We start from the raw sequence: 288,358 nt of genomic DNA, 5'->3' as shown, positions 1-288,358 counted from the left end.
AAACTTAATTCTCTACAAAAAAGGTCTCTTAACATTTTGCCATAGCTCGCTTCGTTTCCGAGATATTTGCAGATTTATCTCAAGGGAAGGGGCCTAACGGACATATTTCGAGATATTTCTTCTTCTTGTCGTTCTTCTTCTGCACAGCTAAACTGGAAGTGGCATTTCCAGCTCGCAATAGTGCAGAGTTATCTCAAAGAAACGGGCCACGGTGTTTCTGTATCTCTATTATGTTGGTGCGGCTTCGGAACTTTTAAATATCTTGATATATCTCGAGAACTACGCATCTGATCAAAAAATATCATAGAACATAAAAAGTAGGAAACTTAATTCTCTACAAAAAAGGTCTCTTAACATTTTGCCATAGCTCGCTTCGTTTCCGAGATATTTGCAGATTTATCTCAAGGGAAGGGGCCTGACGGACATATTTCGAGATATTTCTTCTTCTTGTTGTTCTTCTTCTGCACAGCTAAGCTGGAAGTGGCATTTGCGGCTCGCACTAGTGCAGAGTTATCTCAAAGAAAGGGGCCACGGTGTTTCTGTATCTCTATTATGTTGGTGCGGCTTCGGAACTTTTAAATATCTTGATATATCTCGAGAACTCCGCATCTGATCAAAAAATATCATAGAACATAAAAAGTAGGAAACTTAATTCTCTACAAAAAAGGTCTCTTAACATTTTGCCATAGCTCGCTTCGTTTCCGAGATATTTGCAGATTTATCTCAAGGGAAGGGGCCTGACGGACATATTTCGAGATATTTCTTCTTCTTGTTGTTCTTCTTCTGCACAGCTAAGCTGGAAGTGGCATTTGCGGCTCGCACTAGTGCAGAGTTATCTCAAAGAAAGGGGCCACGGTGTTTCTGTATCTCTATTATGTTGGTGCGGCTTCGGAACTTTTAAATATCTTGATATATCTCGAGAACTACGCATCTGATCAAAAAATATCATAGAACATAAAAAGTAGGAAACTTAATTCTCTACAAAAAAGGTCTCTTAACATTTTGCCATAGCTCGCTTCGTTTCCGAGATATTTGCATATTTATCTCAAGGGAAGGGGCCTGACGGACATATTTCGAGATATTTCTTCTTCTTGTTGTTCTCCTTCTGCACAGCTAAGCTGGAAGTGGCATTTGCAGCTCGTAACAGTGCAGAGTTATCTCAAAGAAAGGGGCCACGGTGTTTCTGTATCTCTATTATGTTGGTGCGGCTTCGGAACTTTTAAATATCTTGATATATCTCGAGAACTACGCGTCTCATCAAAAAATATCATAGAACATAAAAAGTAGGAAACTTAATTCTCTACAAAAACGGTCTCTTAACATTTTGCCATAGCTCGCTTCGTTTCCGAGATATTTGCAGATTTATCTCAAGGGAAGGGGCCTGACGGACATATTTCGAGATATTTCTTCTTCTTGTTGTGCTTCTTCTGCACAGCTAAGCTGGAAGTGGCATTTGCGGCTCGCACTAGTGCACAGTTATCTCAAAGAAAGGGGCCACGATGTTTCTGTATCTTTATTATGTTGGTGCGGCTTCGGAACTTTTAAATATCTCGATATATCTCGAAAACTACGCTTCTGATCAAAAAATATCATAGAACATAAATTGTAGGAAACATAATTCTCTACAAAAAACGTCTCTTAACATTTTGCCATAGCTCGCTTCGTTTCCGAGATATTTGCAGATTCAGCTCAAAGGAACTGGCCTGACGGACATATTTCGAGATATTTCTTCTTCTTGTTGTTCTTCCTCTGCGCAGCTAAGCTGGAAGTGGCATTTGCAGCTCGCAATAGTGCACAGTTATCTCAAAGAAAGGGGCCACGGTGTTTCTGTATCTCTATTATGTTGGTGCGGCTTCGGAACTTTTAAATATCTTGATATATCTCGAGAACTGCGCATCTGATCAAAAAATATCATAGAACATAAAAAGTAGGAAACTTAATTCTCTACAAAAAAGGTCTCTTAACATTTTGCCATAGCTCGCTTCGTTTCCGAGATATTTGCAGATTTATCTCAAGGGAAGGGGCCTGACGGACATATTTCGAGATATTTCTTCTTCTTGTTGTTCTTCTTCTGCACAGCTAAGCTGGAAGTGGCATTTGCGGCTCGCACTAGTGCAGAGTTATCTCAAAGAAAGGGGCCACGGTGTTTCTGTATCTCTATTATGTTGGTGCGGCTTCGGAACTTTTAAATATCTTGATATATCTCGAGAACTACGCATCTGATCAAAAAATATCATAGAACATAAAAAGTAGGAAACTTAATTCTCTACAAAAAAGGTCTCTTAACATTTTGCCATAGCTCGCTTCGTTTCCGAGATATTTGCATATTTATCTCAAGGGAAGGGGCCTGACGGACATATTTCGAGATATTTCTTCTTCTTGTTGTTCTCCTTCTGCACAGCTAAGCTGGAAGTGGCATTTGCAGCTCGTAACAGTGCAGAGTTATCTCAAAGAAAGGGGCCACGGTGTTTCTGTATCTCTATTATGTTGGTGCGGCTTCGGAACTTTTAAATATCTTGATATATCTCGAGAACTACGCGTCTCATCAAAAAATATCATAGAACATAAAAAGTAGGAAACTTAATTCTCTACAAAAACGGTCTCTTAACATTTTGCCATAGCTCGCTTCCTTTCCGAGATATTTGCAGATTTATCTCAAGGGAAGGGGCCTGACGGACATATTTCGAGATATTTCTTCTTCTTGTTGTGCTTCTTCTGCACAGCTAAGCTGGAAGTGGCATTTGCGGCTCGCACTAGTGCACAGTTATCTCAAAGAAAGGGGCCACGATGTTTCTGTATCTTTATTATGTTGGTGCGGCTTCGGAACTTTTAAATATCTCGATATATCTCGAAAACTACGCTTCTGATCAAAAAATATCGTAGAACATAAATTGTAGGAAACATAATTCTCTACAAAAAACGTCTCTTAACATTTTGCCATAGCTCGCTTCGTTTCCGAGATATTTGCAGATTCAGCTCAAAGGAACTGGCCTGACGGACATATTTCGAGATATTTCTTCTTCTTGTTGTTCTTCCTCTGCACAGCTAAGCTGGAAGTGGCATTTGCAGCTCGCAATAGTGCAGAGTTATCTCAAAGAAAGGGGCCACGGTGTTTCTGTATCTCTATTATGTTGGTGCGGCTTCGGAACTTTTAAATATCTTGATATATCTCGAGAACTGCGCATCTGATCAAAAAATATCATAGAACATAAAAAGTAGGAAACTTAATTCTCTACAAAAAAGGTCTCTTAACATTTTGCCATAGCTCGCTTCGTTTCCGAGATATTTGCAGATTTATCTCAAGGGAAGGGGCCTGACGGACATATTTCGAGATATTTCTTCTTCTTGTTGTTCTTCTTCTGCACAGCTAAGCTGGAAGTGGCATTTGCGGCTCGCACTAGTGCAGAGTTATCTCAAAGAAAGGGGCCACGGTGTTTCTGTATCTCTATTATGTTGGTGCGGCTTCGGAACTTTTAAATATCTTGATATATCTCGAGAACTACGCATCTGATCAAAAAATATCATAGAACATAAAAAGTAGGAAACTTAATTTTCTACAAAAAAGGTCTCTTAACATTTTGCCATAGCTCGCTTCGTTTCCGAGATATTTGCATATTTATCTCAAGGGAAGGGGCCTGACGGACATATTTCGAGATATTTCTTCTTCTTGTTGTTCTTCTTCTGCACAGCTAAGCTGGAAGTGGCATTTGCGGCTCGCACTAGTGCAGAGTTATCTCAAAGAAAGGGGCCACGGTGTTTCTGTATCTCTATTATGTTGGTGCGGCTTCGGAACTTTTAAATATCTCGATATATCTCGAAAACTACGCTTCTGATCAAAAAATATCATAGAACATAAATTGTAGGAAACATAATTCTCTACAAAAAAGGTCTCTTAACATTTTGCCATAGCTCGCTTCGTTTCCGAGATATTTGCATATTTATCTCAAGGGAAGGGGCCTGACGGACATATTTCGAGATATTTCTTCTTCTTGTTGTTCTTCTTCTGCACAGCTAAGCTGGAAGTGGTATTTGCGGCTCGCAGTAGTGCAGAGTTATCTCAAAGAAAGGGGCCACGGTGTTTCTGTATCTCTATTATGTTGGTGCGGCTTCGGAACTTTTAAATATCTCGATATATCTCGAAAACTACGCTTCTGATCAAAAAATATCATAGAACATAAATTGTAGGAAACATAATTCTCTACAAAAAAGGTCTCTTAACATTTTGCCATAGCTCGCTTCGTTTCCGAGATATTTGCAGATATATCTCAAGGGAAGGGGCCTGACGGACATATTTCGAGATATTTCTTCTTCTTGTTGTTCTTCCTCTGCACAGCTAAGCTGGAAGTGGCATTTGCAGCTCGCAATAGTGCAGAGTTATCTCAAAGAAAGGGGCCACGGTGTTTCTGTATCTCTATTATGTTGGTGCGACTTCGGAACTTTTAAATATCTCGATATATCTCGAAAACTACGCTTCTGATCAAAAAATATCATAGAACATAAATTGTAGGAAACATAATTCTCTACAAAAAAGGTCTCTTAACATTTTGCCATAGCTCGCTTCGTTTCCGAGATATTTGCAGATATATCTCAAGGGAAGGGGCCTGACGGACATATTTCGAGATATTTCTTCTTCTTGTTGTTCTTCCTCTGCACAGCTAAGCTGGAAGTGGCATTTGCGGCTCGCACTAGTGCAGAGTTATCTCAAAGAAAGGGGCCACGGTGTTTCTGTATCTCTATTATGTTGGTGCGGCTTCGGAACTTTTAAATATCTTGATATATCTCGAGAACTCCGCATCTGATCAAAAAATATCATAGAACATAAAAAGTAGGAAACTTAATTCTCTACAAAAAAGGTCTCTTAACATTTTGCCATAGCTCGCTTCGTTTCCGAGATATTTGCAGATTTATCTCAAGGGAAGGGGCCTGACGGACATATTTCGAGATATTTCTTCTTCTTGTTGTTCTTCTTCTGCACAGCTAAGCTGGAAGTGGCATTTGCGGCTCGCACTAGTGCAGAGTTATCTCAAAGAAAGGGGCCACGGTGTTTCTGTATCTCTATTATGTTGGTGCGGCTTCGGAACTTTTAAATATCTCGATATATCTCGAAAACTACGCTTCTGATCAAAAAATATCATAGAACATAAATTGTAGGAGACATAATTCTCTACAAAAAACGTCTCTTAACATTTTGCCATAGCTCGTTTCGTTTCCGAGATATTTGCAGATTCAGCTCAAAGGAACTGGCCTGACGGACATATTTCGAGATATTTCTTCTTCTTGTTGTTCTTCCTCTGCACAGCTAAGCTGGAAGTGGCATTTCCAGCTCGCAATAGTGCAGAGTTATCTCAAAGAAAGGGGCCACGGTGTTTCTGTATCTCTATTATGTTGGTGCGGCTTCGGAACTTTTAAATATCTTGATATATCTCGAGAACTACGCATCTGATCAAAAAATATCATAGAACATAAAAAGTAGGAAACTTAATTCTCTACAAAAAAGGTCTCTTAACATTTTGCCATAGCTCGCTTCGTTTCCGAGATATTTGCAGATTTATCTCAAGGGAAGGGGCCTGACGGACATATTTCGAGATTCTTCTTCTTGTTGTTCTTCTTCTGCACAGCTAAGCTGGAAGTGGCATTTGCGGCTCGCACTAGTGCAGAGTTATCTCAAAGAAAGGGGCCACGGTGTTTCTGTATCTCTATTATGTTGGTGCGGCTTCGGAACTTTTAAATATCTTGATATATCTCGAGAACTGCGCATCTGATCAAAAAATATCATAGAACATAAAAAGTAGGAAACTTAATTCTCTACAAAAAAGGTCTCTTAACATTTTGCCATAGCTCGCTTCGTTTCCGAGATATTTGCATATTTATCTCAAGGGAAGGGGCCTGACGGACATATTTCGAGATATTTCTTCTTCTTGTTGTTCTTCTTCTGCACAGCTAAGCTGGAAGTGGCATTTGCGGCTCGCACTAGTGCAGAGTTATCTCAAAGAAAGGGGCCACGGTGTTTCTGTATCTCTATTATGTTGGTGCGGCTTCGGAACTTTTAAATATCTCGATATATCTCGAAAACTATGCTTCTGATCAAAAAATATCATAGAACATAAATTGTAGGAAACATAATTCTCTACAAAAAAGGTCTCTTAACATTTTGCCATAGCTCGCTTCGTTTCCGAGATATTTGCAGATATATCTCAAGGGAAGGGGCCTGACGGACATATTTCGAGATATTTCTTCTTCTTGTTGTTCTTCCTCTGCACACCTAAGCTGGAAGTGGCATTTGCAGCTCGCAATAGTGCAGAGTTATCTCAAAGAAAGGGGCCACGGTGTTTCTGTATCTCTATTATGTTGGTGCGGCTTCGGAACTTTTAAATATCTTGATATATCTCGAGAACTACGCATCTGATCAAAAAATATCATAGAACATAAAAAGTAGGAAACTTAATTCTCTACAAAAAAGGTCTCTTAACATTTTGCCATAGCTCGCTTCGTTTCCGAGATATTTGCATATTTATCTCAAGGGAAGGGGCCTGACGGACATATTTCGAGATATTTCTTCTTCTTGTTGTTCTTCTTCTGCACAGCTAAGCTGGAAGTGGCATTTGCGGCTCGCACTAGTGCAGAGTTATCTCAAAGAAAGGGGCCACGGTGTTTCTGTATCTCTATTATGTTGGTGCGGCTTCGGAACTTTTAAATATCTCGATATATCTCGAAAACTATGCTTCTGATCAAAAAATATCATAGAACATAAATTGTAGGAAACATAATTCTCTACAAAAAAGGTCTCTTAACATTTTGCCATAGCTCGCTTCGTTTCCGAGATATTTGCAGATATATCTCAAGGGAAGGGGCCTGACGGACATATTTCGAGATATTTCTCCTTCTTGTTGTTCTTCCTCTGCACAGCTAAGCTGGAAGTGGCATTTGCAGCTCGCAATAGTGCAGAGTTATCTCAAAGAAAGCGGCCACGGTGTTTCTGTATCTCTATTATGTTGGTGCGGCTTCGGAACTTTTAAATATCTCGATATATCTCGAAAACTACGCTTCTGATCAAAAAATATCATAGAACATAAATTGTAGGAAACATAATTCTCTACAAAAAAGGTCTCTTAACATTTTGCCATAGCTCGCTTCGTTTCCGAGATATTTGCAGATATATCTCAAGGGAAGGGGCCTGACGGACATATTTCGAGATATTTCTTCTTCTTGTTGTTCTTCCTCTGCACAGCTAAGCTGGAAGTGGCATTTGCGGCTCGCACTAGTGCAGAGTTATCTCAAAGAAAGGGGCCACGGTGTTTCTGTATCTCTATTATGTTGGTGCGGCTTCGGAACTTTTAAATATCTTGATATATCTCGAGAACTCCGCATCTGATCAAAAAATATCATAGAACATAAAAAGTAGGAAACTTAATTCTCTACAAAAAAGGTCTCTTAACATTTTGCCATAGCTCGCTTCGTTTCCGAGATATTTGCAGATTTATCTCAAGGGAAGGGGCCTGACGGACATATTTCGAGATATTTCTTCTTCTTGTTGTTCTTCTTCTGCACAGCTAAGCTGGAAGTGGCATTTGCGGCTCGCACTAGTGCAGAGTTATCTCAAAGAAAGGGGCCACGGTGTTTCTGTATCTCTATTATGTTGGTGCGGCTTCGGAACTTTTAAATATCTCGATATATCTCGAAAACTACGCTTCTGATCAAAAAATATCATAGAACATAAATTGTAGGAGACATAATTCTCTACAAAAAACGTCTCTTAACATTTTGCCATAGCTCGTTTCGTTTCCGAGATATTTGCAGATTCAGCTCAAAGGAACTGGCCTGACGGACATATTTCGAGATATTTCTTCTTCTTGTTGTTCTTCCTCTGCACAGCTAAGCTGGAAGTGGCATTTCCAGCTCGCAATAGTGCAGAGTTATCTCAAAGAAAGGGGCCACGGTGTTTCTGTATCTCTATTATGTTGGTGCGGCTTCGGAACTTTTAAATATCTTGATATATCTCGAGAACTACGCATCTGATCAAAAAATATCATAGAACATAAAAAGTAGGAAACTTAATTCTCTACAAAAAAGGTCTCTTAACATTTTGCCATAGCTCGCTTCGTTTCCGAGATATTCGCAGATTTATCTCAAGGGAAGGGGCCTGACGGACATATTTCGAGATTCTTCTTCTTCTTGTTGTTCTTCTTCTGCACAGCTAAGCTGGAAGTGGCATTTGCGGCTCGCACTAGTGCAGAGTTATCTCAAAGAAAGGGGCCACGGTGTTTCTGTATCTCTATTATGTTGGTGCGGCTTCGGAACTTTTAAATATCTTGATATATCTCGAGAACTACGCATCTGATCAAAAAATATCATAGAACATAAAAAGTAGGAAACTTAATTCTCTACAAAAAAGGTCTCTTAACATTTTGCCATAGCTCGCTTCGTTTCCGAGATATTTGCATATTTATCTCAAGGGAAGGGGCCTGACGGACATATTTCGAGATATTTCTTCTTCTTGTTGTTCTTCTTCTGCACAGCTAAGCTGGAAGTGGCATTTGCGGCTCGCACTAGTGCAGAGTTATCTCAAAGAAAGGGGCCACGGTGTTTCTGTATCTCTATTATGTTGGTGCGGCTTCGGAACTTTTAAATATCTCGATATATCTCGAAAACTATGCTTCTGATCAAAAAATATCATAGAACATAAATTGTAGGAAACATAATTCTCTACAAAAAAGGTCTCTTAACATTTTGCCATAGCTCGCTTCGTTTCCGAGATATTTGCAGATATATCTCAAGGGAAGGGGCCTGACGGACATATTTCGAGATATTTCTTCTTCTTGTTGTTCTTCCTCTGCACAGCTAAGCTGGAAGTGGCATTTGCAGCTCGCAATAGTGCAGAGTTATCTCAAAGAAAGCGGCCACGGTGTTTCTGTATCTCTATTATGTTGGTGCGGCTTCGGAACTTTTAAATATCTCGATATATCTCGAAAACTACGCTTCTGATCAAAAAATATCATAGAACATAAATTGTAGGAAACATAATTCTCTACAAAAAAGGTCTCTTAACATTTTGCCATAGCTCGCTTCGTTTCCGAGATATTTGCAGATATATCTCAAGGGAAGGGGCCTGACGGACATATTTCGAGATATTTCTTCTTCTTGTTGTTCTTCCTCTGCACAGCTAAGCTGGAAGTGGCATTTGCGGCTCGCACTAGTGCAGAGTTATCTCAAAGAAAGGGGCCACGGTGTTTCTGTATCTCTATTATGTTGGTGCGGCTTCGGAACTTTTAAATATCTTGATATATCTCGAGAACTCCGCATCTGATCAAAAAATATCATAGAACATAAAAAGTAGGAAACTTAATTCTCTACAAAAAAGGTCTCTTAACATTTTGCCATAGCTCGCTTCGTTTCCGAGATATTTGCAGATTTATCTCAAGGGAAGGGGCCTGACGGACATATTTCGAGATATTTCTTCTTCTTGTTGTTCTTCTTCTGCACAGCTAAGCTGGAAGTGGCATTTGCGGCTCGCACTAGTGCAGAGTTATCTCAAAGAAAGGGGCCACGGTGTTTCTGTATCTCTATTATGTTGGTACGGCTTCGGAACTTTTAAATATCTCGATATATCTCGAAAACTACGCTTCTGATCAAAAAATATCATAGAACATAAATTGTAGGAGACATAATTCTCTACAAAAAACGTCTCTTAACATTTTGCCATAGCTCGTTTCGTTTCCGAGATATTTGCAGATTCAGCTCAAAGGAACTGGCCTGACGGACATATTTCGAGATATTTCTTCTTCTTGTTGTTCTTCCTCTGCACAGCTAAGCTGGAAGTGGCATTTCCAGCTCGCAATAGTGCAGAGTTATCTCAAAGAAAGGGGCCACGGTGTTTCTGTATCTCTATTATGTTGGTGCGGCTTCGGAACTTTTAAATATCTTGATATATCTCGAGAACTACGCATCTGATCAAAAAATATCATAGAACATAAAAAGTAGGAAACTTAATTCTCTACAAAAAAGGTCTCTTAACATTTTGCCATAGCTCGCTTCGTTTCCGAGATATTCGCAGATTTATCTCAAGGGAAGGGGCCTGACGGACATATTTCGAGATTCTTCTTCTTCTTGTTGTTCTTCTTCTGCACAGCTAAGCTGGAAGTGGCATTTGCGGCTCGCACTAGTGCAGAGTTATCTCAAAGAAAGGGGCCACGGTGTTTCTGTATCTCTATTATGTTGGTGCGGCTTCGGAACTTTTAAATATCTCGATATATCTCGAAAACTATGCTTCTGATCAAAAAATATCATAGAACATAAATTGTAGGAAACATAATTCTCTACAAAAAAGGTCTCTTAACATTTTGCCATAGCTCGCTTCGTTTCCGAGATATTTGCAGATATATCTCAAGGGAAGGGGCCTGACGGACATATTTCGAGATATTTCTTCTTCTTGTTGTTCTTCCTCTGCACAGCTAAGCTGGAAGTGGCATTTGCAGCTCGCAATAGTGCAGAGTTATCTCAAAGAAAGGGGCCACGGTGTTTCTGTATCTCTATTATGTTGGTGCGGCTTCGGAACTTTTAAATATCTCGATATATCTCGAAAACTACGCTTCTGATCAAAAAATATCATAGAACATAAATTGTAGGAAACATAATTCTCTACAAAAAAGGTCTCTTAACATTTTGCCATAGCTCGCTTCGTTTCCGAGATATTTGCACATATATCTCAAGGGAAGGGGCCTGACGGACATATTTCGAGATATTTCTTCATCTTGTTGTTCTTCTTCTGCACAGCTAAGCTGGAAGTGGCATTTGCGGCTCGCACTAGTGCAGAGTTATCTCAAAGAAAGGGGCCACGGTGTTTCTGTATCTCTATTATGTTGGTGCGGCTTCGGAACTTTTAAATATCTTGATATATCTCGAGAACTACGCATCTGATCAAAAAATATCATAGAACATAAAAAGTAGGAAACTTAATTCTCTACAAAAAAGGTCTCTTAACATTTTGCCATAGCTCGCTTCGTTTCCGAGATATTTGCATATTTATCTCAAGGGAAGGGGCCTGACGGACATATTTCGAGATATTTCTTCTTCTTGTTGTTCTTCTTCTGCACAGCTAAGCTGGAAGTGGCATTTGCGGCTCGCACTAGTGCAGAGTTATCTCAAAGAAAGGGGCCACGGTGTTTCTGTATCTCTATTATGTTGGTGCGGCTTCGGAACTTTTAAATATCTCGATATATCTCGAAAACTACGCTTCTGATCAAAAAATATCATAGAACATAAATTGTAGGAAACATAATTCTCTACAAAAAAGGTCTCTTAACATTTTGCCATAGCTCGCTTCGTTTCCGAGATATTTGCAGATATATCTCAAGGGAAGGGGCCTGACGGACATATTTCGAGATATTTCTTCTTCTTGTTGTTCTTCCTCTGCACAGCTAAGCTGGAAGTGGCATTTGCAGGTCGCAATAGTGCAGAGTTATCTCAAAGAAAGGGGCCACGGTGTTTCTGTATCTCTATTATGTTGGTGCGGCTTCGGAACTTTTAAATATCTTGATATATCTCGAGAACTACGCATCTGATCAAAAAATATCATAGAACATAAAAAGTAGGAAACTTAATTCTCTACAATAAAGGTCTCTTAACATTTTGCCATAGCTCGCTTCGTTTCCGAGATATTTGCATATTTATCTCAAGGGAAGGGGCCTGACGGACATATTTCGAGATATTTCTTCTTCTTGTTGTTCTTCTTCTGCACAGCTAAGCTGGAAGTGGCATTTGCGGCTCGCACTAGTGCAGAGTTATCTCAAAGAAAGGGGCCACGGTGTTTCTGTATCTCTATTATGTTGGTGCGGCTTCGGAACTTTTAAATATCTTGATATATCTCGAGAACTACGCATCTGATCAAAAAATATCATAGAACATAAAAAGTAGGAAACTTAATTCTCTACAAAAAAGGTCTCTTAACATTTTGCCATAGCTCGCTTCGTTTCCGTGATATTTGCATATTTATCTCAAGGGAAGGGGCCTGACGGACATATTTCGAGACATTTCTTCTTCTTGTTGTTCTTCTTCTGCACAGCTAAGCTGGAAGTGGCATTTGCGGCTCGCACTAGTGCGGAGTTATCTCAAAGAAAGGGGCCACCGTGTTTCTGTATCTCTATTATGTTGGTGCGGCTTCGGAACTTTTAAATATCTCGATATATCTCGAAAACTACGCTTCTGATCAAAAAATATCATAGAACATAAATTGTAGGAAACATAATTCTCTACACAAAAGGTCTCTTAACATTTTGCCATAGCTCGCTTCGTTTCCGAGATATTTGCAGATATATCTCAAGGGAAGGGGCCTGACGGACATATTTCGAGATATTTCTTCTTCTTGTTGTTCTTCCTCTGCACAGCTAAGCTGGAAGTGGCATTTGCGGCTCGCACTAGTGCAGAGTTATCTCAAAGAAAGGGGCCACGGTGTTTCTGTATCTCTATTATGTTGGTGCGGCTTCGGAACTTTTAAATATCTTGATATATCTCGAGAACTACGCATCTGATCAAAAAATATCATAGAACATAAAAAGTAGGAAACTTAATTCTCTACAAAAAAGGTCTCTTAACATTTTGCCATAGCTCGCTTCGTTTCCGAGATATTTGCAGATATATCTCAAGGGAAGGGGCCTGACGGACATATTTCGAGATATTTCTTCTTCTTGTTGTTCTTCTTCTGCACAGCTTAACTGGAAGTGGCATTTACAGCTCGCAATAGTGCAGAGTTATCTCAAAGAAAGGGGCCACGGTGTTTTTGTATCTCTATTATGTTGGTGCGGCTTCGGAACTTTTAAATATCTTGATATATCTCGAGAACTACGCATCTGATCAAAAAATATCATAGAACATAAAAAGTAGGAAACTTAATTCTCTACAAAAAAGGTCTCTTAACATTTTGCCATAGCTCGCTTCGTTTCCGAGATATTTGCATATTTATCTCAGGGGAAGGGGCCTGACGGACATATTTCGAGATATTTCTTCTTCTTGTTGTTCTTCTTCTGCACAGCTAAGCTGGAAGTGGCATTTGCGGCTCGCACTAGTGCGGAGTTATCTCAAAGAAAGGGGCCACGGTGTTTCTGTATCTCTATTATGTTGGTGCGGCTTCGGAACTTTTAAATATCTCGATATATCTCGAAAACTACGCTTCTGATCAAAAAATATCATAGAACATAAATTGTAGGAAACATAATTCTCTACACAAAAGGTCTCTTAACATTTTGCCATAGCTCGCTTCGTTTCCGAGATATTTGCAGATATATCTCAAGGGAAGGGGCCTGACGGACATATTTCGAGATATTTCTTCTTCTTGTTGTTCTTCCTCTGCACAGCTAAGCTGGAAGTGGCATTTGCGGCTCGCACTAGTGCAGAGTTATCTCAAAGAAAGGGGCCACGGTGTTTCTGTATCTCTATTATGTTGGTGCGGCTTCGGAACTTTTAAATTTCTTGATATATCTCGAGAACTACGCATCTGATCAAAAAATATCATAGAACATAAAAAGTAGGAAACTTAATTTTCTACAAAAAAGGTCTCTTAACATTTTGCCATAGCTCGCTTCGTTTCCGAGATATTTGCATATTTATCTCAAGGGAAGGGGCCTGACGGACATATTTCGAGATATTTCTTCTTCTTGTTGTTCTTCTTCTGCACAGCTAAGCTGGAAGTGGCATTTGCGGCTCGCACTAGTGCAGAGTTATCTCAAAGAAAGGGGCCACGGTGTTTCTGTATCTCTATTATGTTGGTGCGGCTTCGGAACTTTTAAATATCTTGATATATCTCGAGAACTACGCATCTGATCAAAAAATATCATAGAACATAAAAAGTAGGAAACTTAATTCTCTACAAAAAAGGTCTCTTAACATTTTGCCATAGCTCGCTTCGTTTCCGAGATATTTGCATATTTATCTCAAGGGAAGGGGCCTGACGGACATATTTCGAGATATTTCTTCTTCTTGTTGTTCTTCTTCTGCACAGCTAAGCTGGAAGTGGCATTTGCGGCTCGCACTAGTGCAGAGTTATCTCAAAGAAAGGGGCCACGGTGTTTCTGTATCTCTATTATGTTGGTGCGGCTTCGGAACTTTTAAATATCTTGATATATCTCGAGAACTACGCATCTGATCAAAAAATATCATAGAACATAAAAAGTAGGAAACTTAATTCTCTACAAAAAAGGTCTCTTAACATTTTGCCATAGCTCGCTTCGTTTCCGTGATATTTGCATATTTATCTCAAGGGAAGGGGCCTGACGGACATATTTCGAGACATTTCTTCTTCTTGTTGTTCTTCTTCTGCACAGCTAAGCTGGAAGTGGCATTTGCGGCTCGCACTAGTGCAGAGTTATCTCAAAGAAAGGGGCCACGGTGTTTCTGTATCTCTATTATGTTGGTGCGGCTTCGGAACTTTTAAATATCTTGATATATCTCGAGAACTACGCATCTGATCAAAAAATATCATAGAACATAAAAAGTAGGAAACTTAATTCTCTACAAAAAAGGTCTCTTAACATTTTGCCATAGCTCGCTTCGTTTCCGAGATATTTGCATATTTATCTCAAGGGAAGGGGCCTGACGGACATATTTCGAGATATTTCTTCTTCTTGTTGTTCTTCTTCTGCACAGCTAAGCTGGAAGTGGCATTTGCGGCTCGCACTAGTGCAGAGTTATCTCAAAGAAAGGGGCCACGGTGTTTCTGTATCTCTATTATGTTGGTGCGGCTTCGGAACTTTTAAATATCTCGATATATCTCGAAAACTACGCTTCTGATCAAAAAATATCATAGAACATAAATTGTAGGAAACATAATTCTCTACAAAAAAGGTCTCTTAACATTTTGCCATAGCTCGCTTCGTTTCCGAGATATTTGCAGATATATCTCAAGGGAAGGGGCCTGACGGACATATTTCGAGATATTTCTTCTTCTTGTTGTTCTTCCTCTGCACAGCTAAGCTGGAAGTGGCATTTCCGGCTCGCACTAGTGCGGAGTTATCTCAAAGAAAGGGGCCACGGTGTTTCTGTATCTCTATTATGTTGGTGCGGCTTCGGAACTTTTAAATATCTCGATATATCTCGAAAACTACGCATCTGATCAAAAAATATCATAGAACATAAAAAGTAGGAAACTTAATTCTCTACAAAAAAGGTCTCTTAACATTTTGCCATAGCTCGCTTCGTTTCCGAGATATTTGCATATTTATCTCAAGGGAAGGGGCCTGACGGACATATTTCGAGATATTTCTTCTTCTTGTTGTTCTTCTTCTGCACAGCTAAGCTGGAAGTGGCATTTGCGGCTCGCACTAGTGCGGAGTTATCTCAAAGAAAGGGGCCACGGTGTTTCTGTATCTCTATTATGTTGGTGCGGCTTCGGAACTTTTAAATATCTCGATATATCTCGAAAACTACGCTTCTGATCAAAAAATATCATAGAACATAAATTGTAGGAAACATAATTCTCTACACAAAAGGTCTCTTAACATTTTGCCATAGCTCGCTTCGTTTCCGAGATATTTGCAGATATATCTCAAGGGAAGGGGCCTGACGGACATATTTCGAGATATTTCTTCTTCTTGTTGTTCTTCCTCTGCACAGCTAAGCTGGAAGTGGCATTTGCGGCTCGCACTAGTGCAGAGTTATCTCAAAGAAAGGGGCCACGGTGTTTCTGTATCTCTATTATGTTGGTGCGGCTTCGGAACTTTTAAATATCTCGATATATCTCGAAAACTACGCTTCTGATCAAAAAATATCATAGAACATAAATTGTAGGAAACATAATTCTCTACAAAAAAGGTGTCTTAACATTTTGCCATAGCTCGCTTCGTTTCCGAGATATTTGCAGATATATCTCAAGGGAAGGGGCCTGACGGACATATTTCGAGATATTTCTTCTTCTTGTTGTTCTTCCTCTGCACAGCTAAGCTGGAAGTGGCATTTGCGGCTCGCACTAGTGCAGAGTTATCTCAAAGAAAGGGGCCACGGTGTTTCTGTATCTCTATTATGTTGGTGCGGCTTCGGAACTTTTAAATATCTTGATATATCTCGAGAACTACGCATCTGATCAAAAAATATCATAGAACATAAAAAGTAGGAAACTTAATTCTCTACAAAAAAGGTTTCTTAACATTTTGCCATAGCTCGCTTCGTTTCCGAGATATTTGCATATTTATCTCAAGGGAAGGGGCCTGACGGACATATTTCGAGATATTTCTTCTTCTTGTTGTTCTTCTTCTGCACAGCTAAGCTGGAAGTGGCATTTGCGGCTCGCACTAGTGCAGAGTTATCTCAAAGAAAGGGGCCACGGTGTTTCTGTATCTCTATTATGTTGGTGCGGCTTCGGAACTTTTAAATATCTTGATATATCTCGAGAACTACGCATCTGATCAAAAAATATCATAGAACATAAAAAGTAGGAAACTTAATTCTCTACAAAAAAGGTCTCTTAACATTTTGCCATAGCTCGCTTCGTTTCCGAGATATTTGCATATTTATCTCAAGGGAAGGGGCCTGACGGACATATTTCGAGATATTTCTTCTTCTTGTTGTTCTTCTTCTGCACAGCTAAGCTGGAAGTGGCATTTGCGGCTCGCACTAGTGCAGAGTTATCTCAAAGAAAGGGGCCACGGTGTTTCTGTATCTCTATTATGTTGGTGCGGCTTCGGAACTTTTAAATATCTTGATATATCTCGAGAACTACGCATCTGATCAAAAAATATCATAGAACATAAAAAGTAGGAAACTTAATTCTCTACAAAAAAGGTCTCTTAACATTTTGCCATACCTCGCTTCGTTTCCGTGATATTTGCATATTTATCTCAAGGGAAGGGGCCTGACGGACATATTTCGAGATATTTCTTCTTCTTGTTGTTCTTCCTCTGCACAGCTAAGCTGGAAGTGGCATTTGCGGCTCGCACTAGTGCAGAGTTATCTCAAAGAAAGGGGCCACGGTGTTTCTGTATCTCTATTATGTTGGTGCGGCTTCGGAACTTTTAAATATCTCGATATATCTCGAAAACTACGCTTCTGATCAAAAAATATCATAGAACATAAATTGTAGGAAACATAATTCTCTACAAAAAAGGTCTCTTAACATTTTGCCATAGCTCGCTTCGTTTCCGAGATATTTGCAGATATATCTCAAGGGAAGGGGCCTGACGGACATATTTCGAGATATTTCTTCTTCTTGTTGTTCTTCCTCTGCACAGCTAAGCTGGAAGTGGCATTTGCGGCTCGCACTAGTGCAGAGTTATCTCAAAGAAAGGGGCCACGGTGTTTCTGTATCTCTATTATGTTGGTGCGGCTTCGGAACTTTTAAATATCTTGATATATCTCGAGAACTACGCATCTGATCAAAAAATATCATAGAACATAAAAAGTAGGAAACTTAATTCTCTACAAAAAAGGTCTCTTAACATTTTGCCATAGCTCGCTTCGTTTCCGAGATATTTGCATATTTATCTCAAGGGAAGGGGCCTGACGGACATATTTCGAGATATTTCTTCTTCTTGTTGTTCTTCTTCTGCACAGCTAAGCTGGAAGTGGCATTTGCGGCTCGCACTAGTGCAGAGTTATCTCAAAGAAAGGGGCCACGGTGTTTCTGTATCTCTATTATGTTGGTGCGGCTTCGGAACTTTTAAATATCTCGATATATCTCGAAAACTATGCTTCTGATCAAAAAATATCATAGAACACAAATTGTAGGAAACATAATTCTCTACAAAAAAGGTCTCTTAACATTTTGCCATAGCTCGCTTCGTTTCCGAGATATTTGCAGATATATCTCAAGGGAAGGGGCCTGACGGACATATTTCGAGATATTTCTTCTTCTTGTTGTTCTTCCTCTGCACAGCTAAGCTGGAAGTGGCATTTGCAGCTCGCAATAGTGCAGAGTTATCTCAAAGAAAGGGGCCACGGTGTTTCTGTATCTCTATTATGTTGGTGCGGCTTCGGAACTTTTAAATATCTCGATATATCTCGAAAACTACGCTTCTAATCAAAAAATATCATAGAACATAAAAAGTAGGAAACTTAATTCTCTACAAAAAAGGTCTCTTAACATTTTGCCATAGCTCGCTTCGTTTCCGAGATATTTGCAGATATATCTCAAGGGAAGGGGCCTGACGGACATATTTCGAGATATTTCTTCTTCTTGTTGTTCTTCCTCTGCACAGCTAAGCTGGAAGTGGCATTTGCAGGTCGCAATAGTGCAGAGTTATCTCAAAGAAAGGGGCCACGGTGTTTCTGTATCTCTATTATGTTGGTGCGGCTTCGGAACTTTTAAATATCTTGATATATCTCGAGAACTACGCATCTGATCAAAAAATATCATAGAATATAAAAAGTAGGAAACTTAATTCTCTACAAAAAAGGTCTCTTAACATTTTGCCATAGCTCGCTTCGTTTCCGAGATATTTGCATATTTATCTCAAGGGAAGGGGCCTGACGGACATATTTCGAGATATTTCTTCTTCTTGTTGTTCTTCTTCTGCACAGCTAAGCTGGAAGTGGCATTTGCGGCTCGCACTAGTGCAGAGTTATCTCAAAGAAAGGGGCCACGGTGTTTCTGTATCTCTATTATGTTGGTGCGGCTTCGGAACTTTTAAATATCTTGATATATCTCGAGAACTACGCATCTGATCAAAAAATATCATAGAACATAAAAAGTAGGAAACTTAATTCTCTACAAAAAAGGTCTCTTAACATTTTGCCATAGCTCGCTTCGTTTCCGTGATATTTGCATATTTATCTCAAGGGAAGGGGCCTGACGGACATATTTCGAGACATTTCTTCTTCTTGTTGTTCTTCTTCTGCACAGCTAAGCTGGAAGTGGCATTTGCGGCTCGCACTAGTGCGGAGTTATCTCAAAGAAAGGGGCCACGGTGTTTCTGTATCTCTATTATGTTGGTGCGGCTTCGGAACTTTTAAATATCTCGATATATCTCGAAAACTACGCTTCTGATCAAAAAATATCATAGAACATAAATTGTAGGAAACATAATTCTCTACACAAAAGGTCTCTTAACATTTTGCCATAGCTCGCTTCGTTTCCGAGATATTTGCAGATATATCTCAAGGGAAGGGGCCTGACGGACATATTTCGAGATATTTCTTCTTCTTGTTGTTCTTCCTCTGCACAGCTAAGCTGGAAGTGGCATTTGCGGCTCGCACTAGTGCAGAGTTATCTCAAAGAAAGGGGCCACGGTGTTTCTGTATCTCTATTATGTTGGTGCGGCTTCGGAACTTTTAAATATCTTGATATATCTCGAGAACTACGCATCTGATCAAAAAATATCATAGAACATAAAAAGTAGGAAACTTAATTCTCTACAAAAAAGGTCTCTTAACATTTTGCCATAGCTCGCTTCGTTTCCGAGATATTTGCATATTTATCTCAAGGGAAGGGGCCTGACGGACATATTTCGAGATATTTCTTCTTCTTGTTGTTCTTCTTCTGCACAGCTAAGCTGGAAGTGGCATTTGCGGCTCGCACTAGTGCAGAGTTATCTCAAAGAAAGGGGCCACGGTGTTTCTGTATCTCTATTATGTTGGTGCGGCTTCGGAACTTTTAAATATCTCGATATATCTCGAAAACTACGCTTCTGATCAAAAAATATCATAGAACATAAATTGTAGGAAACATAATTCTCTACAAAAAAGGTCTCTTAACATTTTGCCATAGCTCGCTTCGTTTCCGAGATATTTGCAGATATATCTCAAGGGAAGGGGCCTGACGGACATATTTCGAGATATTTCTTCTTCTTGTTGTTCTTCTTCTGCACAGCTTAACTGGAAGTGGCATTTACAGCTCGCAATAGTGCAGAGTTATCTCAAAGAAAGGGGCCACGGTGTTTTTGTATCTCTATTATGTTGGTGCGGCTTCGGAACTTTTAAATATCTTGATATATCTCGAGAACTACGCATCTGATCAAAAAATATCATAGAACATAAAAAGTAGGAAACTTAATTCTCTACAAAAAAGGTCTCTTAACATTTTGCCATAGCTCGCTTCGTTTCCGAGATATTTGCATATTTATCTCAAGGGAAGGGGCCTGACGGACATATTTCGAGATATTTCTTCTTCTTGTTGTTCTTCTTCTGCACAGCTAAGCTGGAAGTGGCATTTGCGGCTCGCACTAGTGCGGAGTTATCTCAAAGAAAGGGGCCACGGTGTTTCTGTATCTCTATTATGTTGGTGCGGCTTCGGAACTTTTAAATATCTCGATATATCTCGAAAACTACGCATCTGATCAAAAAATATCATAGAACATAAAAAGTAGGAAACTTAATTCTCTACAAAAAAGGTCTCTTAACATTTTGCCATAGCTCGCTTCGTTTCCGAGATATTTGCATATTTATCTCAAGGGAAGGGGCCTGACGGACATATTTCGAGATATTTCTTCTTCTTGTTGTTCTTCTTCTGCACAGCTAAGCTGGAAGTGGCATTTGCGGCTCGCACTGGTGCGGAGTTATCTCAAAGAAAGGGGCCACGGTGTTTCTGTATCTCTATTATGTTGGTGCGGCTTCGGAACTTTTAAATATCTCGATATATCTCGAAAACTACGCTTCTGATCAAAAAATATCATAGAACATAAATTGTAGGAAACATAATTCTCTACACAAAAGGTCTCTTAACATTTTGCCATAGCTCGCTTCGTTTCCGAGATATTTGCAGATATATCTCAAGGGAAGGGGCCTGACGGACATATTTCGAGATATTTCTTCTTCTTGTTGTTCTTCCTCTGCACAGCTAAGCTGGAAGTGGCATTTGCGGCTCGCACTAGTGCAGAGTTATCTCAAAGAAAGGGGCCACGGTGTTTCTGTATCTCTATTATGTTGGTGCGGCTTCGGAACTTTTAAATATCTTGATATATCTCGAGAACTACGCATCTGATCAAAAAATATCATAGAACATAAAAAGTAGGAAACTTAATTCTCTACAAAAAAGGTCTCTTAACATTTTGCCATAGCTCGCTTCCTTTCCGAGATATTTGCATATTTATCTCAAGGGAAGGGGCCTGACGGACATATTTCGAGATATTTCTTCTTCTTGTTGTTCTTCTTCTGCACAGCTAAGCTGGAAGTGGCATTTGCGGCTCGCACTAGTGCAGAGTTATCTCAAAGAAAGGGGCCACGGTGTTTCTGTATCTCTATTATGTTGGTGCGGCTTCGGAACTTTTAAATATCTCGATATATCTCGAAAACTATGCTTCTGATCAAAAAATATCATAGAACATAAATTGTAGGAAACATAATTCTCTACAAAAAAGGTCTCTTAACATTTTGCCATAGCTCGCTTCGTTTCCGAGATATTTGCATATTTATCTCAAGGGAAGGGGCCTGACGGACATATTTCGAGATATTTCTTCTTCTTGTTGTTCTTCTTCTGCACAGCTAAGCTGGAAGTGGCATTTGCGGCTCGCACTAGTGCAGAGTTATCTCAAAGAAAGGGGCCACGGTGTTTCTGTATCTCTATTATGTTGGTGCGGCTTCGGAACTTTTAAATATCTCGATATATCTCGAAAACTATGCTTCTGATCAAAAAATATCATAGAACATAAATTGTAGGAAACATAATTCTCTACAAAAAAGGTCTCTTAACATTTTGCCATAGCTCGCTTCGTTTCCGAGATATTTGCAGATATATCTCAAGGGAAGGGGCCTGACGGACATATTTCGAGATATTTCTTCTTCTTGTTGTTCTTCTTCTGCACAGCTTAACTGGAAGTGGCATTTACAGCTCGCAATAGTGCAGAGTTATCTCAAAGAAAGGGGCCACGGTGTTTTTGTATCTCTATTATGTTGGTGCGGCTTCGGAACTTTTAAATATCTTGATATATCTCGAGAACTACGCATCTGATCAAAAAATATCATAGAACATAAAAAGTAGGAAACTTAATTCTCTACAAAAAAGGTCTCTTAACATTTTGCCATAGCTCGCTTCGTTTCCGAGATATTTGCATATTTATCTCAAGGGAAGGGGCCTGACGGACATATTTCGAGATATTTCTTCTTCTTGTTGTTCTTCTTCTGCACAGCTAAGCTGGAAGTGGCATTTGCGGCTCGCACTAGTGCGGAGTTATCTCAAAGAAAGGGGCCACGGTGTTTCTGTATCTCTATTATGTTGGTGCGGCTTCGGAACTTTTAAATATCTCGATATATCTCGAAAACTACGCATCTGATCAAAAAATATCATAGAACATAAAAAGTAGGAAACTTAATTCTCTACAAAAAAGGTCTCTTAACATTTTGCCATAGCTCGCTTCGTTTCCGAGATATTTGCATATTTATCTCAAGGGAAGGGGCCTGACGGACATATTTCGAGATATTTCTTCTTCTTGTTGTTCTTCTTCTGCACAGCTAAGCTGGAAGTGGCATTTGCGGCTCGCACTGGTGCGGAGTTATCTCAAAGAAAGGGGCCACGGTGTTTCTGTATCTCTATTAAGTTGGTGCGGCTTCGGAACTTTTAAATATCTCGATATATCTCGAAAACTACGCTTCTGATCTAAAAATATCATAGAACATAAATTGTAGGAAACATAATTCTCTACACAAAAGGTCTCTTAACATTTTGCCATAGCTCGCTTCGTTTCCGAGATATTTGCAGATATATCTCAAGGGAAGGGGCCTGACGGACATATTTCGAGATATTTCTTCTTCTTGTTGTTCTTCCTCTGCACAGCTAAGCTGGAAGTGGCATTTGCGGCTCGCACTAGTGCAGAGTTATCTCAAAGAAAGGGGCCACGGTGTTTCTGTATCTCTATTATGTTGGTGCGGCTTCGGAACTTTTAAATATCTCGATATATCTCGAAAACTACGCTTCTGATCAAAAAATATCATAGAACATAAATTGTAGGAAACATAATTCTCTACAAAAAAGGTCTCTTAACATTGTGCCATAGCTCGCTTCGTTTCCGAGATATTTGCAGATATATCTCAAGGGAAGGGGCCTGACGGACATATTTCGAGATATTTCTTCTTCTTGTTGTTCTTCCTCTGCACAGCTAAGCTGGAAGTGGCATTTGCGGCTCGCACTAGTGCAGAGTTATCTCAAAGAAAGGGGCCACGGTGTTTCTGTATCTCTATTATGTTGGTGCGGCTTCGGAACTTTTAAATATCTTGATATATCTCGAGAACTTCGCATCTGATCAAAAAATATCATAGAACATAAAAAGTAGGAAACTTAATTCTCTACAAAAAAGGTCTCTTAACATTTTGCCATAGCTCGCTTCGTTTCCGTGATATTTGCATATTTATCTCAAGGGAAGGGGCCTGACGGACATATTTCGAGATATTTCTTCTTCTTGTTGTTCTTCTTCTGCACAGCTAAGCTGGAAGTGGCATTTGCGGCTCGCACTAGTGCGGAGTTATCTCAAAGAAAGGGGCCACGGTGTTTCTGTATCTCTATTATGTTGGTGCGGCTTCGGAACTTTTGAATATCTCGATATATCTCGAAAACTACGCTTCTGATCAAAAAATATCATAGAACATAAATTGTAGGAAACATAATTCTCTACAAAAAAGGTCTCTTAACATTTTGCCATAGCTCGCTTCGTTTCCGAGATATTTGCAGATATATCTCAAGGGAAGGGGCCTGACGGACATATTTCGAGATATTTCTTCTTCTTGTTGTTCTTCCTCTGCACAGCTAAGCTGGAAGTGGCATTTGCGGCTCGCACTAGTGCAGAGTTATCTCAAAGAAAGGGGCCACGGTGTTTCTGTATCTCTATTATGTTGGTGCGGCTTCGGAACTTTTAAATATCTTGATATATCTCGAGAACTACGCATCTGATCAAAAAATATCATACAACATAAAAAGTAGGAAACTTAATTCTCTACAAAAAAGGTCTCTTAACATTTTGCCATAGCTCGCTTCGTTCCCGAGATATTTGCAGATTTATCTCAAGGGAAGGGGCCTGACGGACATATTTCGAGATATTTCTTCTTCTTGTTGTTCTTCTTCTGCACAGCTAAGCTGGAAGTGGCATTTGCGGCTCGCACTAGTGCAGAGTTATCTCAAAGAAAGGGGCCACGGTGTTTCTGTATCTCTATTATGTTGGTGCGGCTTCGGAACTTTTAAATATCTTGATATATCTCGAGAACTACGCATCTGATCAAAAAATAGCATAGAACATGAAAAGTAGGAAACATAATTCTCTACAAAAAAGGTCTCTTAACATTTTGCCATAGCTCGCTTCGTTTCCGAGATATTTGCAGATTTATCTCAAGGGAAGGGGCCTGACGGACATATTTCGAGATATTTCTTCTTCTTGTTGTTCTTCTTCTGCACAGCTAAGCTGGAAGTGGCATTTGCGGCTCGCACTAGTGCAGAGTTATCTCAAAGAAAGGGGCCACGGTGTTTCTGTATCTCTATTATGTTGGTGCGGCTTCGGAACTTTTAAATATCTTGATATATCTCGAGAACTACGCATCTGATCAAAAAATATCATAGAACATAAAAAGTAGGAAACGTAATTTTCTACAAAAAAGGTCTCTTAACATTTTGCCATAGCTCGCTTCGTTTCCGAGATATTTGCATATTTATCTCAAGGGAAGGGGCCTGACGGACATATTTCGAGATATTTCTTCTTCTTGTTGTTCTTCTTCTGCACAGCTAAGCTGGAAGTGGCATTTGCGGCTCGCACTAGTGCAGAGTTATCTCAAAGAAAGGGGCCACGGTGTTTCTGTATCTCTATTATGTTGGTGCGGCTTCGGAACTTTTAAATATCTCGATATATCTCGAAAACTACGCTTCTGATCAAAAAATATCATAGAACATAAATTGTAGGAAACATAATTCTCTACAAAAAAGGTCTCTTAACATTTTGCCATAGCTCGATTCGTTTCCGAGATATTTGCATATTTATCTCAAGGGAAGGGGCCTGACGGACATATTTCGAGATATTTCTTCTTCTTGTTGTTCTTCTTCTGCACAGCTAAGCTGGAAGTGGTATTTGCGGCTCGCAGTAGTGCAGAGTTATCTCAAAGAAAGGGGCCACGGTGTTTCTGTATCTCTATTATGTTGGTGCGGCTTCGGAACTTTTAAATATCTCGATATATCTCGAAAACTACGCTTCTGATCAAAAAATATCATAGAACATAAATTGTAGGAAACATAATTCTCTACAAAAATGGTCTCTTAACATTTTGCCATAGCTCGCTTCGTTTCCGAGATATTTGCATATTTATCTCAAGGGAAGGGGCCTGACGGACATATTTCGAGATATTTCTTCTTCTTGTTGTTCTTCTTCTGCACAGCTAAGCTGGAAGTGGCATTTGCGGCTCGCACTAGTGCGGAGTTATCTCAAAGAAAGGGGCCACGGTGTTTCTGTATCTCTATTATGTTGGTGCGGCTTCGGAACTTTTAAATATCTCGATATATCTCGAAAACTACGCTTCTGATCAAAAAATATCATAGAACATAAATTGTAGGAAACATAATTCTCTACAAAAAACGTCTCTTAACATTTTGCCATAGCTCGTTTCGTTTCCGAGATATTTGCAGATTCAGCTCAAAGGAACTGGCCTGACGGACATATTTCGACATATTTCTTCTTCTTGTTGTTCTTCCCCTGCACAGCTAAGCTGGAAGTGGCATTTCCAGCTCGCAATAGTGCAGAGTTATCTCAAAGAAAGGGGCCACGGTGTTTCTGTATCTCTATTATGTTGGTGCGGCTTCGGAACTTTTAAATATCTCGATATATCTCGAAAACTACGCTTCTGATCAAAAAATATCATAGAACATAAATTGTAGGAAACATAATTCTCTACAAAAAAGGTCTCTTAACATTTTGCCATAGCTCGCTTCGTTTCCGAGATATTTGCAGATATATCTCAAGGGAAGGGGCCTGACGGACATATTTCGAGATATTTCTTCTTCTTGTTGTTCTTCTTCTGCACAGCTTAACTGGAAGTGGCATTTACAGCTCGCAATAGTGCAGAGTTATCTCAAAGAAAGGGGCCACGGTGTTTTTGTATCTCTATTATGTTGGTGCGGCTTCGGAACTTTTAAATATCTTGATATATCTCGAGAACTACGCATCTGATCAAAAAATATCATAGAACATAAAAAGTAGGAAACTTAATTCTCTACAAAAAAGGTCTCTTAACATTTTGCCATAGCTCGCTTCGTTTCCGAGATATTTGCATATTTATCTCAAGGGAAGGGGCCTGACGGACATATTTCGAGATATTTCTTCTTCTTGTTGTTCTTCTTCTGCACAGCTAAGCTGGAAGTGGCATTTGCGGCTCGCACTAGTGCGGAGTTATCTCAAAGAAAGGGGCCACGGTGTTTCTGTATCTCTATTATGTTGGTGCGGCTTCGGAACTTTTAAATATCTCGATATATCTCGAAAACTACGCATCTGATCAAAAAATATCATAGAACATAAAAAGTAGGAAACTTAATTCTCTACAAAAAAGGTCTCTTAACATTTTGCCATAGCTCGCTTCGTTTCCGAGATATTTGCATATTTATCTCAAGGGAAGGGGCCTGACGGACATATTTCGAGATATTTCTTCTTCTTGTTGTTCTTCTTCTGCACAGCTAAGCTGGAAGTGGCATTTGCGGCTCGCACTGGTGCGGAGTTATCTCAAAGAAAGGGGCCACGGTGTTTCTGTATCTCTATTATGTTGGTGCGGCTTCGGAACTTTTAAATATCTCGATATATCTCGAAAACTACGCTTCTGATCAAAAAATATCATAGAACATAAATTGTAGGAAACATAATTCTCTACACAAAAGGTCTCTTAACATTTTGCCATAGCTCGCTTCGTTTCCGAGATATTTGCAGATATATCTCAAGGGAAGGGGCCTGACGGACATATTTCGAGATATTTCTTCTTCTTGTTGTTCTTCCTCTGCACAGCTAAGCTGGAAGTGGCATTTGCGGCTCGCACTAGTGCAGAGTTATCTCAAAGAAAGGGGCCACGGTGTTTCTGTATCTCTATTATGTTGGTGCGGCTTCGGAACTTTTAAATATCTCGATATATCTCGAAAACTACGCTTCTGATCAAAAAATATCATAGAACATAAATTGTAGGAAACATAATTCTCTACAAAAAAGGTGTCTTAACATTGTGCCATAGCTCGCTTCGTTTCCGAGATATTTGCAGATATATCTCAAGGGAAGGGGCCTGACGGACATATTTCGAGATATTTCTTCTTCTTGTTGTTCTTCTTCTGCACAGCTAAGCTGGAAGTGGCATTTGCGGCTCGCACTAGTGCGGAGTTATCTCAAAGAAAGGGGCCACGGTGTTTCTGTATCTCTATTATGTTGGTGCGGCTTCGGAACTTTTAAATATCTCGATATATCTCGAAAACTACGCTTCTGATCAAAAAATATCATAGAACATAAATTGTAGGAAACATAATTCTCTACACAAAAGGTCTCTTAACATTTTGCCATAGCTCGCTTCGTTTCCGAGATATTTGCAGATATATCTCAAGGGAAGGGGCCTGACGGACATATTTCGAGATATTTCTTCTTCTTGTTGTTCTTCCTCTGCACAGCTAAGCTGGAAGTGGCATTTGCGGCTCGCACTAGTGCAGAGTTATCTCAAAGAAAGGGGCCACGGTGTTTCTGTATCTCTATTATGTTGGTGCGGCTTCGGAACTTTTAAATATCTTGATATATCTCGAGAACTACGCATCTGATCAAAAAATATCATAGAACATAAAAAGTAGGAAACTTAATTCTCTACAAAAAAGGTCTCTTAACATTTTGCCATAGCTCGCTTCGTTTCCGAGATATTTGCATATTTATCTCAAGGGAAGGGGCCTGACGGACATATTTCGAGATATTTCTTCTTCTTGTTGTTCTTCTTCTGCACAGCTAAGCTGGAAGTGGCATTTGCGGCTCGCACTAGTGCAGAGTTATCTCAAAGAAAGGGGCCACGGTGTTTCTGTATCTCTATTATGTTGGTGCGGCTTCGGAACTTTTAAATATCTCGATATATCTCGAAAACTATGCTTCTGATCAAAAAATATCATAGAACATAAATTGTAGGAAACATAATTCTCTACAAAAAAGGTCTCTTAACATTTTGCCATAGCTCGCTTCGTTTCCGAGATATTTGCAGATATATCTCAAGGGAAGGGGCCTGACGGACATATTTCGAGATATTTCTTCTTCTTGTTGTTCTTCTTCTGCACAGCTTAACTGGAAGTGGCATTTACAGCTCGCAATAGTGCAGAGTTATCTCAAAGAAAGGGGCCACGGTGTTTTTGTATCTCTATTATGTTGGTGCGGCTTCGGAACTTTTAAATATCTTGATATATCTCGAGAACTACGCATCTGATCAAAAAATATCATAGAACATAAAAAGTAGGAAACTTAATTCTCTACAAAAAAGGTCTCTTAACATTTTGCCATAGCTCGCTTCGTTTCCGAGATATTTGCATATTTATCTCAAGGGAAGGGGCCTGACGGACATATTTCGAGATATTTCTTCTTCTTGTTGTTCTTCTTCTGCACAGCTAAGCTGGAAGTGGCATTTGCGGCTCGCACTAGTGCGGAGTTATCTCAAAGAAAGGGGCCACGGTGTTTCTGTATCTCTATTATGTTGGTGCGGCTTCGGAACTTTTAAATATCTCGATATATCTCGAAAACTACGCATCTGATCAAAAAATATCATAGAACATAAAAAGTAGGAAACTTAATTCTCTACAAAAAAGGTCTCTTAACATTTTGCCATAGCTCGCTTCGTTTCCGAGATATTTGCATATTTATCTCAAGGGAAGGGGCCTGACGGACATATTTCGAGATATTTCTTCTTCTTGTTGTTCTTCTTCTGCACAGCTAAGCTGGAAGTGGCATTTGCGGCTCGCACTGGTGCGGAGTTATCTCAAAGAAAGGGGCCACGGTGTTTCTGTATCTCTATTAAGTTGGTGCGGCTTCGGAACTTTTAAATATCTCGATATATCTCGAAAACTACGCTTCTGATCAAAAAATATCATAGAACATAAATTGTAGGAAACATAATTCTCTACACAAAAGGTCTCTTAACATTTTGCCATAGCTCGCTTCGTTTCCGAGATATTTGCAGATATATCTCAAGGGAAGGGGCCTGACGGACATATTTCGAGATATTTCTTCTTCTTGTTGTTCTTCCTCTGCACAGCTAAGCTGGAAGTGGCATTTGCGGCTCGCACTAGTGCAGAGTTATCTCAAAGAAAGGGGCCACGGTGTTTCTGTATCTCTATTATGTTGGTGCGGCTTCGGAACTTTTAAATATCTCGATATATCTCGAAAACTACGCTTCTGATCAAAAAATATCATAGAACATAAATTGTAGGAAACATAATTCTCTACAAAACAGGTCTCTTAACATTGTGCCATAGCTCGCTTCGTTTCCGAGATATTTGCAGATATATCTCAAGGGAAGGGGCCTGACGGACATATTTCGAGATATTTCTTCTTCTTGTTGTTCTTCCTCTGCACAGCTAAGCTGGAAGTGGCATTTGCGGCTCGCACTAGTGCAGAGTTATCTCAAAGAAAGGGGCCACGGTGTTTCTGTATCTCTATTATGTTGGTGCGGCTTCGGAACTTTTAAATATCTCGATATATCTCGAAAACTACGCTTCTGATCAAAAAATATCATAGAACATAAATTGTAGGAAACATAATTCTCTACAAAAAAGGTGTCTTAACATTGTGCCATAGCTCGCTTCGTTTCCGAGATATTTGCAGATATATCTCAAGGGAAGGGGCCTGACGGACATATTTCGAGATATTTCTTCTTCTTGTTGTTCTTCCTCTGCACAGCTAAGCTGGAAGTGGCATTTGCGGCTCGCACTGGTGCAGAGTTATCTCAAAGAAAGGGGCCACGGTGTTTCTGTATCTCTATTATGTTGGTGCGGCTTCGGAACTTTTAAATATCTTGATATATCTCGAGAACTACGCATCTGATCAAAAAATATCATACAACATAAAAAGTAGGAAACTTAATTCTCTACAAAAAAGGTCTCTTAACATTTTGCCATAGCTCGCTTCGTTCCCGAGATATTTGCAGATTTATCTCAAGGGAAGGGGCCTGACGGACATATTTCGAGATATTTCTTCTTCTTGTTGTTCTTCTTCTGCACAGCTAAGCTGGAAGTGGCATTTGCGGCTCGCACTAGTGCAGAGTTATCTCAAAGAAAGGGGCCACGGTGTTTCTGTATCTCTATTATGTTGGTGCGGCTTCGGAACTTTTAAATATCTTGATATATCTCGAGAACTACGCATCTGATCAAAAAATAGCATAGAACATGAAAAGTAGGAAACATAATTCTCTACAAAAAAGGTCTCTTAACATTTTGCCATAGCTCGCTTCGTTTCCGAGATATTTGCAGATTTATCTCAAGGGAAGGGGCCTGACGGACATATTTCGAGATATTTCTTCTTCTTGTTGTTCTTCTTCTGCGCAGCTAAGCTGGAAGTGGCATTTGCGGCTCGCACTAGTGCAGAGTTATCTCAAAGAAAGGGGCCACGGTGTTTCTGTATCTCTATTATGTTGGTGCGGCTTCGGAACTTTTAAATATCTTGATATATCTCGAGAACTACGCATCTGATCAAAAAATATCATAGAACATAAAAAGTAGGAAACGTAATTTTCTACAAAAAAGGTCTCTTAACATTTTGCCATAGCTCGCTTCGTTTCCGAGATATTTGCATATTTATCTCAAGGGAAGGGGCCTGACGGACATATTTCGAGATATTTCTTCTTCTTGTTGTTCTTCTTCTGCACAGCTAAGCTGGAAGTGGCATTTGCGGCTCGCACTAGTGCAGAGTTATCTCAAAGAAAGGGGCCACGGTGTTTCTGTATCTCTATTATGTTGGTGCGGCTTCGGAACTTTTAAATATCTCGATATATCTCGAAAACTACGCTTCTGATCAAAAAATATCATAGAACATAAATTGTAGGAAACATAATTCTCTACAAAAAAGGTCTCTTAACATTTTGCCATAGCTCGATTCGTTTCCGAGATATTTGCATATTTATCTCAAGGGAAGGGGCCTGACGGACATATTTCGAGATATTTCTTCTTCTTGTTGTTCTTCTTCTGCACAGCTAAGCTGGAAGTGGTATTTGCGGCTCGCAGTAGTGCAGAGTTATCTCAAAGAAAGGGGCCACGGTGTTTCTGTATCTCTATTATGTTGGTGCGGCTTCGGAACTTTTAAATATCTCGATATATCTCGAAAACTACGCTTCTGATCAAAAAATATCATAGAACATAAATTGTAGGAAACATAATTCTCTACAAAAATGGTCTCTTAACATTTTGCCATAGCTCGCTTCGTTTCCGAGATATTTGCAGATATATCTCAAGGGAAGGGGCCTGACGGACATATTTCGAGATATTTCTTCTTCTTGTTGTTCTTCCTCTGCACAGCTAAGCTGGAAGTGGCATTTGCAGCTCGCAATAGTGCAGAGTTATCTCAAAGAAAGGGGCCACGGTGTTTCTGTATCTCTATTATGTTGGTGCGGCTTCGGAACTTTTAAATATCTTGATATATCTCGAGAACTACGCATCTGATCAAAAAATATCATAGAACATAAAAAGTAGGAAACTTAATTCTCTACAAAAAACGTCTCTTAACATTTTGCCATAGCTCGCTTCGTTTCCGAGATATTTGCATATTTATCTCAAGGGAAGGGGCCTGACGGACATATTTCGAGATATTTCTTCTTCTTGTTGTTCTTCTTCTGCACAGCTAAGCTGGAAGTGGCATTTGCGGCTCGCACTAGTGCAGAGTTATCTCAAAGAAAGGGGCCACGGTGTTTCTGTATCTCTATTATGTTGGTGCGGCTTCGGAACTTTTAAATATCTCGATATATCTCGAAAACTACGCTTCTGATCAAAAAATATCATAGAACATAAATTGTAGGAAACATAATTCTCTACAAAAAAGGTCTCTTAACATTTTGCCATAGCTCGCTTCGTTTCCGAGATATTTGCAGATATATCTCAAGGGAAGGGGCCTGACGGACATATTTCGAGATATTTCTTCTTCTTGTTGTTCTTCCTCTGCACAGCTAAGCTGGAAGTGGCATTTGCGGCTCGCACTAGTGCAGAGTTATCTCAAAGAAAGGGGCCACGGTGTTTCTGTATCTCTATTATGTTGGTGCGGCTTCGGAACTTTTAAATATCTTGATATATCTCGAGAACTACGCATCTGATCAAAAAATATCATAGAACATAAAAAGTAGGAAACTTAATTCTCTACAAAAAAGGTCTCTTAACATTTTGCCATAGCTCGCTTCGTTTCCGAGATATTTGCAGATTTATCTCAAGGGAAGGGGCCTGACGGACATATTTCGAGATATTTTTTCTTCTTGTTGTTCTTCTTCTGCACAGCTAAGCTGGAAGTGGCATTTGCGGCTCGCACTAGTGCGGAGTTATCTCAAAGAAAGGGGCCACGGTGTTTCTGTATCTCTATTATGTTGGTGCGGCTTCGGAACTTTTAAATATCTCGATATATCTCGAAAACTACGCTTCTGATCAAAAAATATCATAGAACATAAATTGTAGGAAACATAATTCTCTACAAAAAACGTCTCTTAACATTTTGCCATAGCTCGTTTCGTTTCCGAGATATTTGCAGATTCAGCTCAAAGGAACTGGCCTGACGGACATATTTCGAGATATTTCTTCTTCTTGTTGTTCTTCCCCTGCACAGCTAAGCTGGAAGTGGCATTTCCAGCTCGCAATAGTGCAGAATTATCTCAAAGAAAGGGGCCACGGTGTTTCTGTATCTCTATTATGTTGGCGCGGCTTCGGAACTTTTAAATATCTTGATATATCTCGAGAACTACGCATCTGATCAAAAAATATCATAGAACATAAAAAGTAGGAAACTTAATTCTCTACAAAAAAGGTCTCTTAACATTTTGCCATAGCTCGCTTCGTTTCCGAGATATTTGCAGATTTATCTCAAGGGAAGGGGCCTGACGGACATATTTCGAGATTCTTCTTCTTCTTGTTGTTCTTCTTCTGCACAGCTAAGCTGGAAGTGGCATTTGCGGCTCGCACTAGTGCAGAGTTATCTCAAAGAAAGGGGCCACGGTGTTTCTGTATCTCTATTATGTTGGTGCGGCTTCGGAACTTTTAAATATCTTGATATATCTCGAGAACTACGCATCTGATCAAAAAATATCATAGAACATAAAAAGTAGGAAACTTAATTCTCTACAAAAAAGGTCTCTTAACATTTTGCCATAGCTCGCTTCGTTTCCGAGATATTTGCATATTTATCTCAAGGGAAGGGGCCTGACGGACATATTTCGAGATATTTCTTCTTCTTGTTGTTCTTCTTCTGCACAGCTAAGCTGGAAGTGGCATTTGCGGCTCGCACTAGTGCAGAGTTATCTCAAAGAAAGGGGCCACGGTGTTTCTGTATCTCTATTATGTTGGTGCGGCTTCGGAACTTTTAAATATCTCGATATATCTCGAAAACTATGCTTCTGATCAAAAAATATCATAGAACATAAAAAGTAGGAAACTTAATTCTCTACAAAAAAGGTCTCTTAACATTTTGCCATAGCTCGCTTCGTTTCCGAGATATTTGCAGATTTATCTCAAGGGAAGGGGCCTGACGGACATATTTCGAGATATTTCTTCTTCTTGTTGTTCTTCTTCTGCACAGCTAAGCTGGAAGTGGCATTTGCGGCTGGCACTAGTGCAGAGTTATCTCAAAGAAAGGGGCCACGGTGTTTCTGTATCTCTATTATGTTGGTGCGGCTTCGGAACTTTTAAATATCTTGATATATCTCGAGAACTACGCATCTGATCAAAAAATATCATAGAACATAAAAAGTAGGAAACTTAATTCTCTACAAAAAAGGTCTCTTAACATTTTGCCATAGCTCGCTTCGTTTCCGAGATATTTGCATATTTATCTCAAGGGAAGGGGCCTGACGGACATATTTCGAGATATTTCTTCTTCTTGTTGTTCTTCTTCTGCACAGCTAAGCTGGAAGTGGCATTTGCGGCTCGCACTAGTGCAGAGTTATCTCAAAGAAAGGGGCCACGGTGTTTCTGTATCTCTATTATGTTGGTGCGGCTTCGGAACTTTTAAATATCTCGATATATCTCGAAAACTACGCTTCTGATCAAAAAATATCATAGAACATAAATTGTAGGAAACATAATTCTCTACAAAAAAGGTCTCTTAACATTTTGCCATAGCTCGCTTCGTTTCCGAGATATTTGCAGATATATCTCAAGGGAAGGGGCCTGACGGACATATTTCGAGATATTTCTTCTTCTTGTTGTTCTTCCTCTGCACAGCTAAGCTGGAAGTGGCATTTGCGGCTCGCACTAGTGCAGAGTTATCTCAAAGAAAGGGGCCACGGTGTTTCTGTATCTCTATTATGTTGGTGCGGCTTCGGAACTTTTAAATATCTTGATATATCTCGAGAACTACGCATCTGATCAAAAAATATCATAGAACATAAAAAGTAGGAAACTTAATTCTCTACAAAAAAGGTCTCTTAACATTTTGCCATAGCTCGCTTCGTTTCCGAGATATTTGCATATTTATCTCAAGGGAAGGGGCCTGACGGACATATTTCGAGATATTTCTTCTTCTTGTTGTTCTTCTTCTGCACAGCTAAGCTGGAAGTGGCATTTGCGGCTCGCACTAGTGCAGAGTTATCTCAAAGAAAGGGGCCACGGTGTTTCTGTATCTCTATTATGTTGGTGCGGCTTCGGAACTTTTAAATATCTTGATATATCTCGAGAACTACGCATCTGATCAAAAAATATCATAGAACATAAAAAGTAGGAAACTTAATTCTCTACAAAAAAGGTCTCTTAACATTTTGCCATAGCTCGCTTCGTTTCCGAGATATTTGCATATTTATCTCAAGGGAAGGGGCCTGACGGACATATTTCGAGATATTTCTTCTTCTTGTTGTTCTTCTTCTGCACAGCTAAGCTGGAAGTGGCATTTGCGGCTCGCACTAGTGCAGAGTTATCTCAAAGAAAGGGGCCACGGTGTTTCTGTATCTCTATTATGTTGGTGCGGCTTCGGAACTTTTAAATATCTCGATATATCTCGAAAACTACGCTTCTGATCAAAAAATATCATAGAACATAAATTGTAGGAAACATAATTCTCTACAAAAAAGGTCTCTTAACATTTTGCCATAGCTCGCTTCGTTTCCGAGATATTTGCAGATATATCTCAAGGGAAGGGGCCTGACGGACATATTTCGAGATATTTCTTCTTCTTGTTGTTCTTCCTTTGCACAGCTAAGCTGGAAGTGGCATTTGCGGCTCGCACTAGTGCAGAGTTATCTCAAAGAAAGGGGCCACGGTGTTTCTGTATCTCTATTATGTTGGTGCGGCTTCGGAACTTTTAAATATCTTGATATATCTCGAGAACTACGCATCTGATCAAAAAATATCATAGAACATAAAAAGTAGGAAACTTAATTCTCTACAAAAAAGGTCTCTTAACATTTTGCCATAGCTCGCTTCGTTTCCGAGATATTTGCATATTTATCTCAAGGGAAGGGGCCTGACGGACATATTTCGAGATATTTCTTCTTCTTGTTGTTCTTCTTCTGCACAGCTAAGCTGGAAGTGGCATTTGCGGCTCGCACTAGTGCAGAGTTATCTCAAAGAAAGGGGCCACGGTGTTTGTGTATCTCTAATATGTTGGTGCTGCTTCGGAACTTTTAAATATCTTGATATATCTCGAGAACTACGCATCTGATCAAAAAATATCATAGAACATAAAAAGTAGGAAACTTAATTCTCTACAAAAAAGGTCTCTTAACATTTTGCCATAGCTCTCTTCGTTTCCGAGATATTTGCAGATTTATCTCAAGGGAAGGGGCCTGACGGACACATTTCGAGATATTTCTTCTTCTTGTTGTTCTTCTTCTGCACAGCTAAGCTGGAAGTGGCATTTGCAGCTCGCAATAGTGCAGAGTTATCTCAAAGAAAGGGGCCACGGTGTTTCTGTATCTCTATTATGTTGGTGCGGCTTCGGAACTTTTAAATATCTTGATATATCTCGAGATCTACGCATCTGATCAAAAAATATCATAGAACATAAAAAGTAGGAAACTTAATTCTCTACAAAAAAGGTCTCTCAACATTTTGCCATAGCTCGCTTCGTTTCCGAGATACTTGCCGATTTATCTCAAGGGAAGGGGCCTGACGGACATATTTCGAGATATTTCTTCTTCTTGTTGTTCTTCTTCTGCACAGCTAAGCTGGAAGTGGCATTTGCAGCTCGCAATTGTGCAGAGTTATCTCAAAGAAAGGGGCCACGGTGTTTCTGTATCTCTATTATGTTGGTGCGGCTTCTTAACTTTTAAATATCTTGATATATCTCGAGAACTACGCATCTGATCAAAAAATATCATAGAACATAAAAAGTAGGAAACTTAATTCTCTACAAAAAAGGTCTCTTAACATTTTGCCATAGCTCGCTTCGTTTCCGAGATATTTGCAGATTTATCTCAAGGGAAGGGGCCTAACGGACTTATTTCGAGATATTTCTTCTTCTTGTTGTTCTTCTTCTGCACAGCTAAACTGGAAGTGGCATTTCCAGGTCGCAATAGTGCAGAGTTATCTAAAAGAAAGGAGCCACGGTGTTTCTGTATCTCTATTATGTTGGTGCGGCTTCGGAACTTTTAAATATCTTGATATATCTCGAGAATTACGCGTCTGATCAAAAAATATCATAGAACATAAAAAGTAGGAAACATAATTCCATACAAAAAATGTCTCTTAACATTTTGCCATAGCTCGCTTCGTTTCCGAGATATTTGCAGATTTATCTCAAGGGAAGGGGCCTGACGGACATATTTCGCGATATTTCTTCTTCTTGTTGTTCTTCTTCTGCACAGCTCAGCTGGAAGTGGCATTTACAGCTCGCAATAGTGCATAGTTATCTGAAAGAAAGGGGCCACGGTGTTTGTGTATCTCTATTATGTTGGTGCTGCTTCGGAACTTTTAAATATCTTGATATATCTCGAGAACTACGCATCTGATCAAAAAATATCATAGAACATAAAAAGTAGGAAACTTAATTCTCTACAAAAAAGGTCTCTTAACATTTTGCCATAGCTCTCTTCGTTTCCGAGATATTTGCAGATTTATCTCAAGGGAAGGGGCCTGACGGACACATTTCGAGATATTTCTTCTTCTTGTTGTTCTTCTTCTGCACAGCTAAGCTGGAAGTGGCATTTGCAGCTCGCAATAGTGCAGAGTTATCTCAAAGAAAGGGGCCACGGTGTTTCTGTATCTCTATTATGTTGGTGCGGCTTCGGAACTATTAAATATCTTGATATATCTCGAGATCTACGCATCTGATCAAAAAATATCATAGAACATAAAAAGTAGGAAACTTAATTCTCTACAAAAAAGGTCTCTCAACATTTTGCCATAGCTCGCTTCGTTTCCGAGATACTTGCCGATTTATCTCAAGGGAAGGGGCCTGACGGACATATTTCGAGATATTTCTTCTTCTTGTTGTTCTTCTTCTGCACAGCTAAGCTGGAAGTGGCATTTGCAGCTCGCAATTGTGCAGAGTTATCTCAAAGAGAGGGGCCACGGTGTTTCTGTATCTCTATTATGTTGGTGCGGCTTCGGAACTTTTAAATATCTTGATATATCTCGAGAACTGCGAATCTGATCAGAAAATATCATAGAACATAAAAAGTAGGAAACTTAATTCGCTACAAAAAGGTCTCTTAACATTTTGCCATAGCTCGCTTCGTTTCCGAGATATTTGCAGATTTATCTCAAGGGAAGGGGCCTAACGGACATATTTCGTGATATTCCTTCTTCTTGTTGATCTTCTTCTGCACAGCTAAGCTGGAAGTGGCATTTGCAGCTCGCATTAGTGCAGAGTTATCTCAAAGAAAGGGGCCACGGTGTTTCTGTATCTCTATTATGTTGGTGCGGCTTCTTAACTTTTAAATATCTTGATATATCTCGAGAACTACGCATCTGATCAAAAAATATCATAGAACATAAAAAGTAGGAAACTTAATTCTCTACAAAAAAGGTCTCTTAACATTTTGCCATAGCTCGCTTCGTTTCCGAGATATTTGCAGATTTATCTCAAGGGAAGGGGCCTAACGGACTTATTTCGAGATATTTCTTCTTCTTGTTGTTCTTCTTCTGCACAGCTAAACTGGAAGTGGCATTTCCAGGTCGCAATAGTGCAGAGTTATCTAAAAGAAAGGAGCCACGGTGTTTCTGTATCTCTATTATGTTGGTGCGGCTTCGGAACTTTTAAATATCTTGATATATCTCGAGAATTACGCGTCTGATCAAAAAATATCATAGAACATAAAAAGTAGGAAACATAATTCCATACAAAAAATGTCTCTTAACATTTTGCCATAGCTCGCTTCGTTTCCGAGATATTTGCAGATTTATCTCAAGGGAAGGGGCCTGACGGACATATTTCGAGATATTTCTTCTTCTTGTTGTTCTTCTTCTGCACAGCTAAACTGGAAGTGGCATTTCCAGCTCGCAATCGTGCAAAGTTATCTCAAAGAAAGGGGCCACGGTGTTTCTGTATCTCTATTATGTTGGTGCGGCTTCGGAACTTTTAAATATCTTGATATATCTCGAGAACTACGCCTCTGATCGAAAAATATCATAGAACATAAAAAGTAGGAAACTTAATTCTGTACAAAAAAGGTCTCTTAACATTTTGCCATAGCTCGCTTCGTTTCCGAGATATTTGCAGATTTATCTCAAGGGAAGGGGCCTGACGGACATATTTCGAGATATTTCTTCTTCTTGTTGTTCTTCTTCTGCACAGCTAAGCTGGAAGTGGCATTTGCAGCTCGCAATAGTGCAGAGTTATCGCAAAGAAAGGGGCCACGGTGTTTCTGTGTCTCTATTATGTTGGTGCGGCTTCGGAACTTTTAAATATCTTGATATATCTCGAGAACTACGCATCTGATCAAAAAATATCATAGAACATAAAAAGTAGGAAACCTAATTTTCTACAAAAAAGGTCTCTTAACATTTTGCCGTAGCTCGCTTCGTTTCCGAGATATTTGCAGATTTATCTCAAGGGAAGGGGTCTGACGGACATATTTCGAGATATTTCTTCTTCTTGTTGTTCTTCTTCTGCACAGCTAAGCTGGAAGTGGCATTTGCAGCTCGCAATAGTGCAGAGTTATCGCAAAGAAAGGGGCCACGGTGTTTCTGTATCTCTATTATGTTGGTGCGGCTTCGGAACTTTTAAATATCTTGATATATCTCGAGAACTACGCATCTGATCAAAAAATATCATAGAACATAAAAAGTAGGAAACCTAATTTTCTACAAAAAAGGTCTGTTAACATCTTGCCGTAGCTCGCTTCGTTTCCGAGATACTTGCCGATTTATCTCAAGGGAAGGGGCCTAACGGACATATTTCGAGATATTTCTTCTTCTTGTTGTTCTTCTTCTGCACAGCTAAACTGGAAGTGGCATTTGCAGCTCGCAATAGTGCAGAGTTATCTCAAAGAGAGGGGCCACGGTGTTTCTGTATCTCTATTATGTTGGTGCGGCTTCGGAACTTTTAAATATCTTGATATATCTCGAGAACTACGCATCTGATCAAAAAATATCATACAACATAAAACGTAGGAAACTTAATTCTCTACAAAAAAGGTCTCTTAACATTTTGCCATAGCTCGCTTCGTTTCCGAGATATTTGCAGATTTATCTCAAGGGAAGGGGCCTAACGGACTTATTTCGAGATATTTCTTCTTCTTGTTGTTCTTCTTCTGCACAGCTAAGCTGGAAGTGGCATTTGCGGCTCGCACTAGTGCAGAGTTATCTCAAAGAAAGGGGCCACGGTGTTTCTGTATCTCTATTATGTTGGTGCGGCTTCGGAACTTTTAAATATCTTGATATATCTCGAGAACTACGCGTCTGATCAAAAAATATCATAGAACATAAAAAGTAGGAAACATAATTCCATACAAAAAAGGTCTCTTAGCATTTTGCCATAGCTCGCTTCGTTTCCGAGATATTTGCAGATTTATCTCAAGGGAAGGGGCCTGACGGACATATTTCGAGATATTTCTTCTTCTTGTTGTTCTTCTTCTGCACAGCTAAGCTGGAAGTGGCATTTGCAGCTCGCAATAGTGCAGAGTTATCTCAAAGAAAGGGGCCACGGTGTTTCTGTATCTCTATTATGTTGGTGCGGCTTCGGAACTTTTAAATATCTTGATATATCTCGAGATCTACGCATCTGATCAAAAAATATCATAGAACATAAAAAGTAGGAAACTTAATTCTCTACAAAAAAGTCTCGTAAGATTTTGCCATAGCTCGCTTCGTTTCCGAGATATTTGCAGATTTATCTCAAGGGAAGGGGCCTAACGGACATATTTCGAGATATTTCTTCTTCTTGTTGTTCTTCTTCTGCACAGCTAAGCTGGAAGTGGCATTTGCAGCTCGCAATAGTGCAGAGTTATCTCAAAGAAAGGGGCCACGGTGTTTCTGTATCTCTATTATGTTGGTGCGGCTTCGGAACTTTTAAATATCTTGATATATCTCGAGAACTACGCATCTGATCAAAAAATATCATAGAACATAAAAAGTAGGAAACTCAATTCTCTACAAAAAAGGTCTCTTAACATTTTGCAATAGCTCGCTTCGTTTCCGAGATATTTGCAGATTTATCTCAAGGGAAGGGGCCTGACGGACATATTTCGAGATATTTCTTCTTCTTGTTGTTCTTCTTCTGTACAGCTAAGCTGGAAGTGGCATTTGCGGCTCGCACTAGTGCAGAGTTATCTCAAAGAAAGGGGCCACGGTGTTTCTGTATCTCTATTATGTTGGTGCGGCTTCGGAACTTTTAAATATCTTGATATATCTCGAGAACTACGCATCTGATCCAAAACTATCATAGAACATAAATAGTAGGAAACTTAATTCTCTACAAAAAAGGTCTCTCAACATTTTGCCATAGCTCGCTTCGTTTCCGAGATATTTGCAGATTTATCTCAAGGGAAGGGGCCTAACGGACATATTTCCAGATATTTCTTCTTCTTGTTGTTCTTCTTCTGCACAGCTAAGCTGGAAGTGGCATTTGCGGCTCGCACTAGTGCAGAGTTATCTCAAAGAAAGGGGCCACGGTGTTTCTGTATCTCTATTATGTTGGTGCAGCTTCAGAACTTTTAAATATCTTGATATATCTCGAGAACTACGCATCTGATCAAAAAATATCATGGAACATAAAAAGTAGGAAACTTAATTCTCTACAAAAAAGGTCTCTCAACATTTTGCCATAGCTCGCTTCGTTTCCGAGATATTTGCAGATTTATCTCAAGGGAAGGGGCCTGACGGACATATTTCGAGATATTTCTTCTTCTTGTTGTTCTTCTTCTGCACAGCTAAACTGGAAGTGGCATTTCCAGCTCGCAATCGTGCAGAGTTATCTCAAAGAAAGGGGCCATGGTGTTTCTGTATCTCTATTATGTTGGTGCGGCTTCGGAACTTTTAAATATCTTGATATATCTCGAGAACTACGCCTCTGATCGAAAAATATCATAGAACATAAAAAGTAGGAAACTTAATTCTCTACAAAAAAGGTCTCTTAACATTTTGCCATAGCTCGCTTCGTTTCCGAGATATTTGCAGATTTATCTCAAGGGAAGGGGCCTGACGGACATATTTCGAGATATTTCTTCTTCTTGTTGTTCTTCTTCTGCACAGCTAAGCTGGAAGTGGCATTTGCAGCTCGCAATAGTGCAGAGTTATCGCAAAGAAAGGGGCCACGGTGTTTCTGTATCTCTATTATGTTGGTGCGGCTTCGGAACTTTTAAATATCTTGATATATCTCGAGAACTACGCATCTGATCAAAAAATATCATAGAACATAAAAAGTAGGAAACCTAATTTTCTACAAAAAAGGTCTCTTAACATTTTGCCGTAGCTCGCTTCGTTTCTGAGATATTTGCAGATTTATCTCAAGGGAAGGGGTCTGACGGACATATTTCGAGATATTTCTTCTTCTTGTTGTTCTTCTTCTGCACAGCTAAGCTGGAAGTGGCATTTGCAGCTCGCAATAGTGCGGAGTTATCTCAAAGAAAGGGGCCACGGTGTTTCTGTATCTCTATTATGTTGGTGCGGCTTCGGAACTTTTAAATATCTTGATATATCTCGAGAACTACGCATCTGATCGAAAAATATCATAGAACATAAAAAGTAGGAAACTTAATTCTCTACAAAACAGGTCTCTTAACATTTTGCCATAGCTCGCTTCGTTTCCGAGATATTTGCAGATTTATCTCAAGGGAAGGGGCCTGACGGACATATTTCGAGATATTTCTTCTTCTTGTTGTTCTTCTTCTGCACAGCTAAGCTGGAAGTGGCATTTGCAGCTCGCAGTAGTGCAGAGTTATCTCAAAGAAAGGGGCCACGGTGTTTCTGTATCTCTATTATGTTGGTGCGGCTTCGGAACTTTTAAATATCTTGATATATCTCGAGAACTACGCATCCGATCAAAAAATATCATAGAAGATAAAAAGTAGGAAACATAATTGTCTACAAAAACGGTCTCTTAACATTTTGCCATAGCTCGTTTCCTTTCCGAGATATTTGCAGATATATCTCAAGGGAAGGGGCCTGACGGAAATATTTCGAGATATTTCCTCTTCTTGTTGTTCTTCTTCTGCACAGCTAAACTGGAAGTGGCATTTCCAGCTCGCAATAGCGCAGAGTTATCTCAAAGAAAGGGGCCACGGTGTTTCTGTATCTCTATTATGTTGGTGCGGCTTCGGAACTTTTAAATATCTTGATATATCTCGAGATCTACGCATCTGATCAAAAAATATCATAGAACATAAAAAGTAGGAAACTTAATTCTCTACAAAAAAGGTCTCTTAACATTTTGCCATAGCTCGCTTCGTTTCCGAGATATTTGCAGATTTATCTCAAGGGAAGGGGCCTACGGACATATTTCGAGATATTTCTTCTTCTTGTTGTTCTTCTTCTGCACAGCTAAACTGGAAGTGGCATTTCCAGCTCGCAATCGTGCAGAGTTATCTCAAAGAAAGGGGCCATGGTGTTTCTGTATCTCTATTATGTTGGTGCGGCTTCGGAAGTTTTAAATATCTTGATATATCTCGAGAACTACGCCTCTGATCGAAAAATATCATAGAGCATAAAAAGTAGGAAACTTAATTCTCTACAAAAAAGGTCTCTTAACATTTTGCCATAGCTCGCTTCGTTTCCGAGATATTTGCAGATTTATCTCAAGGGAAGGGGCCTGACGGACATATTTCGAGATATTTCTTCTTCTTGTTGTTCTTCTTCTGCACAGCTAAGCTGGAAGTGGCATTTGCAGCTCGCAATAGTGCAGTGTTATCGCAAAGAAAGGGGCCACGGTGTTTCTGTATCTCTATTATGTTGGTGCGGCTTCGGAACTTTTAAATATCTTGATATATCTCGAGAACTACGCATCTGATCAAAAAATATCATAGAACATAAAAAGTAGGAAACCTAATTTTCTACAAAAAAGGTCTCTTAACATTTTGCCGTAGCTCGCTTCGTTTCTGAGATATTTGCAGATTTATCTCAAGGGAAGGGGTCTGACGGACACATTTCGAGATATTTCTTCTTCTTGTTGTTCTTCTTCTGCACAGCTAAGCTGGAAGTGGCATTTGCAGCTCGCAATAGTGCGGAGTTATCTCAAAGAAAGGGGCCACGGTGTTTCTGTATCTCTATTATGTTGGTGCGGCTTCGGAACTTTTAAATATCTTGATATATCTCGAGAACTACGCATCTGATCGAAAAATATCATAGAACATAAAAAGTAGGAAACTTAATTCTCTACAAAACAGGTCTCTTAACATTTTGCCATAGCTCGCTTCGTTTCCGAGATATTTGCAGATTTATCTCAAGGGAAGGGGCCTGACGGACATATTTCGAGATATTTCTTCTTCTTGTTGTTCTTCTTCTGCACAGCTAAGCTGGAAGTGGCATTTGCAGCTCGCAGTAGTGCAGAGTTATCTCAAAGAAAGGGGCCACGGTGTTTCTGTATCTCTATTATGTTGGTGCGGCTTCGGAACTTTTAAATATCTTGATATATCTCGAGAACTACGCATCCGATCAAAAAATATCATAGAAGATAAAAAGTAGGAAACATAATTCTCTACAAAAAAGGTCTCTTAACATTTTGCCGTAGCTCGCTTCGTTTCTGAGATATTTGCAGATTTATCTCAAGGGAAGGGGTCTGACGGACATATTTCGAGATATTTCTTCTTCTTGTTGTTCTTCTTCTGCACAGCTAAGCTGGAAGTGGCATTTGCAGCTCGCAATAGTGCGGAGTTATCTCAAAGAAAGGGGCCACGGTGTTTCTGTATCTCTATTATGTTGGTGCGGCTTCGGAACTTTTAAATATCTTGATATATCTCGAGAACTACGCATCTGATCGAAAAATATCATAGAACATAAAAAGTAGGAAACTTAATTCTCTACAAAACAGGTCTCTTAACATTTTGCCATAGCTCGCTTCGTTTCCGAGATATTTGCAGATTTATCTCAAGGGAAGGGGCCTGACGGACATATTTCGAGATATTTCTTCTTCTTGTTGTTCTTCTTCTGCACAGCTAAGCTGGAAGTGGCATTTGCAGCTCGCAGTAGTGCAGAGTTATCTCAAAGAAAGGGGCCACGGTGTTTCTGTATCTCTATTATGTTGGTGCGGCTTCGGAACTTTTAAATATCTTGATATATCTCGAGAACTACGCATCCGATCAAAAAATATCATAGAAGATAAAAAGTAGGAAACATAATTCTCTACAAAAAAGGTCTCTTAACATTTTGCCATAGCTCGTTTCCTTTCCGAGATATTTGCAGATATATCTCAAGTGAAGGGGCCTGACGGACATATTTCGAGATATTTCCTCTTCTTGTTGTTCTTCTTCTGCACAGCTAAACTGGAAGTGGCATTTCCAGCTCGCAATAGCGCAGAGTTATCTCAAAGAAAGGGGCCACGGTGTTTCTGTATCTCTATTATGTTGGTGCGGCTTCGGAACTTTTAAATATCTTGATATATCTCGAGAACTACGCATCTGATCAAAAAATATCATAGAACATAAAAAGTAGGAAACTCAATCCTCTACAAAAAAGGTCTCTTAACATTTTGCAATAGCTCGCTTCGTTTCCGAGATATTTGCAGATTTATCTCAAGGGAAGGGGCCTGACGGACATATTTCGAGATATTTCTTCTTCTGGTTGTTCTTCTTCTGCACAGCTAAGCTGGAAGTGGCATTTGCAGCTCGCAATTGTGCAGAGTTATCTCAAAGAGAGGGGCCACGGTGTTTCTGTATCTCTATTATGTTGGTGCGGCTTCGGAACTTTTAAATATCTTGATATATCTCGAGATCTACGCATCTGATCAAAAAATATCATAGAACATAAAAAGTAGGAAACTTAGTTCTCTACAAAAAAGGTCTCTTAACATTTTGCCATAGCTCGCTTCGTTTCCGAGATATTTGCAGATTTATCTCAAGGGAAGGGGCCTAACGGACTTATTTCGAGATATTTCTTCTTCTTGTTGTTCTTCTTCTGCACAGCTAAACTGGAAGTGGCATTTCCAGGTCGCAATAGTGCAGAGTTATCTAAAAGAAAGGAGCCACGGTGTTTCTGTATCTCTATTATGTTGGTGCGGCTTCGGAACTTTTAAATATCTTGATATATCTCGAGAACTACGCGTCTGATCAAAAAATATCATAGAACAGAAAAAGTAGGAAACATAATTCCATACAAAAAAGGTCTCTTAACATTTTGCCATAGCTCGCTTCGTTTCCGAGATATTTGCAGATTTATCTCAAGGGAAGGGGCCTGGCGGACATATTTCGAGATATTTCTTCTTCTTGTTGTTCTTCTTCTGCACAGCTAAACTGGAAGTGGCATTTCCAGCTCGCAATCGTGCAGAGTTATCTCAAAGAAAGGGGCCATGGTGTTTCTGTATCTCTATTATGTTGGTGCGGCTTCGGAACTTTTAAATATCTTGATATATCTCGAGAACTACGCCTCTGATCGAAAAATATCATAGAACATAAAAAGTAGGAAACTTAATTCTCTACAAAAAAGGTCTCTTAACATTTTGCCATAGCTCGCTTCGTTTCCGAGATATTTGCAGATTTATCTCAAGGGAAGGGGCCTGACGGACATATTTCGAGATATTTCTTCTTCTTGTTGTTCTTCTTCTGCACAGCTAAGCTGGAAGTGGCATTTGCAGCTCGCAATAGTGCAGAGTTATCGCAAAGAAAGGGGCCACGGTGTTTCTGTATCTCTATTATGGTGGTGCGGCTTCGGAACTTTTAAATATCTTGATATATCTCGAGAACTACGCATCTGATCAAAAAATATCATAGAACATAAAAAGTAGGAAACCTAATTTTCTACAAAAAAGGTCTCTTAACATTTTGCCGTAGCTCGCTTCGTTTCTGAGATATTTGCAGATTTATCTCAAGGGAAGGGGTCTGACGGACATATTTCGAGATATTTCTTCTTCTTGTTGTTCTTCTTCTGCACAGCTAAGCTGGAAGTGGCATTTGCAGCTCGCAATAGTGCAGAGTTATCTCAAAGAAAGGGGCCACGGTGTTTCTGTATCTCTATTATGTTGGTGCGGCTTCGGAACTTTTAAATATCTTGATATATCTCGAGAACTACGCATCTGATCGAAAAATATCATAGAACATAAAAAGTAGGAAACTTAATTCTCTACAAAACAGGTCTCTTAACATTTTGCCATAGCTCGCTTCGTTTCCGAGATATTTGCAGATTTATCTCAAGGGAAGGGGCCTGACGGACATATTTCGAGATATTTCTTCTTCTTGTTGTTCTTCTTCTGCACAGCTAAGCTGGAAGTGGCATTTGCAGCTCGCAGTAGTGCAGAGTTATCTCAAAGAAAGGGGCCACGGTGTTTCTGTATCTCTATTATGTTGGTGCGGCTTCGGAACTTTTAAATATCTTGATATATCTCGAGAACTACGCATCTGATCAAAAAATATCATAGAACATAAAAAGTAGGAATCCTAATTTTCTACAAAAAAGGGATCTTAACATTTTGCCGTAGCTCGCTTCGTTTCCGAGATATTTGCAGATTTATCTCAAGGGAAGGGGCCTGACGGACATATTTCCAGATATTTCTTCTTCTTGTTGTTCTTCTTCTGCACAGCTAAGCTGGAAGTGGCATTTGCAGCTCGCAATAGTGCAGAGTTATCTCAAAGAAAGGGGCCACGGTGTGTCTGTATCTCTATTATGTTGGTGCGGCTTCGGAACTTTTAAATATCTTGATATATCTCGAGAACTACGCATCTGATCGAAAAATATCATAGAACATAAAAAGTAGGAAACTTAATTCTCTACAAAAGAGGTCTCTTAACATTTTGCCATAGCTCGCTTCGTTTCCGAGATATTTGCAGATTTATCTCAAGGGAAGGGGCCTGACGGACATATTTCGAGATATTTCTTCTTTTTGTTGTTCTTCTTCTGCACAGCTAAGCTGGAAGTGGCATTTGCAGCTCGCAATAGTGCAGAGTTATCTCAAAGAAAGGGGCCACGGTGTTTCTGTATCTCTATTATGTTGGTGCGGCTTCGGAACTTTTAAATATCTTGATATATCTCGAGAACTACGCATCCGATCAAAAAATATCATAGAAGATAAAAAGTAGGAAACATAATTCTCTACAAAAAAGGTCTCTCAACATTTTGCCATAGCTCGCTTCGTTTCCGAGATATATGCAGATTTATCTCAAGGGAAGGGGCCTGACGGACATATTTCGAGATATTTCTTCTTCTTGTTGTTCTTCTTCTGCACAGCTAAGCTGGAAGTGGCATTTGCAGCTCGCAATAGTGCAGACTTATCTCAAAGAAAGGGGCCACGGTGTTTCTGTATCTCTATTATGTTGGTGCGGCTTCGGAACTTTTAAATATCTTGATATATCTCGAGAACTACGCATCTGATCAAAAAATATCATAGAACATAAAAAGTAGGAAACTTAATTCTCTACAAAAAAGGTCTCTTAACATTTTGCCATAGCTCGCTTCGTTTCCAAGATACTTGCAGATTTATCTCAAGGGAAGGGGCCTGACGGAAATATTTCGAGATATTTCTTCTTCTTGTTGTTCTTCTTCTGCACAGCTAAGCTGGAAGTGGCATTTGCAGCTCGCAATAGTGCAGAGTTATCTCAAAGAAAGGGGCCACGGTGTTTCTGTATCTCCATTATGTTGGTGCGGCTTCGGAACTTTTAAATATCTTGATATATCTCGAGAACTACGCATCTGATCAAATAATATCATAGAACATAAAAAGTAGGAAACTTAATTCTCCACAAATAAGGTCTCTTAACATTTTGCCATAGCTCGCTTGGTTTCCGAGATATTTGCAGATTTATCTCAAGGGAAGGGGCCTGACGGACATATTTCGAGATATTTCTTCTTCTTGTTGGTCTTCTTCTGCACAGCTAAGCTGGAAGTGGCATTTGCAGCTCGCAATAGTGCAGAGTTATCTCAAAGAAAGGGGCCACGGTGTTTCTGTATCTCTATTATGTTGGTGCGGCTTCGGAACTTTTAAATATCTTGATATATCTCGAGAGCTACGCATCCGATCAAAAAATATCATAGAACATAAAAAGTAGGAAACTTAATTCTCTACAAAAAAGGTCTCTTAACATTTTGCCATAGCTCGCTTCGTTTCCGAGATATTTGCAGATTTATCTCGAGGGAAGGGGCCTGACGGACATATTTCGAGATATTTCTTCTTCTTGTTGTTCTTCTTCTGCACAGCTAAGCTGGACGTGGCATTTACAGCTCGCAGTAGTGCAGAGTTATCTCAAAGAAAGGGGCCACGGTGTTTCTGTATCTCTATTATGTTGGTGCGGCTTCGGAACTTTTAAATATCTTGATATATCTCGAGAACTACGCATCTGATCAAAAAATATCATAGAACATAAAAAGTAGGAAACTTAATTCTCTACAAATAAGGTCTCTAAACATTTTGCCATAGCTCGCTTCGTTTCCGAGATATTTGCAGATTTATCTCAAGGGAAGGGGCCTGACGGACATTTTTCGAGATATTTCTTCTTCTTGTTGTTCTTCTTCTGCACAGCTAAGCTGGAAGTGGCATTTGCAGCTCGCAATAGTGCAGAGTTATCTCGAAGAAAGGGGCCACGGTGTTTCTGTATCTCTATTATGTTGGTGCGGCTTCGGAACTTTAAAATATCTTTATATATCTCGAGAACTACGCATCTGATTAAAAAATATCATAGAACGTAAAAAGTAGGAAACTTAATTCTCTACAAATAAAGTCGCTTAACATTTTGCCATAGCTCGCTTCGTTTCCGAGATATTTGCAGATTTATCTCAAGGGAAGGGGCCTGACGGACATATTTCGAGATATTTCTTCTTCTTGTTGTTCTTCTTCTGCACAGCTAAGCTGGAAGTGGCATTTGCAGCTCGCAATAGTGCAGAGTTATCTCAAAGAAAGGGGCCACGGTGTTTCTGTATCTCTATTATGTTGGTGCGGCTTCGGAACTTTTAAATATCTTGATATATCTCGAGAACTACGCATCTGATCAAAAAATATCATAGAGCATAAAAAGTAGGAAACTTAATTCTCTACAAAAAAGGTCTCTTAACATTTTGCCATAGCTCGCTTCGTTTCCAAGATACTTGCAGATTTATCTCAAGGGAAGGGGCCTGACGGACATATTTCGAGATATTTCTTCTTCTTGTTGTTCTTCTTCTGCACAGCTAAACTGGAAGTGGCATTTCCAGCTCGCAGTAGTGCCGAGTTATCTCAAAGAAAGGGGCCACGGTGTTTCTGTATCTCTATTATGTTGGTGCGGCTTCGGAACTTTTAAATATCTTGATATATCTCGAAAACTACGCTTCTGATCAAAAAATGTCATAGAAGATAAATTGTAGGAAACATAATTCTCTACAAAAAAGGTCTCTTAACATTTTGCCATAGCTCGCTTCGCTTCCGAGATATATGCAGATTTATCTCAAGGGAAGGGGCCTGACGGACATATTTCGAGATATTTCTTCTTCTTGTTGTTCTTCTTCTGCACAGCTAAGCTGGAAGTGGCATTTGCAGCTCGCAATAGTGCAGAGTTATCTCAAAGAAAGGGGCCACGGTGTTTCTGTATCTCTATTATGTTGGTGCGGCTTCGGAACTTTTAAATATCTTGATATATCTCGAGAACTACGCATCCGATCAAAAAATATCATAGAACATAGAAAGTAGGAAACTTAATTCTCTACAAAAAAGGTCTCTTAACATTTTGCCATAGCTCGCTTCGTTTCCGAGATATTTGCAGATTTATCTCGAGGGAAGGGGCCTGACGGACATATTTCGAGATATTTCTTCTTCTTGTTGTTCTTCTTCTGCACAGCTAAGCTGGAAGCGGCATTTGCGGCTCGCACTAGTGCAGAGTTATCTCAAAGAAAGGGGCCAAGGTGTTTCTGTATCTCTATTATGTTGGTGCAGCTTCGGATCTTTTAAATATCTCGATATATCTCGAAAACTACGCTTCTGATCAAAAAATATCATAGAACATAAATTGTAGGAAATATAATTCTCTACAAAAAAGGTCTCTTAACATTTTGCCATAGCTCGCTTGGTTTCCGAGATATTTGCAGATTTATCTCGAGGGAAGGGGCCTGACGGACATATTTCGAGATATTTCTTCTTCTTGTTGTTCTTCTTCTGCACAGCTAAGCTGGAAGCGGCATTTGCGGCTCGCACTAGTGCAGAGTTATCTCAAAGAAAGGGGCCACGGTGTTTCTGTATCTCTATTATGTTGGTGCAGCTTCGGATCTTTTAAATATCTCGATATATCTCGAAAACTACGCTTCTGATCAAAAAATATCATAGAACATAAATTGTGGGAAACATAATTCTCTACAAAAAAGGTCTCTTAACATTTTGCCATAGCTCGTTTCGTTTCCGAGATATTTGCAGATATATCTCAAGGGAAGGGGCCTGACGGACATATTTCGAGATATTTCCTCTTCTTGTTGTTCTTCTTCTGCACAGCTAAGCTGGACGTGGCATTTACAGCTCGCAATAGTGCAGAGTTATCTCAAAGAAAGGGGCCACGGTGTTTCTGTATCTCTATTATGTTGGTGCGGCTTCGGAACTTTCAAATATCTTGATATATCTCGAGAACTACGCATCTGATCAAAAAATATCATGGAACATAAAAAGTAGGAAACTTAATTCTCAACAAAAAAGGTCTCTTAACATTTTGCCATAGCTCGTTTCGTTTCCGAGATATTTGCAGATATATCTCAAGGGAAGGGGCCTGACGGACATATTTCGAGATATTTCCTCTTCTTGTTGTTCTTCTTCTGCACAGCTAAGCTGGACGTGGCATTTACAGCTCGCAATAGTGCAGAGTTATCTCAAAGAAAGGGGCCACGGTGTTTCTGTATCTCTATTATGTTGGTGCGGCTTCGGAACTTTCAAATATCTTGATATATCTCGAGAACTACGCATCTGATCAAAAAATATCATGGAACATAAAAAGTAGGAAACTTAATTCTCAACAAAAAAGGTCTCTTAACATTTTGCCATAGCTCGCTTCGTTTCCGAGATATTTGCAGATTTATCTCAAGGGAAGGGGCCTGACGGACATATTTCGAGATATTTCTTCTTCTTGTTGTTCTTCTTCTGCACAGCTAAACTGGAAGTGGCATTTCCAGCTCGCAGTAGTGCAGAGTTATCTCAAAGAAAGGGGCCACGGTGTTTCTGTATCTCTATTATGTTGGTGCGGCTTCGGAACTTTAAAATATCTTGATATATCTCAAGAACTACGCATCTGATCAAAAAATATCATAGAACGTAAAAAGTAGGAAACTTAATTCTCTACAAATAAAGTCGCTTAACATTTTGCCATAGCTCGCTTCGTTTCCGAGATATTTGCAGATTTATCTCAAGGGAAGGGGCCCGACGGACATATTTCGAGATATTTCTTCTTCTTGTTGGTCTTCTTCTGCACAGCTAAGCTGGAAGTGGCATTTGCAGCTCGCAATGGTGCAGAGTTATCTCAAAGAAAGGGGCCACGGTGTTTCTGTATCTCTATTATGTTGGTGCGGCTTCGGATCTTTTAAATATCTCGATATATCTCGAAAACTACGCTTCCGATCAAAAAATATCATAGAACCTAAATTGTGGGAAATATAATTCTCTACAAAAAAGGTCTCTTAACATTTTGCCGTAGCTCGCTTCGTTTCCGAGATATTTGCAGATTTATCTCAAGGGAAGGGGCCTGACGGACATATTTCCAGATATTTCTTCTTCTTGTTGTTCTTCTTCTGCACAGCAAAGCTGGAAGTGGCATTTGCAGCTCGCAATAGTGCAGAGTTATCTCAAAGAAAGGGGCCACGGTGTTTCTGTATCTCTATTATGTTGGTGCGGCTTCGGAACTTTTAAATATCTTGATATATCTCGAGAACTACGCATCTGATCAAAAAATATCATAGAACATAAAAAGTAGGAAACTTAATTCTCTACAAATAAGGTCTCTTAACATTTTGCCATAGCTCGCTTCGTTTCCGAGATATTTGCAGATTTATCTCGAGGGAAGGGGCCTGACGGACATATTTCGAGATATTTCTTCTTCTTGTTGTTCTTCTTCTGCACAGCTAAGCTGGAAGCGGCATTTGCGGCTCGCACTAGTGCAGGGTTATCTCAAAGAAAGGGGCCACGGTGTTTCTGTATCTCTATTATGTTGGTGCGGCTTCGGATCTGTTAAATATCTCGATATATCTCGAAAACTACGCTTCTGATTAAAAAATATCATAGAACATAAATTGTAGGAAACATAATTCTCTCCAAAAAAGGTCTCTTAACATTTTGCCATAGCTCGTTTCGTTTCCGAGATATTTGCAGATATATCTCAAGGGAAGGGGCCTGACGGACATATTTCGAGATATTTCCTCTTCTTGTTGTTCTTCTTCTGCACAGCTAAACTGGAAGTGGCATTTCCAGCTCGCAATAGCGCAGAGTTATCTCAAAGAAAGGGGCCACGGTGTTTCTGTATCTCTATTATGTTGGTGCGTCTTCGGAACTTTTAAATATCTCGATATATCTCGAAAACTACGCTTCTGATCAAAAAATATCATAGAACATAAATTGTAGGAAACATAATTCTCTACAAAAAACGTCTCTTAACATTTTGCCATAGCTCGCTTCGTTTCCGAGATATTTGAAGATTCAGCTCAAAGGAACTGGCCTGACGGACATATTTCGAGATATTTTTTCTTCTTGTTGTTCTTCCTCTGCACAGCTAAGCTGGAAGTGGCATCTGCAGCTCGCAATAGTGCAGAGTTATCTCAAAGAAAGGGGCCACGGTGTTTCTGTATCTCTATTATGTTGGGGCGGCTTCGGAACTTTTAAATATCTCGATATATCTCGAAAACTACGCTTCTGATCAAAAAATATCATAGAACATAAATTGTAGGAAACATAATTCTCTACAAAAAAGGTCTCTTAACATTTTGCCATAGCTCGCTTCGTTTCCGAGATATTTGCAGATATATCTCAAGGGAAGGGGCCTGACGGACATATTTCGAGATATTTCTTCTTCTTGTTGTTCTTCTTCTGCACAGCTAAACTGGAAGTGGCATTTACAGCTCGCAATAGTGCAGAGTTATATCAAAGAAAGGGGCCACGGTGTTTCTGTATCTCTATTATGTTGGTGCGGCTTCGGAACTTTTAAATATCTTGATATATCTCGAGAACTACGCATCTCATCAAAAAATATCATAGAACATGAAAAGTAGGAAACTTAATTCTCTACAAAAAAGGTCTCTTAACATTTTGCCATAGCTCTCTTCGTTTCCGAGATATTTGCAGATTTATCTCAAGGGAAGGGGCCTGACGGACATATTTCGAGATATTTCTTCTTCTTGTTGTTCTTCTTCTGCACAGCTTAGCTGGAAGTGGCATTTGCAGCTCGCAATAGTGCAGAGTTATCTCAAAGAAAGGGGCCACGGTGTTTCTGTATCTCTATTATGTTGGTGCGGCTTCGGAACTTTTAAATATCTTGATATATCTCGAGAACTACGCGTCTGATCAAAAAATATCATAGAACATAAAAAGTAGGAAACTTAATTCTCTACAAAAACGGTCTCTTAACATTTTGCCATGGCTCGCTTCGTTTCCGAGATATTTGCAGATATATCTCAAGGGAAGGGGCCTGACGGACATATTTCGAGATATTTCTTCTTCTTGTTGCTCTTCTTCTGCACAGCTAAGCTGGAAGTGGCATTTGCGGCTCGCACTAGTGCACAGTTATCTCAAAGAAAGGGGCCACGGTGTTTCTGTATCTCTATTATGTTGGTGCGTCTTCGGAACTTTTAAATATCTTGATATATCTCGAGAACTACGCTTCTGATCAAAAAATATCATAGAACGTAAATTGTAGGAAACATTATTCTCTACAAAAAAGGTCTCTTAACATTTTGCCATAGCTCGCTTCGTTTCCGAGATATTTGCAGATTCATCTCAAGGGAAGGGGTCTGACGGACATATTTCGAGATATTTCTTCTTCTTGTTGTTCTTCTTCTGCACAGCTAAGCTCGAAGTGGCATTTGCAGCTCGCAATAGTGCAGAGTTATCTCAAAGAAAGAGGCCACGGTGTTTCTGTACCTCTATTATGTTGGTGCAGCTTCGGAACTTTTAAATATCTCGATATATCTCGAAAACTACGCTTCTGATCAAAAAATATCATAGAACATAAATTGTAGGAAACATAATTCTCAACAATAAAGGTCTCTAAATATTTTGCCATAGCTCGCTTCGTCTCCGAGATATTTGCAGATTTATCTCAAGGGAAGGGGCCTGACGGACATATTTCGAGATATTTCTTCTTCTTGTTGTTCTTCTTCTGCACAGCTAAGCTGGAAGCGGCATTTGCGGCTCGCACTAGTGCAGAGTTATCTCAAAGAAAGGGGCCACGGTGTTTCTGTATCTCTATTATGTTGGTGCGGCTTCGGAACTTTTAAATATCTTGATATATCTCGAGAACTACGCATCCGATCAAAAAATATCATAGAACATAAAAAGTAGGAAACTTAATTCTCTACAAAAAAGGTCTCTTAACATTTTGCCATAGCTCGCTTCGTTTCCGAGATATTTGCAGATTTATCTCGAGGGAAGGGGCCTGACGGACATATTTCGAGATATTTCTTCTTCTTGTTGTTCTTCTTCTGCACAGCTAAGCTGGAAGCGGCATTTGCGGCTCGCACTAGTGCAGAGTTATCTCAAAGAAAGGGGCCACGGTGTTTCTGTATCTCTATTATGTTGGTGCAGCTTCGGATCTTTTAAATATCTCGATATATCTCGAAAACTACGCTTCTGATCAAAAAATATCATAGAACAGAAATTGTAGGAAACATAATTCTCTACAAAAAAGGTCTCTTAACATTTTGCCATAGCTCGTTTCGTTTCCGAGATATTTGCAGATATATCTCAAGGGAAGGGGCCTGACGGACATATTTCGAGATATTTCCTCTTCTTGTTGTTCTTCTTCTGCACAGCTAAACTGGAAGTGGCATTTCCAGCTCGCAATAGCGCAGAGTTATCTCAAAGAAAGGGGCCACGGTGTTTCTGTATCTCTATTATGTTGGTGCGGCTTCGGAACTTTTAAATATCTTGATATATCTCGAGAACTACGCTTCTGATCAAAAAATATCATAGAACCTAAATTGTGGGAAATATAATTCTCTACAAAAAAGGTCTCTTAACATTTTGCCGTAGCTCGCTTCGTTTCCGAGATATTTGCAGATTTATCTCAAGGGAAGGGGCCTGACGGACATATTTCCAGATATTTCTTCTTCTTGTTGTTCTTCTTCTGCACAGCAAAGCTGGAAGTGGCATTTGCAGCTCGCAATAGTGCAGAGTTATCTCAAAGAAAGGGGCCACGGTGTTTCTGTATCTCTATTATGTTGGTGCGGCTTCGGAACTTTTAAATATCTTGATATATCTCGAGAACTACGCATCCGATCAAAAAATATCATAGAACATAAAAAGTAGGAAACTTAATTCTCTACAAAAAAGGTCTCTTAACATTTTGCCATAGCTCGCTTCGTTTCCGAGATATTTGCAGATTTATCTCGAGGGAAGGGGCCTGACGGACATATTTCGAGATATTTCTTCTTCTTGTTGTTCTTCTTCTGCACAGCTAAGCTGGAAGCGGCATTTGCGGCTCGCACTAGTGCAGAGTTATCTCAAAGAAAGGGGCCACGGTGTTTCTGTATCTCTATTATGTTGGTGCGGCTTCGGAACTTTTAAATATCTTGATATATCTCGAGAACTACGCATCCGATCAAAAAATATCATAGAACATAAAAAGTAGGAAACTTAATTCTCTACAAAAAAGCTCTCTTAACATTTTGCGATAGCTCGCTTCGTTTCCGAGATATTTGCAGATTTATCTCGAGGGAAGGGGCCTGACGGACATATTTCGAGATATTTCTTCTTCTTGTTGTTCTTCTTCTGCACAGCTAAGCTGCAAGCGGCATTTGCGGCTCGCACTAGTGCAGAGTTATCTCAAAGAAAGGGGCCACGGTGTTTCTGTATCTCTATTATGTTGGTGCAGCTTCGGATCTTTTAAATATCTCGATATATCTCGAAAACTACGCTTCTGATCAAAAAATATCATAGAACAGAAATTGTAGGAAACATAATTCTCTACAAAAAAGGTCTCTTAACATTTTGCCATAGCTCGTTTCGTTTCCGAGATATTTGCAGATATATCTCAAGGGAAGGGGCCTGACGGACATATTTCCAGATATTTCTTCTTCTTGTTGTTCTTCTTCTGCACAGCAAAGCTGGAAGTGGCATTTGCAGCTCGCAATAGTGCAGAGTTATCTCAAAGAAAGGGGCCACGGTGTTTCTGTATCTCTATTATGTTGGTGCGGCCTCGGAACTTTTAAATATCTTGATATATCTCGAGAACTACGCATCCGATCAAAAAATATCATAGAACATAAAAAGTAGGAAACTTAATTCTCTACAAAAAAGGTCTCTTAACATTTTGCCATAGCTCGCTTCGTTTCCGAGATATTTGCAGATTTATCTCGAGGGAAGGGGCCTGACGGACATATTTCGAGATATTTCTTCTTCTTGTTGTTCTTCTTCTGCACAGCTAAGCTGCAAGCGGCATTTGCGGCTCGCACTAGTGCAGAGTTATCTCAAAGAAAGGGGCCACGGTGTTTCTGTATCTCTATTATGTTGGTGCAGCTTCGGATCTTTTAAATATCTCGATATATCTCGAAAACTACGCTTCTGATCAAAAAATATCATAGAACAGAAATTGTAGGAAACATAATTCTCTACAAAAAAGGTCTCTTAACATTTTGCCATAGCTCGCTTCGTTTCCGAGATATTTGCAGATATATCTCCAGGGAAGGGGCCTGACGGACATATTTCGAGATATTTGTTCTTCTTGTTGTTCTTCTTCTGCACAGCTAAACTGGAAGTGGCATTTACAGCTCGCAATAGTGCAGAGTTATCTCAAAGAAAGGGGCCACGGTGTTTCTGTATCTCTATTATGTTGGTGCGGCTTCGGAACTTTTAAATATCTTGATATATCTCGAGAACTACGCTTCTGATCAAAAAATATCATAGAACATGAAAAGTAGGAAACTTAATTCTCTACAAAAAAGGTCTCTTAACATTTTGCCATAGCTCTCTTCGTATCCGAGATATTTGCAGATTTATCTCAAGGGAAGGGGCCTGACGGACATATTTCGAGATATTTCTTCTTCTTGTTGTTCTTCTTCTGCACAGCTTAGCTGGAAGTGGCATTTGCAGCTCGCAATAGTGCAGAGTTATCTCAAAGAAAGGGGCCACGGTGTTTCTGTATCTCTATTATGTTGGTGCGGCTTCGGAACTTTTAAATATCTTGATATATCTCGAGAACTACGCGTCTGATCAAAAAATATCATAGAACATAAAAAGTAGGAAACTTAATTCTCTACAAAAACGGTCTCTTAACATTTTGCCATAGCTCGCTTCGTTTCCGAGATATTTGCGCATATATCTCAAGGGAAGGGGCCTGACGGACATATTTCGAGATATTTCTTCTTCTTGTTGTTCTTCTTCTGCACAGCTTAGCTGGAAGTGGCATTTGCAGCTCGCAATAGTGCAGAGTTATCTCAAAGAAAGGGGCCACGGTGTTTCTGTATCTCTATTATGTTGGTGCGGCTTCGGAACTTTTAAATATCTTGATATATCTCGAGAACTACGCGTCTGATCAAAAAATATCATAGAACATAAAAAGTAGGAAACTTAATTCTCTACAAAAACGGTCTCTTAACATTTTGCCATAGCTCGCTTCGTTTCCGAGATATTTGCGCATATATCTCAAGGGAAGGGGCCTGACGGACATATTTCGAGATATTTCTTCTTCTTGTTGTTCTTCTTCTGCACAGCTGAGCTGGAAGTGGCATTTGCGGCTCGCACTAGTGCACAGTTATCTCAAAGAAAGGGGCCACGGTGTTTCTGTATCTCTATTATGTTGGTGCGTCTTCGGAACTTTTAAATATCTCGATATATCTCGAAAACTACGCTTCTGATCAAAAAATATCATAGAACATAAATTGTAGGAAACATAATTCTCTACAAAAAACGTCTCTTAACATTTTGCCATAGCTCGCTTCGTTTCCGAGATATTTGCAGATTCAGCTCAAAGGAACTGGCCTGACGGACATATTTCGAGATATTTCTTCTTCTTGTTGTTCTTCCTCTGCACAGCTAAGCTGGAAGTGGCATTTGCAGCTCGCAATAGTGCAGAGTTATCTCAAAGAAAGGGGCCACGGTGTTTCTGTATCTCTATTATGTTGGTGCGGCTTCGGAACTTTTAAATATTCTGATATATCTCGAGAACTACGCATCTGATCAAAAAGTATCATAGAACATAAAAAGTAGGAAACTTAATTCTCTACAAAAAAGGTCTCTTAACATTTTGCCATACCTCGCTTCGTTTCCGAGATATTTGCATATTTATCTCAAGGGAAGGGGCCTGACGGACATATTTCGAGATATTTCTTCTTCTTGTTGTTCTTCTTCTGCACAGCTAAGCTGGAAGTGGCATTTGCGGCTCGCACTAGTGCAGAGTTATCTCAAAGAAAGGGGCCACGGTGTTTCTGTATCTCTATTATGTTGGTGCGGCTTCGGAACTTTTAAATATCTCGATATATCTCGAAAACTACGCTTCTGATCAAAAAATATCATAGAACCTAAATTGTAGGAAACATAATTCTCTACAAAAAAGGTCTCTTAACATTTTGCCATAGCTCGCTTCGTTTCCGAGATATTTGCAGATATATCTCAAGGGAAGGGGCCTGACGGACATATTTCGAGATATTTCTTCTTCTTGTTGTTCTTCTTCTGCACTGCTAAGCTGGAAGTGGCATTTGCAGGTCGCAATAGCGCAGAGTTATCTCAAAGAAAGGGGCCACGGTGTTTCTGTATCTCTATTATGTTGGTGCGGCTTCGGAACTTTTAAATATATCGATATATCTCGAAAACTACGCTTCTGATCAAAAAATATCATAGAGCGTAAATTGTAGGAAACATTATTCTCTACAAAAAAGGTCTCTTAACATTTTGCCATAGCTCGCTTCGTTTCCGAGATATTTGCAGATTTATCTCAAGGGAAGGGTCCTGATGGACATATTTCGAGATATTTCTTCTTCTTGTTGTTCTTCTTCTGCACAGCTAAACTGGAAGTGGCATTTCCAGCTCGCAATCGTGCATAGTTATCTCAAAGAAAGGGGCCACGGTGTTTCTGTATCTCTATTATGTTGGTGCGGCTTCGGAACTTTTAAATATCTTGATATATCTCGAGAACTACGCCTCTGATCGAAAAACATCATAGAACATAAAAAGTAGGAAACTTAATTCTCTACAAAAACGGTCTCTTAACATTTTGCCATAGCTCGCTTCGTTTCCGAGATATTTGCACATATATCTCAAGGGAAGGGGCCTGACGGACATATTTCGAGATATTTCTTCTTCTTGTTGTTCTTCTTCTGCACAGCTAAGCTGGAAGTGGCATTTGCGGCTCGCACTAGTGCACAGTTATCTCAAAGAAAGGGGCCACGGTGTTTCTGTATCTCTATTATGTTGGTGCGTCTTCGGAACTTTTAAATATCTCGATATATCTCGAAAACTACGCTTCTGATCAAAAAATATCATAGAACATAAATTGTAGGAAACATAATTCTCTATAAAAAACGTCTCTTAACATTTTGCCATAGCTCGCTTCGTTTCCGAGATATTTGCAGATTCAGCTCAAAGGAACTGGCCTGACGGACATATTTCGAGATATTTCTTCTTCTTGTTGTTCTTCCTCTGCACAGCTAAGCTGGAAGTGGCATTTGCAGCTCGCAATAGTGCAGAGTTATCTCAAAGAAAGGGGCCACGGTGTTTCTGTATCTCTATTATGTTGGTGCGGCTTCGGAACTTTTAAATATCTTGATATATCTCGAGAACTACGCATCTGATCAAAAAATATCATAGAACATAAAAAGTAGGAAACTTAATTCCCTACAAAAAAGGTCTCTTAACATTTTGCCATAGCTCGCTTCGTTTCCGAGATATTTGCAGATTTATCTCAAGGGAAGGGGCCTGACGGACATATTTCGAGATATTTCTTCTTCTTGTTGTTCTTCTTCTGCACAGCTAAGCTGGAAGTGGCATTTGCAGCTCGCAATAGTGCAGAGTTATGTCAAAGAAAGGGGCCACGGTGTTTCTGTATCTCTATTATGTTGGTGCGGCTTCGGAACTTTTAAATATCTTGATATATCTCGAGAACTACGCATCTGATCAAAAAATATCATAGAACACAAAAAGTAGGAAACTTAATTCTCTACAAAAAAGGTCTCTTAACATTTTGCCATTGCTCGCTTCGTTTCCGAGATATTTGCAGATTTATCTCAAGGGAAGGGGCCTGACGGACATATTTCGAGATATTTCTTCTTCTTGTTGTTCTTCTTCTGCACAGCTAAGCTGGAAGTGGCATTTGCGGCTCGCACTAGTGCAGAGTTATCTCAAAGAAAGGGGCCACGGTGTTTCTGTATCTCTATTATGTTGGTGCGTCTTCGGAACTTTTAAATATCTCGATATATCTCGAAAACTACGCTTCTGATCAAAAAATATCATAGAACATAAATTGTAGGAAACATAATTCTCTACAAAAAACGTCTCTTAACATTTTGCCATAGCTCGCTTCGTTTCCGAGATATTTGCAGATTCAGCTCAAAGGAACTGGCCTGACGGACATATTTCGAGATATTTCTTCTTCTTGTTGTTCTTCCTCTGCACAGCTAAGCTGGAAGTGGCATTTGCAGCTCGCAATAGTGCAGAGTTATCTCAAAGAAAGGGGCCACGGTGTTTCTGTATCTCTATTATGTTGGTGCGGCTTCGGAACTTTTAAATATTCTGATATATCTCGAGAACTACGCATCTGATCAAAAAGTATCATAGAACATAAAAAGTAGGAAACTTAATTCTCTACAAAAAAGGTCTCTTAACATTTTGCCATACCTCGCTTCGTTTCCGAGATATTTGCATATTTATCTCAAGGGAAGGGGCCTGACGGACATATTTCGAGATATTTCTTCTTCTTGTTGTTCTTCTTCTGCACAGCTAAGCTGGAAGTGGCATTTGCGGCTCGCACTAGTGCAGAGTTATCTCAAAGAAAGGGGCCACGGTGTTTCTGTATCTCTATTATGTTGGTGCGGCTTCGGAACTTTTAAATATCTCGATATATCTCGAAAACTACGCTTCTGATCAAAAAATATCATAGAACCTAAATTGTAGGAAACATAATTCTCTACAAAAAAGGTCTCTTAACATTTTGCCATAGCTCGCTTCGTTTCCGAGATATTTGCAGATATATCTCAAGGGAAGGGGCCTGACGGACATATTTCGAGATATTTCTTCTTCTTGTTGTTCTTCTTCTGCACAGCTAAGCTGGAAGTGGCATTTGCAGGTCGCAATAGCGCAGAGTTATCTCAAAGAAAGGGGCCACGGTGTTTCTGTATCTCTATTATGTTGGTGCGGCTTCGGAACTTTTAAATATATCGATATATCTCGAAAACTACGCTTCTGATCAAAAAATATCATAGAGCGTAAATTGTAGGAAACATTATTCTCTACAAAAAAGGTCTCTTAACATTTTGCCATAGCTCGCTTCGTTTCCGAGATATTTGCAGATTTATCTCAAGGGAAGGGTCCTGATGGACATATTTCGAGATATTTCTTCTTCTTGTTGTTCTTCTTCTGCACAGCTAAACTGGAAGTGGCATTTCCAGCTCGCAATCGTGCATAGTTATCTCAAAGAAAGGGGCCACGGTGTTTCTGTATCTCTATTATGTTGGTGCGGCTTCGGAACTTTTAAATATCTTGATATATCTCGAGAACTACGCCTCTGATCGAAAAATATCATAGAACATAAAAAGTAGGAAACTTAATTCTCTACAAAAACGGTCTCTTAACATTTTGCCATAGCTCGCTTCGTTTCCGAGATATTTGCACATATATCTCAAGGGAAGGGGCCTGACGGACATATTTCGAGATATTTCTTCTTCTTGTTGTTCTTCTTCTGCACAGCTAAGCTGGAAGTGGCATTTGCGGCTCGCACTAGTGCACAGTTATCTCAAAGAAAGGGGCCACGGTGTTTCTGTATCTCTATTATGTTGGTGCGGCTTCGGAACTTTTAAATATCTTCATATATCTCGAGAACTACGCATCTGATCAAAAAATATCATAGAACATAAAAAGTAGGAAACTTAATTCTCTACAAAAAAGGTCTCTTAACATTTTGCCATAGCTCGCTTCGTTTCCGAGATATTTGCAGATTTATCTCAAGGGAAGGGGCCTGACGGACATATTTCGAGATATTTCTTCTTCTTGTTGTTCTTCTTCTGCACAGCTAAGCTGGAAGTGGCATTTGCGGCTCGCACTAGTGCAGAGTTATCTCAAAGAAAGGGGCCACGGTGTTTCTGTATCCCTATTATGTTGGTGCGGCTTCGGAACTTTAAAAATATCTCGATATATCTCGAAAACTACGCTTCTGATCAAAAAATATCATAGAACATAAATTGTAGGAAACATAATTCTCTATAAAAAACGTCTCTTAACATTTTGCCATAGCTCGCTTCGTTTCCGAGATATTTGCAGATTCAGCTCAAAGGAACTGGCCTGACGGACATATTTCGAGATATTTCTTCTTCTTGTTGTTCTTCCTCTGCACAGCTAAGCTGGAAGTGGCATTTGCAGCTCGCAATATTGCAGAGTTATCTCAAAGAAAGGGGCCACGGTGTTTCTGTATCTCTATTATGTTGGTGCGGCTTCGGAACTTTTAAATATCTTGATATATCTCGAGAACTACGCATCTGATCAAAAAATATCATAGAACATAAAAAGTAGGAAACTTAATTCCCTACAAAAAAGGTCTCTTAACATTTTGCCATAGCTCGCTTCGTTTCCGAGATATTTGCAGATTTATCTCAAGGGAAGGGGCCTGACGGACATATTTCGAGATATTTCTTCTTCTTGTTGTTCTTCTTCTGCACAGCTAAGCTGGAAGTGGCATTTGCAGCTCGCAATAGTGCAGAGTTATGTCAAAGAAAGGGGCCCCGGTGTTTCTGTATCTCTATTATGTTGGTGCGGCTTCGGAACTTTTAAATATCTTGATATATCTCGAGAACTACGCATCTGATCAAAAAATATCATAGAACACAAAAAGTAGGAAACTTAATTCTCTACAAAAAAGGTCTCTTAACATTTTGCCATTGCTCGCTTCGTTTCCGAGATATTTGCAGATTTATCTCAAGGGAAGGGGCCTGACGGACATATTTCGAGATATTTCTTCTTCTTGTTGTTCTTCTTCTGCACAGCTAAGCTGGAAGTGGCATTTGCAGCTCGCAATAGTGCAGAGTTATCTCAAAGAAAGGGGCCACGGTGTTTCTGTATCCCTATTATGTTGGTGCGGCTTCGGAACTTTTAAATATCTTGATATAAATCGAGAACTACGCATCTGATCAAAAAATGTCATAGAACATAAAAAGTAGGAAACTTAATTCTCTACAAAAGAGGTCTCTTAACATTTTGCCATAGCTCGCTTCGTTTCCGAGATATTTGCAGATTTATCTCACGGGAAGGGGCCTAACGGACATATTTCGAGATATTTCTTCTTCTTGTTGTTCTTCTTCTGCACAGCTAAACTGGAAGTGGCATTTCCAGCTCGCAATAGTGCAGAGTTATCTCAAAGAAAGGGGCCACGGTGTTTCTGTATCCCTATTATGTTGGTGCGGCTTCGGAACTTTTAAATATCTCGATATATCTCGAAAACTACGCTTCTGATCAAAAAATATCATAGAACATAAATTGTAGGAAACATAATTCTCTATAAAAAACGTCTCTTAACATTTTGCCATAGCTCGCTTCGTTTCCGAGATATTTGCAGATTCAGCTCAAAGGAACTGGCCTGACGGACATATTTCGAGATATTTCTTCTTCTTGTTGTTCTTCTTCTGCACAGCTAAGCTGGAAGTGGCATTTGCGGCTCGCACTAGTGCAGAGTTATCTCAAAGAAAGGGGCCACGGTGTTTCTGTATCCCTATTATGTTGGTGCGGCTTCGGAACTTTTAAATATCTCGATATATCTCGAAAACTACGCTTCTGATCAAAAAATATCATAGAACATAAATTGTAGGAAACATAATTCTCTATAAAAAACATCTCTTAACATTTTGCCATAGCTTGCTTCGTTTCCGAGATATTTGCAGATTCAGCTCAAAGGAACTGGTCTGACGGACATATTTCGAGATATTTCTTCTTCTTGTTGTTCTTCCTCTGCACAGCTAAGCTGGAAGTGGCATTTGCAGCTTGCAATAGTGCAGAGTTATCTCAAAGAAAGGGGCCACGGTGTTTCTGTATCTCTATTATGTTGGTGCGGCTTCGGAACTTTTAAATATCTTGACATATCTCGAGAACTACGCATCTGATCAAAAAATATCATAGAACATAAAAAGTAGGAAACTTAATTCCCTACAAAAAAGGTCTCTTAACATTTTGCCATAGCTCGCTTCGTTTCCGAGATATTTGCAGATTTATCTCAAGGGAAGGGGCCTGACGGACATATTTCGAGATATTTCTTCTTCTTGTTGTTCTTCTTCTGCACAGCTAAGCTGGAAGTGGCATTTGCGGCTCGCACTAGTGCAGAGTTATCTCAAAGAAAGGGGCCACGGTGTTTCTGTATCTCTATTATGTTGGTGCGGCATCGGAACTTTTAAATATCTTCATATATCTCGAGAACTACGCATCTGATCAAAAAATATCATAGAACATAAAAAGTAGGAAACTTAATTCTCTACAAAAAAGGTCTCTTAACATTTTGCCATAGCTCGCTTCGTTTCCGAGATATTTGCAGATATATCTCAATGGAAGGGGCCTGACGGACATATTTCGAGATATTTCTTCTTCTTGTTGTTCTTCTTCTGCACAGCTAAGCTGGAAGTGGCATTTACAGCTCGCAATAGTGCAGAGTTATCTCAAAGAAAGGGGCCACGGTGTTTCCGTATCTCTATTATGTTGGTGCGGCTTCGGAACTTTTAAATATCTTCATATATCTCGAGCACTACGCATCTGGTCAAAAAATATCATAGAACATAAAAAGTAGGAAACTTAATTCTCTACAAAAAAGGTCTCTTAACATTTTGCCATAGCTCGCTTCGTTTCCGAGATATTTGCAGATTTATCTCAAGGGAAGGGGCCTGACGGACATATTTCGAGATATTTCTTCTTCTTGTTGTTCTTCTTCTGCACAGCTAAGCTGGAAGTGGCATTTGCGGCTCGCAATAGTGCAGAGTTATCTCAAAGAAAGGGGCCACGGTGTTTCTGTATCTCTAATATGTTGGTGCGGCTTCGGAACTTTTAAATATCTTGATATATCTCGAGAACTACGCATCTGATCAAAAAATATCATAGAACATAAAAAGTAGGAAACTTAATTCTCTACAAAAAAGGTCTCTTAACATTTTGCCATAGCTCGCTTCGTTTCCGAGATATTTGCAGATTTATCTCAAGGGAAGGGGCCTGACGGACATATTTCGAGATATTTCTTCTTCTTGTTGTTCTTCTTCTGCACAGCTAAGCTGGAAGTGGCATTTGCGGCTCGCACTAGTGCAGAGTTATCTCAAAGAAAGGGGCCACGGTGTTTCTGTATCTCTATTATGTTGGTGCGGCTTCGGAACTTTTAAATATCTCGATGTATCTCGAAAACTACGCTTCTGATCAAAAAATATCATAGAACATAAATTGTAGGAAACATCATTCTCTACAAAAAAGGTCTCTTAACATTTTGCCATAGCTCGCTTCGTTTCCGAGATATTTGCAGATTTATCTCAAGGGAAGGGGCCTGACGGACATATTTCGAGATATTTCTTCTTCTTGTTGTTCTTCTTCTGCACAGCTAAGCTGGAAGTGGCATTTGCGGCTCGCACTAGTGCAGAGTTATCTCAAAGAAAGGGGCCACGGTGTTTCTGTATCCCTATTATGTTGGTGCGGCTTCGGAACTTTTAAATATCTCGATATATCTCGAAAACTACGCTTCTGATCAAAAAATATCATAGAACATAAATTGTAGGAAACAGAATTCTCTACAAAAAAGGTCTCTTAACATTTTGCCATAGCTCGCTTCGTTTCCGAGATATTTGCAGATATATCTCAAGGGAAGGGGCCTGACGGACATATTTCGAGATATTTCTTCTTCTTGTTGTTCTTCTTCTGCACAGCTAAGCTGGAAGTGGCATTTGCGGCTCGCACTAGTGCAGAGTTATCTCAAAGAAAGGGGCCACGGTGTTTCTGTATCTCTATTATGTTGGTGCGGCTTCGGAACTTTTAAATATCTCAATGTATCTCGAAAACTACGCTTCTGATCAAAAAATATCATAGAACATAAATTGTAGGAAACATAATTCTCTACAAAAAAGGTCTCTTAACATTTTGCCATGTCTCGCTTCGTTTCCGAGATATTTGCAGATATATCTCAAGGGAAGGGGCCTGACGGACATATTTCGAGATATTTCTTCTTCTTGTTGTTCTTCCTCTGCACAGCTAAGCTGGAAGTGGCATTTGCAGCTCGCAATAGTGCAGAGTTATCTCAAAGAAAGGGGCCACGGTGTTTCTGTATCTCTATTATGTTGGTGCGGCTTCGGAACTTTTAAATATCTTGATATATCTCGAGAACTACGCATCTGATCAAAAAATATCGTAGAACATAAAAAGTAGGAAACTTAATTCTCTACAAAAAAGGTCTCTTAACATTTTGCCATAGCTCGCTTCGTTTCCGAGATATTTGCAGATTTATCTCAAGGGAAGGGGCCTGACGGACATATTTCGAGATATTTCTTCTTCTTGTTGTTCTTCTTCTGCACAGCTAAGCTGGAAGTGGCATTTGCGGCTCGCACTAGTGCAGAGTTATCTCAAAGAAAGGGGCCACGGTGTTTCTGTATCTCTGTTATGTTGGTGCGGCTTCGGAACTTTTAAATATCTCGATATATCTCGAAAACTACGCTTCTGATCAAAAAATATCATAGAACATAAAAAGTAGGAAACTTAATTCTCTACAAAAAAGGTCTCCTAACGTTTTGCCATAGCTCGCTTCGTTTCCGAGATATTTGCAGATTTATCTCAAGGGAAGGGGCCTAACGGACATATTTCGAGATATTTCTTCTTCTTGTTGTTCTTCTTCTGCACAGCTAAACTGGAAGTGGCATTTCCAGCTCGCAATAGTGCAGAGTTATCTCAAAGAAAGGGGCCACGGTGTTTCTGTATCTCTATTATGTTGGTGCGGCTTCGGAACTTTTAAATATCTTGATATATCTCGAGAACTACGCATCTGATCAAAAAATATCATAGAACAGAAAAAGTAGGAAACTTAATTCTCTACAAAAAAGGTCTCTTAACATTTTGCCATAGCTCGCTTCGTTTCCGAGATATTTGCATATTTATCTCAAGGGAAGGGGCCTGACGGACATATTTCGAGATATTTCTTCTTCTTGTTGTTCTTCTTCTGCACAGCTAAGCTGGAAGTGGCATTTGCGGCTCGCACTAGTGCAGAGTTATCTCAAAGAAAGGGGCCACGGTGTTTCTGTATCTCTATTATGTTGGTGCGGCTTCGGAACTTTTAAATATCTCGATATATCTCGAAAACTACGCTTCTGATCAAAAAATATCATAGAACATAAATTGTAGGAAACATAATTCTCTACAAAAAAGGTCTCTCAACATTTTGCCATAGCTCGCTTCGTTTCCGAGATATTTGCAGATATATCTCAAGGGAAGGGGCCTGACGGACATATTTCGAGATATTTCTTCTTCTTGTTGTTCTTCTTCTGCACAGCTAAGCTGGAAGTGGCATTTGCGGCTCGCACTAGTGCAGAGTTATCTCAAAGAAAGGGGCCACGGTGTTTCTGTATCTCTATTATGTTGGTGCGGCTTCGGAACTTTTAAATATCTCGATATATCTCGAAAACTACGCTTCTGATCAAAAAATATCATAGAACATAAAAAGTAGGAAACTTAATTCTCTACAAAAAAGGTCTCTTAACATTTTGCCATAGCTCGCTTCGTTTCCGAGATATTTGCAGATTTATCTCAAGGGAAGGGGCCTAACGGACATATTTCGAGATATTTCTTCTTCTTGTTGTTCTTCTTCTGCACAGCTAAACTGGAAGTGGCATTTCCAGCTCGCAATAGTGCAGAGTCATCTCAAAGAAAGGGGCCACGGTGTTTCTGTATCTCTATTATGTTGGTGCGGCTTCGGAACTTTTAAATATCTCGATATATCTCGAAAACTACGCTTCTGATCAAAAAATATCATAGAACATAGATTGTAGGAAACATAATTCTCTACAAAAAACGTCTCTTAACATTTTGCCATAGCTCGCTTCGTTTCCGAGATATTTGCAGATTTATCTCAAGGGAAGGGGCCTGACGGACATATTTCGAGATATTTCTTCTTCTTGTTGTTCTTCTTCTGCACAGGTAAGCTGGAAGTGGCATTTGCGGCTCGCACTAGTGCAGAGTTATCTCAACGAAAGGGGCCACGGTGTTTCTGTATCTCTATTATGTTGGTGCGGCTTCGGAACTTTTAAATATCTTGATATATCTCGAGAACTACGCGTCCGATCAAAAAATATCATAGAACATAAAAAGTAGGAAACTTAATTCTCTACAAAAACGGTTTCTTAACATTTTGCCATAGCTCGCTTCGTTTCCGAGATATTTGCAGATATATTTCAAGGGAAGGGGCCTGACGGACATATTTCGAGATATTTCTTCTTCTTGTTGTTCTTCTTCTGCACAGCTAAGCTGGAAGTGGCATTTGCGGCTCGCACTAGTGCAGAGTTATCTCAAAGAAAGGGGCCACGGTGTTTCTGTATCTCTATTATGTTGGTGCGGCTTCGGAACTTTTAAATATCTCGATATATCTCGAAAACTACGCTTCTGATCAAAAAATATCATAGAACATAGATTGTAGGAAACATAATTCTCTACAAAAAACGTCTCTTAACATTTTGCCATAGCTCGCTTCGTTTCCGAGATATGTGCAGATTTATCTCAAGGGAAGGGGCCTGACGGACATATTTCGAGATATTTCTTCTTCTTGTTGTTCTTCTTCTGCACAGCTAAGCTGGAAGTGGTATTTGCGGCTCGCACTAGTGCAGAGTTATCTCAAAGAAAGGGGCCACGGTGTTTCTGTATCTCTATTATGTTGGTGCGGCTTCGGAACTTTTAAATATCTCGATATATCTCGAAAACTACGCTTCTGATCAAAAAATATCATAGAACATAAATTGTAGGAAACATAATTCTCTACAAAAAACGTCTCTTAACATTTTGCCATAGCTCGCTTCGTTTCCGAGATATTTGCAGATTCAGCTCAAAGGAACTGGCCTGACGGACATATTTCGAGATATTTCTTCTTCTTGTTGTTCTTCCTCTGCACAGCTAAGCTGGAAGTGGCATTTGCAGCTCGCAATAGTGCAGAGTTATCTCAAAGAAAGGGGCCACGGTGTTTCTGTATCTCTATTATGTTGGTGCGGCTTCGGAACTTTTAAATATCTTGGTATATCTCGAAAACTACGCATCTGATCAAAAAATATCATAGAACATAAAAAGTAGGAAACTTAATTCTCTACAAAAAAGGTCTCTTAACATTTTGCCATAGCTCGCTTCGTTTCCGAGATATTTGCAGATTTATCTCAAGGGAAGGGGCCTAACGGACATATTTCGAGATATTTCTTCTTCTTGTTGTTCTTCTTGTGCACAGCTAAACTGGAAGTGGCATTTCCAGCTCGCAATAGTGCAGAGTTATCTCAAAGAAAGGGGCCACGGTGTTTCTGTATCTCTATTATGTTGGTGCGGCTTCGGAACTTTTAAATATCTTGATATATCTCGAGAACTACGCATCTGATCAAAAAATATCATAGAACATAAAAAGTAGGAAACTTAATTCTCTACAAAAAAGGTCGCTTAACATTTTGCCATAGCTCTCTTCGTTTCCGAGATATTTGCAGATTTATCTCAAGGGAAGGGGCCTGACGGACATATTTCGAGATATTTCTTCTTCTTGTTGTCCTTCTTCTGCACAGCTAAGCTGGAAGTGGCATTTGCAGCTCGCAATAGTGCAGAGTTATCTCAAAGAAAGGGGCCACGGTGTTTCTGTATCTCTATTATGTTGGTGCGGCTTCGGAACTTTTAAATATCTTGATATATCTCGAGAACTACGCCTCTGATCGAAAAATATCATAGAACATAAAAAGTAGGAAACTTAATTCTCTACAAAAAAGGTCGCTTAACATTTTGCCATAGCTCTCTTCGTTTCCGAGATATTTGCAGATTTATCTCAAGGGAAGGGGCCTGACGGACATATTTCGAGATATTTCTTCTTCTTGTTGTCCTTCTTCTGCACAGCTAAGCTGGAAGTGGCATTTGCAGCTCGCAATAGTGCAGAGTTATCTCAAAGAAAGGGGCCACGGTGTTTCTGTATCTCTATTATGTTGGTGCGGCTTCGGAACTTTTAAATATCTTGATATATCTCGAGAACTACGCGTCGGATCAAAAAATATCATAGAACATAAAAAGTAGGAAACATAATTCTCTACAAAAAAGGTCTCTTAACATTTTGCCATAGCTCGCTTCGTTTCCGAGATATTTGCAGATTTATCTCAAGGGAAGGGGCCTGACGGACATATTTCGAGATATTTCTTCTTCTTGTTGTTCTTCTTCTGCGCAGCTAAGCTGGAAGTGGCATTTGCAGCTCGCAATAGTGCAGAGATATCTCAAAGAAAGGGGCCACGGTGTTTCTGTATCTCTATTATGTTGGTGCGGCTTCGGAACTTTTAAATATCTTGATATATCTCGAGAACTACGCGTCTGATCAAAAAATATCATAGAACATAAAAAGTAGGAAACATAATTCTCTACAAAAAAGGTCTCTTAACATTTTGCCATAGCTCGCTTCGTTTCCGAGATATTTGCAGATTTATCTCAAGGGAAGGGGCCTGACGGACATATTTCGAGATATTTCTTCTTCTTGTTGTTCTTCTTCTGCACAGCTAAGCTGGAAGTGGCATTTGCGGCTCGCACTAGTGCACAGTTATCTCAAAGAAAGGGGCCACGGTGTTTCTGTATCTCTATTATGTTGGTGCGGCTTCGGAACTTTTAAATATCTCGATATATCTCGAAAACTACGCTTCTGATCAAAAAATATCATAGAACATAAATTGTAGGAAACATAATTCTCTACAAAAAAGGTCTCTTAACATTTTGCCATGTCTCGCTTCGTTTCCGAGATATTTGCAGATATATCTCAAGGGAAGGGGCCTGACGGACATATTTCGAGATATTTCTTCTTCTTGTTGTTCTTCCTCTGCACAGCTAAGCTGGAAGTGGCATTTGCAGCTCGCAATAGTGCAGAGTTACCTCAAAGAAAGGGGCCACGGTGTTTCTGTATCTCTATTATGTTGGTGCGGCTTCGGAACTTTTAAATATCTTGATATATCTCGAGAACTACGCGTCTGATCAAAAAATATCATAGAACATAAAAAGTAGGAAACATAATTCTCTACAAAAAAGGTCTCTTAACGTTTTGCCATAGCTCGCTTCGTTTCCGAGATATTTGCAGATATATCTCAAGGGAAGGGGCCTGACGGACATATTTCGAGATATTTCTTCTTCTTGTTGTTCTTCCTCTGCACAGCTAAGCTGGAAGTGGCATTTGCAGCTCGCAATAGTGCAGAGTTATCTCAAAGAAAGGGGCCACGGTGTTTCTGTATCTCTATTATGTTGGTGCGGCTTCGGAACTTTTAAATATCTTGATATATCTCGAGAACTACGCATCTGATCAAAAAATATCGTAGAACATAAAAAGTAGGAAACTTAATTCTCTACAAAAAAGGTCTCTTAACATTTTGCCATAGCTCGCTTCGTTTCCGAGATATTTGCAGATTTATCTCAAGGGAAGGGGCCTGACGGACATATTTCGAGATATTTCTTCTTCTTGTTGTTCTTCTTCTGCACAGCTAAGCTGGAAGTGGCATTTGCGGCTCGCACTAGTGCAGAGTTATCTCAAAGAAAGGGGCCACGGTGTTTCTGTATCTCTGTTATGTTGGTGCGGCTTCGGAACTTTTAAATATCTCGATATATCTCGAAAACTACGCTTCTGATCAAAAAATATCATAGAACATAAAAAGTAGGAAACTTAATTCTCTACAAAAAAGGTCTCTTAACATTTTGCCATAGCTCGCTTCGTTTCCGAGATATTTGCAGATTTACCTCAAGGGAAGGGGCCTAACGGACATATTTCGAGATATTTCTTCTTCTTGTTGTTCTTCTTGTGCACAGCTAAACTGGAAGTGGCATTTCCAGCTCGCAATAGTGCAGAGTTATCTCAAAGAAAGGGGCCACGGTGTTTCTGTATCTCTATTATGTTGGTGCGGCTTCGGAACTTTTAAATATCTTGATATATCTCGAGAACTACGCATCTGATCAAAAAATATCATAGAACATAAAAAGTAGGAAACTTAATTCTCTACAAAAAAGGTCGCTTAACATTTTGCCATAGCTCTCTTCGCTTCCGAGATATTTGCAGATTTATCTCAAGGGAAGGGGCCTGACGGACATATTTCGAGATATTTCTTCTTCTTGTTGTCCTTCTTCTGCACAGCTAAGCTGGAAGTGGCATTTGCAGCTCGCAATAGTGCAGAGTTATCTCAAAGAAAGGGGCCACGGTGTTTCTGTATCTCTATTATGTTGGTGCGGCTTCGGAACTTTTAAATATCTTGATATATCTCGAGAACTACGCCTCTGATCGAAAAATATCATAGAACATAAAAAGTAGGAAACTTAATTCTCTACAAAAAAGGTCGCTTAACATTTTGCCATAGCTCTCTTCGTTTCCGAGATATTTGCAGATTTATCTCAAGGGAAGGGGCCTGACGGACATATTTCGAGATATTTCTTCTTCTTGTTGTCCTTCTTCTGCACAGCTAAGCTGGAAGTGGCATTTGCAGCTCGCAATAGTGCAGAGTTATCTCAAAGAAAGGGGCCACGGTGTTTCTGTATCTCTATTATGTTGGTGCGGCTTCGGAACTTTTAAATATCTTGATATATCTCGAGAACTACGCGTCGGATCAAAAAATATCATAGAACATAAAAAGTAGGAAACATAATTCTCTACAAAAAAGGTCTCTTAACATTTTGCCATAGCTCGCTTCGTTTCCGAGATATTTGCAGATTTATCTCAAGGGAAGGGGCCTGACGGACATATTTCGAGATATTTCTTCTTCTTGTTGTTCTTCTTCTGCGCAGCTAAGCTGGAAGTGGCATTTGCAGCTCGCAATAGTGCAGAGATATCTCAAAGAAAGGGGCCACGGTGTTTCTGTATCTCTATTATGTTGGTGCGGCTTCGGAACTTTTAAATATCTTGATATATCTCGAGAACTACGCGTCTGATCAAAAAATATCATAGAACATAAAAAGTAGGAAACATAATTCTCTACAAAAAAGGTCTCTTAACATTTTGCCATAGCTCGCTTCGTTTCCGAGATATTTGCAGATTTATCTCAAGGGAAGGGGCCTGACGGACATATTTCGAGATATTTCTTCTTCTTGTTGTTCTTCTTCTGCACAGCTAAGCTGGAAGTGGCATTTGCGGCTCGCACTAGTGCACAGTTATCTCAAAGAAAGGGGCCACGGTGTTTCTGTATCTCTATTATGTTGGTGCGGCTTCGGAACTTTTAAATATCTCGATATATCTCGAAAACTACGCTTCTGATCAAAAAATATCATAGAACATAAAAAGTAGGAAACTTAATTCTCTACAAAAAAGGTCTCTTAACATTTTGCCATAGCTCGCTTCGTTTCCGAGATATTTGCAGATTTACCTCAAGGGAAGGGGCCTAACGAACATATTTCGAGATATTTCTTCTTCTTGTTGTTCTTCTTCTGCACAGCTAAACTGGAAGTGGCATTTCCAGCTCGCAATAGTGCAGAGTTATCTCAAAGAAAGGGGCCACGGTGTTTCTGTATCTCTATTATGTTGGTGCGGCTTCGGAACTTTTAAATATCTTGATATATCTCGAGAACTACGCATCTGATCAAAAAATATCATAGAACATAAAAAGTAGGAAACTTAATTCTCTACAAAAAAGGTCTCTTAACATTTTGCCATAGCTCGCTTCGTTTCCGAGATATTTGCAGATTTATCTCAAGGGAAGGGGCCTGACGGACATATTTCGAGATATTTCTTCTTCTTGTTGTTCTTCTTGTGCACAGCTATGCTGGAAGTGGCATTTGCGGCTCGCACTAGTGCAGAGTTATCTCAAAGAAAGGGGCCACAGTGTTTCTGTATCCCTATTATGTTGGTGCGGCTTCGGAACTTTTAAATATCTTGATATATCTCGAGAACTACGCATCTGATCAAAAAATATCATAGAACATAAAAAGTAGGAAACTTAATTCTCTACAAAAAAGGTCTCTTAACATTTTGCCATAGCTCGCTTCGTTTCCGAGATATTTGCATATTTATCTCAAGGGAAGGGGCCTGACGGACATATTTCGAGATATTTCTTCTTCTTGTTGTTCTTCTTGTGCACAGCTAAGCTGGAAGTGGCATTTGCGGCTCGCACTAGTGCAGAGTTATCTCAAAGAAAGGGGCCACGGTGTTTCTGTATCCCTATTATGTTGGTGCGGCTTCGGAACTTTTAAATATCTTGATATATCTCGAGAACTACGCATCTGATCAAAAAATATCATAGAACATAAAAAGTAGGAAACTTAATTCTCTACAAAAAAGGTCTCTTAACATTTTGCTATAGCTCGCTTCGTTTCCGAGATATTTGCATATTTATCTCAAGGGAAGGGGCCTGACGGACATATTTCGTGATATTTCTTCTTCTTGTTGTTCTTCTTCTGCACAGCTAAGCTGGAAGTGGCATTTGCGGCTCGCACTAGTGCAGAGTTATCTCAAAGAAAGGGGCCACGGTGTTTCTGTATCTCTATTATGTTGGAGCGGCTTCGGAACTTTTAAATATCTTGATATATCTCGAGAACTACGCATCTGATCAAAAAATATCATAGAACATAAAAAGTAGGAAACTTAATTCTCTACAAAAAAGGTCTCTTAACATTTTGCCATAGCTCGCTTCGTTTCCGAGATATTTGCAGATTTATCTCAAGGGAAGGAGCCTGACGGACATATTTCGAGATATTTCTTCTTCTTGTTGTTCTTCTTCTGCACAGCTAAGCTGGAAGTGGCATTTGCGGCTCGCACTAGTGCAGAGTTATCTCAAAGAAAGGGGCCACGGTGTTTCTGTATCTCTATTATGTTGGTGCGGCTTCGGAACTTTTAAATATCTCGATATATCTCGAAAACTACGCTTCTGATCAAAAAATATCATAGAACATAAAAAGTAGGAAACTTAATTCTCTACAAAAAAGGTCTCTTAACATTTTGCCATAGCTCGCTTCGTTTCCGAGATATTTGCAGATTTATCTCAAGGGAAGGGGCCTAACGGACATATTTCGAGATATTTCTTCTTCTTGTTGTTCTTCTTCTGCACAGCTAAGCTGGAAGTGGCATTTCCAGCTCGCAATAGTGCAGAGTTATCTCAAAGAAAGGGGCCACGGTGTTTCTGTATCTCTATTATGTTGGTGCGGCTTCGCAACTTTTAAATATCTCGATATATCTCGAAAACTACGCTTCTGATCAAAAAATATCATAGAACATAAAAAGTAGGAAACTTAATTCTCTACAAAAAAGGTCTCTTAACATTTTGCCATAGCTCGCTTCGTTTCCGAGATATTTGCAGATTTATCTCAAGGGAAGGGGCCTAACGGACATATTTCGAGATAATTCTTCTTCTTGTTGTTCTTCTTCTGCACAGCTAAACTGGAAGTGGCATTTCCAGCTCGCAATAGTGCAGAGTTATCTCAAAGAAAGGGGCCACGGTGTTTCTGTATCTCTATTATGTTGGTGCGGCTTCGGAACTTTTAAATATCTCGATATATCTCGAAAACTACGCTTCTGATCAAAAAATATCATAGAACATAGATTGTAGGAAACATAATTCTCTACAAAAAACGTCTCTTAACATTTTGCCATAGCTCGCTTCGTTTCCGAGATATTTGCAGATTTATCTCAAGGGAAGGGGCCTGACGGACATATTTCGAGATATTTCTTCTTCTTGTTGTTCTTCTTCTGCACAGTTAAGCTGGAAGTGGCATTTGCGGCTCGCACTAGTGCAGAGTTATCTCAACGAAAGGGGCCACGGTGTTTCTGTATCTCTATTATGTTGGTGCGGCTTCGGAACTTTTAAATATCTTGATATATCTCGAGAACTACGCGTCCGATCAAAAAATATCATAGAACATAAAAAGTAGGAAACTTAATTCTCTACAAAAACGGTTTCTTAACATTTTGCCATAGCTCGCTTCGTTTCCGAGATATTTGCAGATATATTTCAAGGGAAGGGGCCTGACGGACATATTTCGAGATATTTCTTCTTCTTGTTGTTCTTCTTCTGCACAGCTAAGCTGGAAGTGGCATTTGCGGCTCGCACTAGTGCAGAGTTATCTCAAAGAAAGGGGCCACGGTGTTTCTGTATCTCTATTATGTTGGTGCGGCTTCGGAACTTTTAAATATCTCGATATATCTCGAAAACTACGCTTCTGATCAAAAAATATCATAGAACATAAATTGTAGGAAACATAATTCTCTACAAAAAACGTCTCTTAACACTTTGCCATAGCTCGCTTCGTTTCCGAGATATTTGCAGATTCAGCTCAAAGGAACTGGCCTGACGGACATATTTCGAGATATTTCTTCTTCTTGTTGATCTTCCTCTGCACAGCTAAGCTGGAAGTGGCATTTGCAGCTCGCAATAGTGCAGAGTTATCTCAAAGAAAGGGGCCACGGTGTTTCTGTATCTCTATTATGTTGGTGCGGCTTCGGAACTTTTAAATATCTTGGTATATCTCGAAAACTACGCATCTGATCAAAAAATATCATAGAACATAAAAAGTAGGAAACTTAATTCTCTACAAAAAAGGTCTCTTAACATTTTGCCATAGCTCGCTTCGTTTCCGAGATATTTGCAGATTTATCTCAAGGGAAGGGGCCTAACGGACATATTTCGAGATATTTCTTCTTCTTGTTGTTCTTCTTGTGCACAGCTAAACTGGAAGTGGCATTTCCAGCTCGCAATAGTGCAGAGTTATCTCAAAGAAAGGGGCCACGGTGTTTCTGTATCTCTATTATGTTGGTGCGGCTTCGGAACTTTTAAATATCTTGATATATCTCGAGAACTACGCATCTGATCAAAAAATATCATAGAACATAAAAAGTAGGAAACTTAATTCTCTACAAAAAAGGTCGCTTAACATTTTGCCATAGCTCTCTTCGTTTCCGAGATATTTGCAGATTTATCTCAAGGGAAGGGGCCTGACGGACATATTTCGAGATATTTCTTCTTCTTGTTGTCCTTCTTCTGCACAGCTAAGCTGGAAGTGGCATTTGCAGCTCGCAATAGTGCAGAGTTATCTCAAAGAAAGGGGCCACGGTGTTTCTGTATCTCTATTATGTTGGTGCGGCTTCGGAACTTTTAAATATCTTGATATATCTCGAGAACTACGCCTCTGATCGAAAAATATCATAGAACATAAAAAGTAGGAAACTTAATTCTCTACAAAAAAGGTCGCTTAACATTTTGCCATAGCTCTCTTCGTTTCCGAGATATTTGCAGATTTATCTCAAGGGAAGGGGCCTGACGGACATATTTCGAGATATTTCTTCTTCTTGTTGTCCTTCTTCTGCACAGCTAAGCTGGAAGTGGCATTTGCAGCTCGCAATAGTGCAGAGTTATCTCAAAGAAAGGGGCCACGGTGTTTCTGTATCTCTATTATGTTGGTGCGGCTTCGGAACTTTTAAATATCTTGATATATCTCGAGAACTACGCGTCGGATCAAAAAATATCATAGAACATAAAAAGTAGGAAACATAATTCTCTACAAAAAAGGTCTCTTAACATTTTGCCATAGCTCGCTTCGTTTCCGAGATATTTGCAGATTTATCTCAAGGGAAGGGGCCTGACGGACATATTTCGAGATATTTCTTCTTCTTGTTGTCCTTCTTCTGCACAGCTAAGCTGGAAGTGGCATTTGCAGCTCGCAATAGTGCAGAGTTATCTCAAAGAAAGGGGCCACGGTGTTTCTGTATCTCTATTATGTTGGTGCGGCTTCGGAACTTTTAAATATCTTGATATATCTCGAGAACTACGCGTCGGATCAAAAAATATCATAGAACATAAAAAGTAGGAAACATAATTCTCTACAAAAAAGGTCTCTTAACATTTTGCCATAGCTCGCTTCGTTTCCGAGATATTTGCAGATTTATCTCAAGGGAAGGGGCCTGACGGACATATTTCGAGATATTTCTTCTTCTTGTTGTTCTTCTTCTGCGCAGCTAAGCTGGAAGTGGCATTTGCAGCTCGCAATAGTGCAGAGATATCTCAAAGAAAGGGGCCACGGTGTTTCTGTATCTCTATTATGTTGGTGCGGCTTCGGAACTTTTAAATATCTTGATATATCTCGAGAACTACGCGTCTGATCAAAAAATATCATAGAACATAAAAAGTAGGAAACATAATTCTCTACAAAAAAGGTCTCTTAACATTTTGCCATAGCTCGCTTCGTTTCCGAGATATTTGCAGATTTATCTCAAGGGAAGGGGCCTAACGGACATATTTCCAGATATTTCTTCTTCTTGTTGTTCTTCTTCTGCACAGCTAAGCTGGAAGTGGCATTTGCGGCTCGCACTGGTGCAGAGTTATCTCAAAGAAAGGGGCCACGGTGTTTCTGTATCTCTATTAAGTTGGTGCAGCTTCAGGACTTTTAAATATCTTGATATATCTGGAGAACTACGCATCTGATCAAAAAATATCATGGAACATAAAAAGTAGAAAACTTAATTCTCTACAAAACAGGTCTCTTAACATTTTGCCATAGCCCGCTTCGTTTCCGAGATATTTGCAGATATATTTCAAGGGAAGGGGCCTGACGGGCATATTTCGAGATATTTCTTCTTCTTGTTGTTCTTCTTCTGCGCAGCTAAGCTGGAAGTGGCATTTTCAGCTCGCAATAGTGCAGAGATATCTCAAAGAAAGGGGCCACGGTGCTTCTGTATCTCTATTATGTTGGTGCGGCTTCGGAACTTTTAAATATCTCGATATATCTCGAGAACTACGCATCTGATCAAAAAATATCATAGAACATAAAAAAGTAGGAAACTTAATTCTCTACAAAAAATGTCTCTTAACATTTTGCCATAGCTCGCTTCGTTTCCGAGATATTTGCAGATTGATCTCAAGGGAAGGGGTCTGACGGACATATTTCGAGATATTTCTTCTTCTTGTTGTTCTTCTTCTGCACAGCTAAGCTGGAAGTGGCATTTGCAGCGCGCAATAGTGCAGAGTTGTCTCAAAGAAAGGGGCCACGGTGTTTCTGTATCTCTATTATGTTGGTGCGGCTTCGGAACTTTTAAATATCTTGATATATCTCGAGAACGACGCATCCGATCAAAAAATATCATAGAACATAAAAAGTAGGAAACTTAATTCTCTACAAAAAAGGTCTCTTAACATTTTGCCATAGCTCGCTTCGTTTCCGAGATATTTGCAGATATATCTCAAGGGAAGGGGCCTGACAGACATATTTCCAGATATTTCTTCTTCTTGTTGTTCTTCTTCTGCACAGCTAAGCTGGAAGTGGCATTTGCGGCTCGCACTGGTGCAGAGTTATCTCAAAGAAAGGGGCCACGGTGTTTCGGTATCTCTATTAAGTTGGTGCAGCTTCAGGACTTTTAAATATCTTGATATATCTCGAGAACTACGCATCTGATCAAAAAATATCATGGAACATAAAAAGTAGAAAACTTAATTCTCTACAAAACAGGTCTCTTAACATTTTGCCATAGCCCGCTTCGTTTCCGAGATATTTGCAGATATATTTCAAGGGAAGGGGCCTGACGGGCATATTTCGAGATATTTCTTCTTCTTGTTGTTCTTCTTCTGCGCAGCTAAGCTGGAAGTGGCATTTTCAGCTCGCAATAGTGCAGAGATATCTCAAAGAAAGGGGCCACGGTGCTTCTATATCTCTATTATGTTGGTGCGGCTTCGGAACTTTTAAATATCTCGATATATCTCGAGAACTACGCATCTGATCAAAAAATATCATAGAACATAAAAAAGTAGGAAACTTAATTCTCTACAAAAAATGTCTCTTAACATTTTGCCATAGCTCGCTTCGTTTCCGAGATATTTGCAGATTGATCTCAAGGGAAGGGGTCTGACGGACATATTTCGAGATATTTCTTCTTCTTGTTGTTCTTCTTCTGCACAGCTAAGCTGGAAGTGGCATTTGCAGCGCGCAATAGTGCAGAGTTGTCTCAAAGAAAGGGGCCACGGTGTTTCTGTATCTCTATTATGTTGGTGCGGCTTCGGAACTTTTAAATATCTTGATATATCTCGAGAACGACGCATCCGATCAAAAAATATCATAGAACATAAAAAGTAGGAAACTTAATTCTCTACAAAAAAGGTCTCTTAACATTTTGCCATAGCTCGCTTCGTTTCCGAGATATTTGCAGATATATCTCAAGGGAAGGGGCCTGACGGACATATTTCGAGATATTTCTTCTTCTTGTTGTTCTTCTTCTGCACAGCTAAGCTGGGAGTGGCATTTGCAGCTCGCAATAGTGCAGAGTTATCTCAAAGAAAGGGGCCACGGTGTTTCTGTATCTCTATTATGTTGGTGCGAATTCGGAACTTTTAAATATCTTGATATATCTCGAGAACAACGCATCTGATCAAAAAATATGATAGAACATAAAAAGTAGGAAAGTTAATTCTCTACAAAAAAGGTCTCTTAACATTTTGCCATAGCTCGCTTCGTTTCCGAGATATTTGCATATTTATCTCAAGGGAAGGGGCCTGACGGACATATTTCGAGATATTTCTTCTTCTTGTTGTTCTTCTTCTGCACAGCTAAGCTGGAAGTGGCATTTGCGGCTCGCACTAGTGCAGAGTTATCTCAAAGAAAGGGGCCACGGTGTTTCTGTATCTCTATTATGTTGGTGCGGCTTCGGAACTTTTAAATATCTCGATATATCTCGAAAACTACGCTTCTGATCAAAAAATATCATAGAACATAAATTGTAGGAAACATAATTCTCTACAAAAAAGGTCTCTTAACATTTTGCCATAGCTCGCTTCGTTTCCGAGATATTTGCAGATATATCTCAAGGGAAGGGGCCTGACGGACATATTTCGAGATATTTCTTCTTCTTGTTGTTTTTCTTCTGCACAGCTAAGCTGGAAGTGGCATTTACAGCTCGCAGTAGTGCAGAGTTATCTCAAAGAAAGGGGCCACGGTGTTTCTGTATCTCTATTATGTTGGTGCGGCTTCGGAACTTTTAAATATCTTGATATATCTCGAGAACTACGCCTCTGATCGAAAAATATCATAGAACATAAAAAGTAGGAAACTTAATTCTCTACAAAAAACGTCTCTTAACATTTTGCCATAGCTCGCTTCGTTTCCGAGATATTTGCAGATTTATCTCAATGGAAGGGGCCTGACGGGCATATTTCGAGATATTTCTTCTTCTTGTTGTTCTTCTTCTGCACAGCTAAGCTGGAAGTGGCATTTGCAGCGCGCAATAGTGCAGAGTTATCTCAAAGAAAGGGGCCACGGTGTTTCTGTATCTCTATTATGTTGGTGCGGCTTCGGAACTTTTAAATATCTTGATATATCTCGAGAACTACGCATCCGATCAAAAAATATCATAGAACATAAAAAGTAGGAAACTTAATTCTCTACAAAAAAGGTCTCTCAACATTTTGCCATAGCTCGCTTCGTTTCCGAGATATTTGCAGATATATCTCAAGGGAAGGGGCCTGACAGACATATTTCGAGATATTTCTTCTTCTTGTTGTTCTTCTTCTGCACAGCTAAGCTGGAAGTGGCATTTGCAGCTCGCAATAGTGCAGAGTTATCTCAAAGAAAGGGCCCACGGTGCTTCTGTATCTCTATTATGTTGGTGCGGCTTCGGAACTTTTAAATATCTCGATATATCTCGAGAACTACGCATCTGCTCAAAAAATATCATAGAACATAAAAAGTAGGAAACTTAATTCTCTACAAAAAATGTCTCTTAACATTTTGCCATAGCTCGCTTCGTTTCCGAGATATTTGCAGATTGATCTCAAGGGAAGGGGTCTGACGGACATATTTCGAGATATTTCTTCTTCTTGTTGTTCTTCTTCTGCACAGCTAAGCTGGAAGTGGCATTTGCAGCGCGCAATAGTGCAGAGTTATCTCAAAGAAAGGGGCCACGGTGTTTCTGTATCTCTATTATGTTGGTGCGGCTTCGGAACTTTTAAATATCTTGATATATCTCGAGAACGACGCATCCGATCAAAAAATATCATAGAACATAAAAAGTAGGAAACTTAATTCTCTACAAAAAAGGTCTCTTAACATTTTGCCATAGCTCGCTTCGTTTCCGAGATAATTGCAGATATATCTCAAGGGAAGGGGCCTGACGGACATATTTCGAGATATTTCTTCTTCTTGTTGTTTTTCTTCTGCACAGCTAAGCTGGAAGTGGCATTTACAGCTCGCAGTAGTGCAGAGTTATCTCAAAGAAAGGGGCCACGGTGTTTCTGTATCTCTATTATGTTGGTGCGGCTTCGGAACTTTTAAATATCTTGATATATCTCGAGAACTACGCCTCTGATCGAAAAATATCATAGAACATAAAAAGTAGGAAACTTAATTCTCTACAAAAAACGTCTCTTAACATTTTGCCATAGCTCGCTTCGTTTCCGAGATATTTGCAGATTTATCTCAATGGAAGGGGCCTGACGGACATATTTCGAGATATTTCTTCTTCTTGTTGTTTTTCTTCTGCACAGCTAAGCTGGAAGTGGCATTTACAGCTCGCAGTAGTGCAGAGTTATCTCAAAGAAAGGGGCCACGGTGTTTCTGTATCTCTATTATGTTGGTGCGGCTTCGGAACTTTTAAATATCTTGATATATCTCGAGAACTACGCCTCTGATCGAAAAATATCATAGAACATAAAAAGTAGGAAACTTGATTCTCTACAAAAAACGTCTCTTAACATTTTGCCATAGCTCGCTTCGTTTCCGAGATATTTGCAGATTTATCTCAATGGAAGGGGCCTGACGGGCATATTTCGAGATATTTCTTCTTCTTGTTGTTTTTCTTCTGCACAGCTAAGCTGGAAGTGGCATTTACAGCTCGCAGTAGTGCAGAGTTATCTCAAAGAAAGGGGCCACGGTGTTTCTGTATCTCTATTATGTTGGTGCGGCTTCGGAACTTTTAAATATCTTGATATATCTCGAGAACTACGCCTCTGATCGAAAAATATCATAGAACATAAAAAGTAGGAAACTTAATTCTCTACAAAAAACGTCTCTTAACATTTTGCCATAGCTCGCTTCGTTTCCGAGATATTTGCAGATTTATCTCAATGGAAGGGGCCTGACGGGCATATTTCGAGATATTTCTTCTTCTTGTTGTTCTTCTTCTGCACAGCTAAGCTGGAAGTGGCATTTGCAGCGCGCAATAGTGCAGAGTTATCTCAAAGAAAGGGGCCACGGTGTTTCTGTATCTCTATTATGTTGGTGCGGCTTCGGAACTTTTAAATATCTTGATATATCTCGAGAACTACGCCTCTGATCGAAAAATATCATAGAACATAAAAAGTAGGAAACTTAATTCTCTACAAAAAACATCTCTTAACATTTTGCCATAGCTCGCTTCGTTTCCGAGATATTTGCAGATTTATCTCAATGGAAGGGGCCTGACGGGCATATTTCGAGATATTTCTTCTTCTTGTTGTTCTTCTTCTGCACAGCTAAGCTGGAAGTGGCATTTGCAGCGCGCAATAGTGCAGAGTTATCTCAAAGAAAGGGGCCACGGTGTTTCTGTATCTCTATTATGTTGGTGCGGCTTCGGAACTTTTAAATATCTTGATATATCTCGAGAACTACGCATCCGATCAAAAAATATCATAGAACATAAAAAGTAGGAAACTTAATTCTCTACAAAAAAGGTCTCTCAACATTTTGCCATAGCTCGCTTCGTTTCCGAGATATTTGCAGATATATCTCAAGGGAAGGGGCCTGACAGACATATTTCGAGATATTTCTTCTTCTTGTTGTTCTTCTTCTGCACAGCTAAGCTGGAAGTGGCATTTGCAGCTCGCAATAGTGCAGAGTTATCTCAAAGAAAGGGCCCACGGTGCTTCTGTATCTCTATTATGTTGGTGCGGCTTCGGAACTTTTAAATATCTCGATATATCTCGAGAACTACGCATCTGATCAAAAAATATCATAGAACATAAACAGTAGGAAACTTACTTCTCTACAAAAAAGGTCTCTCAACATTTTGCCATAGCTCGCTTCGTTTCCGAGATATTTGCAGATATATCTCAAGGGAAGGGGCCTGACAGACATATTTCGAGATATTTCTTCTTCTTGTTGTTCTTCTTCTGCACAGCTAAGCTGGAAGTGGCATTTGCAGCTCGCAATAGTGCAGAGTTATCTCAAAGAAAGGGCCCACGGTGCTTCTGTATCTCTATTATGTTGGTGCGGCTTCGGAACTTTTAAATATCTCGATATATCTCGAGAACTACGCATCTGCTCAAAAAATATCATAGAACATAAAAAGTAGGAAACTTAATTCTCTACAAAAAATGTCTCTTAACATTTTGCCATAGCTCGCTTCGTTTCCGAGATATTTGCAGATTGATCTCAAGGGAAGGGGTCTGACGGACATATTTCGAGATATTTCTTCTTCTTGTTGTTCTTCTTCTGCACAGCTAAGCTGGAAGTGGCATTTGCAGCGCGCAATAGTGCAGAGTTATCTCAAAGAAAGGGGCCACGGTGTTTCTGTATCTCTATTATGTTGGTGCGGCTTCGGAACTTTTAAATATCTTGATATATCTCGAGAACGACGCATCCGATCAAAAAATATCATAGAACATAAAAAGTAGGAAACTTAATTCTCTACAAAAAAGGTCTCTTAACATTTTGCCATAGCTCGCTTCGTTTCCGAGATAATTGCAGATATATCTCAAGGGAAGGGGCCTGACGGACATATTTCGAGATATTTCTTCTTCTTGTTGTTTTTCTTCTGCACAGCTAAGCTGGAAGTGGCATTTACAGCTCGCAGTAGTGCAGAGTTATCTCAAAGAAAGGGGCCACGGTGTTTCTGTATCTCTATTATGTTGGTGCGGCTTCGGAACTTTTAAATATCTTGATATATCTCGAGAACTACGCCTCTGATCGAAAAATATCATAGAACATAAAAAGTAGGAAACTTAATTCTCTACAAAAAACGTCTCTTAACATTTTGCCATAGCTCGCTTCGTTTCCGAGATATTTGCAGATTTATCTCAATGGAAGGGGCCTGACGGGCATATTTCGAGATATTTCTTCTTCTTGTTGTTCTTCTTCTGCACAGCTAAGCTGGAAGTGGCATTTACAGCTCGCAGTAGTGCAGAGTTATCTCAAAGAAAGGGGCCACGGTGTTTCTGTATCTCTATTATGTTGGTGCGGCTTCGGAACTTTTAAATATCTTGATATATCTCGAGAACTACGCCTCTGATCGAAAAATATCATAGAACATAAAAAGTAGGAAACTTAATTCTCTACAAAAAACGTCTCTTAACATTTTGCCATAGCTCGCTTCGTTTCCGAGATATTTGCAGATTTATCTCAATGGAAGGGGCCTGACGGGCATATTTCGAGATATTTCTTCTTCTTGTTGTTCTTCTTCTGCACAGCTATGCTGGAAGTGGCATTTGCAGCGCGCAATAGTGCAGAGTTATCTCAAAGAAAGGGGCCACGGTGTTTCTGTATCTCTATTATGTTGGTGCGGCTTCGGAACTTTTAAATATCTTGATATATCTCGAGAACTACGCATCCGATCAAAAAATATCATAGAACATAAAAAGTAGGAAACTTAATTCTCTACAAAAAAGGTCTCTCAACATTTTGCCATAGCTCGCTTCGTTTCCGAGATATTTGCAGATATATCTCAAGGGAAGGGGCCTGACGGACATATTTCGAGATATTTCTTCTTCTTGTTGTTTTTCTTCTGCACAGCTAAGCTGGAAGTGGCATTTACAGCTCGCAGTAGTGCAGAGTTATCTCAAAGAAAGGGGCCACGGTGTTTCTGTATCTCTATTATGTTGGTGCGGCTTCGGAACTTTTAAATATCTTGATATATCTCGAGAACTACGCCTCTGATCGAAAAATATCATAGAACATAAAAAGTAGGAAACTTGATTCTCTACAAAAAACGTCTCTTAACATTTTGCCATAGCTCGCTTCGTTTCCGAGATATTTGCAGATTTATCTCAATGGAAGGGGCCTGACGGGCATATTTCGAGATATTTCTTCTTCTTGTTGTTCTTCTTCTGCACAGCTAAGCTGGAAGTGGCATTTACAGCTCGCAGTAGTGCAGAGTTATCTCAAAGAAAGGGGCCACGGTGTTTCTGTATCTCTATTATGTTGGTGCGGCTTCGGAACTTTTAAATATCTTGATATATCTCGAGAACTACGCCTCTGATCGAAAAATATCATAGAACATAAAAAGTAGGAAACTTGATTCTCTACAAAAAACGTCTCTTAACATTTTGCCATAGCTCGCTTCGTTTCCGAGATATTTGCAGATTTATCTCAATGGAAGGGGCCTGACGGGCATATTTCGAGATATTTCTTCTTCTTGTTGTTCTTCTTCTGCACAGCTAAGCTGGAAGTGGCATTTACAGCTCGCAGTAGTGCAGAGTTATCTCAAAGAAAGGGGCCACGGTGTTTCTGTATCTCTATTATGTTGGTGCGGCTTCGGAACTTTTAAATATCTTGATATATCTCGAGAACTACGCCTCTGATCGAAAAATATCATAGAACATAAAAAGTAGGAAACTTAATTCTCTACAAAAAACGTCTCTTAACATTTTGCCATAGCTCGCTTCGTTTCCGAGATATTTGCAGATTTATCTCAATGGAAGGGGCCTGACGGGCATATTTCGAGATATTTCTTCTTCTTGTTGTTCTTCTTCTGCACAGCTAAGCTGGAAGTGGCATTTGCAGCGCGCAATAGTGCAGAGTTATCTCAAAGAAAGGGGCCACGGTGTTTCTGTATCTCTATTATGTTGGTGCGGCTTCGGAACTTTTAAATATCTTGATATATCTCGAGAACTACGCATCCGATCAAAAAATATCATAGAACATAAAAAGTAGGAAACTTAATTCTCTACAAAAAAGGTCTCTCAACATTTTGCCATAGCTCGCTTCGTTTCCGAGATATTTGCAGATATATCTCAAGGGAAGGGGCCTGACAGACATATTTCGAGATATTTCTTCTTCTTGTTGTTCTTCTTCTGCACAGCTAAGCTGGAAGTGGCATTTGCAGCTCGCAATAGTGCAGAGTTATCTCAAAGAAAGGGCCCACGGTGCTTCTGTATCTCTATTATGTTGGTGCGGCTTCGGAACTTTTAAATATCTCGATATATCTCGAGAACTACGCATCTGATCAAAAAATATCATAGAACATAAAAAGTAGGAAACTTAATTCTCTACAAAAAATGTCTCTTAACATTTTGCCATAGCTCGCTTCGTTTCCGAGATATTTGCAGATTGATCTCAAGGGAAGGGGTCTGACGGACATATTTCGAGATATTTCTTCTTCTTGTTGTTCTTCTTCTGCACAGCTAAGCTGGAAGTGGCATTTGCAGCGCGCAATAGTGCAGAGTTATCTCAAAGAAAGGGGCCACGGTGTTTCTGTATCTCTATTATGTTGGTGCGGCTTCGGAACTTTTAAATATCTTGATATATCTCGAGAACGACGCATCCGATCAAAAAATATCATAGAACATAAAAAGTAGGAAACTTAATTCTCTACAAAAAAGGTCTCTTAACATTTTGCCATAGCTCGCTTCGTTTCCGAGATATTTGCAGATATATCTCAAGGGAAGGGGCCTGACGGACATATTTCGAGATATTTCTTCTTCTTGTTGTTCTTCTTCTGCACAGCTAAGCTGGGAGTGGCATTTGCAGCTCGCAATAGTGCAGAGTTATCTCAAAGAAAGGGGCCACGGTGTTTCTGTATCTCTATTATGTTGGTGCGAATTCGGAACTTTTAAATATCTTGATATATCTCGAGAACAACGCATCTGATCAAAAAATATCATAGAACATAAAAAGTAGGAAAGTTAATTCTCTACAAAAAAGGTCTCTCAACATTTTGCCATAGCTCGCTTCGTTTCCGAGATATTTGCAGATATATCTCAAGGGAAGGGGCCTGACAGACATATTTCGAGATATTTCTTCTTCTTGTTGTTCTTCTTCTGCACAGCTAAGCTGGAAGTGGCATTTACAGCTCGCAGTAGTGCAGAGTTATCTCAAAGAAAGGGGCCACGGTGTTTCTGTATCTCTATTATGTTGGTGCGGCTTCGGAACTTTTAAATATCTTGATATATCTCGAGAACTACGCCTCTGATCGAAAAATATCATAGAACATAAAAAGTAGGAAACTTAATTCTCTACAAAAAACGTCTCTTAACATTTTGCCATAGCTCGCTTCGTTTCCGAGATATTTGCAGATTTATCTCAATGGAAGGGGCCTGACGGGCATATTTCGAGATATTTCTTCTTCTTGTTGTTCTTCTTCTGCACAGCTAAGCTGGAAGTGGCATTTGCAGCGCGCAATAGTGCAGAGTTATCTCAAAGAAAGGGGCCACGGTGTTTCTGTATCTCTATTATGTTGGTGCGGCTTCGGAACTTTTAAATATCTTGATATATCTCGAGAACTACGCATCCGATCAAAAAATATCATAGAACATAAAAAGTAGGAAACTTAATTCTCTACAAAAAAGGTCTCTCAACATTTTGCCATAGCTCGCTTCGTTTCCGAGATATTTGCAGATATATCTCAAGGGAAGGGGCCTGACAGACATATTTCGAGATATTTCTTCTTCTTGTTGTTCTTCTTCTGCACAGCTAAGCTGGAAGTGGCATTTGCAGCTCGCAATAGTGCAGAGTTATCTCAAAGAAAGGGCCCACGGTGCTTCTGTATCTCTATTATGTTGGTGCGGCTTCGGAACTTTTAAATATCTCGATATATCTCGAGAACTACGCATCTGATCAAAAAATATCATAGAACATAAAAAGTAGGAAACTTAATTCTCTACAAAAAATGTCTCTTAACATTTTGCCATAGCTCGCTTCGTTTCCGAGATATTTGCAGATTGATCTCAAGGGAAGGGGTCTGACGGACATATTTCGAGATATTTCTTCTTCTTGTTGTTCTTCTTCTGCACAGCTAAGCTGGAAGTGGCATTTGCAGCGCGCAATAGTGCAGAGTTATCTCAAAGAAAGGGGCCACGGTGTTTCTGTATCTCTATTATGTTGGTGCGGCTTCGGAACTTTTAAATATCTTGATATATCTCGAGAACGACGCATCCGATCAAAAAATATCATAGAACATAAAAAGTAGGAAACTTAATTCTCTACAAAAAAGGTCTCTTAACATTTTGCCATAGCTCGCTTCGTTTCCGAGATATTTGCAGATATATCTCAAGGGAAGGGGCCTGACGGACATATTTCGAGATATTTCTTCTTCTTGTTGTTCTTCTTCTGCACAGCTAAGCTGGGAGTGGCATTTGCAGCTCGCAATAGTGCAGAGTTATCTCAAAGAAAGGGGCCACGGTGTTTCTGTATCTCTATTATGTTGGTGCGAATTCGGAACTTTTAAATATCTTGATATATCTCGAGAACAACGCATCTGATCAAAAAATATCATAGAACATAAAAAGTAGGAAAGTTAATTCTCTACAAAAAAGGTCTCTTAACATTTTGCCATAGCTCGCTTCTTTTCCGAGATATTTGCATATTTATCTCAAGGGAAGGGGCCTGACAGACATATTTCGAGATATTTCTTCTTCTTGTTGTTCTTCTTCTGCACAGCTAAGCTGGAAGTGGCATTTGCAGCTCGCAATAGTGCAGAGTTATCTCAAAGAAAGGGGCCACGGTGTTTCTGTATCTCTATTATGTTGGTGCGGCTTCGGAACTTTTAAATATCTCGATATATCTCGAGAACTACGCATCTGATCAAAAAATATCATAGAACATAAAAAGTAGGAAACTTAATTCTCTACAAAAAATGTCTCTTAACATTTTGCCATAGCTCGCTTCGTTTCCGAGATATTTGCAGATTGATCTCAAGGGAAGGGGTCTGACGGACATATTTCGAGATATTTCTTCTTCTTGTTGTTCTTCTTCTGCACAGCTAAGCTGGAAGTGGCATTTGCAGCGCGCAATAGTGCAGAGTTATCTCAAAGAAAGGGGCCACGGTGTTTCTGTATCTCTATTATGTTGGTGCGGCTTCGGAACTTTTAAATATCTTGATATATCTCGAGAACGACGCATCCGATCAAAAAATATCATAGAACATAAAAAGTAGGAAACTTAATTCTCTACAAAAAAGGTCTCTTAACATTTTGCCATAGCTCGCTTCGTTTCCGAGATATTTGCAGATATATCTCAAGGGAAGGGGCCTGACGGACATATTTCGAGATATTTCTTCTTCTTGTTGTTCTTCTTCTGCACAGCTAAGCTGGGAGTGGCATTTGCAGCTCGCAATAGTGCAGAGTTATCTCAAAGAAAGGGGCCACGGTGTTTCTGTATCTCTATTATGTTGGTGCGAATTCGGAACTTTTAAATATCTTGATATATCTCGAGAACAACGCATCTGATCAAAAAACATCATAGAACATAAAAAGTAGGAAAGTTAATTCTCTACAAAAAAGGTCTCTTAACATTTTGCCATAGCTCGCTTCTTTTCCGAGATATTTGCATATTTATCTCAAGGGAAGGGGCCTGACGGACATATTTCGAGATATTTCTTCTTCTTGTTGTTCTTCTTCTGCACAGCTAAGCTGGAAGTGGCATTTGCGGCTCGCACTAGTGCAGAGTTATCTCAAAGAAAGGGGCCACGGTGTTTCTGTATCTCTATTATGTTGGTGCGGCTTCGGAACTTTTAAATATCTCGATATATCTCGAAAACTACGCTTCTGATCAAAAAATATCATAGAACATAAATTGTAGGAAACATAATTCTCTACAAAAAAGGTCTCTTAACATTTTGCCATAGCTCGCTTCGTTTCCGAGATATTTGCAGATATATCTCAAGGGAAGGGGCCTGACGGACATATTTCGAGATATTTCTTCTTCTTGTTGTTTTTCTTCTGCACAGCTAAGCTGGAAGTGGCATTTACAGCTCGCAGTAGTGCAGAGTTATCTCAAAGAAAGGGGCCACGGTGTTTCTGTATCTCTATTATGTTGGTGCGGCTTCGGAACTTTTAAATATCTTGATATATCTCGAGAACTACGCCTCTGATCGAAAAATATCATAGAACATAAAAAGTAGGAAACTTAATTCTCTACAAAAAACGTCTCTTAACATTTTGCCATAGCTCGCTTCGTTTCCGAGATATTTGCAGATTTATCTCAATGGAAGGGGCCTGACGGGCATATTTCGAGATATTTCTTCTTCTTGTTGTTCTTCTTCTGCACAGCTAAGCTGGAAGTGGCATTTGCAGCGCGCAATAGTGCAGAGTTATCTCAAAGAAAGGGGCCACGGTGTTTCTGTATCTCTATTATGTTGGTGCGGCTTCGGAACTTTTAAATATCTTGATATATCTCGAGAACGACGCATCCGATCAAAAAATATCATAGAACATAAAAAGTAGGAAACTTAATTCTCTACAAAAAAGGTCTCTTAACATTTTGCCATAGCTCGCTTCGTTTCCGAGATAATTGCAGATATATCTCAAGGGAAGGGGCCTGACGGACATATTTCGAGATATTTCTTCTTCTTGTTGTTTTTCTTCTGCACAGCTAAGCTGGAAGTGGCATTTACAGCTCGCAGTAGTGCAGAGTTATCTCAAAGAAAGGGGCCACGGTGTTTCTGTATCTCTATTATGTTGGTGCGGCTTCGGAACTTTTAAATATCTTGATATATCTCGAGAACTACGCCTCTGATCGAAAAATATCATAGAACATAAAAAGTAGGAAACTTAATTCTCTACAAAAAACGTCTCTTAACATTTTGCCATAGCTCGCTTCGTTTCCGAGATATTTGCAGATTTATCTCAATGGAAGGGGCCTGACGGGCATATTTCGAGATATTTCTTCTTCTTGTTGTTCTTCTTCTGCACAGCTAAGCTGGAAGTGGCATTTGCAGCGCGCAATAGTGCAGAGTTATCTCAAAGAAAGGGGCCACGGTGTTTCTGTATCTCTATTATGTTGGTGCGGCTTCGGAACTTTTAAATATCTTGATATATCTCGAGAACTACGCATCCGATCAAAAAATATCATAGAACATAAAAAGTAGGAAACTTAATTCTCTACAAAAAAGGTCTCTCAACATTTTGCCATAGCTCGCTTCGTTTCCGAGATAATTGCAGATATATCTCAAGGGAAGGGGCCTGACGGACATATTTCGAGATATTTCTTCTTCTTGTTGTTTTTCTTCTGCACAGCTAAGCTGGAAGTGGCATTTACAGCTCGCAGTAGTGCAGAGTTATCTCAAAGAAAGGGGCCACGGTGTTTCTGTATCTCTATTATGTTGGTGCGGCTTCGGAACTTTTAAATATCTTGATATATCTCGAGAACTACGCCTCTGATCGAAAAATATCATAGAACATAAAAAGTAGGAAATTTAATTCTCTACAAAAAACGTCTCTTAACATTTTGCCATAGCTCGCTTCGTTTCCGAGATATTTGCAGATTTATCTCAATGGAAGGGGCCTGACGGGCATATTTCGAGATATTTCTTCTTCTTGTTGTTCTTCTTCTGCACAGCTAAGCTGGAAGTGGCATTTACAGCTCGCAGTAGTGCAGAGTTATCTCAAAGAAAGGGGCCACGGTGTTTCTGTATCTCTATTATGTTGGTGCGGCTTCGGAACTTTTAAATATCTTGATATATCTCGAGAACTACGCCTCTGATCGAAAAATATCATAGAACATAAAAAGTAGGAAACTTAATTCTCTACAAAAAAGGTCTCTTAACATTTTGCCATAGCTCGCTTCGTTTCCGAGATATTTGCAGATATATCTCAAGGGAAGGGGCCTGACGGACATATTTCGAGATATTTCTTCTTCTTGTTGTTCTCCTTCTGCACAGCTAAGCTGGGAGTGGCATTTGCAGCTCGCAATAGTGCAGAGTTATCTCAAAGAAAGGGGCCACGGTGTTTCTGTATCTCTATTATGTTGGTGCGAATTCGGAACTTTTAAATATCTTGATATATCTCGAGAACAACGCATCTGATCAAAAAATATCATAGAACATAAAAAGTAGGAAAGTTAATTCTCTACAAAAAAGGTCTCTTAACATTTTGCCATAGCTCGCTTCGTTTCCGAGATATTTGCATATTTATCTCAAGGGAAGGGGCCTGACGGACATATTTCGAGATATTTCTTCTTCTTGTTGTTCTTCTTCTGCACAGCTAAGCTGGAAGTGGCATTTGCGGCTCGCACTAGTGCAGAGTTATCTCAAAGAAAGGGGCCACGGTGTTTCTGTATCTCTATTATGTTGGTGCGGCTTCGGAACTTTTAAATATCTCGATATATCTCGAAAACTACGCTTCTGATCAAAAAATATCATAGAACATAAATTGTAGGAAACATAATTCTCTACAAAAAAGGTCTCTTAACATTTTGCCATAGCTCGCTTCGTTTCCGAGATATTTGCAGATATATCTCAAGGGAAGGGGCCTGACGGACATATTTCGAGATATTTCTTCTTCTTGTTGTTTTTCTTCTGCACAGCTAAGCTGGAAGTGGCATTTACAGCTCGCAGTAGTGCAGAGTTATCTCAAAGAAAGGGGCCACGGTGTTTCTGTATCTCTATTATGTTGGTGCGGCTTCGGAACTTTTAAATATCTTGATATATCTCGAGAACTACGCCTCTGATCGAAAAATATCATAGAACATAAGAAGTAGGAAACTTAATTCTCTACAAAAAACTTCTCTTAACATTTTGCCATAGCTCGCTTCGTTTCCGAGATATTTGCAGATTTATCTCAATGGAAGGGGCCTGACGGGCATATTTCGAGATATTTCTTCTTCTTGTTGTTCTTCTTCTGCACAGCTAAGCTGGAAGTGGCATTTACAGCTCGCAGTAGTGCAGAGTTATCTCAAAGAAAGGGGCCACGGTGTTTCTGTATCTCTATTATGTTGGTGCGGCTTCGGAACTTTTAAATATCTTGATATATCTCGAGAACTACGCCTCTGATCGAAAAATATCATAGAACATAAAAAGTAGGAAACTTAATTCTCTACAAAAAACGTCTCTTAACATTTTGCCATAGCTCGCTTCGTTTCCGAGATATTTGCAGATTTATCTCAATGGAAGGGGCCTGACGGGCATATTTCGAGATATTTCTTCTTCTTGTTGTTCTTCTTCTGCACAGCTAAGCTGGAAGTGGCATTTGCAGCGCGCAATAGTGCAGAGTTATCTCAAAGAAAGGGGCCACGGTGTTTCTGTATCTGTATTATGTTGGTGCGGCTTCGGAACTTTTAAATATCTTGATATATCTCGAAAGCTACGCATCCGATCAAAAAATATCATAGAACATAAAAAGTAGGAAACTTAATTCTCTACAAAAAAGGTCTCTCAACATTTTGCCATAGCTCGCTTCGTTTCCGAGATATTTGCAGATATATCTCAAGGGAAGGGGCCTGACAGACATATTTCGAGATATTTCTTCTTCTTGTTGTTCTTCTTCTGCACAGCTAAGCTGGAAGTGGCATTTGCAGCTCGCAATAGTGCAGAGTTATCTCAAAGAAAGGGCCCACGGTGCTTCTGTATCTCTATTATGTTGGTGCGGCTTCGGAACTTTTAAATATCTCGATATATCTCGAGAACTACGCATCTGATCAAAAAATATCATAGAACATAAAAAGTAGGAAACTTAATTCTCTACAAAAAATGTCTCTTAACATTTTGCCATAGCTCGCTTCGTTTCCGAGATATTTGCAGATAGATCTCAAGGGAAGGGGTCTGACGGACATATTTCGAGATATTTCTTCTTCTTGTTGTTCTTCTTCTGCACAGCTAAGCTGGAAGTGGCATTTGCAGCGCGCAATAGTGCAGAGTTATCTCAAAGAAAGGGGCCACGGTGTTTCTGTATCTCTATTATGTTGGTGCGGCTTCGGAACTTTTAAATATCTTGATATATCTCGAGAACGACGCATCCGATCAAAAAATATCATAGAACATAAAAAGTAGGAAACTTAATTCTCTACAAAAAAGGTCTCTTAACATTTTGCCATAGCTCGCTTCGTTTCCGAGATATTTGCAGATATATCTCAAGGGAAGGGGCCTGACGGACATATTTCGAGATATTTCTTCTTCTTGTTGTTCTTCTTCTGCACAGCTAAGCTGGGAGTGGCATTTGCAGCTCGCAATAGTGCAGAGTTATCTCAAAGAAAGGGGCCACGGTGTTTCTGTATCTCTATTATGTTGGTGCGAATTCGGAACTTTTAAATATCTTGATATATCTCGAGAACAACGCATCTGATCAAAAAATATCATAGAACATAAAAAGTAGGAAAGTTAATTCTCTACAAAAAAGGTCTCTTAACATTTTGCCATAGCTCGCTTCGTTTCCGAGATATTTGCATATTTATCTCAAGGGAAGGGGCCTGACGGACATATTTCGAGATATTTCTTCTTCTTGTTGTTCTTCTTCTGCACAGCTAAGCTGGAAGTGGCATTTGCGGCTCGCACTAGTGCAGAGTTATCTCAAAGAAAGGGGCCACGGTGTTTCTGTATCTCTATTATGTTGGTGCGGCTTCGGAACTTTTAAATATCTCGATATATCTCGAAAACTACGCTTCTGATCAAAAAATATCATAGAACATAAATTGTAGGAAACATAATTCTCTACAAAAAAGGTCTCTTAACATTTTGCCATAGCTCGCTTCGTTTCCGAGATATTTGCAGATATATCTCAAGGGAAGGGGCCTGACGGACATATTTCGAGATATTTCTTCTTCTTGTTGTTCTTCTTCTGCACAGCTAAGCTGGAAGTGGCATTTGCAGCGCGCAATAGTGCAGAGTTATCTCAAAGAAAGGGGCCACGGTGTTTCTGTATCTCTATTATGTTGGTGCGGCTTCGGAACTTTTAAATATCTTGATATATCTCGAGAACGACGCATCCGATCAAAAAATATCATAGAACATAAAAAGTAGGAAACTTAATTCTCTACAAAAAAGGTCTCTTAACATTTTGCCATAGCTCGCTTCGTTTCCGAGATATTTGCAGATATATCTCAAGGGAAGGGGCCTGACGGACATATTTCGAGATATTTCTTCTTCTTGTTGTTCTTCTTCTGCACAGCTAAGCTGGGAGTGGCATTTGCAGCTCGCAATAGTGCAGAGTTATCTCAAAGAAAGGGGCCACGGTGTTTCTGTATCTCTATTATGTTGGTGCGAATTCGGAACTTTTAAATATCTTGATATATCTCGAGAACAACGCATCTGATCAAAAAATATCATAGAACATAAAAAGTAGGAAAGTTAATTCTCTACAAAAAAGGTCTCTTAACATTTTGCCATAGCTCGCTTCGTTTCCGAGATATTTGCATATTTATCTCAAGGGAAGGGGCCTGACGGACATATTTCGAGATATTTCTTCTTCTTGTTGTTCTTCTTCTGCACAGCTAAGCTGGAAGTGGCATTTGCAGCTCGCAATAGTGCAGAGTTATCTCAAAGAAAGGGGCCACGGTGTTTCTGTATCTCTATTATGTTGGTGCGGCTTCGGAACTTTTAAATATCTTGATATATCTCGAGAACTACGCATCCGATCAAAAAATATCATAGAACATAAAAAGTAGGAAACTTAATTCTCTACAAAAAAGGTCTCTCAACATTTTGCCATAGCTCGCTTCGTTTCCGAGATATTTGCAGATATATCTCAAGGGAAGGGGCCTGACAGACATATTTCGAGATATTTCTTCTTCTTGTTGTTCTTCTTCTGCACAGCTAAGCTGGAAGTGGCATTTGCAGCTCGCAATAGTGCAGAGTTATCTCAAAGAAAGGGCCCACGGTGCTTCTGTATCTCTATTATGTTGGTGCGGCTTCGGAACTTTTAAATATCTCGATATATCTCGAGAACTACGCATCTGATCAAAAAATATCATAGAACATAAAAAGTAGGAAACTTAATTCTCTACAAAAAATGTCTCTTAACATTTTGCCATAGCTCGCTTCGTTTCCGAGATATTTGCAGATTGATCTCAAGGGAAGGGGTCTGACGGACATATTTCGAGATATTTCTTCTTCTTGTTGTTCTTCTTCTGCACAGCTAAGCTGGAAGTGGCATTTGCAGCGCGCAATAGTGCAGAGTTATCTCAAAGAAAGGGGCCACGGTGTTTCTGTATCTCTATTATGTTGGTGCGGCTTCGGAACTTTTAAATATCTTGATATATCTCGAGAACGACGCATCCGATCAAAAAATATCATAGAACATAAAAAGTAGGAAACTTAATTCTCTACAAAAAAGGTCTCTTAACATTTTGCCATAGCTCGCTTCGTTTCCGAGATATTTGCAGATATATCTCAAGGGAAGGGGCCTGACGGACATATTTCGAGATATTTCTTCTTCTTGTTGTTCTTCTTCTGCACAGCTAAGCTGGGAGTGGCATTTGCAGCTCGCAATAGTGCAGAGTTATCTCAAAGAAAGGGGCCACGGTGTTTCTGTATCTCTGTTATGTTGGTGCGAATTCGGAACTTTTAAATATCTTGATATATCTCGAGAACAACGCATCTGATCAAAAAATATCATAGAACATAAAAAGTAGGAAAGTTAATTCTCTACAAAAAAGGTCTCTTAACATTTTGCCATAGCTCGCTTCGTTTCCGAGATATTTGCATATTTATCTCAAGGGAAGGGGCCTGACGGACATATTTCGAGATATTTCTTCTTCTTGTTGTTCTTCTTCTGCACAGCTAAGCTGGAAGTGGCATTTGCGGCTCGCACTAGTGCAGAGTTATCTCAAAGAAAGGGGCCACGGTGTTTCTGTATCTCTATTATGTTGGTGCGGCTTCGGAACTTTTAAATATCTCGATATATCTCGAAAACTACGCTTCTGATCAAAAAATATCATAGAACATAAATTGTAGGAAACATAATTCTCTACAAAAAAGGTCTCTTAACATTTTGCCATAGCTCGCTTCGTTTCCGAGATATTTGCAGATATATCTCAAGGGAAGGGGCCTGACGGACATATTTCGAGATATTTCTTCTTCTTGTTGTTCTTCTTCTGCACAGCTAAGCTGGAAGTGGCATTTGCAGCGCGCAATAGTGCAGAGTTATCTCAAAGAAAGGGGCCACGGTGTTTCTGTATCTCTATTATGTTGGTGCGGCTTCGGAACTTTTAAATATCTTGATATATCTCGAGAACGACGCATCCGATCAAAAAATATCATAGAACATAAAAAGTAGGAAACTTAATTCTCTACAAAAAAGGTCTCTTAACATTTTGCCATAGCTCGCTTCGTTTCCGAGATATTTGCAGATATATCTCAAGGGAAGGGGCCTGACGGACATATTTCGAGATATTTCTTCTTCTTGTTGTTCTTCTTCTGCACAGCTAAGCTGGGAGTGGCATTTGCAGCTCGCAATAGTGCAGAGTTATCTCAAAGAAAGGGGCCACGGTGTTTCTGTATCTCTATTATGTTGGTGCGGCTTCGGAACTTTTAAATATCTTGATATATCTCGAGAACTACGCCTCTGATCGAAAAATATCATAGAACATAAAAAGTAGGAAACTTAATTCTCTACAAAAAACGTCTCTTAACATTTTGCCATAGCTCGCTTGGTTTCCGAGATATTTGCAGATTTATCTCAATGGAAGGGGCCTGACGGGCATATTTCGAGATATTTCTTCTTCTTGTTGTTCTTCTTCTGCACAGCTAAGCTGGAAGTGGCATTTGCAGCGCGCAATAGTGCAGAGTTATCTCAAAGAAAGGGGCCACGGTGTTTCTGTATCTCTATTATGTTGGTGCGGCTTCGGAACTTTTAAATATCTTGATATATCTCGAGAACTACGCCTCTGATCGAAAAATATCATAGAACATAAAAAGTAGGAAACTTAATTCTCTACAAAAAACGTCTCTTAACATTTTGCCATAGCTCGCTTCGTTTCCGAGATATTTGCAGATTTATCTCAATGGAAGGGGCCTGACGGGCATATTTCGAGATATTTCTTCTTCTTGTTGTTCTTCTTCTGCACAGCTAAGCTGGAAGTGGCATTTGCAGCGCGCAATAGTGCAGAGTTATCTCAAAGAAAGGGGCCACGGTGTTTCTGTATCTCTATTATGTTGGTGCGGCTTCGGAACTTTTAAATATCTTGATATATCTCGAGAACTACGCATCCGATCAAAAAATATCATAGAACATAAAAAGTAGGAAACTTAATTCTCTACAAAAAAGGTCTCTCAACATTTTGCCATAGCTCGCTTCGTTTCCGAGATATTTGCAGATATATCTCAAGGGAAGGGGCCTGACAGACATATTTCGAGATATTTCTTCTTCTTGTTGTTCTTCTTCTGCACAGCTAAGCTGGAAGTGGCATTTGCAGCTCGCAATAGTGCAGAGTTATCTCAAAGAAAGGGCCCACGGTGCTTCTGTATCTCTATTATGTTGGTGCGGCTTCGGAACTTTTAAATATCTCGATATATCTCGAGAACTACGCATCTGATCAAAAAATATCATAGAACATAAAAAGTAGGAAACTTAATTCTCTACAAAAAATGTCTCTTAACATTTTGCCATAGCTCGCTTCGTTTCCGAGATATTTGCAGATATATCTCAAGGGAAGGGGCCTGACGGACATATTTCGAGATATTTCTTCTTCTTGTTGTTCTTCTTCTGCACAGCTAAGCTGGGAGTGGCATTTGCAGCTCGCAATAGTGCAGAGTTATCTCAAAGAAAGGGGCCACGGTGTTTCTGTATCTCTATTATGTTGGTGCGAATTCGGAACTTTTAAATATCTTGATATATCTCGAGAACAACGCATCTGATCAAAAAATATCATAAAACATAAAAAGTAGGAAAGTTAATTCTCTACAAAAAAGGTCTCTTAACATTTTGCCATAGCTCGCTTCGTTTCCGAGATATTTGCATATTTATCTCAAGGGAAGGGGCCTGACGGACATATTTCGAGATATTTCTTCTTCTTGTTGTTCTTCTTCTGCACAGCTAAGCTGGAAGTGGCATTTGCGGCTCGCACTAGTGCAGAGTTATCTCAAAGAAAGGGGCCACGGTGTTTCTGTATCTCTATTATGTTGGTGCGGCTTCGGAACTATTAAATATCTCGATATATCTCGAAAACTACGCTTCTGATCAAAAAATATCATAGAACATAAATTGTAGGAAACATAATTCTCTACAAAAAAGGTCTCTTAACATTTTGCCATAGCTCGCTTCGTTTCCGAGATATTTGCAGATACATCTCAAGGGAAGGGGCCTGACGGACATATTTCGAGATATTTCTTCTTCTTGTTGTTTTTCTTCTGCACAGCTAAGCTGGAAGTGGCATTTACAGCTCGCAGTAGTGCAGAGTTATCTCAAAGAAAGGGGCCACGGTGTTTCTGTATCTCTATTATGTTGGTGCGGCTTCGGAACTTTTAAATATCTTGATATATCTCGAGAACTACGCCTCTGATCGAAAAATATCATAGAACATAAAAAGTAGGAAACTTAATTCGCTACAAAAAACATCTCTTAACATTTTGCCATAGCTCGCTTGGTTTCCGAGATATTTGCAGATTTATCTCAATGGAAGGGGCCTGACGGGCATATTTCGTGATATTTCTTCTTCTTGTTGTTCTTCTTCTGCACAGCTAAGCTGGAAGTGGCATTTGCAGCTCGCAATAGTGCAGAGTTATCTCAAAGAAAGGGCCCACGGTGCTTCTGTATCTCTATTATGTTGGTGCGGCTTCGGAACTTTTAAATATCTTGATATATCTCGAGAACTACGCATCTGATCAAAAAATATCATAGAACAGAAAAAGTAGGAAACTTAATTCTCTACAAAAAAGGTCTCTTAACATTTTGCCATAGCTCGCTTCGTTTCCGAGATATTTGTAGATTTATCTCAATGGAAGGGGCCTGACGGGCATATTTCGAGATATTTCTTCTTCTTGTTGTTCTTCTTCTGCACAGCTAAGCTGGAAGTGGCATTTGCAGCGCGCAATAGTGCAGAGTTATCTCAAAGAAAGGGGCCACGGTGTTTCTGTATCTCTATTATGTTGGTGCGGCTTCGGAACTTTTAAATATCTTGATATATCTCGAGAACTACGCATCCGATCAAAAAATATCATAGAACATAAAAAGTAGGAAACTTCATTCTCTACAAAAAAGGTCTCTTAACATTTTGCCATAGCTCGCTTCGTTTCCGAGATATTTGCAGATATATCTCAAGGGAAGGGGCCTGACGGACATATTTCGAGATATTTCTTCTTCTTGTTGTTCTTCTTCTGCACAGCTAAGCTGGGAGTGGCATTTGCAGCTCGCAATAGTGCAGAGTTATCTCAAAGAAAGGGGCCACGGTGTTTCTGTATCTCTATTATGTTGGTGCGGCTTCGGAACTTTTAAATATCTTGATATATCTCGAGAACAACGCATCTGATCAAAAAATATCATAGAACATAAAAAGTAGGAAACTTAATTCTCTACAAAAAAGGTCTCTTAACATTTTGCCATAGCTCGCTTCGTTTCCGAGATATTTGCATATTTATCTCAAGGGAAGGGGCCTGACGGACATATTTCGAGATATTTCTTCTTCTTGTTGTTCTTCTTCTGCACAGCTAAGCTGGAAGTGGCATTTGCGGCTCGCACTAGTGCAGAGTTATCTCAAAGAAAGGGGCCACGGTGTTTCTGTATCTCTATTATGTTGGTGCGGCTTCGGAACTTTTAAATATCTTGATATATCTCGAGAACTACGCCTCTGATCGAAAAATATCATAGAACATAAAAAGTAGGAAACTTAATTCTCTACAAAAAACGTCTGTTAACATTTTGCCATAGCTCGCTTCGTTTCCGAGATATTTGCAGATTTATCTCAAGGGAAGGGGCCTGACGGACATATTTCGAGATATTTCTTCTTCTTGTTGTTCTTCTTCTGCACAGCTAAGCTGGAAGTGGCATTTGCAGCGCGCAATAGTGCACAGTTATCTCATAGAATGGGGCCACGGTGTTTCTGTATCTCTATTATGTTGGTGCGGCTTCGGAACTTTTAAATATCTTGATATATCTCGAGAACTACGCCTCTGATCGAAAAATATCATAGAACATAAAAAGTAGGAAACTTAATTCTCTACAAAAAACGTCTCTTAACATTTTGCCATAGCTCGCTTCGTTTCCGAGATATTTGCAGATTTATCTCAAGGGAAGGGGTCTGACGGACATATTTCGAGATATTTCTTCTTCTTGTTGTTCTTCTTCTGCACAGCTAAGCTGGAAGTGGCATTTGCAGCTCGCAGTAGTGCAGAGTTATCTCAAAGAAAGGGGCCACGGTGTTTCTGTATCTCTATTAGGTTGGTGCGGCTTCGGAACTTTTAAATATCTTGATATATCTCGAGAACTACGCACCTGATCAAAAAATATCATAGAACATAAAAAGTAGGAAACTTAATTCTCTACAAAAAAGGTCTCTTAACATTTTGCCATAGCTCGCTTCGTTTCCGAGATATTTGCAGATTTATCTCAATGGAAGGGGCCTGACGGGCATATTTCGAGATATTTCTTCTTCTTGTTGTTCTTCTTCTGCACAGCTAAGCTGGAAGTGGCATTTGCAGCGCGCAATAGTGCAGAGTTATCTCAAAGAAAGGGGCCACGGTGTTTCTGTATCTCTATTATGTTGGTGCGGCTTCAATACTTTTAAATATCTTGATATATCTCGAGAACTACGCATCCGATCAAAAAATATCATAGAACATAAAAAGTAGGAAACTTCATTCTCTACAAAAAAGGTCTCTTAACATTTTGCCATAGCTCGCTTCGTTTCCGAGATATTTGCAGATATATCTCAAGGGAAGGGGCCTGACGGACATATTTCGAGATATTTCTTCTTCTTGTTGTTCTTCTTCTGCACAGCTAAGCTGGGAGTGGCATTTGCAGCTCGCAATAGTGCAGAGTTATCTCAAAGAAAGGGGCCACGGTGTTTCTGTATCTCTATTATGTTGGTGCGGCTTCGGAACTTTTAAATATCTTGATATATCTCGAGAACAACACATCTGATCAAAAAATATCATAGAACATAAAAAGTAGGAAACTTAATTCTCTACAAAAAAGGTCTCTTAACATTTTGCCATAGCTCGCTTCGTTTCCGAGATATTTGCAGATTTATCTCAAGGGAAGGGGCCTGACGGACATATTTCGAGATATTTCTTCTTCTTGTTGTTCTTCTTCTGCACAGCTAAGGTGGAAGTGGCATTTGCAGCGCGCAATAGTGCAGAGTTATCTCAAAGAAAGGGGCCACGGTGTTTCTGTATCTCTATTATGTTGGTGCGGCTTCGGAACTTTTAAATATCTTGATATATCTCGAGAACTACGCATCTGATCAAAAAATATCATAGAACATAAAAAGTAGGAAACTTAATTCTCTACAAAAAAGGTCTCTTAACATTTTGCCATAGCTCGCTTCGTTTCCGAGATATTTGCAGATTTATCTCAAGGGAAGGGGCCTGACGGACATATTTCGAGATATTTCTTCTTCTTGTTGTTCTTCTTCTGCACAGCTAAGCTCGAAGCGGCATTTGCAGCTCGCAATAGTGCAGAGTTATCTCAAAGAAAGGGGCCACGGTGTTTCTGTATCTCTATTATGTTGGTGCGGCTTCGGGACTTTTAAATATCTCGATATATCTCGAAAACTACGCTTCTGATCAAAAAATATCATAGAACATAAATTGTAGGAAACATAATTCTCTACAAAAAAGGTCTCTTAACATTTTGCCATAGCTCGCTTCGTTTCCGAGATATTTGCAGATATATCTCAAGGGAAGGGGCCTGACGGACATATTTCGAGATATTTCTTCTTCTTGTTGTTCTTCTTCTGCACAGCTAAGCTGGAAGTGGCATTTACAGCTCGCAATAGTGCAGAGTTATCTCAAAGAAAGGGGCCACGGTGTTTCTGTATCTCTATTATGTTGGTGCGGCTTCGGAACTTTTAAATATCTTGATATATCTCGAGAACTACGCATCTGATCAAAAAATATCATAGAACATGAAAAGTAGGAAACATAATTCTCTACAAAAAACGTCTCTCAACATTTTGCCATAACTCGCTTCGTTTCCGAGATATTTGCAGATATATCTCAAAGGAAGGGGCCTGACGGACATATTTCGAGATATTTCTTCTTCTTGTTGTTCTTCTTCTGCACAGCTAAACTGGAAGTGGCATTTCCAGCTCGCAATAGTGCAGAGTTATCTCAAAGAAAGGGGCCACGGTGTTTCTGTATCTCTATTATGTTGGTGCGGCTTCGGAACTTTTAAATATCTTGATATATCTCGAGAACTACGCATCTGATCAAAAAATATCATAGAACATGAAAAGTAGGAAACTTAATTCTCTACAAAAAAGGTCTCTTAACATTTTGCCATAGCTCGCTTCGTTTCCGAGATATTTGCAGATTTATCTGAAGGGAAGGGGCCTAACGGACATATTTCGAGATACTTCTTCTTCTTGTTGTTCTTCTTCTGCACAGCTAAACTGGAAGTGGCATTTCCAGCTCGCAATAGTGCAGAGTTATCTCAAAGAAAGGGGCCACGGTGTTTCTGTATCTCTATTATGTTGGTGCGGCTTCGGAACTTTTAAATATCTTGATATATCTCGAGAACTACGCATCTGATCAAAAAATATCATAGAACATAAAAAGTAGGAAACTTAATTCTCTACAAAAAAGGTCTCTTAACATTTTGCCATAGCTCGCTTCGTTTCCGAGATATTTGCAGATTTATCTCAAGGGAAGGGGCCTGACGGACATATTTCGAGATATTTCTTCTTCTTGTTGTTCTTCTTCTGCACAGCTGAGCTGGAAGTGGCATTTGCAGGTCGCAATGGTGCAGAGTTATCTCAAAGAAAGGGGCCACGGTGTTTCTGTATCTCTATTATGTTGGTGCGGCTTCGGAACTTTTAAATATCTCGATATATCTCGAAAACTACGCCTCTGATCAAAAAATATCATAGAACATAAATTGTAGGAAACATAATTCTCTACAAAAAACGTCTCTTAACATTTTGCCATAGCTCGCTTCGTTTCCGAGATATTTGCAGATATATCTCAAGGGAAGGGGCCTGACGGACATATTTCGAGATATTTCTTCTTCTTGTTGTTCTTCTTCTGCACAGCTAAACTGGAAGTGGCATTTCCAGCTCGCAATAGTGCAGAGTTATCTCAAAGAAAGGGGCCACGGTGTTTCTGTATCTCTATTATGTTGGTGCGGCTTCGGAACTTTTAAATATCTTGATATATCTCGAGAACTACGCATCTGATCAAAAAATATCATAGAACATAAAAAGTAGGAAACTTAATTCTCTACAAAAAAGGTCTCTTAACATTTTGCCATAGCTCGCTTCGTTTCCGAGATATTTGCAGATTTATCTCAAGGGAAGGGGCCTGACGGACATATTTCGAGATATTACTTCTTCTTGTTGTTCTTCTTCTGCACAGCTGAGCTGCAAGTGGCATTTGCAGGTCGCAATAGTGCAGAGTTATCTCAAAGAAAGGGGCCACGGTGTTTCTGTATCTCTATTATGTTGGTGCGGCTTCGGAACTTTTAAATATCTCGATATATCTCGAAAACTACGCTTCTGATCAAAAAATATCATAGAACATAAATTGTAGGAAACATAATTCTATACAAAAAAGGTCTCTTAACATTTTGCCATAGCTCGCTTCGTTTCCGAGATATTTGCAGATTTATCTCAAGGGAAGGGGCCTGACGGACATATTTCGAGATATTTCTTCTTCTTGTTGTTCTTCTTCTGCACAGCTAAGCTGGAAGTGGCATTTGTAGCTCGCACTAGTGCAGAGTTATCTCAAAGAAAGGGGCCACGGTGTTTCTGTATCTCTATTATGTTGGTGCGTCTTCGGAACTTTTAAATATCTCGATATATCTCGAAAACTACGCTTCTGATCAAAAAATATCATAGAACATAAAAAGTAGGAAACTTAATTCTCTACAAAAAAGGTCTCTTAACATTTTGCCATAGCTCGCTTCGTTTCCGAGATATTTGCAGATTTATCTCAAGGGAAGGGGCCTGACGGACATATTTCGAGATATTTCTTCTTCTTGTTGTTCTTCTTCTGCACAGCTAAGCTGGAAGTGGCATTTGCAGCTCGCAATAGTGCAGAGTTATCCCAAAGAAAGGGCCCACGGTGTTTCTGTATCTCTATTATGTTGGTGCGTCTTCGGAACTTTTAAATATCTCGATATATCTCGAAAACTACGCTTCTGATCAAAAAATATCATAGAACATAAAAAGTAGGAAACTTAATTCTCTACAAAAAAGGTCTCTTAACATTTTGCCATAGCTCGCTTCGTTTCCGAGATATTTGCAGATTTATCTCAAGGGAAGGGGCCTGACGGACATATTTCGAGATATTTCTTCTTCTTGTTGTTCTTCTTCTGCACAGCTAAGCTGGAAGTGGCATTTGCAGCTCGCAATAGTGCAGAGTTATCCCAAAGAAAGGGCCCACGGTGTTTCTGTATCTCTATTATGTTGGTGCGGCTTCGGAACTTTTAAATATCTTGATATATCTAGAGAACTACGCATCTGATCAAAAAATATCATAGAAGATAAAAAGTAGGAAACTTAATTCTCTACAAAAAAGGTCTCTTAACATTTTGCCATAGCTCGCTTCGTTTCCGAGATATTTGCAGATTTATCTCAAGGGAAGGGGCCTAACGGACATATTTCGAGATATTTCTTCTTCTTGTTGTTCTTCTTCTGCACAGCTAAACTGGAAGTGGCATTTCCAGCTCGCAATAGTGCAGAGTTATCTCAAAGAAAGGGGCCACGGTGTTTCTGTATCTCTATTATGTTGGTGCGGCTTCGGAACTTTTAAATATCTTGATATATCTCGAGAACTACGCATCTGATCAAAAAATATCATAGAACATAAAAAGTAGGAAACTTAATTCTCTACAAAAAAGGTCTCTTAACATTTTGCCATAGCTCGCTTCGTTTCCGAGATATTTGCAGATTTATCTCAAGGGAAGGGGCCTGACGGACATATTTCGAGATATTTCTTCTTCTTGTTGTTCTTCTTCTGCACAGCTGAGCTGGAAGTGGCATTTGCAGGTCGCAATAGTGCAGAGTTATCTCAAAGAAAGGGGCCACGGTGTTTCTGTATCTCTATTATGTTGGTGCGGCTCCGGAACTTTTAAATATCTCGATATATCTCGAAAACTACGCTTCTGATCAAAAAATATCATAGAACGTAAATTGTAGGAAACATTATTCTCTACAAAAAAGGTCTCTTAACATTTTGCCATAGCTCGCATCGTTTCCGAGATATTTGCAGATTTATCTCAAGGGAAGGGGCCTGACGGACATATTTCGAGATATTTCTTCTTCTTGTTGTTCTTCTTCTGCACAGCTAAGCTGGAAGTGGCATTTGCAGCTCGCACTAGTGCAGAGTTATCTCAAAGAAAGGGGCCACGGTGTTTCTGTATCTCTATTATGTTGGTGCGGCTTCGGAACTTTTAAATATCTCGATATATCTCGAAAACTACGCTTCTGATCAAAAAATATCATAGAACGTAAATTGTAGGAAACATTATTCTGTACAAAAAAGGTCTCTTAACATTTTGCCATAGCTCGGTTCGTTTCCGAGATATTTGCAGATTCATCTCATGGGAAGGGGTCTGACGGACATATTTCGAGATATTTCTTCTTCTTGTTGTTCTTCTTCTGCACAGCTAAGCTCGAAGCGGCATTTGCAGCTCGCAATAGTGCAGAGTTATCTCAAAGAAAGGGGCCACGGTGTTTCTGTATCTCTATTATGTTGGTGCGGCTTCGGGACTTTTAAATATCTCGATATATCTCGAAAACTACGCTTCTGATCAAAAAATATCATAGAACATAAATTGTAGGAAACATAATTCTCTACAAAAAAGGTCCCTTAACATTTTGCCATAGCTCGCTTCGTTTCCGAGATATTTGCAGATATATCTCAAGGGAAGGGGCCTGACGGACATATTTCGAGATATTTCTTCTTCTTGTTGTTCTTCTTCTGCACAGCTAAGCTGGAAGTGGCATTTACAGCTCGCAATAGTGCAGAGTTATCTCAAAGAAAGGGGCCACGGTGTTTCTGTATCTCTATTATGTTGGTGCGGCTTCGGAACTTTTAAATATCTTGATATATCTCGAGAACTACGCATCTGATCAAAAAATATCATAGAACATAAAAAGTAGGAAACTTAATTCTCTACAAAAAAGGTCTCTAAACATTTTGCCATAGCTCGCTTCGCTTCCGAGATATTTGCAGATTTATCTCAAGGGAAGTGGCCTGACGGACATATTTCGAGATATTTCTTCTTCTTGTTGTTCTTGTTCTGCACAGCTAAGCTGGAAGTGGCATTTGCAGCTCGCAATAGTGCAGAGTTATCCCAAAGAAAGGGGCCACGGTGTTTCTGTATCTCTATTATGTTGGTGCGGCTTCGGAACTTTTAAATATCTTGATATATCTCGAGAACTACGCATCTGATCAAAAAATATCATAGAAGATAAAAAGTAGGAAACTTAATTCTCTACAAAAAAGGTCTCTTAACATTTTGCCATAGCTCGCTTCGTTTCCGAGATATTTGCAGATTTATCTCAAGGGAAGGGGCCTAACGGACATATTTCGAGATATTTCTTCTTCTTGTTGTTCTTCTTCTGCACAGCTAAACTGGAAGTGGCATTTCCAGCTCGCAATAGTGCAGAGTTATCTCAAAGAAAGGGGCCACGGTGTTTCTGTATCTCTATTATGTTGGTGCGGCTTCGGAACTTTTAAATATCTTGATATATCTCGAGAACTACGCATCTGATCAAAAAATATCATAGAACATAAAAAGTAGGAAACTTAATTCTCTACAAAAAAGGTCTCTTAACATTTTGCCATAGCTCGCTTCGTTTCCGAGATATTTGCAGATTTATCTCAAGGGAAGGGGCCTGACGGACATATTTCGAGATATTTCTTCTTCTTGTTGTTCTTCTTCTGCACAGCTGAGCTGGAAGTGGCATTTGCAGGTCGCAATAGTGCAGAGTTATCTCAAAGAAAGGGGCCACGGTGTTTCTGTATCTCTATTATGTTGGTGCGGCTTCGGAACTTTTAAATATCTCGATATATCTCGAAAACTACGCTTCTGATCAAAAAATATCATAGAACGTAAATTGTAGGAAACATTATTCTCTACAAAAAAGGTCTCTTAACATTTTGCCATAGCTCGCATCGTTTCCGAGATATTTGCAGATTTATCTCAAGGGAAGGGGCCTGACGGACATATTTCGAGATATTTCTTCTTCTTGTTGTTCTTCCTCTGCACAGCTAAACTGGAAGTGGCATTTCCAGCTCGCAATAGTGCAGAGTTATCTCAAAGAAAGGGGCCACGGTGTTTCTGTATCTCTATTATGTTGGTGCGGCTTCGGAACTTTTAAATATCTTGATATATCTCGAGAACTACGCATCTGGTCAAAAAATATCATAGAACATAAAAAGTAGGAAACTTAATTCTCTACAAAAAAGGTCTCTTAACATTTTGCCATAGCTCGCTTCGTTTCCGAGATATTTGCAGATTTATCTCAAGGGAAGGGGCCTGACGGACATATTTCGAGATATTACTTCTTCTTGTTGTTCTTCTTCTGCACAGCTGAGCTGCAAGTGGCATTTGCAGGTCGCAATAGTGCAGAGTTATCTCAAAGAAAGGGGCCACGGTGTTTCTGTATCTCTATTATGTTGGTGCGGCTTCGGAACTTTTAAATATCTCGATATATCTCGAAAACTACGCTTCTGATCAAAAAATATCATAGAACATAAAAAGTAGGAAACATAATTCTCTACAAAAAACGTCTCTTAACATTTTGCCATAGATCGCTTCGTTTCCGAGATATTTGCAGATTCAGCTCAAAGGAACTGGCCTGACGGACATATTTCGAGATATTTCTTCTTCTTGTTGTTCTTCCTCTGCACAGCTAAGCTGGAAGTGGCATTTGCAGCTCGCAATAGTGCAGAGTTATCTCAAAGAAAGGGGCCACGGTGTTTCTGTATCTCTATTATGTTGGTGCGGCTTCGGAACTTTTAAATATCTTGATATATCTCGAGAACTACGCATCTGATCAAAAAATATCATAGAACATAAAAAGTAGGAAACTTAATTCTCTACAAAAAAGGTCTCTTAACATTTTGCCATAGCTCGCTTCGTTTCCGAGATATTTGCAGATTTATCTCAAGGGAAGGGGCCTGACGAACATATTTCGAGATATTTCTTCTTCTTGTTGTTCTTCCTCTGCACAGCTAAGCTCGAAGCGGCATTTGCAGCTCGCAATAGTGCAGAGTTATCTCAAAGAAAGAGGCCACGGTGTTTCTGTACCTCTATTATGTTGGTGCAGCTTCGGAACTTTTAAATATCTTGATATATCTCGAGAACTACGCATCTGATCAAAAAATATCATCGAACATAAAAAGTAGGAAACTTAATTCTCTACAAAAAAGGTCTCTTAACATTTTGCCATAGCTCGCTTCGTTTCCGAGATATTTGCAGATTTATCTCAAGGGAAGTGGCCTGACGGACATATTTCGAGATATTTCTTCTTCTTGTTGTTCTTCTTCTGCACAGCTAAGCTGGAAGTGGCATTTCCAGCTCGCAATAGTGCAGAGTTATCTCAATGAAATGGGCCACGGTGTTTCTGTATCTCTATTATGTTGGTGCGGCTTCGGAACTTTTAAATATCTTGATATATCTCGAGAACTACGCATCTGATCAAAAAATATCATAGAAGATAAAAAGTAGGAAACTTAATTCTCTACAAAAAAGGTCTCTTAACATTTTGCCATAGCTCGCTTCGTTTCCGAGATATTTGCATATTTATCTCAAGGGAAGGGGCCTGACGGACATATTTCGAGATATTTCTTCTTCTTGTTGTTCTTCTTCTGCACAGCTAAGCTGGAAGTGGCATTTGCGGCTCTCACTAGTGCAGAGTTATCTCAAAGAAAGGGGCCACGGTGTTTCTGTATCTCTATTATGTTGGTGCGGCTTCGGAACTTTTAAATATCTTGATATATCTCGAGAACTACGCATCTGATCAAAAAATATCATAGAACATAAAAAGTAGGAAACTTAATTCTCTACAAAAAAGGTCTCTTAACATTTTGCCATAGCTCGCTTCGTTTCCGAGATATTTGCAGATTTATCTCAAGGGAAGGGGCCTGACGGACATATTTCGAGATATTTCTTCTTCTTGTTGTTCTTCTTCTGCACAGCTGAGCTGGAAGTGGCATTTGCAGGTCGCAATGGTGCAGAGTTATCTCAAAGAAAGGGGCCACGGTGTTTCTGTATCTCTATTATGATGGTGCGGCTTCGGAACTTTTAAATATCTCGATATATCTCGAAAACTACGCTTCTGATTAAAAAATATCATAGAACATAAATTGTAGGAAACATAATTCTCTACAAAAAACGTCTCTTAACATTTTGCCATAGATCGCTTCGTTTCCGAGATATTTGCAGATTCAGCTCAAAGGAACTGGCCTGACGGACATATTTCGAGATATTTCTTCTTCTTGTTGTTCTTCCTCTGCACAGCTAAGCTCGAAGCGGCATTTGCAGCTCGCAATAGTGCAGAGTTATCTCAAAGAAAGAGGCCACGGTGTTTCTGTACCTCTATTATGTTGGTGCAGCTTCGGAACTTTTAAATATCTTGATATATCTCGAGAACTACGCATCTGATCAAAAAATATCATCGAACATAAAAAGTAGGAAACTTAATTCTCTACAAAAAAGGTCTCTTAACATTTTGCCATAGCTCGCTTCGTTTCCGAGATATTTGCAGATTTATCTCAAGGGAAGTGGCCTGACGGACATATTTCGAGATATTTCTTCTTCTTGTTGTTCTTCTTCTGCACAGCTAAGCTGGAAGTGGCATTTCCAGCTCGCAATAGTGCAGAGTTATCTCAATGAAATGGGCCACGGTGTTTCTGTATCTCTATTATGTTGGTGCGGCTTCGGAACTTTTAAATATCTTGATATATCTCGAGAACTACGCATCTGATCAAAAAATATCATAGAAGATAAAAAGTAGGAAACTTAATTCTCTACAAAAAAGGTCTCTTAACATTTTGCCATAGCTCGCTTCGTTTCCGAGATATTTGCATATTTATCTCAAGGGAAGGGGCCTGACGGACATATTTCGAGATATTTCTTCTTCTTGTTGTTCTTCTTCTGCACAGCTAAGCTGGAAGTGGCATTTGCGGCTCTCACTAGTGCAGAGTTATCTCAAAGAAAGGGGCCACGGTGTTTCTGTATCTCTATTATGTTGGTGCGGCTTCGGAACTTTTAAATATCTTGATATATCTCGAGAACTACGCATCTGATCAAAAAATATCATAGAACATAAAAAGTAGGAAACTTAATTCTCTACAAAAAAGGTCTCTTAACATTTTGCCATAGCTCGCTTCGTTTCCGAGATATTTGCAGATTTATCTCAAGGGAAGGGGCCTGACGGACATATTTCGAGATATTTCTTCTTCTTGTTGTTCTTCTTCTGCACAGCTGAGCTGGAAGTGGCATTTGCAGGTCGCAATGGTGCAGAGTTATCTCAAAGAAAGGGGCCACGGTGTTTCTGTATCTCTATTATGATGGTGCGGCTTCGGAACTTTTAAATATCTCGATATATCTCGAAAACTACGCTTCTGATTAAAAAATATCATAGAACATAAATTGTAGGAAACATAATTCTCTACAAAAAACGTCTCTTAACATTTTGCCATAGATCGCTTCGTTTCCGAGATATTTGCAGATTCAGCTCAAAGGAACTGGCCTGACGGACATATTTCGAGATATTTCTTCTTCTTGTTGTTCTTCCTCTGCACAGCTAAGCTGGAAGTGGCATTTGCAGCTCGCAATAGTGCAGAGTTATCTCAAAGAAAGGGGCCACGGTGTTTCTGTATCTCTATTATGTTGGTGCGGCTTCGGAACTTTTAAATATCTTGATATATCTCGAGAACTACGCATCTGATCAAAAAATATCATAGAACATAAAAAGTAGGAAACTTAATTCTCTACAAAAAAGGTCTCTTAACATTTTGCCATAGCTCGCTTCGTTTCCGAGATATTTGCAGATTTATCTCAAGGGAAGGGGCCTGACGAACATATTTCGAGATATTTCTTCTTCTTGTTGTTCTTCCTCTGCACAGCTAAGCTCGAAGCGGCATTTGCAGCTCGCAATAGTGCAGAGTTATCTCAAAGAAAGAGGCCACGGTGTTTCTGTACCTCTATTATGTTGGTGCAGCTTCGGAACTTTTAAATATCTTGATATATCTCGAGAACTACGCATCTGATCAAAAAATATCATCGAACATAAAAAGTAGGAAACTTAATTCTCTACAAAAAAGGTCTCTTAACATTTTGCCATAGCTCGCTTCGTTTCCGAGATATTTGCAGATTTATCTCAAGGGAAGTGGCCTGACGGACATATTTCGAGATATTTCTTCTTCTTGTTGTTCTTCTTCTGCACAGCTAAGCTGGAAGTGGCATTTCCAGCTCGCAATAGTGCAGAGTTATCTCAATGAAATGGGCCACGGTGTTTCTGTATCTCTATTATGTTGGTGCGGCTTCGGAACTTTTAAATATCTTGATATATCTCGAGAACTACGCATCTGATCAAAAAATATCATAGAAGATAAAAAGTAGGAAACTTAATTCTCTACAAAAAAGGTCTCTTAACATTTTGCCATAGCTCGCTTCGTTTCCGAGATATTTGCATATTTATCTCAAGGGAAGGGGCCTGACGGACATATTTCGAGATATTTCTTCTTCATGTTGTTCTTCTTCTGCACAGCTAAGCTGGAAGTGGCATTTGCGGCTCTCACTAGTGCAGAGTTATCTCAAAGAAAGGGGCCACGGTGTTTCTATATCTCTATTATGTTGGTGCGGCTTCGGAACTTTTAAATATCTTGATATATCTCGAGAACTACGCATCTGATCAAAAAATATCATAGAACATAAAAAGTAGGAAACTTAATTCTCTACAAAAAAGGTCTCTTAACATTTTGCCATAGCTCGCTTCGTTTCCGAGATATTTGCATATTTATCTCAAGGGAAGGGGCCTGACGGACATATTTCGAGATATTTCTTCTTCTTGTTGTTCTTCTTCTGCACAGCTAAGCTGGAAGTGGCATTTGCGGCTCGCACTAGTGCAGAGTTATCTCAAAGAAAGGGGCCACGGTGTTTCTGTATCTCTATTATGTTGGTGCGGCTTCGGAACTTTTAAATATCTCGATATATCTCGAAAACTACGCTTCTGATCAAAAAATGTCATAGAACATAAAAAGTAGGAAACTTAATTCTCTACAAAAAAGGTCTCTTAACATTTTGCCATAGCTCGCTTCGTTTCCGAGATATTTGCATATTTATCTCAAGGGAAGGGGCCTGACGGACATATTTCGAGATATTTCTTCTTCTTGTTGTTCTTCTTCTGCACAGCTAAGCTGGAAGTGGCATTTGCGGCTCGCACTAGTGCAGAGTTATCTCAAAGAAAGGGGCCACGGTGTTTCTCTATCTCTATTATGTTGGTGCGGCTTCGGAACTTTTAAATATCTCGATATATCTCGAAAACTACGCTTCTGATCAAAAAATATCATAGAACATAAAAAGTAGGAAACTTAATTCTCTACAAAAAAGGTCTCTTAACATTTTGCCATAGCTCGCTTCGTTTCCGAGATATTTGCAGATTTATCTCAAGGGAAGGGGCCTAACGGACATATTTCGAGATATTTCTTCTTCTTGTTGGTCTTCTTCTGCACAGCTAAACTGGAAGTGGCATTTCCAGCTCGCAATAGTGCAGAGTTATCTCAAAGAAAGGGGCCACGGTGTTTCTGTATCTCTATTATGTTGGTGCGGCTTCGGAACTTTTAAATATCTCGATATATCTCGAAAACTACGCTTCTGATCAAAAAATATCATAGAACGTAAATTGTAGCAAACATTATTCTCTACAAAAAAGGTCTCTTAACATTTTGCCATAGCTCGCTTCGTTTCCGAGATATTTGCAGATTTATCTCAAGGGAAGTGGCCTGACGGACATATTTCGAGATATTTCTTCTTCTTGTTGTTCTTGTTCTGCACAGCTAAGCTGGAAGTGGCATTTGCAGCTCGCAATAGTGCAGAGTTATCCCAAAGAAAGGGGCCACGGTGTTTCTGTATCTCTATTATGTTGGTGCGGCTTCGGAACTTTTAAATACCTTGATATATCTCGAGAACTACGCATCTGATCAAAAAATATCATACTACATAAAAAGTAGGAAACTTAATTCTCTACAAGAAAGGTCTCTAAACATTTTGCCATAGCTCGCTTCGTTTCCGAGATATTTGCAGATTTATCTCAAGGGAAGGGGCCTGACGGACATATTTCGAGATATTTCTTCTTCTTGTTGTTCTTCTTCTGCACAGCTAAGCTGGAAGTGGCATTTGCGGCTCGCACTAGTGCACAGTTATCTCAAAGAAAGGGGCCACGGTGTTTCTGTATCTCTATTATGTTGGTGCGTCTTCGGAACTATTAAATATCTCGATATATCTCGAAAACTACGCTTCTGATCAAAAAATATCATAGAACATAAATTGTAGGAAACATAATTCTCTACAAAAAACGTCTCTTAACATTTTGCCATAGCTCGCTTCGTTTCCGAGATATTTGCAGATTCAGCTCAAAGGAACTGGCCTGACGGACATATTTCGAGATATTTCTTCTTCTTGTTGTTCTTCCTCTGCACAGCTAAGCTGGAAGTGGCATTTGCAGCTCGCAATAGTGCAGAGTTATCTCAAAGAAAGGGGCCACGGCGTTTCTGTATCTCTATTATGTTGGTGCGGCTTCGGAACTTCTAAATATCTTGATATATCTCGAGAACTACGCATCTGATCAAAAAATATCATAGAACATAAAAAGTAGGAAACTTAATTCTCTACAAAAAAGGTCTCTTAACATTTTGCCATAGCTAGCTTCGTTTCCGAGATATTTGCAGATTTATCTCAAGGGAAGGGGCCTGACGGACATATTTCGAGATATTTCTTCTTCTTGTTGTTCTTCTTCTGCACAGCTAAGCTGGAAGTGGCATTTGCAGCTCGCACTAGTGCAGAGTTATCTCACCGAAATGGGCCACGGTGTTTCTGTATCTGTATTATGTTGGTGCGGCTTCGGAACTTTTAAATATCACGATATATCTCGAAAACTACGCTTCTGATCAAAAAATATCATAGAATATAAATTGTAGGAAACATAATTCTCTACAAAAAAGGTCTCTTAACATTTTGCGATAGCTCGCTTCGTTTCCGAGATATTTGCAGATTTATCTCAAGGGAAGGGGCCTGACGGACATATTTCGAGATATTTCTTCTTCTTGTTGTTCTTCTTCTGCACAGCTAAGCTGGAAGTGGCATTTGCGGCTCGCACTAGTGCAGAGTTATCTCAAAGAAAGGGGCCACGGTGTTTCTGTATCCCTATTATGTTGGTGCGGCTTCGGAACTTTTAAATATCTTGATATATCTCGAGAACTACGCATCTGATCAAAAAATATCATAGAACATAAAAAGTAGAAAACTTAATTCTCTACAAAAAAGGTCTCTTAACATTTTGCCATAGCTCGCTTCGTTTCCGAGATATTTGCAGATTTATCTCAAGGGAAGGGGACTGACGGACATATTTCGAGATATTTCTTCTTCTTGTTGTTCTTCTTCTGCACAGCTAAGCTGGAAGTGGCATTTGCGGCTCGCACTAGTGCAGAGTTATCTCAAAGAAAGGGGCCACGGTGTTTCTGTATCTCTATTATGTTGGTGCGGCTTCGGAACTTTTAAATATCTCGATATATCTCGAAAACTACGCTTCTGATCAAAAAATATCATAGAACATAAATTGTAGGAAACATAATTCTCTACAAAAAAGGTCTCTTAGCATTTTGCCATAGCTCTCTTCGTTTCCGAGATATTTGCAGATTTATCTCAAGGGAAGGGGCCTGACGGACATATTTCGAGATATTTCTTCTTCTTGTTGTTCTTCTTCTGCACAGCTAAACTGGAAGTGGCATTTGCAGCTCGCAATAGTGCAGAGTTATCTCAAAGAAAGGGGCCACGGTGTTTCTGTATCTCTATTATGTTGGTGCGGCTTCGGAACTTTTAAATATCTTGATATATCTCGAGAACTACGCGTCTGATCAAAAAATATCATAGAACATGAAAAGTAGGAAACATAATTCTCTACAAAAACGGTCTCTTAACATTTTGCCATAGCTCGCTTCGTTTCCGAGATATTTGCAGATATATCTCAAGGGAAGGGGCCTGACGGACATATTTCGAGATATTTCTTCTTCTTGTTGTTCTTCTTCTGCACAGCTAAGCTGGAAGTGGCATTTGCGGCTCGCACTGGTGCACAGTTATCTCAAAGAAAGGGGCCACGGTGTTTCTGTATCTCTATTATGTTGGTGCGTCTTCGGAACTTTTCAATATCTCGATATATCTCGAAAACTACGCTTCTGATCAAAAAATACCATAGAACATAAATTGTAGGAAACATAATTCTCTACAAAAAATGTCTCTTAACATTTTGCCATAGCTCGCTTCGTTTCCGAGATATTTGCAGATTCAGCTCAAAGGAACTGGCCTGACGGACATATTTCGAGATATTTCTTCTTCTTGTTGTTCTTCCTCTGCACAGCTAAGCTGGAAGTGGCATTTGCAGCTCGCAATAGTGCAGAGTTATCTCAAAGAAAGGGGCCACGGTGTTTCTGTATCTCTATTATGTTGGTGCGGCTTCGGAACTTTTAAATATCTTGATATATCTCGAGAACTACGCATCTCATCAAAAAATATCATAGAACATAAAAAGTAGGAAACTTAATTCTCTACCAAAAAGGTCTCTTAACATTTTGCCATAGCTCGCTTCGTTTCCGAGATATTTGCATATTTATCTCAAGGGAAGGGGCCTGACGGACATATTTCGAGATATTTCTCCTTCTTGTTGTTCTTCTTCTGCACAGCTAAGCTGGAAGTGGCATTTGCGGCTCGCACTAGTGCAGAGTTATCTCAAAGAAAGGGGCCACGGTGTTTCTGTATCTCTATTATGTTGGTGCGGCTTCGGAGCTTTTAAATATCTTGATATATCTCTAGAACTACGCATCTGATCAAAAAATATCATAGAACATAAAAAGTAGGAAACTTAATTCTCTACAAAAAAGGTCTCTTAACATTTTGCCATAGCTCGCTTCGTTTCCGAGATATTTGCAGATTCATCTCAAGGGAAGGGGTCTGACGGACATATTTCGAGATATTTCTTCTTCTTGTTGTTCTTCTTCTGCACAGCTAAGCTCGAAGTGGCATTTGCAGCTCGCAATAGTGCAGAGTTATCTCAAAGAAAGAGGCCACGGTGTTTCTGTACCTCTATTATGTTGGTGCAGCTTCGGAACTTTTAAATATCTTGATATATCTCGAGAACTACGCATCTGATCAAAAAATATCATCGAACATAAAAAGTAGGAAACTTAATTCTCTACAAAAAAGGTCTCTAAACATTTTGCCATAGCTCGCTTCGTTTCCGAGATATTTGCAGATTCATCTCAAGGGCAGGGGTCTGACGGACATATTTCGAGATATTTCTACTTCTTGTTGTTCTTCTTCTGCACAGCTAAGCTCGAAGTGGCATTTGCAGCTCGCAATAGTGCAGAGTTATCTCAAAGAAAGAGGCCACGGTATTTCTGTACCTCTATTATGTTGGTGCGGCTTCGGAACTTTTAAATATCTTGATATATCTCGAGAACTACGCATCTGATCAAAAAATATCATAGAACATAAAAAGTAGGAAACTTAGTTCTCTACAAAAAAGGTCTCTTAACATTTTTCCATAGCTCGCTTCGTTTCCGAGATATTTGCAGATTCATCTCAAGGGAAGGGGTCTGACGGACATATTTCGAGATATTTCTTCTTCTTGTTGTTCTTCCTCTGCACAGCTAAGCTGGAAGTGGCCTTTGCAGCTCGCAATAGTGCAGAGTTATCTCAAAGAAAGGGGCCACGGTGTTTCTGTATCTCTATTATGTTGGTGCGGCTTCGGAACTTTTAAATATCTTGATATATCTCGAGAACTACGCATCTCATCAAAAAATATCATAGAACATAAAAAGTAGGAAACTTAATTCTCTACCAAAAAGGTCTCTTAACATTTTGCCATAGCTCGCTTCGTTTCCGAGATATTTGCATATTTATCTCAAGGGAAGGGGCCTGACGGACATATTTCGAGATATTTCTCCTTCTTGTTGTTCTTCTTCTGCACAGCTAAGCTGGAAGTGGCATTTGCGGCTCGCACTAGTGCAGAGTTATCTCAAAGAAAGGGGCCACGGTGTTTCTGTATCTCTATTATGTTGGTGCGGCTTCGGAACTTTTAAATATCTTGATATATCTCGAGAACTACGCATCTGATCAAAAAATATCATAGAACATAAAAAGTAGGAAACTTAATTCTCTACAAAAAAGGTCTCTTAACATTTTGCCATAGCTCGCTTCGTTTCCGAGATATTTGCAGATTCATCTCAAGGGAAGGGGTCTGACGGACATATTTCGAGATATTTCTTCTTCTTGTTGTTCTTCTTCTGCACAGCTAAGCTCGAAGTGGCATTTGCAGCTCGCAATAGTGCAGAGTTATCTCAAAGAAAGAGGCCACGGTGTTTCTGTACCTCTATTATGTTGGTGCAGCTTCGGAACTTTTAAATATCTTGATATATCTCGAGAACTACGCATCTGATCAAAAAATATCATCGAACATAAAAAGTAGGAAACTTAATTCTCTACAAAAAAGGTCTCTTAACATTTTGCCATAGCTCGCTTCGTTTCCGAGATATTTGCAGATTCATCTCAAGGGCAGGGGTCTGACGGAGATATTACGAGATATTTCTTCTTCTTGTTGTTCTTCTTCTGCACAGCTAAGCTCGAAGTGGCATTTGCAGCTCGCAATAGTGCAGAGTTATCTCAAAGAAAGAGGCCACGGTATTTCTGTACCTCTATTATGTTGGTGCGGCTTCGGAACTTTTAAATATCTTGATATATCTCGAGAACTACGCATCTGATCAAAAAATATCATAGAACATAAAAAGTAGGAAACTTAGTTCTCTACAAAAAAGGTCTCTTAACATTTTTCCATAGCTCGCTTCGTTTCCGAGATATTTGCAGATTCATCTCAAGGGAAGGGGCCTGACGGACATATTTCGAGATATTTCTTCTTCTTGTTGTTCTTCTTCTGCACAGCTAAGCTGGAAGTGGCATTTGCGGCTCGCACTAGTGCAGAGTTATCTCAAAGAAAGGGGCCACGGTGTTTCTGTATCTCTATTATGTTGGTGCGGCTTCGGAACTTTTAAATATCTTGATATATCTCGAGAACTACGCATCTGATCAAAAAATATCATAGAACATAAAAAGTAGGAAACTTAATTCTCTACAAAAAAGGTCTCTTAACATTTTGCCATAGCTCGCTTCGTTTCCGAGATATTTGCAGATTCATCTCAAGGGAAGGGGTCTGACGGACATATTTCGAGATATTTCTTCTTCTTGTTGTTCTTCTTCTGCACAGCTAAGCTCGAAGTGGCATTTGCAGCTCGCAATAGTGCAGAGTTATCTCAAAGAAAGAGGCCACGGTGTTTCTGTACCTCTATTATGTTGGTGCAGCTTCGGAACTTTTAAATATCTTGATATATCTCGAGAACTACGCATCTGATCAAAAAATATCATCGAACATAAAAAGTAGGAAACTTAATTCTCTACAAAAAAGGTCTCTTAACATTTTGCCATAGCTCGCTTCGTTTCCGAGATATTTGCAGATTCATCTGAAGGGCAGGGGTCTGACGGACATATTTCGAGATATTTCTTCTTCTTGTTGTTCTTCTTCTGCACAGCTAAGCTGGAAGTGGCATTTGCAGCTCGCAATAGTGCAGAGTTATCTCAAAGAAAGAGGCTACGGTGTTTCTGTACCTCTATTATGTTGGTGCGGCTTCGGAACTTTTAAATATCTTGATATATCTCGAGAACTACGCATCTGATCAAAAAATATCATAGAACATAAAAAGTAGGAAACTTAATTCTCTACAAAAAAGGTCTCTTAACATTTTGCCATAGCTCGCTTCGTTTCCGAGATATTTGCAGATTCATCTCAAGGGAAGGGGTCTGACGGACATATTTCGAGATATTTCTTCTTCTTGTTGTTCTTCTTCTGCACAGCTAAGCTCGAAGTGGCATTTGCAGCTCGCAATAGTGCAGAGTTATCTCAAAGAAAGAGGCCACGGTGTTTCTGTACCTCTATTATGTTGGTGCAGCTTCGGAACTTTTAAATATCTTGATATATCTCGAGAACTACGCATCTGATCAAAAAATATCATCGAACATAAAAAGTAGGAAACTTAATTCTCTACAAAAAAGGTCTCTTAACGTTTTGCAATAGCTCGCTTCGTTTCCGAGATATTTGCAGATTTATCTCAAGGGAAGGGTCCTGACGGACATATTTCGAGATATTTCTTCTTCTTGTTGTTCTTCTTCTGCACAGCTAAACTGGAAGTGGCATTTCCAGCTCGCAATAGTGCAGAGTTATCCCAAAGAAAGTGGCCACGATGTTTCTGTATCTCTATTATGTTGGTGCGGCTTCGGAACTTTTAAATATCTCGATATATCTCGAAAACTACGCTTCTGATCAAAAAATATCATAGAACGTAAATTGTAGGAAATATTATTCTCTACAAAAAAGGTCTCTTAACGTTTTGCCATAGCTCGCTTCGTTTCCGAGATATTTGCAGATTCATCTCAAGGGAAGGGGTCTGACGGACATATTTCGAGATATTTCTTCTTCTTGTTGTTCTTCTTCTGCACAGCTAAGCTCGAAGTGGCATTTGCAGCTCGCAATAGTGCAGAGTTATCTCAAAGAAAGAGGCCACGGTGTTTCTGTACCTCTATTATGTTGGTGCAGCTTCGGAACTGTTAAATATCTTGATATATCTCGAGAACTACGCATCTGATCAAAAAATATCATCGAACATAAAAAGTAGGAAACTTAATTCTCTACAAAAAAGGTCTCTTAACATTTTGCCATAGCTCGCTTCGTTTCCGAGATATTTGCAGATTTATCTCAAGGGAAGTGGCCTGACGGACATATTTCGAGATATTTCTTCTTCTTGTTGTTCTTCTTCTGCACAGCTAAGCTGGAAGTGGCATTTGCAGCTCGCAATAGTGCAGAGTTATCCCAAAGAAAGGGGCCACGGTGTTTCTGTATCTCTATTATGTTGGTGCGGCTTCGGAACTTTTAAATATCTCGATATATCTCGAAAACTACGCTTCTGATCAAAAAATATCATAGAACATAAATTGTAGGAAACATAATTCTCTACAAAAAAGGTCTCTTAACATTTTGCCATAGCTCGCTTCGTTTCCGAGATATTTGCAGATTTATCTCAAGGGAAGGGGCCTGACGGACATATTTCGAGATATTTCTTCTTCTTGTTGTTCTTCTTCTGCACAGCTAAGCTGGAAGTGGCATTTGCAGCGCGCAATAGTGCAGAGTTATCTCAAAGAAAGGGGCCACGGTGTTTCTGTATCTCTATTATGTTGGTGCGGCTTCGGAACTTTTAAATATCTTGATATATCTCGAGAACTACGCATCTGATCAAAAAATATCATACTACATAAAAAGTAGGAAACTTAATTCTCTACAAAAAAGGTCTCTTTACATTTTCCCATAGCTCGCTTCGTTTCCGAGATATTTGCCGATTTATCTCAAGGGAAGGGGCCTGACGGACATATTTCGAGATATTTCTTCTTCTTGTTGGTCTTCTTCTGCACAGCTAAGCTGGAAGTGGCATTTGCAGCGCGCAATAGTGCAGAGTTATCTCAAAGAAAGGGGCCACGGTGTTTCTGTATCTCTATTATATTGGTGCGGCTTCGGAACTTTTAAATATCTTGATATATCACGAGAACTACGCATCTGATCAAAAAATATCATAGAACATAAAAAGTAGGAAACTTAATTCTCTACAAAAAAGGTCTCTTAACATTTTGCCATAGCTCGCTTCGTTTCCGAGATATTTGCAGATTCATCTCAAGGGAAGGGGTCTGACGGACATATTTCGAGATATTTCTTCTTCTTGTTGTTCTTCTTCTGCACAGCTAAGCTCGAAGTGGCATTTGCAGCTCGCAATAGTGCAGAGTTATCTCAAAGAAAGAGGCCACGGTGTTTCTGTACCTCTATTATGTTGGTGCAGCTTCGGAACTTTTAAATATCTTGATATATCTCGAGAACTACGCATCTGATCAAAAAATATCATCGAACATAAAAAGTAGGAAACTTAATTCTCTACAAAAAAGGTCTCTTACCGTTTTGCAATAGCTCGCTTCGTTTCCGAGATATTTGCAGATTTATCTCAAGGGAAGGGTCCTGACGGACATATTTCGAGATATTTCTTCTTCTTGTTGTTCTTCTTCTGCACAGCTAAACTGGAAGTGGCATTTCCAGCTCGCAATAGTGCAGAGTTATCCCAAAGAAAGGGGCCACGATGTTTCTGTATCTCTATTATGTTGGTGCGGCTTCGGAACTTTTAAATATCTCGATATATCTCGAAAACTACGCTTCTGATCAAAAAATATCATAGAACATAAATTGTAGGAAACATAATTCTCTACAAAAAAGGTCTCTTAACATTTTGCCATAGCTCGCTTCGTTTCCGAGATATTTGCAGATTCAGCTCAAAGGAACTGGCCTGACGGACATATTTCGAGATATTTCTTCTTCTTGTTGTTCTTCCTCTGCACAGCTAAGCTGGAAGTGGCATTTGCAGCTCGCAATAGTGCAGAGTTATCTCAAAGAAAGGGGCCACGGTGTTTCTGTATCTCTATTATGTTGGTGCGGCTTCGGAACTTTTAAATATCTTGATATATCTCGAGAACTACGCATCTCATCAAAAAATATCATAGAACATAAAAAGTAGGAAACTTAATTCTCTACAAAAAAGGTCTCTAAACATTTTGCCATAGCTCGCTTCGTTTCCGAGATATTTGCATATTTATCTCAAGGGAAGGGGCCTGACGGACATATTTCGAGATATTTCTTCTTCTTGTTGTTCTTCTTCTGCACAGCTAAGCTGGAAGTGGCATTTGCGGCTCGCACTAGTGCAGAGTTATCTCAAAGAAAGGGGCCACGGTGTTTCTGTATCTCTATTATGTTGGTGCGGCTTCGGAACTTTTAAATATCTTGATATATCTCGAGAACTACGCATCTGATCAAAAAATATCATAGAACATAAAAAGTAGGAAACTTAATTCTCTACAGAAAAGGTCTCTTAACATTTTGCCATAGCTCGCTTCGTTTCCGAGATATTTGCAGATTCATCTCAAGGGAAGGGGTCTGACGGACATATTTCGAGATATTTCTTCTTCTTGTTGTTCTTCTTCTGCACAGCTAAGCTCGAAGTGGCATTTGCAGCTCGCAATAGTGCAGAGTTATCTCAAAGAAAGAGGCCACGGTGTTTCTGTATCTCTATTATGTTGGTGCGGCTTCGGAACTTTTAAATATCTCGATATATCTCGAAAACTACGCTTCTGATCAAAAAATATCATAGAACGTAAATTGTAGGAAATATTATTCTCTACAAAAAAGGTCTCTTAACGTTTTGCCATAGCTCGCTTCGTTTCCGAGATATTTGCAGATTCATCTCAAGGGAAGGGGTCTGACGGACATATTTCGAGATATTTCTTCTTCTTGTTGTTCTTCTTCTGCACAGCTAAGCTCGAAGTGGCATTTGCAGCTCGCAATAGTGCAGAGTTATCTCAAAGAAAGAGGCCACGGTGTTTCTGTACCTCTATTATGTTGGTGCAGCTTCGGAACTGTTAAATATCTTGATATATCTCGAGAACTACGCATCTGATCAAAAAATATCATCGAACATAAAAAGTAGGAAACTTAATTCTCTACAAAAAAGGTCTCTTAACATTTTGCCATAGCTCGCTTCGTTTCCGAGATATTTGCAGATTTATCTCAAGGGAAGTGGCCTGACGGACATATTTCGAGATATTTCTTCTTCTTGTTGTTCTTCTTCTGCACAGCTAAGCTGGAAGTGGCATTTGCAGCTCGCAATAGTGCAGAGTTATCCCAAAGAAAGGGGCCACGGTGTTTCTGTATCTCTATTATGTTGGTGCGGCTTCGGAACTTTTAAATATCTCGATATATCTCGAAAACTACGCTTCTGATCAAAAAATATCATAGAACGTAAATTGTAGGAAATATTATTCTCTACAAAAAAGGTCTCTTAACGTTTTGCCATAGCTCGCTTCGTTTCCGAGATATTTGCAGATTCATCTCAAGGGAAGGGGTCTGACGGACATATTTCGAGATATTTCTTCTTCTTGTTGTTCTTCTTCTGCACAGCTAAGCTCGAAGTGGCATTTGCAGCTCGCAATAGTGCAGAGTTATCTCAAAGAAAGAGGCCACGGTGTTTCTGTATCTCTATTATGTTGGTGCGGCTTCGGAACTTTTAAATATCTCGATATATCTCGAAAACTACGCTTCTGATCAAAAAATATCATAGAACATAAATTGTAGGAAACATAATTCTCTACAAAAAAGGTCTCTTAACATTTTGCCATAGCTCGCTTCGTTTCCGAGATATTTGCAGATTTATCTCAAGGGAAGGGGCCTGACGGACATATTTCGAGATATTTCTTCTTCTTGTTGTTCTTCTTCTGCACAGCTAAGCTGGAAGTGGCATTTGCAGCGCGCAATAGTGCAGAGTTATCTCAAAGAAAGGGGCCACGGTGTTTCTGTATCTCTATTATGTTGGTGCGGCTTCGGAACTTTTAAATATCTTGATATATCTCGAGAACTACGCATCTGATCAAAAAATATCATACTACATAAAAAGTAGGGAACTTAATTCTCTACAAAAAAGGTCTCTTTACATTTTCCCATAGCTCGCTTCGTTTCCGAGATATTTGCAGATTTATCTCAAGGGAAGGGGCCTGACGGACATATTTCGAGATATTTCTTCTTCTTGTTGTTCTTCTTCTGCACAGCTAAGCTGGAAGTGGCATTTGCAGCGCGCAATAGTGCAGAGTTATCTCAAAGAAAGGGGCCACGGTGTTTCTGTATCTCTATTATATTGGTGCGGCTTCGGAACTTTTAAATATCTTGATATATCTCGAGAACTACGCATCTGATCAAAAAATATCATACAACATAAAAAGTAGGAAACTTAATTCTCTACAAAAAAGGTCTCTTAACATTTTCCCATAGCTCGCTTCGTTTCCGAGATATTTGCAGATTCATCTCAAGGGAAGGGGTCTGACGGACATATTTCGAGATATTTCTTCTTCTTGTTGTTCTTCTTCTGCACAGCTAAGCTCGAAGTGGCATTTGCAGCTCGCAATAGTGCAGAGTTATCTCAAAGAAAGAGGCCACGGTGTTTCTGTACCTCTATTATGTTGGTGCAGCTTCGGAACTTTTAAATATCTTGATATATCTCGAGAACTACGCATCTGATCAAAAAATATCATCGAACATAAAAAGTAGGAAACTTAATTCTCTACAAAAAAGGTCTCTTACCGTTTTGCAATAGCTCGCTTCGTTTCCGAGATATTTGCAGATTTATCTCAAGGGAAGGGTCCTGACGGACATATTTCGAGATATTTCTTCTTCTTGTTGTTCTTCTTCTGCACAGCTAAACTGGAAGTGGCATTTCCAGCTCGCAATAGTGCAGAGTTATCCCAAAGCAAGGGGCCACGATGTTTCTGTATCTCTATTATGTTGGTGCGGCTTCGGAACTTTTAAATATCTCGATATATCTCGAAAACTACGCTTCTGATCAAAAAATATCATAGAACATAAATTGTAGGAAACATAATTCTCTACAAAAAAGGTCTCTTAACATTTTGCCATAGCTCGCTTCGTTTCCGAGATATTTGCAGATTTATCTCAAGGGAAGGGGCCTGACGGACATATTTCGAGATATTTCTTCTTCTTGTTGTTCTTCTTCTGCACAGCTAAGCTGGAAGTGGCATTTGCGGCTCGCACTGGTGCACAGTTATCTCAAAGAAAGGGGCCACGGTGTTTCTGTATCTCTATTATGTTGGTGCGTCTTCGGAACTTTTAAATATCTCGATATATCTCGAAAACTACGCTTCTGATCAAAAAATATCATAGAACATAAATTGTAGGAAACATAATTCTCTACAAAAAACGTCTCTTAACATTTTGCCATAGCTCGCTTCGTTTCCGAGATATTTGCAGATTCAGCTCAAAGGAACTGGCCTGACGGACATATTTCGAGATATTTCTTCTTCTTGTTGTTCTTCTTCTGCACAGCTGAGCTGGAAGTGGCATTTGCAGGTCGCAATAGTGCAGAGTTATCTCAAAGAAAGGGGCCACGGTGTTTCTGTATCTCTATTATGTTGGTGCGGCTTCGGAACTTTTAAATATCTTGATATATCTCGAGAACTACGCATCTGATCAAAAAATATCATAGAACATAAAAAGTAGGAAACTTAATTCTCTACAAAAAAGGTCTCTTAACATTTTGCCATAGCTCGCTTCGTTTCCGAGATATTTGCAGATTTATCTCAAGGGAAGGGGCCTGACGGACATATTTCGAGATATTTCTTCTTCTTGTTGTTCTTCTTCTGCACAGCTAAGCTGGAAGTGGCATTTGCGGCTCGCACTAGTGCAGAGTTATCTCAAAGAAAGGGGCCACGGTGTTTCTGTATCCCTATTATGTTGGTGCGGCTTCGGAACTTTTAAATATCTCGATATATCTCGAAAACTACGCTTCGGATCAAAAAATATCATAGAACATAAATTGTAGGAAACATAATTCTCTACAAAAAACGTCAATTAACATTTTGCCATAGCTCGCTTCGTTTCCGAGATATTTGCAGATTCAGCTCAAAGGAACTGGCCTGACGGACATATTTCGAGATATTTCTTCTTCTTGTTGTTCTTCCTCTGCACAGCTAAGCTGGAAGTGGCATTTGCAGCTCGCAATAGTGCAGAGTTATCTCAAAGAAAGGGGCCACGGTGTTTCTGTATCTCTATTATGTTGGTGCGGCTTCGGAACTTTTAAATATCTTGATATATCTCGAGAACTACGCGTCTGATCAAAAAATATCATAGAACATAAAAAGTAGGAAACATAATTCTCTACAAAAATGGTCTCTTAACATTTTGCCATAGCTCGCTTCGTTTCCGAGATATTTGCAGATATATCTCAAGGGAAGGGGCCTGACGGACATATTTCGAGATATTTCTTCTTCTTGTTGTTCTTCTTCTGCACAGCTAAGCTGGAAGTGGCATTTGCGGCTCGCACTGGTGCACAGTTATCTCAAAGAAAGGGGCCACGGTGTTTCTGTATCTCTATTATGTTGGTGCGTCTTCGGAACTTTTAAATATCTCGATATATCTCGAAAACTACGCTTCTGATCAAAAAATATCATAGAACATAAATTGTAGGAAACATAATTCTCTACAAAAAACGTCTCCTAACATTTTGCCATAGCTCGCTTCGTTTCCGAGATATTTGCAGATTCAGCTCAAAGGAACTGGCCTGACGGACATATTTCGAGATATTTCTTCTTCTTGTTGTTCTTCCTCTGCACAGCTAAGCTGGAAGTGGCATTTGCAGCTCGCAATAGTGCAGAGTTATCTCAAAGCAAGGGGCCACGGTGTTTCTGTATCTCTATTATGTTGGTGCGGCTTCGGAACTTTTAAATATCTTGATATATCTCGAGAACTACGCATCTGATCAAAAAATATCATAGAACATAAAAAGTAGGAAACTTAATTCTCTACAAAAAAGGTCTCTTAACATTTTGCCATAGCTCGCTTCGTTTCCGAGATATTTGCAGATTTATCTCAAGGGAAGGGGCCTGACGGACATATTTCGAGATATTTCTTCTTCTTGTTGTTCTTCTTCTGCACAGCTAAGCTGGAAGTGGCATTTGCGGCTCGCACTAGTGCAGAGTTATCTCAAAGAAACGGGGCCACGGTGTTTCTGTATCCCTATTATGTTGGTGCGGCTTCGGAACTTTTAAATATCTCGATATATCTCGAAAACTACGCTTCGGATCAAAAAATATCATAGAACATAAATTGTAGGAAACATAATTCTCTACAAAAAACGTCTCTTAACATTTTGCCATAGCTCGCTTCGTTTCCGAGATATTTGCAGATTCAGCTCAAAGGAACTGGCCTGACGGACATATTTCGAGATATTTCTTCTTCTTGCTGTTCTTCCTCTGCACAGCTAAGCTGGAAGTGGCATTTGCAGCTCGCAATAGTGCAGAGTTATCTCAAAGAAAGGGGCCACGGTGTTTCTGTATCTCTATTATGTTGGTGCGGCTTCGGAACTTTTAAATATCTCGATATATCTCGAAAACTACGCTTCTGATCAAAAAATATCATAGAACATAAATTGTAGGAAACATAATTCTCTACAAAAAAGGTCTCTTAACATTTTGCCATAGCTCGCTTCGTTTCCGAGATATTTGCAGATATATCTCAAGGGAAGGGGCCTGACGGACATATTTCGAGATATTTCTTCTTCTTGTTGTTCTTCTTCTGCACAGCTAAGCTGGAAGTGGCATTTGCGGCTCGCACTAGTGCAGAGTTATCTCAAAGAAAGGGGCCACGGTGTTTCTGTATCCCTATTATGTTGGTGCGGCTTCGGAACTTTTAAATATCTTGATATATCTCGAGAACTACGCATCTGATCAAAAAATATCATAGAACATAAAAAGTAGGAAACTTAGTTCTCTACAAAAAAGGTCTCTTAACATTTTGCCATAGCTCGCTTCGTTTCCGAGATATTTGCAGATTTATCTCAAGGGAAGGGGCCTGACGGACATATTTCGAGATATTTCTTCTTCTTGTTGTTCTTCTTCTGCACAGCTAAGCTGGAAGTGGCATTTGCGGCTCGCACTAGTGCAGAGTTATCTCAAAGAAAGGGGCCACGGTGTTTCTGTATCTCTATTATGTTGGTGCGGCTTCGGAACTTTTAAATATCTTGATATATCTCGAGAACTACGCATCTGATCAAAAAATATCATAGAACATAAGAAGTAGGAAATCTAATTCTCTACAAAAAAGGTCTCTTAACATTTTGCCATAGCTCGCTTCGTTTCCGAGATATTTGCAGATTTATCTCAAGGGAAGGGGCCTGACGGACATATTTCGAGATATTTCTTCTTCTTGTTGTTCTTCTTCTGCACAGCTGAGCTGGAAGTGGCATTTGCAGGTCGCAATAGTGCAGAGTTATCTCAAAGAAAGGGGCCACGGTGTTTCTGTATCTCTATTATGTTTGTGCGGCTTCGGAACTTTTAAATATCTCGATATATCTCGAAAACTACGCTTCTGATCAAAAAATATCATAGAACGTAAATTGTATGAAATATTATTCTCTACAAAAAAGGTCTCTTAACGTTTTGCCATAGCTCGCTTCGTTTCCGAGATATTTGCAGATTCATCTCAAGGGAAGGGGTCTGACGGGCATATTTCGAGATATTTCTTCTTCTTGTTGTTCTTCTTCTGCACAGCTAAGCTCGAAGTGGCATTTGCAGCTCGCAATAGTGCAGAGTTATCTCAAAGAAAGAGGCCATGGTGTTTCTGTACCTCTATTATGTTGGTGCAGCTTCGGAACTTTTAAATATCTTGATATATCTCGAGAACTACGCATCTGATCAAAAAATATCATACTACATAAAAAGTAGGAAACCTAATTCTCTACAAAAAAGGTCTCTTTACATTTTCCGATAGCTCGCTTCGTTTCCGAGATATTTGCAGATTTATCTCAAGGGAAGGGGCCTGACGGACATATTTCGAGATATTTCTTCTTCTTGTTGTTCTTCTTCTGCACAGCTAAGCTGGAAGTGGCATTTGCAGCGCGCAATAGTGCAGAGTTATCTCAAAGAAAGGGGCCACGGTGTTTCTGTATCTCTATTATATTGGTGCGGCTTCGGAACTTTTAAATATCTTGATATATCTCGAGAACTACGCATCTGATCAAAAAATATCATACTACATAAAAAGTAGGAAACTTAATTCTCTACAAGAAAGGTCTCTAAACATTTTGCCATATCTCGCTTCGTTTCCGAGATATTTGCAGATTTATCTCAAGGGAAGGGGCCTGACGGACATATTTCGAGATATTTCTTCTTCTTGTTGTTCTTCTTCTGCACAGCTGAGCTGGAAGTGGCATTTGCAGGTCGCAATAGTGCAGAGTTATCTCAAAGAAAGGGGCCACGGTGTTTCTGTATCTCTATTATGTTGGTGCGGCTTCGGAACTTTTAAATATCTCGATATATCTCGAAAACTACGCTTCTGATCAAAAAATATCATAGAACGTAAATTGTAGGAAACATTATTCTCTACAAAAAAGGTCTCTTAACATTTTGCCATAGCTCGCTTCGTTTCCGAGATATTTGCAGATTTATCTCAAGGGAAGGGGCCTGACGGACATATTTCGAGATATTTCTTCTTCGTGTTGTTCTTCTTCTGCACAGCTAAGCTGGAAGTGGCATTTGCGGCTCGCACTAGTGCAGAGTTATCTCAAAGAAAGGGGCCACGGTGTTTCTGTATCCCTATTATGTTGGTGCGGCTTCGGAACTTTTAAATATCTCGATATATCTCGAAAACTACGCTTCGGATCAAAAAATATCATAGAACATAAACTGTAGGAAACATAATTCTCTACAAAAAACGTCTCTTAACATTTTGCCATAGCTCGCTTCGTTTCCGAGATATTTGCAGATATATCTCAAGGGAAGGGGCCTGACGGACATATTTCGAGATATTTCTTCTTCTTGTTGTTCTTCTTCTGCACAGCTAAGCTGGAAGTGGCATTTGCGGCTCGCACTAGTGCAGAGTTATCTCAAAGAAAGGGGCCACCGTGTTTCTGTATCCCTATTATGTAGGTGCGGCTTCGGAACTTTTAAATATCTTGATATATCTCGAGAACTACGCATCTGATCAAAAAATATCATAGAACATAAAAAGTAGGAAACTTAATTCTCTACAAAAAAGGTCTCTTAACATTTTGCCATAGCTCGCTTCGTTTCCGAGATATTTGCAGATTTATCTCAAGGGAAGGGGCCTGACGGACATATTTCGAGATATTTCTTCTTCTTGTTGTTCTTCTTCTGCACAGCTAAGCTGGAAGTGGCATTTGCGGCTCGCACTAGTGCAGAGTTATCTCAAAGAAAGGGGCCACGGTGTTTCTGTATCTCTATTATGTTGGTGCGGCTTCGGAACTTTTAAATATCTTGATATATCTCGAGAACTACGCATCTGATCAAAAAATATCATAGAACATAAAAAGTAGGAAACTTAATTCTCTACAAAAAAGGTCTCTTAACATTTTGCCATAGCTCGCTTCGTTTCCGAGATATTTGCAGATTTATCTCAAGGGAAGGGGCCTGACGGACATATTTCGAGATATTTCTTCTTCTTGTTGTTCTTCTTCTGCACAGCTGAGCTGGAAGTGGCATTTGCAGGTCGCAATAGTGCAGAGTTATCTCAAAGAAAGGGGCCACGGTGTTTCTGTATCTCTATTATGTTGGTGCGGCTTCGGAACTTTTAAATATCTCGATATATCTCGAAAACTACGCTTCTGATCAAAAAATATCATAGAACGTAAATTGTAGGAAATATTATTCTCTACAAAAAAGGTCTCTTAACGTTTTGCCATAGCTCGCTTCGTTTCCGAGATATTTGCAGATTCAGCTCAAAGGAACTGGCCTGACGGACATATTTCGAGATATTTCTTCTTCTTGCTGTTCTTCCTCTGCACAGCTAAGCTGGAAGTGGCATTTGCAGCTCGCAATAGTGCAGAGTTATCTCAAAGAAAGGGGCCACGGTGTTTCTGTATCTCTATTATGTTGGTGCGGCTTCGGAACTTTTAAATATCTTGATATATCTCGAGAACTACGCATCTGATCAAAAAATATCATAGAACATAAAAAGTAGGAAACTTAATTCTCTACAAAAAAGGTCTCTTAACATTTTGCCATAGCTCGCTTCGTTTCCGAGATATTTGCAGATTTATCTCAAGGGAAGGGGCCTGACGGACATATTTCGAGATATTTCTTCTTCTTGTTGTTCTTCTTCTGCACAGCTAAGCTGGAAGTGGCATTTGCGGCTCGCACTAGTGCAGAGTTATCTCAAAGAAAGGGGCCACGGTGTTTCTGTATCTCTATTATGTTGGTGCGGCTTCGGAACTTTTAAATATCTCGATATATCTCGAAAACTACGCTTCTGATCAAAAAATATCATAGAACGTAAATTGTAGGAAATATTATTCTCTACAAAAAAGGTCTCTTAACGTTTTGCCATAGCTCGCTTCGTTTCCGAGATATTTGCAGATTCAGCTCAAAGGAACTGGCCTGACGGACATATTTCGAGATATTTCTTCTTCTTGCTGTTCTTCCTCTGCACAGCTAAGCTGGAAGTGGCATTTGCAGCTCGCAATAGTGCAGAGTTATCTCAAAGAAAGGGGCCACGGTGTTTCTGTATCTCTATTATGTTGGTGCGGCTTCGGAACTTTTAAATATCTTGATATATCTCGAGAACTACGCATCTGATCAAAAAATATCATAGAACATAAAAAGTAGGAAACTTAATTCTCTACAAAAAAGGTCTCTTAACATTTTGCCATAGCTCGCTTCGTTTCCGAGATATTTGCAGATTTATCTCAAGGGAAGGGGCCTGACGGACATATTTCGAGATATTTCTTCTTCTTGTTGTTCTTCTTCTGCACAGCTAAGCTGGAAGTGGCATTTGCGGCTCGCACTAGTGCAGAGTTATCTCAAAGAAAGGGGCCACGGTGTTTCTGTATCTCTATTATGTTGGTGCGGCTTCGGAACTTTTAAATATCTCGATATATCTCGAAAACTACGCTTCTGATCAAAAAATATCATAGAACATAAATTGTAGGAAACATAATTCTCTACAAAAAAGGTCTCTTAACATTTTGCCATAGCTCGCTTCGTTTCCGAGATATTTGCAGATTTATCTCAAGGGAAGGGGCCTGACGGACATATTTCGAGATATTTCTTCTTCTTGTTGTTCTTCTTCTGCACAGCTGAGCTGGAAGTGGCATTTGCAGGTCGCAATAGTGCAGAGTTATCTCAAAGAAAGGGGCCACGGTGTTTCTGTATCTCTATTATGTTGGTGCGGCTTCGGAACTTTTAAATATCTCGATATATCTCGAAAACTACGCTTCTGATCAAAAAATATCATAGAACGTAAATTGTAGGAAATATTATTCTCTACAAAAAAGGTCTCTTAACGTTTTGCCATAGCTCGCTTCGTTTCCGAGATATTTGCAGATTCAGCTCAAAGGAACTGGCCTGACGGACATATTTCGAGATATTTCTTCTTCTTGCTGTTCTTCCTCTGCACAGCTAAGCTGGAAGTGGCATTTGCAGCTCGCAATAGTGCAGAGTTATCTCAAAGAAAGGGGCCACGGTGTTTCTGTATCTCTATTATGTTGGTGCGGCTTCGGAACTTTTAAATATCTTGATATATCTCGAGAACTACGCATCTGATCAAAAAATATCATAGAACATAAAAAGTAGGAAACTTAATTCTCTACAAAAAAGGTCCCTTAACATTTTGCCATAGCTCGCTTCGTTTCCGAGATATTTGCAGATTTATCTCAAGGGAAGGGGCCTGACGGACATATTTCGAGATATTTCTTCTTCTTGTTGTTCTTCTTCTGCACAGCTAAGCTGGAAGTGGCATTTGCGGCTCGCACTAGTGCAGAGTTATCTCAAAGAAAGGGGCCACGGTGTTTCTGTATCTCTATTATGTTGGTGCGGCTTCGGAACTTTTAAATATCTCGATATATCTCGAAAACTACGCTTCTGATCAAAAAATATCATAGAACATAAATTGTAGGAAACATAATTCTCTACAAAAAAGGTCTCTTAACATTTTGCCATAGCTCGCTTCGTTTCCGAGATATTTGCAGACATATCTCAAGGGAAGGGGCCTGACGGACATATTTCGAGATATTTCTTCTTCTTGTTGTTCTTCTTCTGCACAGCTAAGCTGGAAGTGGCATTTGCGGCTCGCACTAGTGCAGAGTTATCTCAAAGAAAGGGGCCACGGTGTTTCTGTATCCCTATTATGTTGGTGCGGCTTCGGAACTTTTAAATATCTTGATATATCTCGAGAACTACGCATCTGATCAAAAAATATCATAGAACATAAAAAGTAGGAAACTTAATTCCCTACAAAAAAGGTCTCTTAACATTTTGCCATAGCTCGCTTCGTTTCCGAGATATTTGCAGATTTATCTCAAGGGAAGGGGCCTGACGGACATATTTCGAGATATTTCTTCTTCTTGTTGTTCTTCTTCTGCACAGCTAAGCTGGAAGTGGCATTTGCGGCTCGCACTAGTGCAGAGTTATCTCAAAGAAAGGGGCCACGGTGTTTCTGTATCTCTATTATGTTGGTGCGGCTTCGGAACTTTTAAATATCTTGATATATCTCGAGAACTACGCATCTGATCAAAAAATATCATAGAACATAAAAAGTAGGAAACTTAATTCTCTACAAAAAAGGTCTCTTAACATTTTGCCATAGCTCGCTTCGTTTCCGAGATATTTGCAGATTTATCTCAAGGGAAGGGGCCTGACGGACATATTTCGAGATATTTCTTCTTCTTGTTGTTCTTCTTCTGCACAGCTAAGCTGGAAGTGGCATTTGCGGCTCGCACTAGTGCAGAGTTATCTCAAAGAAAGGGGCCACGGTGTTTCTGTATCTCTATTATGTTGGTGCGGCTTCGGAACTTTTAAATATCTTGATATATCTCGAGAACTACGCATCTGATCAAAAAATATCATAGAACATAAAAAGTAGGAAATCTAATTCTCTACAAAAAAGGTCTCTTAACATTTTGCCATAGCTCGCTTCGTTTCCGAGATATTTGCAGATTTATCTCAAGGGAAGGGGCCTGACGGACATATTTCGAGATATTTCTTCTTCTTGTTGTTCTTCTTCTGCACAGCTGAGCTGGAAGTGGCATTTGCAGGTCGCAATAGTGCAGAGTTATCTCAAAGAAAGGGGCCACGGTGTTTCTGTATCTCTATTATGTTTGTGCGGCTTCGGAACTTTTAAATATCTCGATATATCTCGAAAACTACGCTTCTGATCAAAAAATATCATAGAACGTAAATTGTAGGAAATATTATTCTCTACAAAAAAGGTCTCTTAACGTTTTGCCATAGCTCGCTTCGTTTCCGAGATATTTGCAGATTCATCTCAAGGGAAGGGGTCTGACGGACATATTTCGAGATATTTCTTCTTCTTGTTGTTCTTCTTCTGCACAGCTAAGCTCGAAGTGGCATTTGCAGCTCGCAATAGTGCAGAGTAATCTCAAAGAAAGAGGCCACGGTGTTTCTGTACCTCTATTATGTTGGTGCAGCTTCGGAACTTTTAAATATCTTGATATATCTCGAGAACTACGCATCTGATCAAAAAATATCATACTACATAAAAAGTAGGAAACCTAATTCTCTACAAAAAAGGTCTCTTTACATTTTCCCATAGCTCGCTTCGTTTCCGAGATATTTGCAGATTTATCTCAAGGGAAGGGGCCTGACGGACATATTTCGAGATATTTCTTCTTCTTGTTGTTCTTCTTCTGCACAGCTGAGCTGGAAGTGGCATTTGCAGGTCGCAATAGTGCAGAGTTATCTCAAAGAAAGGGGCCACGGTGTTTCTGTATCTCTATTATGTTGGTGCGGCTTCGGAACTTTTAAATATCTCGATATATCTCGAAAACTACGCTTCTGATCAAAAAATATCATAGAACGTAAATTGTAGGAAACATTATTCTCTACAAAAAAGGTCTCTTAGCATTTTGCCATAGCTCGCTTCGTTTCCGAGATATTTGCAGATTTATCTCAAGGGAAGGGGCCTGACGGACATATTTCGAGATATTTCTTCTTCTTGTTGTTCTTCTTCTGCACAGCTAAGCTGGAAGTGGCATTTGCGGCTCGCACTAGTGCAGAGTTATCTCAAAGAAAGGGGCCACGGTGTTTCTGTATCCCTATTATGTTGGTGCGGCTTCGGAACTTTTAAATATCTCGATATATCTCGAAAACTACGCTTCGGATCAAAAAATATCATAGAACATAAATTGTAGGAAACATAATTCTCTACAAAAAACGTCTCTTAACATTTTGCCATAGCTCGCTTCGTTTCCGAGATATTTGCAGATTCAGCTCAAAGGAACTGGCCTGACGGACATATTTCGAGATATTTCTTCTTCTTGTTGTTCTTCCTCTGCACAGCTAAGCTGGAAGTGGCATTTGCAGCTCGCAATAGTGCAGAGTTATCTCAAAGAAAGGGGCCACGGTGTTTCTGTATCTCTATTATGTTGGTGCGGCTTCGGAACCTTTAAATATCTTGATATATCTCGAGAACTACGCATCTGATCAAAAAATATCATAGAACATAAAAAGTAGGAAACTTAATTCTCTACAAAAAAGGTCTCTTAACATTTTGCCATAGCTCGCTTCGTTTCCGAGATATTTGCAGATTTATCTCAAGGGAAGGGGCCTGACGGACATATTTCGAGATATTTCTTCTTCTTGTTGTTCTTCTTCTGCACAGCTGAGCTGGAAGTGGCATTTGCAGGTCGCAATAGTGCAGAGTTATCTCAAAGAAAGGGGCCACGGTGTTTCTGTATCTCTATTATGTTGGTGCGGCTTCGGAACTTTTAAATATCTCGATATATCTCGAAAACTACGCTTCTGATCAAAAAATATCGTAGAACGTAAATTGTAGGAAACATTATTCTCTACAAAAAAGGTCTCTTAACATTTTGCCATAGCTCGCTTCGTTTCCGAGATATTTGCAGATTTATCTCAAGGGAAGGGGCCTGACGGACATATTTCGAGATATTTCTTCTTCTTGTTGTTCTTCTTCTGCACAGCTAAGCTGGAAGTGGCATTTGCGGCTCGCACTAGTGCAGAGTTATCTCAAAGAAAGGGGCCACGGTGTTTCTGTATCTCTATTATGTTGGTGCGGCTTCGGAACTTTTAAATATCTCGATATATCTCGAAAACTACGCTTCTGATCAAAAAATATCATAGAACGTAAATTGTAGGAAACATAATTCTCTACAAAAAACGTCTCTTAACATTTTGCCATAGCTCGCTTCGTTTCCGAGATATTTGCAGATTTATCTCAAGGGAAGGGGCCTGACGGACATATTTCGAGATATTTCTTCTTCTTGTTGTTCTTCTTCTGCACAGCTAAGCTGGAAGTGGCATTTGCGGCTCGCACTAGTGCAGAGTTATCTCAAAGAAAGGGGCCACGGTGTTTCTGTATCTCTATTATGTTGGTGCGGCTTCGGAACTTTTAAATATCTCGATATATCTCGAAAACTACGCTTCTGATCAAAAAATATCATAGAACATAAATTGTAGGAAACATAATTCTCTACAAAAAACGTCTCTTAACATTTTGCCATAGCTCGCTTCGTTTCCGAGATATTTGCAAATTCAGCTCAAAGGAACTGGCCTGACGGACATATTTCGAGATATTTCTTGTTCTTGTTGTTCTTCCTCTGCACAGCTAAGCTGGAAGTGGCATTTGCAGCTCGCAATAGTGCAGAGTTATCTCAAAGAAAGGGGCCACGGTGTTTCTGTATCTCTATTATGTTGGTGCGGCTTCGGAACTTTTAAATATCTTGATATATCTCGAGAACTACGCATCTGATCAAAAAATATCATAGAACATAAAAAGTAGGAAACTTAATTCTCTACAAAAAAGGTCTCTTATCATTTTGCCATAGCTCTCTTCGTTTCCGAGATATTTGCAGATTTATCTCAAGGGAAGGGGCCTGACGGACATATTTCGAGATATTTCTTCTTCTTGTTGTTCTTCTTCTGCACAGCTAAGCTGGAAGTGGCATTTGCAGCTCGCAATAGTGCAGAGTTATCTCAAAGAAAGGGGCCACGGTGTTTCTGTATCTCTATTATGTTGGTGCGGCTTCGGAACTTTTAAATATCTTGATATATCTCGAGAACTACGCATCTGATCAAAAAATATCATAGAACATAAAACGTAGGAAACTTAATTCTCTACAAAAAAGGTCTCTTAACATTTTGCCATAGCTCGCTTCGTTTCCGAGATATTTGCAGATTTATCTCAAGGGAAGGGGCCTAACGGACATATTTCGAGATATTTCTTCTTCTTGTTGTTCTTCTTCTGCACAGCTAAACTGGAAGTGGCATTTCCAGGTCGCAATAGTGCAGAGTTATCTCAAAGAAAGGAGCCACGGTGTTTCTGTATCTCTATTATGTTGGTGCGGCTTCGGAACTTTTAAATATCTTGATATATCTCGAGAACTACGCGTCTGATCAAAAAATATCATAGAACATAAAAAGTAGGAAACATAATTCTCTACAAAAAAGGTCTCTTAACATTTTGCCATAGCTCGCTTCGTTTCCGAGATATTTGCAGATTTATCTCAAGGGAAGGGGCCTGACGGACATATTTCGAGATATTTCTTCTTCTTGTTGTTCCTCTTCTGCACAGCTAAGCTGGAAGTGGCATTTGCAGCTCGCAATTGTGCAGAGTTATCTCAAAGAGAGGGGCCACGGTGTTTCTGTATCTCTATTATGTTGGTGCGGCTTCGGAACTTTTAAATATCTTGATATATCTCGAGAACTACGCATCTGATCAGAAAATATCATAGAAGGTAAAAAGTAGGAAACTTAATTCTCTACAAAAAAGGTCTCTTAACATTTTGCCATAGCTCGCTTCGTTTCCGAGATATTTGCAGATTTATCTCAAGGTAAGGGGCCTGACGGACATATTTCGAGATATTTCTTCTTCTTGTTGTTCTTCTTCTGCACAGCTAAGCTGGAAGTGGCATTTGCAGCTCGCAATAGTGCAGAGTTATCTCAAAGAAAGGGGCCACGGTGTTTCTGTATCTCTATTATGTTGGTGCGGCTTCGGAACTTTTAAATATCTTGATATATCTCGAGAACTACGCATCTGATCAAAAAATATCATAGAACATAAAACGTAGGAAACTTAATTCTCTACAAAAAAGGTCTCTTAACATTTTGCCATAGCTCGCTTCGTTTCCGAGATATTTGCAGATTTATCTCAAGGGAAGGGGCCTAACGGACATATTTCGAGATATTTCTTCTTCTTGTTGTTCTTCTTCTGCACAGCTAAACTGGAAGTGGCATTTCCAGGTCGCAATAGTGCAGAGTTATCTCAAAGAAAGGAGCCACGGTGTTTCTGTATCTCTATTATGTTGGTGCGGCTTCGGAACTTTTAAATATCTTGATATATCTCGAGAACTACGCGTCTGATCAAAAAATATCATAGAACATAAAAAGTAGGAAACATAATTCTCTACAAAAAAGGTCTCTTAACATTTTGCCATAGCTCTCTTCGTTTCCGAGATATTTGCAGATTTATCTCAAGGGAAGGGGCCTGACGGACATATTTCGAGATATTTCTTCTTCTTGTTGTTCTTCTTCTGCACAGCTAAGCTGGAAGTGGCATTTGCAGCTCGCAATAGTGCAGAGTTATCCCAAAGAACGGGGCCACGGTGTTTCTGTATCTCTATTATGTTGGTGCGGCTTCGGAACTTTTAAATATCTTGATATATCTCGAGAACTACGCATCTGATCAGAAAATATCATAGAAGATAAAAAGTAGGAAACTTAATTCTCTACAAAAAAGGTCTCTTAACATTTTGCCATAGCTCGCTTCGTTTCCGAGATATTTGCAGATTTATCTCAAGGGAAGGGGCCTAACGGACATATTTCGTGATATTTCTTCTTCTTGTTGTTCTTCTTCTGCACAGCTAAGCTGGAAGTGGCATTTGCAGCTCGCAATAGTGCAGAGTTATCTCAAAGAAAGGGGCCACGGTGTTTCTGTATCTCTATTATGTTGGTGCGGCTTCGGAACTTTTAAATATCTTGATATATCTCGAGAACTACGCGTCTGATCAAAAAATATCATAGAACATAAAAAGTAGGAAACTTAATTCTCTACAAAAAAGTCTGTTCACATTTTGCCATAGCTCGCTTCGTTTCCGAGATATTTGCAGATTTATCTCAAGGGAAGGGGCCTGACGGACATATTTCGAGATATTTCTTCTTCTTGTTGTTCTTCTTCTGCACAGCTAAGCTGGAAGTGGCATTTGCGGCTCGCACTAGTGCAGAGTTATCTCAAAGAAAGGGGCCACGGTGTTTCTGTATCTCTATTATGTTGGTGCGGCTTCGGAACTTTTAAATATCTCGATATATCTCGAAAACTACGCTTCTGATCAAAAAATATCATAGACCATAAATTGTAGGAAACATAATTCTCTACAAAAAACGTCTCTTAACATTTTGCCATAGCTCGCTTCGTTTCCGAGATATTTGCAAATTCAGCTCAAAGGAACTGGCCTGACGGACATATTTCGAGATATTTCTTCTTCTTGTTGTTCTTCCTCTGCACAGCTAAGCTGGAAGTGGCATTTGCAGCTCGCAATAGTGCAGAGTTATCTCAAAGAAAGGGGCCACGGTGTTTCTGTATCTCTATTATGTTGGTGCGGCTTCGGAACTTTTAAATATCTTGATATATCTCGAGAACAACGCATCTGATCAAAAAATATCATAGAACATAAAAAGTAGGAAACATAATTCTCTACAAAAAAGGTCTCTTAACATTTTGCCATAGCTCGCTTCGTTTCCGAGATATTTGCAGATTTATCTCAAGGGAAGGGGCCTGACGGACATATTTCGAGATATTTCTTCTTCTTGTTGTTCCTCTTCTGCACAGCTAAGCTGGAAGTGGCATTTGCAGCTCGCAATTGTGCAGAGTTATCTCAACGAGAGGGGCCACGGTGTTTCTGTATCTCTATTATGTTGGTGCGGCTTCGGAACTTTTAAATATCTTGATATATCTCGAGAACTACGCATCTGATCAGAAAATATCATAGAAGATAAAAAGTAGGAAACTTAATTCTCTACAAAAAAGGTCTCTTAACATTTTGCCATAGCTCGCTTCGTTTCCGAGATATTTGCAGATTTATCTCAAGGTAAGGGGCCTGACGGACATATTTCGAGATATTTCTTCTTCTTGTTCTTCTTCTTCTGCACAGCTAAGCTGGAAGTGGCATTTGCAGCTCGCAATAGTGCAGAGTTATCTCAAAGAAAGGGGCCACGGTGTTTCTGTATCTCTATTATGTTGGTGCGGCTTCGGAACTTTTAAATATCTTGATATATCTCGAGAACTACGCATCTGATCAAAAAATATCATAGAACATAAAACGTAGGAAACTTAATTCTCTACAAAAAAGGTCTCTTAACATTTTGCCATAGCTCGCTTTGTTTCCGAGATATTTGCAGATTTATCTCAAGGGAAGGGGCCTGACGGACATATTTCGAGATATTTCTTCTTCTTGTTGTTCTTCCTCTGCACAGCTAAGCTGGCAGTGGCATTTGCAGCTCGCAATAGTGCAGAGTTATCTCAAAGAAAGGGGCCACGGTGTTTCTGTATCTCTATTATGTTGGTGCGGCTTCGGAACTTTTAAATATCTCGATATATCTCGAAAACTACGCTTCTGATCAAAAAATATCATAGAACATAAATTGTAGGAAACATAATTCTCTACAAAAAACGTCTCTTAACATTTTGCCATAGCTCGCTTCGTTTCCGAGATATTTGCAAATTCAGCTCAAAGGAACTGGCCTGACGGACATATTTCGAGATATTTCTTCTTCTTGTTGTTCGTCCTCTGCACAGCTAAGCTGGAAGTGGCATTTGCAGCTCGCAATAGTGCAGAGTTATCTCAAAGAAAGGGGCCACGGTGTTTCTGTATCTCTATTATGTTGGTGCGGCTTCGGAACTTTTAAATATCTTGATATATCTCGAGAACTACGCATCTGATCAAAAAATATCATAGAACATAAAAAGTAGGAAACTTAATTCTCTACAAAAAAGGTCTCTTATCATTTTGCCATAGCTCTCTTCGTTTCCGAGATATTTGCAGATTTATCTCAAGGGAAGGGGCCTGACGGACATATTTCGAGATATTTCTTCTTCTTGTTGTTCTTCTTCTGCACAGCTAAGCTGGAAGTGGCATTTGCAGCTCGCAATAGTGCAGAGTTATCTCAAAGAAAGGGGCCACGGTGTTTCTGTATCTCTATTATGTTGGTGCGGCTTCGGAACTTTTAAATATCTTGATATATCTCGAGAACTACGCATCTGATCAAAAAATATCATAGAACATAAATTGTAGGAAACATAATTCTCTACAAAAAACGTCTCTTAACATTTTGCCATAGCTCGCTTCGTTTCCGAGATATTTGCAAATTCAGCTCAAAGGAACTGGCCTGACGGACATATTTCGAGATATTTCTTCTTCTTGTTGTTCTTCCTCTGCACAGCTAAGCTGGAAGTGGCATTTGCAGCTCGCAATAGTGCAGAGTTATCTCAAAGAAAGGGGCCACGGTGTTTCTGTATCTCTATTATGTTGGTGCGGCTTCGGAACTTTTAAATATCTTGATATATCTCGAGAACTACGCATCTGATCAAAAAATATCATAGAACATAAAAAGTAGGAAACTTAATTCTCTACAAAAAAGGTCTCTTATCATTTTGCCATAGCTCTCTTCGTTTCCGAGATATTTGCAGATTTATCTCAAGGGAAGGGGCCTGACGGACATATTTCGAGATATTTCTTCTTCTTGTTGTTCTTCTTCTGCACAGCTAAGCTGGAAGTGGCATTTGCAGCTCGCAATAGTGCAGAGTTATCTCAAAGAAAGGGGCCACGGTGTTTCTGTATCTCTATTATGTTGGTGCGGCTTCGGAACTTTTAAATATCTTGATATATCTCGAGAACTACGCATCTGATCAAAAAATATCATAGAACATAAAAATTAGGCAACTTAATTCTCTACAAAAAAGGTCTCTTATCATTTTGCCATAGCTCTCTTCGTTTCCGAGATATTTGCAGATTTATCTCAAGGGAAGGGGCCTGACGGACATATTTCGAGATATTTCTTCTTCTTGTTGTTCTTCTTCTGCACAGCTAAGCTGGAAGTGGCATTTGCGGCTCGCACTAGTGCAGAGTTATCTCAAAGAAAGGGGCCACGGTGTTTCTGTATCTCTATTATGTTGGTGCGGCTTCGGAACTTTTAAATATCTCGATATATCTCGAAAACTACGCTTCTGATCAAAAAATATCATAGAACAAAAATTGTAGGAAACATAATTCTCTACAAAAAACGTCTCTTAACATTTTGCCATAGCTCGCTTCGTTTCCGAGATATTTGCAAATTCAGCTCAAAGGAACTGGCCTGACGGACATATTTCGAGATATTTCTTCTTCTTGTTGTTCTTCCTCTGCACAGCTAAGCTGGAAGTGGCATTTGCAGCTCGCAATAGTGCAGAGTTATCTCAAAGAAAGGGGCCACGGTGTTTCTGTATCTCTATTATGTTGGTGCGGCTTCGGAACTTTTAAATATCTTGATATATCTCGAGAACTACGCATCTGATCAAAAAATATCATAGAACATAAAAATTAGGCAACTTGATTCTCTACAAAAAAGGTCTCTTATCATTTTGCCATAGCTCTCTTCGTTTCCGAGATATTTGCAGATTTATCTCAAGGGAAGGGGCCTGACGGACATATTTCGAGATATTTCTTCTTCTTGTATTTCTTCTTCTGCACAGCTAAGCTGGAAGTGGCATTTGCGGCTCGCACTAGTGCAGAGTTATCTCAAAGAAAGGGGCCACGGTGTTTCTGTATCTCTATTATGTTGGTGCGGCTTCGGAACTTTTAAATATCTCGATATATCTCGAAAACTACGCTTCTGATCAAAAAATATCATAGAACATAAATTGTAGGAAACATAATTCTCTACAAAAAACGTCTCTTAACATTTTGCCATAGCTCGCTTCGTTTCCGAGATATTTGCAAATTCAGCTCAAAGGAACTGGCCTGACGGACATATTTCGAGATATTTCTTCTTCTTGTTGTTCTTCCTCTGCACAGCTAAGCTGGAAGTGGCATTTGCAGCTCGCAATAGTGCAGAGTTATCTCAAAGAAAGGGGCCACGGTGTTTCTGTATCTCTATTATGTTGGTGCGGCTTCGGAACTTTTAAATATCTTGATATATCTCGAGAACTACGCATCTGATCAAAAAATATCATAGAACATAAAAAGTAGGAAACTTAATTCTCTACAAAAAAGGTCTCTTATCATTTTGCCATAGCTCTCTTCGTTTCCGAGATATTTGCAGATTTATCTCAAGGGAAGGGGCCTGACGGACATATTTCGAGATATTTCTTCTTCTTGTTGTTCTTCCTCTGCACAGCTAAGCTGGAAGTGGCATTTGCAGCTCGCAATAGTGCAGAGTTATCTCAAAGAAAGGGGCCACGGTGTTTCTGTATCTCTATTATGTTGGTGCGGCTTCGGAACTTTTAAATATCTTGATATATCTCGAGAACTACGCGTCTGATCAAAAAATATCATAGAACATAAAAAGTAGGAAACATAATTCTCTACAAAAAAGGTCTCTTAACATTTTGCCATAGCTCGCTTCGTTTCCGAGATATTTGCAGATTTATCTCAAGGGAAGGGGCCTGACGGACATATTTCGAGATGTTTCTTCTTCTTGTTGTTCTTCTTCTGCACAGCTAAGCTGGAAGTGGCATTTGCAGCTCGCAATAGTGCATAGCTATCTGAAAGAAAGGGGCCACGGTGTTTCTGTATCTCTATTATGTTGGTGCGGCTTCGGAACTTTTAAATATCTTGATATATCTCGAGAACTACGCATCTGATCAAAAAATATCATAGAACATAAAACGTAGGAAACTTAATTCTCTACAAAAAAGGTCTCTTAACATTTTGCCATAGCTCGCTTCGTTTCCGAGATATTTGCAGATTTATCTCAAGGGAAGGGGCCTAACGGACATATTTCGTGATATTTCTTCTTCTTGTTGTTCTTCTTCTGCACAGCTAAGCTGGAAGTGGCATTTGCAGCTCGCAATAGTGCAGAGTTATCTCAAAGAAAGGGGCCACGGTGTTTCTGTGTCTCTATTATGTTGGTGCGGCTTCGGAACTTTTAAATATCTTGATATATCTCGAGAACTACGCATCTGATCAAAAAATATCATAGAACATAAAAATTAGGCAACTTAATTCTCTACAAAAAAGGTCTCTTATCATTTTGCCATAGCTCTCTTCGTTTCCGAGATATTTGCAGATTTATCTCAAGGGAAGGGGCCTGACGGACATATTTCGAGATATTTCTTCTTCTTGTTGTTCTTCTTCTGCACAGCTAAGCTGGAAGTGGCATTTGCAGCTCGCAAGGTGCAGAGTTATCTCAAAGAAAGGGGCCACGGTGTTTCTGTATCTCTATTATGTTGGTGCGGCTTCGGAACTTTTAAATATCTTGATATATCTCGAGAACTACGCGTCTGATCAAAAAATATCATAGGACATAAAAAGTAGGAAACTTAATTCTCTACAAAAAAGTCTGTTAACATTTTGCCATAGCTCGCTTCGTTTCCGAGATATTTGCAGATTTATCTCAAGGGAAGGGGCCTGACGAACATATTTCGAGATATTTCTTCTTCTTGTTGTTCTTCTTCTGCACAGCTAAGCTGGAAGTGGCATTTGCGGCTCGCACTAGTGCAGAGTTATCTCAAAGAAAGGGGCCACGGTGTTTCTGTATCTCTATTATGTTGGTGCGGCTTCGGAACTTTTAAATATCTCGATATATCTCGAAAACTACGCTTCTGATCAAAAAACATCATAGAACATAAATTGTAGGAAACATAATTCTCTACAAAAAACGTCTCTTAACATTTTGCCATAGCTCGCTTCGTTTCCGAGATATTTGCAAATTCAGCTCAAAGGAACTGGCCTGACGGACATATTTCGAGATATTTCTTCTTCTTGTTGTTCTTCCTCTGCACAGCTAAGCTGGCAGTGGCATTTGCAGCTCGCAATAGTGCAGAGTTATCTCAAAGAAAGGGGCCACGGTGTTTCTGTATCTCTATTATGTTGGTGCGGCTTCGGAACTTTTAAATATCTTGATATATCTCGAGAACTACGCATCTGATCAAAAAATATCATAGAACATAAAAAGTAGGAAACTTAATTCTCTACAAAAAAGGTCTCTTATCATTTTGCCATAGCTCTCTTCGTTTCCGAGATATTTGCAGATTTATCTCAAGGGAAGGGGCCTGACGGACATATTTCGAGATATTTCTTCTTCTTGTTGTTCTTCTTCTGCACAGCTAAGCTGGAAGTGGCATTTGCAGCTCGCAATAGTGCAGAGTTATCTCAAAGAAAGGGGCCACGGTGTTTCTGTATCTCTATTATGTTGGTGCGGCTTCGGAACTTTTAAATATCTTGATATATCTCGAGAACTACGCATCTGATCAAAAAATATCATAGAACATAAAACGTAGGAAACTTAATTCTCTACAAAAAAGGTCTCTTAACATTTTGCCATAGCTCGCTTCGTTTCCGAGATATTTGCAGATTTATCTCAAGGGAAGGGGCCTAACGGACATATTTCGTGATATTTCTTCTTCTTGTTGTTCTTCTTCTGCACAGCTAAGCTGGAAGTGGCATTTGCAGCTCGCAATAGTGCAGAGTTATCTCAAAGAAAGGGGCCACGGTGTTTCTGTATCTCTATTATGTTGGTGCGGCTTCGGAACTTTTAAATATCTTGATATATCTCGAGAACTACGCATCTGATCAAAAAATATCATAGAACATAAAAATTAGGCAACTTAATTCTCTACAAAAAAGGTCTCTTATCATTTTGCCATAGCTCTCTTCGTTTCCGAGATATTTGCAGATTTATCTCAAGGGAAGGGGCCTGACGGACATATTTCGAGATATTTCTTCTTCTTGTTGTTCTTCTTCTGCACAGCTAAGCTGGAAGTGGCATTTGCAGCTCGCAAGGTGCAGAGTTATCTCAAAGAAAGGGGCCACGGTGTTTCTGTATCTCTATTATGTTGGTGCGGCTTCGGAACTTTTAAATATCTTGATATATCTCGAGAACTACGCGTCTGATCAAAAAATATCATAGGACATAAAAAGTAGGAAACTTAATTCTCTACAAAAAAGTCTGTTAACATTTTGCCATAGCTCGCTTCGTTTCCGAGATATTTGCAGATTTATCTCAAGGGAAGGGGCCTGACGAACATATTTCGAGATATTTCTTCTTCTTGTTGTTCTTCTTCTGCACAGCTAAGCTGGAAGTGGCATTTGCGGCTCGCACTAGTGCAGAGTTATCTCAAAGAAAGGGGCCACGGTGTTTCTGTATCTCTATTATGTTGGTGCGGCTTCGGAACTTTTAAATATCTCGATATATCTCGAAAACTACGCTTCTGATCAAAAAACATCATAGAACATAAATTGTAGGAAACATAATTCTCTACAAAAAACGTCTCTTAACATTTTGCCATAGCTCGCTTCGTTTCCGAGATATTTGCAAATTCAGCTCAAAGGAACTGGCCTGACGGACATATTTCGAGATATTTCTTCTTCTTGTTGTTCTTCCTCTGCACAGCTAAGCTGGCAGTGGCATTTGCAGCTCGCAATAGTGCAGAGTTATCTCAAAGAAAGGGGCCACGGTGTTTCTGTATCTCTATTATGTTGGTGCGGCTTCGGAACTTTTAAATATCTTGATATATCTCGAGAACTACGCATCTGATCAAAAAATATCATAGAACATAAAAAGTAGGAAACTTAATTCTCTACAAAAAAGGTCTCTTATCATTTTGCCATAGCTCTCTTCGTTTCCGAGATATTTGCAGATTTATCTCAAGGGAAGGGGCCTGACGGACATATTTCGAGATATTTCTTCTTCTTGTTGTTCTTCTTCTGCACAGCTAAGCTGGAAGTGGCATTTGCAGCTCGCAATAGTGCAGAGTTATCTCAAAGAAAGGGGCCACGGTGTTTCTGTATCTCTATTATGTTGGTGCGGCTTCGGAACTTTTAAATATCTTGATATATCTCGAGAACTACGCATCTGATCAAAAAATATCATAGAACATAAAACGTAGGAAACTTAATTCTCTACAAAAAAGGTCTCTTAACATTTTGCCATAGCTCGCTTCGTTTCCGAGATATTTGCAGATTTATCTCAAGGGAAGGGGCCTAACGGACATATTTCGAGATATTTCTTCTTCTTGTTGTTCTTCTTCTGCACAGCTAAACTGGAAGTGGCATTTCCAGGTCGCAATAGTGCAGAGTTATCTCAAAGAAAGGAGCCACGGTGTTTCTGTATCTCTATTATGTTGGTGCGGCTTCGGAACTTTTAAATATCTTGATATATCTCGAGAACTACGCGTCTGATCAAAAAATATCATAGAACATAAAAAGTAGGAAACATAATTCTCTACAAAAAAGGTCTCTTAACATTTTGCCATAGCTCGCTTCGTTTCCGAGATATTTGCAGATTTATCTCAAGGGAAGGGGCCTGACGGACATATTTCGAGATATTTCTTCTTCTTGTTGTTCTTCTTCTGCACAGCTAAGCTGGAAGTGGCATTTGCAGCTCGCAATAGTGCATAGCTATCTGAAAGAAAGGGGCCACGGTGTTTCTGTATCTCTATTATGTTGTTGCGGCTTCGGAACTTTTAAATATCTTGATATATCTCGAGAACTACGCATCTGATCAAAAAATATCATAGAACATAAAACGTAGGAAACTTAATTCTCTACAAAAAAGGTCTCTTAACATTTTGCCATAGCTCGCTTCGTTTCCGAGATATTTGCAGATTTATCTCAAGGGAAGGGGCCTAACGGACATATTTCGTGATATTTCTTCTTCTTGTTGTTCTTCTTCTGCACAGCTAAGCTGGAAGTGGCATTTGCAGCTCGCAATAGTGCAGAGTTATCTCAAAGAAAGGGGCCACGGTGTTTCTGTATCTCTATTATGTTGGTGCGGCTTCGGAACTTTTAAATATCTTGATATATCTCGAGAACTACGCATCTGATCAAAAAATATCATAGAACATAAAAATTAGGCAACTTAATTCTCTACAAAAAAGGTCTCTTATCATTTTGCCATAGCTCTCTTCGTTTCCGAGATATTTGCAGATTTATCTCAAGGGAAGGGGCCTGACGGACATATTTCGAGATATTTCTTCTTCTTGTTGTTCCTCTTCTGCACAGCTAAGCTGGAAGTGGCATTTGCGGCTGGCACTAGTGCAGAGTTATCTCAAAGAAAGGGGCCACGGTGTTTCTGTATCTCTATTATGTTGGTGCGGCTTCGGAACTTTTAAATATCTCGATATATCTCGAAAACTACGCTTCTGATCAAAAAATATCATAGAACATAAATTGTAGGAAACATAATTCTCTACAAAAAACGTCTCTTAACATTTTGCCATAGCTCGCTTCGTTTCCGAGATATTTGCAAATTCAGCTCAAAGGAACTGGCCTGACGGACATATTTCGAGATATTTCTTCTTCTTGTTGTTCTTCCTCTGCACAGCTAAGCTGGAAGTGGCATTTGCAGCTCGCAATAGTGCAGAGTTATCTCAAAGAAAGGGGCCACGGTGTTTCTGTATCTCTATTATGTTGGTGCGGCTTCGGAACTTTTAAATATCTTGATATATCTCGAGAACTACGCATCTGATCAAAAAATATCATAGAACATAAAAAGTAGGAAACTTAATTCTCTACAAAAAAGGTCTCTTATCATTTTGCCATAGCTCTCTTCGTTTCCGAGATATTTGCAGATTTATCTCAAGGGAAGGGGCCTGACGGACATATTTCGAGATATTTCTTCTTCTTGTTGTTCTTCTTCTGCACAGCTAAGCTGGAAGTGGCATTTGCAGCTCGCAATAGTGCAGAGTTATCTCAAAGAAAGGGGCCACGGTGTTTCTGTATCTCTATTATGTTGGTGCGGCTTTGGAACTTTTAAATATCTTGATATATCTCGAGAACTACGCATCTGATCAAAAAATATCATAGAACATAAAAATTAGGCAACTTAATTCTCTACAAAAAAGGTCTCTTATCATTTTGCCATAGCTCTCTTCGTTTCCGAGATATTTGCAGATTTATCTCAAGGGAAGGGGCCTGACGGACATATTTCGAGATATTTCTTCTTCTTGTTGTTCTTCTTCTGCACAGCTAAGCTGGAAGTGGCATTTGCGGCTCGCACTAGTGCAGAGTTATCTCAAAGAAAGGGGCCACGGTGTTTCTGTATCTCTATTATGTTGGTGCGGCTTCGGAACTTTTAAATATCTCGATATATCTCGAAAACTACGCTTCTGATCAAAAAATATCATAGAACATAAATTGTAGGAAACATAATTCTCTACAAAAAACGTCTCTTAACATTTTGCCATAGCTCGCTTCGTTTCCGAGATATTTGCAAATTCAGCTCAAAGGAACTGGCCTGACGGACATATTTCGAGATATTTCTTCTTCTTGTTGTTCTTCCTCTGCACAGCTAAGCTGGAAGTGGCATTTGCAGCTCGCAATAGTGCAGAGTTATCTCAAAGAAAGGGGCCACGGTGTTTCTGTATCTCTATTATGTTGGTGCGGCTTCGGAACTTTTAAATATCTTGATATATCTCGAGAACTACGCATCTGATCAAAAAATATCATAGAACATAAAAAGTAGGAAACTTAATTCTCTACAAAAAAGGTCTCTTATCATTTTGCCATAGCTCTCTTCGTTTCCGAGATATTTGCAGATTTATCTCAAGGGAAGGGGCCTGACGGACATATTTCGAGATATTTCTTCTTCTTGTTGTTCTTCCTCTGCACAGCTAAGCTGGAAGTGGCATTTGCAGCTCGCAATAGTGCAGAGTTATCTCAAAGAAAGGGGCCACGGTGTTTCTGTATCTCTATTATGTTGGTGCGGCTTCGGAACTTTTAAATATCTTGATATATCTCGAGAACTACGCGTCTGATCAAAAAATATCATAGAACATAAAAAGTAGGAAACATAATTCTCTACAAAAAAGGTCTCTTAACATTTTGCCATAGCTCGCTTCGTTTCCGAGATATTTGCAGATTTATCTCAAGGGAAGGGGCCTGACGGACATATTTCGAGATGTTTCTTCTTCTTGTTGTTCTTCTTCTGCACAGCTAAGCTGGAAGTGGCATTTGCAGCTCGCAATAGTGCATAGCTATCTGAAAGAAAGGGGCCACGGTGTTTCTGTATCTCTATTATGTTGGTGCGGCTTCGGAACTTTTAAATATCTTGATATATCTCGAGAACTACGCATCTGATCAAAAAATATCATAGAACATAAAACGTAGGAATCTTAATTCTCTACAAAAAAGGTCTCTTAACATTTTGCCATAGCTCGCTTCGTTTCCGAGATATTTGCAGATTTATCTCAAGGGAAGGGGCCTAACGGACATATTTCGTGATATTTCTTCTTCTTGTTGTTCTTCTTCTGCACAGCTAAGCTGGAAGTGGCATTTGCAGCTCGCAATAGTGCAGAGTTATCTCAAAGAAAGGGGCCACGGTGTTTCTGTATCTCTATTATGTTGGTGCGGCTTCGGAACTTTTAAATATCTTGATATATCTCGAGAACTACGCATCTGATCAAAAAATATCATAGAACATAAAAATTAGGCAACTTAATTCTCTACAAAAAAGGTCTCTTATCATTTCGCCATAGCTCTCTTCGTTTCCGAGATATTTGCAGATTTATCTCAAGGGAAGGGGCCTGACGGACATATTTCGAGATATTTCTTCTTCTTGTTGTTCTTCTTCTGCACAGCTAAGCTGGAAGTGGCATTTGCGGCTCGCACTAGTGCAGAGTTATCTCAAAGAAAGGGGCCACGGTGTTTCTGTATCTCTATTATGTTGGTGCGGCTTCGGAACTTTTAAATATCTCGATATATCTCGAAAACTACGCTTCTGATCAAAAAATATCATAGAACATAAATTGTAGGAAACATAATTCTCTACAAAAAACGTCTCTTAACATTTTGCCATAGCTCGCTTCGTTTCCGAGATATTTGCAAATTCAGCTCAAAGGAACTGGCCTGACGGACATATTTCGAGATATTTCTTCTTCTTGTTGTTCTTCCTCTGCACAGCTAAGCTGGAAGTGGCATTTGCAGCTCGCAATAGTGCAGAGTTATCTCAAAGAAAGGGGCCACGGTGTTTCTGTATCTCTATTATGTTGGTGCGGCTTCGGAACTTTTAAATATCTTGATATATCTCGAGAACTACGCATCTGATCAAAAAATATCATAGAACATAAAAAGTAGGAAACTTAATTCTCTACAAAAAAGGTCTCTTATCATTTTGCCATAGCTCTCTTCGTTTCCGAGATATTTGCAGATTTATCTCAAGGGAAGGGGCCTGACGGACATATTTCGAGATATTTCTTCTTCTTGTTGTTCTTCCTCTGCACAGCTAAGCTGGAAGTGGCATTTGCAGCTCGCAATAGTGCAGAGTTATCTCAAAGAAAGGGGCCACGGTGTTTCTGTATCTCTATTATGTTGGTGCGGCTTCGGAACTTTTAAATATCTTGATATATCTCGAGAACTACGCGTCTGATCAAAAAATATCATAGAACATAAAAAGTAGGAAACATAATTCTCTACAAAAAAGGTCTCTTAACATTTTGCCATAGCTCGCTTCGTTTCCGAGATATTTGCAGATTTATCTCAAGGGAAGGGGCCTGACGGACATATTTCGAGATGTTTCTTCTTCTTGTTGTTCTTCTTCTGCACAGCTAAGCTGGAAGTGGCATTTGCAGCTCGCAATAGTGCATAGCTATCTGAAAGAAAGGGGCCACGGTGTTTCTGTATCTCTATTATGTTGGTGCGGCTTCGGAACTTTTAAATATCTTGATATATCTCGAGAACTACGCATCTGATCAAAAAATATCATAGAACATAAAACGTAGGAATCTTAATTCTCTACAAAAAAGGTCTCTTAACATTTTGCCATAGCTCGCTTCGTTTCCGAGATATTTGCAGATTTATCTCAAGGGAAGGGGCCTAACGGACATATTTCGTGATATTTCTTCTTCTTGTTGTTCTTCTTCTGCACAGCTAAGCTGGAAGTGGCATTTGCAGCTCGCAATAGTGCAGAGTTATCTCAAAGAAAGGGGCCACGGTGTTTCTGTATCTCTATTATGTTGGTGCGGCTTCGGAACTTTTAAATATCTTGATATATCTCGAGAACTACGCATCTGATCAAAAAATATCATAGAACATAAAAATTAGGCAACTTAATTCTCTACAAAAAAGGTCTCTTATCATTTCGCCATAGCTCTCTTCGTTTCCGAGATATTTGCAGATTTATCTCAAGGGAAGGGGCCTGACGGACATATTTCGAGATATTTCTTCTTCTTGTTGTTCTTCTTCTGCACAGCTAAGCTGGAAGTGGCATTTGCAGCTCGCAAGGTGCAGAGTTATCTCAAAGAAAGGGGCCACGGTGTTTCTGTATCTCTATTATGTTGGTGCGGCTTCGGAACTTTTAAATATCTTGATATATCTCGAGAACTACGCGTCTGATCAAAAAATATCATAGAACATAAAAAGTAGGAAACTTAATTCTCTACAAAAAAGTCTGTTAACATTTTGCCATAGCTCGCTTCGTTTCCGAGATATTTGCAGATTTATCTCAAGGGAAGGGGCCTGACGAACATATTTCGAGATATTTCTTCTTCTTGTTGTTCTTCTTCTGCACAGCTAAGCTGGAAGTGGCATTTGCGGCTCGCACTAGTGCAGAGTTATCTCAAAGAAAGGGGCCACGGTGTTTCTGTATCTCTATTATGTTGGTGCGGCTTCGGAACTTTTAAATATCTCGATATATCTCGAAAACTACGCTTCTGATCAAAAAACATCATAGAACATAAATTGTAGGAAACATAATTCTCTACAAAAAACGTCTCTTAACATTTTGCCATAGCTCGCTTCGTTTCCGAGATATTTGCAAATTCAGCTCAAAGGAACTGGCCTGACGGACATATTTCGAGATATTTCTTCTTCTTGTTGTTCTTCCTCTGCACAGCTAAGCTGGCAGTGGCATTTGCAGCTCGCAATAGTGCAGAGTTATCTCAAAGAAAGGGGCCACGGTGTTTCTGTATCTCTATTATGTTGGTGCGGCTTCGGAACTTTTAAATATCTTGATATATCTCGAGAACTACGCATCTGATCAAAAAATATCATAGAACATAAAAAGTAGGAAACTTAATTCTCTACAAAAAAGGTCTCTTATCATTTTGCCATAGCTCTCTTCGTTTCCGAGATATTTGCAGATTTATCTCAAGGGAAGGGGCCTGACGGACATATTTCGAGATATTTCTTCTTCTTGTTGTTCTTCTTCTGCACAGCTAAGCTGGAAGTGGCATTTGCAGCTCGCAATAGTGCAGAGTTATCTCAAAGAAAGGGGCCACGGTGTTTCTGTATCTCTATTATGTTGGTGCGGCTTCGGAACTTTTAAATATCTTGATATATCTCGAGAACTACGCATCTGATCAAAAAATATCATAGAACATAAAACGTAGGAAACTTAATTCTCTACAAAAAAGGTCTCTTAACATTTTGCCATAGCTCGCTTCGTTTCCGAGATATTTGCAGATTTATCTCAAGGGAAGGGGCCTAACGGACATATTTCGAGATATTTCTTCTTCTTGTTGTTCTTCTTCTGCACAGCTAAACTGGAAGTGGCATTTCCAGGTCGCAATAGTGCAGAGTTATCTCAAAGAAAGGAGCCACGGTGTTTCTGTATCTCCATTATGTTGGTGCGGCTTCGGAACTTTTAAATATCTCGATATATCTCGAAAACTACGCTTCTGATCAAAAAATATCATAGAACATAAATTGTAGGAAACATAATTCTCTACAAAAAACGTCTCTGAACATTTTGCCATAGCTCGCTTCGTTTCCGAGATATTTGCAAATTCAGCTCAAAGGAACTGGCCTGACGGACATATTTCGAGATATTTCTTCTTCTTGTTGTTCTTCCTCTGCACAGCTAAGCTGGAAGTGGCATTTGCAGCTCGCAATAGTGCAGAGTTATCTCAAAGAAAGGGGCCACGGTGTTTCTGTATCTCTATTATGTTGGTGCGGCTTCGGAACTTTTAAATATCTTGATATATCTCGAGAACTACGCATCTGATCAAAAAATATCATAGAACATAAAAATTAGGCAACTTAATTCTCTACAAAAAAGGTCTCTTATCATTTTGCCATAGCTCTCTTCGTTTCCGAGATATTTGCAGATTTATCTCAAGGGAAGGGGCCTGACGGACATATTTCGAGATATTTCTTCTTCTTGTTGTTCTTCTTCTGCACAGCTAAGCTGGAAGTGGCATTTGCGGCTGGCACTAGTGCAGAGTTATCTCAAAGAAAGGGGCCACGGTGTTTCTGTATCTCTATTATGTTGGTGCGGCTTCGGAACTTTTAAATATCTCGATATATCTCGAAAACTACGCTTCTGATCAAAAAATATCATAGAACATAAATTGTAGGAAACATAATTCTCTACAAAAAACGTCTCTTAACATTTTGCCATAGCTCGCTTCGTTTCCGAGATATTTGCAAATTCAGCTCAAAGGAACTGGCCTGACGGACATATTTCGAGATATTTCTTCTTCTTGTCGTTCTTCCTCTGCACAGCTAAGCTGGAAGTGGCATTTGCAGCTCGCAATAGTGCAGAGTTATCTCAAAGAAAGGGGCCACGGTGTTTCTGTATCTCTATTATGTTGGTGCGGCTTCGGAACTTTTAAATATCTTGATATATCTCGAGAACTACGCATCTGATCAAAAAATATCATAGAACATAAAAACTAGGCAACTTAATTCTCTACAAAAAAGGTCTCTTATCATTTTGCCATAGCTCTCTTCGTTTCCGAGATATTTGCAGATTTATCTCAAGGGAAGGGGCCTGACGGACATATTTCGAGATATTTCTTCTTCTTGTTGTTCTTCTTCTGCACAGCTAAGCTGGAAGTGGCATTTGCGGCTCGCACTAGTGCAGAGTTATCTCAAAGAAAGGGGCCACGGTGTTTCTGTATCTCTATTATGTTGGTGCGGCTTCGGAACTTTTAAATATCTCGATATATCTCGAAAACTACGCTTCTGATCAAAAAATATCATAGAACATAAATTGTAGGAAACATAATTCTCTACAAAAAACGTCTCTTAACATTTTGCCATAGCTCGCTTCGTTTCCGAGATATTTGCAAATTCAGCTCAAAGGAACTGGCCTGACGGACATATTTCGAGATATTTCTTCTTCTTGTTGTTCTTCCTCTGCACAGCTAAGCTGGAAGTGGCATTTGCAGCTCGCAATAGTGCAGAGTTATCTCAAAGAAAGGGGCCACGGTGTTTCTGTATCTCTATTATGTTGGTGCGGCTTCGGAACTTTTAAATATCTTGATATATCTCGAGAACTACGCATCTGATCAAAAAATATCATAGAACATAAAAAGTAGGAAACTTAATTCTCTACAAAAAAGGTCTCTTATCATTTTGCCATAGCTCTCTTCGTTTCCGAGATATTTGCAGATTTATCTCAAGGGAAGGGGCCTGACGGACATATTTCGAGATATTTCTTCTTCTTGTTGTTCTTCCTCTGCACAGCTAAGCTGGAAGTGGCATTTGCAGCTCGCAATAGTGCAGAGTTATCTCAAAGAAAGGGGCCACGGTGTTTCTGTATCTCTATTATGTTGGTGCGGCTTCGGAACTTATAAATATCTTGATATATCTCGAGAACTACGCGTCTGATCAAAAAATATCATAGAACATAAAAAGTAGGAAACATAATTCTCTACAAAAAAGGTCTCTTAACATTTTGCCATAGCTCGCTTCGTTTCCGAGATATTTGCAGATTTATCTCAAGGGAAGGGGCCTGACGGACATATTTCGAGATGTTTCTTCTTCTTGTTGTTCTTCTTCTGCACAGCTAAGCTGGAAGTGGCATTTGCAGCTCGCAATAGTGCATAGCTATCTGAAAGAAAGGGGCCACGGTGTTTCTGTATCTCTATTATGTTGGTGCGGCTTCGGAACTTTTAAATATCTTGATATATCTCGAGAACTACGCATCTGATCAAAAAATATCATAGAACATAAAACGTAGGAAACTTAATTCTCTACAAAAAAGGTCTCTTAACATTTTGCCATAGCTCGCTTCGTTTCCGAGATATTTGCAGATTTATCTCAAGGGAAGGGGCCTAACGGACATATTTCGTGATATTTCTTCTTCTTGTTGTTCTTCTTCTGCACAGCTAAGCTGGAAGTGGCATTTGCAGCTCGCAATAGTGCAGAGTTATCTCAAAGAAAGGGGCCACGGTGTTTCTGTATCTCTATTATGTTGGTGCGGCTTCGGAACTTTTAAATATCTTGATATATCTCGAGAACTACGCATCTGATCAAAAAATATCATAGAACATAAAAATTAGGCAACTTAATTCTCTACAAAAAAGGTCTCTTATCATTTTGCCATAGCTCTCTTCGTTTCCGAGATATTTGCAGATTTATCTCAAGGGAAGGGGCCTGACGGACATATTTCGAGATATTTCTTCTTCTTGTTGTTCTTCTTCTGCACAGCTAAGCTGGAAGTGGCATTTGCAGCTCGCAAGGTGCAGAGTTATCTCAAAGAAAGGGGCCACGGTGTTTCTGTATCTCTATTATGTTGGTGCGGCTTCGGAACTTTTAAATATCTTGATATATCTCGAGAACTACGCGTCTGATCAAAAAATATCATAGAACATAAAAAGTAGGAATCTTAATTCTCTACAAAAAAGTCTGTTAACATTTTGCCATAGCTCGCTTCGTTTCCGAGATATTTGCAGATTTATCTCAAGGGAAGGGGCCTGACGGACATATTTCGAGATATTTCTTCTTCTTGTTGTTCTTCTTCTGCACAGCTAAGCTGGAAGTGGCATTTGCGGCTCGCACTAGTGCAGAGTTATCTCAAAGAAAGGGGCCACGGTGTTTCTGTATCTCTATTATGTTGGTGCGGCTTCGGAACTTTTAAATATCTCGATATATCTCGAAAACTACGCTTCTGATCAAAAAACATCATAGAACATAAATTGTAGGAAACATAATTCTCTACAAAAAACGTCTCTTAACATTTTGCCATAGCTCGCTTCGTTTCCGAGATATTTGCAAATTCAGCTCAAAGGAACTGGCCTGACGGACATATTTCGAGATATTTCTTCTTCTTGTTGTTCTTCCTCTGCACAGCTAAGCTGGCAGTGGCATTTGCAGCTCGCAATAGTGCAGAGTTATCTCAAAGAAAGGGGCCACGGTGTTTCTGTATCTCTATTATGTTGGTGCGGCTTCGGAACTTTTAAATATCTTGATATATCTCGAGAACTACGCATCTGATCAAAAAATATCATAGAACATAAAAAGTAGGAAACTTAATTCTCTACAAAAAAGGTCTCTTATCATTTTGCCATAGCTCTCTTCGTTTCCGAGATATTTGCAGATTTATCTCAAGGGAAGGGGCCTGACGGACATATTTCGAGATATTTCTTCTTCTTGTTGTTCTTCTTCTGCACAGCTAAGCTGGAAGTGGCATTTGCAGCTCGCAATAGTGCAGAGTTATCTCAAAGAAAGGGGCCACGGTGTTTCTGTATCTCTATTATGTTGGTGCGGCTTCGGAACTTTTAAATATCTTGATATATCTCGAGAACTACGCATCTGATCAAAAAATATCATAGAACATAAAACGTAGGAAACTTAATTCTCTACAAAAAAGGTCTCTTAACATTTTGCCATAGCTCGCTTCGTTTCCGAGATATTTGCAGATTTATCTCAAGGGAAGGGGCCTAACGGACATATTTCGAGATATTTCTTCTTCTTGTTGTTCTTCTTCTGCACAGCTAAACTGGAAGTGGCATTTCCAGGTCGCAATAGTGCAGAGTTATCTCAAAGAAAGGAGCCACGGTGTTTCTGTATCTCCATTATGTTGGTGCGGCTTCGGAACTTTTAAATATCTCGATATATCTCGAAAACTACGCTTCTGATCAAAAAATATCATAGAACATAAATTGTAGGAAACATAATTCTCTACAAAAAACGTCTCTGAACATTTTGCCATAGCTCGCTTCGTTTCCGAGATATTTGCAAATTCAGCTCAAAGGAACTGGCCTGACGGACATATTTCGAGATATTTCTTCTTCTTGTTGTTCTTCCTCTGCACAGCTAAGCTGGAAGTGGCATTTGCAGCTCGCAATAGTGCAGAGTTATCTCAAAGAAAGGGGCCACGGTGTTTCTGTATCTCTATTATGTTGGTGCGGCTTCGGAACTTTTAAATATCTTGATATATCTCGAGAACTACGCATCTGATCAAAAAATATCATAGAACATAAAAATTAGGCAACTTAATTCTCTACAAAAAAGGTCTCTTATCATTTTGCCATAGCTCTCTTCGGTTCCGAGATATTTGCAGATTTATCTCAAGGGAAGGGGCCTGACGGACATATTTCGAGATATTTCTTCTTCTTGTTGTTCTTCTTCTGCACAGCTAAGCTGGAAGTGGCATTTGCGGCTGGCACTAGTGCAGAGTTATCTCAAAGAAAGGGGCCACGGTGTTTCTGTATCTCTATTATGTTGGTGCGGCTTCGGAACTTTTAAATATCTCGATATATCTCGAAAACTACGCTTCTGATCAAAAAATATCATAGAACATAAATTGTAGGAAACATAATTCTCTACAAAAAACGTCTCTTAACATTTTGCCATAGCTCGCTTCGTTTCCGAGATATTTGCAAATTCAGCTCAAAGGAACTGGCCTGACGGACATATTTCGAGATATTTCTTCTTCTTGTTGTTCTTCCTCTGCACAGCTAAGCTGGAAGTGGCATTTGCAGCTCGCAATAGTGCAGAGTTATCTCAAAGAAAGGGGCCACGGTGTTTCTGTATCTCTATTATGTTGGTGCGGCTTCGGAACTTTTAAATATCTCGATATATCTCGAAAACTACGCTTCTGATCAAAAAATATCATAGAACATAAATTGTAGGAAACATAATTCTCTACAAAAAACGTCTCTTAACATTTTGCCATAGCTCGCTTCGTTTCCGAGATATTTGCAAATTCAGCTCAAAGGAACTGGCCTGACGGACATATTTCGAGATATTTCTTCTTCTTGTTGTTCTTCCTCTGCACAGCTAAGCTGGAAGTGGCATTTGCAGCTCGCAATAGTGCAGAGTTATCTCAAAGAAAGGGGCCACGGTGTTTCTGTATCTCTATTATGTTGGTGCGGCTTCGGAACTTTTAAATATCTTGATATATCTCGAGAACTACGCATCTGATCAAAAAATATCATAGAACATAAAAAGTAGGAAACTTAATTCTCTACAAAAAAGGTCTCTTATCATTTTGCCATAGCTCTCTTCGTTTCCGAGATATTTGCAGATTTATCTCAAGGGAAGGGGCCTGACGGACATATTTCGAGATATTTCTTCTTCTTGTTGTTCTTCCTCTGCACAGCTAAGCTCGAAGTGGCATTTGCAGCTCGCAATAGTGCAGAGTTATCTCAAAGAAAGGGGCCACGGTGTTTCTGTATCTCTATTATGTTGGTGCGGCTTCGGAACTTTTAAATATCTTGATATATCTCGAGAACTACGCGTCTGATCAAAAAATATCATAGAACATAAAAAGTAGGAAACATAATTCTCTACAAAAAACGTCTCTTAACATTTTGCCATAGCTCGCTTCGTTTCCGAGATATTTGCAAATTCAGCTCAAAGGAACTGGCCTGACGGACATATTTCGAGATATTTCTTCTTCTTGTTGTTCTTCCTCTGCACAGCTAAGCTGGAAGTGGCATTTGCAGCTCGCAATAGTGCAGAGTTATCTCAAAGAAAGGGGCCACGGTGTTTCTGTATCTCTATTATGTTGGTGCGGCTTCGGAACTTTTAAATATCTCGATATATCTCGAAAACTACGCTTCTGATCAAAAAATATCATAGAACATAAATTGTAGGAAACATAATTCTCTACAAAAAAGGTCTCTTATCATTTTGCCATAGCTCTCTTCGTTTCCGAGATATTTGCAGATTTATCTCAAGGGAAGGGGCCTGACGGACATATTTCGAGATATTTCTTCTTCTTGTTGTTCTTCTTCTGCACAGCTAAGCTGGAAGTGGCATTTGCAGCTCGCAAGGTGCAGAGTTATCTCAAAGAAAGGGGCCACGGTGTTTCTGTATCTCTATTATGTTGGTGCGGCTTCGGAACTTTTAAATATCTTGATATATCTCGAGAACTACGCGTCTGATCAAAAAATATCATAGAACATAAAAAGTAGGAATCTTAATTCTCTACAAAAAAGTCTGTTAACATTTTGCCATAGCTCGCTTCGTTTCCGAGATATTTGCAGATTTATCTCAAGGGAAGGGGCCTGACGGACATATTTCGAGATATTTCTTCTTCTTGTTGTTCTTCTTCTGCACAGCTAAGCTGGAAGTGGCATTTGCGGCTCGCACTAGTGCAGAGTTATCTCAAAGAAAGGGGCCACGGTGTTTCTGTATCTCTATTATGTTGGTGCGGCTTCGGAACTTTTAAATATCTCGATATATCTCGAAAACTACGCTTCTGATCAAAAAACATCATAGAACATAAATTGTAGGAAACATAATTCTCTACAAAAAACGTCTCTTAACATTTTGCCATAGCTCGCTTCGTTTCCGAGATATTTGCAAATTCAGCTCAAAGGAACTGGCCTGACGGACATATTTCGAGATATTTCTTCTTCTTGTTGTTCTTCCTCTGCACAGCTAAGCTGGCAGTGGCATTTGCAGCTCGCAATAGTGCAGAGTTATCTCAAAGAAAGGGGCCACGGTGTTTCTGTATCTCTATTATGTTGGTGCGGCTTCGGAACTTTTAAATATCTTGATATATCTCGAGAACTACGCATCTGATCAAAAAATATCATAGAACATAAAAAGTAGGAAACTTAATTCTCTACAAAAAAGGTCTCTTATCATTTTGCCATAGCTCTCTTCGTTTCCGAGATATTTGCAGATTTATCTCAAGGGAAGGGGCCTGACGGACATATTTCGAGATATTTCTTCTTCTTGTTGTTCTTCTTCTGCACAGCTAAGCTGGAAGTGGCATTTGCAGCTCGCAATAGTGCAGAGTTATCTCAAAGAAAGGGGCCACGGTGTTTCTGTATCTCTATTATGTTGGTGCGGCTTCGGAACTTTTAAATATCTTGATATATCTCGAGAACTACGCATCTGATCAAAAAATATCATAGAACATAAAACGTAGGAAACTTAATTCTCTACAAAAAAGGTCTCTTAACATTTTGCCATAGCTCGCTTCGTTTCCGAGATATTTGCAGATTTATCTCAAGGGAAGGGGCCTAACGGACATATTTCGAGATATTTCTTCTTCTTGTTGTTCTTCTTCTGCACAGCTAAACTGGAAGTGGCATTTCCAGGTCGCAATAGTGCAGAGTTATCTCAAAGAAAGGAGCCACGGTGTTTCTGTATCTCCATTATGTTGGTGCGGCTTCGGAACTTTTAAATATCTCGATATATCTCGAAAACTACGCTTCTGATCAAAAAATATCATAGAACATAAATTGTAGGAAACATAATTCTCTACAAAAAACGTCTCTGAACATTTTGCCATAGCTCGCTTCGTTTCCGAGATATTTGCAAATTCAGCTCAAAGGAACTGGCCTGACGGACATATTTCGAGATATTTCTTCTTCTTGTTGTTCTTCCTCTGCACAGCTAAGCTGGAAGTGGCATTTGCAGCTCGCAATAGTGCAGAGTTATCTCAAAGAAAGGGGCCACGGTGTTTCTGTATCTCTATTATGTTGGTGCGGCTTCGGAACTTTTAAATATCTTGATATATCTCGAGAACTACGCATCTGATCAAAAAATATCATAGAACATAAAAATTAGGCAACTTAATTCTCTACAAAAAAGGTCTCTTATCATTTTGCCATAGCTCTCTTCGGTTCCGAGATATTTGCAGATTTATCTCAAGGGAAGGGGCCTGACGGACATATTTCGAGATATTTCTTCTTCTTGTTGTTCTTCTTCTGCACAGCTAAGCTGGAAGTGGCATTTGCGGCTGGCACTAGTGCAGAGTTATCTCAAAGAAAGGGGCCACGGTGTTTCTGTATCTCTATTATGTTGGTGCGGCTTCGGAACTTTTAAATATCTCGATATATCTCGAAAACTACGCTTCTGATCAAAAAATATCATAGAACATAAATTGTAGGAAACATAATTCTCTACAAAAAACGTCTCTTAACATTTTGCCATAGCTCGCTTCGTTTCCGAGATATTTGCAAATTCAGCTCAAAGGAACTGGCCTGACGGACATATTTCGAGATATTTCTTCTTCTTGTTGTTCTTCCTCTGCACAGCTAAGCTGGAAGTGGCATTTGCAGCTCGCAATAGTGCAGAGTTATCTCAAAGAAAGGGGCCACGGTGTTTCTGTATCTCTATTATGTTGGTGCGGCTTCGGAACTTTTAAATATCTCGATATATCTCGAAAACTACGCTTCTGATCAAAAAATATCATAGAACATAAATTGTAGGAAACATAATTCTCTACAAAAAACGTCTCTTAACATTTTGCCATAGCTCGCTTCGTTTCCGAGATATTTGCAAATTCAGCTCAAAGGAACTGGCCTGACGGACATATTTCGAGATATTTCTTCTTCTTGTTGTTCTTCCTCTGCACAGCTAAGCTGGAAGTGGCATTTGCAGCTCGCAATAGTGCAGAGTTATCTCAAAGAAAGGGGCCACGGTGTTTCTGTATCTCTATTATGTTGGTGCGGCTTCGGAACTTTTAAATATCTTGATATATCTCGAGAACTACGCATCTGATCAAAAAATATCATAGAACATAAAAAGTAGGAAACTTAATTCTCTACAAAAAAGGTCTCTTATCATTTTGCCATAGCTCTCTTCGTTTCCGAGATATTTGCAGATTTATCTCAAGGGAAGGGGCCTGACGGACATATTTCGAGATATTTCTTCTTCTTGTTGTTCTTCCTCTGCACAGCTAAGCTCGAAGTGGCATTTGCAGCTCGCAATAGTGCAGAGTTATCTCAAAGAAAGGGGCCACGGTGTTTCTGTATCTCTATTATGTTGGTGCGGCTTCGGAACTTTTAAATATCTTGATATATCTCGAGAACTACGCGTCTGATCAAAAAATATCATAGAACATAAAAAGTAGGAAACATAATTCTCTACAAAAAACGTCTCTTAACATTTTGCCATAGCTCGCTTCGTTTCCGAGATATTTGCAAATTCAGCTCAAAGGAACTGGCCTGACGGACATATTTCGAGATATTTCTTCTTCTTGTTGTTCTTCCTCTGCACAGCTAAGCTGGAAGTGGCATTTGCAGCTCGCAATAGTGCAGAGTTATCTCAAAGAAAGGGGCCACGGTGTTTCTGTATCTCTATTATGTTGGTGCGGCTTCGGAACTTTTAAATATCTCGATATATCTCGAAAACTACGCTTCTGATCAAAAAATATCATAGAACATAAATTGTAGGAAACATAATTCTCTACAAAAAACGTCTCTTAACATTTTGCCATAGCTCGCTTCGTTTCCGAGATATTTGCAAATTCAGCTCAAAGGAACTGGCCTGACGGACATATTTCGAGATATTTCTTCTTCTTGTTGCTCTTCCTCTGCACAGCTAAGCTGGAAGTGGCATTTGCAGCTCGCAATAGTGCAGAGTTATCTCAAAGAAAGGGGCCACGGTGTTTCTGTATCTCTATTATGTTGGTGCGGCTTCGGAACTTTTAAATATCTTGATATATCTCGAGAACTACGCATCTGATCAAAAAATATCATAGAACATAAAAAGTAGGAAACTTAATTCTCTACAAAAAAGGTCTCTTATCATTTTGCCATAGCTCTCTTCGTTTCCGAGATATTTGCAGATTTATCTCAAGGGAAGGGGCCTGACGGACATATTTCGAGATATTTCTTCTTCTTGTTGTTCTTCCTCTGCACAGCTAAGCTGGAAGTGGCATTTGCAGCTCGCAATAGTGCAGAGTTATCTCAAAGAAAGGGGCCACGGTGTTTCTGTATCTCTATTATGTTGGTGCGGCTTCGGAACTTTTAAATATCTTGATATATCTCGAGAACTACGCGTCTGATCAAAAAATATCATAGAACATAAAAAGTAGGAAACATAATTCTCTACAAAAAAGGTCTCTTAACATTTTGCCATAGCTCGCTTCGTTTCCGAGATATTTGCAGATTTATCTCAAGGGAAGGGGCCTGACGGACATATTTCGAGATGTTTCTTCTTCTTGTTGTTCTTCTTCTGCACAGCTAAGCTGGAAGTGGCATTTGCAGCTCGCAATAGTGCATAGCTATCTGAAAGAAAGGGGCCACGGTGTTTCTGTATCTCTATTATGTTGGTGCGGCTTCGGAACTTTTAAATATCTTGATATATCTCGAGAACTACGCATCTGATCAAAAAATATCATAGAACATAAAACGTAGGAAACTTAATTCTCTACAAAAAAGGTCTCTTAACATTTTGCCATAGCTCGCTTCGTTTCCGAGATATTTGCAGATTTATCTCAAGGGAAGGGGCCTAACGGACATATTTCGTGATATTTCTTCTTCTTGTTGTTCTTCTTCTGCACAGCTAAGCTGGAAGTGGCATTTGCAGCTCGCAATAGTGCAGAGTTATCTCAAAGAAAGGGGCCACGGTGTTTCTGTATCTCTATTATGTTGGTGCGGCTTCGGAACTTTTAAATATCTTGATATATCTCGAGAACTACGCATCTGATCAAAAAATATCATAGAACATAAAAATTAGGCAACTTAATTCTCTACAAAAAAGGTCTCTTATCATTTTGCCATAGCTCTCTTCGTTTCCGAGATATTTGCAGATTTATCTCAAGGGAAGGGGCCTGACGGACATATTTCGAGATATTTCTTCTTCTTGTTGTTCTTCTTCTGCACAGCTAAGCTGGAAGTGGCATTTGCAGCTCGCAAGGTGCAGAGTTATCTCAAAGAAAGGGGCCACGGTGTTTCTGTATCTCTATTATGTTGGTGCGGCTTCGGAACTTTTAAATATCTTGATATATCTCGAGAACTACGCGTCTGATCAAAAAATATCACTGAACATAAAAAGTAGGAAACTTAATTCTCTACAAAAAAGTCTGTTAACATTTTGCCATAGCTCGCTTCGTTTCCGAGATATTTGCAGATTTATCTCAAGGGAAGGGGCCTGACGGACATATTTCGAGATATTTCTTCTTCTTGTTGTTCTTCTTCTGCACAGCTAAGCTGGAAGTGGCATTTGCGGCTCGCACTAGTGCAGAGTTATCTCAAAGAAAGGGGCCACGGTGTTTCTGTATCTCTATTATGTTGGTGCGGCTTCGGAACTTTTAAATATCTCGATATATCTCGAAAACTACGCTTCTGATCAAAAAATATCATAGGACATAAATTGTAGGAAACATAATTCTCTACAAAAAACGTCTCTGAACATTTTGCCATAGCTCGCTTCGTTTCCGAGATATTTGCAAATTCAGCTCAAAGGAACTGGCCTGACGGACATATTTCGAGATATTTCTTCTTCTTGTTGTTCTTCCTCTGCACAGCTAAGCTGGAAGTGGCATTTGCAGCTCGCAATAGTGCAGAGTTATCTCAAAGAAAGGGGCCACGGTGTTTCTGTATCTCTATTATGTTGGTGCGGCTTCGGAACTTTTAAATATCTTGATATATCTCGAGAACTACGCATCTGATCAAAAAATATCATAGAACATAAAAAGTAGGAAACTTAATTCTCTACAAAAAAGGTCTGTTATCATTTTGCCATAGCTCTCTTCGTTTCCGAGATATTTGCAGATTTATCTCAAGGGAAGGGGCCTGACGGACATATTTCGAGATATTTCTTCTTCTTGTTGTTCTTCTTCTGCACAGCTAAGCTGGAAGTGGCATTTGCAGCTCGCAATAGTGCAGAGTTATCTCAAAGAAAGGGGCCACGGTGTTTCTGTATCTCTATTATGTTGGTGCGGCTTCGGAACTTTTAAATATCTTGATATGTCTCGAGAACTACGCGTCTGATCAAAAAATATCATAGAACATAAAAAGTAGGAAACATAATTCTCTACAAAAAAGGTCTCTTAACATTTTGCCATAGCTCGCTTCGTTTCCGAGATATTTGCAGATTTATCTCAAGGGAAGGGGCCTGACGGACATATTTCGAGATATTTCTTCTTCTTGTTGTTCCTCTTCTGCACAGCTAAGCTGGAAGTGGCATTTGCAGCTCGCAATTGTGCAGAGTTATCTCAAAGAGAGGGGCCACGGTGTTTCTGTATCTCTATTATGTTGGTGCGGCTTCGGAACTTTTAAATATCTTGATATATCTCGAGAACTACGCATCTGATCAGAAAATATCATAGAAGATAAAAAGTAGGAAACTTAATTCTCTACAAAAAAGGTCTCTTAACATTTTGCCATAGCTCGCTTCGTTTCCGAGATATTTGCAGATTTATCTCAAGGTAAGGGGCCTGACGGACATATTTCGAGATATTTCTTCTTCTTGTTGTTCTTCTTCTGCACAGCTAAGCTGGAAGTGGCATTTGCAGCTCGCAATAGTGCAGAGTTATCTCAAAGAAAGGGGCCACGGTGTTTCTGTATCTCTATTATGTTGTTGCGGCTTCGGAACTTTTAAATATCTTGATATATCTCGAGAACTACGCATCTGATCAAAAAATATCATAGAACATAAAACGTAGGAAACTTAATTCTCTACAAAAAAGGTCTCTTAACATTTTGCCATAGCTCGCTTCGTTTCCGAGATATTTGCAGATTTATCTCAAGGGAAGGGGCCTAACGGACATATTTCGAGATATTTCTTCTTCTTGTTGTTCTTCTTCTGCACAGCTAAACTGGAAGTGGCATTTGCAGCTCGCAATAGTGCATAGCTATCTGAAAGAAAGGGGCCACGGTGTTTCTGTATCTCTATTATGTTGGTGCGGCTTCGGAACTTTTAAATATCTTGATATATCTCGAGAACTACGCATCTGATCAAAAAATATCATAGAACATAAAACGTAGGAAACTTAATTCTCTACAAAAAAGGTCTCTTAACATTTTGCCATAGCTCGCTTCGTTTCCGAGATATTTGCAGATTTATCTCAAGGGAAGGGGCCTAACGGACATATTTCGTGATATTTCTTCTTCTTGTTGTTCTTCTTCTGCACAGCTAAGCTGGAAGTGGCATTTGCAGCTCGCAATAGTGCAGAGTTATCTCAAAGAAAGGGGCCACGGTGTTTCTGTATCTCTATTATGTTGGTGCGGCTTCGGAACTTTTAAATATCTCGATATATCTCGAAAACTACGCTTCTGATCAAAAAATATCATAGAACATAAATTGTAGGAAACATAATTCTCTACAAAAAACGTCTCTTAACATTTTGCCATAGCTCGCTTCGTTTCCGAGATATTTGCAAATTCAGCTCAAAGGAACTGGCCTGACGGACATATTTCGAGATATTTCTTCTTCTTGTTGTTCTTCCTCTGCACAGCTAAGCTGGAAGTGGCATTTGCAGCTCGCAATAGTGCAGAGTTATCTCAAAGAAAGGGGCCACGGTGTTTCTGTATCTCTATTATGTTGGTGCGGCTTCGGAACTTTTAAATATCTTGATATATCTCGAGAACTACGCATCTGATCAAAAAATATCATAGAACATAAAAAGTAGGAAACTTAATTCTCTACAAAAAAGGTCTCTCATCATTTTGCCATAGCTCTCTTCGTTTCCGAGATATTTGCAGATTTATCTCAAGGGAAGGGGCCTGACGGACATATTTCGAGATATTTCTTCTTCTTGTTGTTCTTCTTCTGCACAGCTAAGCTGGAAGTGGCATTTGCAGCTCGCAATAGTGCAGAGTTATCTCAAAGAAAGGAGCCACGGTGTTTCTGTATCTCTATTATGTTGGTGCGGCTTCGGAACTTTTAAATATCTTGATATATCTCGAGAACTACGCGTCTGATCAAAAAATATCATAGAACATAAAAAGTAGGAAACATAATTCTCTACAAAAAAGGTCTCTTAACATTTTGCCATAGCTCGCTTCGTTTCCGAGATATTTGCAAATTCAGCTCAAAGGAACTGGCCTGACGGACATATTTCGAGATATTTCTTCTTCTTGTTGTTCTTCCTCTGCACAGCTAAGCTGGAAGTGGCATTTGCAGCTCGCAATAGTGCAGAGTTATCTCAAAGAAAGGGGCCACGGTGTTTCTGTATCTCTATTATGTTGGTGCGGCTTCGGAACTTTTAAATATCTTGATATATCTCGAGAACTACGCATCGGATCAAAAAATATCATAGAACATAAAAAGTAGGAAACTTAATTCTCTACAAAAAAGGTCTCTTATCATTTTGCCATAGCTCTCTTCGTTTCCGAGATATTTGCAGATTTATCTCAAGGGAAGGGGCCTGACGGACATATTTCGAGATATTTCTTCTTCTTGTTGTTCTTCTTCTGCACAGCTAAGCTGGAAGTGGCATTTGCAGCTCGCAATAGTGCAGAGTTATCTCAAAGAAAGGAGCCACGGTGTTTCTGTATCTCTATTATGTTGGTGCGGCTTCGGAACTTTTAAATATCTTGATATATCTCGAGAACTACGCGTCTGATCAAAAAATATCATAGAACATAAAAAGTAGGAAACATAATTCTCTACAAAAAAGGTCTCTTAACATTTTGCCATAGCTCGCTTGGTTTCCGAGATATTTGCAGATTTATCTCAAGGGAAGGGGCCTGACGGACATATTTCGAGATATTTCTTCTTCTTGTTGTTCCTCTTCTGCACAGCTAAGCTGGAAGTGGCATTTGCAGCTCGCAATTGTGCAGAGTTATCTCAAAGAGAGGGGCCACGGTGTTTCTGTATCTCTATTATGTTGGTGCGGCTTCGGAACTTTTAAATATCTTGATATATCTCGAGAACTACGCATCTGATCAGAAAATATCATAGAAGATAAAAAGTAGGAAACTTAATTCTCTACAAAAAAGGTCTCTTAACATTTTGCCATAGCTCGCTTCGTTTCCGAGATATTTGCAGATTTATCTCAAGGTAAGGGGCCTGACGGACATATTTCGAGATATTTCTTCTTCTTGTTGTTCTTCTTCTGCACAGCTAAGCTGGAAGTGGCATTTGCACCTCGCAATAGTGCAGAGTTATCTCAAAGAAAGGGGCCACGGTGTTTCTGTATCTCTATTATGTTGGTGCGGCTTCGGAACTTTTAAATATCTTGATATATCTCGAGAACTACGCATCTGATCAAAAAATATCATAGAACATAAAACGTAGGAAACTTAATTCTCTACAAAAAAGGTCTCTTAACATTTTGCCATAGCTCGCTTCGTTTCCGAGATATTTGCAGATTTATCTCAAGGGAAGGGGCCTAACGGACATATTTCGAGATATTTCTTCTTCTTGTTGTTCTTCTTCTGCACAGCTAAACTGGAAGTGGCATTTCCAGGTCGCAATAGTGCAGACTTATCTCAAAGAAAGGAGCCACGGTGTTTCTGTATCTCTATTATGTTGGTGCGGCTTCGGAACTTTTAAATATCTTGATATATCTCGAGAACTACGCGTCTGATCAAAAAATATCATAGAACATAAAAAGTAGGAAACATAATTCTCTACAAAAAAGGTCTCTTAACATTTTGCCATAGCTCGCTTCGTTTCCGAGATATTTGCAGATTTATCTCAAGGGAAGGGGCCTGACGGACATATTTCGAGATATTTCTTCTTCTTGTTGTTCCTCTTCTGCACAGCTAAGCTGGAAGTGGCATTTGCAGCTCGCAATTGTGCAGAGTTATCTCAAAGAGAGGGGCCACGGTGTTTCTGTATCTCTATTATGTTGGTGCGGCTTCGGAACTTTTAAATATCTTGATATATCTCGAGAACTACGCATCTGATCAGAAAATATCATAGAAGATAAAAAGTAGGAAACTTAATTCTCTACAAAAAAGGTCTCTTAACATTTTGCCATAGCTCGCTTCGTTTCCGAGATATTTGCAGATTTATCTCAAGGTAAGGGGCCTGACGGACATATTTCGAGATATTTCTTCTTCTTGTTGTTCTTCTTCTGCACAGCTAAGCTGGAAGTGGCATTTGCAGCTCGCAATAGTGCAGAGTTATCTCAAAGAAAGGGGCCACGGTGTTTCTGTATCTCTATTATGTTGGTGCGGCTTCGGAACTTTTAAATATCTTGATATATCTCGAGAACTACGCATCTGATCAAAAAATATCATAGAACATAAAACGTAGGAAACTTAATTCTCTACAAAAAAGGTCTCTTAACATTTTGCCATAGCTCGCTTCGTTTCCGAGATATTTGCAGATTTATCTCAAGGGAAGGGGCCTAACGGACATATTTCGAGATATTTCTTCTTCTTGTTGTTCTTCTTCTGCACAGCTAAACTGGAAGTGGCATTTCCAGGTCGCAATAGTGCAGACTTATCTCAAAGAAAGGAGCCACGGTGTTTCTGTATCTCTATTATGTTGGTGCGGCTTCGGAACTTTTAAATATCTTGATATATCTCGAGAACTACGCGTCTGATCAAAAAATATCATAGAACATAAAAAGTAGGAAACATAATTCTCTACAAAAAAGGTCTCTTAACATTTTGCCATAGCTCGCTTCGTTTCCGAGATATTTGCAGATTTATCTCAAGGGAAGGGGCCTGACGGACATATTTCGAGATATTTCTTCTTCTTGTTGTTCCTCTTCTGCACAGCTAAGCTGGAAGTGGCATTTGCAGCTCGCAATTGTGCAGAGTTATCTCAAAGAGAGGGGCCACGGTGTTTCTGTATCTCTATTATGTTGGTGCGGCTTCGGAACTTTTAAATATCTTGATATATCTCGAGAACTACGCATCTGATCAGAAAATATCATAGAAGATAAAAAGTAGGAAACTTAATTCTCTACAAAAAAGGTCTCTTAACATTTTGCCATAGCTCGCTTCGTTTCCGAGATATTTGCAGATTTATCTCAAGGTAAGGGGCCTGACGGACATATTTCGAGATATTTCTTCTTCTTGTTGTTCTTCTTCTGCACAGCTAAGCTGGAAGTGGCATTTGCAGCTCGCAATAGTGCAGAGTTATCTCAAAGAAAGGGGCCACGGTGTTTCTGTATCTCTATTATGTTGGTGCGGCTTCGGAACTTTTAAATATCTTGATATATCTCGAGAACTACGCATCTGATCAAAAAATATCATAGAACATAAAACGTAGGAAACTTAATTCTCTACAAAAAAGGTCTCTTAACATTTTGCCATAGCTCGCTTCGTTTCCGAGATATTTGCAGATTTATCTCAAGGGAAGGGGCCTAACGGACATATTTCGAGATATTTCTTCTTCTTGTTGTTCTTCTTCTGCACAGCTAAACTGGAAGTGGCATTTCCAGGTCGCAATAGTGCAGAGTTATCTCAAAGAAAGGGGCCACGGTGTTTCTGTATCTCTATTATGTTGGTGCGGCTTCGGAACTTTTAAATATCTTGATATATCTCGAGAACTACGCGTCTGATCAAAAAATATCATAGAACATAAAAAGTAGGAAACATAATTCTCTACAAAAAAGGTCTCTTAACATTTTGCCATAGCTCGCTTCGTTTCCGAGATATTTGCAGATATATCTCAAGGGAAGGGGCCTGACGGACATATTTCGAGATATTTCTTCTTCTTGTTGTTCCTCTTCTGCACAGCTAAGCTGGAAGTGGCATTTGCAGCTCGCAATTGTGCAGAGTTATCTCAAAGAGAGGGGCCACGGTGTTTCTGTATCTCTATTATGTTGGTGCGGCTTCGGAACTTTTAAATATCTTGATATATCTCGAGAACTACGCATCTGATCAAAAAATATCATAGAACATAAAAAGTAGGAAACTTAATTCTCTACAAAAAACGTCTCTTAACGTTTTGCAATAGCTCGCTTCGTTTCCGAGATATTTGCAGATTTATCTCAAGGGAAGGGTCCTGACGGACATATTTCGAGATATTTCTTCTTCTTGTTGTTCCTCTTCTGCACAGCTAAGCTGGAAGTGGCATTTGCAGCTCGCAATTGTGCAGAGTTATCTCAAAGAGAGGGGCCACGGTGTTTCTGTATCTCTATTATGTTGGTGCGGCTTCGGAACTTTTAAATATCTTGATATATCTCGAGAACTACGCATCTGATCAAAAAATATCATAGAACATAAAAAGTAGGAAACCTAATTCGCTACAAAAAAGGTCTCTTAACATTTTGCCATAGCTCGCTTCGTTTCCGAGATATTTGCAGATTTATCTCAAAGGAAGGGGCCTAACGGACATATTTCGAGATATTACTTCTTCTTGTTGTTCTTCTTCTGCACAGCTAAGCTGGAAGTGGCATTTGCGGCTCGCACTAGTGCAGAGTTATCTCAAAGAAAGGGGCCACGGTGTTTCTGAATCTCTATTATGTTGGTGCGGCTTCGGAACTTTTAAATATCTTGATATATCTCGAGAACTACGCATCTGATCAAAAAATATCATAGAACATAAAAAGTAGGAAACTTAATTCGCTACAAAAAAGGTCTCTTAACATTTTGCCATAGCTCGCTTCGTTTCCGAGATATTTGCAGATTTATCTCAAGGGAAGGGGCCTAACGGACATATTTCGTAATATTTCTTCTTCTTGTTGTTCTTCTTCTGCACAGCTAAGCTGGAAGTGGCATTTGCAGCTCGCAATAGTGCAGAGTTATCTCAAAGAAAGGGGCCACGGTGTTTCTGTATCTCTATTATGTTGGTGCGGCTTCTTAACTTTTAAATATCTTGATATATCTCGAGAACTACGCATCTGATCAAAAAATTTCATAGAACATAAAAAGTAGGAAACTCAATTCTCTACAAAAAAGGTCTCTTAACATTTTGCCATAGCTCGCTTCGTTTCCGAGATATTTGCAGATTCAGCTCAAAGGAACTGGCCTGACGGACATATTTCGAGATATTTCTTCTTCTTGTTGTTCTTCCTCTGCACAGCTAAGCTGGAAGTGGCATTTGCAGCTCGCAATAGTGCAGAGTTATCTCAAAGAAAGGGGCCACGGTGTTTCTGTATCTCTATTATGTTGGTGCGGCTTCGGAACTTTTAAATATCTTGATATATCTCGAGAACTACGCATCTGATCAAAAAATATCATAGAACATAAAAAGTAGGAAACTTAATTCTCTACAAAAAAGGTCTCTTAACATTTTGCCATAGCTCGCTTCGTTTCCGAGATATTTGCAGATTTATCTCAAGGGAAGGGGCCTAACGGACATATTTCGAGATATTTCTTCTTCTTGTTGTTCTTCTTCTGCACAGCTAAACTGGAAGTGGCATTTCCAGGTCGCAATAGTGCAGAGTTATCTCAAAGAAAGGAGCCACGGTGTTTCTGTATCTCTATTATGTTGGTGCGGCTTCGGAACTTTTAAATATCTTGATATATCTCGAGAACTACGCGTCTGATCAAAAAATATCATAGAACATAAAAAGTAGGAAACATAATTCTCTACAAAAAAGGTCTCTTAACATTTTGCCATAGCTCGCTTCGTTTCCGAGATAATTGCAGATTTATCTCAAGGGAAGGGGCCTGACGGACATATTTCGAGATATTTCTTCTTCTTGTTGTTCCTCTTCTGCACAGCTAAGCTGGAAGTGGCATTTGCAGCTCGCAATTGTGCAGAGTTATCTCAAAGAGAGGGGCCACGGTGTTTCTGTATCTCTATTATGTTGGTGCGGCTTCGGAACTTTTAAATATCTTGATATATCTCGAGAACTACGCATCTGATCAGAAAATATCATAGAAGATAAAAAGTAGGAAACTTAATTCTCTACAAAAAAGGTCTCTTAACATTTTGCCATAGCTCGCTTCGTTTCCGAGATATTTGCAGATTTATCTCAAGGTAAGGGGCCTGAGGGACATATTTCGAGATATTTCTTCTTCTTGTTGTTCTTCTTCTGCACAGCTAAGCTGGAAGTGGCATTTGCAGCTCGCAATAGTGCATAGCTATCTGAAAGAAAGGGGCCACGGTGTTTCTGTATCTCTATTATGTTGGTGCGGCTTCGGAACTTTTAAATATCTTGATATATCTCGAGAACTACGCATCTGATCAAAAAATATCATAGAACATAAAAAGTAGGAAACTTAATTCGCTACAAAAAAGGTCTCTTAACATTTTGCCATAGCTCGCTTCGTTTCCGAGATATTTGCAGATTTATCTCAAGGGAAGGGGCCTGACGGACATATTTCGAGATATTTCTTCTTCTTGTTGTTCCTCTTCTGCACAGCTAAGCTGGAAGTGGCATTTGCAGCTCGCAATTGTGCAGAGTTATCTCAAAGAGAGGGGCCACGGTGTTTCTGTATCTCTATTATGTTGGTGCGGCTTCGGAACTTTTAAATATCTTGATATATCTCGAGAACTACGCATCTGATCAGAAAATATCAGAGAAGATAAAAAGTAGGAAACTTAATTCTCTACAAAAAAGGTCTCTTAACATTTTGCCATAGCTCGCTTCGTTTCCGAGATATTTGCAGATTTATCTCAAGGTAAGGGGCCTGAGGGACATATTTCGAGATATTTCTTCTTCTTGTTGTTCTTCTTCTGCACAGCTAAGCTGGAAGTGGCATTTGCAGCTCGCAATAGTGCATAGCTATCTGAAAGAAAGGGGCCACGGTGTTTCTGTATCTCTATTATGTTGGTGCGGCTTCGGAACTTTTAAATATCTTGATATATCTCGAGAACTACGCATCTGATCAAAAAATATCATAGAACATAAAAAGTAGGAAACTTAATTCGCTACAAAAAAGGTCTCTTAACATTTTGCCATAGCTCGCTTCGTTTCCGAGATATTTGCAGATTTATCTCAAGGGAAGGGGCCTAACGGACATATTTCGTGATATTTCTTCTTCTTGTTGTTCTTCTTCTGCACAGCTAAGCTGGAAGTGGCATTTGCAGCTCGCAATAGTGCAGAGTTATCTCAAAGAAAGGGGCCACGGTGTTTCTGTATCTCTATTATGTTGGTGCGGCTTCTTAACTTTTAAATATCTTGATATATCTCGAGAACTACGCATCTGATCAAAAAATTTCATAGAACATAAAAAGTAGGAAACTCAATTCTCTACAAAAAAGGTCTGTTAACATTTTGCAATAGCTCGCTTCGTTTCCGAGATATTTGCAGATTTATCTCAAGGGAAGGGGCCTGACGGACATATTTCGAGATATTTCTTCTTCTTGTTGTTCTTCTTCTGCACAGCTAAGCTGGAAGTGGCATTTGCGGCTCGCACTAGTGCAGAGTTATCTCAAAGAAAGGGGCCACGGTGTTTCTGTATCTCTATTATGTTGGTGCGGCTTCGGAACTTTTAAATATCTCGATATATCTCGAAAACTACGCTTCTGATCAAAAAATATCATAGAACATAAATTGTAGGAAACATAATTCTCTACAAAAAACGTCTCTTAACATTTTGCCATAGCTCGCTTCGTTTCCGAGATATTTGCAGATTCAGCTCAAAGGAACTGGCCTGACGGACATATTTCGAGATATTTCTTCTTCTTGTTGTTCTTCCTCTGCACAGCTAAGCTGGAAGTGGCATTTGCAGCTCGCAATAGTGCAGAGTTATCTCAAAGAAAGAGGCCACGGTGTTTCTGTATCTCTATTATGTTGGTGCGGCTTCGGAACTTTTAAATATCTTGATATATCTCGAGAACTACGCATCTGATCAAAAAATATCATAGAACATAAAAAGTAGGAAACTTAATTCTCTACAAAAAAGGTCTCTTAACATTTTGCCATAGCTCGCTTCGTTTCCGAGATATTTGCAGATTTATCTCAAGGGAAGGGGCCTAACGGACATATTTCGAGATATTTCTTCTTCTTGTTGTTCTTCTTCTGCACAGCTAAACTGGAAGTGGCATTTCCAGGTCGCAATAGTGCAGAGTTATCTCAAAGAAAGGAGCCACGGTGTTTCTGTATCTCTATTATGTTGGTGCTGCTTCGGAACTTTTAAATATCTTGATATATCTCGAGAACTACGCGTCTGATCAAAAAATATCATAGAACATAAAAAGTAGGAAACATAATTCTCTACAAAAAAGGTCTCTTAACATTTTGCCATAGCTCGCTTCGTTTCCGAGATATTTGCAGATTTATCTCAAGGGAAGGGGCCTGACGGACATATTTCGAGATATTTCTTCTTCTTGTTGTTCCTCTTCTGCACAGCTAAGCTGGAAGTGGCATTTGCAGCTCGCAATTGTGCAGAGTTATCTCAAAGAGAGGGGCCACGGTGTTTCTGTATCTCTATTATGTTGGTGCGGCTTCGGAACTTTTAAATATCTTGATATATCTCGAGAACTACGCATCTGATCAGAAAATATCAGAGAAGATAAAAAGTAGGAAACTTAATTCTCTACAAAAAAGGTCTCTTAACATTTTGCCATAGCTCGCTTCGTTTCCGAGATATTTGCAGATTTATCTCAAGGTAAGGGGCCTGAGGGACATATTTCGAGATATTTCTTCTTCTTGTTGTTCTTCTTCTGCACAGCTAAGCTGGAAGTGGCATTTGCAGCTCGCAATAGTGCATAGCTATCTGAAAGAAAGGGGCCACGGTGTTTCTGTATCTCTATTATGTTGGTGCGGCTTCGGAACTTTTAAATATCTTGATATATCTCGAGAACTACGCATCTGATCAAAAAATATCACAGAACATAAAAAGTAGGAAACTTAATTCGCTACAAAAAAGGTCTCTTAACATTTTGCCATAGCTCGCTTCGTTTCCGAGATATTTGCAGATTTATCTCAAGGGAAGGGGCCTAACGGACATATTTCGTGATATTTCTTCTTCTTGTTGTTCTTCTTCTGCACAGCTAAGCTGGAAGTGGCATTTGCAGCTCGCAATAGTGCAGAGTTATCTCAAAGAAAGGGGCCACGGTGTTTCTGTATCTCTATTATGTTGGTGCCGCTTCTTACCTTTTAAATATCTTGATATATCTCGAGAACTACGCATCTGATCAAAAAATTTCATAGAACATAAAAAGTAGGAAACTCAATTCTCTACAAAAAAGGTCTGTTAAGATTTTGCAATAGCTCGCTTCGTTTCCGAGATATTTGCAGATTTATCTCAAGGGAAGGGGCCTGACGGACATATTTCGAGATATTTCTTCTTCTTGTTGTTCTTCTTCTGCACAGCTAAGCTGGAAGTGGCATTTGCGGCTCGCACTAGTGCAGAGTTATCTCAAAGAAAGGGGCCACGGTGTTTCTGTATCTCTATTATGTTGGTGCGGCTTCGGAACTTTTAAATATCTCGATATATCTCGAAAACTACGCTTCTGATCAAAAAATATCATAGAACATAAATTGTAGGAAACATAATTCTCTACAAAAAACGTCTCTTAACATTTTGCCATAGCTCGCTTCGTTTCCGAGATATTTGCAGATTCAGCTCAAAGGAACTGGCCTGACGGACATATTTCGAGATATTTCTTCTTCGTGTTGTTCTTCCTCTGCACAGCTAAGCTGGAAGTGGCATTTGCAGCTCGCAATAGTGCAGAGTTATCTCAAAGAAAGGGGCCGCGGTGTTTCTGTATCTCTATTATGTTGGTGCGGCTTCGGAACTTTTAAATATCTTGATATATCTCGAGAACTACGCATCTGATCAAAAAATATCATAGAACATAAAAAGTAGGAAACTTAATTCTCTACAAAAAAGGTCTCTTAACATTTTGCCATAGCTCGCTTCGTTTCCGAGATATTTGCAGATTTATCTCAAGGGAAGGGGCCTAACGGACATATTTCGAGATATTTCTTCTTCTTGTTGTTCTTCTTCTGCACAGCTAAACTGGAAGTGGCATTTCCAGGTCGCAATAGTGCAGAGTTATCTCAAAGAAAGGAGCCACGGTGTTTCTGTATCTCTATTATGTTGGTGCGGCTTCGGAACTTTTAAATATCTTGATATATCTCGAGAACTACGCGTCTGATCAAAAAATATCATAGAACATAAAAAGTAGGAAACATAATTCTCTACAAAAAAGGTCTCTTAACATTTTGCCATAGCTCGCTTCGTTTCCGAGATAATTGCAGATTTATCTCAAGGAAGGGGCCTGACGGACATATTTCGAGATATTTCTTCTTCTTGTTGTTCCTCTTCTGCACAGCTAAGCTGGAAGTGGCATTTGCAGCTCGCAATTGTGCAGAGTTATCTCAAAGAGAGGGGCCACGGTGTTTCTGTATCTCTATTATGTTGGTGCGGCTTCGGAACTTTTAAATATCTTGATATATCTCGAGAACTACGCATCTGATCAGAAAATATCATAGAAGATAAAAAGTAGGAAACTTAATTCTCTACAAAAAAGGTCTCTTAACATTTTGCCATAGCTCGCTTCGTTTCCGAGATATTTGCAGATTTATCTCAAGGTAAGGGGCCTGACGGACATATTTCGAGATATTTCTTCTTCTTGTTGTTCTTCTTCTGCACAGCTAAGCTGGAAGTGGCATTTGCAGCTCGCAATAGTGCATAGCTATCTGAAAGAAAGGGGCCACGGTGTTTCTGTATCTCTATTATGTTGGTGCGGCTTCGGAACTTTTAAATATCTAGATATATCTCGAGAACTACGCATCTGATCAAAAAATATCATACAACATAAAAAGTAGGAAACTTAATTCGCTACAAAAAAGGTCTCTTAACATTTTGCCATAGCTCGCTTCGTTTCCGAGATATTTGCAGATTTATCTCAAGGGAAGGGGCCTAACGGACATATTTCGAGATATTTCTTCTTCTTGTTGTTCTTCTTCTGCACAGCTAAGCTGGAAGTGGCATTTGCAGCTCGCAATAGTGCATAGCTATCTGAAAGAAAGGGGCCACGGTGCTTCTGTATCTCTATTATGTTGGTGCGGCTTCGGAACTTTTAAATATCTTGATATATCTCGAGAACTACGCATCTGATCAAAAAATATCATAGAACATAAAAAGTAGGAAACTTAATTCGCTACAAAAAAGGTCTCTTAACATTTTGCTATAGCTCGCTTCGTTTCCGAGATATTTGCAGATTTATCTCAAGGGAAGGGGCCTAACGGACATATTTCGTGATATTTCTTCTTCTTGTTGTTCTTCTTCTGCACAGCTAAGCTGGAAGTGGCATTTGCAGCTCGCAATAGTGCAGAGTTATCTCAAAGAAAGGGGCCACGGTGTTTCTGTATCTCTATTATGTTGGTGCGGCTTCTTAACTTTTAAATATCTTGATATATCTCGAGAACTACGCATCTGATCAAAAAATTTCATAGAACATAAAAAGTAGGAAACTCAATTCTCTACAAAAAAGGTCTGTTAACATTTTGCAATAGCTCGCTTCGTTTCCGAGATATTTGCAGATTTATCTCAAGGGAAGGGGCCTGACGGACATATTTCGAGATATTTCTTCTTCTTGTTGTTCTTCTTCTGCACAGCTAAGCTGGAAGTGGCATTTGCGGCTCGCACTAGTGCAGAGTTATCTCAAAGAAAGGGGCCACGGTGTTTCTGTATCTCTATTATGTTGGTGCGGCTTCGGAACTTTTAAATATCTCGACATATCTCGAAAACTCCGCTTCTGATCAAAAAATATCATAGAACATAAATTGTAGGAAACATAATTCTCTACAAAAAACGTCTCTTAACATTTTGCCATAGCTCGCTTCGTTTCCGAGATATTTGCAGATTCAGCTCAAAGGAACTGGCCTAACGGACATATTTCGAGATATTTCTTCTTCTTGTTGTTCTTCCTCTGCACAGCTAAGCTGGACGTGGCATTTGCAGCTCGCAATAGTGCAGAGTTATCTCAAAGAAAGGGGCCACGGTGTTTCTGTATCTCTATTATGTTGGTGCGGCTTCGGAACTTTTAAATATCTTGATATATCTCGAGAACTACGCATCTGATCAAAAAATATCATAGAACATAAAAAGTAGGAAACATAATTCTCTACAAAAAAGGTCTCTTAACATTTTGCCGTAGCTCGCTTCGTTTCCGAGATATTTGCAGATTTATCTCAAGGGAAGGGACCTGACGGACATATTTCGAGATATTTCTTCTTCTTGTTGTTCTTCTTCTGCACAGCTAAGCTGGAAGTGGCATTTGCAGCTCGCAAGGTGCAGAGTTATCTCAAAGAAAGGGGCCACGGTGTTTCTGTATCTCTATTATGTTGGTGCGGCTTCGGAACTTTTAAATATCTTGATATATCTCGAGAACTACGCGTCTGATCAAAAAATATCATAGAACATAAAAAGTAGGAAACTTAATTCTCTACAAAAAAGTCTGTTAACATTTTGCCATAGCTCGCTTCGTTTCCGAGATATTTGCAGATTTATCTCAAGGGAAGGGGCCTAACGGACATATTTCGAGATATTTCTTCTTCTTGTTGTTCTTCTTCTGCACAGCTAAACTGGAAGTGGCATTTCCAGCTCGCAATAGTGCAGAGTTATCTCAAAGAGAGGGGCCACGGTGTTTCTGTATCTCTATTATGTTGGTGCGGCTTCGGAACTTTTAAATATCTTGATATATCTCGAGAACTACGCCTCTGATCGAAAAATATCATGGAACATAAAAAGTAGGAAACTTAATTCTCTACAAAAAATGTCTCTTAACATTTTGCCATAGCTCGCTTCGTTTCCGAGATATTTGCAGATATATCTCAAGGGAAGGGGCCGACGGACATATTTCGAGATATTTCTTCTTCTTGTTGTTCTTCTTCTGCACAGCTAAGCTGGAAGTGGCATTTGCAGCTCGCAATTGTGCAGAGTTATCTCAAAGAGAGGGGCCACGGTGTTTCTGTATCTCTATTATGTTGGTGCGGCTTCGGAACTTTTAAATATCTTGATATATCTCGAGAACTACGCATCTGATCAGAAAATATCATAGAAGATAAAAAGTAGGAAACTTAATTCTCTACAAAAAAGGTCTCTTAACATTTTGCCATAGCTCGCTTCGTTTCCGAGATATTTGCAGATTTATCTCAAGGTAAGGGGCCTGACGGACATATTTCGAGATATTTCTTCTTCTTGTTGTTCTTCTTCTGCACAGCTAAGCTGGAAGTGGCATTTGCAGCTCGCAATAGTGCATAGCTATCTGAAAGAAAGGGGCCACGGTGTTTCTGTATCTCTATTATGTTGGTGCGGCTTCGGAACTTTTAAATATCTTGATATATCTCGAGAACTACGCATCTGATCAAAAAATATCATAGAACATAAAAAGTAGGAAACTTAATTCGCTACAAAAAAGGTCTCCTAACATTTTGCCATAGCTCGCTTCGTTTCCGAGATATTTGCAGATTTATCTCAAGGGAAGGGGCCTAACGGACATATTTCGTGATATTTCTTCTTCTTGTTGTTCTTCTTCTGCACAGATAAGCTGGAAGTGGCATTTGCAGCTCGCAATAGTGCAGAGTTATCTCAAAGAAAGGGGCCACGGTGTTTCTGTATCTCTATTATGTTGGTGCGGCTTCGGAACTTTTAAATATCTTGATATATCTCGAGAACTACGCATCTGATCAAAAAATATCATAGAACATAAAAAGTAGGAAACTTAATTCGCTACAAAAAAGGTCTCTTAACATTTTGCCATAGCTCGCTTCGTTTCCGAGATATTTGCAGATTTATCTCAAGGGAAGGGGCCTAACGGACATATTTCGTGATATTTCTTCTTCTTGTTGTTCTTCTTCTGCACAGCTAAGCTGGAAGTGGCATTTGCAGCTCGCAATAGTGCAGAGTTATCTCAAAGAAAGGGGCCACGGTGTTTCTGTATCTCTATTATGTTGGTGCGGCTTCGGAACTTTTAAATATCTTGATATTTCTCGAGAACTACGCATCTGATCAAAAAATATCATAGAACATAAAAAGTAGGCAACTTAATTCTCTACAAAAAAGGTCTCTCATCATTTTGCCATAGCTCTCTTCGTTTCCGAGATATTTGCAGATTTATCTCAAGGGAAGGGGCCTGACGGACATATTTCGAGATATTTCTTCTTCTTGTTGTTCTTCTTCTGCACAGCTAAGCTGGAAGTGGCATTTGCAGCTCGCATGGTGCAGAGTTATCTCAAAGAAAGAGGCCACGGTGTTTCTGTATCTCTATTATGTTGGTGCGGCTTCGGAACTTTTAAATATCTTGATATATCTCGAGAACTACGCGTCTGATCAAAAAATATCATAGAACATAAAAAGTAGGAAACTTAATTCTCTACAAAAAAGTCTGTTAACATTTTGCCATAGCTCGCTTCGTTTCCGAGATATTTGCAGATTTATCTCAAGGGAAGGGGCCTAACGGACATATTTCGAGATATTTCTTCTTCTTGTTGTTCTTCTTCTGCACAGCTAAACTGGAAGTGGCATTTCCAACTCGCAATAGTGCAGAGTTATCCCAAAGAAAGGGGCCACGATGTTTCTGTATCTCTATTATGTTGGTGCGGCTTCGGAACTTTTAAATATCTCGATATATCTCGAAAACTACGCATCTGATCAAAAAATATCATAGAACATAAAAAGTAGGAAACTTAATTCTCTACAAAAAAGGTCTCTTAACATTTTCCCATAGCTGGCATCGTATCCGAGATATTTGCAGATTTAGCTCAAGGGAAGGGGCCTGACGACATATTCCGAGATATTTCTTCTTCTTGTTGTTCCTCTTCTGCACAGCTAAGCTGGAAGTGGCATTTGCAGGTCGCAATAGTGCAGAGTTATCTCAAAGAAAGGGGCCACGGTGTTTCTGTATCTCTATTATGTTGGTGCGGCTTCGGAACTTTTAAATATCTCGATATATCTCGAAAACTACGCTTCTGATCAAAAAATATCAGAGAACGTAAATTGTAGGAAACATAATTCTCTACAAAAAAGGTCTCTTAACATTTTGCCATAGCTCGCTTCGTTTCCGAGATATTTGCAGATTTATCTCAAGGGAAGGGGCCTGACGGACATATTTCGAGATATTTCTTGTTCTTGTTGTTCTTCTTCTGCACAGCTAAGCTGGAAGTGGCATTTGCAGCTCGCAATAGTGCAGAGTTATCTCAAAGAAAGTGGCCACGGTGTTTCTGTATCTCTATTATGTTGGTGCGGCTTCGCAACTTTTAAATATCTTGATATATCTCGAAAACTACGCTTCTGATCAAAAAATATCAGAGAACGTAAATTGTAGGAAACATAATTCTCTACAAAAAAGGTCTCTTAACATTTTGCCATAGCTCGCTTCGTTTCCGAGATATTTGCAGATTTATCTCAGGAGAAGGGGCCTGACGGACATATTTCGAGATATTTCTTCTTCTTGTTGTTCTTCCTCTGCACAGCTAAGCTGGAAGTGGCATTTGCAGCTCGCAATAGTGCAGAGTTATCTCAAAGAAAGGGGCCACGGTGTTTCTGTACCTCTATTATGTTGGTGCAGCTTCGGAGCTTTTAAATATCTTGATATATCTCGAGAACTACGCGTCTGATCAAAAAATATCATAGAACATAAAAAGTAGGAAACATAATTCTGTACAAAAAAGGTCTTTTAACATTTTGCCATAGCTCGCTTCGTTTCCGAGATATTTGCAGATTTATCTCAAGGGAAGGGGCCTGACGGACATATTTCGAGATATTTCTTCTTCTCGTTGTTCTTCTTCTGCACAGCTAAGCTGGAAGTGGCATTTGCAGCTCGGAATAGTGCAGAGTTATCTCAAAGAAAGGGGCCACGGTGTTTCTGTATCTCTATTATGTTGGTGGGGCTTCGGAACTTTTAAATATCTTGATATATCTCGAGAACTACGCATCTGATCAAAAAATATCATAGAACATAAAAAGTAGGACACTTAATTCTCTACAAAAAAGGTCGCTTAACATTTTGCCATAGCTCGCTTCGTTTCCGAGATATTTGCATATTTATCTCAAGGGAAGGGGCCTGACGGACATATTTCGAGATATTTCTTCTTCTTGTTGTTCTTCTTCTGCACAGCTAAGCTGGAAGTGGCATTTGCGGCTCGCACTAGTGCAGAGTTATCTCAAAGAAAGGGGCCACGGTGTTTCTGTATCTCTATTATGTTGGTGCGGCTTCGGAACTTTTAAATATCTTGATATATCTCGAGAACTACGCATCTGATCAAAAAATATCATAGAACATAAAAAGTAGGAAACTTAATTCTCTACAAAAAAGGTCTCTTAACATTTTGCCATAGCTCTCTTCGTTTCCCCGATATTTGCAGATTTATCTCAAGGGAAGGGGCCTGACGGACATATTTCGAGATATTTCTTCTTCTTGTTGTTCCTCTTCTGCACAGCTAAGCTGGAAGTGGCATTTGCAGGTCGCAATAGTGCAGAGTTATCTCAAAGAAAGGGGCCACGGTGTTTCTGTATCTCTATTATGTTGGTGCGGCTTCGGAACTTTTAAATATCTCGATATATCTCGAAAACTACGCTTCTGATCAAAAAATATCAGAGAACGTAAATTGTAGGAAACATAATTCTCTACAAAAAAGGTCTCTTAACATTTTGCCATAGCTCGCTTCGTTTCCGAGATATTTGCAGATTTATCTCAAGGGAAGGGGCCTGACGGACATATTTCGAGATATTTCTTGTTCTTGTTGTTCTTCTTCTGCACAGCTAAGCTGGAAGTGGCATTTGCAGCTCGCAATAGTGCAGAGTTATCTCAAAGAAAGGGGCCACGGTGTTTCTGTATCTCTATTATGTTGGTGCGGCTTCGGAACTTTTAAATATCTTGATATATCTCGAGAACTACGCATCTGATCAAAAAATATCATAGAACATAAAAAGTAGGAAACTTAATTCTCTACAAAAAAGGTCTCTTAACATTTTGCCATAGCTCGCTTCGTTTCCGCGATATTTGCAGATTTATCTCAAGGGAAGGGGCCTGACGGACATATTTCGAGATATTTCTTCTTGTTGTTGTTCTTCTTCTGCACAGCTAAGCTGGAAGTGGCATTTGCAGCGCGCAATAGTGCAGAGTTATCTCAAAGAAAGGGGCCACGGTGTTTCTGTATCTCTATTATGTTAGTGCGGCTTCGAAACTTTTAAATATCTTGATATATCTCGAGAACTACGCATCTGTTCAAAAAATATCATAGAACATAAAAAGTAGGAATCCTAATTTTCTACAAAAAAGGTCTCTTAACATTTTGCCGTAGCTCGTTTCATTTCCGAGATATTTGCAGATTTATCTCAAGGGAAGGGGCCTGACGGACATATTTCCAGATATTTCTTCTTCTTGTTGTTCTTCTTCTGCACAGCTAAGCTGGAAGTGGCATCTGCAGCTCGCAATAGTGCAGAGTTATCTCAAAGAAAGGGGCCACGGTGTTTCTGTATCTCTATTATGTTGGTGCGGCTTCGGAACTTTTAAATATCTTGATATATCTCGAGAACTACGCATCTGATCAAAAAATATCATAGAACATAAAAAGTAGGAAACTTAATTCTCTACAAAAAAGGTCTCTTAACGTTTTGCAATAGCTCGCTTCGTTTCCGAGATATTTGCAGATCTATCTCAAGGGAAGGGTCCTGACGGACATATTTCGAGATATTTCTTCTTCTTGTTGTTCTTCTTCTGCACAGCTAAACTGGAAGTGGCATTTCCAACTCGCAATAGTGCAGAGTTATCCCAAAGAAAGGGGCCACGATGTTTCTGTATCTCTATTATGTTGGTGCGGCTTCGGAACTTTTAAATATCTCGATATATCTCGAAAACTACGCATCTGATCAAAAAATATCATAGAACATAAAAAGTAGGAAACTTAATTCTCTACAAAAAAGGTCTCTTAAGATTTTCCCATAGCTCGCTTCGTTTCCGAGATATTTGCAGATTTATCTCAAGGGAAGGGGCCTGACGGACATATTTCGAGATATTTCTTCTTCTGTTTGTTCTTCTTCTGCACAGCTAAGCTGGAAGTGGCATTTGCAGCTCGCAATAGTGCAGAGTTATCGCAAAGAAAGGGGCCACGGTGTTTCTGTATCTCTATTATGTTGGTGCGGCTTCGGAACTTTTAAATATCTTGATATATCTCGAGAACTACGCATCTGATCCAAAAATATCATAGAACATAAAAAGTAGGAAACCTAATTTTCTACAAAAAAGGTCTCTTAACATTTTGCCGTAGCTCGCTTCGTTTCCGAGATATTTGCAGATTTATCTCAAGGGAAGGGGCCTGACGGACATATTTCGAAATATTTCTTATTCTTGTTGTTCTTCTTCTGCACAGCTAAGCTGGAAGTGGCATTTGCAGCTCGCAATAGTGCAGAGTTATCTCAAAGAAAGGGGCCACGGTGTTTCTGTACCTCTATTATGTTGGTGCAGCTTCGGAACTTTTAAATATCTTGATATATCTCGAGAACTACGCCTCTGATCGAAAAATATCATAGAACATAAAAAGTAGGAAACTTAATTCTCTACAAAAAAGGTCTCTTAACATTTTGCCATAGCTCGCTTCGTTTCCGAGATATTTACAGATTTATCTCAAGGGAAGGGGCCTGACGGACATATTTCGAGATATTTCTTCTTCTTGTTGTTCTTCTTCTGCACAGCTAAGCAGGAAGTGGCATTTGCAGCTCGCAATAGTGCAGAGTTATCGCAAAGAAAGGGGCCACGGTGTTTCTGTATCTCTATTATGTTGGTGCGGCTTCGGAACTTTTAAATATCTTGATATATCTCGAGAACTACGCATCTGATCCAAAAATATCATAGAACATAAAAAGTAGGAAACCTAATTTTCTACAAAAAAGGTCTCTTAACATTTTGCCGTAGCTCGCTTCGTTTCCGAGATATTTGCAGATTTATCTCAAGGGAAGGGGCCTGACGGACATATTTCGAAATATTTCTTATTCTTGTTGTTCTTCTTCTGCACAGCTAAGCTGGAAGTGGCATTTGCAGCTCGCAATAGTGCAGAGTTATCTCAAAGAAAGGGGCCACGGTGTTTCTGTACCTCTATTATGTTGGTGCAGCTTCGGAGCTTTTAAATATCTTGATATATCTCGAGAACTACGCATCTGATTAAAAAATATCATAGAACATAAAAAGTAGGAAACTTTATTCTCTACAAAAAAGGTCTCTTAACATTTTGCCATAGCTCGCTTCGTTTCCGAGATATTTGCAGATTTATCTCAAGGGAAGGGGCCTGACGGACATATTTCGAGATATTTCTTCTTCTTGTTGTTCTTCTTCTGCACAGCTAAGCTGGAAGTGGCATTTGCAGCGCGCAATAGTGCAGAGCTATCTCAAAGAAAGGGGCCACGGTGTTTCTGTATCTCTATTATGTTGGTGCGGCTTCGGAACTTTTAAATATCTTGATATATCTCGAAAACTACGCTTCTGATCAAAAAATATCAGAGAACGTAAATTGTAGGAAACATAATTCTCTACAAAAAAGGTCTCTTAACATTTTGCCATAGCTCGCTTCGTTTCCGAGATATTTGCAGATTTATCTCAAGAGAAGGGGCCTGACGGACATATTTCGAGATATTTCTTCTTCTTGTTGTTCTTCTTCTGCACAGCTAAGCTGGAAGTGGCATTTGCAGCTCGCAATAGTGCAGAGTTATCTCAAAGAAAGGGGCCACGGTGTTTCTGTATCTCTATTATGTTGGTGCGGCTTCGGAACTTTTAAATATCTTGATATATCTCGAGAACTACGCATCTGATCAAAAAATATCATAGAACATAAAAAGTAGGAAACCTAATTTTCTACAAAAAAGGTCGCTTAACATTTTGCCGTAGCTCGCTTCGTTTCCGAGATATTTGCAGATTTATCTCAAGGGAAGGGGCCTGACGGACATATTTCGAAATATTTCTTATTCTTGTTGTTCTTCTTCTGCACAGCTAAGCTGGAAGTGGCATTTGCAGCTCGCAATAGTGCAGAGTTATATCAAAGAAAGGGGCCACGGTGTTTCTGTACCTCTATTATGTTGGTGCAGCTTCGGAGCTTTTAAATATCTTGATATATCTCGAGAACTACGCATCTGATCAAAAAATATCATAGAACATAAAAAGTAGGAAACTTAATTCTCTACAAAAAGGGTCTCTTAACATTTTGCCATAGCTCGCTTCGTTTCCGAGATATTTGCAGATTTATCTCAAGGGAGGGGGCCTGACGGACATATTTCGAGATATTTCTTCTTCTTGTTGTTCTTCTTCTGCACAGCTAAGCTGGAAGTGGCATTTGCAGCGCGCAATAGTGCAGAGCTATCTCAAAGAAAGGGGCCACGGTGTTTCTGTATCTCTATTATGTTGGTGCGGCTTCGGAACTTTTAAATATCTTGATATATCTCGAAAACTACGCTTCTGATCAAAAAATATCAGAGAACGTAAATTGTAGGAAACATAATTCTCTACAAAAAAGGTCTCTTAACATTTTGCCATAGCTCGCTTCGTTTCCGAGATATTTGCAGATTTATCTCAAGAGAAGGGGCCTGACGGACATATTTCGAGATATTTCTTCTTCTTGTTGTTCTTCTTCTGCACAGCTAAGCTGGAAGTGGCATTTGCAGCTCGCAATAGTGCAGAGTTATCTCAAAGAAAGGGGCCACGGTGTTTCTGTATCTCTATTATGTTGGTGCGGCTTCGGAACTTTTAAATATCTTGATATATCTCGAGAACTACGCATCTGATCAAAAAATATCATAGAACATAAAAAGTAGGAAACCTAATTTTCTACAAAAAAGGTCGCTTAACATTTTGCCGTAGCTCGCTTCGTTTCCGAGATATTTGCAGATTTATCTCAAGGGAAGGGGCCTGACGGACATATTTCGAAATATTTCTTATTCTTGTTGTTCTTCTTCTGCACAGCTAAGCTGGAAGTGGCATTTGCAGCTCGCAATAGTGCAGAGTTATCTCAAAGAAAGGGGCCACGGTGTTTCTGTACCTCTATTATGTTGGTGCAGCTTCGGAGCTTTTAAATATCTTGATATATCTCGAGAACTACGCGTCTGATCAAAAAATATCATAGAACATAAAAAGTAGGAAACATAATTCTGTACAAAAAAGGTCTTTTAACATTTTGCCATAGCTCGCTTCGTTTCCGAGATATTTGCAGATTTATCTCAAGGGAAGGGGCCTGACGGACATATTTCGAGATATTTCTTCTTCTCGTTGTTCTTCTTCTGCACAGCTAAGCTGGAAGTGGCATTTGCAGCTCGCAATAGTGCAGAGTTATCGCAAAGAAAGGGGCCACGGTGTTTCTGTATCTCTATTATGTTGGTGCGGCTTCGGAACTTTTAAATATCTTGATATATCTCGAGAACTACGCATCTGATCCAAAAATATCATAGAACATAAAAAGTAGGAAACCTAATTTTCTACAAAAAAGGTCTCTTAACATTTTGCCATAGCTCGCTTCGTTTCCGAGATATTTGCAGATTTATCTCAAGGGAAGGGGCCTGACGGACATATTTCGAGATATTTCTTCTTGTTGTTGTTCTTCTTCTGCACAGCTAAGCTGGACGTGGCATTTGCAGCGCGCAATAGTGCAGAGTTATCTCAAAGAAAGGGGCCACGGTGTTTCTGTATCTCTATTATGTTAGTGCGGCTTCGGAACTTTTAAATATCTTGATATATCTCGAGAACTACGCCTCTGATCGAAAAATATCATAGAACATAAAAAGTAGGAAACCTAACTTTCTACAAAAAAGGTCTCTTAACATTTTGCCGTAGCTCGCTTCGTTTCCGAGATATTTGCAGATTTATCTCAAGGGAAGGGGCCTGACGGACATATTTCGAGATATTTCTTCTTCTTGTTGTTCTTCTTCTGCACAGCTAAGCTGGAAGTGGCATTTGCAGCTCGCAATAGTGCAGAGTTATCTCAAAGAAAGGGGCCACGGTGTTTCTGTATCTCTATTATGTTGGTGCGGCTTCGGAACTTTTAAATATCTTGATATATCTCGAGAACTACGCATCTGATCAAAAAATATCATAGAACATAAAAAGTAGGAAACCTAATTTTCTACAAAAAAGGTCGCTTAACATTTTGCCGTAGCTCGCTTCGTTTCCGAGATATTTGCAGATTTATCTCAAGGGAAGGGGCCTGACGGACATATTTCGAAATATTTCTTATTCTTGTTGTTCTTCTTCTGCACAGCTAAGCTGGAAGTGGCATTTGCAGCTCGCAATAGTGCAGAGTTATCTCAAAGAAAGGGGCCACGGTGTTTCTGTACCTCTATTATGTTGGTGCAGCTTCGGAGCTTTTAAATATCTTGATATATCTCGAGAACTACGCATCTGATCAAAAAATATCATAGAACATAAAAAGTAGGAAACTTAATTCTCTACAAAAAGGGTCTCTTAACATTTTGCCATAGCTCGCTTCGTTTCCGAGATATTTGCAGATTTATCTCAAGGGAGGGGGCCTGACGGACATATTTCGAGATATTTCTTCTTCTTGTTGTTCTTCTTCTGCACAGCTAAGCTGGAAGTGGCATTTGCAGCGCGCAATAGTGCAGAGCTATCTCAAAGAAAGGGGCCACGGTGTTTCTGTATCTCTATTATGTTGGTGCGGCTTCGGAACTTTTAAATATCTTGATATATCTCGAAAACTACGCTTCTGATCAAAAAATATCAGAGAACGTAAATTGTAGGAAACATAATTCTCTACAAAAAAGGTCTCTTAACATTTTGCCATAGCTCGCTTCGTTTCCGAGATATTTGCAGATTTATCTCAAGAGAAGGGGCCTGACGGACATATTTCGAGATATTTCTTCTTCTTGTTGTTCTTCTTCTGCACAGCTAAGCTGGAAGTGGCATTTGCAGCTCGCAATAGTGCAGAGTTATCTCAAAGAAAGGGGCCACGGTGTTTCTGTATCTCTATTATGTTGGTGCGGCTTCGGAACTTTTAAATATCTTGATATATCTCGAGAACTACGCATCTGATCAAAAAATATCATAGAACATAAAAAGTAGGAAACCTAATTTTCTACAAAAAAGGTCGCTTAACATTTTGCCGTAGCTCGCTTCGTTTCCGAGATATTTGCAGATTTATCTCAAGGGAAGGGGCCTGACGGACATATTTCGAGATATTTCTTCTTCTTGTTGTTCTTCTTCTGCACAGCTAAACTGGAAGTGGCATTTCCAACTCGCAATAGTGCAGAGTTATCCCAAAGAAAGGGGCCACGATGTTTCTGTACCTCTATTATGTTGGTGCGGCTTCGGAACTTTTAAATATCTCGATATATCTCGAAAACTACGCATCTGATCAAAAAATATCATAGAACATAAAAAGTAGGAAACTTAATTCTCTACAAAAAAGGTCTCTTAAGATTTTCCCATAGCTCGCTTCGTTTCCGAGATATTTGCAGATTTATCTCAAGGGAAGGGGCCTGACGGACATATTTCGAGATATTTCTTCTTCTTGTTGTTCTTCTTCTGCACAGCTAAGCTGGAAGTGGCATTTGCAGCTCGCAATAGTGCAGAGTTATCGCAAAGAAAGGGGCCACGGTGTTTCTGTATCTCTATTATGTTGGTGCGGCTTCGGAACTTTTAAATATCTTGATATATCTCGAGAACTACGCATCTGATCCAAAAATATCATAGAACATAAAAAGTAGGAAACCTAATTTTCTACAAAAAAGGTCTCTTAACATTTTGCCGTAGCTCGCTTCGTTTCCGAGATATTTGCAGATTTATCTCAAGGGAAGGGGCCTGACGGACATATTTCGAAATATTTCTTATTCTTGTTGTTCTTCTTCTGCACAGCTAAGCTGGAAGTGGCATTTGCAGCTCGCAATAGTGCAGAGTTATCTCAAAGAAAGGGGCCACGGTGTTTCTGTACCTCTATTATGTTGGTGCAGCTTCGGAACTTTTAAATATCTTGATATATCTCGAGAACTACGCCTCTGATCGAAAAATATCATAGAACATAAAAAGTAGGAAACTTAATTCTCTACAAAAAAGGTCTCTTAACATTTTGCCATAGCTCGCTTCGTTTCCGAGATATTTACAGATTTATCTCAAGGGAAGGGGCCTGACGGACATATTTCGAGATATTTCTTCTTCTTGTTGTTCTTCTTCTGCACAGCTAAGCAGGAAGTGGCATTTGCAGCTCGCAATAGTGCAGAGTTATCGCAAAGAAAGGGGCCACGGTGTTTCTGTATCTCTATTATGTTGGTGCGGCTTCGGAACTTTTAAATATCTTGATATATCTCGAGAACTACGCATCTGATCCAAAAATATCATAGAACATAAAAAGTAGGAAACCTAATTTTCTACAAAAAAGGTCTCTTAACATTTTGCCGTAGCTCGCTTCGTTTCCGAGATATTTGCAGATTTATCTCAAGGGAAGGGGCCTGACGGACATATTTCGAAATATTTCTTATTCTTGTTGTTCTTCTTCTGCACAGCTAAGCTGGAAGTGGCATTTGCAGCTCGCAATAGTGCAGAGTTATCTCAAAGAAAGGGGCCACGGTGTTTCTGTACCTCTATTATGTTGGTGCAGCTTCGGAGCTTTTAAATATCTTGATATATCTCGAGAACTACGCATCTGATTAAAAAATATCATAGAACATAAAAAGTAGGAAACTTTATTCTCTACAAAAAAGGTCTCTTAACATTTTGCCATAGCTCGCTTCGTTTCCGAGATATTTGCAGATTTATCTCAAGGGAAGGGGCCTGACGGACATATTTCGAGATATTTCTTCTTCTTGTTGTTCTTCTTCTGCACAGCTAAGCTGGAAGTGGCATTTGCAGCGCGCAATAGTGCAGAGCTATCTCAAAGAAAGGGGCCACGGTGTTTCTGTATCTCTATTATGTTGGTGCGGCTTCGGAACTTTTAAATATCTTGATATATCTCGAAAACTACGCTTCTGATCAAAAAATATCAGAGAACGTAAATTGTAGGAAACATAATTCTCTACAAAAAAGGTCTCTTAACATTTTGCCATAGCTCGCTTCGTTTCCGAGATATTTGCAGATTTATCTCAAGAGAAGGGGCCTGACGGACATATTTCGAGATATTTCTTCTTCTTGTTGTTCTTCTTCTGCACAGCTAAGCTGGAAGTGGCATTTGCAGCTCGCAATAGTGCAGAGTTATCTCAAAGAAAGGGGCCACGGTGTTTCTGTATCTCTATTATGTTGGTGCGGCTTCGGAACTTTTAAATATCTTGATATATCTCGAGAACTACGCATCTGATCAAAAAATATCATAGAACATAAAAAGTAGGAAACCTAATTTTCTACAAAAAAGGTCGCTTAACATTTTGCCGTAGCTCGCTTCGTTTCCGAGATATTTGCAGATTTATCTCAAGGGAAGGGGCCTGACGGACATATTTCGAAATATTTCTTATTCTTGTTGTTCTTCTTCTGCACAGCTAAGCTGGAAGTGGCATTTGCAGCTCGCAATAGTGCAGAGTTATATCAAAGAAAGGGGCCACGGTGTTTCTGTACCTCTATTATGTTGGTGCAGCTTCGGAGCTTTTAAATATCTTGATATATCTCGAGAACTACGCATCTGATCAAAAAATATCATAGAACATAAAAAGTAGGAAACTTAATTCTCTACAAAAAGGGTCTCTTAACATTTTGCCATAGCTCGCTTCGTTTCCGAGATATTTGCAGATTTATCTCAAGGGAGGGGGCCTTACGGACATATTTCGAGATATTTCTTCTTCTTGTTGTTCTTCTTCTGCACAGCTAAGCTGGAAGTGGCATTTGCAGCGCGCAATAGTGCAGAGCTATCTCAAAGAAAGGGGCCACGGTGTTTCTGTATCTCTATTATGTTGGTGCGGCTTCGGAACTTTTAAATATCTTGATATATCTCGAAAACTACGCTTCTGATCAAAAAATATCAGAGAACGTAAATTGTAGGAAACATAATTCTCTACAAAAAAGGTCTCTTAACATTTTGCCATAGCTCGCTTCGTTTCCGAGATATTTGCAGATTTATCTCAAGAGAAGGGGCCTGACGGACATATTTCGAGATATTTCTTCTTCTTGTTGTTCTTCTTCTGCACAGCTAAGCTGGAAGTGGCATTTGCAGCTCGCAATAGTGCAGAGTTATCTCAAAGAAAGGGGCCACGGTGTTTCTGTATCTCTATTATGTTGGTGCGGCTTCGGAACTTTTAAATATCTTGATATATCTCGAGAACTACGCATCTGATCAAAAAATATCATAGAACATAAAAAGTAGGAAACCTAATTTTCTACAAAAAAGGTCGCTTAACATTTTGCCGTAGCTCGCTTCGTTTCCGAGATATTTGCAGATTTATCTCAAGGGAAGGGGCCTGACGGACATATTTCGAAATATTTCTTATTCTTGTTGTTCTTCTTCTGCACAGCTAAGCTGGAAGTGGCATTTGCAGCTCGCAATAGTGCAGAGTTATCTCAAAGAAAGGGGCCACGGTGTTTCTGTACCTCTATTATGTTGGTGCAGCTTCGGAGCTTTTAAATATCTTGATATATCTCGAAAACTACGCTTCTGATCAAAAAATATCATAGAACATAAATTGTAGGAAACATAATTCTCTACAAAAAGCGTCTCTTAACATTTAGCCATAGCTCGCTTCGTTTCCGAGATATTTGCAGATTCAGCTCAAAGGAACGGGCCTGACGGACATATTTCGAGATACTTCTTCTTCTTGTGGTTCTTCCTCTGCACAGCTAAGCTGGAAGTGGCATTTGCAGCTCGCAATAGTGCAGAGTTATCTCAAAGAAAGGGGCCACGGTGTTTCAGTATCTCTATTATGTTGGTGCGGCTTCGGAACTTTTAAATATCTTGATATATCTCGAGAACTACGCATCTGATCAAAAAATATCATAGAACATAAAAAGTAGGAAACTCAATTCTCTACAAAAAAGGTCTCTTAACATTTTGCCATAGCTCGCTTCGTTTCCGAGATATTTGCAGATTTATCTCAAGGGAATGGGCCTGACGGACATATTTCGAGATATTTCTTCTTCTTGTTGTTCTTCTTCTGCACAGCTGAGCTGGAAGTGGCATTTGCAGGTCGCAATAGTGCAGAGTTATCTCAAAGAAAGGGGCCACGGTGTTTCTGTATCTCTATTATGTTGGTGCGGCTTCGGAGCTTTTAAATATCTCGATATATCTCGAAAACTACGCTTCTGATCAAAAAATATCATAGAACATAAATTGTAGGAAACATAATTCTCTACAAAAAGCGTCTCTTAACATTTTGCCATAGCTCGCTTCGTTTCCGAGATATTTGCAGATTCAGCTCAAAGGAACGGGCCTGACGGACATATTTCGAGATACTTCTTCTTCTTGTGGTTCTTCCTCTGCACAGCTAAGCTGGAAGTGGCATTTGCAGCTCGCAATAGTGCAGAGTTATCTCAAAGAAAGGGGCCACGGTGTTTCAGTATCTCTATTATGTTGGTGCGGCTTCGGAACTTTTAAATATCTTGATATATCTCGAGAACTACGCATCTGATCAAAAAATATCATAGAACATAAAAAGTAGGAAACTTAATTCTCTACAAAAAAGGTCTCTAAACATTTTGCCATAGCTCGCTTCGTTTCCGAGATATTTGCAGATTTATCTCAAGGGAAGGGGCCTGACGGACATATTTCGAGATATTTCTTCTTCTTGTTGTTCTTCTTCAGCACAGCTGAGCTGGAAGTGGCATTTGCAGGTCGCAATAGTGCAGAGTTATCTCAAAGAAAGGGGCCACGGTGTTTCTGTATCTCTATTATGTTGGTGCGGCTTCGGAACTTTTAAATATCTCGATATATCTCGAAAACTACGCTTCTGATCAAAAAATATCATAGAACATAAATTGTAGGAAACATAATTCTCTACAAAAAGCGTCTCTTAACATTTTGCCATAGCTCGCTTCGTTTCCGAGATATTTGCAGATTCAGCTCAAAGGAACGGGCCTGACGGACATATTTCGAGATACTTCTTCTTCTTGTTGTTCTTCCTCTGCACAGCTAAGCTGGAAGTGGCATTTCCAGCTCGCAATAGTGCAGAGTTATCTCAAAGAAAGGGGCCACGGTGTTTCAGTATCTCTATTATGTTGGTGCGGCTTCGGAACTTTTAAATATCTTGATATATCTCGAGAACTACGCATCTGATCAAAAAATATCATAGAACATAAAAAGTAGGAAACTCAATTCTCTACAAAAAAGGTCTCTTAACATTTTGCCATAGCTCGCTTCGTTTCCGAGATATTTGCAGATTTATCTCAAGGGAATGGGCCTGACGGACATATTTCGAGATATTTCTTCTTCTTGTTGTTCTTCTTCTGCACAGCTGAGCTGGAAGTGGCATTTGCAGGTCGCAATAGTGCAGAGTTATCTCAAAGAAAGGGGCCACGGTGTTTCTGTATCTCTATTATGTTGGTGCGGCTTCGGAACTTTTAAATATCTCGATATATCTCGAAAACTACGCTTCTGATCAAAAAATATCATAGAACATAAATTGTAGGAAACATAATTCTCTACAAAAAACGTCTCTTAACATTTTGCCATAGCTCGCTTCGTTTCCGAGATATTTGCAGATTCAGCTCAAAGGATCTGGCCTGACGGACATATTTCGAGATATTTCTTCTTCTTGTTGTTCTTCCCCTGCACAGCTAAGCTGGAAGTGGCATTTACAGCTCGCAATAGTGCAGAGTTATCTCAAAGAAAGGGGCCACGGTGTTTCTGTATCTCTATTATGTTGGTGCGGCTTCGGAACTTTTAAATATCTTGATATATCTCGAGAACTACGCCTCTGATCGAAAAATATCATAGAACATAAAAAGTAGGAAACTTAATTCTCTACAAAAAAGGTCTCTTAACATTTTGCCATAGCTCGCTTCGTTTCCGAGATATTTGCAGATTTATCTCAAGGGAAGGGGCCTGCCGGACATATTTCGAGATATTTCTTCTTCTTGTTGTTCTTCTTCTGCACAGCTAAGCTGGAAGTGGCATTTACAGCTCGCAATAGTGCAGAATTATCTCAAAGAAAGGGGCCACGGTGTTTCTGTATCTCTATTATGTTGGTGCTGCTTCGGAACTTTTAAATATCTTGATATATCTCGAGAACTACGCATCTGATCAAAAAATATCATAGAACATGAAAAGTAGGAAACTTAATTCTCTACAAAAAAGGTCTCTTAACATTTTGCCATAGCTCTCTTCGTTTCCGAGATATTTGCAGATTTATCTCAAGGGAAGGGTCCTGATGGACATATTTCGAGATATTTCTTCTTCTTGTTGTTCTTCTTCTGCACAGCTAAACTGGAAGTGGCATTTCCAGCTCGCAATCGTGCAGAGTTATCTCAAAGAAAGGGGCCACGGTGTTTCTGTATCTCTATTATGTTCGTGCGGCTTCGGAACTTTTAAATATCTTGATATATCTCGAGAACTACGCCTCTGATCGAAAAATATCATAGAACATAAAAAGTAGGAAACTTAATTCTCTACAAAAAAGGTCTCTTAACATTTTGCCATAGCTCGCTTCGTTTCCAAGATATTTGCAGATTTATCTCAGGGGAAGGGGCCTGACGGACATATTTCGAGATATTTCTTCTTCTTGTTGTTCTTCTTCTGCACAGCTAAGCTGGAAGTGGCATTTGTAGCGCGCAATAGTGCAGAGTTATCTCAAAGAACGGGGCCACGGTGTTTCTGTATCTCTATTATGTTGGTGCGGCTTCGGAACTTTTAAATATCTTGATATATCTCGAGAACTACGCATCTGATCAAAAAATATCATAGAAGATAAAAAGTAGGAAACTTAATTCTCTACAAAAAAGGTCTCTTAACATTTCGCCATAGCTCGCTTCGTTTCCGAGATATTTGCAGATTTATCTCAAGGGAAGGGGCCTGTCGGACATATTTCGAGATATTTCTTCTTCTTGTTGTTCTTCTTCTGCACAGCTAAGCTGGAAGTGGCATTTGCGGCTCGCACTAGTGCAGAGTTATCTCAAAGAAAGGGGCCACGGTGTTTCTGTATCTCTATTATGTTGGTGCGGCTTCGGAACTTTTAAATATCTCGATATATCTCGAAAACTACGCTTCTGATCAAAAAATATCATAGAACATAAATTCTAGGAAACATAATTCTCTACAAAAAACGTCTCTTAACATTTTGCCATAGCTCGCTTCGTTTCCGAGATATTTGCAGATTCAGCTCAAAGGAACGGGCCTGACGGACATATTTCGAGATACTTCTTCTTCTTGTTGTCCTTCCTCTGCACAGCTAAGCTGGAAGTGGCATTTGCAGCTCGCAATAGTGCAGAGTTATCTCAAAGAAAGGGGCCACGGTGTTTCTGTATCTCTATTATGTTGGTGCGGCTTCGGAACTTTTAAATATCTTGATATATCTCGAGAACTACGCATCTGATCAAAAAATATCATAGAACATAAAAAGTAGGAAACTTAATTCTCTACAAAAAAGGTCTCTTAACATTTTGCCATAGCTCGCTTCGTTTCCGAGATATTTGCAGATTTATCTCAAGGGAAGGGTCCTGATGGACATATTTCGAGATATTTCTTCTTCTTGTTGTTCTTCTTCTGCACAGCTAAACTGGAAGTGGCATTTCCAGCTCGCAATCGTGCAGAGTTATCTCAAAGAAAGGGGCCACGGTGTTTCTGTATCTCTATTATGTTCGTGCGGCTTCGGAACTTTTAAATATCTTGATATATCTCGAGAACTACGCCTCTGATCGAAAAATATCATAGAACATAAAAAGTAGGAAACTTAATTCTCTACAAAAAAGGTCTCTTAACATTTTGCCATAGCTCGCTTCGTTTCCAAGATATTTGCAGATTTATCTCAGGGGAAGGGGCCTGACGGACATATTTCGAGATATTTCTTCTTCTTGTTGTTCTTCTTCTGCACAGCTAAGCTGGAAGTGGCATTTGTAGCGCGCAATAGTGCAGAGTTATCTCAAAGAACGGGGCCACGGTGTTTCTGTATCTCTATTATGTTGGTGCGGCTTCGGAACTTTTAAATATCTTGATATATCTCGAGAACTACGCATCTGATCAAAAAATATCATAGAAGATAAAAAGTAGGAAACTTAATTCTCTACAAAAAAGGTCTCTTAACATTTCGCCATAGCTCGCTTCGTTTCCGAGATATTTGCAGATTTATCTCAAGGGAAGGGGCCTGTCGGACATATTTCGAGATATTTCTTCTTCTTGTTGTTCTTCTTCTGCACAGCTAAGCTGGAAGTGGCATTTGCGGCTCGCACTAGTGCAGAGTTATCTCAAAGAAAGGGGCCACGGTGTTTCTGTATCTCTATTATGTTGGTGCGGCTTCGGAACTTTTAAATATCTCGATATATCTCGAAAACTACGCTTCTGATCAAAAAATATCATAGAACATAAATTCTAGGAAACATAATTCTCTACAAAAAACGTCTCTTAACATTTTGCCATAGCTCGCTTCGTTTCCGAGATATTTGCAGATTCAGCTCAAAGGAACGGGCCTGACGGACATATTTCGAGATACTTCTTCTTCTTGTTGTCCTTCCTCTGCACAGCTAAGCTGGAAGTGGCATTTGCAGCTCGCAATAGTGCAGAGTTATCTCAAAGAAAGGGGCCACGGTGTTTCTGTATCTCTATTATGTTGGTGCGGCTTCGGAACTTTTAAATATCTTGATATATCTCGAGAACTACGCATCTGATCAAAAAATATCATAGAACATAAAAAGTAGGAAACTTAATTCTCTACAAAAAAGGTCTCTTAACATTTTGCCATAGCTCGCTTCGTTTCCGAGATATTTGCAGATTTATCTCAAGGGACGGGGCCTGACGGACATATTTCGAGATATTTCTTCTTCTTGTTGTTCTTCTTCTGCACAGCTGAGCTGGAAGTGGCATTTGCAGGTCGCAATAGTGCAGAGTTATCTCAAAGAAAGGGGCCACGGTGTTTCTGTATCTCTATTATGTTGGTGCGGCTTCGGAACTTTTAAATATCTCGATATATCTCGAAAACTACGCTTCTGATCAAAAAATGTCATAGAACGTAAATTATAGGAAACATTATTCTCTACAAAAAAGGTCTCTTAACATTTTGCCATAGCTCGCTTCGTTTCCGAGATATTTGCAGATTTATCTCAAGGGAAGGGTCCTGATGGACATATTTCGAGATATTTCTTCTTCTTGTTGTTCTTCTTCTGCACAGCTAAGCTGGAAGTGGCATTTGCAGCTCGCAATAGTGCAGAGTTATCTCAAAGAAAGGGGCCACGGTGTTTCTGTATCTCTATTATGTTGGTGCGGCTTCGGAACTTTTAAATATCTTGATATATCTCGAGAACTACGCATCTGATCAAAAAATATCATAGAACATAAAAAGTAGGAAACTTAATTCTCTACAAAAAAGGTCTCTTAACATTTTGCCATAGCTCTCTTCGTTTCCGAGATATTTGCAGATTTATCTCAAGGGAAGGGTCCTGATGGACATATTTCGAGATATTTCTTCTTCTTGTTGTTCTTCTTCTGCACAGCTGAGCTGGAAGTGGCATTTGCAGGTCGCAATAGTGCAGAGTTATCTCAAAGAAAGGGGCCACGGTGTTTCTGTATCTCTATTATGTTGGTGCGGCTTCGGAACTTTTAAATATCTCGATATATATCGAAAACTACGCTTCTGATCAAAAAATATCATAGAACGTAAATTGTAGGAAACATTATTCTCTACAAAAAAGGTCTCTTAACATTTTGCCATAGCTCGCTTCGTTTCCGAGATATTTGCAGATTTATCTCAAGGGAAGGGTCCTGATGGACATATTTCGAGATATTTCTTCTTCTTGTTGTTCTTCCTCTGCACAGCTAAGCTGGAAGTGGCATTTGCAGCTCGCAATAGTGCAGAGTTATCTCAAAGAAAGGGGCCACGGTGTTTCTGTATCTCTATTATGTTGGTGCGGCTTCGGAACTTTTAAATATCTTGATATATCTCGAGAACTACGCATCTGATCAAAAAATATCATAGAACATAAAAAGTGGGAAACTTAATTCTCTACAAAAAAGGTCTCTTAACATTTTGCCATAGCTCGCTTCGTTTCCGAGATATTTGCAGATTTATCTCAAGGGAAGGGGCCTGACGGACATATTTCGAGATATTTCTTCTTCTTGTTGTTCTTCTTCTGCACAGCTAAGCTGGAAGTGGCATTTGCGGCTCGCACTAGTGCAGAGTTATCTCAAAGAAAGGGGCCACGGTGTTTCTGTATCCCTATTATGTTGGTGCGGCTTCGGAACTTTTAAATATCTCGATATATCTCGAAAACTACGCTTCTGATCAAAAAATATCATAGAACATAAATTGTAGGAAACATAATTCTCTACAAAAAACGTCTCTTAACATTTTGCCATAGCTCGCTCCGTTTCCGAGATATTTGCAGATTTATCTCAAGGGAAGTTGCCTGACGGACATATTTCGAGATATTTCTTCTTCTTGTTGTTCTTCTTCTGCACAGCTAAGCTGGAAGTGGCATTTGCGGCTCGCACTAGTGCAGAGTTATCTCAAAGAAAGGGGCCACGGTGTTTCTGTATCCCTATTATGTTGGTGCGGCTTCGGAACTTTTAAATATCTCGATATATCTCGAAAACTACGCTTCTGATCAAAAAATATCATAGAACATGAATTGTAGGAAACTTAATTCTCTACAAAAAAGGTCTCTTAACATTTCGCCATAGCTCGCTTCGTTTCCGAGATATTTGCAGATTTATCTCAAGGGACGGGGCCTGTCGGACATATTTCGAGATATTTCTTCTTCTTGTTGTTCTTCTTCTGCACAGCTAAGCTGGAAGTGGCATTTGCGGCTCGCACTAGTGCAGAGTTATCTCAAAAAAGGTGGCCACGGTGTTTCTGTATCTCTATTATGTTGGTGCGGCTTCGGAACTTTTAAATATCTCGATATATCTCGAAAACTACGCTTCTGATCAAAAAATATGATAGAACATAAATTGTAGGAAACATAATTCTCTACAAAAAACGTCTCTTAACATTTTGCCATAGCTCGCTTCGTTTCCGAGATATTTGCAGATTCAGCTCAAAGGAACGGGCCTGACGGACATATTTCGAGATACTTCTTCTTCTTGTTGTTCTTCCTCTGCACAGCTAAGCTGGAAGTGGCATTTGCAGCTCGCAATAGTGCAGAGTTATCTCAAAGAAAGGGGCCACGGTGTTTCTGTATCTCTATTATGTTGGTGCGGCTTCGGAACTTTTAAATATCTTGATATATCTCGAGAACTACGCATCTGATCAAAAAATATCATAGAACATAAAAAGTAGGAAACTTAATTCTCTACAAAAAAGGTCTCTTAACATTTTGCCATAGCTCGCTTCGTTTCCGAGATATTTGCAGATTTATCTCAAGGGAAGGGGCCTGTCGGACATATTTCGAGATATTTCTTCTTCTTGTTGTTCTTCTTCTGCACAGCTATGCTGGAAGTGGCATTTGCGGCTCGCACTAGTGCAGAGTTATCTCAAAGAAAGGGGCCACGGTGTTTCTGTATCTCTATTATGTTGGTGCGGCTTCGGAACTTTTAAATATCTCGATATATCTCGAAAACTACGCTTCTGATCAAAAAATATCATAGAACATAAATTGTAGGAAACATAATTCTCTACAAAAAACGTCTCTAAGATTTTGCCATAGCTCGCTTCGTTTCCGAGATATTTGCAGATTCAGCTCAAAGGAACTGGCCTGACGGACATATTTCGAGATATTTCTTCTTCTTGTTGTTCTTCCTCTGCACAGCTAAGCTGGAAGTGACATTTGCAGCTCGCAATAGTGCAGAGTTATCTCAAAGAAAGGGGCCACGGTGTTTCTGTATCTCTATTATGTTGGTGCGGCTTCGGAACTTTTAAATATCTTGATATATCTCGAGAACTACGCATCTGATCAAAAAATATCATACAACATAAAAAGTAGGAAACTTAATTCTCTACAAAAAAGGTCTCTTAACATTTTGCCATAGCTCGCTTCGTTTCCGAGATATTTGCAGATATATCTCAAGGGAAGGGGCCTGACGGACATATTTCGAGATATTTCTTCTTCTTGTTGTTCTTCTTCTGCACAGCTAAGCTGGAAGTGGCATTTACAGCTCGCAATAGTGCAGAGTTATCTCAAAGAAAGGGGCCACGGTGTTTCTGTATCTCTATTATGTTGGTGCGGCTTCGGAACTTTTAAATATCTTGATATATCTCGAGAACTACGCATCTGATCAAAAAATATCATAGAACATAAAAAGTAGGAAACTTAATTCTCTACAAAAAAGGTCTCTTAACATTTTGCCATAGCTCGCTTCGTTTCCGAGATATTTGCAGATTTATCTCAAGGGAAGGGGCCTGACGGACATATTTCGAGATATTTCTTCTTCTTGTTGTTCTTCTTCTGCACAGCTAAGCTGGAAGTGGCATTTGCGGCTCGCACTAGTGCAGAGTTATCTCAAAGAAAGGGGCAACGGTGTTTCTGTATCCCTATTATGTTGGTGCGGCTTCGGAACTTTTAAATATCTCGATATATCTCGAAAACTACGCTTCTGATCAAAAAATATCATAGAACATAAATTGTAGGAAACATAATTCTCTACAAAAAACGTCTCTAAGATTTTGCCATAGCTCGCTTCGTTTCCGAGATATTTGCAGATTCAGCTCAAAGGAACTGGCCTGACGGACATATTTCGAGATATTTCTTCTTCTTGTTGTTCTTCCTCTGCACAGCTAAGCTGGAAGTGACATTTGCAGCTCGCAATAGTGCAGAGTTATCTCAAAGAAAGGGGCCACGGTGTTTCTGTATCTCTATTATGTTGGTGCGGCTTCGGAACTTTTAAATATCTTGATATATCTCGAGAACTACGCATCTGATCAAAAAATATCATACAACATAAAAAGTAGGAAACTTAATTCTCTACAAAAAAGGTCTCTTAACATTTTGCCATAGCTCGCTTCGTTTCCGAGATATTTGCAGATATATCTCAAGGGAAGGGGCCTGACGGACATATTTCGAGATATTTCTTCTTCTTGTTGTTCTTCTTCTGCACAGCTAAGCTGGAAGTGGCATTTACAGCTCGCAATAGTGCAGAGTTATCTCAAAGAAAGGGGCCACGGTGTTTCTGTATCTCTATTATGTTGGTGCGGCTTCGGAACTTTTAAATATCTTGATATATCTCGAGAACTACGCATCTGATCAAAAAATATCATAGAACATAAAAAGTAGGAAACTTAATTCTCTACAAAAAAGGTCTCTTAACATTTTGCCATAGCTCGCTTCGTTTCCGAGATATTTGCAGATTTATCTCAAGGGAAGGGGCCTGACGGACATATTTCGAGATATTTCTTCTTCTTGTTGTTCTTCTTCTGCACAGCTAAGCTGGAAGTGGCATTTGCGGCTCGCACTAGTGCAGAGTTATCTCAAAGAAAGGGGCAACGGTGTTTCTGTATCCCTATTATGTTGGTGCGGCTTCGGAACTTTTAAATATCTCGATATATCTCGAAAACTACGCTTCTGATCAAAAAATATCATAGAACATAAATTGTAGGAAACATAATTCTCTACAAAAAACGTCTCTAAGATTTTGCCATAGCTCGCTTCGTTTCCGAGATATTTGCAGATTCAGCTCAAAGGAACTGGCCTGACGGACATATTTCGAGATATTTCTTCTTCTTGTTGTTCTTCTTCTGCACAGCTAAGCTGGAAGTGGCATTTGCGGCTCGCACTAGTGCAGAGTTATCTCAAAGAAAGGGGCCACGGTGTTTCTGTATCCCTATTATGTTGGTGCGGCTTCGGAACTTTTAAATATCTCGATATATCTCGAAAACTACGCTTCTGATCAAAAAATATCATAGAACATGAATTGTAGGAAACTTAATTGTCTACAAAAAAGGTCTCTTAACATTTCGCCATAGCTCGCTTCGTTTCCGAGATATTTGCAGATTTATCTCAAGGGACGGGGCCTGTCGGACATATTTCGAGATATTTCTTCTTCTTGTTGTTCTTCTTCTGCACAGCTAAGCTGGAAGTGGCATTTGCGGCTCGCACTAGTGCAGAGTTATCTCAAAGAAAGTGGCCACGGTGTTTCTGTATCTCTATTATGTTGGTGCGGCTTCGGAACTTTTAAATATCTCGATATATCTCGAAAACTACGCTTCTGATCAAAAAATATGATAGAACATAAATTGTAGGAAACATAATTCTCTACAAAAAACGTCTCTTAACATTTTGCCATAGCTCGCTTCGTTTCCGAGATATTTGCAGATTCAGCTCAAAGGAACGGGCCTGACGGACATATTTCGAGATACTTCTTCTTCTTGTTGTTCTTCCTCTGCACAGCTAAGCTGGATGTGGCATTTGCAGCTCGCAATAGTGCAGAGTTATCTCCAAGAAAGGGGCCACGGTGTTTCTGTATCTCTATTATGTTGGTGCGGCTTCGGAACTTTTAAATATCTTGATATATCTCGAGAACTACGCATCTGATCAAAAAATATCATAGAGCATAAAAAGTAGGAAACTTAATTCTCTACAAAAAAGGTCTCTTAACATTTTGCCATAGCTCGCTTCCTTTCCGAGATATTTGCAGATTTATCTCAAGGGAAGGGGCCTGTCGGACATATTTCGAGATATTTCTTCTTCTTGTTGTTCTTCTTCTGCACAGCTATGCTGGAAGTGGCATTTGCGGCTCGCACTAGTGCAGAGTTATCTCAAAGAAAGGGGCCACGGTGTTTCTGTATCTCTATTATGTTGGTGCGGCTTCGGAACTTTTAAATATCTCGATATATCTCGAAAACTACGCTTCTGATCAAAAAATATCATAGAACATAAATTGTAGGAAACATAATTCTCTACAAAAAACGTCTCTAAGATTTTGCCATAGCTCGCTTCGTTTCCGAGATATTTGCAGATTCAGCTCAAAGGAACTGGCCTGACTGACATATTTCGAGATATTTCTTCTTCTTGTTGTTCTTCCTCTGCACAGCTAAGCTGGAAGTGGCATTTGCAGCTCGCAATAGTGCAGAGTTATCTCAAAGAAAGGGGCCACGGTGTTTCTGTATCTCTATTATGTTGGTGCGGCTTCGGAACTTTTAAATATCTTGATATATCTCGAGAACTACGCATCTGATCAAAAAATATCATAGAACATGAAAAGTAGGAAACTTAATTCTCTACAAAAAAGGTCTCTTAACATTTTGCCATAGCTCGCTTCGTTTCCGAGATATTTGCAGATTTATCTCAAGGGAAGGGGCCTGACGGACATATTTCGAGATATTTCTTCTTCTTGTTGTTCTTCTTCTGCACAGCTAAGCTGGAAGTGGCATTTGCGGCTCGCACTAGTGCAGAGTTATCTCAAAGAAAGGGGCCACGGTGTTTCTGTATCCCTATTATGTTGGTGCGGCTTCGGAACTTTTAAATATCTCGATATATCTCGAAAACTACGCTTCTGATCAAAAAATATCATAGAACATAAATTGTAGGAAACATAATTCTCTACAAAAAACGTCTCTTAACATTTTGCCATAGCTCGCTTCGTTTCCGAGATATTTGCAGATTCACCTCAAAGGAACTGGCGTGACGGACATATTTCGAGATATTTCTTCTTCTTGTTGTTCTTCCTCTGCACAGCTAAGCTGGAAGTGGCATTTGCAGCTCGCAACAGTGCAGAGTTATCTCAAAGAAAGGGGCCACGGTGTTTCTGTATCTCTATTATGTTGGTGCGGCTTCGGAACTTTTAAATATCTTGATATATCTCGAGAAATACGCATCTCATCAAAAAATGTCATAGAACATAAAAAGTAGGAAACTTAATTCTCTACAAAAAAGGTCTCTTAACATTTTGCCATAGCTCGCTTCGTTTCCGAGATATTTGCAGATTTATCTCAAGGGAAGGGGCCTGACGGACATATTTCGAGATATTTCTTCTTCTTGTTGTTCTTCTTCTGCACAGCTAAGCTGGAAGTGGCATTTGCGGCTCGCACTAGTGCAGAGTTATCTCAAAGAAAGGGGCCACGGTGTTTCTGTATCCCTATTATGTTGGTGCGGCTTCGGAACTTTTAAATATCTCGATATATCTCGAAAACTACGCTTCTGATCAAAAAATATCATAGAACATAAATTGTAGGAAACATAATTCTCTACAAAAAACGTCTCTTAACATTTTGCCATAGCTCGCTTCGTTTCCGAGATATTTGCAGATTCAGCTCAAAGGAACTGGCCTGACGGACATATTTCGAGATATTTCTTCTTCTTGTTGTTCTTCCTCTGCACAGCTAAGCTGGATGTGGCATTAGCAGCTCGCAATAGTGCAGAGTTATCTCAAAGAAAGGGGCCACGGTGTTTCTGTATCTCTATTATGTTGGTGCGGCTTCGGAACTTTTAAATATCTTGATATATCTCGAGAACTACGCATCTGATCAAAAAATATCATAGAACGTAAAAAGTAGGAAACTTAATTCTCTACAAAAAAGGTCTCTTAACATTTTGCCATAGCTCGCTTCGTTTCCGAGATATTTGCAGATTTATCTCAAGGGAAGGGGCCTGACGGACATATTTCGAGATATTTCTTCTTCTTGTTGTTCTTCTTCTGCACAGCTAAGCTGGAAGTGGCATTTGCGGCTCGCACTAGTGCAGAGTTATCTCAAAGAAAGGGGCCACGGTGTTTCTGTATCTCTATTATGTTGGTGCGGCTTCGGAACTTTTAAATATCTTGATATATCTCGAGAACTACGCATCTGATCAAAAAATATGATAGAAAATAAATTGTAGGAAACATAATTCTCTACAAAAAACGTCTCTTAACATTTTGCCATAGCTCGCTTCGTTTCCGAGATATTTGCAGATTCAGCTCAAAGGAACTGGCCTGACGGACATATTTCGAGATATTTCTTCTTCTTGTTGTTCTTCCTCTGCACAGCTAAGCTGGAAGTGGCATTTGCAGCTCGCAATAGTGCAGAGTTATCTCAAAGAAAGGGGCCACGGTGTTTCTGTATCTCTATTATGTTGGTGCGGCTTTGGAACTTTTAAATATCTCGATATATCTCGAAAACTACGCTTCTGATCAAAAAATATCATACAGCATAAAAAGTAGGAAACTTAATTCTCTACAAAAAAGGTCTCTTAACATTTTGCCATAGCTCTCTTCGTTTCCGAGATATTTGCAGATTTATCTCAAGGGAAGGGGCCTGACGGACATATTTCGAGATATTTCTTCTTCTTGATGTTCTTCTTCTGCACAGCTAAGCTGGAAGTGGCATTTGCAGCTCGCAATAGTGCAGAGTTATCTCAAAGAAAGGGGCCACGGTGTTTCTGTATCTCTATTATGTTGGTGCGGCTTCGGAACTTTTAAATATCTTGATATATCTCGAGAACTACGCATCTGATCAAAAAATATCATAGAACATAAAACGTAGAAAACTTAATTCTCTACAAAAAAGGTCTCTCAACATTTTGCCATAGCTCGCTTCCTTTCCGAGATATTTGCAGATTTATCTCAAGGGAAGGGGCCTGACGGACATATTTCGAGATATTTCTTCTTCTTGTTGTTCTTCTTCTGCACAGCTAAGCTGGAAGTGGCATTTGCGGCTCGCACTAGTGCAGAGTTATCTCAAAGAAAGGGGCCACGGTGTTTCTGTATCTCTATTATGTTGGTGCGGCTTCGGAACTTTTAAATATCTCGATATATCTCGAAAACTACGCTTCTGATCAAAAAATATCATAGAACATAAATTGTAGGACACAGAATTCTCTACAAAAAAGGTCTCTTAACATTTTGCCATAGCTCGCTTCGTTTCCGAGATATTTGCAGATTTATCTCAAGGGAAGGGGCCTGACGGACATATTTCGAGATATTTCTTCTTCTTGTTGTTCTTCTTCTGCACAGCTAAGCTGGAAGTGGCATTTGCGGCTCGCACTAGTGCAGAGTTATCTCAAAGAAAGGGGCCACGGTGTTTCTGTATCTCTATTATGTTGGTGCGGCTTCGGAACTTTTAAATATCTCGATATATCTCGAAAACTACGCTTCTGATCAAAAAATATCATAGAACATAAATTGTAGGACACAGAATTCTCTACAAAAAAGGTCTCTTAACATTTTGCCATAGCTCGCTTCGTTTCCGAGATATTTGCAGATTTATCTCAAGGGAAGGGGCCTGACGGACATATTTCGAGATATTTCTTCTTCTTGTTGTTCTTCTTCTGCACAGCTAAGCTGGAAGTGGCATTTACAGCTCGCAATAGTGCAGAGTTATCTCAAAGAAAGGGGCCACGGTGTTTCTGTATCTCTATTATGTTGGTGCGGCTTCGGAACTTTTAAATATCTTGATATATCTCGAGAACTACGCATCTGATCAAAAAATATGATAGAACATAAATTGTAGGAAACATAATTCTCTACAAAAAACGTCTCTTAACATTTTGCCATAGCTCGCTTCGTTTCCGAGATATTTGCAGATTCAGCTCAAAGGAACTGGCCTGACGGACATATTTCGAGATATTTCTTCTTCTTGTTGTTCTTCCTCTGCACAGCTAAGCTGGAAGTGGCATTTGCAGCTCGCAATAGTGCAGAGTTATCTCAAAGAAAGGGGCCACGGTGTTTCTGTATCTCTATTATGTTGGTGCGGCTTTGGAACTTTTAAATATCTCGATATATCTCGAAAACTACGCTTCTGATCAAAAAATATCATACAGCATAAAAAGTAGGAAACTTAATTCTCTACAAAAAAGGTCTCTTAACATTTTGCCATAGCTCTCTTCGTTTCCGAGATATTTGCAGATTTATCTCAAGGGAAGGGGCCTGACGGACATATTTCGAGATATTTCTTCTTCTTGATGTTCTTCTTCTGCACAGCTAAGCTGGAAGTGGCATTGGCAGCTCGCAATAGTGCAGAGTTATCTCAAAGAAAGGGGCCACGGTGTTTCTGTATCTCTATTATGTTGGTGCGGCTTCGGAACTTTTAAATATCTTGATATATCTCGAGAACTACGCATCTGATCAAAAAATATCATAGAACATAAAACGTAGAAAACTTAATTCTCTACAAAAAAGGTCTCTCAACATTTTGCCATAGCTCGCTTCCTTTCCGAGATATTTGCAGATTTATCTCAAGGGAAGGGGCCTGACGGACATATTTCGAGATATTTCTTCTTCTTGTTGTTCTTCTTCTGCACAGCTAAGCTGGAAGTGGCATTTGCGGCTCGCACTAGTGCAGAGTTATCTCAAAGAAAGGGGCCACGGTGTTTCTGTATCTCTATTATGTTGGTGCGGCTTTGGAACTTTTAAATATCTCGATATATCTCGAAAACTACGCTTCTGATCAAAAAATATCATACAGCATAAAAAGTAGGAAACTTAATTCTCTACAAAAAAGGTCTCTTAACATTTTGCCATAGCTCTCTTCGTTTCCGAGATATTTGCAGATTTATCTCAAGGGAAGGGGCCTGACGGACATATTTCGAGATATTTCTTCTTCTTGATGTTCTTCTTCTGCACAGCTAAGCTGGAAGTGGCATTTGCAGCTCGCAATAGTGCAGAGTTATCTCAAAGAAAGGGGCCACGGTGTTTCTGTATCTCTATTATGTTGGTGCGGCTTCGGAACTTTTAAATATCTTGATATATCTCGAGAACTACGCATCTGATCAAAAAATATCATAGAACATAAAACGTAGGAAACTTAATTCTCTACAAAAAAGGTCTCTCAACATTTTGCCATAGCTCGCTTCCTTTCCGAGATATTTGCAGATTTATCTTAAGGGAAGGGGCCTGACGGACATATTTCGAGATATTTCTTCTTCTTGTTGTTCTTCTTCTGCACAGCTAAGCTGGAAGTGGCATTTGCGGCTCGCACTAGTGCAGAGTTATCTCAAAGAAAGGGGCCACGGTGTTTCTGTATCTCTATTATGTTGGTGCGGCTTCGGAACTTTTAAATATCTCGATATATCTCGAAAACTACGCTTCTGATCAAAAAATATCATAGAACATAAATTGTAGGACACAGAATTCTCTACAAAAAAGGTCTCTTAACATTTTGCCATAGCTCGCTTCGTTTCCGAGATATTTGCAGATTTATCTCAAGGGAAGGGGCCTGACGGACATATTTCGAGATATTTCTTCTTCTTGTTGTTCTTCTTCTGCACAGCTAAGCTGGAAGTGGCATTTGCGGCTCGCACTAGTGCAGAGTTATCTCAAAGAAAGGGGCCACGGTGTTTCTGTATCTCTATTATGTTGGTGCGGCTTCGGAACTTTTAAATATCTCGATATATCTCGAAAACTACGCTTCTGATCAAAAAATATCATAGAACATAAATTGTAGGACACAGAATTCTCTACAAAAAAGGTCTCTTAACATTTTGCCATAGCTCGCTTCGTTTCCGAGATATTTGCAGATTTATCTCAAGGGAAGGGGCCTGACGGACATATTTCGAGATATTTCTTCTTCTTGTTGTTCTTCTTCTGCACAGCTAAGCTGGAAGTGGCATTTACAGCTCGCAATAGTGCAGAGTTATCTCAAAGAAAGGGGCCACGGTGTTTCTGTATCTCTATTATGTTGGTGCGGCTTCGGAACTTTTAAATATCTTGATATATCTCGAGAACTACGCATCTGATCAAAAAATATGATAGAACATAAATTGTAGGAAACATAATTCTCTACAAAAAACGTCTCTTAACATTTTGCCATAGCTCGCTTCGTTTCCGAGATATTTGCAGATTCAGCTCAAAGGAACTGGCCTGACGGACATATTTCGAGATATTTCTTCTTCTTGTTGTTCTTCCTCTGCACAGCTAAGCTGGAAGTGGCATTTGCAGCTCGCAATAGTGCAGAGTTATCTCAAAGAAAGGGGCCACGGTGTTTCTGTATCTCTATTATGTTGGTGCGGCTTTGGAACTTTTAAATATCTCGATATATCTCGAAAACTACGCTTCTGATCAAAAAATATCATAGAACATAAATTGTAGGACACAGAATTCTCTACAAAAAAGGTCTCTTAACATTTTGCCATAGCTCGCTTCGTTTCCGAGATATTTGCAGATTTATCTCAAGGGAAGGGGCCTGACGGACATATTTCGAGATATTTCTTCTTCTTGTTGTTCTTCTTCTGCACAGCTAAGCTGGAAGTGGCATTTGCGGCTCGCACTAGTGCAGAGTTATCTCAAAGAAAGGGGCCACGGTGTTTCTGTATCCCTATTATGTTGGTGCGGCTACGGAACTTTTAAATATCTCGATATATCTCGAAAACTACGCTTCTGATCAAAAAATATCATAGAACATAAATGGTAGGAAACATAATTCTCTACAAAAAAGGTCTCTTAACATTTTGCCATAGCTCGCTTCGTTTCCGAGATATTTGCAGATTTATCTCAAGGGAAGGGGCCTGACGGACATATTTCGAGATATTTCTTCTTCTTGTTGTTCTTCTTCTGCACAGCTAAGCTGGAAGTGGCATTTGCGGCTCGCAATAGTGCAGAGTTATCTCAAAGAAAGGGGCCACGGTGTTTCTGTATCTCTATTATGTTGGTGCGGCTTCGGAACTTTTAAATATCTTGATATATCTCGAGAACTACGCATCTGATCAAAAAATATGATAGAACATAAATTGTAGGAAACATAATTCTCTACAAAAAACGTCTCTTAACATTTTGCCATAGCTCGCTTCGTTTCCGAGATATTTGCAGATTCAGCTCAAAGGAACTGGCCTGACGGACATATTTCGAGATATTTCTTCTTCTTGTTGTTCTTCCTCTGCACAGCTAAGCTGGAAGTGGCATTTGCAGCTCGCAATAGTGCAGAGTTATCTCAAAGAAAGGGGCCACGGTGTTTCTGTATCTCTATTATGTTGGTGCGGCTTCGGAACTTTTAAATATCTTGATATATCTCGAGAACTACGCATCTGATCAAAAAATATCATAGAACATAAAACGTAGGAAACTTAATTCTCTACAAAAAAGGTCTCTCAACATTTTGCCATAGCTCGCTTCCTTTCCGAGATATTTGCAGATTTATCTCAAGGGAAGGGGCCTGACGGACATATTTCGAGATATTTCTTCTTCTTGTTGTTCTTCTTCTGCACAGCTAAGCTGGAAGTGGCATTTGCGGCTCGCACTAGTGCAGAGTTATCTCAAAGAAAGGGGCCACGGTGTTTCTGTATCTCTATTATGTTGGTGCGGCTTTGGAACTTTTAAATATCTCGATATATCTCGAAAACTACGCTTCTCACCAAAAAATATCATAGAACATAAATTGTACGAAACATAATTCTCTACAAAAAAGGTCTCTTAACATTTTGCCATAGCTCGCTTCGTTTCCGAGATATTTGCAGATATATCTCAAGGGAAGGGGCCTGACGGACATATTTCGAGATATGTCTTCTTCTTGTTGTTCTTCTTCTGCACAGCTAAGCTGGAAGTGGCATTTACAGCTCGCAATAGTGCAGAGTTATCTCAAAGAAAGGGGCCACGGTGTTTCTGTATCTCTATTATGTTGGTGCGGCTTCGGAACTTTTAAATATCTTGATATATCTCGAGAACTACGCATCAGATCAAAAAATATCATAGACAATAAAAAGTAGGAAACTTAATTCTCTACAAAAAAGGTCTCTTAACATTTTGCCATAGCTCTCTTCGTTTCCGAGATATTTGCAGATTTATCTCAAGGGAAGGGGCCTGACGGACATATTTCGAGATATTTCTTCTTCTTGATGTTCTTCTTCTGCACAGCTAAGCTGGAACTGGCATTTGCAGCTCGCAATAGTGCAGAGTTATCTCAAAGAAAGGGGCCACGGTGTTTCTGTATCTCTATTATGTTGGTGCGGCTTCGGAACTTTTAAATATCTTGATATATCTCGAGAACTACGCATCTGATCAAAAAATATCATAGAACATAAAACGTAGGAAACTTAATTCTCTACAAAAAAGGTCTCTCAACATTTTGCCATAGCTCGCTTCGTTTCCGAGATATTTGCAGATTTATCTCAAGGGAAGGGGCCTGACGGACATATTTCGAGATATTTCTTCTTCTTGTTGTTCTTCTTCTGCACAGCTAAGCTGGAAGTGGCATTTGCGGCTCGCAATAGTGCAGAGTTATCTCAAAGAAAGGGGCCACGGTGTTTCTGTATCTCTATTATGTTGGTGCGGCTTCGGAACTTTTAAATATCTTGATATATCTCGAGAACTACGCATCAGATCAAAAAATATCATAGAACATAAAAAGTAGGAAACTTAATTCTCTACAAAAAAGGTCTCTTAACATTTTGCCATAGCTCTCTTCGTTTCCGAGATATTTGCAGATTTATCTCAAGGGAAGGGGCCTGACGGACATATTTCGAGATATTTCTTCTTCTTGATGTTCTTCTTCTGCACAGCTAAGCTGGAAGTGGCATTTGCAGCTCGCAATAGTGCAGAGTTATCTCAAAGAAAGGGGCCACGGTGTTTCTGTATCTCTATTATGTTGGTGCGGCTTCGGAACTTTTAAATATCTTGATATATCTCGAGAACTACGCATCTGATCAAAAAATATCATAGAACATAAGACGTAGGAAACTTAATTCTCTACAAAAAAGGTCTCTTAACATTTTGCCATAGCTCGCTTCGTTTCCGAGATATTTGCAGATTTATCTCAAGGGAAGGGGCCTGACGGACATATTTCGAGATATTTCTTCTTCTTGTTGTTCTTCTTCTGCACAGCTAAGCTGGAAGTGGCATTTACAGCTCGCAATACTGCAGAGTTATCTCAAAGAAAGGGGCCACGGTGTTTCTGTATCCCTATTATGTTGGTGCGGCTTCGGAACTTTTAAATATCTCGATACATCTCGAAAACTACGCTTCTGATCACAAAATATCATAGAACATAAATTGTAGGAAACATAATTCTCTACAAAAAACGTCTCTTAAGATTTTGCCATAGCTCGCTTCGTTTCCGAGATATTTGCAGATTCAGCTCAAAGGAACTGGCCTGACGGACATATTTCGAGATATTTCTTCTTCTTGTTGTTCTTCCTCTGCACAGCTAAGCTGGAAGTGGCATTTGCGGCTCGCACTAGTGCAGAGTTATCTCAACGAAAGGGGCCACGGTGTTTCTGTATCTCTATTATGTTGGTGCGGCTTCGGAACTTTTAAATATCTCGATATATCTCGAAAACTACGCTTCTGATCAAAAAATATCATAGAACATAAATTGTAGGAAACATAATTCTCTACAAAAAAGGTCTCTTAACATTTTGCCATAGCTCGCTTCGTTTCCGAGATATTTGCAGATTTATCTCAAGGGAAGGGGCCTGACGGACATATTTCGAGATATTTCTTCTTCTTGTTGTTGTTCTTCTGCACAGCTAAGCTGGAAGTGGCATTTGCGGCTCGCAATAGTGCAGAGTTATCTCAAAGAAAGGGGCCACGGTGTTTCTGTATCTCTATTATGTTGGTGCGGCTTCGGAACTATTAAATATCTCGATATATCTCGAAAACTACGCTTCTGATCAAAAAATATCATAGAACATAAATTGTAGGAAACATAATTCTCTACAAAAAAGGTCTCTTAACATTTTGCCATAGCTCGCTTCGTTTCCGAGATATTTGCAGATATATCTCAAGGGAAGGGGCCTGACGGACATATTTCGAGATATGTCTTCTTCTTGTTGTTCTTCTTCTGCACAGCTAAGCTGGAAGTGGCATTTACAGCTCGCAATAGTGCAGAGTTATCTCACAGAAAGGGGCCACGGTGTTTCTGTATCTCTATTATGTTGGTGCGGCTTCGGAACTTTTAAATATCTTGATATATCTCGAGAACTACGCATCAGATCAAAAAATATCATAGAACATAAAAAGTAGGAAACTTAATTCTCTACAAAAAAGGTCTCTTAACATTTTGCCATAGCTCTCTTCGTTTCCGAGATATTTGCAGATATATCTCAAGGGAAGGGGCCTGACGGACATATTTCGAGATATTTCTTCTTCTTGTTGTTCTTCTTCTGCACAGCTAAGCTGGAAGTGGCATTTACAGCTCGCAATAGTGCAGAGTTATCTCAAAGAAAGGGGCCACGGTGTTTCTGTATCTCTATTATGTTGGTGCGGCTTCGGAACTTTTAAATATCTTGATATATCTCGAGAACTACGCATCTGATCAAAAAATATCATAGAACATAAAAAGTAGGAAACTTAATTCTCTACAAAAAAGGTCTCTTAACATTTTGCCATAGCTCGCTTCGTTTCCGAGATATTTGCAGATATATCTCAAGGGAAGGGGCCTGACGGACATATTTCGAGATATTTCTTCATCTTGTTGTTCTTCTTCTGCACAGCTAAGCTGGAAGTGGCATTTACAGCTCGCAATACTGCAGAGTTATCTCAAAGAAAGGGGCCACGGTGTTTCTGTATCCCTATTATGTTGGTGCGGCTTCGGAACTTTTAAATATCTCGATACATCTCGAAAACTACGCTTCTGATCAAAAAATATCATAGAACATAAATTGTAGGAAACATAATCCTCTACAAAAAACGTCTCTTAACATTTTGCCATAGCTCCCTTCGTTTCCGAGATATTTGCAGATTTATCTCAAGGGAAGGGGCCTGACGGACATATTTCGAGATATTTCTTCTTCTTGTTGTTCTTCTTCTGCACAGCTAAGCTGGAAGTGGCATTTGCGGCACGCAATAGTGCAGAGTTATCTCAAAGAAAGGGGCCACGGTGTTTCTGTATCTCTATTATGTTGGTGCGGCTTCGGAACTTTTAAATATCTTGATATATCTCGAGAACTACGCATCTGATCAAAAAATATCATAGAACATAAAACGTAGGAAACTTAATTCTCTACAAAAAAGGTCTCTCAACATTTTGCCATAGCTCGCTTCGTTTCCGAGATATTTGCAGATTTATCTCAAGGGAAGGGGCCTGACGGACATATTTCGAGATATTTCTTCTTCTTGTTGTTCTTCTTCTGCACAGCTAAGCTGGAAGTGGCATTTGCGGCTCGCACTAGTGCAGAGTTATCTCAAAGAAAGGGGCCACGGTGTTTCTGTATCTCTATTATGTTGGTGCGGCTTTGGAACTTTTAAATATCTCGATATATCTCGAAAACTACGCTTCTGACCAAAAAATATCATAGAACATAAATTGTACGAAACATAATTCTCTACAAAAAAGGTCTCTTAACATTTTTCCATAGCTCGCTTCGTTTCCGAGATATTTGCAGATATATCTCAAGGGAAGGGGCCTGACGGACATATTTCGAGATATTTCTTCTTCTTGTTGTTCTTCTTCTGCACAGCTAAGCTGGAAGTGGCATTTACAGCTCGCAATAGTGCAGAGTTATCTCAAAGAAAGGGGCCACGGTGTTTCTGTATCTCTATTATGTTGGTGCGGCTTCGGAACTTTTAAATATCTTGATATATCTCGAGAACTACGCATCTGATCAAAAAATATCATAGAACATAAATTGTAGGAAACATAATTCTCTACAAAAAACGTCTCTTAACATTTTGCCATAGCTCGCTTCGTTTCCGAGATATTTGCAGATATATCTCAAGGGAAGGGGCCTGACGGACATATTTCGAGATATTTCTTCTTCTTGTTGTTCTTCTTCTGCACAGCTAAGCTGGAAGTGGCATTTACAGCTCGCAATAGTGCAGAGTTATCTCAAAGAAAGGGGCCACGGTGTTTCTGTATCTCTATTATGTTGGTGCGGCTTCGGAACTTTTAAATATCTTGATATATCTCGAGAACTACGCATCTGATCAAAAAATATCATAGAACATAAAAAGTAGGAAACTTAATTCTCTACAAAAAAGGTCTCTTAACATTTTGCCATAGCTCGCTTCGTTTCCGAGATATTTGCAGATATATCTCAAGGGAAGGGGCCTGACGGACATATTTCGAGATATTTCTTCATCTTGTTGTTCTTCTTCTGCACAGCTAAGCTGGAAGTGGCATTTACAGCTCGCAATACTGCAGAGTTATCTCAAAGAAAGGGGCCACGGTGTTTCTGTATCCCTATTATGTTGGTGCGGCTTCGGAACTTTTAAATATCTCGATACATCTCGAAAACTACGCTTCTGATCAAAAAATATCATAGAACATAAATTGTAGGAAACATAATCCTCTACAAAAAACGTCTCTTAACATTTTGCCATAGCTCGCTTCGTTTCCGAGATATTTGCAGATTCAGCCCAAAGGAACTGGCCTGACGGACATATTTCGAGATATTTCTTCTTCTTGTTGTTCTTCCTCTGCACAGCTAAGCTGGAAGTGGCATTTGCAGCTCGCAATAGTGCAGAGTTATCTCAAACAAAGGGGCCACGGTGTTTCTGTATCTCTATTATGTTGGTGCGGCTTTGGAACTTTTAAATATCTCGATATATCTCGAAAACTACGCTTCTGATCAAAAAATATCATAGAACATAAAACGTAGGAAACTTAATTCTCTACAAAAAAGGTCTCTCAACATTTTGCCATAGCTCGCTTCCTTTCCGAGATATTTACAGATTTATCTCAAGGGAAGGGGCCTGACGGACATATTTCGAGATATTTCTTCTTCTTGTTGTTCTTCTTCTGCACAGCTAAGCTGGAAGTGGCATTTGCGGCTAGCAATAGTGCAGAGTTATCTCAAAGAAAGGGGCCACGGTGTTTCTGTATCTCTATTATGTTGGTGCGGCTTCGGAACTTTTAAATATCTCGATATATCTCGAAAACTACGCTTCTGATCAAAAAATATCATAGAACATAAATTGTAGGAAACATAATTCTCTACAAAAAAGGTCTCATTTGCGGCTCGCAATAGTGCAGAGTTATCTCAAAGAAAGGGGCCACGGTGTTTCTGTATCTCTATTATGTTGGTGCGGCTTCGGAACTTTTAAATATCTCGATATATCTCGAAAACTACGCTTCTGATCAAAAAATATCATAGAACATAAATTGTAGGAAACATAATTCTCTACAAAAAAGGTCTCTCAACATTTTGCCATAGCTCGGTTCGTTTCCGAGATATTTGCAGATATATCTCAAGGGAAGGGGCCTGACGGACATATTTCGAGATATTTCTTCTTCTTGTTGTTCTTCTTCTGCACAGCTAAGCTGGAAGTGGCATTTACAGCTCGCAATAGTGCAGAGTTATCTCAAAGAAAGGGGCCACGGTGTTTCTGTATCTCTATTATGTTGGTGCGGCTTCGGAACTTTTAAATATCTTGATATATCTCGAGAACTACGCATCTGATCAAAAAATATCATAGAACATAAAAAGTAGGAAACTTAATTCTCTACAAAAAAGGTCTCTTAACATTTTGCCATAGCTCGCTTCGTTTCCGAGATATTTGCAGATATATCTCAAGGGAAGGGGCCTGACGGACATATTTCGAGATATTTCTTCTTCTTGTTGTTCTTCTTCTGCACAGCTAAGCTGGAAGTGGCATTTACAGCTCGCAATACTGCAGAGTTATCTCAAAGAAAGGGGCCACGGTGTTTCTGTATCCCTATTATGTTGGTGCGGCTTCGGAACTTTTAAATATCTCGATACATCTCGAAAACTACGCTTCTGATCAAAAAATATCATAGAACATAAATTGTAGGAAACATAATTCTCTACAAAAAACGTCTCTTAACATTTTGCCATAGCTCGCTTCGTTTCCGAGATATTTGCAGATTCAGCTCAAAGGAACTGGCCTGACGGACATATTTCGAGATATTTCTTCTTCTTGTTGTTCTTCCTCTGCACAGCTAAGCTGGAAGTGGCATTTGCAGCTCGCAATAGTGCAGAGTTATCTCAAAGAAAGGGGCCACGGTGTTTCTGTATCTCTATTATGTTGGTGCGGCTTTGGAACTTTTAAATATCTCGATATATCTCGAAAACTACGCTTCTGATCAAAAAATATCATAGAACATAAAAAGTAGGAAACTTAATTCTCTACAAAAAAGGTCTCTTAACATTTTGCCATAGCTCTCTTCGTTTCCGAGATATTTGCAGATTTATCTCAAGGGGAGGGGCCTGACGGACATATTTCGAGATATTTCTTCTTCTTCATGTTCTTCTTCTACACAGCTAAGCTGGAAGTGGCATTTGCAGCTCGCAATAGTGCAGAGTTATCTCAAAGAAAGGGGCCACGGTGTTTCTGTATCTCTATTATGTTGGTGCGGCTTCGGAACTTTTAAATATCTTGATATATCTCGAAAACTACGCTTCTCACCAAAAAATATCATAGAATATAAATTGTACGAAACATAATTCTCTACAAAAAAGGTCTCCTAACATTTTGCCATAGCTCGCTTCGTTTCCGAGATATTTGCAGATATATCTCAAGGGAAGGGGCCTGACGGACATATTTCGAGATATTTCTTCTTCTTGTTGTTCTTCTTCTGCACAGCTAAGCTGGAAGTGGCATTTACAGCTCGCAATAGTGCAGAGTTATCTCAAAGAAAGGGGCCACGGTGTTTCTGTATCTCTATTATGTTGGTGCGGCTTCGGAACTTTTAAATATCTTGATATATCTCGAGAACTACGCATCTGATCAAAAAATATCATAGAACATAAAAAGTAGGAAACTTAATTCTCTACAAAAAAGGTCTCTTAACATTTTGCCATAGCTCGCTTCGTTTCCGAGATATTTGCAGATTTATCTCAAGGGAAGGGGCCTGGCGGACATATTTCGAGATATTTCTTCTTCTTGTTGTTCTTCTTCTGCACAGCTAAGCTGGAAGTGGCATTTGCGGCTCGCACTAGTGCAGAGTTATCACAAAGAAAGGGGCCACGGTGTTTCTGTATCCCTATTATGTTGGTGCGGCTTCGGAACTTTTAAATATCTCGATATATCTCGAAAACTACGCTTCTGATCAAAAAATATCATAGAACATAAATTGTAGGAAACATAATTCTCTACAAAAAACGTCTCTTAACATTTTGCCATAGCTCGCTTCGTTTCCGAGATATTTGCAGATTTATCTTAAGGGAAGGGGCCTGACGGACATATTTCGAGATATGTCTTCTTCTTGTTGTTCTTCTTCTGCACAGCTAAGCTGGAAGTGGCATTTACAGCTCGCAATAGTGCAGAGTTATCTCAAAGAAAGGGGCCACGGTGTTTCTGTATCTCTATTATGTTGGTGCGGCTTCGGAACTTTTAAATATCTTGATATATCTCGAGAACTACGCATCTGATCAAAAAATATCATAGGACATAAAACGTAGGAAACTTAATTCTCTACAAAAAAGGTCTCTCAACATTTTGCCATAGCTCGCTTCGTTTCCGAGATATTTGCAGATATATCTCAAGGGAAGGGGCCTGACGGACATATTTCGAGATATTTCTTCTTCTTGTTGTTCTTCTTCTGCACAGCTAAGCTGGAAGTGGCATTTGCGGCTCGCACTAGTGCAGAGTTATCTCAACGAAAGGGGCCACGGTGTTTCTGTATCTCTATTATGTTGGTGCGGCTTCGGAACTTTTAAATATCTCGATATATCTCGAAAACTACGCTTCTGATCAAAAAATATCATAGAACATAAATTGTAGGAAACATAATTCTCTACAAAAAAGGTCTCTTAACATTTTGCCATAGCTCGCTTCGTTTCCGAGATATTTGCAGATATATCTCAAGGGAAGGGGCCTGACGGACATATTTCGAGATATTTCTTCTTCTTGTTGTTCTTCTTCTGCACAGCTAAGCTGGAAGTGGCATTTACAGCTCGCAATAGTGCAGAGTTATCTCAAAGAAAGGGGCCACGGTGTTTCTGTATCTCTATTATGTTGGTGCGGCTTCGGAACTTTTAAATATCTTGATATATCTCGAGAACTACGCATCAGATCAAAAAATATCATAGAACATAAAAAGTAGGAAACTTAATTCTCTACAAAAAAGGTCTCTTAACATTTTGCCATAGCTCTCTTCGTTTCCGAGATATTTGCAGATTTATCTCAAGGGAAGGGGCCTGACGGACATATTTCGAGATATTTCTTCTTCTTGTTGTTCTTCTTCTGCACAGCTAAGCTGGAAGTGGCATTTACAGCTCGCAATACTGCAGAGTTATCTCAAAGAAAGGGGCCACGGTGTTTCTGTATCCCTATTATGTTGGTGCGGCTTCGGAACTTTTAAATATCTCGATATATCTCGAAAACTACGCTTCTGATCAAAAAATATCATAGAACATAAATTGTAGGAAACATAATTCTCTACAAAAAACGTCTCTTAACATTTTGCCATAGCTCGCTTCGTTTCCGAGATATTTGCAGATTCAGCTCAAAGGAACTGGCCTGACGGACATATTTCGAGATATTTCTTCTTCTTGTTGTTCTTCCTCTGCACAGCTAAGCTGGAAGTGGCATTTGCAGCTCGCAATAGTGCAGAGTTATCTCAAAGAAAGGGGCCACGGTGTTTCTGTATCTCTATTATGTTGGTGCGGCTTTGGAACTTTTAAATATCTCGATATATCTCGAAAACTACGCTTCTGATCAATAAATATCATAGAACGTAAATTGTAGGAAACATAATTCTCTACAAAAAAGGTCTCTTAACATTTTGCAATAGCTCGCTTCGTTTCCGAGATATTTGCAGATATATCTCAAGGGAAGGGGCCTGACGGACATATTTCGAGATATGTCTTCTTCTTGTTGTTCTTCTTCTGCACAGCTAAGCTGGAAGTGGCATTTACAGCTCGCAATAGTGCAGAGTTATCTCAAAGAGAGGGGCCACGGTGTTTCTGTATCTCTATTATGTTGGTGCGGCTTCGGAACTTTTAAATATCTTGATATATCTCGAGAACTACGCATCTGATCAAAAAATATCATAGAACATAAAAAGTAGGAAACTTAATTCTCTACAAAAAAGGTCTCCTAACATTTTGCCATAGCTCGCTTCGTTTCCGAGATATTTGCAGATTTATCTCAAGGGAAGGGGCCTGACGGACATATTTCGAGATATTTCTTCTTCTTGTTGTTCTTCTTCTGCACAGCTAAACTGGAAGTGGCATTTCCAGCTCGCAATAGTGCAGAGTTATCTCAAAGAGAGGGGCCACGGTGTTTCTGTATCTCTATTATGTTGGTGCGGCTTCGGAACTTTTAAATATCTCGATATATCTCGAAAACTACGCTTCTCACCAAAAAATATCATAGAACATAAATTGTACGAAACATAATTCTCTACAAAAAAGGTCTCTTAACATTTTGCCATAGCTCGCTTCGTTTCCGAGATATTTGCAGATATATCTCAAGGGAAGGGGCCTGACGGACATATTTCGAGATATTTCTTCTTCTTGTTGTTCTTCTTCTGCACAGCTAAGCTGGAAGTGGCATTTACAGCTCGCAATAGTGCAGAGTTATCTCAAAGAAAGGGGCCACGGTGTTTCTGTATCTCTATTATGTTGGTGCGGCTTCGGAACTTTTAAATATCTTGATATATCTCGAGAACTACGCATCAGATCAAAAAATATGATAGAACATAAAAAGTAGGAAACTTAATTCTCTACAAAAAAGGTCTCTTAACATTTTGCCATAGCTCTCTTCGTTTCCGAGATATTTGCAGATTTATCTCAAGGGAAGGGGCCTGACGGACATATTTCGAGATATTTCTTCTTCTTGTTGTTCTTCTTCTGCACAGCTAAGCTGGAAGTGGCATTTACAGCTCGCAATACTGCAGAGTTATCTCAAAGAAAGGGGCCACGGTGTTTCTGTATCCCTATTATGTTGGTGCGGCTTCGGAACTTTTAAATATCTCGATATATCTCGAAAACTACGCTTCTGATCAAAAAATATCATAGAACATAAATTGTAGGAAACATAATTCTCTACAAAAAACGTCTCTTAACATTTTGCCATAGCTGGCTTCGTTTCCGAGATATTTGCAGATTCAGCTCAAAGGAACTGGCCTGACGGACATATTTCGAGATATTTCTTCTTCTTGTTGTTCTTCCTCTGCACAGCTAAGCTGGAAGTGGCATTTGCAGCTCGCAATAGTGCAGAGTTATCTCAAAGAAAGGGGCCACGGTGTTTCTGTATCTCTATTATGTTGGTGCGGCTTTGGAACTTTTAAATATCTCGATATATCTCGAAAACTACGCTTCTGATCAAAAAATATCATAGAACATAAATTGTAGGAAACATAATTCTCTACAAAAAAGGTCTCTTAACATTTTGCCATAGCTCGCTTCGTTTCCGAGATATTTGCAGATATATCTCAAGGGAAGGGGCCTGACGGACATATTTCGAGATATGTCTTCTTCTTGTTGTTCTTCTTCTGTACAGCTAAGCTGGAAGTGGCATTTACAGCTCGCAATAGTGCAGAGTTATCTCAAAGAGAGGGGCCACGGTGTTTCTGTATCTCTATTATGTTGGTGCGGCTTCGGAACTTTTAAATATCTTGATATATCTCGAGAACTACGCATCTGATCAAAAAATATCATAGAACATAAAAAGTAGGAAACTTAATTCTCTACAAAAAGGTCTCCTAACATTTTGCCATAGCTCGCTTCGTTTCCGAGATATTTGCAGATTTATCTCAAGGGAAGGGGCCTGACGGACATATTTCGAGATATTTCTTCTTCTTGTTGTTCTTCTTCTGCACAGCTAAACTGGAAGTGGCATTTCCAGCTCGCAATAGTGCAGAGTTATCTCAAAGAGAGGGGCCACGGTGTTTCTGTATCTCTATTATGTTGGTGCGGCTTCGGAACTTTTAAATATCTCGATATATCTCGAAAACTACGCTTCTCACCAAAAAATATCATAGAGCATAAATTATACGAAACATAATTCTCTACAAAAAAGGTCTCTTAACATTTTGCCATAGCTCGCTTCGTTTCCGAGATATTTGCAGATATATCTCAAGGGAAGGGGCCTGACGGACATATTTCGAGATATTTCTTCTTCTTGTTGTTCTTCCTCTGCACAGCTAAGCTGGAAGTGGCATTTGCAGCTCGCAATAGTGCAGAGTTATCTCAAAGAAAGGGGCCACGGTGTTTCTGTATCTCTATTATGTTGGTGCGGCTTTGGAACTTTTAAATATCTCGATATATCTCGAAAACTACGCTTCTGATCAAAAAATATCATAGAACGTAAATTGTAGGAAACATAATTCTCTACAAAAAAGGTCTCTTAACATTTTGCAATAGCTCGCTTCGTTTCCGAGATATTTGCAGATATATCTCAAGGGAAGGGGCCTGACGGACATATTTCGAGATATGTCTTCTTCTTGTTGTTCTTCTTCTGCACAGCTAAGCTGGAAGTGGCATTTACAGCTCGCAATAGTGCAGAGTTATCTCAAAGAGAGGGGCCACGGTGTTTCTGTATCTCTATTATGTTGGTGCGGCTTCGGAACTTTTAAATATCTTGATATATCTCGAGAACTACGCATCTGATCAAAAAATATCATAGAACATAAAAAGTAGGAAACTTAATTCTCTACAAAAAAGGTCTCCTAACATTTTGCCATAGCTCGCTTCGTTTCCGAGATATTTGCAGATTTATCTCAAGGGAAGGGGCCTGACGGACATATTTCGAGATATTTCTTCTTCTTGTTGTTCTTCTTCTGCACAGCTAAACTGGAAGTGGCATTTCCAGCTCGCAATAGTGCAGAGTTATCTCAAAGAGAGGGGCCACGGTGTTTCTGTATCTCTATTATGTTGGTGCGGCTTCGGAACTTTTAAATATCTCGATATATCTCGAAAACTACGCTTCTCACCAAAAAATATCATAGAACATAAATTGTACGAAACATAATTCTCTACAAAAAAGGTCTCTTAACATTTTGCCATAGCTCGCTTCGTTTCCGAGATATTTGCAGATATATCTCAAGGGAAGGGGCCTGACGGACATATTTCGAGATATTTCTTCTTCTTGTTGTTCTTCTTCTGCACAGCTAAGCTGGAAGTGGCATTTACAGCTCGCAATAGTGCAGAGTTATCTCAAAGAAAGGGGCCACGGTGTTTCTGTATCTCTATTATGTTGGTGCGGCTTCGGAACTTTTAAATATCTTGATATATCTCGAGAACTACGCATCAGATCAAAAAATATGATAGAACATAAAAAGTAGGAAACTTAATTCTCTACAAAAAAGGTCTCTTAACATTTTGCCATAGCTCTCTTCGTTTCCGAGATATTTGCAGATTTATCTCAAGGGAAGGGGCCTGACGGACATATTTCGAGATATTTCTTCTTCTTGTTGTTCTTCTTCTGCACAGCTAAGCTGGAAGTGGCATTTACAGCTCGCAATACTGCAGAGTTATCTCAAAGAAAGGGGCCACGGTGTTTCTGTATCCCTATTATGTTGGTGCGGCTTCGGAACTTTTAAATATCTCGATATATCTCGAAAACTACGCTTCTGATCAAAAAATATCATAGAACATAAATTGTAGGAAACATAATTCTCTACAAAAAACGTCTCTTAACATTTTGCCATAGCTGGCTTCGTTTCCGAGATATTTGCAGATTCAGCTCAAAGGAACTGGCCTGACGGACATATTTCGAGATATTTCTTCTTCTTGTTGTTCTTCCTCTGCACAGCTAAGCTGGAAGTGGCATTTGCAGCTCGCAATAGTGCAGAGTTATCTCAAAGAAAGGGGCCACGGTGTTTCTGTATCTCTATTATGTTGGTGCGGCTTTGGAACTTTTAAATATCTCGATATATCTCGAAAACTACGCTTCTGATCAAAAAATATCATAGAACATAAATTGTAGGAAACATAATTCTCTACAAAAAAGGTCTCTTAACATTTTGCCATAGCTCGCTTCGTTTCCGAGATATTTGCAGATATATCTCAAGGGAAGGGGCCTGACGGACATATTTCGAGATATGTCTTCTTCTTGTTGTTCTTCTTCTGTACAGCTAAGCTGGAAGTGGCATTTACAGCTCGCAATAGTGCAGAGTTATCTCAAAGAGAGGGGCCACGGTGTTTCTGTATCTCTATTATGTTGGTGCGGCTTCGGAACTTTTAAATATCTTGATATATCTCGAGAACTACGCATCTGATCAAAAAATATCATAGAACATAAAAAGTAGGAAACTTAATTCTCTACAAAAAGGTCTCCTAACATTTTGCCATAGCTCGCTTCGTTTCCGAGATATTTGCAGATTTATCTCAAGGGAAGGGGCCTGACGGACATATTTCGAGATATTTCTTCTTCTTGTTGTTCTTCTTCTGCACAGCTAAACTGGAAGTGGCATTTCCAGCTCGCAATAGTGCAGAGTTATCTCAAAGAGAGGGGCCACGGTGTTTCTGTATCTCTATTATGTTGGTGCGGCTTCGGAACTTTTAAATATCTCGATATATCTCGAAAACTACGCTTCTCACCAAAAAATATCATACAGCATAAATTATACGAAACATAATTCTCTACAAAAAAGGTCTCTTAACATTTTGCCATAGCTCGCTTCGTTTCCGAGATATTTGCAGATATATCTCAAGGGAAGGGGCCTGACGGACATATTTCGAGATATTTCTTCTTCTTGTTGTTCTTCTTCTGCACAGCTAAGCTGGAAGTGGCATTTACAGCTCGCAATAGTGCAGAGTTATCTCAAAGAAAGGGGCCACGGTGTTTCTGTATCTCTATTATGTTGGTGCGGCTTTGGAACTTTTAAATATCTCGATATATCTCGAAAACTACGCTTCTCACCAAAAAATATCATAGAACATAAATTGTACGAAACATAATTCTCTACAAAAAAGGTCTCTTAACATTTTGCCATAGCTCGCTTCGTTTCCGAGATATTTGCAGATATATCTCAAGGGAAGGGGCCTGACGGACATATTTCGAGATATTTCTTCTTCTTGTTGTTCTTCTTCTGCACAGCTAAGCTGGAAGTGGCATTTGCGGCTCGCACTAGTGCAGAGTTATCTCAAAGAATGGGGCCACGGTGTTTCTGTATCCCTATTATGTTGGTGCGGCTTCGGAACTTTTAAATATCTTGATATATCTCGAGAACTACGCATCTGATCAAAAAATATCATAGAAGATAAAAAGTAGGAAACTTAATTCTCTACAAAAAAGGTCTCTTAACAATTGGCCATAGCTTGCTTCGTTTCCGAGATATTTGCAGATTTATCTCAAGGGAAGGGGCCTGACGGACATATTTCGAGATATTTCTTCTTCTTGTTGTTCTTCTTCTGCACAGCTACGCTGGAAGTGGCATTTGCGGCTCGCACTAGTGCAGAGTTATCTCAAAGAAAGGGGCCACGGTGTTTCTGTATCCCTATTATGTTGGTGCGGCTTCGGAACTTTTAAATATCTCGATATATCTCGAAAACTACGCTTCTGATCAAAAAATATCATAGAACATAAATTGTAGGAAACATAATTCTCTACAAAAAAGGTCTCTTAACATTTTGCCATAGCTCGCTTCGTTTCCGAGATATTTGCAGATTTATCTCAAGGGAAGGGGCCTAACGGACATATTTCGAGATATTTCTTCTTCTTGTTGTTCTTCTTCTGCACAGCTAAACTGGAAGTGGCATTTCCAGCTCGCAATAGTGCTGAGTTATCTCAAAGAGAGGGGCCACGGTGTTTCTGTATCTCTATTATGTTGGTGCGGCTTCGGAACTTTTAAATATCTTGATATATCTCGAGAGCTACGCGTCTGATCAAAAAATATCATAGAACATAAAAAGTAGGAAACATAATTCTCTACAAAAAAGGTCTCTTAACATTTTGCCATAGCTCGCTTCGTTTCCGAGATATTTGCAGATTCAGCTCAAAGGAACTGGCCTGACGGACATATTTCGAGATATTTCTTCTTCTTGTTGTTCTTCCTCTGCACAGCTAAGCTGGAAGTGGCATTTGCAGCTCGCAATAGTGCAGAGTTATCTCAAAGAAAGGGGCCACGGTGTTTCTGTATCTCTATTATGTTGGTGCGGCTTCGGAACTTTTAAATATCTCGATATATCTCGAAAACTACGCTTCTGATCAAAAAATATCATAGAACATAAATTGTAGGAAACATAATTCTCTACAAAAAAGGTCGCTTAACATTTTGCCATAGCTCGCTTCGTTTCCGAGATATTTGCAGATTTATCTCAAGGGAAGGGGCCTAACGGACATATTTCGAGATATTTCTTCTTCTTGTTGTTCTTCTTCTGCACAGCTAACCTGGAAGTGGCATTTCCAGCTCGCAATAGTGCAGAGTTATCTCAAAGAGAGGGGCCACGGTGTTTCTGTATCGCTATTATGTTGGTGCGGCTTCGGAACTTTTAAATATCTTGATATATCTCGAGAACTACGCATCTGATCAAAAAATATCATAGAACATAAATTGTAGGAAACATAATTCTCTACAAAAAAGGTCTCTTAACATTTTGCCATAGCTCGCTTCGTTTCCGAGATATTTGCAGATATATCTCAAGGGAAGGGGCCTGACGGACATATTTCGAGATATTTCTTCTTCTTGTTGTTCTTCTCCTGTACAGCTAAGCTGGAAGTGGCATTTACAGCTCGCAATACTGCAGAGTTATCTCAAAGAAAGGGGCCACGGTGTTTCTGTATCTCTATTATGTTGGTGCGGCTTCGGAACTTTTAAATATCTTGATATATCTCGAGAACTACGCATCTGATCAAAAAATATCATAGAACATAAAAAGTAGGAAACTTAATTCTCTACAAAAAAGGTCTCTTAACATTTTGCCATAGCTCGCTTGGTTTCCGAGATATTTGCAGATTTATCTCAAGGGAAGGGGCCTGACGGACATATTTCGAGATATTTCTTCTTCTTGTTGTTCTTCTTCTGCACAGCTAAGCTGGAAGTGGCATTTGCGGCTCGCACTAGTGCAGAGTTATCTCAAAGAAAGGGGCCACGGTGTTTCTGTATCCCTATTATGTTGGTGCGGCTTCGGAACTTTTAAATATCTCGATATATCTCGAAAACTACGCTTCTGATCAAAAAATATCATAGAACATAAATTGTAGGAAACATAATTCTCTACAAAAAACGTCTCTTAACATTTTGCCATAGCTCGCTTCGTTTCCGAGATATTTGCAGATTCAGCTCAAAGGAACTGGCCTGACGGACATATTTCGAGATATTTCTTCTTCTTGTTGTTCTTCCTCTGCACAGCGAAGCTGGAAGTGGCAATTGCAGCTCGCAATAGTGCAGAGTTATCTCAAAGAAAGGGGCCACGGTGTTTCTGCATCTCTATTATGTTGGTGCGGCTTTGGAACTTTTAAATATCTCGATATATCTCGAAAACTACGCTTCTGATCAAAAAATATCATAGAACATAAATTGTAGGAAACTTAATTCTCTACAAAAAAGGTCTCTTAACATTTTGCCATAGCTCGCTTCGTTTCCGAGATATTTGCAGATTTATCTCAAGGGAAGGGGCCTGACGGACATATTTCGAGATATGTCTTCTTCTTGTTGTTCTTCTTCTGCACAGCTAAGCTGGAAGTGGCATTTACAGCTCGCAATAGTGCAGAGTTATCTCAAAGAAAGGGGCCACGGTGTTTCTGTATCTCTATTATGTTGGTGCGGCTTCGGAACTTTTAAATATCTCGATATATCTCGAAAACTACGCTTCTGATCAAAAAATATCATAGAACATAAAAAGTAGGAAACTTAATTCTCTACAAAAAAGTCTCGTAAGATTTTGCCATAGCTCGCTTCGTTTCCGAGATATTTGCAGATTTAGCTCAAGGTAAGGGGCCTGACGGACATATTTCGAGGTATTTCTTCTTCTTGTTGTTCTTCTTCTGCACAGCTAAGCTGGAAGTGGCATTTACAGCTCGCAATAGTGCATAGTTATCTGAAAGAAAGGGGCCACGGTGTTTCTGTATCTCTATTATGTTGGTGCGGCTTCGGAACTTTTAAATATCTCGATATATCTCGAAAACTACGCTTCTGATCAAAAAATATCATAGAACATAAATTGTAGGAAACATAATTCTCTACAAAAAAGGTCTCTTAACATTTTGCCATAGCTCGCTTCGTTTCCGAGATATTTGCAGATTTATCTCAAGGGAAGGGGCCTAACGGACATATTTCGAGATATTTCTTCTTCTTGTTGTTCTTCTTCTGCACAGCTAAACTGGAAGTGGCATTTCCAGCTCGCAATAGTGCTGAGTTATCTCAAAGAGAGGGGCCACGGTGTTTCTGTATCTCTATTATGTTGGTGCGGCTTCGGAACTTTTAAATATCTTGATATATCTCGAGAGCTACGCGTCTGATCAAAAAATATCATAGAACATAAAAAGTAGGAAACATAATTCTCTACAAAAAAGGTCTCTTAACATTTTGCCATAGCTCGCTTGGTTTCCGAGATATTTGCAGATTTATCTCAAGGGAAGGGGCCTGACGGACATATTTCGAGATATTTCTTCTTCTTGTTGTTCTTCTTCTGCACAGCTAAGCTGGAAGTGGCATTTGCGGCTCGCACTAGTGCAGAGTTATCTCAAAGAAAGGGGCCACGGTGTTTCTGTATCCCTATTATGTTGGTGCGGCTTCGGAACTTTTAAATATCTCGATATATCTCGAAAACTACGCTTCTGATCAAAAAATATCATAGAACATAAATTGTAGGAAACATAATTCTCTACAAAAAAGGTCTCTTAACATTTTGCCATAGCTCGCTTCGTTTCCGAGATATTTGCAGATTTATCTCAAGGGAAGGGGCCTAACGGACATATTTCGAGATATTTCTTCTTCTTGTTGTTCTTCTCCTGTACAGCTAAGCTGGAAGTGGCATTTACAGCTCGCAATACTGCAGAGTTATCTCAAAGAAAGGGGCCACGGTGTTTCTGTATCTCTATTATGTTGGTGCGGCTTCGGAACTTTTAAATATCTTGATATATCTCGAGAACTACGCATCTGATCAAAAAATATCATAGAACATAAAAAGTAGCAAACTTAATTCTCTACAAAAAAGGTCTCTTAACATTTTGCCATAGCTCGCTTGGTTTCCGAGATATTTGCAGATTTATCTCAAGGGAAGGGGCCTGACGGACATATTTCGAGATATTTCTTCTTCTTGTTGTTCTTCTTCTGCACAGCTAAGCTGGAAGTGGCATTTGCGGCTCGCACTAGTGCAGAGTTATCTCAAAGAAAGGGGCCACGGTGTTTCTGTATCCCTATTATGTTGGTGCGGCTTCGGAACTTTTAAATATCTCGATATATCTCGAAAACTACGCTTCTGATCAAAAAATATCATAAAACATAAAAAGTAGGAAACTTAATTCTCTACAAAAAAGGTCTCTTAACATTTTGCCATAGCTCGCTTCGTTTCCGAGATATTTGCAGATTTATCTCAAGGGAAGGGGCCTGACGGACATATTTCGAGATATTTCTTCTTCTTGTTGTTCTTCTTCTGCACAGCTAAGCTGGAAGTGGCATTTGCTGCTCGCACTAGTGCAGAGTTATCTCAAAGAAAGGGGCCACGGTGTTTCTGTATCTCTATTATGTTGGTGCGGCTTTGGAACTTTTAAATATCTCGATATATCTCGAAAACTACGCTTCTGATCAAAAAATATCATAGAACATAAATTGTAGGAAACTTAATTCTCTACAAAAAAGGTCTCTTAACATTTTGCCATAGCTCGCTTCGTTTCCGAGATATTTGCAGATTTATCTCAAGGGAAGGGGCCTGACGGACATATTTCGAGATATGTCTTCTTCTTGTTGTTCTTCTTCTGCACAGCTAAGCTGGAAGTGGCATTTACAGCTCGCAATAGTGCAGAGTTATCTCAAAGAAAGGGGCCACGGTGTTTCTGTATCTCTATTATGTTGGTGCGGCTTCGGAACTTTTAAATATCTCGATATATCTCGAAAACTACGCTTCTGATCAAAAAATATCATAGAACATAAATTGTAGGAAACATAGTTCTCTACAAAAAAGGTCTCTTAACATTTTGCCATAGCTCGCTTCGTTTCCGAGATATTTGCAGATTTATCTCAAGGGAAGGGGCCTAACGGACATATTTCGAGATATTTCTTCTTCTTGTTGTTCTTCTTCTGCACAGCTAAACTGGAAGTGGCATTTCCAGCTCGCAATAGTGCTGAGTTATCTCAAAGAGAGGGGCCACGGTGTTTCTGTATCTCTATTATGTTGGTGCGGCTTCGGAACTTTTAAATATCTTGATATATCTCGAGAGCTACGCGTCTGATCAAAAAATATCATAGAACATAAAAAGTAGGAAACATAATTCTCTACAAAAAAGGTCTCTTAACATTTTGCCATAGCTCGCTTGGTTTCCGAGATATTTGCAGATTTATCTCAAGGGAAGGGGCCTGACGGACATATTTCGAGATATTTCTTCTTCTTGTTGTTCTTCTTCTGCACAGCTAAGCTGGAAGTGGCATTTGCGGCTCGCACTAGTGCAGAGTTATCTCAAAGAAAGGGGCCACGGTGTTTCTGTATCCCTATTATGTTGGTGCGGCTTCGGAACTTTTAAATATCTCGATATATCTCGAAAACTACGCTTCTGATCAAAAAATATCATAGAACATAAATTGTAGGAAACATAATTCTCTACAAAAAACGTCTCTTAACATTTTGCCATAGCTCGCTTCGTTTCCGAGATATTTGCAGATTCAGCTCAAAGGAACTGGCCTGACGGACATATTTCGAGATATTTCTTCTTCTTGTTGTTCTTCCTCTGCACAGCGAAGCTGGAAGTGGCATTTGCAGCTCGCAATAGTGCAGAGTTATCTCAAAGAAAGGGGCCACGGTGTTTCTGCATCTCTATTATGTTGGTGCGGCTTCGGAACTTTTAAATATCTTGATATATCTCGAGAACTACGCATCTGATCAAAAAATATCATAGAACATAAAAAGTAGGAAACTTAATTCTCTACAAAAAAGGTCTCTTAACATTTTGCCATAGCTCGCTTCGTTTCCGAGATATTTGCAGATTTATCTCAAGGGAAGGGGCCTGACGGACATATTTCGAGATATGTCTTCTTCTTGTTGTTCTTCTTCTGCACAGCTAAGCTGGAAGTGGCATTTACAGCTCGCAATAGTGCAGAGTTATCTCAAAGAAAGGGGCCACGGTGTTTCTGTATCTCTATTATGTTGGTGCGGCTTCGGAACTTTTAAATATCTTGATATATCTCGAGAACTACGCATCTGATCAAAAAATATCATAGAACATAAAAAGTAGGAAACCTAATTCTCTACAAAAAAGGTCTCTTAACATTTTGCCATAGCTCGCTTCGTTTCCGAGATATTTGCAGATTTATCTCAAGGGAAGGGGCCTAACGGACATATTTCGAGATATTTCTTCTTCTTGTTGTTCTTCTTCTGCACAGCTAAACTGGAAGTGGCATTTCCAGCTCGCAATAGTGCAGAGTTATCTCAAAGAGAGGGGCCACGGTGTTTCTGTATCTCTATTATGTTGGTGCGGCTTCGGAACTTTTAAATATCTTGATATATCTCGAGAACTACGCATCTGATCAAAAAATATCATAGAACATAAAAAGTAGGAAACTTAATTCTCTACAAAAAAGGTCTCTTAACATTTTGCCATAGCTCGCTTCGTTTCCGAGATATTTGCAGATTCAGCTCAAAGGAACTGGCCTGACGGACATATTTCGAGATATTTCTTCTTCTTGTTGTTCTTCCTCTGCACAGCTAAGCTGGAAGTGGCATTTGCAGCTCGCAACAGTGCAGAGTTATCTCAAAGAAAGGGGCCACGGTGTTTCTGTATCTCTATTATGTTGGTGCGGCTTCGGAACTTTTAAATATCTCGATATATCTCGAAAACTACGCTTCTGATCAAAAAATATCATAGAACATAAATTGTAGGAAACATAATTCTCTACAAAAAAGGTCTCTTAACATTTTGCCATAGCTCGCTTCGTTTCCGAGATATTTGCAGATTTATCTCAAGGGAAGGGGCCTAACGGACATATTTCGAGATATTTCTTCTTCTTGTTGTTCTTCTTCTGCACAGCTAAACTGGAAGTGGCTTTTCCAGCTCCCAATAGTGCAGAGTTATCTCAAAGAGAGGGGCCACGGTGTTTCTGTATCTCTATTATGTTGGTGCGGCTTCGGAACTTTTAAATATCTTGATATATCTCGAGAGCTACGCGTCTGATCAAAAAATATCATAGAACATAAAAAGTAGGAAACATAATTCTCTACAAAAAAGGTCTCTTAACATTTTGCCAGAGCTCGCTTCGTTTCCGAGATATTTGCAGATTTATCTCAAGGGAAGGGGCCTGACGGACACATTTCGAGATATTTCTTCTTCTTGTTGTTCTTCTTCTGCACAGCTAAGCTGGAAGTGGCATTTGCAGCTCGCAATAGTGCAGAGTTATCTCAAAGAAAGGGGCCACGGTGTTTCTGTATCTCTATTATGTTGGTGCTGCTTCGGAACTTTTAAATATCTCGATATATCTCGAAAACTACGCTTCTGATCAAAAAATATCATAGAACATAAATTGTAGGAAACATAATTCTCTACAAAAAACGTCTCTTAACATTTTACCATAGCTCGCTTCGTTTCCGAGATATTTGCAGATTCATCTCAAGGGAAGGGGCCTAACGGACATATTTCGAGATATTTCTTCTTCTTGTTGTTCTTCTTCTGCACAGCTAAACTGGAAGTGGCATTTCCAGCTCGCAATAGTACAGAGTTATCTCAAAGAAAGGGGCCACGGTGTTTCTGTATCTCTATTATGTTGGTGCGGCTTCGGAACTTTTAAATATCTTGATATATCTCGAGAACTACGCATCTGATCAAAAAATATCATAGAAAATAAAAAGTAGGAAACTTAATTCTCTACAAAAAAGTCTCGTAAGATTTTGCCATAGCTCGCTTCGTTTCCGAGATATTTGCAGATTTAGCTCAAGGTAAGGGGCCTGACGGACATATTTCGAGATATTTCTTCTTCTTGTTGTTCTTCTTCTGCACATCTAAGCTGGAAGTGGCATTTACAGCTCGCAATAGTGCATAGTTATCTGAAAGAAAGGGGCCACGGTGTTTCTGTATCTCTATTATGTTGGTGCGGCTTCGGAACTTTTAAATATCTCGATATATCTCGAAAACTACGCTTCTGATCAAAAAATATCATAGAACATAAATTGTAGGAAACATAATTCTCTACAAAAAAGGTCTCTTAACATTTTGCCATAGCTCGCTTCGTTTCCGAGATATTTGCAGATTTATCTCAAGGGAAGGGGCCTAACGGACATATTTCGAGATATTTCTTCTTCTTGTTGTTCTTCTTCTGCACAGCTAAACTGGAAGTGGCATTTCCAGCTCGCAATAGTGCTGAGTTATCTCAAAGAGAGGGGCCACGGTGTTTCTGTATCTCTATTATGTTGGTGCGGCTTCGGAACTTTTAAATATCTTGATATATATCGAGAGCTACGCGTCTGATCAAAAAATATCATAGAACATAAAAAGTAGGAAACATAATTCTCTACAAAAAAGGTCTCTTAAAATTTTGCCATAGCTCGCTTCGTTTCCGAGATATTTGCAGATTCAGCTCAAAGGAACTGGCCTGACGGACATATTTCGAGATATTTCTTCTTCTTGTTGTTCTTCCTCTGCACAGCTAAGCTGGAAGTGGCATTTGCAGCTCGCAATAGTGCAGAGTTATCTCAAAGAAAGGGGCCACGGTGTTTCTGTATCTCTATTATGTTGGTGCGGCTTCGGAACTTTTAAATATCTCGATATATCTCGAAAACTACGCTTCTGATCAAAAAATATCATAGAACATAAATTGTAGGAAACATAATTCTCTACAAAAAAGGTCGCTTAACATTTTGCCATAGCTCGCTTCGTTTCCGAGATATTTGCAGATTTATCTCAAGGGAAGGGGCCTGACGGACATATTTCGAGATATTTCTTCTTCTTGTTGTTCTTCTTCTGCACAGCTAAACTGGAAGTGGCATTTCCAGCTCGCAATAGTGCAGAGTTATCTCAAAGAGAGGGGCCACGGTGTTTCTGTATCTCTATTATGTTGGTGCGGCTTCGGAACTTTTAAATATCTTGATATATCTCGAGAACTACGCATCTGATCAAAAAATATCATAGAACATAATAAGTAGGAATCTTAATTCTCTACAAAAAAGGTCTCTCAACATTTTGCCATAGCTCGCTTCGTTTCCGAGATATTTGCAGATTTATCTCAAGGGAAGGGGCCTGACGGACATATTTCGAGATATTCCTTCTTCTTGTTGTTCTTCTTCTGCACAGCTAAGGTGGAAGTGGCATTTGCGGCTCGCACTAGTGCAGAGTTATCTCAAAGAAAGGGGCCACGGTGTTTCTGTATCCCTATTATGTTGGTGCGGCTTCGGAACTTTTAAATATCTCGATATATCTCGAAAACTACGCTTCTGATCAAAAAATATCATAGAACATAAATTGTAGGAAACATAATTCTCTACAAAAAACGTCTCTTAACATTTTGCCATAGCTCGCTTCGTTTCCGAGATATTTGCAGATTTATCTCAAGGGAAGGGGCCTGACGGACATATTTCGAGATATTTCTTCTTCTTGTTGTTCTTCTTCTGCACAGCTAAGCTGGAAGTGGCATTTGCGGCTCGCAGTAGTGCAGAGTTATCTCAAAGAAAGGGGCCACGGTGTTTCTGTATCTCTATTATGTTGGTGCGGCTTCGGAACTTTTAAATATCTTGATATATCTCGAGAACTACGCATCTGATCAAAAAATATCATAGAACATAAAAAGTAGGAAACTTAATTCTCTACAAAAAAGGTCTCTTAACATTTTGCCATAGCTCGCTTCGTTTCCGAGATATTTGCAGATTTATCTCAAGGGAAGGGGCCTGACGGACATATTTCGAGATATTTCTTCTTCTTGTTGTTCTTCTTCTGCACAGCTAAGCTGGAAGTGGCATTTGCGGCTCGCACTAGTGCAGAGTTATCTCAAAGAAAGGGGCCACGGTGTTTCTGTATCTCTATTATGTTGGTGCGGCTTTGGAACTTTTAAATATCTCGATATATCTCGAAAACTACGCTTCTGATCAAAAAATATCATAGAACATAAATTGTAGGAAACATAATTCTCTACAAAAAAGGTCTCTTAACATTTTGCCATAGCTCGCTTCGTTTCCGAGATATTTGCAGATATATCTCAAGGGAAGGGGCCTGACGGACATATTTCGAGATATTTCTTCTTCTTGTTGTTCTTCTCCTGCACAGCTAAGCTGGAAGTGGCATTTACAGCTCGCAATACTGCAGAGTTATCTCAAAGAAAGGGGCCACGGTGTTTCTGTATCTCTATTATGTTGGTGCGGCTTCGGATCTTTTAAATATCTCGATATATCTCGAAAACTACGCTTCTGATCAAAAAATATCATAGAACGTAAATTGTGGGAAACATAATTCTCTACAAAAAAGGTCTCTTAACATTTTGCCATAGCTCGCTTCGTTTCCGAGATATTTGCAGATTTATCTCAAGGGAAGGGGTCTGACGGACATATTTCGAGATATTTCTTCTTCTTGTTGTTCTTCTTCTGCACAGCTAAGCTGGACGTTGCATTTACAGCTCGCAATAGTGCAGAGTTATCTCAAAGAAAGGGGCCACGGTGTTTCTGTATCTCTATTATGTTGGTGCGGCTTCGGAACTTTTAAATATCTTGATATATCTCCAGAACTACGCATCTGATCAAAAAATATCATAGAACATAAAAAGTAGGAAACTTAATTCTCTACAAATAAGGTCTCTTAACATTTTGCCATAGCTCGCTTCGTTTCCGAGATATTTGCAGATTTATCTCAAGGGAAGGGGTCTGACGGACATATTTCGAGATATTTCTTCTTCTTGTTGTTCTTCATCTGCACAGCTAAGCTGGAAGTGGCATTTGCAGCTCGCAATAGTGCAGAGTTATCTCAAAGAAAGGGGCCACGGTGTTTCTGTATCTCTATTATGTTGGTGCGGCTTCGGAACTTTTAAATATCTTGATATATCTCGAGAACTACGCATCCGATCAAAAAATATCATAGAACATAAAAAGTAGGAAACTTAATTCTCTACAAAAAAGGTCTCTTAACATTTTGCCATAGCTCGCTTCGTTTCCGAGATATTTGCAGATTTATCTCGAGGGAAGGGGCCTGACGGACATATTTCGAGATATTTCTTCTTCTTGTTGGTCTTCTTCTGCACAGCTAAGCTGGAAGTGGCATTTGCAGCTCGCAATAGTGCAGAGTTATCTCAAAGAAAGGGGCCACGGTGTTTCTGTATCTGTATTATGTTGGTGCGGCTTCGGAACTTTTAAATATCTTGATATATCTCGAGAACTACGCATCTGATCAAAAAATATCATAGAACATAAAAAGTAGGAAACTTCATTCTCTACCAAAAAGGTCTCTTAACATTTTGCCATAGCTCGCTTCGTTTCCGAGATATATGCAGATTTATCTCAAGGGACGGGGCCTGACGGACATATTTCGGGATATTTCTTCTTCTTGTTGTTCTTCTTCTGCACAGCTAAACAGGAAGTGGCATTTCCAGCTCGCAACAGTGCAGAGTTATCTGAAAGAAAGGGGCCACGGTGTTTCTGTATCTCTATTATGTTGGTGCGGCTTCGGAACTTTTAAATATCTTGATATATCTCGAGAACTACGCATCTGATCAAATAATATCATAGAACATAAAAAGTAGGAAACTTAATTCTCTACAAATAAGGTCTCTTAACATTTTGCCATAGCTCGCTTCGTTTCCGAGATATTTGCAGATTTATCACAAGGGAAGGGGCCTGACGGACATATTTCGAGATATTTCTTCTTCTTGTTGGTCTTCTTCTGCACAGCTAAGCTGGAAGTGGCATTTGCAGCTCGCAATGGTGCAGAGTTATCTCAAAGAAAGGGGCCACGGTGTTTCTGTATCTCTATTATGTTGGTGCGGCTTCGGAACTTTTAAATATCTTGATATATCTCGAGAACTACGCATCTGATCAAATAATATCATAGAACATAAAAAGTAGGAAACTTAATTCTCTACAAATAAGGTCTCCTAACATTTTGCCATAGCTCGCTTCGTTTCCGAGATATTTGCAGATTTATCTCAAGGGAAGGGGCCTGACGGACATATTTCGGGATATTTCTTCTTCTTGTTGTTCTTCTTCTGCACAGCTAAACAGGAAGTGGCATTTCCAGCTCGCAATAGTGCAGAGTTATCTGAAAGAAAGGGGCCACGGTGTTTCTGTATCTCTATTATGTTGGTGCGGCTTTGGAACTTTTAAATATCTTGATATATCTCGAGAACTACGCATCTGATCAAATAATATCATAGAACATAAAAAGTAGGAAACTTAATTCTCTACAAATAAGGTCTCTTAACATTTTGCCATAGCTCGCTTCGTTTCCGAGATATTTGCAGATTTATCTCAAGGGAAGGGGCCTGACGGACATATTTCGAGATATTTCTTCTTCTTGTTGGTCTTCTTCTGCACAGCTAAGCTGGAAATGGCATTTGCAGCTCGCAATGGTGCAGAGTTATCTCAAAGAAAGGGGCCACGGTGTTTCTGTATCTCTATTATGTTGGTGCGGCTTCGGATCTTTTAAATATCTCGATATATCTCGAAAACTACGCTTCTGATCAAAAAATATCATAGAACCTAAATTGTGGGAAATATAATTCTCTACAAAAAAGGTCTCTTAACATTTTGCCGTAGCTCGCTTCGTTTCCGAGATATTTGCAGATTTATCTCAAGGGAAGGGGCCTGACGGACATATTTCCAGATATTTCTTCTTCTTGTTGTTCTTCTTCTGCACAGCTAAGCTGGAAGTGGCATTTGCAGCTCGCAATAGTGCAGAGTTATCTCAAAGAAAGGGGCCACGGTGTTTCTGTATCTCTATTATGTTGGTGCGGCTTCGGAACTTTTAAATATCTTGATATATCTCGAGAACTACGCATCCGATCAAAAAATATCATAGAACATAAAAAGTAGGAAACTTAATTCTCTACAAAAAAGGTCTCTTAACATTTTGCCATAGCTCGCTTCGTTTCCGAGATATTTGCAGATTTATCTCGAGGGAAGGGGCCTGACGGACATATTTCGAGATATTTCTTCTTCTTGTTGTTCTTCTTCTGCACAGCTAAGCTGGAAGCGGCATTTGCGGCTCGCACTAGTGCAGAGTTATCTCAAAGAAAGGGGCCACGGTGTTTCTGTATCTCTATTATGTTGGTGCAGCTTCGGATCTTTTAAATATCTCGATATATCTCGAAAACTACGCTTCTGCTCAAAAAATATCATAGAACATAAATTGTAGGAAACATAATTCTCTACAAAAAAGGTCTCTTAACATTTTGCCATAGCTCGTTTCGTTTCCGAGATATTTGCAGATATATCTCAAGGGAAGGGGCCTGACGGACATATTTCGAGATATTTCCTCTTCTTGTTGTTCTTCTCCTGCACAGCTAAACTGGAAGTGGCATTTCCAGCTCGCAATAGCGCAGAGTTATCTCAAAGAAAGGGGCCACGGTGTTTCTGTATCTCTCTTATGTTGGTGCGGCTTCGGAACTTTTAAATATCTTGATATATCTCGAGAACTACGCATCTGATCAAAAAATATCATAGAACATAAAAAGTAGGAAACTTAATTCTCTACAAATAAGGTCTCTTAACATTTTGCCATAGCTCACTTCGTTTCCGAGATATTTGCAGATATATCTCGAGGGAAGGGGCCTGACGGACATATTTCGAGATATTTCTTCTTCTTGTTGTTCTTCTTCTGCACAGCTAAGCTGGAAGCGGCATTTGCGGCTCGCACTAGTGCAGAGTTATCTCAAAGAAAGGGGCCACGGTGTTTCTGTATCTCTATTATGTTGGTGCAGCTTCGGATCTTTTAAATATCTCGATATATCTCGAAAACTACGCTTCTGATCAAAAAATATCATAGAACATAAATTGTAGGAAACATAATTCTCTACAAAAAAGGTCTCTTAACATTTTGCCATAGCTCGTTTCGTTTCCGAGATATTTGCAGATATATCTCAAGGGAAGGGGCCTGACGGACATATTTCGAGATATTTCCTCTTCTTGTTGTTCTTCTTCTGCACAGCTAAACTGGAAGTGGCATTTCCAGCTCGCAATAGCGCAGAGTTATCTCAAAGAAAGGGGCCACGGTGTTTCTGTATCTCTATTATGTTGGTGCGGCTTCGGAACTTTTAAATATCTTGATATATCTCGAGAACTACGCATCTGATCAAAAAATATCATAGAACATAAAAAGTAGGAAACTTAATTCTCTACAAATAAGGTCTCTTAACATTTTGCCATAGCTCGCTTCGTTTCCGAGATATTTGCAGATATATCTCGAGGGAAGGGGCCTGACGGACATATTTCGAGATATTTCTTCTTCTTGTTGTTCTTCTTCTGCACAGCTAAGCTGGAAGCGGCATTTGCGGCTCGCACTAGTGCAAAGTTATCTCAAAGAAAGGGGCCACGGTGTTTCTGTATCTCTATTATGTTGGTGCAGCTTCGGATCTTTTAAATATCTCGATATATCTCGAAAACTACGCTTCTGATCAAAAAATATCATAGAACATAAATTGTAGGAAACATAATTCTCTACAAAAAAGGTCTCTTAACATTTTGCCATAGCTCGTTTCGTTTCCGAGATATTTGCAGATATATCTCAAGGGAAGGGGCCTGACGGACATATTTCGAGATATTTCCTCTTCTTGTTGTTCTTCTTCTGCACAGCTAAACTGGAAGTGGCATTTCCAGCTCGCAATAGCGCAGAGTTATCTCAAAGAAAGGGGCCACGGTGTTTCTGTATCTCTATTATGTTGGTGCGGCTTCGGAACTTTTAAATATCTTGATATATCTCGAGAACTACGCATCTGATCAAAAAATATCGTAGAACATAAAAAGTAGGAAACTTAATTCTCTACAAATAAGGTCTCTTAACATTTTGCCATAGCTCGCTTCGTTTCCGAGATATTTGCAGATTTATCTCAAGGGAAGGGGCCTGACGGACATTTTTCGAGATATTTCTTCTTCTTGTTGTTCTTCTTCTGCACAGCTAAGCTGGAAGTGGCATTTGCAGCTCGCAATAGTGCAGAGTTATCTCGAAGAAAGGGGCCACGGTGTTTCTGTATCTCTATTATGTTGGTGCGGCTTCGGAACTTTTAGATATCTTGATATATCTCGAGAACTACGCATCTGATCAAAAAATATCATAGAACATAAAAAGTAGGAAACTTAATTCTCTACAAAAAAGGTCTCTTAACATTTTGCCATAGCTCGCTTCGTTTCCGAGATATTTGCAGATTTATCTCAAGGGAAGGGGCCTGACGGACATATTTCGAGATATTTCTTCTTCTTGTTGTTCTTCTTCTGCACAGCTAAGCTGGAAGTGGCATTTGCAGCTCGCAATAGTGCAGACTTATCTCAAAGAAAGGGGTCACGGTGTTTCTGTATCTCTATTATGTTGTTGCGGCTTTGGAACTTTTAAATATCTTGATATATCTCGAGAACTACGCATCTGATCAAAAAATATCATAGAACATAAAAAGTAGGAAACTTCATTCTCTACCAAAAAGGTCTCTTAACATTTTGCCATAGCTCGCTTCGTTTCCGAGATATATGCAGATTTATCTCAAGGGAAGGGGCCTGACGGACATATTTCGGGATATTTCTTCTTCTTGTTGTTCTTCTTCTGCACAGCTAAACTGGAAGTGGCATTTCCAGCTCGCAATAGTGCAGAGTTATCTGAAAGAAAGGGGCCACGGTGTTTCTGTATCTCTATTATGTTGGTGCGGCTTCGGAACTTTTAAATATCTTGATATATCTCGAGAACTACGCATCTGATCAAATAATATCATAGAACATAAAAAGTAGGAAACTTAATTCTCTACAAATAAGGTCTCTTAACATTTTGCCATAGCTCGCTTCGTTTCCGAGATATTTGCAGATTTATCTCAAGGGAAGGGGCCTGACGGACATATTTCGAGATATTTCTTCTTCTTGTTGGTCTTCTTCTGCACAGCTAAGCTGGAAGTGGCATTTGCAGCTCGCAATAGTGCAGAGTTATCTCAAAGAAAGGGGCCACGGTGTTTCTGTATCTCTATTATGTTGGTGCGGCTTCGGAACTTTTAAATATCTTGATATATCTCGAGAACTACGCATCTGATCAAAAAATATCATAGAACATAAAAAGTAGGAAACTTCATTCTCTACCAAAAAGGTCTCTTAACATTTTGCCATAGCTCGCTTCGTTTCCGAGATATATGCAGATTTATCTCAAGGGAAGGGGCCTGACGAACATATTTCGGGATATTTCTTCTTCTTGTTGTTCTTCTTCTGCACAGCTAAACAGGAAGTGGCATTTCCAGCTCGCAATAGTGCAGAGTTATCTGAAAGAAAGGGGCCACGGTGTTTCTGTATCTCTATTATGTTGGTGCGGCTTTGGAACTTTTAAATATCTTGATATATCTCGAGAACTACGCATCTGATCAAATAATATCATAGAACATAAAAAGTAGGAAACTTAATTCTCTACAAATAAGGTCTCTTAACATTTTGCCATAGCTCGCTTCGTTTCCGAGATATTTGCAGATTTATCTCAAGGGAAGGGGCCTGACGGACATATTTCGAGATATTTCTTCTTCTTGTTGGTCTTCTTCTGCACAGCTAAGCTGGAAGTGGCATTTGCAGCTCGCAATAGTGCAGAGTTATCTCAAAGAAAGGAGCCACGGTGTTTCTGTATCTCTATTATGTTGGTGCGGCTTCGGAACTTTTAAATATCTTGATATATCTCGAGGACTACGCATCTAATCAAAAAATATCATAGAACATAAAAAGTAGGAAACTTCATTCTCTACCAAAAAGGTCTCTTAACATTTTGCCATAGCTCGCTTCGTTTCCGAGATATATGCAGATTTATCTCAAGGGAAGGGGCCTGACGGACATATTTCGGGATATTTCTTCTTCTTGTTGTTCTTCTTCTGCACAGCTAAACAGGAAGTGGCATTTCCAGCTCGCAATAGTGCAGAGTTATCTGAAAGAAAGGGGCCACGGTGTTTCTGTATCTCTATTATGTTGGTGCGGCTTCGGAACTTTTAAATATCTTGATATATCTCGAGAACTACGCATCTGATCAAATAATATCATAGAACATAAAAAGTAGGAAACTTAATTCTCTACAAATAAGGTCTCTTAACATTTTGCCATAGCTCGCTTCGTTTCCGAGATATTTGCAGATTTATCTCAAGGGAAGGGGCCTGACGGACATATTTCGAGATATTTCTTCTTCTTGTTGTTCTTCTTCTGCACAGCTAAGCTGGAAGTGGCATTTGCGGCTCGCACTAGTGCAGAGTTATCTCAAAGAAAGGGGCCACGGTGTTTCTGTATCTCTATTATGTTGGTGCGGCTTCGGAACTTTTAAATATCTCGATATATCTCGAAAACTACGCTTCTGATCAAAAAATATCATAGAACATAAATTGTAGGAAACATAATTCTCTACAAAAAAGGTCTCTTAACATTTTGCCATAGCTCGCTTCGTTTCCGAGATATTTGCAGATTCAACTCAAAGGAACTGGCCTGACGGACATATTTCGAGATATTTCTTCTTCTTGTTGTTCTTCCTCTGCACAGCTAAGCTGGAAGTGGCATTTGCAGCTCGCAATAGTGCAGAGTTATCTCAAAGAAAGGGGCCACGGTGTTTCTGTATCTCTATTATGTTGGTGCGGCTTCGGAACTTTTAAATATCTTGATATATCTCGAGAACTACGCATCTGATCAAAAAATATCATAGAACATAAAAAGTAGGAAACTTAATTCTCTATAAATAAGGTCTCTTAACATTTTGCCATAGCTCGCTTCGTTTCCGAGATATTTGCAGATTTATCTCAAGGGAAGGGGCCTGACGGACATTTTTCGAGATATTTCTTCTTCTTGTTGTTCTTCTTCTGCACAGCTAAGCTGGAAGTGGCATTTGCAGCTCGCAATAGTGCAGAGTTATCTCGAAGAAAGGGGCCACGGTGTTTCTGTATCTCTATTATGTTGGTGCGGCTTCGGAACTTTAAAATATCTTGATATATCTCGAGAACTACGCATCTGATCAAAAAATATCATAGAACATAAATAGTAGGAAACTTAATTCTCTACAAAAAAGGTCTGTTAACATTTTGCCATAGCTCGCTTCGTTTCCGAGATATTTGCAGATTTATCTCAAGGGAAGGAGCCTGACGGACATATTTCGAGATATTTCTTCTTCTTGTTGTTCTTCTTCTGCACAGCTAAGCTGGAAGTGGCATTTGCAGCTCGCAATAGTGCAGAGTTATCTCAAAGAAAGGGGCCACGGTGTTTCTGTATCTCTATTATGTTGGTGCGGCTTCGGAACTTTTAAATATCTTGATATATCTCGAGAACTACGCATCTGATCCAAAAATATCATAGAACATAAAAAGTAGGAAACTTAATTCTCTACAAATAAGGTCTCTTAACATTTTGCCATAGCTCGCTTCGTTTCCGAGATATTTGCAGATTTATCTCAAGGGAAGCGGCCTGACGGACATATTTCGAGATATTTCCTCTTCTTGTTGTTCTTCTTCTGCACAGCTAAACTGGAAGTCGCATTTCCAGCTCGCAATAGCGCAGAGTTATCTCAAAGAAAGGGACCACGGTGTTTCTGTATCTCTATTATGTTGGTGCGGCTTCGGAACTTTTAAATATCTTGATATATCTCGAGAACTACGCATCTGATCAAAAAATATCATAGAACATAAAAAGTAGCAAACTTAATTCTCTACAAATAAGGTCTCTTAACATTTTGCCATAGCTCGCTTCGTTTCCGAGATATTTGCAGATTTATCTCAAGGGAAGGGGCCTGACGGACATTTTTCGAGATATTTCTTCTTCTTGTTGTTCTTCTTCTGCACAGCTAAGCTGGAAGTGGCATTTGCGGCTCGCACTAGTTCAGAGTTATCTCAAAGAAAGGGGCCACGGTGTTTCTGTATCTCTATTATGTTGGTGCGGCTTCGGAACTTTTAAATATCTCGATATATCTCGAAAACTACGCTTCTGATCAAAAAATATCGTAGAACATAAATTGTAGGAAACATAATTCTCTACAAAAAAGGTCTCTTAACATTTTGCCATAGCTCGCTTCGTTTCCGAGATATTTGCAGATTCAACTCAAAGGAACTGGCCTGACGGACATATTTCGAGATATTTCTTCTTCTTGTTGTTCTTCCTCTGCACAGCTAAGCTGGAAGTGGCATTTGCAGCTCGCAATAGTGCAGAGTTATCTCAAAGAAAGGGGCCACGGTGTTTCTGTATCTCTATTATGTTGGTGCGGCTTCGGAACTTTTAAATATCTTGATATATCTCGAGAACTACGCATCTGATCAAAAAATATCATAGAACATAAAAAGTAGGAAACTTAATTCTCTATAAATAAGGTCTCTTAACATTTTGCCATAGCTCGCTTCGTTTCCGAGATATTTGCAGATTTATCTCAAGGGAAGGGGCCTGACGGACATATTTCCAGATACTTCTTCTTCTTGTTGTTCTTCTTCTGCACAGCTAAACTGGAAGTGGCATTTCCAGCTCGCAATAGTGCAGAGTTATCTCAAAGAGAGGGGCCACGGTGTTTCTGTATCTCTATTATGCTGGTGCGGCTTCGGAACTTTTAAATATCTTGATATATCTCGAGAACTACGCATCTGATCAAAAAATATCATAGAAGATAAAAAGTAGGAAACTTAATTCTCTACACAAAAGGTCTCTTCACATTTTGCCATAGCTCGCTTCGTTTCCGAGATATGTGCAGATTTATCTCAAGGGAAGGGGCCTGACGGACATATTTCGAGATATTTCTTCTTCTTGTTGTTCTTCTTCTGCACAGCTAAGCTGGAAGTGGCATTTGCGGCTCGCACTAGTGCAGAGTTATCTCAAAGAAAGGGGCCACGGTGTTTCTGTATCTCTATTATGTTGGTGCGGCTTCGGAACTTTTAAATATCTCGATATATCTCGAAAACTACGCTTCTGATCAAAAAATATCATAGAACATAAATTGTAGGAAACATAATTCTCTACAAAAAAGGTCTCTTAATATTTTGCCATAGCTCGCTTCGTTTCCGAGATATTTGCAGATTCAACTCAAAGGAACTGGCCTGACGGACATATTTCGAGATATTTCTTCTTCTTGTTGTTCTTCTTCTGCACAGCTAAGCTGGAAGTGGCATTTGCGGCTCGCACTAGTGCAGAGTTATCTCAAAGAAAGGGGCCACGGTGTTTCTGTATCTCTATTATGTTGGTGCGGCTTCGGAACTTTTAAATATCTCGATATATCTCGAAAACTACGCTTCTGATCAAAAAATATCATAGACCATAAATTGTAGGAAACATAATTCTCTACAAAAAAGGTCTCTTAATATTTTGCCATAGCTCGCTTCGTTTCCGAGATATTTGCAGATTCAACTCAAAGGAACTGGCCTGACGGACATATTTCGAGATATTTCTTCTTCTTGTTGTTCTTCCTCTGCACAGCTAAGCTGGAAGTGGCATTTGCAGCTCGCAATAGTGCAGAGTTATCTCAAAGAAAGGGGCCACGGTGTTTCTGTATCTCTATTATGTTGGTGCGGCTTCGGAACTTTTAAATATCTTGATATATCTCGAGATCTACGCATCTGATCAAAAAATATCATAGAACATAAAAAGTAGGAAACTTAATTCTCTATAAATAAGGTCGCTTAACATTTTGCCATAGCTCGCTTCGTTTCCGAGATATTTGCAGATTTATCTCAAGGGAAGGGGCCTGACGGACATTTTTCGAGATATTTCTTCTTCTTGTTGTTCTTCTTCTGCACAGCTAAGCTGGAAGTGGCATTTGCAGCTCGCAATAGTGCAGAGTTATCTCGAAGAAAGGGGCCACGGTGTTTCTGTATCTCTATTATGTTGGTGCGGCTTCGGAACTTTAAAATATCTTTATATATCTCGAGAACTACGCATCTGATTAAAAAATATCATAGAACGTAAAAAGTAGGAAACTTAATTCTCTACAAATAAGGTCTCTTAACATTTTGCCATAGCTCGCTTCGTTTCCGAGATATTTGCAGATTTATCTCAAGGGAAGGGGCCTGACGGACATTTTTCGAGATATTTCTTCTTCTTGTTGTTCTTCTTCTGCACAGCTAAGCTGGAAGTGGCATTTCCAGCTCGCAATAGCGCAGAGTTATCTCAAAGAAAGGGGCCACGGTGTTTCTGTACCTCTATTATGTTGGTGCAGCTTCGGAACTTTTAAATATCTTGATATATCTCGAGAACTACGCATCTGATCAAAAAATATCATAGAAGATAATAAGTAGGAAACTTAATTCTCTACAAAAAAGGTCTCTTAACATTTTGCCATAGCTCGCTTCGTTTCCGAGATATTTGCAGATTTATCTCAAGGGAAGGGGCCTTACGGACATATTTCGAGATATTTCTTCTTCTTGTTGTTCTTCGTCTACACAGCTAAGCTGGTAGTGGCATTTGCAGCTCGCAATAGTGCAGAGTTATCTCAAAGAAAGGGGCCACGGTGTTTCTGTATCTCTATTATGTTGGTGCGGCTTCGGAACTTTTAAATATCTCGATATATCTCGAAAACTACGCTTCTGATCAAAAAATATCATAGAACATAAATTGTAGGAAACATAATTCTCTACAAAAAAGGTCTCTTAACATTTTGCCATAGCTCGCTTCGTTTCCGAGATATTTGCAGATATATCTCAAGGGAAGGGGCCTGACGGACATATTTCGAGATATTTCTTCTTCTTGTTGTTCTTCTTCTGCACAGCTAAGCTGGAAGTGGCATTTACAGCTCGCAATAGTGCAGAGTTATCTCAAAGAAAGGGGCCACGATGTTTCTGTATCTCTATTATGTTGGTGCGGCTTCGGAACTTTTAAACATCTTGATATATCTCGAGAACTACGCATCTGATCAAAAAATATCATAGAACATAAAAAGTAGGAAACTTAATTCTCTACAAAAAGGTCTCTTAACATTTTGCCATAGCTCGCTTCGTTTCCGAGATATTTGCAGATTTATCTCAAGGGAAGGGGCCTGACGGACATATTTCGAGATACTTCTTCTTCTTGTTGTTCTTCTTCTGCACAGCTAAGCTGGAAGTGGCATTTGCAGGTCGCAATAGTGCAGAGTTATCTCAAGGAAAGGGGCCACGGTGTTTCTGTATCTCTATTATGTTGGTGCGGCTTCGGAACTTTTAAATATCTCGATATATCTCGAAAACTACGCTTCTGATCAAAAAATATCATAGAACATAAATTGTAGGAAACATAATTCTCTACAAAAAAGGTCTCTTAACATTTTGCCATAGCTCGCTTCGTTTCCGAGATATTTGCAGATATATCTCCAGGGAAGGGGCCTGACGGACATATTTCGAGATATTTCTTCTTCTTGTTGTTCTTCTTCTGCACAGCTAAGCTGGAAGTGGCATTTACAGCTCGCAATAGTGCAGAGTTATCTCAAAGAAAGGGGCCACGGTGTTTCTGTATCTCTATTATGTTGGTGCAGCTTCGGAACTTTTAAATATCTTGATATATCTCGAGAACTACGCATCTGATCAAACAATATCATAGAACATAAAAAGTAGGAAACTTAATTCTCTACAGAAAAGGTCTCTAAGCATTTTGCCATAGCTCGCTTCGTTTCCGAGATATTTGCAGATTTATCTCAAGGGAAGGGGCCTGACGGACATATTTCGAGATATTTCTTCTTCTTGTTGTTCTTCTTCTGCACAGCTAAACTGGAAGTGGCATTTCCAGCTCGCAATAGTGCAGAGTTATCTCAAAGAAAGGGGCCACGGTGTTGCTGTATCTCTATTATGTTGGTGCGGCTTCGGAACTTTTAAATATCTTGATATATGTCGAGAACTACGCATCTGATCAAAAAATATCATAGAACAAAAAAAGTAGGAAACTTAATTCTCTACAAAAAAGGTCTCTGAACATTTTGCCATAGCTCGCTTCGTTACCGAGATATTTGCAGATTTATCTCAAGGGAAGGGGCCTGACGGACATATTTCAAGATATTTCTTCTTCTTGTTGTTCTTCCTCTGCACAGCTAAGCTGGAAGTGGCATTTGCAGCTCGCGATAGTGCAGAGTTATCTCAAAGAAAGGGGCCACGGTGTTTCTGTATCTCTATTATGTTGGTGCGGCTTCGGAACTTTTAAATATCTTGATATATCTCGAGAACTACGCATCTGATCAAAAAATATCATAGAACATAAAAAGTAGGAAACTTAATTCTCTACAAAAAAGGTCTCTTAACATTTTGCCATAGCTCGCTTCGTTTCCGAGATATTTGCAGATTTATCTCAAGGCAAGGGGCCTAACGGACATATTTCGAGATATTTCTTCTTCTTGTTGTTCTTCTTCTGCACAGCTAAACTGGAAGTGGCATTTCCAGCTCGCAATAGTGCAGAGTTATCTCAAAGAGAGGGGCCACGGTGTTTCTGTATCTCTATTATGTTGGTGCGGCTTCGGAACTTTTAAATATCTTGATATATCTCGAGAACTACGCATCTGATCAAAAAATATCATAGAAGATAAAAAGTAGGAAACATACTTCTCTACAAAAAAGGTCTCTTAACATTTTGCCATACCTCGCTTCGTTTCCGAGATATTTGCAGATATATCTCAAGGGAAGGGTCCTGACGGACATATTTCGAGATATTTCTTCTTCTTGTTGTTCTTCTTCTGCATAGCTAAGCTGGAAGTGGCACTTGCAGCTCGCAATAGCTCAGAGTTATCTCAAAGAAAGGGGCCACGGTGTTTCTGTATCTCTATTATGTTGGTGCGGCTTCGGAACTTTTAAATATCTTGTTATATCTCGAGAACTACGCATCTGATCAAAAAATATCATAGAACATAAAAAGTAGGAAACTTAATTCTCTACAAAAAAGGTCTCTTAACATTTTGCCATAGCTCGCTTCGTTTCCGAGATATTTGCAGATTTATCTCAAGGGAAGGAGCCTGACGGACATATTTCGAGATATTTCTTCTTCTTGTTGTTCTTCTTCTGCACAGCTAAGCTGGAAGTGGCATTTGCAGCTCGCAATAGTGCAGAGTTATCTCAAAGAAAGGGGCCACGGTGTTTCTGTATCTCTATTATGTTGGTGCGGCTTCGGAACTTTTAAATATCTTGATATATCTCGAGAACTACGCATCTGATCCAAAAATATCATAGAACATAAAAAGTAGGAAACTTAATTCTCTACAAAAAAGGTCTCTTAACATTTTGCCATAGCTCGCTTCGTTTCCGAGATATTTGCAGATTTATCTCAAGGGAAGGGGCCTGACGGACATATTTCGAGATATTTCTTGTTCTTGTTGTGCTTCTTCTGCACAGCTAAGCTGGAACTGGCATTTGCAGCTCGCAATAGTGCAGAGTTATGTCACAGAAAGGGGCCACGGTGTTTCTGTATCTCTATTATGTTGGTGCGGCTTCGGAACTTTTAAATATCATGATATATCTCGAAAACTACGCATCTGATCAAAAAATATCATAGAACATAAATAGTAGGAAACTTAATTTCCTACAAAAAAGTTCTCTCAACATTTTGCCATAGCTCGCATCGTTTCCGCGATATTTGCAGATTTAGTTCAAAGGGAGGGGCCTGACGGACATATTTCGAGATATTTCTTCTTCTTGTTGTTCCTCTTCAGCACAGCTAAGCTGGAAGTGGCATTTCCAGCCCGCAATAGGGCAGAGTTATCTCAAAAGAAAGGATCCACGGTGTTTCTGTATCTTTATTATGCTGGTGCGGCTTCGGAACTTTTAAATATCTCGATATATCTCGAAAACTACGCATCTGACCAAAAAATATCATAGAACATAAATAGTAGGAAACTTAATTTCCTACAAAAACGGTCGCTCAACATCTTGCCGTAGCTCGCTTCGTTTCCGAGATATTTGCAGATTTATCTCAAGGGAAGGGGCCTGACGGACATATTTCGAAATATTTCTTCTTCTTGTTGTTCTTCTTCTGCACAGCTAAGCTGGACGTGGCATTTGCAGCTCGCAATAGTGCAGAGTTATCTCAAAGAAAGGGGCCACGGTGTTTCTGTATCTCTATTATGTTGGTGCGGCTTCGGAACTTTTAACTATCTCGATATATCTCGAAAACTACGCTTCTGATCAAAAAATATCATAGCACATAAATTGTAGGAAACATAATTCTCTACAAAAAAGGTCTCTTAACGTTTTGCCATAGCTCGCTTCGTTTCCGAGATATTTGCAGATTCAGCTCAAAGGAACGGGCCTGACGGACATATTTCGAGATACTTCTTCTTCTTGTTGTTCTTCCTCTGCACAGCTAAGCTGGAAGTGGCATTTTCAGCTCGCAATAGTGCAGAATTATCTCAAAGAAAGAGGCCACGGTGTTTCTGTACCTCTATTATGTTGGTGCAGCTTCGGAACTTTTAAATATCTTGATATATCTCGAGAACTACGCATCTGATCAAAAAATATCATCGAACATAAAAAGTAGGAAACTTAATTCTCTACAAAAAAGGTCTCTCAACATTTTGCCATAGCTCGCGTCGTTTCCGAGATATTTGCAGATTTATCTCAAGGGAAGGGTCCTGACGGACATATTTCGAGATATTTCTTCTTCTTGTTGTTCTTCTTCGGCACAGCTAAGCTGGAAGTGGCATTTGCAGCTCGCAATAGTGCAGAGTTATCTCAAAGAAAGGGGCCACGGTGTTTCTGTATCTCTATTATGTTGGTGCGGCTTCGGAACTTTTAAATATCTCGATATATCTCGAAAACTACGCTTCTGATCAAAAAATATCATAGAACATAAATTGTAGGAAACATAATTCTCTACAAAAAAGGTCTCTTAACGTTTTGCCATAGCTCGCTTCGTTTCCGAGATATATGCAGATTTATCTCAAGGGAAGGGTCCTGACGGACATATTTCGAGATATTTCTTCTTCTTGTTGTTCTTCTTCTGCACAGCTAAGCTGGAAGTGGCATTTACAGCTCGCAATAGTGCAGATTCATCTCAAAGAAAGGGGCCACGGTGTTTCTGTATCTCTATTATGTTGGTGCGGCTTCGGAACTTTTAAATATCTTGATATATCTCGAGAACTACGCATCTGATCAAAAAATATCATAGAACATAAAAAGTAGGAAACTTAATTCTCTACAAAAAAGGTCTCTCAACATTTTGCCATAGCTCTCGTCGTTTCCGAGATATTTGCAGATTTATCTCAAGGGAAGGGGCCTGACGGACATATTTCGAGATATTTCTTGTTCTTGTTGTGCTTCTTCTGCACAGCTAAGCTGGAACTGGCATTTGCAGCTCGCAATAGTGCAGAGTTATGTCACAGAAAGGGGCCACGGTGTTTCTGTATCTCTATTATGTTGGTGCGGCTTCGGAACTTTTAAATATCATGATATATCTCGAAAACTACGCATCTGATCAAAAAATATCATAGAACATAAATAGTAGGAAACTTAATTTCCTACAAAAAAGTTCTCTCAACATTTTGCCATAGCTCGCATCGTTTCCGCGATATTTGCAGATTTAGTTCAAAGGGAGGGGCCTGACGGACATATTTCGAGATATTTCTTCTTCTTGTTGTTCCTCTTCAGCACAGCTAAGCTGGAAGTGGCATTTCCAGCCCGCAATAGGGCAGAGTTATCTCAAAGAAAGGATCCACGGTGTTTCTGTATCTTTATTATGCTGGTGCGGCTTCGGAACTTTTAAATACCTCGATATATCTCGAAAACTACGCATCTGACCAAAAAATATCATAGAACATAAATAGTAGGAAACTTAATTTCCTACAAAAACGGTCGCTCAACATCTTGCCGTAGCTCGCTTCGTTTCCGAGATATTTGCAGATTTATCTCAAGGGAAGGGGCCTGACGGACATATTTCGAAATATTTCTTCTTCTTGTTGTTCTTCTTCTGCACAGCTAAGCTGGACGTGGCATTTGCAGCTCGCAATAGTGCAGAGTTATCTCAAAGAAAGGGGCCACGGTGTTTCTGTATCTCTATTATGTTGGTGCGGCTTCGGAACTTTTAACTATCTCGATATATCTCGAAAACTACGCTTCTGATCAAAAAATATCATAGCACATAAATTGTAGGAAACATAATTCTCTACAAAAAAGGTCTCTTAACGTTTTGCCATAGCTCGCTTCGTTTCCGAGATATTTGCAGATTCAGCTCAAAGGAACGGGCCTGACGGACATATTTCGAGATACTTCTTCTTCTTGTTGTTCTTCCTCTGCACAGCTAAGCTGGAAGTGGCATTTACAGCTCGCAATAGTGCAGAGTTATCTCAAAGAAAGGGGCCACGATGTTTCTGTATCTCTATTATGTTGGTGCAGCTTCGGATCTTTTAAATATCTCGATATATCTCGAAAACTACGCTTCTGATCAAAAAATATCATAGAACATAAATTGTAGGAAACATAATTCTCTACAAAAAAGGTCTCTTAACATTTTGCCATAGCTCGCTTCGTTTCCGAGATATTTGCAGATTTATCTCAAGGGAAGGGGCCTAACGGACATATTTCGAGATATTTCTTCTTCTTGTTGTTCTTCTTCTGCACAGCTAAACTGGAAGTGGCATTTCCAGCTCACAATAGTGCAGAGTTATCTCAAAGAGAGGGGCCACGGTGTTTCTGTATCTCTATTATGTTGGTGCGGCTTCGGAACTTTTAAATATCTTGATATATCTCGAGAACTACGCATCTGATCAAAAAATATGATAGAAGATAAAAAGTAGGAAACTTAATTCTCTACAAAAAAGGTCTCTTAACATTGTGCCATAGCTCGCTTCGTTTCCGAGATATTTGCATATTTATCTCAAGGGAAGGGGCCTAACGGACATATTTCGAGATATTTCTTCTTCTTGTTGTTCTTCTTCTGCACAGCTAAACTGGAAGTGGCATTTCCAGCTCGCAATAGCGCAGAGTTATCTCAAAGAAAGGGGCCACGGTGTTTCTGTATCTCTATTATGTTGGTGCGGCTTCGGAACTTTTAAATATCTCGATATATCTCGAAAACTACGCTTCTGATCAAAAAATATCATAGATCATAAATTGTAGGAAACATAATTCTCTACAAAAAACGTCTCTTAACATTTTGCCATAGCTCGCTTCGTTTCCGAGATATTTGCAGATTCAGCTCAAAGGAACTGGCCTGACGGACATATTTCGAGATATTTCTTCTTCTTGTTGTTCTTCCTCTGCACAGCTAAGCTGGAAGTGGCATTTGCAGCTCGCAATAGTGCAGAGTTATCTCAAAGAAAGGGGCCACGGTGTTTCTGTATCTCCATTATGTTGGTGCGGCTTCGGAACTTTTAAATATCTTGATATATCTCGAGAACTACGCATCTGATCAAAAAATATCATACAACATAAAAAGTAGGAAACTTAATTCTCTACAAAAAAGGTCTCTTAACATTTTGCCATAGCTCGCTTCGTTTCCGAGATATTTGCAGATTCAGCTCAAAGGAACTGGCCTGACGGACATATTTCGAGATATTTCTTCTTCTTGTTGTTCTTCCTCTGCACAGCTAAGCTGGAAGTGGCATTTGCAGCTCGCAATAGTGCAGAGTTATCTCAAAGAAAGGGACCTCGGTGTTTCTGTATCTCCATTATGTTGGTGCGGCTTCGGAACTTTTAAACATCTTGATATATCTCGAGAACTACGCATCTGATCAAAAAATATCATAGAACATAAAAAGTAGGAAACTTAATTCTCTACAAAAAAGGTCTCTTAACATTTTGCCATAGCTCGCTTTGTTTCCGAGATATTTGCAGATTTATCTCAAGGGAAGGGGCCTTACGGACATATTTCGAGATATTTCTTCTTCTTGTTGTTCTTCTTCTGCACAGCTAAGCTGGAAGTGGCATTTGCAGCTCGCAATAGTGCAGAGCTATCTCAAAGAAAGGGGCCACGGTGTTTCTGTATCTCTATTATGTTGGTGCGGCTTCGGAACTTTTAAATATCTCGATATATCTCGAAAACTACGCTTCTGATCAAAAAATATCATAGAACATAAATTGTAGGAAACATAATTCTCTACAAAAAAGGTCTCTTAACGATTTGCCATAGCTCGCTTTGTTTCCGAGATATTTGCAGATTTATCTCAAGTGAAGGGTCCTGACGGACATATTTCGAGATATTTCTTCTTCTTGTTGTTCTTCTTCTGCACAGCTAAACTGGAAGTGGCATTTCCAGCTCGCAATAGTGCAGAGTTATCCCAAAGAAAGGGGCCACGGTGTTTCTGTATCTCTATTATGTTGGTGCGGCTTCGGAACTTTTAAATATCTCGATATATCTCGAGAACTACGCATCTGGTCAAAAAATATCATAGAACATAAAAAGTAGGAAACTTAATTCTCTACCAAAAAGGTCTCTTAACATTTTGCCATAGCTGGCATCGTTTCCGAGATATTTGCAGATTTAGCTCAAGGCAAGGGGCCTGACGGACATATTCCGAGATATTTCTTCTTCTTGTTGTTCCTCTTCTGCACAGCTAAGCTGGAAGTGGTTCTTGCAGGTCGCAATAGTGCAGAGTTATCTCAAAGAAAGGGGCCACGGTGTTTCTGTATCTCTATTATGTTGGTGCGGCTTCGGAACTTTTAAATATCTTGATATATCTCGAGAACTACGCATCTGATCAAAAAATATCATAGAACATAAATAGTAGGAAACTTAATTCTCTACAACAAAGGTCTCTGAACATTTTGCCATAGCTCGCTTCGTTTCCGAGATATTTGCAGATTTATCTCACGGGAAGGGTCCTGACGGACATATTTCGAGATATTTCTTCTTCTTGTTGTTCTTCTTCTGCACAGCTAAACTGGGAGTGGCATTTCCAGCTCGCAATAGTGCAGAGTTATCCCAAAGAAAGGGGCCACGGTGTTTCTGTATCTCTATTATGTTGGTGCGGCTTCGGAACTTTTAAATATCTCGATATATCTCGAAAACTACGCTTCTGATCAAAAAATATCATAGAACATAAATTGTAGGAAACATAATTCTCTACAAAAAAGGTCTCTTAACGGTTTGCCATAGCTCGCTTCGTTTCCGAGATATTTGCAGATTCAGCTCAAAGGAACGGGCCTGACGCACATATTTCGAGATATTTCTTCTTCTTGTTGTTCTTCCTCTGCACAGCTAAGCTGGAAGTGGCATTTGCAGCTCGCAATAGTGCAGAGTTATCTCAAAGAAAGAGGCCACGGTGTTTCTGTACCTCTATTATGTTGGTGCGGCTTCGGAACTTTTAAATATCTCGATATATCTCGAGAACTACGCATCTGATCAAAAAATATCATAGAACATAAAAAGTAGGAAACTTAATTCTCTACCAAAAAGGTCTCTTAACATTTTGCCATAGCTGGCATCGTTTCCGAGATATTTGCAGATTTAGCTCAAGGGAAGGGGCCTGACGGACATATTCCGAGATATTTCTTCTTCTTGTTGTTCCTCTTCTGCACAGCTAAGCTGGAAGTGGCATTTGCAGGTCGCAATAGTGCAGAGTTATCTCAAAGAAAGAGGCCACGGTGTTTCTGTACCTCTATTATGTTGGTGCAGCTTCGGAACTTTTAAATATCTTGATATATCTCGAGAACTACGCATCTGATCAAAAAATATCATAGAAGATAATAAGTAGGAAACTTAATTCTCTACAAAAAAGGTCTCTTAACATTTTGCCATAGCTCGCTTCGTTTCCGAGATATTTGCAGATTTATCTCAAGGGAAGGGTCCTGACGGACATATTTCGAGATATTTCTTCTTCTTGTTGTTCTTCTTCTGCACAGCTAAACTGGGAGTGGCATTTCCAGCTCGCAATAGTGCAGAGTTATCCCAAAGAAAGGGGCCACGGTGTTTCTGTATCTCTATTATGTTGGTGCGGCTTCGGAACTTTTAAATATCTCGATATATCTCGAAAACTACGCTTCTGATCAAAAAATATCATAGAACATAAATTGTAGGAAACATAATTCTCTACAAAAAAGGTCTCTTAACGTTTTGCCATAGCTCGCTTCGTTTCCGAGATATTTGCAGATTCAGCTCAAAGGAACGGGCCTGACGCACATATTTCGAGATATTTCTTCTTCTTGTTGTTCTTCCTCTGCACAGCTAAGCTGGAAGTGGCATTTGCAGCTCGCAATAGTGCAGAGTTATCTCAAAGAAAGAGGCCACGGTGTTTCTGTACCTCTATTATGTTGGTGCGGCTTCGGAACTTTTAAATATCTCGATATATCTCGAGAACTACGCATCTGATCAAAAAATATCATAGAACATAAAAAGTAGGAAACTTAATTCTCTACCAAAAAGGTCTCTTAACATTTTGCCATAGCTGGCATCGTTTCCGAGATATTTGCAGATTTAGCTCAAGGGAAGGGGCCTGACGGACATATTCCGAGATATTTCTTCTTCTTGTTGTTCCTCTTCTGCACAGCTAAGCTGGAAGTGGCATTTGCAGGTCGCAATAGTGCAGAGTTATCTCAAAGAAAGAGGCCACGGTGTTTCTGTACCTCTATTATGTTGGTGCAGCTTCGGAACTTTTAAATATCTTGATATATCTCGAGAACTACGCATCTGATCAAAAAATATCATAGAAGATAATAAGTAGGAAACTTAATTCTCTACAAAAAAGGTCTCTTAACATTTTGCCATAGCTCGCTTCGTTTCCGAGATATTTGCAGATTTATCTCAAGGGAAGGGTCCTGACGGACATATTTCGAGATATTTCTTCTTCTTGTTGTTCTTCTTCTGCACAGCTAAACTGGGAGTGGCATTTCCAGCTCGCAATAGTGCAGAGTTATCCCAAAGAAAGGGGCCACGGTGTTTCTGTATCTCTATTATGTTGGTGCGGCTTCGGAACTTTTAAATATCTCGATATATCTCGAAAACTACGCTTCTGATCAAAAAATATCATAGAACATAAATTGTAGGAAACATAATTCTCTACAAAAAAGGTCTCTTAACGTTTTGCCATGGCTCGCTTCGTTTCCGAGATATTTGCAGATTCAGCTCAAAGGAACGGGCCTGACGCACATATTTCGAGATATTTCTTCTTCTTGTTGTTCTTCCTCTGCACAGCTAAGCTGGAAGTGGCATTTGCAGCTCGCAATAGTGCAGAGTTATCTCAAAGAAAGAGGCCACGGTGTTTCTGTACCTCTATTATGTTGGTGCGGCTTCGGAACTTTTAAATATCTCGATATATCTCGAGAACTACGCATCTGATCAAAAAATATCATAGAACATAAAAAGTAGGAAACTTAATTCTCTACCAAAAAGGTCTCTTAACATTTTGCCATAGCTGGCATCGTTTCCGAGATATTTGCAGATTTAGCTCAAGGGAAGGGGCCTGACGGACATATTCCGAGATATTTCTTCTTCTTGTTGTTCCTCTTCTGCACAGCTAAGCTGGAAGTGGCATTTGCAGGTCGCAATAGTGCAGAGTTATCTCAAAGAAAGAGGCCACGGTGTTTCTGTACCTCTATTATGTTGGTGCAGCTTCGGAACTTTTAAATATCTTGATATATCTCGAGAACTACGCATCTGATCAAAAAATATCATAGAAGATAATAAGTAGGAAACTTAATTCTCTACAAAAAAGGTCTCTTAACATTTTGCCATAGCTCGCTTCGTTTCCGAGATATTTGCAGATTTATCTCAAGGGAAGGGGCCTTACGGACATATTTCGAGATATTTCTTCTTCTTGTTGTTCTTCGTCTACACAGCTAAGCTGGAAGTGGCATTTGCAGCTCGCAATAGTGCAGAGTTATCTCAAAGAAAGGGGCCACGGTGTTTCTGTATCTCTATTATGTTGGTGCGGCTTCGGAACTTTTAAATATCTCGATATATCTCGAAAACTACGCTTCTGATCAAAAAATATCATAGAACATAAATTGTAGGAAACATAATTCTCTACAAAAAAGGTCTCTTAACATTTTGCCATAGCTCGCTTCGTTTCCGAGATATTTGCAGATATATCTCAAGGGAAGGGGCCTGACGGACATATTTCGAGATATTTCTTCTTCTTGTTGTTCTTCTTCTGCACAGCTAAGCTGGAAGTGGCATTTACAGCTCGCAATAGTGCAGAGTTATCTCAAAGAAAGGGGCCACGATGTTTCTGTATCTCTATTATGTTGGTGCGGCTTCGGAACTTTTAAACATCTTGATATATCTCGAGAACTACGCATCTGATCAAAAAATATCATAGAACATAAAAAGTAGGAAACTTAATTCTCTACAAAAAAGGTCTCTTAACATTTTGCCATAGCTCGCTTCGTTTCCGAGATATTTGCAGATTTATCTCAAGGGAAGGGGCCTAACGGACATATTTCGAGATATTTCTTCTTCTTGTTGTTCTTCTTCTGCACAGCTAAACTGGAAGTGGCATTTCCAGCTCGCAATAGTGCAGAGTTATCTCAAAGAGAGGGGCCACGGTGTTTCTGTATCTCTATTATGTTGCGGCTGCTTCGGAACTTTTAAATATCTTGATATATCTCGAGAACTACGCATCTGATCAAAAAATATGATAGAAGATAAATTGTAGGAAACATAATTCTCTACAAAAAACGTCTCTTAACATTTTGCCATAGCTCGCTTCGTTTCCGAGATATTTGCAGATTCAGCTCAAAGGAACTGGCCTGACGGACATATTTCGAGATATTTCTTCTTCTTGTTGTTCTTCTTCTGCACAGCTAAGCTGGAAGTGGCATTTGCAGCTCGCAATAGTGCAGAGTTATCTCAAAGAAAGGAGCCACGGTGTTTCTGTATCTCTATTATGTTGGTGCAGCTTCGGAACTTTTAAATATCTTGATATATCTCGAGAACTACGCATCTGATCAAAAAATATCATAGAACATAAAAAGTAGGAAACTTAATTCTATACAAAAAAGGTATCTTAACATTTTGCCATAGCTCGCTTCGTTTCCGAGATATTTGCAGATATATCTCAAGGGAAGGGGCCTGACGGACATATTTCGAGATACTTCTTCTTCTTGTTGTTCTTCTTCTGCACAGCTAAGCTGGAAGTGGCATTTGCAGGTCGCAATAGTGCAGAGTTATCTCAAGGAAAGGGGCCACGGTGTTTCTGTATCTCTATTATGTTGGTGCGGCTTCGGAACTTTTAAATATCTCGATATATCTCGAAAACTACGCTTCTGATCAAAAAATATCATAGAACATAAATTGTAGGAAACATAATTCTCTACAAAAAAGGTCTCTTAACATTTTGCCATAGCTCGCTTCGTTTCCGAGATATTTGCAGATATATCTCCAGGGAAGGGGCCTGACGGACATATTTCGAGATATTTCTTCTTCTTGTTGTTCTTCTTCTGCACAGCTAAGCTGGAAGTGGCATTTACAGCTCGCAATAGTGCAGAGTTATCTCAAAGAAAGGGGCCACGGTGTTTCTGTATCTCTATTATGTTGGTGCGGCTTCGGAACTTTTAAATATCTCGATATATCTCGAAAACTACGCTTCTGATCAAAAAATATCATAGAACATAAATTGTAGGAAACATAATTCTCTACAAAAAAGGTCTCTTAACGTTTTGCCATAGCTCGCTTTGTTTCCGAGATATTTGCAGATTTATCTCAAGTGAAGGGTCCTGACGGACATATTTCGAGATATTTCTTCTTCTTGTTGTTCTTCTTCTGCACAGCTAAACTGGAAGTGGGATTTCCAGCTCGCAATAGTGCAGAGTTATCCCAAAGAAAGGGGCCACGGTGTTTCTGTATCTCTATTATGTTGGTGCGGCTTCGGAACTTTTAAATATCTCGATATATCTCGAGAACTACGCATCTGGTCAAAAAATATCATAGAACATAAAAAGTAGGAAACTTAATTCTCTACCAAAAAGGTCTCTTAACATTTTGCCATAGCTGGCATCGTTTCCGAGATATTTGCAGATTTAGCTCAAGGCAAGGGGCCTGACGGACATATTCCGAGATATTTCTTCTTCTTGTTGTTCCTCTTCTGCACAGCTAAGTTGGAAGTGGTTCTTGCAGGTCGCAATAGTGCAGAGTTATCTCAAAGAAAGGGGCCACGGTGTTTCTGTATCTCTATTATGTTGGTGCGGCTTCGGAACTTTTAAATATCTTGATATATCTCGAGAACTACGCATCTGATCAAAAAATATCATAGAACATAAATAGTAGGAAACTTAATTCTCTACAACAAAGGTCTCTGAACATTTTGCCATAGCTCGCTTCGTTTCCGAGATATTTGCAGATTTATCTCAAGGGAAGGGTCCTGACGGACATATTTCGAGATATTTCTTCTTCTTGTTGTTCTTCTTCTGCACAGCTAAACTGGGAGTGGCATTTCCAGCTCGCAATAGTGCAGTTATCCCAAAGAAAGGGGCCACGGTGTTTCTGTATCTCTATTATGTTGGTGCGGCTTCGGAACTTTTAAATATCTCGATATATCTCGAAAACTACGCTTCTGATCAAAAAATATCATAGAACATAAATTGTAGGAAACATAATTCTCTACAAAAAAGGTCTCTTAACGTTTTGCCATAGCTCGCTTCGTTTCCGAGATATTTGCAGATTCAGCTCAAAGGAACGGGCCTGACGCACATATTTCGAGATATTTCTTCTTCTTGTTGTTCTTCCTCTGCACAGCTAAGCTGGAAGTGGCATTTGCAGCTCGCAATAGTGCAGAGTTATCTCAAAGAAAGAGGCCACGGTGTTTCTGTACCTCTATTATGTTGGTGCGGCTTCGGAACTTTTAAATATCTCGATATATCTCGAGAACTACGCATCTGATCAAAAAATATCATAGAACATAAAAAGTAGGCAACTTAATTCTCTACCAAAAAGGTCTCTTAAGATTTTGCCATAGCTGGCATCGTTTCCGAGATATTTGCAGATTTAGCTCAAGGGAAGGGGCCTGACGGACATATTCCGAGATATTTCTTCTTCTTGTTGTTCCTCTTCTGCACAGCTAAGCTGGAAGTGGCATTTGCAGGTCGCAATAGTGCAGAGTTATCTCAAAGAAAGAGGCCACGGTGTTTCTGTACCTCTATTATGTTGGTGCAGCTTCGGAACTTTTAAATATCTTGATATATCTCGAGAACTACGCATCTGATCAAAAAATATCATAGAAGATAATAAGTAGGAAACTTAATTCTCTACAAAAAAGGTCTCTTAACATTTTGCCATAGCTCGCTTCGTTTCCGAGATATTTGCAGATATATCTCAAGGGAAGGGGCCTGACGGACATATTTCGAGATATTTCTTCTTCTTGTTGTTCTTCTTCTGCACAGCTAAGCTGGAAGTGGCATTTACAGCTCGCAATAGTGCAGAGTTATCTCAAAGAAAGGGGCCACGATGTTTCTGTATCTCTATTATGTTGGTGCGGCTTCGGAACTTTTAAACATCTTGATATATCTCGAGAACTACGCATCTGATCAAAAAATATCATAGAACATAAAAAGTAGGAAACTTAATTCTCTACAAAAAAGGTCTCTTAACATTTTGCCATAGCTCGCTTCGTTTCCGAGATATTTGCAGATATATCTCAAGGGAAGGGGCCTGACGGACATATTTCGAGATATTTCTTCTTCTTGTTGTTCTTCTTCTGCACAGCTAAGCTGGAAGTGGCATTTACAGCTCGCAATAGTGCAGAGTTATCTCAAAGAAAGGGGCCACGATGTTTCTGTATCTCTATTATGTTGGTGCGGCTTCGGAACTTTTAAACATCTTGATATATCTCGAGAACTACGCATCTGATCAAAAAATATCATAGAACATAAAAAGTAGGAAACTTAATTCTCTACAAAAAAGGTCTCTTAACATTTTGCCATAGCTCGCTTCGTTTCCGAGATATTTGCAGATTTATCTCAAGGGAAGGGGCCTAACGGACATATTTCGAGATATTTCTTCTTCTTGTTGTTCTTCTTCTGCACAGCTAAACTGGAAGTGGCATTTCCAGCTCGCAATAGTGCAGAGTTATCTCAAAGAGAGGGGCCACGGTGTTTCTGTATCTCTATTATGTTGCGGCTGCTTCGGAACTTTTAAATATCTTGATATATCTCGAGAACTACGCATCTGATCAAAAAATATGATAGAAGATAAATTGTAGGAAACATAATTCTCTACAAAAAACGTCTCTTAACATTTTGCCATAGCTCGCTTCGTTTCCGAGATATTTGCAGATTCAGCTCAAAGGAACTGGCCTGACGGACATATTTCGAGATATTTCTTCTTCTTGTTGTTCTTCTTCTGCACAGCTAAGCTGGAAGTGGCATTTGCAGCTCGCAATAGTGCAGAGTTATCTCAAAGAAAGGAGCCACGGTGTTTCTGTATCTCTATTATGTTGGTGCAGCTTCGGAACTTTTAAATATCTTGATATATCTCGAGAACTACGCATCTGATCAAAAAATATCATAGAACATAAAAAGTAGGAAACTTAATTCTATACAAAAAAGGTATCTTAACATTTTGCCATAGCTCGCTTCGTTTCCGAGATATTTGCAGATATATCTCAAGGGAAGGGGCCTGACGGACATATTTCGAGATACTTCTTCTTCTTGTTGTTCTTCTTCTGCACAGCTAAGCTGGAAGTGGCATTTGCAGGTCGCAATAGTGCAGAGTTATCTCAAGGAAAGGGGCCACGGTGTTTCTGTATCTCTATTATGTTGGTGCGGCTTCGGAACTTTTAAATATCTCGATATATCTCGAAAACTACGCTTCTGATCAAAAAATATCATAGAACATAAATTGTAGGAAACATAATTCTCTACAAAAAAGGTCTCTTAACATTTTGCCATAGCTCGCTTCGTTTCCGAGATATTTGCAGATATATCTCCAGGGAAGGGGCCTGACGGACATATTTCGAGATATTTCTTCTTCTTGTTGTTCTTCTTCTGCACAGCTAAGCTGGAAGTGGCATTTACAGCTCGCAATAGTGCAGAGTTATCTCAAAGAAAGGGGCCACGGTGTTTCTGTATCTCTATTATGTTGGTGCGGCTTCGGAACTTTTAAATATCTCGATATATCTCGAAAACTACGCTTCTGATCAAAAAATATCATAGAACATAAATTGTAGGAAACATAATTCTCTACAAAAAAGGTCTCTTAACGTTTTGCCATAGCTCGCTTTGTTTCCGAGATATTTGCAGATTTATCTCAAGTGAAGGGTCCTGACGGACATATTTCGAGATATTTCTTCTTCTTGTTGTTCTTCTTCTGCACAGCTAAACTGGAAGTGGGATTTCCAGCTCGCAATAGTGCAGAGTTATCCCAAAGAAAGGGGCCACGGTGTTTCTGTATCTCTATTATGTTGGTGCGGCTTCGGAACTTTTAAATATCTCGATATATCTCGAGAACTACGCATCTGGTCAAAAAATATCATAGAACATAAAAAGTAGGAAACTTAATTCTCTACCAAAAAGGTCTCTTAACATTTTGCCATAGCTGGCATCGTTTCCGAGATATTTGCAGATTTAGCTCAAGGCAAGGGGCCTGACGGACATATTCCGAGATATTTCTTCTTCTTGTTGTTCCTCTTCTGCACAGCTAAGTTGGAAGTGGTTCTTGCAGGTCGCAATAGTGCAGAGTTATCTCAAAGAAAGGGGCCACGGTGTTTCTGTATCTCTATTATGTTGGTGCGGCTTCGGAACTTTTAAATATCTTGATATATCTCGAGAACTACGCATCTGATCAAAAAATATCATAGAACATAAATAGTAGGAAACTTAATTCTCTACAACAAAGGTCTCTGAACATTTTGCCATAGCTCGCTTCGTTTCCGAGATATTTGCAGATTTATCTCAAGGGAAGGGTCCTGACGGACATATTTCGAGATATTTCTTCTTCTTGTTGTTCTTCTTCTGCACAGCTAAACTGGGAGTGGCATTTCCAGCTCGCAATAGTGCAGAGTTATCCCAAAGAAAGGGGCCACGGTGTTTCTGTATCTCTATTATGTTGGTGCGGCTTCGGAACTTTTAAATATCTCGATATATCTCGAAAACTACGCTTCTGATCAAAAAATATCATAGAACATAAATTGTAGGAAACATAATTCTCTACAAAAAAGGTCTCTTAACGTTTTGCCATAGCTCGCTTCGTTTCCGAGATATTTGCAGATTCAGCTCAAAGGAACGGGCCTGACGCACATATTTCGAGATATTTCTTCTTCTTGTTGTTCTTCCTCTGCACAGCTAAGCTGGAAGTGGCATTTGCAGCTCGCAATAGTGCAGAGTTATCTCAAAGAAAGAGGCCACGGTGTTTCTGTACCTCTATTATGTTGGTGCGGCTTCGGAACTTTTAAATATCTCGATATATCTCGAGAACTACGCATCTGATCAAAAAATATCATAGAACATAAAAAGTAGGCAACTTAATTCTCTACCAAAAAGGTCTCTTAAGATTTTGCCATAGCTGGCATCGTTTCCGAGATATTTGCAGATTTAGCTCAAGGGAAGGGGCCTGACGGACATATTCCGAGATATTTCTTCTTCTTGTTGTTCCTCTTCTGCACAGCTAAGCTGGAAGTGGCATTTGCAGGTCGCAATAGTGCAGAGTTATCTCAAAGAAAGAGGCCACGGTGTTTCTGTACCTCTATTATGTTGGTGCAGCTTCGGAACTTTTAAATATCTTGATATATCTCGAGAACTACGCATCTGATCAAAAAATATCATAGAAGATAATAAGTAGGAAACTTAATTCTCTACAAAAAAGGTCTCTTAACATTTTGCCATAGCTCGCTTCGTTTCCGAGATATTTGCAGATATATCTCAAGGGAAGGGGCCTGACGGACATATTTCGAGATATTTCTTCTTCTTGTTGTTCTTCTTCTGCACAGCTAAGCTGGAAGTGGCATTTACAGCTCGCAATAGTGCAGAGTTATCTCAAAGAAAGGGGCCACGATGTTTCTGTATCTCTATTATGTTGGTGCGGCTTCGGAACTTTTAAACATCTTGATATATCTCGAGAACTACGCATCTGATCAAAAAATATCATAGAACATAAAAAGTAGGAAACATAATTCTCTACAAAAAACGTCTCTTAACATTTTGCCATAGCTCGCTTCGTTTCCGAGATATTTGCAGATTCAGCTCAAAGGAACTGGCCTGACGGACATATTTCGAGATATTTCTTCTTCTTGTTGTTCTTCTTCTGCACAGCTAAGCTGGAAGTGGCATTTGCAGCTCGCAATAGTGCAGAGTTATCTCAAAGAAAGGAGCCACGGTGTTTCTGTATCTCTATTATGTTGGTGCAGCTTCGGAACTTTTAAATATCTTGATATATCTCGAGAACTACGCATCTGATCAAAAAATATCATAGAACATAAAAAGTAGGAAACTTAATTCTATACAAAAAAGGTATCTTAACATTTTGCCATAGCTCGCTTCGTTTCCGAGATATTTGCAGATATATCTCAAGGGAAGGGGCCTGACGGACATATTTCGAGATACTTCTTCTTCTTGTTGTTCTTCTTCTGCACAGCTAAGCTGGAAGTGGCATTTGCAGGTCGCAATAGTGCAGAGTTATCTCAAGGAAAGGGGCCACGGTGTTTCTGTATCTCTATTATGTTGGTGCGGCTTCGGAACTTTTAAATATCTCGATATATCTCGAAAACTACGCTTCTGATCAAAAAATATCATAGAACATAAATTGTAGGAAACATAATTCTCTACAAAAAAGGTCTGTTAACATTTTGCCATAGCTCGCTTCGTTTCCGAGATATTTGCAGATATATCTCCAGGGAAGGGGCCTGACGGACATATTTCGAGATATTTCTTCTTCTTGTTGTTCTTCTTCTGCACAGCTAAGCTGGAAGTGGCATTTACAGCTCGCAATAGTGCAGAGTTATCTCAAAGAAAGGGGCCACGGTGTTTCTGTATCTCTATTATGTTGGTGCGGCTTCGGAACTTTTAAATATCTCGATATATCTCGAAAACTACGCTTCTGATCAAAAAATATCAGAGAACGTAAATTGTAGGAAACTTAATTCTCTACAAATAAGGTCTCTTAACATTTTGCCATAGCTCGCTTCGTTTCCGAGATATTTGCAGATTTATCTCAAGGGAAGCTGCCTGACGGACATATTTCGAGATATTTCTTCTTCTTGTTGTTCTTCTTCTGCACAGCTAAGCTGGAGGTGGCATTTGCAGCTCGCAATAGTGCAGAGTTATCGCAAAGAAAGGCGCCACGGTGTTTCTGTATCTCTATTATGTTGGTGCGGCTTCGCAACTTTTAAATATCTTGATATATCTCGAGAACTACGCATCTGATCAAAAAATATCATAGAACATAAATTGCAGGAAACATAATTCTCTACAGAAAAGGTCTCTTAACGTTTTGCCATAGCTCGCTTCGTTTCCGAGATATTTGCAGATTTATCTCAAGGGAAGGGTCCTGACGGACATATTTCGAGATATTTCTTCTTCTTGTTGTTCTTCTTCTGCACATCTAAACTGGAAGTGGCATTTCCAGCTCGCAATAGTGTAAAGTTATCCCAAAGAAAGGGGCCACGGTGTTTCTGTATCTCTATTATGTTGGTGCGGCTTCGGAACTTTTAAATATCTTGATATATCTCGGGAACTACACATCTGATCAAAAAATATCATACAACATAAAAAGTAGGAAACTTAATTCTCTACAAAAAAGGTCTCTTAACATTTTGCCATAGCTCGCTTCGTTTCCGAGATATTTGCAAATTTATCTCAAGGGAAGGGGCCTAACGGACATATTTCGTAATATTTCTTCTTCTTGTTGTTCTTCTTCTGCACAGCTAAGCTGGAAGTGGCATTTGCAGCTCGCAATAGTGCAGAGTTATTTCAAAGAAAGGCGCCACGGTGTTTCTGTATCTCTATTATGTTGGTGCGGCTTCTTAACTTTTAAATATCTTGATATATCTCGAGAACTACGCATCTGATCAAAAAATATCATAGAACATAAAAAGTAGGAAACTTGATTCTCTACAAAAAAGGTCTCTCAACATTTTGCCATAGCTCGCTTCGTTTCCGAGATATTTGCAGATTTATCTCAAGGGAAGGGGCCTAACGGACATATTTCGAGATATTTCTTCTTCTTGTTGTTCTTCTTCTGCACAGCTAAGCTGGAAGTGGAATTTGCAGCTCGCAATAGTGCAGAGTTATCTCAAAGAAAGGGGCCACGGTGTTTCTGTATCTCTATTATGTTGGTGCGGCTTCTTAACTTTTAAATATCTTGATATATCTCGAGAACTACGCATCTGATCAAAAAATATCATAGAACATAAAAAGTAGGAAACTTAATTCTCTATAAATAAGGTCTCTTAACATTTTGCCATAGCTCGCTTCGTTTCCGAGATATTTGCAGATTTATCTCAAGGGAAGGGGCCTGACGGACATATTTCGAAATATTTCTTCTTCTTGTTGTTCTTCTTCTGCACAGCTAAGCTGGAAGTGGCATTTGCAGCTCATAATAGTGCAGAGTTATCTCAAAGAAAGGGGCCACGGTGTTTCTGTATCTCTATTATGTTGGTGCGGCTTCGGAACTTTTAAATATCTTGATATATCTCGGGAACTACACATCTGATCAAAAAATATCATAGAACATAAAAAGTAGGAAACTTAATTCTCTACAAAAAAGGTCTCTTAACATTTTGCCATAGCTCGCTTCGTTTCCGAGATATTTGCAAATTTATCTCAAGGGAAGGGGCCTAACGGACATATTTCGTGATATTTCTTCTTCTTGTTGTTCTTCTTCTGCACAGCTAAGCTGGAAGTGGCATTTGCAGCTCGCAATAGTGCAGAGTTATCTCAAAGAAAGGGGCCACGGTGTTTCTGTATCTCTTTTATGTTGGTGCGGCTTCTTAACTTTTAAATATCTTGATATATCTCGGGAACTACACATCTGATCAAAAAATATCATAGAACATAAAAAGTAGGAAACTTAATTCTCTACAAAAAAGGTCTCTTAACATTTTGCCATAGCTCGCTTCGTTTCCGAGATATTTGCAAATTTATCTCAAGGGAAGGGGCCTAACGGACATATTTCGTGATATTTCTTCTTCTTGTTGTTCTTCTTCTGCACAGCTAAGCTGGAAGTGGCATTTGCAGCTCGCAATAGTGCAGAGTTATCTCAAAGAAAGGGGCCACGGTGTTTCTGTATCTCTTTTATGTTGGTGCGGCTTCTTAACTTTTAAATATCTTGATATATCTCGGGAACTACACATCTGATCAAAAAATATCATAGAACATAAAAAGAAGGAAACTTAATTCTCTACAAAAAAGGTCTCTTAACATTTTGCCATAGCTCGCTTCGTTTCCGAGATATTTGCAAATTTATCTCAAGGGAAGGGGCCTAACGGACATATTTCGTGATATTTCTTCTTCTTGTTGTTCTTCTTCTGCACAGCTAAGCTGGAAGTGGCATTTGCAGCTCGCAATAGTGCAGAGTTATCTCAAAGAAAGGGGCCACGGTGTTTCTGTATCTCTTTTATGTTGGTGCGGCTTCTTAACTTTTAAATATCTTGATATATCTCGGGAACTACACATCTGATCAAAAAATATCATAGAACATAAAAAGTAGGAAACTTAATTCTCTACAAAAAAGGTCTCTTAACATTTTGCCATAGCTCGCTTCGTTTCCGAGATATTTGCAAATTTATCTCAAGGGAAGGGGCCTAACGGACATATTTCGTGATATTTCTTCTTCTTGTTGTTCTTCTTCTGCACAGCTAAGCTGGAAGTGGCATTTGCAGCTCGCAATAGTGCAGAGTTATCTCAAAGAAAGGGGCCACGGTGTTTCTGTATCTCTATTATGTTGGTGCGGCTTCTTAACTTTTAAATATCTTGATATATCTCGAGAACTACGCATCTGATCAAAAAATATCATAGAACATAAAAAGTAGGAAACTTGATTCTCTACAAAAAAGGTCTCTTAACATTTTGCCATAGCTCGCTTCGTTTCCGAGATATTTGCAGATTTATCTCAAGGGAAGGGGCCTAACGGACATATTTCGAGATATTTCTTCTTCTTGTTGTTCTTCTTCTGCACAGCTGAGCTGGAAGTGGAATTTGCAGCTCGCAATAGTGCAGAGTTATCTCAAAGAAAGGGGCCACGGTGTTTCTGTATCTCTATTATGTTGGTGCGGCTTCGGAACTTTTAAATATCTTGATATATCTCGGGAACTACACATCTGATCAAAAAATATCATAGAACATAAAAAGTAGGAAACTTAATTCTCTACAAAAAAGGTCTCTTAACATTTTGCCATAGCTCGCTTCGTTTCCGAGATATTTGCAGATTTATCTCAAGGGAAGGGGCCACGGTGTTTCTGTATCTCTATTATGTTGGTGCGGCTTCGGAACTTTTAAATATCTTGATATATCTCGAGAACTACGCATCTGATCAAAAAATATCATAGAAGATAAAAAGTAGGAAACATACTTCTCTACAAAAAAGGTCTCTTAACATTTTGCCATAGCTCGCTTCGTTTCCGAGATATTTGCAGATTTATCTCAAGGGAAGGGTCCTGACGGACATATTTCGAGATATTTCTTCTTCTTGTTGTTCTTCTTCTGCATAGCTAAGCTGGAAGTGGCACTTGCAGCTCGCAATAGCTCAGAGTTATCTCAAAGAAAGGGGCCACGGTGTTTCTGTATCTCTATTATGTTGGTGCGGCTTCGGAACTTTTAAATATCTTGATATATCTCGAGAACTACGCATCTGATCAAAAAATATCATAGAACATAAATAGTAGGAAACTTAATTCTCTACAAAAAAGGTCTGTTAACATTTTGCCATAGCTCGCTTCGTTTCCGAGATATTTGCAGATTTATCTCAAGGGAAGGAGCCTGACGGACATATTTCGAGATATTTCTTCTTCTTGTTGTTCTTCTTCTGCACAGCTAAGCTGGAAGTGGCATTTGCAGCTCGCAATAGTGCAGAGTTATCTCAAAGAAAGGGGCCACGGTGTTTCTGTATCTCTATTATGTTGGTGCGGCTTCGGAACTTTTAAATATCTTGATATATCTCGAGAACTACGCATCTGATCCAAAAATATCATAGAACATAAAAAGTAGGAAACTTAATTCTCTACAAATAAGGTCTCTTAACATTTTGCCATAGCTCGCTTCGTTTCCGAGATATTTGCAGATTCATCTCAAGGGAAGGGGTCTGACGGACATATTTCGAGATATTTCTTCTTCTTGTTGTTCTTCTTCTGCACAGCTAAGCTGGAAGTGGCATTTGCGGCTCGCACTAGTGCAGAGTTATCTCAAAGAAAGGGGCCACGGTGTTTCTGTATCTCTATTATGTTGGTGCGGCTTCGGAACTTTTAAATATCTTGATATATCTCGAGAACTACGCATCTGATCCAAAAATATCATAGAACATAAAAAGTAGGAAACTTAATTCTCTACAAATAAGGTCTCTTAACATTTTGCCATAGCTCGCTTCGTTTCCGAGATATTTGCAGATTCATCTCAAGGGAAGGGGTCCGACGGACATATTTCGAGATATTTCTTCTTCTTGTTGTTCTTCTTCTGCACAGCTAAGCTGGAAGTGGCATTTGCGGCTCGCACTAGTGCAGAGTTATCTCAAAGAAAGGGGCCACGGTGTTTCTGTATCTCTATTATGTTGGTGCGGCTTCGGAACTTTTAAATATCTTGATATATCTCGAGAACTACGCTTCTGATCAAAAAATATCATAGAACGTAAATTGTAGGAAACATTATTCTCTACAAAAAAGGTCTCTTAACATTTTGCCATAGCTCTCTTCGTTTCCGAGATATTTGCAGATTCATCTCAAGGGAAGGGGTCTGACGGACATATTTCGAGATATTTCTTCTTCTTGTTGTTCTTCTTCTGCACAGCTAAGCTCGAAGTGGCATTTGCAGCTCGCAATAGTGCAGAGTTATCTCAAAGAAAGAGGCCACGGTGTTTCTGTACCTCTATTATGTTGGTGCGGCTTCGGAACTTTTAAATATCTTGATATATCTCGAGAACTACGCATCTGATCAAAAAATATCATAGAACATAAAAAGTAGGAAACTTAATTCTCTACAAAAAAGGTCTCTTAACATTTTGCCATAGCTCGCTTCGTTTCCGAGATATTTGCAGATTTATCTCAAGGGAAGGGGCCTGACGGACATATTTCGAGATATTTCTTCTTCTTGTTGTTCTTCTTCTGCACAGCTAAGCTGGAAGTGGCATTTGCGGCTCGCACTAGTGCAGAGTTATCTCAACGAAAGGGGCCACGGTGTTTCTGTATCTCTATTATGTTGGTGCGGCTTCGGAACTTTTAAATATCTCGATATATCTCGAAAACTACGCTTCTGATCAAAAAATATCACAGAACATAAATTGTAGGAAGCATAATTCTCTACAAAAAAGGTCTCTCAACATTTTGCCATAGCTCGCTTCGTTTCCGAGATATTTGCAGATATATCTCAAGGGAAGGGGCCTGACGGACATATTTCGAGATATTTCTTCTTCTTGTTGTTCTTCTTCTGCACAGCTAAGCTGGAAGTGGCATTTACAGCTCGCAATAGTGCAGAGTTATCTCAAAGAAAGGGGCCACGGTGTTTCTGTATCTCTATTATGGTGGTGCGGCTTCGGAACTTTTAAATATCTTGATATATCTCGAGAACTACGCATCTGATCAAAAAATATCATAGAACATAAAAAGTAGGAAACTTAATTCTCTACAAAAAAGGTCTCTTAACATTTTGCCATAGCTCGCTTCGTTTCCGAGATATTTGCAGATTTATCTCAAGGGAAGGGGCCTAACGGACATATTTCGAGATATTTCTTCTTCTTGTTGTTCTTCTTCTGCACAGCTAAACTGGAAGTGGCATTTCCAGCTCGCAATAGTGCAGAGTTATCTCAAAGAAAGGGGCCACGGTGTTTCTGTATCTCTATTATGTTGGTGCGGCTTCGGAACTTTTAAATATCTCGATATATCTCGAAAACTACGCTTCTGATAAAAAAATATCATAGAACGTAAATTGTAGGAAACATTATTCTCTACAAAAAAGGTCTCTTAACATTTTGCCATAGCTCGCTTCGTTTCCGAGATATTTGCAGATTCATCTCAAGGGAAGGGGTCTGACGGACATATTTCGAGATATTTCTTCTTCTTGTTGTTCTTCTTCTGCACAGCTAAACTGGAAGTGGCATTTTCAGCTCGCAATCGTGCAGAGTTATCCCAAAGAAAGGGGCCACGGTGTTTCTGTATCTCTATTATGTTGGTGCGGCTTCGGAACTTTTAAATATCTTGATATATCTCGAGAACTACGCATCTGATCAAAAAATATCATAGAACATAAAAAGTAGGAAACTTAATTCTCTACAAAAAAGGTCTCTTAACATTTTGCCATAGCTCGCTTCGTTTCCGAGATATTTGCAGATATATCTCAAGGGAAGGGGCCTGACGGACATATTTCGAGATATTTCTTCTTCTTGTTGTTCTTCTTCTGCACAGCTAAGCTGGAAGTGGCATTTGCGGCTCGCACTAGTGCACAGTTATCTCAAAGAAAGGGGCCACGGTGTTTCTGTATCTCAATTATGTTGGTGCGTCTTCGGAACTTTTAAATATCTCGATATATCTCGAAAACTACGCTTCTGATCAAAAAATATCATAGAACATAAATTGTAGGAAACATAATTCTGTACAAAAAACGTCTCTTAACATTTTGCCATAGCTCGCTTCGTTTCCGAGATATTTGCAGATTCAGCTCAAAGGAACTGGCCTGACGGACATATTTCGAGATATTTCTTCTTCTTGTTGTTCTTCCTCTGCACAGCTAAGCTGGAAGTGGCATTTGCAGCTCGCAATAGTGCAGAGTTATGTCAAAGAAAGGGGCCACGGTGTTTCTGTATCTCTATTATGTTGGTGCGGCTTCGGAACTTTTAAATATCTTGATATATCTCGAGAACTACGCATCTGATCAAAAAATATCATAGAACATAAAAAGTAGGAAACTTAATTCTCTACAAAAAAGGTCTCTTAACATTTTGCCATACCTCGCTTCTTTTCCGAGATGTTTGCATATTTATCTCAAGGGAAGGGGCCTGACGGACATATTTCGAGATATTTCTTCTTCTTGTTGTTCTTCTTCTGCACAGCTAAGCTGGAAGTGGCATTTGCGGCTCGCACTAGTGCAGAGTTATCTCAAAGAAAGGAGCCACGGTGTTTCTGTATCTCTATTATGTTGGTGCGGCTTCGGAACTTTTAAATATCTCGATATATCTCGAAAACTACGCTTCTGATCAAAAAATATCATAGAACATAAATTGTAGGAAACTTAATTCTCTACAAAAAAGGTCTCTTAACATTTTGCCATAGCTCGCTTCGTTTCCGAGATATTTGCAGATTTATCTCAAGGGAAGGGGCCTGACGGACATATTTCGAGATATTTCTTCTTCTTGTTGTTCTTCTTCTGCACAGCTAAGCTGGAAGTGGCATTTGCGGCTCGCACTAGTGCAGAGTTATCTCAACGAAAGGGGCCACGGTGTTTCTGTATCTCTATTATGTTGGTGCGGCTTCGGAACTTTTAAATATCTCGATATATCTCGAAAACTACGCTTCTGATCAAAAAATATCACAGAACATAAATTGTAGGAAGCATAATTCTCTACAAAAAAGGTCTCTCAACATTTTGCCATAGCTCGCTTCGTTTCCGAGATATTTGCAGATATATCTCAAGGGAATGGGCCTGACGGACATATTTCGAGATATTTCTTCTTCTTCTTGTTCTTCCTCTGCACAGCTAAGCTGGAAGTGGCATTTGCAGCTCGCAATAGTGCAGAGTTATCTCAAAGAAAGGGGCCACGGTGTTTCTGTATCTCTATTATGTTGGTGCGGCTTCGGAACTTTTAAATATCTTGATATATCTCGAGAACTACGCATCTGATCAAAAAATATCATAGAACATAAAAAGTAGGAAACTTAATTCTCTACAAAAAAGGTCTCTCAACATTTTGCCATAGCTCGCTTCATTTCCGAGATATTTGCAGATTTATCTCAAGGGAAGGGGCCTGACGGACATATTTCGAGATATTTCTTCTTCTTGTTGTTCTTCTTCTGCACAGCTAAGCTGGAAGTGGCATTTGCGGCTCGCACTAGTGCACAGTTATCTCAAAGAAAGGGGCCACGGTGTTTCTGTATCTCAATTATGTTGGTGCGTCTTCGGAACTTTTAAATATCTCGATATATCTCGAAAACTACGCTTCTGATCAAAAAATATCATAGAACATAAATTGTAGGAAACATAATTCTCTACAAAAAACGTCTCTTAACATTTTGCCATAGCTCGCTTCGTTTCCGAGATATTTGCAGATTCAGCTCAAAGGAACTGGCCTGACGGACATATTTCGAGATATTTCTTCTTCTTGTTGTTCTTCCTCTGCACAGCTAAGCTGGAAGTGGCATTTGCAGCTCGCAATAGTGCAGAGTTATCTCAAAGAAAGGGGCCACGGTGTTTCTGTATCTCTATTATGTTGGTGCGGCTTCGGAACTTTTAAATATCTTGATATATCTCGAGAACTACGCATCTGATCAAAAAATATCATAGAACATAAAAAGTAGGAAACTTAATTCTCTACAAAAAAGGTCTCTTAACATTTTGCCATACCTCGCTTCTTTTCCGAGATGTTTGCATATTTATCTCAAGGGAAGGGGCCTGACGGACATATTTCGAGATATTTCTTCTTCTTGTTGTTCTTCTTCTGCACAGCTAAGCTGGAAGTGGCATTTGCGGCTCGCACTAGTGCAGAGTTATCTCAAAGAAAGGAGCCACGGTGTTTCTGTATCTCTATTATGTTGGTGCGGCTTCGGAACTTTTAAATATCTCGATATATCTCGAAAACTACGCTTCTGATCAAAAAATATCATAGAACATAAATTGTAGGAAACATAATTCTCTACAAAAAAGGTCTCTTAACATTTTGCCATAGCTCGCTTCGTTTCCGAGATATTTGCAGATTTATCTCAAGGGAAGGGGCCTGACGGACATATTTCGAGATATTTCTTCTTCTTGTTGTTCTTCTTCTGCACAGCTAAACTGGAAGTGGCATTTCCAGCTCGCAATAGTGCAGAGTTATCTCAAAGAAAGGGGCCACGGTGTTTCTGTATCTCTATTATGTTGGTGCGGCTTCGGAACTTTTAAATATCTCGATGTATCTCGAAAACTACGCTTCTGATCAAAAAATATCATAGAACATAAATTGTAGGAAACATAATTCTCTACAAAAAAGGTCTCTTAACATTTTGCCATAGCTCGCTTCGTTTCCGAGATATTTGCAGATTTATCTCAAGGGAAGGGGCCTGACGGACATATTTCGAGATATTTCTTCTTCTTGTTGTTCTTCTTCTGCACAGCTAAGCTGGAAGTGGCATTTGCGGCTCGCCTAGTGCAGAGTTATCTCAAGAAAGGGGCCACGGTGTTTCTGTATCCCTATTATGTTGGTGCGGCTTCGGAACTTTTAAATATCTCGATATATCTCGAAAACTACGCTTCTGATCAAAAAATATCATAGAACATAAATTGTAGGAAACATAATTCTCTATAAAAAACGTCTCTTACCATTTTGCCATAGCTCGCTTCGTTTCCGAGATATTTGCAGATTCAGCTCAAAGGAACTGGCCTGACGGACATATTTCGAGATATTTCTTCTTCTTCTTGTTCTTCCTCTGCACAGCTAAGCTGGAAGTGGCATTTGCAGCTCGCAATAGTGCAGAGTTATCTCAAAGAAAGGGGCCACGGTGTTTCTGTATCTCTATTATGTTGGTGCGGCTTCGGAACTTTTAAATATCTTGATATATCTCGAGAACTACGCATCTGATCAAAAAATATCATAGAACATAAAAAGTAGGAAACTTAATTCTCTACAAAAAAGGTCTCTCAACATTTTGCCATAGCTCGCTTCGTTTCCGAGATATTTGCAGATTTATCTCAAGGGAAGGGGCCTGACGGACATATTTCGAGATATTTCTTCTTCTTGTTGTTCTTCTTCTGCACAGCTAAGCTGGAAGTGGCATTTGCGGCTCGCACTAGTGCAGAGTTATCTCAAAGAAAGGGGCCACGGTGTTTCTGTATCCCTATTATGTTGGTGCGGCTTCGGAACTTTTAAATATCTCGATATATCTCGAAAACTACGCTTCTGATCAAAAAATATCATAGAACATAAATTGTAGGAAACATAATTCTCTATAAAAAACGTCTCTTAACATTTTGTCATAGCTCGCTTCGTTTCCGAGATATTTGCAGATTCAGCTCAAAGGAACTGGCCTGACGGACATATTTCGAGATACTTCTTCTTCTTGTTGTTCTTCTTCTGCACAGCTGAGCTGGAAGTGGCATTTGCAGGTCGCAATAGTGCAGGGTTATCTCAAAGAAAGGGGCCACGGTGTTTCTGTATCTCTATTATGTTGGTGCGGCTTCGGAACTTTTAAATATCTTGATATATCTCGAGAACTACGCATCAGATCAAAAAATATCATAGAACATAAAAAGTAGGAAACTTAATTCTCTACAAAAAAAGTCTCTTAACATTTTGCCATAGCTCTCTTCGTTTCCGAGATATTTGCAGATTTATCTCACGGGAAGGGGCCTAACGGACATATTTCGAGATATTTCTTCTTCTTGTTGTTCTTCTTCTGCACAGCTAAACTGGAAGTGGCATTTCCAGCTCGCAATAGTGCAGAGTTATCTCAAAGAAAGGGGCCACGGTGTTTCTGTATCCCTATTATGTTGGTGCGGCTTCGGAACTTTTAAATATCTCGATATATCTCGAAAACTACGCTTCTGATCAAAAAATATCATAGAACATAAATTGTAGGAAACGTAATTCTCTATAAAAAACGTCTCTTAACATTTTGTCATAGCTCGCTTCGTTTCCGAGATATTTGCAGATTCAGCTCAAAGGAACTGGCCTGACGGACATATTTCGAGATACTTCTTCTTCTTGTTGTTCTTCTTCTGCACAGCTGAGCTGGAAGTGGCATTTGCAGGTCGCAATAGTGCAGAGTTATCTCAAAGAAAGGGGCCACGGTGTTTCTGTATCTCTATTATGTTGGTGCGGCTTCGGAACTTTTAAATATATCGATATATCTCGAAAACTACGCTTCTGATCAGAAAATATCATAGAACGTAAAGTGTAGGAAACATTATTGTCTACAAAAAAGGTCTCTTAACATTTTGCCATAGCTCGCTTCGTTTCCGAGATATTTGCAGATTTATCTCAAGGGAAGGGGCCTGACGGACATATTTCGAGATATTTCTTCTTCTTGTTGTTCTTCTTCTGCACAGCTAAGCTGGAAGTGGCATTTGCGGCTCGCACTAGTGCAGAGTTATCTCAAAGAAAGGGGCCACGGTGTTTCTGTATCTCTATTATGTTGGTGCGGCTTCGGAACTTTTAAATATCTCGATGTATCTCGAAAACTACGCTTCTGATCAAAAAATATCATAGAACATAAATTGTAGGAAACATAATTCTCTACAAAAAAGGTCTCTTAACATTTTGCCATAGCTCGCTTCGTTTCCGAGATATTTGCAGATTTATCTCAAGGGAAGGGGCCTGACGGACATATTTCGAGATATTTCTTCTTCTTGTTGTTCTTCTTCTGCACAGCTAAGCTGGAAGTGGCATTTGCGGCTCGCCTAGTGCAGAGTTATCTCAAGAAAGGGGCCACGGTGTTTCTGTATCCCTATTATGTTGGTGCGGCTTCGGAACTTTTAAATATCTCGATATATCTCGAAAACTACGCTTCTGATCAAAAAATATCATAGAACATAAATTGTAGGAAACATAATTCTCTATAAAAAACGTCTCTTACCATTTTGCCATAGCTCGCTTCGTTTCCGAGATATTTGCAGATTCAGCTCAAAGGAACTGGCCTGACGGACATATTTCGAGATATTTCTTCTTCTTCTTGTTCTTCCTCTGCACAGCTAAGCCGGAAGTGGCATTTGCAGCTCGCAATAGTGCAGAGTTATCTCAAAGAAAGGGGCCACGGTGTTTCTGTATCTCTATTATGTTGGTGCGGCTTCGGAACTTTTAAATATCTTGATATATCTCGAGAACTACGCATCTGATCAAAAAATATCATAGAACATAAAAAGTAGGAAACTTAATTCTCTACAAAAAAGGTCTCTTAACATTTTGCCATAGCTCGCTTCGTTTCCGAGATATTTGCAGATTTATCTCAAGGGAAGGGGCCTGACGGACATATTTCGAGATATTTCTTCTTCTTGTTGTTCTTCTTCTGCACAGCTAAGCTGGAAGTGGCATTTGCGGCTCGCACTAGTGCAGAGTTATCTCAAAGAAAGGGGCCATGGTGTTTCTGTATCCCTATTATGTTGGTGCGGCTTCGGAACTTTTAAATATTTCGATATATCTCGAAAACTACGCTTCTGATCAAAAAATATCATAGAACATAAATTGTAGGAAACATAATTCTCTATAAAAAACGTCTCTTAACATTTTGTCATAGCTCGCTTCGTTTCCGAGATATTTGCAGATTCAGCTCAAAGGAACTGGCCTGACGGACATATTTCGAGATACTTCTTCTTCTTGTTGTTCTTCTTCTGCACAGCTGAGCTGGAAGTGGCATTTGCAGGTCGCAATAGTGCAGAGTTATCTCAAAGAAAGGGGCCACGGTGTTTCTGTATCTCTATTATGTTGGTGCGGCTTCGGAACTTTTAAATATATCGATATATCTCGAAAACTACGCTTCTGATCAAAAAATATCATAGAACGTAAATTGTAGGAAACATTATTCTCTACAAAAAAGGTCTCTTAACATTTTGCCATAGCTCGCTTCGTTTCCGAGATATTTGCAGATTTATCTCAAGGGAAGGGGCCTGACGGACATATTTCGAGATATTTCTTCGTCTTGTTGTTCTTCTTCTGCACAGCTAAGCTGGAAGTGGCATTTGCGGCTCGCACTAGTGCAGAGTTATCTCAAAGAAAGGGGCCACGGTGTTTCTGTATCTCTATTATGTTGGTGCGGCTTCGGAACTTTTAAATATCTCGATGTATCTCGAAAACTACGCTTCTGATCAAAAAATATCATAGAACATAAATTGTAGGAAACATAATTCTCTACAAAAAAGGTCTCTTAACATTTTGCCATAGCTCGCTTCGTTTCCGAGATATTTGCTGATATATCTCAAGGGAAGGGGCCTGACGGACATATTTCGAGATATTTCTTCTTCTTGTTGTTCTTCTTCTGCACAGCTAAGCTGGAAGTGGCATTTCCAGCTCGCAATAGTGCAGAGTTATCTCAAAGAAAGGGGCCACGGTGTTTCTGTATCTCTATTATGTTGGTGCGGCTTCGGAACTTTTAAATATCTTGATATATCTCGAGAACTACGCATCTGATCAAAAAATATCATAGAACATAAAAAGTAGGAAACTTAATTCTCTACAAAAAGGGTCTCTTAACATTTTGCCATACCTCGCTTCGTTTCCGAGATATTTGCATATTTATCTCAAGGGAAGGGGCCTAACGGACATATTTCGAGATATTTCTTCTTCTTGTTGTTCTTCTTCTGCACAGCTAAACTGGAAGTGGCATTTCCAGCTCGCAATAGTGGAGAGTTATCTCAAAGAAAGGGGCCACGGTGTTTCTGTATCTCTATTATGTTGGTGCGGCTTCGGAAGTTTTAAATATCTTGATATATCTCGAGAACTACGCATCTGATCAAAAAATATCATACAACATAAAAAGTAGGAAACTTAATTCTCTACAAAAAAGGTCTCTTAACATTTTGCCATAGCTCGCTTCGTTTCCGAGATATTTGCAGATTTATCTCAAGGGAAGGGGCCTGACGGACATATTTCGAGATACTTCTTCTTCTTGTTGTTCTTCTTCTGCACAGCTGAGCTGGAAGTGGCATTTGGAGGTCGCAATAGTGCAGAGTTATCTCAAAGAAAGGGGCCACGGTGTTTCTGTATCTCTATTATGTTGGTGCGGCTTCGGAACTTTTAAATATATCGATATATCTCGAAAACTACGCTTCTGATCAAAAAATATCATAGAACGTAAATTGTAGGAAACATTATTCTCTACAAAAAAGGTCTCTTAACATTTTGCCATAGCTCGCTTCGTTTCCGAGATATTTGCAGATTTATCTCAAGGGAAGGCTCCTGATGGACATATTTCGAGATATTTCTTCTTCTTGTTGTTCTTCTTCTGCACAGCTAAACTGGAAGTGGCATTTCCAGCTCGCAATAGTGCAGAGTTATCTCAAAGAAAGGGGCCACGGTGTTTCTGTATCTCTATTATGTTGGTGCGGCTTCGGAACTTTTAAATATCTTGATATATCTCGAGAACTACGCCTCTGATCGAAAAATATCATAGAACATAAAAAGTAGGAAACTTAATTCTCTACAAAAAAGGTCTCTTAACATTTTGCCATAGCTCGCTTCGTTTCCGAGAGATTTGCAGATTTATCTCAAGGGAAGGGGCCTGACGGACATATTTCGAGATATTTCTTCTTCTTGTTGTTCTTCTTCTGCACAGCTAAACTGGAAGTGGCATTTCCAGCTCGCAATAGTGCAGAGTTATCTCAAAGAAAGGGGCCACGGTGTTTCTGTATCCCTATTATGTTGGTGCGGCTTCGGAACTTTTAAATATCTCGATATATCTCGAAAACTACGCTTCTGATCAAAAAATATCATAGAACATAAATTGTAGGAAACATAATTCTCTATAAAAAACGTCTCTTAGCATTTTGCCATAGCTCGCTTCGTTTCCGAGATATTTGCAGATTCAGCTCAAAGGAACTGGCCTGACGGACATATTTCGAGATATTTCTTCTTCTTGTTGTTCTTTCTCTGCACAGCTAAGCTGGAAGTGGCATTTGCAGCTCGCAATAGTGCAGAGTTATCTCAAAGAAAGGGGCCACGGTGTTTCTGTATCTCTATTATGTTGGTGCGGCTTCGGAACTTTTAAATATCTTGATATATCTCGAGAACTACGCATCTGATCAAAAAATATCATAGAACATAAAAAGTAGGAAACTTAATTCTCTACAAAAAGGGTCTCTTAACATTTTGCCATACCTCGCTTCGTTTCCGAGATATTTGCATATTTATCTCAAGGGAAGGGGCCTGACGGACATATTTCGAGATATTTCTTCTTCTTGTTGTTCTTCTTCTGCACAGCTAAGCTGGAAGTGGCATTTGCGGCTCGCACTAGTGCAGAGTTATCTCAAAGAAAGGGGCCACGGTGTTTCTGTATCTCTATTATGTTGGTGCGGCTTCGGAACTTTTAAATATCTCGATATATCTCGAAAACTACGCTTCTGATCAAAAAATATCATAGAACATAAAAAGTAGGAAACCTAATTCTCTACAAAAAAGGTCTCTTAACATTTTGCCATAGCTCGCTTCGTTTCCGAGATATTTGCAGATTTATCTCAAGGGAAGGGGCCTAACGGACATATTTCGAGATATTTCTTCTTCTTGTTGTTCTTCTTCTGCACAGCTAAGCTGGAAGTGGCATTTACAGCTCGCAATAGTGCAGAGTTATCTCAAAGAAAGGGGCCACGGTGTTTCTGTATCTCTATTATGTTGGTGCGGCTTCGGAACTTTTAAATATCTTGATATATCTCGAGAACTACGCATCTGATCAAAAAATATCATAGAACATAAAAAGTAGGAAACTTAATTCTCTACAAAAATGGTCTCTTAACATTTTGCCATAGCTCGCTTCGTTTCCGAGATATTTGCAGATTTATCTCAAGGGAAGGGGCCTGACGGACATATTTCGAGATATTTCTTCTTCTTGTTGTTCTTCTTCTGCACAGCTAAGCTGGAAGTGGCATTTGCGGCTCGCACTAGTGCAGAGTTATCTCAAAGAAAGGGGCCACGGTGTTTCTGTATCTCTATTATGTTGGTGCGGCTTCGGAACTTTTAAATATCTCGATGTATCTCGAAAACTACGCTTCTGATTAAAAAATATCATAGAACATAAATTATAGGAAACATAATTCTCTACAAAAAAGGTCTCTTAACATTTTGCCATAGCTCGCTTCGTTTCCGAGATATTTGCAGATTCAGCTCAAAGGAACTGGCCTGACGGACATATTTCGAGATATTTCTTCTTCTTGTTGTTCTTCCTCTGCACAGCTAAGCTGGAGGTGGCATTTGCAGCTCGCAATAGTGCAGAGTTATCTCAAAGAAAGGGGCCACGGTGTTTCTGTATCTCTATTATGTTGGTGCGGCTTCGGAACTTTTAAATATCTCGATGTATCTCGAAAACTACGCTTCTGATCAAAAAATATCATAGAACATAAATTATAGGAAACATAATTCTCTACAAAAAAGGTCTCTTAACATTTTGCCATAGCTTGCTTCGTTTCCGAGATATTTGCAGATATATCTCAAGGGAAGGGGCCTGACGGACATATTTCGACATATTTCTTCTTCTTGTTGTTCTTCTTCTGCACAGCTAAGCTGGAAGTGGCATTTACAGCTCGCAATAGTGCAGAGTTATCTCAAAGAAAGGGGCCACGGTGTTTCTGTATCTCTATTATGTTGGTGCGGCTTCGGAACTTTTAAATATCTTGATATATCTCGAGAACTACGCATCTGATCAAAAAATATCATAGAACATAAAAAGTAGGAAACTTAATTCTCTACAAAAAAGGTCTCTTAACATTTTGCCATAGCTCGCTTCGTTTCCGAGATATTTGCAGATTTATCTCAAGGGAAGGGGCCTGACGGACATATTTCGAGATATTTCTTCTTCTTGTTG

Source organism: Osmia lignaria, unplaced genomic scaffold (assembly GCF_051020975.1).
Source record: "Osmia lignaria lignaria isolate PbOS001 unplaced genomic scaffold, iyOsmLign1 scaffold0007, whole genome shotgun sequence".
Taxonomy (NCBI): domain Eukaryota; kingdom Metazoa; phylum Arthropoda; class Insecta; order Hymenoptera; family Megachilidae; genus Osmia; species Osmia lignaria.
This window is presented reverse-complemented; position numbering follows the sequence as displayed.